Source organism: Euleptes europaea, chromosome 5, assembly GCF_029931775.1.
Source record: "Euleptes europaea isolate rEulEur1 chromosome 5, rEulEur1.hap1, whole genome shotgun sequence".
Taxonomy (NCBI): Eukaryota; Metazoa; Chordata; class Lepidosauria; order Squamata; family Sphaerodactylidae; genus Euleptes; species Euleptes europaea.
In genome coordinates, this window is record NC_079316.1 from 101,652,451 (window position 1) to 101,940,808 (window position 288,358).

Genomic DNA, 288,358 nt, shown 5'->3' on the forward strand with positions numbered 1-288,358 from the left:
CTCTTGAATTGATCTCTTCTTCACCTAACATAAATCCATTTTGTTGAAGAAGTCCAAGTTTTAGAGAGATATTTGCTCTGTGTTTACTTTTCTTCACAGAGCTCATGCCTCTATAAATGTATATCAAGACTCTTTTGGAAGCCATCAAGTCTGTAATATTGCAGTGGCATCTAAACAGTATGATGGCTTACTACTGGAGTTGCCAACTCCTGCTTTGGAAATTCCTGGAGATTTGAGGCCAGAACCTAGAGAGGGTGGAGTTTGGGGAGGAGAGGGAGCTCAGAGGGTATGTGATTCTATAGAATCTTGCCTCAAAAGCTGATATTTCCTCCAAGAGAACTGATCTCCATAGTTTGGAGATCGGTTGTAATTCCAGAACTCCAGGTCCCACCTGGAGGGTTGCAACCCTACTTACAGGGGGGTCCCCAACACTGTCGAGCCTCTGGAATGTTGAGGATGCTTCTGTAGTTCTTCTGAAACACTTCCTACTCCAGTGATCCCAGGTCAGGTTTCCTGCTTTGAGGTTGAGATTCTTGGTGAAGAAGCAAGTGAGCACCGAGAAACACATTGGTAGGTGTCATTGGTGCCCACAGACAAATGTCGGAGTACCTTTCAGAACCGGCAATGAATATTCAAATTTAATTTTCTTTCTTTCCTCAAAGGTGCTTATGGCCTTTTATGTAGGGTCGTTTCCCCGCCGACTGCTTCGGGTCTTCCTTTTGATTATGCATGCCTTTTCCACCCTTCAAAGGTTGCCTCGCTCTCCCCGCATATTTTGCCTGTGTTTTCCAGATGCTGTTTTAGCCAGAATCTGGAATATGCAGTCAAAACGCACGGGGAGAGTGAGGCGACCTCTGACAGGCAGAAAAGGCATGCATAGTCGAAAGAAAGCCCCAAAGCAGTGGGCGGGGGTGATCACGGGTAAACGACCCTGCATAAAAGGCCTACGTTGCCAATAGGGTTGCCAGCCTCCAGGTACTAGCTGGAGATCTGCTGCTATTACAACTGATCTCCAGCCAACAGAGATCAGTTCACCTGGAGAAAAGGGCCGCTTTGGCAACTGGACTCTATGGCATTGAAGTCCCTCCTCTTCCAAAACCCCGCCCTCCTCAGGCTCCGCCCCAAAAATCTCCAGGTATTTCCCAACCAGGAGCTGGCAACTTTCACACCATTAGTCCTTGTCTACATGGCATTCCTCTTCTGCTTCATCTGATTGCCATCGTATACAGTTATGTGTTCATTTTCTGAGCCTGCAAGAATACAAATGGGTGCGTCACCCACAAATTAGCTTCCCCGCTCGGTGCTTTAGTGGAAGTTTACTTTCTTTAAGCAAATAAGTCATGACCTCTAACCAGATAAGAGGCAGGAAACGAAAGAGGAGCGGGCAGGTTGCACTGATGGAGTGCCTGGAGATTCCATGCCGAGATCTACATCATTTTGAGCAATGACTTTGAGGAAGGGAGATAGATCTGCTGGTGGCTGATTTCGAAAATGGCAGACTGTTTATCTCAGGCAGGATTAGGGAAGAGAGAGACATTTAGCAGGCCCAATTTTTAAAAGACGAACTGCTTACGATTAAGAACTGGCAGAGTACCTTAAACCAAAGGTCCCCGTAGTCGCTCTGTTGTATTTTCCAAGCATTAAAAAATGAAAAAGCCCGCCACAAGAAAAACTGAATGGGACAACCTGTATGTGCTGTTCAAATAATTTTTCCCCTTCTGATTCTGACTCCCTCCATAATCTTTTTGGCTATTAGATTATAATTCATTTGTGGCACAGACTTTAGAAATAATACATATTCTTATTATTAATTAAACCCAATTGCATGTGTTTTCCCCTTTCTAAGTAATTTATTTTGCCTCTGCAGTTATTGGGAGGTGTTTGAAAACTGTTCCAAGATTAATGATGTGAAAGTCCAAGGGGGGTGGGGAGGGAGCCAGAAAACCAGTTGCGAAAGGTGGTTTTTTTTTCTTTTTTTGAAGGACATTAAAAAATGTGCACTCTCAGTACATTTCCCATGCTCTAAATGTACACAAGAGCATCATAATCCCATGCCTTGGGCCTTACCATCTGACCCATGGGTAGGGTTGCCAACCTCCAGGTACTAGCTGGAGATCTCCTGCTATTATAACTGATCGCCACCCAATAGAGATCAGTTCACCTGGAGAAAAGGGCCGCTTTGGCAATTGGACTCCATGGCACCTCCACTCCCCCAACCCCACCCTCCTCAGGCTCTGCCCCCTAAACCTCCCGCCATTGGAGAAGAGGGACCTGGAAGCCCTACCCATGGGTGTCTTGACTGGGGTGCATGTACTGTTGTGGACAGCTGATTGCCTGAGAGGGGAATGTTACTGGGTGTCAATTCAGTTAGCACATTATGTCATGCCAACACTCTGCAGTGGTGTGAAGGTTTTAACTGGTATAACTTTACGCCTGCATTGGGGGGAGAAGCGGAACTGGAGATGCCAACAAAGCCAAATAGAGCTTTCCTGCCTTTCCCATCCCAACGCAGTTGACTGATTTCCACAAAATGTCGCTCCGAGGGGATGAGGGACACTGCGTAGGTAACCCTACTCCTATGGCAACCATTTTGTAGTAGTGCCTACCACCCTGTGGCAGAATTTAGGGTTGCCAGCTCTGGATTGGAAAATACCTGGAGATTTTTTTTTGGGGGGGGGGGAGCCTGAGAAGGGTGGGGGTCGAGAGGGGAGGGTCCTCAGTGGGGTCTAATGCCATTGAGTCCACCTTCCAATGCAGCCATTTTCTCCAGGAGAACGGATCTCTTTCGCCGGGAGATCAGTTGTAATAGCAGGAGATCTCCAGCTGCTATCCTAGCAGAATTCCAAAGATTTCTACAGGCCCAAAAGTTGGGGAGTAGGGTTGCCAACTTCCAGGTGGTGGCTGGAGATTACAACTGACTATTACAACTGACCTCCAGGCAACAGAGAGCAGTTCACCCTAAGAAAATGTCAGCTTTAGAAGGTGGACTCTATGGCATTATGCCCCACTGAAGTCCTTCCCCTCTCCAAAACCTGCCCTCCTCAGGCTTCACCCCCAAAATCTCCAGGTATTTCCCAACCTGGAGCTGGAAACCCTATTGGGGAGTCCTGGTTTAACCCTTTCCTCCTGTGCTTTTTCCTCAGTGTAAACCCTTCTTGAACACAGAATTAGCTCCACGAAGGAAAAATGATCCATTGTATTTGTGTGTGTGTGTGTGAGAGAGAGAGAGAGAGAGAGAGGAGGCAAAACACCCTCTTACTCTGTGTCATGTTTCTGATCTTTGCAACAGCTTCATGGGGTTGCTAGTTAGTTTATTAGAAAGCCAGAAATCCTGATCATGGATCACCCATGTATTGTCTAGTTCCTTCCTCCGTTTGTGTATGTGTATGCACACAACTCTCTAAATTACAGCCTTTCAATGCATTCTGCTTGTCCTGAAATCCCTGCTTATTATGCAAGATGGTCATTAATATAATTTCTCCTTCTTTCTTCCTCTCAGCGAACAAATACATATTTGTAGCAGGCGTAGAACAGAATGCTTGTAGCTGTTTTGCAGTTGCATTTTTTTCATTTAGGAAGGCAAAAAAAATTGATTGGTTCAATTTCTGTTAGAATGGTGATTAGGAAGTTTTCCCCGTGCCTTGGGTGCCTGCTAAGAATTTCTCATAAAGACTCCAGATCTAACACCCACCCACCAGACGCCCCAAAGTCACCAGCCAGTCCTATGGTAAAAATGGACAGCCGAGAGGAAAAGGAAGGCTTTCCTCTATCTCAGACAGTGAATCTGTAAGGAAACACTTGTCTACATTAAACACAAAAGAAAGGTAGTTCTTCGTTCTGGCAGGTAGATCAGATTGGTATTCTATTGGGGGAAGGGGCTTGGAGATCATACATTTTGGAATTGGTGTGTGTGATGAATCACATTCATGCCCACTGTGTTGAACTTCCAGACGTTGTAGCAGGCTTCAATCAGAAAATAGAATATGGGACTAGAGAGTATTAACAGTATAAGAACTTTAAAAGCGTTTTCTACGTTTCTCAGAATTCTCCACATACTTTGCCTCGGTAATCTTTACAAAACCTTGCAAGATGAGCTAACATTATCTTCATATTGGGCGACTGAGAGATAGTAACTTGCATAGGACCACCTAAGGAGGTTATGGAAGAAACAAAATATGAGCTGGGTACCATGCAGATCACAGTTATCTGCTGACGTTTATGCTTCAGCTGGATCTGGCAAAGCCTTTCTGAAAATTAAACCCTGAAATGTTATTTATGTTGTCTTCTATAGTCACTGGGTGGCTCTACAAGTTCTTCTAGCATCTGCATGTAGGGTTGGCCAACCTCCAGGTGGTGGCTGGAGATCTCCCGCTATTACAAATCTCCAGGCTACAGAAATCAGTTCACCCAGAGAAAATGGCTGCTTTGTAAAGTGGACTCTGTGACATTATACCCTACTGAAGTCCCTCCCCTCCCCAAACCTTGCCCTCCTCAGGCTCTACCCCAAAAAGCTCTAGGTATTTCCCAACCCGGAGCTGGCAACCCTATCTGCACAAAATCATCATGTCTGGAGTACACATTATATCCTTCTGGAGACCTCACAGAGCTAGAGAACAATGGACTGTCTTCAGATTCACAGGTTTATATTACTAAAAGATAGGTTCAAGAGACCAAAAAAGAGGCTCCATGTGGAGGGGAGAGTCTCTGGCTCAGTGGGAGAACATCTGCATAGTATGCAGAAGATCCCAGGTTCAATCCCCGGCATCTTCACGGTAGGTGTTTTTCAGGACCTCTGCATGAGACCCTGGAGAGCCGCTGCTAGTCTGAGTAGACAGTACTGATACCGATGAGCCAATGGTCTGGTTCAGTGGAAGGCAGCTTCGTGTGCATGGTCAGAAATCTCTAGATGGTTGTAGAAAGATTTTGTTTCTGAGTCTTGATCCTCCCAGATTCCTACATGCCCTTTTCTTCTCACAACAGGGGTGCACAGGCAGATGCTGCTGGCTTTATCGGTGGGATCACCTTTGGGTGTGAAGAAGAAGGTTAGTTTTTATATGCCGACTTTCTCTACCACTTCAGGAAGAATCAAACTGGCTTACAATCACCTTCCCTTCCCATCCCTACAACAGACACCCTGTGAGGTAAGTGAGGCTGAGAGAGCTCTAAGAGAGCTGTGACTAGCCCAAGGTCACCCAGCTGGCTTCATGCGTAGGAGTGGGGAAACCAGCCCGGTTCTCCAGATGAAAGTACAATGCTCCAAACCACCACTCTTAATCACTATACCACGCTGGCCCAGCGGTATAGCCTCTTCTCCTCTCTGGGCTGCATGGTGGGTGAGGCCGGCCCAGGGAACCTCGAGGTCCACCCATCCCTTCCTCGTGTGCTCTGGGTCGGGGCTTTCCCTGGGGCTTGCCTTAGTATTGCTCTGGCCTACAGTGGGGCCTGCCCCACCCAACCAGGAGGCTCTACCTTTCCAGGTAAGTTCATGGGTGGGGCTCCCGCCCCTGGACACCATCTCATAGGTGCCCCAAAAAATACCAAGATGTGCAGCCCTCACCTGTTGGAAGACCCGAGTCTGTGCATGGAGGGTTTGCGCTGTCAAAGAGTGAAGCACACTGCATTTAGAAAGTGATTTGCTGGCAGATTTAGACAAATCGACAAACCCATCAAAGGAGGACGTTTTGTGGAAGCTCTCAACAGCTCGCTGCTTCGCTGTTAAGTACCACCAAATGTCATTCCTTGTACAGAAGCCAGAAGCTGTTCTGCCAGTTGTAGTCGGGGGCTCTCCCTCCATGCCGTTAAAGGCACATTAGTGTGGTATTTTCAACCCATCTTTAAGAGGAGCTCTAAAAACACAAAAATGCCATTATGTCCACTAAGCTGTTACGTTTTTAGGCTAATGTGCTTTTAGGAAAGGCTCCCGATCTCTGAATTCTTACAGCTTTCAGCTGTGACGCTTCTGACGCCGTCTATTTTCTATCCCCAGTTATCAATCCAGCAAAGCACACGGAGTTAAAAGAAACCAACCGGGAGTGTCCATTTGCATCGAATGTTTGTGCAAATCAACGACACGATATAAATATTTCAGTGGTGCTTCTATAAATTGTTTCTTGTGGTTCCCTCCTGATTTTCAGAACGGCCTACTGCTTTGCAGCATATTATATGTAAAGTCTGAAGGGGCAGGATGGGTGGGGAATATTGTATGTAAATGCTTGTCCTTAGATTCTGTCTGTGTCACATGTTAGCGTAACGAAGAAATAGTAGATAAGCTTCATGGCTCTCCACATGTTCTGTGGAGCGCAGTAAATGTGCTGCAGTTGATAAGATGGTTGGTGGAAACGTGCTTCCCCTATCCTATCTTTCACCCCGAAACTGGGCTTAATGTGGACAGGAGGCAAGTTTTTCCCCATAGCAACAGTGTCCTCAAACACCCTACTTTACCTTTTTTTCCTGGGAAACAGCTGCTATCTGTTCCTATGGGGAAATGCTCCTCTAATAGTAGGGTTGCCAGATCCAGGTTGGGAAATACCTGGAGATTGGAGGGTTGGGGGGAGACTGAGAAGGGTGGGGTTTGGGGAGGGTCTTCAATGGGGTATAATGCCATAGATTCCACCTTCCAAAGCAGCCATTTTCTCCAGGAGGACTGACCTCTGACCTATGTTGTAAGAGCGGGAGATCTCCAGCCACCACCTGGAGGTTGGCAACCCAAACTAATGGTGATACACATACTGTATATCAATAATAACATGGCTGTTATTGACCACAAGGATGCCCCATAAGAGAATCACCAGCTCCTGTTTCTCACTGGCCATGGCCTGCTAAAGACTAAGATCATTGATGCAGGGGAAGTTTGTGTTTGGTTTGCTGCACAGTTTTCTGTTCCGAATTCTCAAACATCATATGCATGAGGGCTCCCCACCCCGAAGAAATTCCAGGAGTACCTTGTGATTAATTATGCATCCCCAGTGAATCACGGAGCTTCTGAGTCCCTCCCCCCGAAAACGCAGCCTTATTGCAGTTTACTTGGAGGGGGCGGGTCACCTCTTAAAGGGACTACTCCCTGTCTGTGCGTGGGCTTTTGCAAAGCTGGGCATTCCTCCCCTCCTTTCTTCAACAGCTCCCTGCCAGAAGCTGCCTTCCATCCTCTCTTCGGTTGGTGTCTTCCTGCACATTTCATGAAGGTTTCACTCCCTCTTTTGTGCTCAGAATGGGTGTGGCGAGAGAAACCCGAAGTTAAGAGCTGTGCACGGAAATGTCAGGGATTTGCGTCACTCTTGTCTTGAAGCAGAATTTAAATTTGTTATAAAGCAGCATCCTAGAACTGCAGGGAAAGAAAGAGGCAGGAGTGAAGTCACTTCTGAAGGTCAGTAAAATCATGAATAATGCAAAGGAAGCCTCAAAGCAGTCCCTGAGCTAAATAGCCTTGCGTAAATGGCCTGAGAGTTCACTGAGAGTTCTACACAGATAACTACCCTGTTAGGAAGAAGAGTTCAGTTTTGCCTTCTCCTTGACATGTTAATTTTTCAGGGGGGGGGGTCTTTTCCACCACAGAGCCTTCAAATCACACACACTTGCACCTTGGAGTCCAGAAAAAGTTTTACAGCTTGATTTGGTGGATGGAGTCAACTGCCCCCCCCCCCCGGACCTGAATCAACTGCCCCCTTTGTGTTTCCCACTCTCCATTAATTGCCTTTCTGGAGCACCCAATTCCACATGTTTTAGAGCAAATAGTTAATCCCATAGAAGACCCCTGCAAGCCTTCCTTCTGGTGTGTTTTCTGCAGTACTAGATGGGCACGGAGGCAGGTATCTTCAGCCTGAACTCCAGAGGCACTGGTGAGCAAGTTTCTTATGAAATGTATGAAGACAATGCAGAACCAAGGGACATCAGAGTCACATCGAAACTAAAAAGTCACGATTCAGAGATTTTTGAAAAGGTGCCTCAATGTTGTCTTCTTATATTAGAAGGGTTTGCAACTCAGTGTTCCATCTAGGGTTACCAGGTCCCTCTTCGCTATCGGCGAGATATTTTGGGGGCGGAGCCTGAGGAGGGCGAGGTTTGGGGAGGGGAGGGACTTCAATGCCATAGAGTTCAATTGCCAAAGCGGCCATTTTTCTCCAGGTGATCTGATCTCTATTGGCTGGAGATCAGTTGAATTAGCAGGAGATCTCCTGTTACTACCTGGCAGTTGGCAACCCTAGTTCCATCTCTATATTTCTGTCCATCTTCTCTTCCCAAACTCCTTCACTAAACTGCACAGGGAAGTTACCATTGGGAAACTGGGATTTGAATAACTTGTGTTAGGTGTGCTGGTGACCTGTCAGTTTGTAAAAATCCACACACCCCTCCAAATGCTTTTTCTCTGTAGAAACTGTAGATAAGAAAATATCAGTAAAGGTATATACATGCTTGAATGCCTTTGTGGCATCATACCAATCCCCCCCTACCCATTGGCATGATTACAACTACCCCACTAATTGATGAGTAGCTGCTGTGCCTTTCATATCACTGTTTCAAAAAGTTGCCCAGCAGTCATGTTGACCTCACCTCACATGAAGCTGTTCATACACATGATGGCCTTGGGCCAGTTATGAAATATATAGGAGTTCAATGTCCTGTACCACTGATACTTGGGGGAGGGGGGATTAATCCAGAATCAAACAAATGTTTTAAGAGAAAGTCAGTTTGCTTAGAAAGTGTAAGGAGCTCCTTAGGCAAAGTATATATTTTTATTCGAATCATTTTTACCTTGCTTTTCACCTGCACTGTGAGACTCAAAGGGCTAGTTCTTCCTTTTAAAATCTTTAACAGCCGGGATACTTGAAGGACCCCCTTTTCTTATGCTGTCCATTCCTCCAGTTTCAGATCCTTTTCCTATGCCCTGTTCTCTGTGCCCCTACTTGCAGAGGGAAGCTGGTGGCAAACCAAGAGGCAGGGCTTTTTTGGTGGTGGCACCTTCTGTTAAGTCCGCGTGGGAAGGATTCACGAGTTCGGAGACGGAGTTCAACAACAACCGTGTTTATTGATTACAGGAACAGAACTGGTTAACACAATGAGCAACCCCTGTTTATATGCCCCCTTGGCCGCCTGCGGCCACTCCCCCCTTGATCCGTGATAGGGGGACATAACCTCCTGGTGACCAATGGTACATATTGGCTTAGAGCCAATGGGGTCCGTTTGCTTGACCAATAGGGTGAGCAGGGGTTAGGATCCTTCGTGTAGAACTCAAGCTCCTAAGTCTCCCTTGCTTACTCCCCAACTAACACCCCTCCCCTCTCCTAATACACAACACCCCTCCCCCCCTAAATCCGAGCGACCCTCACTGTGCACTGGGAGCACACAAAGTCCTGGAGGTAGCTCGGCCGCGATCGATTCCGCTGGGAACGGCGCAGCGCTGGGATGGGGATGTCGGGCAATCCATCGTTGCTGGATCAGTCTCACCCTCGGTGGCTGAGTTGTTGTCCGCCGGGCTGCTGGAGGAGTCCGGCGCTGGCAGCAGCAACGTTTGCTCCGGTCGCTCAGGTTGTTCCGGCTGCCTGGTGACAGGAATCGGCAGCGGTGCTGGCACCATGGCTGCTTCCGGCAAGTCGGCAGGGCAGCGGCGTAGCTGATTGATGTGGCGCCGCAGGACGTGCCCCTCCGGGGTGGTGACCCGATAGGATACCGGGCCGATGGCATCCTGGACTGTGGCTGGAATCCAGGCGGGGCCCGCTCCGTAGTTTCAGGTGAACACGGGGTCATCCTGCTCAATGACCCTTGGAGTGGCGGTCGAGTCCTTGCAGCCCGGGTACTCAGGCACCAGGTCGGGGTGCAGCCAGTCGAGCAGAGTTTTCGGCCGGTGACCCATGAGGAGTTCCGTGGGGCTCTTCCCGGTCACGGAGTTGGCCGTGGTGTGCTGTGCTAAGAGGAAATCCACCAGCCCCCTGTCCCAGTCACAACGGTCGATGCGCTGCAACGCATCCTTGGTAGTCCGGACCATCCATTCCGCCTGTCCGTTGGTGGCGGGGTGGAATGGAGCCGAGGTTGCGTGGCATATCAAGGAACTCCTTGAACTCGGAGGACGTAAATTGGGCCCCGTTGTCGGAGACCACAGTGTCCGGCAAGCCGTGCATTGCAAAAACCTTGCGCAGCTCTCGGATGACCATACGCGAGGTCATAGAACCGACATCGACCACCTCCAACTATTTAGAGTAGGAGTCCACGATAATCAGAAAAATCTTACCCTGGAAGGGTCCCGCAAAGTCTATGTGGATGCGGGACCAGGGTGTGTGTGTGGACTCCCAGTGCTGGGTCGGGGCGCACAACATCTCTGGGCGTGACTCCTGGCAAGATCGGCAATGGCTCACCCACTCCTCGACAGTAGCGTCGATGCCTGGCCACCACACGTAGCTCCTAGCCAGGGCCTTCATGCACACGATTCCTGGGTGGCAGACGTGTAGAGCCTCCAGGACCCTTGTGCGCAGCTTCGCCGGAATCACCACTCGGCTCCCCCGGAGCAGGCACCCCTTGTTGAGTGATAGCTCATGTTGGCACGTGGCGAACGGCTTGAATTCTCCGTCCGGCTTAGCAGCCTGCCACCTCTTCCCCACCCAGTTGAGAACCCGGGCGAGGGTGCGATCCTTAGCCGTGTGCACAGCGATGTCTGATGCATGGAGGGGAGCTTCCGGCAGCAACTCCAGACGGAAGGGTTGCGGGTCCGAGTCGCAGACTTCCAGCGGCAGGCGGCTGAGGGCGTCGGCGTTGCCGATGGACTTCCCGGGCCAATGGGCGAGCTGGAACTCGTAGGCATTCATAAAAATGGACCAGCGGAGCATCCAGGGTGACAGGATCTGCGGCATCTGGTGATCCGGAACGAACAACCCCAAGAGCGGCTTGTGGTCAGTCACGATCGTGAACTGGCGGCAGTAGACGAAGTCATGGAACTTCTTGACACCGGCCACGATGGCGAGGGCCTCCCGGTCGATCTGCGCATAGTTCCGTTCAGCCGGCGTGAGAGTCCTGGAGTAAAAAACGATTGGGGCTTCCCGACCATCAGGCAACCAGTGCTGCAGGACCGTGCCGACACCGTACGGGGAGGCGTCGCAGGTCAGCACCACCGGCAACTTCTCGTCGAAGTGGACGAGCAGGCTGGATGAGGAGAGGAGGTCCTTAGCGGCCTTGAAGGCTCGCTGCTGCGGCTTGCCCCACGACCACGGAACAGACTTGTCCAGGAGGCGGTGGAGGGGCTCGGCGACCGATGCCTTGTTGGGCAGGTAGGCGTGATAGAAATTTAAAAGTCCCAAGAACGCCTGGAGCTCCTGCTTGTACTTGGGCGGAGGGGCGCTGTGGATCGCCTTGACTTTCGATGGGGTCGTGTGGATCCCAGCAGCATCAATGAGGTAGCCCAGGAACTCCACCTGCGGAAGGCCCAGCTGCCACTTCTCGTGTTTGACGGTGAGGCCCGCGGTTCTGAAATGGCCGGGCACCTGGCGGACTCGGTCCAAAAGTTCCCCCTCGGAGGCAGCTGCAATCAGGACGTCATTGAAGTACGGGGCGATGCCAGGAGGCCCTTAAGGAGGTCCTCCATGATGTTCTGGAAGATCCCCGGGGCCGTGCTGACCCTGAACTGCAGACGGGTTACCCGGAACGCGCCCCGAGGAGTGACGATGGTCTGCTCCTCTGCCGAGGCCTCGTCCACCAGCAGCTGCTGATACGCCTGGGCCAGGTCTAGTTTGGCGAAGACCCGGCCCCCGGCGAGGGAGGCCAGAAGGTGGCTCATGACCGACACGGGGTAGGCGTGACTCTGCAGGGCCCGGTTCAGCGTGCACTTGTAATCCGCACAGATACGGATGTCCCCGTTCGGCTTCAGAAGCGTGATGATCGGCGTTTCCCACTTTGAGTTGGGTACCGGAACCAGGACGCCTTGGGCGATGAGGCAATCGAGCTCTGCGTCTATCTGGTCCTTGAGTGTGAAGGGGATGCAGCGGGGCTTCAGTCAGATGGGGGTGGCGGCAGGGTCGATGAGGAGGCGGACAGGTGGCCCCTTGTAACAGCCCAAGGGGCCACGCCAAACATCCTCGTACTCGGCCCAGATGGACTCAAGGGACGCTCTGTTGAGGTGGTGCAGGCCCGTGATTTGCAGTCCGAGGGCCTTGAACTACTCAAACCCCTCAACGACGACAAGGCGCAGGTGGCTCGTGCGGGACCCATAGCGATGTTCACGCGAGCGACACCCTCGGCCTGAATGCGGCGACTTTGGAAGTCCGTAATGATGAGGCTGGAGGGCTGCAGCTTGGGCATCGGGGCACGCTCGGCCAGGACCCAGAAGGTGTCTGCAGATATGATGGAGAGGGCGGACCCGGAATCCACTTCCATCTCGCAGGGCGTCCCCTCAATGAAAACGGTGGTTGAGAGCTTGTTGATGCAGTGGACCTTGTGCAGAGTGAGGGTCTGGATGCGGCGGCGGTCGCAGCAGTCATGGCACGGGGACTCGGAGTTGTCGCTGTCGGAGAGAGCGTGGACCGGTCAGGCGGCTCCATCTTTCTTCTCCGGGCGAGACGGTTTCCTCGATGAGCAGCAGACCTTGGCAATGTGACTGGAACGCACACACGCCCTGCACTGAGCATCGCGGAATCACCCTGTGTGGGGGTCATGGGGGTTGCCACAGCTGGCGCAGGCCCTTGAAGCCGGGCCCCGTGGCTTGGGCGCCCTGGCGGACATTTTGTGGGCCTTGTCGCTGGACGGGGGCAGTCTCTCTCGGACCCCTGGCAGATGAGACAGGCCTCCTCGACGGCCATTTCCAGTCTGTGGGCTATTGTTTTGTTTTTCATACCTGTTGGCATATTGTGCTATTAAAGAATCACAATGGCATCTGTTTATACAATGCCAAGATTTATGTGTGGTCTTCCCTCCCTTTTCTTTATAAACCTCTGTGGTTGCAGATGGCATTTCTATGGCAGAGGTGAATATCACAGGCTGCAGCTTCCTTTCTGTAGGGTGCAAATTTAGGCTGACATTTTTAGAGGCGGGCTGAACATGGAAAGAAATTCGATGGCACTAAATATTATGTTCTTCCTGCATAAGATGCCCAAATGTGGTAATAGCAGACGGCAATACTTCAAATATCCTGCACGTTCCTCCTGGGCTGAAATTTCCCACCCTACTGCAAAGGTTCATTCACTGTTTTATATTCCCCGTGGTTAAGAAAGCAAAGACATCCAAAAGAAACTGACCCTTCTTTACTGAGAGCCTGTCCTCCATTCATTAGCTGAGTATCTTCTTCCTGTCATGGTGTCTAAGTGTCTTGCATCACCTACTACAACTTGGCAGATTATCAGTTTTCATTCTGCATAGCTAGGATGGATAAGCCACTAATGGAAGGAAGGAAAGACCCCAGCAATCCGACGTCTTGCAGCCTCCGTCCCACTGTAAAAATAAAAACAAAAACAAAAAACAAATAGCAATTTATCTTGCTCACAGATCTCAGAAGCTAAGCAGGATTGGTCTTGGTTAGTATTTGTATGGGAGACCTCCAAGGAATTCCAGGCTCACTATGCAGAGGAAGGCAATGGCAAACCACCTCTGTTACAGCGCATTCCTGAGCCTCCAGGGCAAAAGCCCTTAGGAGGCCAGGAAGGCTCTGTGCCGGTGTTCAGGCCCCCTGCACTGGCGTCTGGGCTACTTACGCCGGCATTAGTGACCCGAACGCAGGCGTGAAGGCCCAGGATGCCCACGCCGAATCTCAGGAATGTGCCGTTAGTCTCTTGCCTTGAAAACCCTACTGGGTCATCAAAGGTCGGCTGCAACTTGATAGCACTTTATACCCCAACAGGCTCATTGCCAAAAGTCAGCATCCAGCCCGTGGTACACTGGTATGCCACCTTATGCCCTCTGAAACATTACTTGGGACTTATTTCCAAGTGTAGGATGGGCTGTAAAGTCATAGGCTGGGTTCCCCAGCTTTGTGGAGCCTGTGGGCACTTTTGGATTTTGAATACAGGTAATGGGTGCCAGTGTGGTATAGTGCTGTGGTTAAGAATTGTGGACTCTAATCTGGAGAACCAGGTTTGATTCCCCACTCCTCCACATGAGCAGTGGACTCTAATCTGGTGAACCGAGTTGGTTTCCCCCACTTATTCACATGAAGCCTGCTGGTAGACCTTGGGCTAGTCACAGTTCTCGCCGAACTCTCTCAGCCCCACCTAGAAGAAAAAGAGTTGGTTTTTATATGCCAACTTTCTCTACCACTTAAAGAAGTATCAAACCAGCTTACAATCACTTCCACTTCCCTCCCCACAACAGACACCCTGTGAGGTAGGTGGGGCTGAGAGAGCTCTAAGAGAGCTGTGACTAGCCCAAGATCACCCAGCTGGCTTCATGTGTAGGAGTGGGTAAACCAACCTGGTTCACCAGATTAGCATCCGTCATTCATATGGAGGAGTGGGGAATCAAACCTGGTTCTCCCGATTAGAGTCCACTGCTCCAAACCACTACTCTTAACCACGACACCACACTAGCTCCTACCTCACAAGGTATCTGTTGTGGGGAGAGGAAGGGAAGGTGATTGTAAGCAGGTTTGAGTTTCCTTAAAGGTAGAGAAAATAGGGGTATAAAAAAACAACGATTCTTCTTCTTCTAAGGTGGGGGCAGGATATGGCCAACCACTAAACAGCTGCTTCTGGGGTGGGGCCAGTCACAAAGTATTGAGAGGTTCAAGCTAAGTATCCTCCTATGATGGAGACAGCTGTTTTGGCATGCCTGCAGACACAAAGTCTTCTGGAATCTTCTTGTACCTACAGCTCTTATGAGGTACAGGAAAAACCATGGTTGGCTCTTAGCTTTGGGAAAGAAGGCAGTGGGTGCCAGGAAACAGTGGGAGGCATTATGGCAATGAGCACCATGTTGGGGATTACCGTTATGTGCACTGGACCGTAAGTTGGGAGTTCGTTCCAGGGACTTTAGTGGGGCTTGCTTCTGAGTAAACATACATAGCATTAAATTAGTGATTTAATTAACAAGAACCCTTCCTTATGCTCTCCTACATGGAAACCAAGTAACAGTGAATGAAAGGTTGAGGTTTAGATGAGAAGGACTGTGTGGCAAAGTAAGTGGAAAAGGTAAGGGTGAACGATCCCTTTTGGCCTGGCACGGAGCCCATCTCAGTTCAGAAATACGGCCTCCTTGAGTCGCCTGTATGCGTGTGCCTGTATGTTGGTACAAGCTCTTGCATTGACCCTGCAGTCAACCAATGTTTGTTTATTCCTGTCCTGCTGCTGTTTCAAGGCTACTGATGAGAAATGCAATTTTCAACGGTTTCTTCTTTTTCACCAGCCTTCACTTTCTTTCACATATACAAAAATATAACCAGGAACAACTGGGAAGGGGAAGGAAGCAGAGGGTGGAGATTTTTCAATACTTGGGTGGTTAATCCTTTTTCTTCCTTGGTCCACATTTTATTTCTTTATTTATTTGTTTAATTTATACCCTGTCTTTCTCCCCAGTGGGAACACAAAGTGGCCGACATCGTTCTCCTCTCCTCCATTTCACCCTCACAAGAGCCCTGTGAGGAAGGACCGGCTGAGAGAGTGTGACTGGCCCAAGGTCATCCAGCAGGCTTCCAGGGCAGAGTGGGGATTTGAACCTGGGTCTCCCAGATCCCAGTCCAACACTCAAACCACTATATGATGCTGTCTCCACAACACTCCTGCTAAAAAGCAAAGCATTTAAAACCAACAGAAGTACCAGATCATTTTATCTGAGACAGTGGCCTTTTATGCATTCTCAGATTCCTCACATCTAACTTCCTGTTTCTTTGTGTGTGTGTGGGGGGGGAGGTTTCCAGTTATGCACATGTCTTGTTCCCTTTGGTGGTCGATTTGACATCACACATACGGTTGCCAGCTCTGGGTTGGGAAATACCTGGAGATTTGGGGGATGGAGCCTGAGGATGGTGCTGTTTGGGGAGGGGAGAGACTTTGGTAGGGTATAATGCCTTAGAGACCATCTCCCAAAGTGGCCATTTTCTCCAGGTGAACTGGTCTCTGTCATCCGGAGATCAGTTGTAATAGCGGGAGATCTCCAGCCACCACCTGGAAGTTGGCAGCCCTAATGACACAGCTTTAAATGAAGCGTTTATCCCTGTAGTTTAAATCAGCAGCATTTTGTGCTTCATAAAAAACTGGTGTTATATCAAATTGACCACTAGAGGGAGCAAAACATACACATAACTGAAAAATACCCCCCCGCCCCCCCAAAGAAACGGGAAGCTAGGCACAAGGACACTGAGAATGCATAAAAGACCTGTTTGCCCATGACCCTTGTGTGGACAGGCTAGATCACAGGCTCCCACTCACCTTCCGTTGAAAATAACCATTTGGCAATCAGGTCCCTTGCAAGGTCCAGCCCTGCAGTTGGACAGCCTGCAGGATCATCCTAGAAGCTCAAACGAGTGGCTTCCTGCAGCAGTAAGGTGTCCATACTGATGGCTCAGCTACACATTAAATTTCCCCCCTCTTTTATTAAAAAAAACACGATTTTATAAATGCAGCCTCCAGGATTGCTTTGTAGAGGAGGAGAATACAGTGGGTGAAGAGGAAATCTTTAACTTTATTGTCTTGCAGAAAAAGTCACCCTTGAACTGCTTTGGTTGCCAGCTCCAGGTTAGAAAATACCTGGAGATTTTGGGGGCAGAGCCTGAGGAGGGGAGGGTTTGGGGAGGGGAGGGACTTCATTGCCATAGAGTCTAATTGCCAACGTGGCCATTTTCTCCAGGTGAACTGATCTCTATCATAATTGGCCTCTATGGCAATTAGACTCTATGGCATTGAAGTCTCTCCCCTCCCCAAACCCCACCCTCCTCAAGCTCCGCCCCAAAAACCTCATGCCAATGGCAAAGAGGGGCTTGGCAACCCTATTCTTAAGAGAGAGCAGACAGGGATTTAGCCTGCATGCCAATAGCCAACTCTAAATGTAATTCAACAACTCTAGTTGTAATTCCCAACAAGAGGAAGACCCAACAAGAGATGGATTGATTCAATAAAGGAAGCCACAGCCTTCAATTTGCAAGATCTGAGCAAGGACATTTTGGAGGACTTTCATTCATAGGGTCGCCATGAGTTGGAAGCGACTTGACAGCACTTAACACACACACACAAAGTTGTAATTCCAGGAAATTTCCAGCCCCCACCTAGAGGTTGGTAAATAAGACATATAACAAGTGCACTGTATATACAAACAACTTGCACTAAAAAGTAGTGGCAACAAAGTCCATACGCTTGTAACGCTCTGTTAATTCTCAGGTGTTGGAGCATAGAAATTGACAAGCAAATTCTTGGAAGTCTCGCTAACTTCTAGAGGTTGGCAGCCCTAGCTGCTGGGTTACCTTTGACTGAGATGTCCTGCCTCTCCTCCTGAACTTGCCAGAAAGAAGCAGCTGACCACAAAAGGTGGCACAGGTTTTACTGGCAATCGGAATTAATACATTGTCTTTGGGATCAGAATTAATAAATTGTCTTTGGGAACGAAACTTTCAATCAGAATGATTTCTGTGATTTTTTTTCATCATCTGTATTTTCTTTTTAAACAATATTACATTACGCAGAAAAAGCCACAAGTTGTGTAGCCGTTGGCTGTGTACTTGGTTTGTGAGATTATTGCTCACCATTATTACTTTGAAAGTGAAAGCAAGGTTATGAGGTCAAAGAGGAAAGAAGAAAATAAACAGTTCAGAAACCAAGATAGTTTGTTGGAAGCAAAATAAAAGATGAAAGAGATATATGGAGCTTCTTCCATCATCTGGTGGTGCAGGATATTGGCCTCAGAGAGAGATTATAATAGATATTAAAGTGATTAAAGGAAGATTTGGCTAGAACAGGCACAGAAAAGTATACAGCAACTCTATAATGATGTCATTTGACCCATCCAGGGTATCCCATCAAACTCAGAGATTTCAACTTCCCTCCCTTCTAAAAAAACAGCACTTTGGGTATCAATTTAGAAAATTACATAACAAAATCGAACGAAGAAAATGCTTGTGCAGCTTTTTGATCCCTCAGAAATTGAGAACTCCTAACAGCCAAATCTAGGATTGCCAGCTTTGGGATGGGAAATACCTGGAGATTTGGGGGTGGAGCCTGAAGAGAGCGGGGCTTTGGGAGGGGAGGGACTTCAGTGGGGTATAATGCCATAAAGTCAACCTTCCAAAGTGGCCATTTTCTCTAGGTGAACTGATCTCTGCCACCTGAAGCTCAGTTGTAATCCCAGGAGATCTTCACCTGGAGGTTGGCAACCCTAGCCAAATCCCAGCAATTATCAACGGATTTTGTTAAAACTGGAACCTTGTGTGTACTTGTTTATTTATTCTATGTATGTGTAAGCCATCTTGAGCTCCATAAGAAATAAAGGCAGCCTAATACATATTTTAAATAATAATAATAATACCTGGCTCTGAACTTAGGGTTTACTTTACAATAAATGTGTGTTGGGTTTGTCTCAACAGTTTTGTTCTCAGAGCAAAACATCAAGACATCAATCTAGGCAGGTAACAAAAGGGGCACTCCTAAACAGGCCTACTCAAATGCAAGTCTCAATTTATTCGGTGGAGCTGAAAGTGTTGGGTGAGTGACAACAGTCACCCACTGTACTAAGGGTTGCCAACTTTTGAGTTGGAAAATACCTGGAGATTTTGGGGGTGGAGCCTGAGTAGAGTGGGGTTTGGGGAGGAGAGGGACTTCAATGGGGTATAATGCCATAGAGTCCACCTTCCAAAGCAGTCAGTTTCTCCAGGTGAACTAATCTCTGTCACCTGGAGATCAGTTGTAATAGTGGGAGATTTCCAGCCACCACCTGGAGGTTGGCAACCGTAACTGTACTATAACTTTCATCCCAGAGCTCTTAGTACACTGTCATCTGTTGCTTATCCCACCTCATTGGCAATGACATAAATATGGGATAGTCTCCCAAGTTCTGGGCAGTATATCATTTTGGGGTGGCTCGAGGCTTATTCTGGGATGCAAAACCCTTACTCCTAAGTATATTGGCCACAGGGTATTACATGTTCAAGTGTGCTGTGAGAAGACAAAGTTTGGGACCAGGCAAAGAAGAGAATCTCCCAATCATAGGGCTGTACAAAATGGAAGTGTCCTTAAGTTTATTTGGTGTTTAAATTTCAGTACTGAAATTGTAACAGGAGATGAAGGGAGGGCAGAACTCCTCAATTCCTACTTTTCCTCAGTCTTTTCTCGTGAGGGAAGTGGTGCGCAATATGGCATAAACAGAACATGTCATGAGGAGAGGGATGTGCAGCCTAGAATTGGCATTGGGGTAGTGCACAAACACCTGGTTTCTTTAAATGAAACAAAATCCTCTGGGCCAGATGAATTGCACCCAAGGGTTCTCAAAGAACTTGCAGATGTAATTTCTGAACCTCTGTCCATTATTTTTGAAAAGTCTTGGCAAACAGGTGAGGTGCCAGAAGATTGGAGGCGGGCAAATGTTGTCCCCATCTTCAAGAAGGGGAAAAAGGAGGATCCGGGTAACTACTGACCCATCAGCTTGACTTCTATACCAGGAAAAGTGTTCGAACAAATAATCAGACAGTCAGTCCTTGAGCTTTTAGAAAGGATGGATCTGATCACTAAGAGCCAGAACGGGTTTCTCAAAAATAAGTCATGTCAGACTAATCTTATCTCCTTTTTTGAGAAAGTTACTACCTTGCTGGATCAAGGGAATGCTGTAGACATAGTTTATCTAGATTTCAGTAAGGCTTTTGATAAGGTTCCACATAGTATTCTAGTTGACAAATTGGGAAAATGTGGGTTAGATCCTATTATTGTTAGGTGGCTCTGCAACTGACAGATCGTACCCAAAGAGTGCTACTTAATGGTTCCTCATCCACTTGGAGAGAAGTGACTAGTGGAGTTCCTCAGGGATCTGTGCTGGGCCCTGTGTTGTTCAACATCTTTATAAATGATTTGGATGAAGGAATAGAGGGGATGCTTATTAAATTTGCAGATGATACTAAATTGGGAGGGGTAGCAAATATGGCAGAAGACAGAGCCAAGATACAGAATGATCTTGACAGGCTGGAGAAGTGGGCTAGAACTAATAAAATGCACTTCAACAAAGACAAATGTAAAGTTCTGCATTTAGGTAGGAAAAATCAAATGCATAATTATAGGATGGGGGAGACTTGTCTGAGCAGTAGTGTGTGTGAAAAGGATCTTGGGGTCTTAGTAGACCAAACACTGAACATGAGTCAGCAGTGTGATGCAGTAGCTAAAAAGGCAAATGCAGTCTTGGGCTGCATCAACAGAAGTATAGTGTCCAGATCACGAGAAGTGATGGTATCGCTTTACTCCGCTCTGGTTAGACCTCAACTGGAGTACTGTGTTCAGTTTTGGGCACCACAATTTAAAAAAGATGTAGACAAGCTGGAACATGTCCAGAGGAAGGCAACAAAGATGGTGAGGGGTCTGGAGACCAAGTCCTATGAGGAAAGGTTGAAGGAGCTGGGTATGTTTAGCCTGAAGAGGAGAAGACTGAGAGGGGATATGATAACCATGTTCAAGTACTTGAGGGGCTGTCATATTGAGGATGGTGCCGAGTTGTTTTCTTTTGCCCAAGAAGGTCGGACCAGAACCAATGGGTTGAAATTAAATCAAAAGAGTTTCCGTCTAGACATTAGGAAGAATTTTCTAACTGTTAGAGCAGTTCCTCAGTGGAACAGGCTTCCTCAGGAGGTGGTAAGCTTGCCTTCCCTGGAGGTTTTTAAGAAGAGGTTAGATGGCCATCTGTCAGCAATGCTGATTCTATGACCTTAGACAGATCTTGAGAGGGAGGGCATCTTGGCCATCTTCTGGTCACTAGGTGTGTAGTGGGGAGGTAGTTGTGAATTTCCTGCATTGTGCAGGGGGTTGGACTTGATGACCCTGGTGGTCCCTTCCAACTCTATGATTCTATGATTCTACTTTATCCAGGTTGTTCCTTAGCCTATGTGGACTAAAGAACTGGGAACCAGGAACCCACCTCAGGCTTGTCCATCAGCATCCTCCCTATATTGTACTTGTGGGAGGTCTCCGTGGACCTCCACATGTGGGAAGGACTGGATGGAACTCTAATATTGAAATCCTAAGCAGAGGTAACACCTTATAAGCCCATCGACTTAAACAGACTTAGAAGCATGTAGCTCTGCTTTTATTCATTATTGCATTTGCTGCCCGCCATTTGAATTACTCTGGAAAGGCACCTAACAAATCTTGTAAACTAGTGAGAAAACACGGTGAGCCCCAGTACCTGGGCAAACTGTGGGGTATGAAAGCTTATAGCAGTGGTTCCCAACCTTTTTTTGACCAGGGACCACTAGGACTTTTTTGTTCGGTGCAGGGACCCCAAGGTTCAAAATAAAAATTCCGGGAATTTCAAAATAAACTTTAATCATAACTGTTAGTAAAACATTAAACTTAGAATAATATTTGAATATATATTTTTATGATAGAGAACTTTTAATTGAAAATATTAATTTATTATGGGTTTATAACTTTGTTTCGTGGACCTTAATTTAGTTCTCGCGGACCCCTGGGGGTCCACGGACCCCCAGTTGGGAACCAGTGGCTTATAGGAACTACTTGTGGAATAACAAAGGCGAGGGTACCTATTTTCTGTATTGTTTGACCACAGAGGAAGGATTTCATTGCAGCTCGGGGTGCCCCACTAATTCCCTTCTCCTTGTCACAGCGTTTATTTCTATTGAACATTCTGTGGTGTATATAATACCCTTCACTAGGCTAGTACAATTTCACTTACAGTGGGTATTAAGGAAATAGTTCCCCGGCTAGTAATGCCTTCTGAAACTAGAGTGCAATGTTCAGCGTGTACCAGAGGAGATTCTGTCGCTATAAAAAGAACTACAGCTGTTAGGCTGTGTCTGCTTACCAGGGGATTGAAATGTGGGTATTAATTAGCAAATAATATGCTCCCAGAGCATTTCAAGCCCTGTGTAAACTAGCAGGTTGTCTGCTCCCCCCACCCCGAAGAGAGTGTGTTTTACAAATCCACACTCACTGATTCTGACTACAGTTCAGCGTAGTAAATGCCAGGGTCGTACACACAGAGGTTTACCACGGCACGGCCTCTTCGGATGTGACAACCATTCTTCAGCAAAAGACAATTTGACAATTGATTCAAATGGAGATTTCCGTTTCAGTCTGGATCAGTCGTGTAGCAGGTGTGCAACTACTCAATGGAAATACAAACACCACTTTATTTTCAGACTCCTACTGACAGTGACATGTGTTTCCATGCTTCTAGCCATCATCCAGAGTATATCGTAGGATACAACCGCACCTGCATCAGTCCTTTGGATAGGGGCAAACGCCTGAGGGATTAACATCAAGCATCCCTAAAACTACAATAAGCACCTGAAGAAGAGACAGATTGACATAGTTAAATTGTGGAACTCCCTGCCCCAGGATGTGGTGATGGCTGCCAACTTGGAAGGTTTTAAGCTGGGAGTGGACATGTTCATGGAGGAGAAGGCTATCCAGGGATACTAGTCATGATGCATACCTATTCTCTCAAGGATCATTGCTTCTCGGCCTTTTGGCTAAGATCAAGTGTAGTGTGTGTGTAGTATCAGAGGAGTGTGCCTATTAGGTGCCGTGGAACACAGCCAGGATAAATGCTGCTGCAGTCGTCTTGTTTGTGGGCTTCCCAGAGGCACCTGGTTGGCCACTGTGTGAACAGACTGCTGAACTTGATGGGCCTTGGTCTGATCCAGCAGGGCTTTTCTTATGCTCTTATGTTCTTACGACAAGTCTAGACAAATACCAAAAGTCACCTTCTTCAGGACAGGCCCAATGGGAAGAGAACACTACAGGCTGTTCCTTACAGCCCACAGATAAAACCTGTACAGGGTATCATTAGGGATGTTCAACCTCTTCTGGAAGATGGTCCTTCTTCCTCACAACCTCTGGAGTGTCCACTTGCTTACAGACAGCCCCCCTTCTAACCTAAAATAACTACATACTTGCAACAATAGAGCACCCAACAGGGATACGAAGCTAAGGACAAGTCCCTGCAAAAAAAAAAAAACACCCCAAAAAAGTATTTAATTTTTTTGTTATTCTTTTCAAAAGAATAAAGGAGTGAACATAAAAGAAAAGGGATAGGGGGAAATAAAAGATAAAGGTAAGCACCGGTTCATTACTGATCCATGGGGGGATGTCACATACCTACATTTACTAGGCAGATGATGTTTAAGGGATGGTTTGCCATTGCCTTCCCCAGTTGTCTACACTTTACCCCCAGCAAGCTTGGTACTCACTGTACTGACCTCGGAAGGATGGAAGGCTGAGTCAACCTTGAGCCGGCTACCTGAAACCTACTTCTGTCGGGATCAAACTCAGGTCGTGAGCAGAGCTTAAACTGCAGTACTGTAGCTTACCACACTGCGCCACGGGGTTTCTTAGGGGGGAAATAGGGCATTACAATAATGCATCAAAATATGACATCTACTGTTCAGTAATATAGAAGAAAAGGTATATACACTGGGTGAGAATATGTCGTTTATCCCAATTTAACCTCTAACATTCTAAAATGTGATAGATTCTCTATTTCTATATATTTGTTACAAAAATACCTTTAAAACACATTTTAATATTATCCATATTGAGCTCCTCATAACTTATGCTGTTTTCACATAAGCATAATAAAGCCCCTAATTTAGAAACCATTCTTCTCTAGGTCTTTCGTTTACTAAATTAGTTCCACCATGATAGCATATTCTGCCAATTTATTCTTCCATTCTTCTATGTTGAGACCTTCCTCTGATTTCCATTTCATGGCTAGTACCATTCTGGCAGCTGTGACCGCATATCTATACAATTCCTCGGATAGCTTTTTCAATGTTTCTGGTGTTATCCCAAGCAGCATGTACTTAGGATCCAAAGCAAAGTTAATTTTTAAAGTTGTTTGATTTCTCTATGAACTTAAATCCAGTATTTCTTCACAGTCTTACAAGACCACCAGATATGAAAGAAGGTTCCTTCAGCCTCTTTGCGATTCCAGAAATGTCCGCGGTTCTCCTTATTTATCTTTTGAATGTCTTTGGGTGTAATATACCAGCAGAAAACAAAACAAAAAAACTTGATGCCTCCATATCCACTCAAGTGACACTATCAAAGGTCCCAGCTTCATCATTCCTGCCATCAAGAGCTCATTCATTAGCACGTCCTTCAACACGACACTAGCTATCATGTGCCACCAATGCCTTTCTGCCATCTACGTTGGCCAGACTGGATTGTTTTTATGCAAGTGAATACACAGAAATAAACCAGACATTAGGAAAAATGTCCACCCTGGAAATTCCAAATTGCCTTAACAGTCAAAGGACTTCAGCAGAAGCGTTTAAAAAGAAAACTCCAGCAATGAGTTGCTGAGCTAGAACTGGGGATGGTCATTTCACTAGAAAGTGTAATTATTCCTCTTTACAAGTTTATACACGATTCCGATCCATCCTAATTCATAGGGTTGGAAGGTCCCCCTTCACCACTGGTGGGAGGTTTTTGGGGCGGAGTCTGGGGAGGGCGGGGTTTGGGGAAGGGAAGGACTTCAATGCCATAGAGTCCAATTGCCAAAGTAGCTATTTTCTCCAGGTGAACTGATCTCTATTGGCTGCAGATCAGTTGTAATAGCAGGAGATCTCCAGCTAGTACCTGGAGGTTGGCACCCCTACTTATTCACCAACAATTGTGAGTGGCTGCTGTAGCATAACACCACTAGCACCTCTATACCATTTGCTATAGTTAACTACTTTCTATAGTTTGGTGGAAGAGGTCCACCCCATTGATGACTCGGTACATTGATGACTGGGTGCCACGCTGGGGACCTCTGAATTAGGAGCTCTGAACATATAACTCCCAGGGCGCTTTTACACATGCTGAATAATGCACTTTCATTCCACTTTCAATGCACCTTCACGATTGTTTGCAAGTGGATTTTGCCGTTTCACACAGTAAAATCCAGCTGCAAAGCGGATTGAAAGTGCATTATTTGGCATATGTGAAAGTGCCTCCAGTGTCTTGACTAGTTTGAGCTTAAGTGATTCATGCGTGAAGCAGCCTTCATAGGCATCAGGGGTGGACTGAGAGAAAAACAGGGCCCTGGACAAGGGCTCTACCCCTGGCCCACCCAGGCTCCACACCCACAAAGGAGGAAGGGAAGGAAGGAGAGAGAAAGTTGGAGCCAGCCCCACACCTCGCACTGCTTGGCTGGATGCCTCTTGCAGTTCTTCCAGGACTGTGCACAGTTTCCCCTGGCTGTGTGTAGCTCACCTAGCCCAGAAACCACCTTTCCTGGGACTTATGCAGCTCACCCAGGCTGAGTGTAAGGTTGCCAACCTCCAGGTGGTGGCTGGAGATCGTCTGTATTACAACTGATCTCCAAGCAATGAAGATCCTTATGCTGTCCTGGCAGAACTGCAAGAGGCATCCAGCCAAGCAGTGCGAGGTGTGGGGCTGGCTCCATCTTTGCTGCTGTGAAAGCAACATTAAAATATATTTATAGCCAATCAGATTTGCAGTGGCTAATCAGAAGCTCTGCTGCGCAAAATTTCCACCTGGCCTTGCTAGGGTTGCCAACTTCCAGATGGTGGCTAGAGATCTCCCACCGTTACAACTGATCTCCAGGAAACAGAGATCAGTTCCCCTGGAGAAAATGTCCGCTTTGGCAATTGGACTCTATGGCATTGAAGTCCCTCCCCTCTTCAAACCCCGCCCTCCTCAGGCTCCACCCCCAAAATCTTCAGGTATTTCCCAACCCAGAGCTGGCAACCCTAGCAGAGTGCCATCTTCCACTGATTGTCTACAGCCCTTCTACCTTGGGCTGGAAATGGACAGTCCACCCCTGATTGGCAATCAGGGCAGAGAGACAATAGAGCTGAAAGCAGTATTAGAGGCATCAATATCCTTGGTTTACACACATGCATATTTTTCCCATTAGCCCTCTTTGTAAGTTACAGTGAATGTACATTCAATCTGTGTGTATAGTCAGGGCCGGATTTATGTTTGATGAGGCCCTAAGCTATTGAAGGTAAGGGGGCCCTTTATATGTCCAGCTGTCCTTTGTCAACAACAAATTGTCGCTGTTTTTTGTGTTGAATATATGCTATATGGTAATTTATGGACCTAATAGGTATCTAAAGTCATTTGCACATAACAAAATATGTATTTTATCAAAGTAATTGTTGAACTGAAATACAATTAAGAAGTATATTAATAGTGAAATAATTATTATTTCCTTTAAGTTTTGGGGGGTCCCCAAGAGAGTGGGGCCCTAAGCTATATCTTGTTTAGCTTATACGTAAATCCAGCACAGTATACAGTATAGTGCACCCTTTAGTTTTCTTTACATGTGCATTGAGTAATTCTGATGTTAAGTTCAGTGCATGGATTTAAACCTGTGATTTAAATCCATGCATCCATAATTGTGCGTGATCCATGATTTAAACGTGTGATTTAAACCTCACATTTAGAAGAAGAAGAGTTGGTTTTTATATGCCAATTTTCACTACCTTTTTAAAAGGAGAATCAGACCAGCCTACAATCTCCTTCCCTTCCTTTCCCCACAACAGGCACCTTGTGAAGTAGGTGGGGCTAAGAGAGTTCGGAGCGAACTGTGACTAGCCCAAGGTCACCCAGCTGCACTTCATGTGGAGGAGTGGGGAATCAAATCCTGTTCTCCAGATTAGAGTCCACCACTCTTAACCACGGCACCATGCTGGCTTTCCCACATACTGCTTCATAGTTTCATTTGTAAAGTGAACACGTATTGGCTTTTTCTTACAAATGCATGTACATTCAGGATATAACACAGGAACAGGACTGCTGTTGTCTGCAGCCAAGCAGACGATGCAGGTTCTGGAAATGATAAAAGCCACAAAATCTGTTTCCCAGAGACAAGATGGATATGCTGCGGGACAAGGACGCTCCTCTCGCATTCATTCGACCTTGAACGTTCTGAAAAAGGCTTCTGCCCCCCCTCCATCCCTAGTCATAAAGCATGCGACATGGTGTAAGAGGGGGCTGCTATTTAACTAAATTATGCTTTCATGCTACAAGAGAGAGTGACCCAAGATGCTTCACTTTGGCTTTTTGTGCTAGAACAGCAGCACTTGGATGTTATCTAGGAGAAAAACGATGGGTGGTGCTATGAATTAAGACGCCAGCTTTTCACCTTTGGAGACACTAAGTTCAAATTACAGCTTGGGTTGCTTGAGTGAAAATGTGTTTGATGGTCTTGTTTCTCCAAGTACAAGCAGTCTATTACAGTTCAGCATACTGGCAGGTGTTCCCATAGAGCAGGAGTGTCAAACATATGGCCCATGGCCTAGGACCGGCCTCTTATCCTGCCCGCGAGCCAGCCGAGGCAGCCACCTCCCCCCCCCACACACACACACTCTTGATCTGGACATTAAATTTTATGGTACACATAGCCCGGCCTGACCAAGTGACATTTATGCCATATCCAGCCCTCATAGCAAACGAGTTTGACACCCCAGCCATGGAGGGCTGGAATGGCAGGAAGTTGTTGTAGGTCAGGACTGAACCATGTATGTGTGTTGAATTGCAAAACTAGAAGCCTCAATATATTGCCAGTCCAAATGGAATTTTCTATAGCCAGAATATGGATTTTTCTCCCTCTCCCTTAATACTAGAATGCGGTGTCATCTGCTGAAGCTGGAGGGTGAGAGAGTCCAAACAGATAAAAGGAAGTATTTTTTCACACAACGCATAGTTAAATTGTGGAACTCCCTGCCCCAGGATGTGGTGATGGCTGCCAGCTTGGAGGGCTTTAAGAGGGGAGCGGACATGTTCATGGAGGAAAGGGGTATTCATGGCTACTAGTTAAAATGGATACTAGTCATGATACATCCCTATTCTCGCTCTAGGTAAGAAGGGCGTCTTCATTCTGGGTTATTTTCCTTTATTTGCTAGGGAAGGCAGGATTCAACAAAAATGTAGGCCTTCCGGTTCCCCGGGGGAAATGACCCCCTCCCATCGGAATGCCTCAGTTTTTGTTTCCTGCCTTTGTCAGGGAAGCAGGTTTGTGGCGGTGCTCCGCCATTTTTTCTTGAATCTTTTAAAATACAAAGTCTTTCCCCTTCGTGTTTCCCCCCCCTTCTTCTGTTCTTACCTTTGTGCATTCTGTCTTTGTCTGTTATCTGTCTCCTTGTTGCGTCTTGTGTGGGGCCCGGAGGGTTGGAGTCGTCCTTTCCCGCCAAAACAAAATGGCGGCTTCTAGCCAGGACGAATTTATTTCTCCCACTGACTTGGACCCGGGTCTCCTTGTCGCGGCAGCCTCGAGCTGCCGGGATTCCTCTAGTCCCCCTAAAGGGAAGAATCCCAAGCGAAAGGGGAAGACAGACCCAAAAGAGGAGACAAAGAAGAAGAAGAAGAGGGACTCGGGCGCGGCTGCTAGCCGGCCGCCTTCCGCTCCAGCCGCTATGTCCGTGGCGGAGCGCGTGAAGCTAGGCGCGGCTGCTAGCCGGACGCCAGGCGCGGCTGCTAGCCGGACGCCAATTACCTCGGAGGATGCCGTCCGCTCCGCGGACCCGTTGGAGCCGGCCGGGCCCTCCATGTCCGCCGCGGCTGCTAGCCAGGTCCTTTCCAGCGGCAGTGAGGCTTCCCATGGATCGATGGCTGCACAGCAGGGGGCTGCTTCTGGTAATGTACCAGCGTTCGCGGGGGCTTCCAGCGAAGGGGGGCTAGCTGCCTTAAGAGCGGAGCTCACGGAGCTCATTAGAAGTGTCTTTGTAGATGGGCTCCAGGCGGCTCAGGCTACCCCCACCCCCTCTGTTAGAGGTGCGGAGGACTACCAGGACCCTCTAGAGGGACCCAGTTCCCTTCACAGACATAAGGGGCATGGGAATGAGAAAGCTACTGCCCAAGCCTATGGCCAGACCAGAGGGAGGGTAGTCGTTCAGCCCCAGTCTCCCCCAGATTCCTCAGAGGAGGACAATGGGGAGGAGGAGGAGGAGGAGGATTCCTCCCCAGAGGGGGACCCTCCAAAACCAGAAGAAAAACAGCTGAGGCTCTTTCCTCAGGAGGATTTCCCCTCCCTATTGGTAAAAACTCTAGAAGCTTTGGACCTGTCTGAGACACAGGAACCCCAAGCCTCTGATTCACTGAAAGGATCAAAAGAATTCTTTCACAGACATAACAACCCTTCTCGTGTGATCCCGGTTCCAGACTACTTCACATCCCTAATCACTGCAGAATGGGAAAAACCATTAGCAAATAGACAGGCACCGGCTATAGCTAAGAAGTTCTATGATCTAGCACCCACCTCGGCTCAATTGCTTAAGCCCCCGGTGGTGGAAGCTCCTATCTGTGCCTTGCATTCCAATGACGTAGTGGCCAGGGATGGCATGGGCTCTATCAGAGATCCTCTTGATAGGAAGGCAGAGATCTCCCTCAAGAGGGCACACGAAGCCTCTGCCTTAGCCATCAGCGCCTCTATCACATCGGCCTTAGTATCCAGAGCAGCTATAGTCTGGACACGCAAACTACGTCAACTCATTCCAGAAAGGAATAAGAAAGCCCAGGAGGGAGTGTCCAGGATCCTACGGGCAGTCACCTTTCTGGCAGACTCTTCCCTAGATACCCTTTCCTTCTCAGCCAGAGCCATCGCTACTCAACTGGCTTCCAGGAGGGCCCTTTGGCTTAGGCCTTGGCAAGTGGACCATCATTCCAAATCCGATCTAATGGGCTTTCCTTACCAAGGTAAGAAGCTCTTTGGTGACCAGCTTGACCCTATCTTAGTCGAGACTAGGGATAAAAAGAAAGCTCTTCCTAAGAGCTATAGGAGAGATCAAAAATCCTACTCTCGTCCCTTTCGTTCCTCCCACACACTACAGAGATTTCGTGGTGAACAGCGGAGAGGTTCTTGGAACTCTTACAAGGGTTCCTTTCGTAGGGGAGGCCGTTATTCCAGATCCCCTCGTTCCGCCCAGCCCACTGACAGAGCTGGGTATGGAACTCAACAATCCAAGCAATGACGTCCCCATCGGTCCGGTGGGGGGCCGTCTCACCCGCTTTATGGCGGCCTGGCAGTCATCCCAGACGGATCACTGGGTATCCTCCATCATATCTCAGGGATACCTGATAGAGTTCCGCACGACCCCACCTCCAAGATTCATATCCAAGACAAAACCACTAGGCCAAGACAAACTTCTTCGAACACAAGAAGCTATTCGCCACCTCTTAGACATTCAGGCAATAGAGCCCGTCGAGTACTCACAGCGCTACTCGGGAGTGTATTCCGTGTTTTTCACGGTGCCAAAGAAAAACGGGGACTGGAGAGCCATCCTGAACCTGAAGTGGGTGAACAAGTTCGTCATCTACAAAAGGTTCAGGATGGAGACCCTAAAGTCCATCTCAGAGTCGCTGACTCCCCGAGCCTTCCTGACCTCGGTGGACCTCACCGAGGCATATCTCCATGTCCCCATTCACCGGGAACACAGGAAGTTTCTACGCTTCTCCTGCCAGGACGACCACTACCAGTTTCGGGCCCTACCATTCGGCTTAACATCTGCCCCGAGGGTGTTCACAAAGATCCTAGTGACCCTCATGGTGGAGGCCCGCAAACTGGGAGTCCAGGTACATCCGTATCTGGACGACATCCTCATCTGTTCTCCTACGCAGGAGCTGAGTCGGACTCACACCAACATCGTGATCAAGATTTTGCAGAAACACGGATTCCTGATCAATTGGAGCAAAAGTCAACTGATACCGTCACAGAGGCTGACTCATCTAGGTGTAGTCATCGACACCACGTCCAACTCCTTCATCCTCACTACAGAGAAGGTGGAATCCATCTCTTCACTGGCAAAACAAGCAAAATCTGCCCCAACATTTCGGCTTATGGCAATGGCCAAGCTTCAAGGGCACATGATCTCATGCATCCCTTCGGTACCATGGGCTCGATTTCGGGCGAGACCGTTACAATGGTTCCTCCGCCCTTTCCAGAAGGACATTGCCAGGAAAAGACACAAGCTCCTCAGCCTCTCGGACTCGGTCAGAGAGAGCCTGTCCTGGTGGAATGTTCCCGACAATCTATCTCGGGGACTGCAATACATTCACGAAGCTCCCGTCCAGCTGTTCACGGATGCCAGTCTGGCGGGATGGGGAGCGACTCTACACGGTCAGCCAGCTCAAGGTCTCTGGGAACCCAGTCATCTCAAGAAAAGCATCAACTTTCTAGAGATCACAGCAATTTGGAAAGCCATCTTACACTTTGGTCCTCAACTAGTGGGAACACACCTTCTCATCAGGACGGACAACATAGCCGCGAAGGCCCATATAAACAAGCAGGGGGGCTCCAAGTCATCATCCCTACACAAGCAGGCCTCCAAGATCTTAGAGTGGGCGGAGTCCCACTTGGCTTCGATATCTGCCGAGCACATACAGGGAGTCCAGAACGTTCAAGCCGACTGGCTCAGCAGGCAACACCTCGACGAGGCCGAATGGTCCCTGCACTCAGAAATCTTCCATCAGATCACCATCAGATTCGGGATCCCACAGGTGGATTTGTTTGCAACCCCAGCCAACTCCCAACTCAAGAGGTTTTACTCCAGGTATCACCAGGTCGGAGCGGAGAAAACAGATGCACTCCTGTCCCCGTGGCCGACAGGACTGCTGTATGCGTTTCCACCTCTGCCTCTCATTCCCAGGGTGATCAGACGCATTCGGACTCTTCAAGCCACGGTACTACTAGTAGTTCCGGACTGGCCAAGACGGCCTTGGTATCCGGCGTTACAACAGATGTCCGTCCAACCACCTTGGCGACTCCCATTCAGACAAGATCTCTTAACCCAAGGACCGATTTGCCACCCGGACCCCGGGTGGTATCGACTAACCGTATGGCACTTGAGAGGAGAGAACTTTTAGGTCAAGGCTACAATTCAGGCATTGTAGATACCATCTTGGCTTCTAGGAAACCAGCCACTCAACGAATATACGGGGCTACCTGGAAGGTTTTCGCTACGTGGTGCCACCGTAATACCAAAGATCCCCTGAAACCAAGGGCGGCAGACATTTTGGCTTTTCTTCAAGACGGAAGAAAGCTTGGCCTTAAAGTTTCCACCATGAGACGCCAGCTGGCCGCAATAGCCACCCTAGTCCCTCGAGTGGCCGGTTATCCTTTGTCAAAACACCCTCATATCTGTGCCTTTCTTAGAGGAGTTAAACTGTCTTCTCCGGCGGTGGTTCACAGGTTCCCCTCCTGGAGTTTGCGCACAGTATTACAAGCCCTGACTAAGTCACCTTTTGAGCCTCTCAGAGTTGTCGACCTCAAGTGGGTCCGCATGAAGACTCTTTTCCTTACCGCCGTCACATCGGCGAGAAGGGTATCAGAGCTCGGGGCTCTCTCTGTAAGGCCAGAGTTGTGTGTGTTCCATAAGAACAGGGTGGTTCTTCGGACAGATCCCTCCTTTATACCAAAGGTTCACACACGTTTTCATCTCGAGCAGGAGGTAGTTCTCCCCACCTTTTTCCCAAACCCTTCCAACCAAAGGGAAAAAGAGTGGCACTCTTTGGATGTTAAAAGAGCCTTACGTATCTACATAAGAAGAACTCAACAGATTAGAAAATCAGAGCGCCTCTTTATTTCCTTGACAGCGCCTAATAAAGGCGGGGCTATGTCCCGGGCAGCAATTAGCAGTACCATAAAGGCCTGCATTTTCCAAGCCTATAAAAACTCTGGCATGCTAACTCCATCCACCATTACGGCACACTCTGTGAGGAGTGCAGCCACCACCACGGCCTTTAGGCATAGGGTGTCGCTGGAACAAATATGCAATGCCGCTACTTGGTCTTCCTTGTCCACCTTTTCTAGACACTACAAGGTAGACACCTTCTCTAGAGATTCCTCCGCATTTGGCCTGGGAGTGCTTCAGGCAGTACAGGAGGTCTAACTTCCCACCCTAATTCTGTTACAGCTCTGGTAGGTCCCAGAATGAAGACGCCCTTCTTACCTAGAGCGAGAAAGAGCCTTGGTTCACTTACCGTGAAGGCTTCTTCTGCTCGTAGGTAAGAAGGGCGTCTTCCCCTCCCTAATTCCTGCCAGAAGCACATCAAAAAAAAAAAAAAAAAAAAAAGAGAGAAATTTTGGGAGGGTGTCTTGAGTGAAGTCGTTCATGTTAACCTTAAGGTGTTCTGTCGTCACCTATCGTTATCTCCCTTGTTACCTAATTTATCGATGGGGAAAAGACGTTTTTTCCACTATTGAATTGTACTAGTTTTTCCAATGTATAATGTTTAAGCTTTTCAACTACTGAGGCATTCCGATGGGAGGGGGTCATTTCCCCCGGGGAACCGGAAGGCCTACATTTTTGTTGAATCCTGCCTTCCCTAGCAAATAAAGGAAAATAACCCAGAATGAAGACGCCCTTCTTACCTACGAGCAGAAGAAGCCTTCACGGTAAGTGAACCAAGGCTCTTTCTCTCCAGGATCAGAGGAGCAGGCCTATTATCTTTGGTGCTATGGAACACAGGCAGGATAGTGCTGCTGTAGTCGTCTTGTTTGGGGGCTTCCTAGAGTCACTTGGTTGGCCACTGTGTGAACAGACTGCTGGACTTGATGGGCCTTGGTCTGATCCAGCAGGGCTTTTCTTATGTTCTTATGGATATCTTACGCCTTTAATTACCAAGCACCTTTCAGAAGAAGAAAAAATAGTAAGGCTGTCAATCAATAATTTTTTTGCCGTCAAGTCACAGCTGACTTATGGCGATTCCGTAGGGTTTTCAAGGCAAGAGATGTTTGGAGGTGGTTTGCCATTGCCTCCCTCCGTGTCACAACCCTGGTATTCCTTGGAGGTCTCCCTTCCAAATGCTTGCCAGGGTCGGGGCTGAGAACGTGTGACTGGCCCAAGGTCACCCAGCAAGCTTCCATGGCACACGTGGGGATTTGAACCTGGGCATCACAGGTCCTAGTCCAACACCTTAACCACTACACGATGCTGGCTCTCATGTCAATCAATTAATCATCTGAATTAATCATCTAAATGATTTAATAGCATAATTTTAATTGATCAGCATGAGCAAGGGAGGATTATTTCTTCCCTCTGTCTGTTTTCCTGATCAAGACGGGGGCCCTGGATTGCAATTTGCCCTAGCAGGGTGAATGGACAGACACTCTCTTTTCCTCTCTTCTGTCTAGGGTTTCCAACCTCCAAGAGGGGCCTGGAGATCTCCTGGAACTATAACTGATCTCCAGCCGACAGAGATCAGCTCCCCTGAAGAAAATGGCTGTTTTGGAAGGTGGACTTCATAGCATTATACCCCACTGAGATCACTCCCCTCCCCAATCCCCACTCTCTCAGGCTCCATCCTCAAATCTTCAGGTATTTCCAAACTTGGAGTTGGCCACCCTGGTGAGTTTGGTCAGGAAAACAAGGCAGGAAAGCCTCTCACCCAAGTGCCCATATCCCGGCGCAAACCGAGGGTCCCAAAGCACCTTTTTAGAGTAAAAAACAACAAAACCTTTGGGAGATCCCATAACCGATTGCCAACATAATAGATCCTCAGGTCTGCTATTTCCTCACTTGTATTTGATAATAAGGAGAGAAACATATGGATGGCATTGAACCCCATTCCACCAGAGTCCAGACAGCCTCGCTCAGCATTTCATGTTTGTGTTAAAAAGCATGGAAGGGAAAGCTAAACCCTATGAGCAGGGATGGCATAAGCATACCCTCAAAGGCAGGGGTCCCCAACATGGTGCCCGTGTACACTGTAACACCCACTGATCCGCCAAGAGTTTTTAAAAAGTGGGTGGGGCCAGGTTGGGCTTCTGCCCCACAAAGCTTCTGATGGGCCTTTGGAGATTTGATTGGCCATGCAGATTAAAAAAAACCAAAAACATGGCTTCGGCGGCAGCTGCCACACAACACAAATTTGGGGGTTTGAGTGAAAAAGCAGCCGTGGTGATGGAAGTAAAACCAGAAGTGCTGTCATCTCCGTGCATGTGCCGGCGCACGCATGCATCCCCGGCTCTGGAGCAGCTGGGTGGCTTGGCGGGCAATTGTGAATATCACCCACCTGGCAACCCTATCAGGAGCACAGGTAGAACTGGAAAGGCTCGTGAGCAAGTGAGGGGATGGACAAAGGGGGTGAGGAGGCAGTGGGACCCACCGGAAGCTGTGGGCCTGAGCAGCTGCCTCACCTTAGAGCAGGGATCCCCAACCTTTTTGAGCTCAGGCGCACCTTTGGAATTCCAGCACCCTGTGGTGGGCACAGCTGCAAAATGACTGCCAACAGATGGCCACAGTAATGCAGGAGGCAGAACCAGCCACAAAAGGGCTCACCTTCAGCCACACAGTGAAAATCCTTGTGTCGTGGTAGCATCTGCCGCCGAAGCAAAATTGGGGCATTTGTGTGTTAAATCGGCTGCAGTGATGTGGCACTTCCAAAAGTAAAACCGGAAGTGCCGTCATCATGTGTGTGGGCCTGCGTGCGCACACAGCCACCCCAGCCCAGCCCCCTAAAACCTTCTGCTGATTGTAGGGGGGGGGGGATCCCCAAGCATCTGTCCAGTGATGCTTATGGAAAGGCATAGGAGTGATCAGGTCACAGTAGCAACATTTGAAGAAGCTGCAGCAACAGTATTCTCAGCCACATATGCTGCCCAGTTAGGGTTGCCAACCTCCAGGTGGTGGCTGGAGATCTCTCGCGATTACAACTGATCTCCAGGCGACACAGATCAGTTCCCCTGGAGAAAATGGCCGCTTTGGCAATTGGACTCTACGGCATTGAAGTCCCTCCCCTCTCCAAACCCCGCCCTCCTCTGACCCCACCCCCAAAATCTCCAGGTATTTCCCAACCCAAACCTGGCAACCCTATGCCCAGTACTGCCAGGGGAGAGGAATGTGGGTGGCTGCATGGGACAGAAGGGGGGGCATGAATGAGCGGGCGAGGAGGGGAGCTCTGCCCGGCCCCCCTCCTGGCACCTGGATCTGGCCCTGCCTATCGTTTTTCACAGCAAGGAGAATAATCTCCCTGACTATGTTCTAGACTCTTCTCCCTATAAAGAAGTGAAGCTACCATAAAATTAGGGTTGCCAGCTCTGGGTTGGGAATTACCTGGAGATTTTGGGGGTGGAGCCTGAGGAGGGTGGGGTTGGGGAGGGGAGGGACTTCAATGGGGTATACATGCCATAGACTCTAGCTTCTAGATCTCTGTCTCCTGGAGATCAGTTGTAATAGCGGGAGATCTCCAGCCACCACCTGGAGGCTGGCAACCCTACACGAAATGGTGCTCCCCACCCCCTGCAACCTGGAAAAGAGGCTCAGAAGGATACTGTGGCTAAAAAGAAACTGTAGAAACTTAAGGATAAATTAACGATACAAATGAAAGGCAAATACAGAAAAAAGGTAGTGATAGCAGTGTCTACGACACTAAAGAAAGGGAACAGGTATGCAATTTAGAAATTGAATTGAATAAATGCTGGAAGGCGGGGAGTGGACAAGAACGGCGTGAAAGGGGTTTCACAGATTACCCCAAAGGAGAAAACATATAAAGCGAAGGGACTGAGAAAGGGAAAGAATGGTATTCCATTTAAATTCATTAACTAGGCACTGATAATAGTCCAATGAAGATCTGGGGGTGGGGGGAACTGTCCGTGTGTGGAGGGGGAATCCATATATACTAAAAAGCTATTTGAAAATATATTGTGAAATGACAGGGGGAGAATAACTAAATAGAACATTTGCACAGTGTAGGGAAAGGAGCAGAAGGAAGCATGGTGGAAATATACCATAAAAAAGAGGAGGGAGACATCTATAAGTGCTCTCACAAAGCATAAACAAAGTTGTTCTCATAACCAAAAAAGGCAGGAGCTAAATCCATGACTATTTTAACTAAGCGCCTGTCGTTGTTTTGCAGATCGTAGCCCAGGGGTTGTAATTAAAAAAGGCAGGCTTTCCCTCATGCTTTTTTCCCCCTACAAAAATTGCTATCCAAATACGGTTGCCAATTCCAGGTTGGGAAATTCCTGGAGATTTGGGGGTGGCTCCTAGGGAGGGGAGGGAGGACAACAGGTATGTGATGCCGAAGAGTCCCCCCTCCAAAGCAGCCCTGTTTCTCCAGGGGAACTGATCCCTGTAGTCTGGAGATCAGTTGTAATTCTGGGGAGATCGCCACACCTTGCCTGGAAGTTGGCAACCCTTTATCCTAGCTACTTTTAAACTCAAAGCTTACCTGTAGGTTTTCACCAAGTACAGTTTGAGGTGGGCAATTGGCAGGAGGAAGTGAGAAGGGGAAATAATTAAGTAAAGGGTTGGCCTAAGAGGCTCTAAACTACAAGTTGAAGAACCATTTCCCCCCAAAATGGTAATTTATACATTTTTTTTGTATTTTTTAGAGGCCCCTCATAATCTGAGGCCCTAAACTGTAGCTTACTTGTTTATAAATACATACAGCTTTGGTTATATATATCTCACTCCCATACATAGGTTTGCCAACCTCCAGGTATTAGCTGGAGATCTCCTGCTATTACAACTGATCTCCAGCCGATAGAGATCAGTTCCCTTGGAGAAAATGGCCACTTTGGCAATTGGACTGTATGGCATTGAAGTCCCTCCTCTCCCCAAAACCCACCCTCCTCAGGCTCCGCCCCAAAAACCTCCCACCGGTGGCAAAGAGGGACTTGGCAACCCTACCCGTACGCATACACCAGTAGTGATCTACTCCTGTAAACTGTAGCCCAGTGACATTAGTGTGTGTGGGGAGGACCTCAGGGGAAAAAAAGACCCCTAAGAATTGCACACAATGGGCAGTTCTCTCCACAGTGCAAAGGCAGTGCCAAGACAAAATAAAACCCTTCAAATTTATGTCAAGTACATATCAGCTATTTATAACAGTCCAAAGGAGAGTGACACAAAAGGGCAAAAGAACAAAAATTAAATTATGGGTGTATATGGAAAGGAACGTTTTGAAAACAGGCTGGATAAAAACTGAAACTGTTTGTTACACAGATAGCAAAGATATATAACTGAGGACAGCTGTGGGAGTCAAGTCAAGAGGGAGATACTTAATCATTCCCTGCCTGCTAATTCTTCCTTGCAACCTTCCCTTTGGGATCCTTCCCTCTGTGTTGGATTTATTTTGAGCCTCAAGAGCCTGGCTGGGAGAAAAAAGGTTGAGGTTGAGAAAAGAGTCTGTGGATGAAGGAAGAGTTAAACATCCCTTCCCACCTGCTGATTCTCCCTTGTGAATGCCATACGTTCCTACACTGGTATTGTGGAACAGGTTTGGGAATCCAATGTTTTCTCTCAAGGTACAGTTTTGCCGTCACTCCGACTTCTGAGGGCTCAGATCACAGGAAGATCATACCTCTTGTTCTGTCCATAATGCCAGATTCAGGCGTCCATCCCTAGCATCCCATAAACAGACACGCTCAGGCAGGTGATCCTAAGCAATGCTAATTTATTAGGAGCAAAAAGACAGATTAAAAGAAGCTGACTGCCTCTCGTGCAGGAGAGGCTGCTAATGGGGGCTATGCAGGTAGGTTACAGTATAAAAGCATTCTAGGCAAAAAAGTAAAACAAAGTGAAACCACAGTGCAGTAACTACGAGATAACGGTTCCCAGAGAAACGAAGACATAACACGGGCACATCTGTGATAAACAGGAGAATCGAAACAGTACACAGGATTTGCAGCATGAGAACAAAACCTTGACCAGCAGCCAGAACCTGGCCTTGACAGGAAGCCAGCCTCTGGCCTGCAATTGCCAAACCCCTACTCCAAAGGTAGCAAAGACCTGACACATAAAAAGCAGATTGCAGGCCTTAGCACCGTGCATGGAAGTTTTGCTATTTCAAACTTTGTAATGAGCATCTTAAAGTGAAAGTGATTAGCATTTCGAAAATGAAATATGCATGTATTTTCCCTTTAAAATGCTGATAACAAAGCAGGGACCCAAGTTTCAAATAGCAAAATTGAGTGGAGGTCGAAGGGTTAATACCTCTCTCCCTTTCCTGCACAACCTCAAGGCAAATCGAGGCTGACAGTTTGCATATTATGAATTGAAAGAGAGGCATGATTTTCATCTAGTCCGTTTGAAGCCGAGGATCACAGGTAAATTATATAATGAATACGAGAACAATATAGGAGTCATGCACAGTGTTGTGAAAAATCTGTGCAGAAATAGCTGTTGCTGTTGGCCTTTGTTCACATGACAGTACCCATGCCGTACTACATTGATCTTATCATTTCTGCACACATGTCATTCTCTAAAAGTACCTTCTCTTTTAGTTCGCAAGGCAGTTCTTTTTAACCAATGTTTCTGGATGGCCAGCAACTGCCTCAATCACCAAAGCATTGTCTACAAGGATCAGGTGCGATCTCACGCAAGGTATCAAATGCCAATGGCCATTCGTATGTATTTCAGTGACGGGCTGCATTAATCTCAACGCCAAATGCAAAAAATAGTTCAATGTAATCAGACTCCAAGTAACAAGAAACCACTGTTAAAAGTATTATGTAAAATAGATTTAAGAGAAATGGAAAGGAATATGCTCATTCTTTTCATTTCTTGAATGCTTAAGAAGCTTTTGCTTGTTGTGGCAGAGGGATTTCAACTCTCCTGACCCTTTGTTTTAGGATATGTGCTCAGATTTAAGGTAAAAAAGAATGAACCTGACACATTCCTGATGTAACCGCTACATCCTGGCATGTCCAGGTGTTGCTGTTATAGTACTCATTCCCAAAGTGTGCTTCAAGAGAAATACATCAGTTAACAAATACTTCTGTTAATCAAATAATTAAAAAATAATTAGATCAGGACCACAGCTCCCACCCTCTCTACCTAGTGGAGAAGACATGGGCTCTGGCTGATGTGACGCAGACTACCTTAAGTGAGGGAACAACCAGTAGGTGACAGTCTGAGGACCACAGTTGGTTTATGGGGATATATGGGAGGAGACAGTCTATGAGGTTCCTAGGTAGTGAAGGGCTTTGAGTATCCTTTTGAACTGGACTCATAAAAAAATTGGCAGCCAATGTAACAGTGTTAAAATGGGCGAGTCCTTGTGGCTGCCAGGAGGACACTGCTGCCGTTTTAAAGTCACGAGGCCTGATCCTGGATCAGGCCCACAGCACTGTGCTCTTGTCCTCCCCACCCTGTGCCACAAAAGCCATGGGGGTGCAACACAACCATTTCAACATTTGATAAGGCATGCGGGAGGGGACAAGAGCGCCTCAGCCTGCCACACTGTGGATCCGATCAGGATCAGACCCCTCAGGCTTTTAAAAATTACTTTAATCGGCAGTGGCATCTTTCTGGCAGCCATGGGGATGCCACCATCACACCTAGTTGGGTCCTAAGAAAGGAGAGAGTTGGCAAACAGGATGCAGCCAATGGAAGCTGCTCTTGGCCACTACTCCAACCCAAGGCTGTTGGACAGAGAATAATAATGGGGGAGAGAAGTGTATGATTTTTCCAGAGCTTGGGGTTCCAGGTGACCCAGTCCAGACTTCAAGTCCATTACAATTATATGATCTGCTTATATCATTTTAGGAATAAAATAGACCATTTTTTCCCTTTTGCTAACCATGGGAGACCCTTCATGTACATGGAAGGAGGCATGTTATACAAGTACAATCTGGGTCCAGAGAAATGGTGCTCAGGCCATCTGATGCTGGGAACAAAATCCTGACTAGTCAGTAGGGTTGCCAGGTCCCCCTTTGCCATCGACGGGAGGTTTTGGAGCAGAGCCTGGGGAGGGCGGGATTTGGGGAAGGGAGGGACTTCAATGCCATAGACTCCAATTGCTAAAGCGGCCATTTTCTCCAGGTGAACTGATCTGTATTGGCTGGAGATCAGTTGTAATAGCAGGGGATCTCCAGCTACTACTTGGAGGTTGGCAACCCTGCTAGTCAGTCAATTCTTGTGTTCTTAAATGGGTGATGCAGTGAGAAGGCTACTGATATTTGTTGAAGAAACACTGGAGAGTTTCCCCTTAACTTCACGCGCGGCCTTGCTTCATTCTGCTAGCTGCAGAAAAACACTGTGAAGTTCATAGTCCGAGGGCGATCTATCGGTTGCCTCATACACTTCTGTAATTGGTGTAGTTCGCATCTGAGTGCCAAGCCATTACTGCTTTCCTTCCTGTCTGGTGCCAACTGATCCTTTATTGCACATCTTTTTAGTTGGAAAAACTTAGTGCTTTAGGAGATTAATGCTAAACCAGGCATTAAAGCTGTCAAAATTTTGAGACTCAAATGCACTTGTGGCTACAGAAAATGGTAAGGAAGCTGGATTTGACCCAGTGCCAGTGCAAATTAAATAGGTTTACATTATTCTACCAATGTAAAGATTTCATTTTTTTACTTCCCATCCCATGAACACCAAATGCTTACCACTTAATACTGTTCCCTTGCTATCATTAGGTAGTATGGTACCCATTCATCTTGTAGTCCAATTCTCTGTCCCTAGACAAGGTTTCCTCCCTCTGAGCATCTTTAAGAGTTTCCTGTCCCACCCTGGATTAGACAAATTTATGGATGACATAGCTACAAATGGATATTTATGGAGATGGATTAACTCTCCTTAATACACTAGATATCCAGAAATATAATCTGGGAAGCTCCTGAAAGTATCAAGGCTTCACATAGGACAATTTTCCTTGCATGGGTTTACACTAGTCTTGTCATCCCCAGGGTGGGAAGTTCCTGGCGATTTGGGGGTAGAAATTGGGGAAGGACCTCAGCGGGGTATACTGCCATAGAGTTCACCCTCCAAAGCAGCCATTTCCTACAGGGGAATTGATTGGTGTCATCTGGAGATCCACTGTAATTCCAGAAAATCTCCAGGCCCCACATGGAGGCTGGCAATCATAGTTTGCAACATATGGGGAGAGTTCATCTGCATATGCTGCACATGTAGACTTTTCTAGCCATGTGGATAAGTTTGGTACTTCTGTGAGGAAGCCTTAAGAACGTACAAAGAGCCCTGCTGGATCAGACTGATGGTCTATCTAGTCTAGCATCCTGTCTCACGCAGTGGCCAACCAGTTCCTCTGGAGGTCCAACAACAAGGCATAGAGGCCGAGGCCTTCCTCCCCTGTCGCCTCCTAGCACTGGGATTCAGAGGTTTACTGCCTCTGAATGTGGACGTTCCCTTTAGTCATCATGGCTAGTAGTCACTGATAGACCTCTCCTCCATGAATCTGTTCTAATCCCCTTTTAAAGCCATCTAGGCTAGAGCTGAGCTCCCATAAACATCTCTGGCCACCCTTGCTTATATAAATAAATATCACTCCCTGCAAAGATTCTTAGCCCCTGGCATCAATGGCAGCATTTATCACCATAGTGCTGAGTCATTAAAAAAATTAAAAATCATCAGACCTAAATTTTAGGTTTACCAATGTGGATTTTTATATGTGTGTATTACCCAATGGCGATCTTCATGTGTTCAGACTTCTACCAGATACTGTGAAACTGCTTTTAATTCAGCTTTTAAGCTCCTTCGAGCTGAGACTTTGCTTATGTTACTCCATAAGGCATCATGCACAGCGTTGCCACTAATAATGCTGCTTAGTTTAGTGCCACAATGATGCCACTATTATGTGGTATCTGCTCTTCTATGAACCTTTCCATCAATTAAGTCACACGTACTGAATAATGTACTTTCAATCCACTTTCAATGCACTTTGCAGCTGGATTTTACTGTGTAAAATGGCAAAATCCACTTACAAACAATCATTAAAGTGGACTGAAAGTGCATTATTCAGTATGTGTGAAAGCACCCAATTTATCAGAGGCCCTCCTTCGGAAGGCAGGCAAGGAGCCACCGATGAGAAGGACTTCTCTGTGGTTGTGTGTGTGTTATGTGCCGTCAAGTGGCTTCCAACTCATGGCGACCCTATGAATTAATCTCCTCCAAAATGTCGTATCGTTAACAGCCTTGCTCAGGTCTTGCAAAATGAGGGCCGTGGCTTCCTTGATTGAGGCAATCCATCTCATGTCGGATCTTCCTCTTTTCCTGTCGCCTTCAACTTTTCCTAGCATGACTGTCTTCTCCAGTGACTCTTGTCTTCTCATAACGTGACCAAAGTACAACAGCCCCAATTTAGTCATTTTAGCTACTAGGGGGAGTGCAGGCTTGATTTGACCTAGAGGTAGGGTTGCCAGGTCCCTCTTTGCCACCCGGGGGAAGGTTTTGGGGGGCGGAGCCTGAAGAGGGCGGGGTTGGGGGAGGGGAGGGACTTCAATGCCATAGAGTCCAATTGCCAAAGAGGCAAGTGCAACAGGTGCACTTGTCCACTTTGAGACCTACATGAATTTCTTCTGGTCCTATGAGACTGTGTTTTTTCCTTGCACTTTATTGATACAGATAGCTGATGAAGCCATGAGCGAAACGTGATTTGGATCTAGACAACACGTCCGAACAGCTTCCCTCCGTGGCTCCTGCCTGGGACTCCGCTTTCCAGCAATTTACAACACCTAAAGAAGTCTATATTTGAGTATAAAAATTTTCTTACCTGTTACTCAGGACACTCAGGAATTGACATTGACTTACCTGACTCCCAGGATATTTATACATTGAACTTTTTTACTGCTGGACTGCTATTGATATCTATATGTGTATCTGGTTATTACCTTGTTGTATATATTGTTCACTTTTGCACCTTCCTTCACCTTTATAAATTAGTACTTTAATATATATTGTGTGAGTGCTGTCTGGATTCCTTCCATTATCCATACAGCACTGAGCCTTTCTTTCTCCAGGCCACCTGAAGGTTGGCAACCCTATCTAGAGGTTTGAATTAAAAAAAAAAAACCACATTATCTCAGCAAAGTTCACAAGAGTGGTTCCAATTGCCACAATTTATAGGAGCATCTTCTGCTCTGGGGCGGCTCTGTGCTGACTGGAGGGAAAAGCTCACCCAGGCGTGAAGTTTGGGAACAGTTCCCTTTCAGTCAACAAGGAAGCTCTTTGCTGACTCTTTCAATTCATCAATCCCCCACCCTCCCCATCTGGGTGGGAATGATTTAATTTTCAGCTTGCTTTGTATGCTGGCTCCTTTCCACAATATCGTCAAACTGTCGTTGTTTTTAATTTAAGTATCCACATCAACTTTGATTTTCCTGATAGTTCCTATTTCTATTTTTAGTGGCTTGGGAAGGAAATTGCTTCCTGCCCCTAGAAGAAGAAACTGGCAGATTTCAGTCTGAACAAGGTTTGCAAATAAATGGGCAGCTGCCTCTTTAAGAGATCCACCTTAAGGAAATCCACCCCCCCCATGCTGCCCTGAAAGGGCGACGTCACTGGGGGGGGGCATGGAGGCGATCAAATAAATGAGCAGCTGGAGCAGGCGGAGAAGCCACAAGAGCCCCAGAGTGGATCTGCAGAGCGGTTCCCAGGTAGAGGCGGCCGGCTGCTTTGCTTGTCATCACTCTCTAGCTGCACTAATCCTCTTTCTAGTCTCAAAAAAGGCTGTTGCTGTCTACTTTGCAATGTCTGCATGTGAACCGATGTTGCTGCCCTCTTTTCTTGTGTGTGTGCCCCCCCCCTTTTTTCCACTTTCCTCTCCGAATCAAGCACGCCGGTTTTATTTAGTGAGGTTGCTGTCATGTTTTTTTGGGTTTTTTTTAATTTTTATTTTATTTTTTTATTTTTTTGCATTTCATGCTTGTGCCTGCTGGGCTATTAATCCGACGGATGTACCAGTTGGGATTTATGGGCAGGCCGTTTGTTCACTAATCACACTCGGATCAGCTTCTTTGGGCGAAAACGCACGGTCGCTTGAGCCTCCTTTCTTCCCTGTTCCAGCCAGGATTCAGCCAGGATCGAACGCACGAATGTGCGTTCGATCCTGGCTGAATCCTGGCTGGAACAGGGAAGAAAGGAGGCTCAAGCGACCGTGCGTTTTCGCCCTTAATTTTCTCCCGTCTCTTACGCTTTCCCGAAACTCCGGGGTCGCCCAAGTATTCGACTGATGCTTTTAACATCCGACAGCGCACTGCTAACCTGTCTAAAATCTGCATAATATAATGATCATTTTCCCTTCTTTTATCTTTTCCTAACAAGCTGCTGACTAACAGACGTGCGTGCTGAGGACATGGAACGATTCTCTGGCACTTGCCGAAAGGATGTTTTATTTCCCTTAAAAGTCTTCCGCAGCTAAAAGCCCGGCTTCTCTTCCGATTCAAACATTAAAAAAAATATTCATTAGCCGAAGTGTCCAAGACTGACTGACTCAGCAGTGTCTTTGTGACTGGATAATTAGATAGGCTAGGGCTACATGTCGACTCATATGTGTTTACTCAGAAGAAAGGCCCATAGTTTTAATGGGCCCACTCCTAAGCAGGATTGCAGCCAATGCTTGAGCAATTTAAACAACTGGTGGTTTTATATAGATGAACCCCAAATAAATTGATATAAACATTATTTTTTAAATAACTGGAAATCACTGTTCATTTTTTGGCTTTTCTTTCTGCCATGAAAGAATGCTCTTTCACGCTACGTGTTTCAAAACTTGTGCGGTTCTTCTACTGAGACCCGACAGAACAAATTCACAGCCTAAGAATCAAGGTCCCGAATAGAATAATACTTGAGAATTACTTGTGATTCTTAAAGCAGGGGTTGCAATCTGCAGCCCCAGACCCCAAAATAATTCTCTCTGGCTCTGCCAACTTCTAGTCCATGCATGATTTAAAAAAAATTGTCCACCCTTCTACATGTGACAAAAAATGCAAAGTTTTAAAATTCAGATGAACTCTTAAGTTTTGTTCCACCTCTTTGGATGCGGTATGACTATAATGCCCTGTCTGAGCTCTATAAATGGGAAAGCTTTGTTGCTATTTACTATGTTTTCCTCACACCTTTCCTTCAGGAAGCTCCAGGTGGCATACATGAGTTCTCCCCCCCCCCCATAGTGTGGGGCCCATACTCTCCCAACAACTTTGGGAGGTAGGTTAAGCCTGTGGTCTTCAAACTTCCCACATTCGGGACCGACCATGAATTCCTGCTGACAAGTACGTGACGTCAGAATCATGGGATGCGAAGAGGCTGATGCAGATTTATGACCTCACCCATATAAAGGACATGTCCATGGGCTGTGGACCAAGAAAGCCAGGGATTAAGAAACATGCTGAGCGTCAGGATATGTACCATAGTGAAGGGTCATGGGTCAGAATCATGGAGGAATCCTTTTGGTATCACTGAGGGACCTCTCATCTTGCTGATCTTCTCAACATGCATTCAAAGTGGCAGGCGGCAGGATGCCCGTTCCTTTCCACACACGCATACCAGCTCCTTCCAAAAACCAGCAAAAAAAGAAAATGGTGACTCTGGGGTGTGGCCCAGCAGATGGAGCTCCATGACCCATTTGAGGGTCGTGACTAGGGTTCCCACCTCCAGGTGGTGGCTGGAGATCTCCCGCTATTACAAACGATCTTCAGCCGATAGAGATCAATTCACCTGGAGAAAATGGCTGCTTTGACAATTGGCCTCTATGGCATTGAAGTCCCTCCCCTCCCCAACCCGTTCTCCTCAGACTCCGCCCCCAAAATCTCCAGGTATTTCCCAACTCGGAGCTGGCAACCCTAGTCATGACTGATGGGTTAAAATACACTGGGTTAAGCTGACTGGTGGTAGCTAGTCCAAGGTCATTCCGTAAGTTTTCGACTGAACAGGAATTTCAGTCTGGGTCTCCCTGGTTCAAGCCTAACCCTTTACATTGTGCTTAGAGTTGCCAACTCCAGATTGGGACATTCCTGGAGATTTTAGGATGGAGCCTGGGAAAGGCAGGATTTGGGGAGGGGATGGACCTCAGCAGGGTATAATGCCATAGAGTCCAGGCATTTTCTCCAGGGGAACTGATCTCTAATCAGTTGAAAATTTGGGAGTTCTCCAGGCCCCAAGTTGGCAACCCTAACCATGCTACCAGCATTATTCCGAGCAATGGTTGTTTGTGAGAACCTCAGTTTCTGCATTAAACTACATTTCCATCTCCTGGACTACTGGGGCTCCCAATTTGGCGGTCCCTGCTTTTTTTTAAAGGCAAAATTATTAAAAAAAAAAAAAACTGATCCAACATCAGTGAACTCATACACTATTTTTATTTGGAAATACTTGTTCCAGATCTGAGGGATCCGGTCCAATGAGACCTTGTTTCTTTAATAGGTTAACTAAAGTTACATTCTGGCATCACGGAGATGTGCTTAACAGTATTGTAACACTAACGAGTCTCAATTTAGCAGTCTCAAACTGCTGACCCTTTAAGCAGCTGCTGCTGGATTTTATTCTAAGTAAAGCAATACAGATTGGAACTGAACAGCCTTCCTCTAGAACAGTGGTTCCCAACCTTTTTTTGACCAGGGACCACTAGGACTTTTTTGTTTGGTGCAGGGACCCCAAGGTTCAAAATAAAAATTCCGGGAATTTGAAAATAAACTTTAATCATAACTGTTAGTTAAACATTAAACTTAGAGTTATATTTGAATATATATATTTTATAATAGAGAACTTTTAATTGAAAATATTAATTTATTATGGGTTTATAACTTTGTTTCGCGGACCTTAATTTAGTTCTCGCGGACCCCTGGGGGTCCATGGACCCCTGGTTGGGAACCAGTGCTCTAGAATCTATAATTCAACAGAAAGGAGAGAGAGAAAACCTTCCAAGCAGTTATGTCTATATTACAGATCTAAACTGCTTCAGTAGTTACTCGTTTGTCCCGAAAGCCCTGAAAACTTGAGTCCAGTGGGGTAACCGGTCAGACAGAATTTTCAGTAACCTCTCTAAACTACATTTCCCAAGATTCCTTGGGAGGAAGTCATGATTACTAAACAGGTGTAAAAATATAGTGTATCAGCTCGGTTAAGACCTGTTAATGTGCAAGTGAAAAGGCAAGTATTGTTGTATGTATTTTAAGTTACGTAGCAATTTTCCATTAACAATAATCATGTCAGGTCATGGTTATTATCATTTTTCCAAGCGGGGAAAAGAAGCCAACAGCCTGATAATGATTTACCAAAGGTCACATTATAAGCCTATGTCTACTGGAGTGACGCCTGATCTCCAGAGGCCCAGATCATAATGGATCACACATAAGGTTGCCAACTCTGGGTTGGGAAATACCTGGAGATTTTTGGGGGCGGAGCCTGAGAAGGGTGGGGTTTGGAGAGGGGAGGGACTTCATTGACAGAGTCCAATTGCCAAAGTGGCCATTTTCTCCAGATGAACTGATCTCTGCTGGCTGGAGATCAACTGTAATAGTAGAAAATCTCCAGCTAGTTCCTGGAAGTTGGCAACCCTAATCACACACCATTTATAGTAACATTAGGTTCGATCCAACTGCCTTTTCCATGCAATCTCACCCAATTAACCTCTTTATTACAGTCCCACCAGAATCTTGGTTTAGTCCTTGCAGAGGCCATGATCTATTTATAGCCTTTTTTTTAGAGAGAGAGATTCATGGGCATCTCCTCCTCCCTTTTTCACAAACAGAAAAGCTGGTTCAATCCAACTCATTGATTTGAAAGATATTTGGAGTCTCTTCTCCCTCCCTCCACATACATTGGGAGTCAAAAAAATTTAAATTGCAGTTTTTAAAAAAATCCAAATGCACATCCTCGTAGCTGCATTACAAATATGGTGGAGAATTAATTCTTTTTTCCATTCACGAATGAAACTGCCAAAAACTGGTTAGGAGAAGGCTGTCCAAAGGCTTTCTGGACCACAAATGTTGGCCCTTTAAAATGCCTTGTAATGTTTTTAGAAAGAGGGTGGGGCTAGGTGGAGCTTTGGTCCAACAAGGTTTCTGGTTGACCATTGGAGATTTGATTGGCTGTGCAGGTTTTTTTTAAAAAAACTTTGCTTTGGCAGTAGCTGCCACCACAGCACAAGGGATCTTCACGGTGTGACTGAATGTAGCAGTCATTTTCTGGCTGCGCCCACCACACCGTGCCAGAAATCCAACGCTGCCCACAGGCTCAAAAAGTTGGGGTCCTGGGTTCTGAAGTATTCTAGCAGCGTTTCCAGCCATTTCCCCTGTCCAGATTTAGAGACTGGGATTTTCTTCTTCCTGGTAGAAGTGCTTTCTTTCTTCACATCCCAGCCCCTCTCAAATCATGGGACACATCGACACCTTGATGAATATTACCCTGTTGTTTCAATGCAGCAGTCATTCACTTCCTGGATTGTCTTGTCTGCACAGGAAAATACAGCAGGGCATCCTTCTGCTGCATCCATACATTGGCTATTCTTTTATTGTTACACTACAGAGCATTTGCAATGGGATTGGTGTGGTCATACAAGAAAATCCAGTGACAAACAATCACTGTAGTGCAATGATGCAATGATGCGTGGATGCATACTGTGTTAGAGATTGGTCTATCTAGTCTTCCTGCGCAGCACTTGAAGGGCCCCTCACAGGTAGGGTTGCCCATCTCCAGGTACTGGGCAGCACGTAGGCTCACAATATATTCCACAATATTAGTGTAGCAAAATTGTGTTTAATAGAAAGACATTAACCTCATGTCTGCATATTAGCTTACTAACAAAGTAAACTTACTAACACCCAATGAACCACAGCAGCATAATAGCTAACAAAGTAAACTTACTGACACCCAATAAGCCACAACACGTGAATACATATCAATACAGATACCAAAGTATAAAGAATTGCAATTCTGTAACGATGCAGCTACAGTCCATGGGCATAAGCCTCATTAAGAGTTGTGTTGTACAAAGAGATGATGCCATGAGATGATGCCAAAAATTGAAGAAGGGATACGGCCGTTTCGAATTCTTTGGCTTTACATTTCTTCATCAGTCCCTCCTTAGACATACAAAAACATAATATCTTCTCATATAATATCATCCCAATATGAGAAGATATTATGTTTTTGCATGTCTAAGGAGGGACTGATGAAGAAATGTAAAGCCAAAAAATTCGAAACGACTGTATCCCTTCTTCAGTTTTGGCATCATCTCATGGTAACGTTAGAAACATCATTAAAACATGAAGAGGAACACAGGACTTTCTTGTGAATATAACCTATACTTTGAATTTTCAAGTCTGTTTGTTTCTACTTGATTGTTGTAATATATATCGTACATAGTAGGATAATTATTTAGGTTGTTCTAAGTGTATAGTTGTGACTCTGTTATATGTTGTAGCAATATAAACATTTGCACTTTGTTATATCCATTAGCTCCTGTGCTAATTTCCAAACCTTTAGGTACACGCGCAGTGGTGCCTTTTTTCTTTCCAATCTCCAGGTAGTAGTAGGAGATCTCCTGCTATTACGACTGATCTCCAGCCGACAGAGATCACCTGGAGAAAATGGGCGCTTTGGCAGTTGGACTCTATGGCATTGAAGTCCCTCCCCTCCCCAACCCCACCCTCCTCAGGCTCCACCCCCAAATCTTCCCGCCAGTAGTGAAGAGGGACCTGGCAACCCTACCCCATCCCCCATTGGTGGCCAGGAGGGACATGGCAACCCTAAGGAGGGGTATGCATTTAAAAGATGTAATACAGAAGGGGGCTAATACATTTACAATTATTTAATTATATATAGGCAAATAAACTTTAACAACAGTTTTAAATTGCTGAATTTGTATCCACTGGTAGAAGCACTAAAAGATGCGATCAGGTTTCTTGCTGAACAATTGATTTGAATAACACACATTTTCCCTTATATTATTGCAAATAAAAAAGAGCTAGAGGAACAATACTTCTGTACAATGAGAGCTGAAAATTCAGAGAGGGATGCCGGAATTTTCCAGAGGGGACCACAGCTACACTCTAAACATCATCTAAAATTCCTGTGCAATTTGGTAATACCCCAATAGACCTATTTTACTTGATCTTGTCTCAAATTGGCCAATCCCTCTCTTTGAAAAAGATGCCAGATTTACATGAGCTTTCTTCACAGTAAAACAAAAGAGAGAGAAAAGTTCTACTTGCTGTCTATTTTATATATTTATCGTTCCTTATCCTTAAGAGATATTTTAAATGGGAACAAGTGTGTTATCCTGGGAGGTTTATTGCCCAGCTTTCCTCTGAAATCACACACTTTTATAGGGGGTAATAACACTTAAGTGCCCCCATTTTTGTGTGTGTCACAAATTTAAGCTATTTATTTCAACTGGAAAATAAGCAAAAGCAGCCGAGGCAATTGTAAGGGGAAAGATCTTCTCATCATTTCTGAGCGCCTGAATACAATTTGACAGATACAAAATAGAACACAGTTATCGAGCTGTCTCAAGGCGGAAAGGTTTGCCAGGTGTCTTATAGGTAGAGTGTTTTTAAAGCCAAGATCCAATCTGGAAAGATTTAACAAAACTTGACAACAGTGACAGTTATGGGTACTTAAATAATACTGACATTGTCCCATTAAATCACTGGCACAGATTCATATTAGAGCTTCGGTTTACATTTGGTTTCAAATGGGAGCAAGCAGCAAGTCACGAAATGACTCGGAACCAATCTCCTGCTTATTGAAAGGGGGCCGCTTCATGGTAGATGTAGTTTGATGCCATTGAACGGTAGACATGCCTAAATCCGAACAACTTGTCCTAACTTCTGTTCCCCTTGCTCTCTGACAGCACGTATACATGTTAGCGCTTATCCTGACACAAAGAAAAAGAAATGTGAGCTCCCAAATCCAGGCCGGTAGCCAGACAACTGGCGATGGTGTTGGAGGGAGCTAAAAGTATTTGGAAAATGCAAAGACCCAAATACTAGCAGTTAAATATTGTTCTTCATTTACATTTACTGAATAACTGTTAATAAAACAAACATGGAAAATACAAGCTAAGGGCTTTTTATTCCAGCGCTTTGCACTGACTGGGCAGAGGACCAGAAGGTGGGAGTAGGTTTATTTCTTGCTGTCAGATTCAGCAGCTACACAGCTGAGAATGGGCAAGCAAAAGGGAAGTAAAGATAGCCTATATACAAGAACCGATCCCGGCATCGCTCATATCAGCAATCCGTTCTGGCTTGGAACTCTTTATATAGGTCACAGGATATATCACCCTTTGGCCTGTTGGTGCTGTGGATAATTTTCTGCCATAAGTGACTGCAATTTCAGCAGTTCGCTTTAAACATTTTGCAACCCTGTTAAGTCAGCAGACACAGCCTGCTTTCAGTTTTAGCCAGATTTCTGCAGTCGTCTGAAAGCAGTGTTTCCCAACTTGTGGGTCGGGAACCAAAAGTGGACCAGGTGAGTGTCGCGAATAGTGACATGGATCAGCGGGCAATTGCCCGCCATTAGCAGGCAGCTGGGAACCCTAGTCACTAAGTTTGTCAGGTCCCTCTTCACCACCTGCAGGAGGTTTTTGGGGCTGAGCCTAAGGAGGGCAGGGTTTGGGGAGGGGAGTGACTTCAATGCCATAGAGTCCAATTGCCAAAGCTGCCATTTGCTCCAGGTGATCTGATCTCTATCGGCTGGAGATCAGTTGTAATAGCAGAAGATCGCCAGCTATTTCCTGGAGGCTGGCAACCCAACTAGTCACAGGGCAGCCCTTCCTAATGGCCACTCCTGCCCTTTGCATCTTTCTCTTTCTTTCCTCCTCGCCACTTAGGGTTGCCAGCCTCCAGGTGGTGGCGGCTGGAGATCTCCTGCTATTACAACTGATCTCCAGGCAACAGAGATCAGTCCTCCTTGAGAAAATTGCTGCATTGGAAGGTAGACTCTATGGCATTATACCCCATTGAAGTCTGCCCCCCTCCCCAAATCCCACCCTCCTCAGACTCCACCCCCAAAATCTCCAGGTATTTCCCAACCCAGAGCTGGCAACCCTATCGCCACTCCCTTTGTGACAACGAGGGGGGGGGAGCTGTCCAGCAACCAGTAACTTCATGGTAGCAGCTGAAAGAAGAGGGGGGAAGATTGGAGAGTAGATGGGGGCTGTTCAGAATAACATGGGAAAAATGGTTGTTCTAAGTGTATAGTTGTGACTCTATGTTATATGTTGTAGCAATATAAACATGTGCACTTTGTTATATCCATTCGCTCCTGTGCTAACTACCAGGAGGTTGGCAACCCTAGGGTGGGGGGGTAGGGAGGCCAGATTCAGGTTGGGAAACTCCTGGAGATTTGGCGAAAGAGCCTGGGGAGGACAAGGACTTCAGTGGGGTAGAGCCCCACAGAGACCACCCTCCAAAGCATCAATTTTCTCCAGGGGATCTGATCTCTGTAGTCTGGAGATGAGCTGTAATTCCAGGAGATCCCCAGGTCCCATCTGGAGGCTGGCATCCCTACTCCAGGTGGAGCGTGGAGATCTCCTGGAACTACAACTGATCTCCAGACTACAGAGATCAGATCCCCTGGAGAAAATGGCTGCTTTTGAGGGTGGACTCAATGCTATTATACTGTGCTGAAGTCCCTCCCTTTCCCAAACCTTTCCCCAGGTTCCACCTCCCAAACCTCCAGGAATTTCCCAACCCAGAGCTGGCAAAAAGGGACCTGGCAACTCTATTAAAGCCTCCAATCTAGAGTAATGTTCTATTGGACAAGAGGGGTACTGTAGGGTTGCCAGGTCCCTCTTCGCCATTGGTGGGAGGTTTTTGGGGCAGAGCCTGAGGAGGGCAGGGTTTGGGGAGGGGAGGACTTCAATGCCGTAGAGTCCAATTGCCAAAGCGGCCATTTTCTCCAGGGGAACTGATTTCTATCACCTGGAGATCAGCTGTAATAACAGAAGATCTCCAGCTGGTACCTGGAGGTTGACAACCCTAGGGTACTGAGGTAGAGTAATCACGGTAGGAAACTGGTGCCTCACACACACGCCAAGTGCTGTCTTGGAAGTGATTTCCCAAAATATATCATCCTCTGGATTCTGGTGACATAAATCTAGCAGCTAAGATCCTTAAATCCATATTTTACAAAAATGACTACCAGCTGGGTCAGTGGCAGAAGTACCTAAAGAAGGAGTCCATCCTACTACAACCTTGCTGTGCGACCAGGAGTTATGTAGGGTAATAAAGTTTGGCCATTGGAAATCATACTCAGCAACCTCTCTGTGCTTTGTATCCCTAGTTATTTACAAGCATGTCTTCTCTGCCTTAAGGGCTGAATCCTTAGATAGCTCAGTTTTGTTCTATGCTGCAGTCGTGTAGAAGTTTGGCACATATGTAATATGTGCTAATAATATATTCCTCCTATGCCTCAGTTCATTTTCAAAGTTCTTGAGGAAAGCCATGGCTAACATAACTTAGAGGTACAACAATAAATCAGTATCCGATCACATTTCCAGTTGTGCGACAGATCTGACATTAATTGTCAAAGCATGATGGTGCTGCTATTTTGAGCCTTGAGGTGATCATTCCTTCCCTCGCGTGCCAGATACAAAGTTGGTACAGTACTGCTGTTAACATTCCAGTGACACCTCCCTACTGTTTTTAGCAGTCACCTAAAGGGTAATATTCACTGGGGCTTTGTGAACTTTGGCCATTTTGATATCTGTCCCTCTCGTCCTGTTCCTCAAAATGATTTTGACCAAAACATCTTCCAAAGCTTTTGACCTTCTTTTTCTGGCTTGGTGTCGTTGCTATTTGGAAGGAAAAGACTTTTGTTTAAGGGAACATCTGACCCTTTCTCCGGATCATGGAAGAACTAGAACTCCACCTTGTGGGGCATTCCAGATATCTTCACACAGGATGTAATAGTTGTGATTTCAACTCAGTAGGTGCTCCAGGCAAATCACTTTCTCTCAACCTCTGCCACCCCTTCCCCTTAAATATCTATTTAACTTTACATCACTGGTACCTGCAGAAGTTTCATAAGCTTTCTGATTCCAGGGAAGCACCTAAGTAGACATCTGTCTGAGAACACAGGATGTAAGTATTTTAAATAAACAGTTAAATGCACAGAATGCTACTGATAGTGACCTATATTTAGGGTTGCCAACCTCCAAGTAGTTGGAGGTTGACTACAACCTCCAAGTAGTGGCTGGAGACCTCCTGCTATTACAACTGATCTCCAGCCAATAGAGATCAGATCCCCTGGAGAAAATGGCCGCTTTGGCAATTGGACTCTATGGCATTGAAGTCCCACCCATCCCCAAACCCCACCCTCCTCAGGCTCTGCCCCAAAAACCTCCCACTGGTTTCAAAGAGGGACCTGGCAACCCTACCTACATTATAAAGCTGATGCACGGATTACTGAAATAATGTTTGGGCGATGCTTTGCACTCTCAAAAGTGTTATATAAGGTATTGTTAAATTCGATGTACATAAGTGATGTCATATCCCAACTGCCCAGCAAGGGGCCGTCAAGTCAAGTGAGAAGCAGAGGTGGTTTGCCATTGCCTTCTTCTGCAGTCTTCCCTGGTGGTTCCCCATCCAAGTACTGACCCTTCTTAGCTGCTGAGATCTGATGAGATCAGGGTAATACCATGCCACCTTCCCTCCCTTATTGTTAAATCCTACACAGAAGCAAATCCTACATGTAGTTTGTCATCTGTGAAGATTTCACATATGTAGCTTGCAGTGTGTACACGTGGTGTGAGAGGCTGTGGTGGCCTGGGACGTGAATGAAGCATGTATGTCATGTTCATATGTTGTGAGCTGTGTGCAAGGTCATCCACACCTTGCAGAGGATTCAGAGCAAATCTTAAATGGAAATTATGTCTGTATTGCAAGTTCTACATGTATGAAGAGGCCCTAAGATGTAATTTAAAGAAACCCAACTGTTTAATTAAATAAAATAATCCAGGTGTTTATGAAACAAAGATCTCATGTGCAATTTTCCTTCCTGGAGTCATCTTAAAAAAACGCAAGAGACTCCTTTGCTTATACCCCATTCTTACTTTAGGAAGGGTTAAGTGGCTTATTGGATGCCCACTGCTCCAGTGATCAAGCACACACATCCTTAACTGTATTCATGCTGTAGACAACTCAGTGGGCCCAGTTCTACTAACTTTATATTCTCTTTATGTATCCCCACTCCTACACACGAAGCTGGCTGGGTCACCTTGAGCAAGTCACATTCTCTCAGCCTCACCTACCTCACAGGGTGTCTGTTGCGGGGAGGGGAAGGGAAGGTGACTGTAAGCTGGTTTGAATCTCCCTTAAGTGGTAGAGAAAGTCGGCACCTAAAAAGCAACTCTTCTTCTTCTTCTCTTCCCTGTCCAGAGAGAGTAACTGTGGCCGACAGATTTATAAAAACCACGTATTGAGAAAGCTATTTTAAGAAATGCTTTAAAAATGTATTAAATTTACAATTTGCTCTTAAAATTACTCTGGCTGTATGCCCAAGCAAAAAGACCTTAAATCCTCTCAGGCTAGGGTAGCCAACTCCAGCATGGGAAATTCCTGGAAATTTCAGAGTGGAGCCTGTGGAGGAGAAGGAGCTCAATGGGGACGTGACACCATAAAGTCTGCAGCTGCCATTTCCACCAGAGGAACTGATCTTTGGGGCCTGGAGATCAGTTCTTATTCCAGGAGAACTCCAGGCCCCACCTGGAGGTTGGCAACCCTTTCTCAGGCTTTTTTTTTTTTTACCAGAGTTATGTGTAATTTCTTTCTCAGTACTATTTCCTCTTTCACATGAACCATGATAGAAACATGTTGTTGTTTGGGCAAGTATTAGGGTTGCCAGTTCTGGGCTGGGAAATACCTGGAGATTTTGGGGGCGGAGCCTGAGGAGGGCAGGGTTTGGAAAGGGGAAAGACTTCAATGCCATAGAGTCCAATTGCCAACGCGGCCATTTTTTCCAGGGGAACTGATTGCTATCACCTGGAGATCAGTTGTAATAGCGGGAGATCTCCAGTCACCACCTGGAGATTGGCAACTCTAGCAAGTATACATAGCAGATAGAACCAGTTAACAACAGTTAAGTTGGCCTAACTGTAGTCATTTCATATGTAGATCCAGGAAGGTGGCTGACTGGATATGATTATATTTTTGTGTTCCTTATTTTACATTAGGATAATATTATTTATGCTGCTTTTGAGAGGAATGTATTAACTGCTATTTCTGTTGAAACTTTTATGCTTTATTAACATGCCTTTCATTGCTCAATTTATTGTAAGCCACTTCGAACACGATAGGCAGAGAAGCATCTCATACATATTTATTTCTTTAAATAATTTATATGTAATGCGACCCGGGGGGGGGGGGGGTTCTGATTGTCAGCCCTCTCTGAAAGGTGCCTTTGCTTTGAATGGCCTGAAAAGTAGCTCCTTTGGATGCTCTAAAGGCAAAACAGAATAAATTCCTGTCATGCTATTCAGTTTAGGCTTGGCCGATGCATTCAACTGAGGTAGATGAACCTTAGAATGGGCTAGTCAAAAAGTGCAAGAGTCCAGTAGCACCTTAAAGACTAACCAAAATATTTTCTGGTAGGGTATGAGCTTTCGTGAGCCACAGCTCACTTCTTCAGATACAGCTAGAATGTGAATCCATCGGTCTTTAAGTAGAGGAACAGTATGTAAATGTGAATAGCAGGCTTGATGGGATTAGGTGTGATATGCAGAAGAGTCTGTGATGTCCAGGGGAGAGATGGGTGTGGAGAAATCAGCATTGGTAATGGGCCATGAATGCAAGGTCTTTATTCAGCCCAGGTAAATGCATTGACTTTAGTTTGAATATCAACTGTAATTCAGCAGTTTCTCTTTCCAATCTCCCTTTAAAATTCCTTTGTAAGAGAACTGCTACTCTTAGAATGGGCTGTACAACTTCAGAACTGCTGGTGGAAAAACACATTTTCAGTGTTTCCCGAATTAAAAACACCCTCCAAATAAAAATGAGGACATCTAGGGGGGAAAGATTCTATTGTGATGCTAGTTTTCCATTGACAGAACATTATTAATCTAGAGGGGCTATAAAATGTCATCCCTCTGTTGCATTGTGAAGTGGCGCCGTTCATTCTAGCATCTCAGCACTCTGCTGCCTCATGACCGCCTCGTACGATGGCATATCCGGACCTGGCCTGAGTGACGATCTTGACCGAACGTGATGATACTGGTCTCCCTGATCATTTACAAGGAGTGTTAGCTCACCTAGGGCTGCCAACCTCCAGGTACTAGCAGATATCTCCCGCTATTACAACTGATCTCCAGCCGATAGAGATCAGTTCACCTGGAGAAAATGGGCGCTTTGGCAATTGGACTCTATGGCATTGAAGTCCTTCCCCTCCCCAAAACCCGCCCTCCTCAGGCTCCACCCTCAAAATCTCCAGGTATTTCCCAACCTGGAACTGGCAACCCTAAGCTCACCTGTATTAACAACTCAGGTATTTCCAACCTGAGACGGCTGGTCAGATATATTAGTATTGGTGCCAAAATAGGCTCTCGGCCTTGTGTGTGTATTGCTCCCAATTTACTCCACCAGTTGGACTCCAGAAATAGAGGGAAAAGGTTTAAAAATTGGTTTATTCTAACAAAGGGCAACTCAGGAGATTCTAACAGCAGAGGTCTGACGCGCAAACATTAGCTCTGCCCTTTTATACCATGTTCACAAAGAGGATCACAGGTTTTACCAAGTCCACCTTCTTTTAGCCTTATTTGGCTATGTTAATATAAGCACGCGCACACATATTCTTATGTCCATATTGGGGTGGTGATCACGCGTTGTCCGGATGATTTTGCTCTTAACAATAAGCAATTGTAAATTGTAGCATCTTCCATGTACTATGGAACCAACCTCCCCTCAGCCAACTAGTACACTGAGTATTTTTTCTCTAAGCTCGCTAATTTTTAGATAACCATGTCATCCGGCACATATTTTCCCTGCAAGCATGGAGCAAAGACTAGGTTGTGCCAATTTAACCTTCAACCCAAGATGGCTGTACTGTGGCCTCTTTACTACGGCATTATTTGTTTATGTTATTTATTTATTTATTTCAATTTATATACCGCCCTCCCACTGCAAAGCGGAGCTCAATTAATAAACAACTAATAAAATACCTTTCCATTTGCAATAAAAATACAACAAATGCAATAAGAACAATTTGAAGGCAATGTAAATAAATACAATAAAACCACAGTTTAAAACTGCTGACAGTGATGAGGCGAATGAGCTACACACAGCAAGGAATGCTGAGTCAGAAGAACAAGCAACAGCTGGTTCACCCGAGGCCTATTTAAGCAGGCACTTGCATCCAGGCCAGTATGGGAACAACCTGTTACTATCACCATGTGTCCTCTTTGGAGTCCGATATTGTCTGATCCTCTTGAGGCTTTGACCTTGGAACAGACTTTTGACTTGGCAGTTAGACTTCACTTCTGATTCTGACTTTAATCCCAGACTTTGAACCGCCCAGTATCGACCCTTGAACTGCCATTTGACTACGCTACCCGCCTCTGGTCCTCAGGTCTGCTGGCATTCAAGACAGCCCCTGACACTGCACGTAAAATTTCATGAGTGTTCCCCAAAACGTGGAAATTGTAAGGTTGCCATATTCACTTCTATGCCCGATGAGCAGTATAGATGTTAAAGGGCTTAACTAACTACACTAAATTTTCCCCAGAGATTTGCTGTGGTCAGCTCCAGAAATGTGTTCTGGGGTTTCATGTTTACCACTTCAGATCAGGACCCCAGCATGTGGGGAGAAGGAGGTTAGACCTTCCCGATGCACAATTTTTCCTGATCTGAAATGGCCCCAGGGAGCCACTATTGGTAGGCTTGCCAGGCCCCATAGCTCTACCGGTAGAAGCCTTGCGGGGCCAAGGTGCGCGATGCATGTGCACGCCTGTCACAGCACGCACACGCACCCGGACGCTCTAGTGATCTTGGCCAAAACTCTATGGTTTCCACAGAGTTTTAATCGAGGTTGCCAGAGCGTCCGCGTCACTTCTGGGTAAACCCAAAAGTGACACATGCGCTGCATGTGTGCGCGTGTGCATGCACTGCCCGCCGGCCCTCAGCTGGTCAGCAGGCACCCCGGTGGATCGGCGGGATTTTACCAGCCACCACTGGGCACTTGGCAACCCTAATTATTGGCCACGTTTCTCCCCCCCTTCAGTTTAGCATTGCCATAACAACCATTCATTCCACTGGGCATTACATGTGATCAATTTTGAAACGCAGCAGAATTCATATTCAGCATTGTTGCACCTGCCAGTCTGCAGAGGAGGATAACTAGGTGTTAGACTCAGGCGTCTGGCCCTAGCATCCCAATAAGCACACGCGCCCAGGCAGGTAATCCTAAGCAATGCTATTTTATTAGGAGCAAAAAGACAAGATTAAAAGAAGCTGACTGCTTTACACGCAGGGAAGGCTGCTAATGACTTTCGGTATGCGAGGTACAGGTTAAAAGCATTCTAGGCAGGGAAAGCATAACAGTGAAATTACTTCGAGATAGTGAATCCCAGGGAGAGAAGTCATAACATCATACATTTGAGATAATCTGAGGAACCGAAGCCAGCCCCAGGCCTGCACATGTCCTAAGCCTGTATTCCAGGAGGTAGCACGGACCCTAGGGCTAAAAGAACTGAATTGTAAGCGGGCATGGAAATGTCAGCTTGTAAAACATCGGTCTAGCTCACCATGGCACAGCATGTGTCAAATTTTAAGTATGTTAATTCTTATTGTGAGATGTAGAATGGTACGGTATAGTCAGACCTTATCAGATATTGGAAAATAAGTAGGGTCTATACTTGGATGAGGGACCACCGAGGAAGACTCTGCAGAGGAAGGCAATGGCATACCACGTCGGCTTCTCGCTTGCCTTGAAAGCCCCTTGCTGGGGTCACCATAAGTTGGCTGCAACTTGTTGGCACATACATACAATTCTTATTGTAAACTGAGTTTTGGAATTTCCTTGTTTGAGAAAGGAGAAGTTGCTTAGTTAGAGCCAGCGTGGTGTAGTGGTTAACAGCAGCAGTTTGAAGCGGTGGAGTCTGATCTGGAGAACCGGGTTTGATTCCCCACTCCTCCACGTGAGTGGCGGAGGCTAATCTGGTGAACTGGATTTGTTTCCCCAGTCCTACATGTGAAGCCAGCTGGGTGACCTTGGGCTAGTCACAGCTCTCTTAGAGCTCTGTCAGCCCCACCTACCTCACAGGGTGTCTGCTGTGGGGAGGGGAAGGAAAGGTGATTGTAAGCCGGTTTGATTCTTCCTTAAGTGGTAGAGAAAGTCGGCATTATAAAAACCAACTCTTCTTCTTCTTAGTTATCAGACCTTTGGCTTAGGTGGGGAGTGGCAAAATCTTATTTTTTCCTATCCCTTTTCATGGATGTCCATCAGGACTCCTGTGTGATAGCAAACATGGGGTTGAGGTCAGAAGTACACCTTGTAGGGTTGCCAACCTCCAGGTAGTAGCAGGTGATCTCCTGCTATTACAACTGAACTCCAGCCAATAGAGATCAGTTCGCCTGGAGAAAATGGCCACTTTGGCAATTGGACTCTATCGCATTAAAGTCCCTCCCCGTCCTGAACCCTGCCCTCCTCAGGCTCCACCCAAAAAACCTCCCGCCGGTGGCGAAGAGGGACCTGGCAACCCTAACACCTTGTGTGCTGAAAACCTTTCACTTATGGCATGGGGTGGATTAATATTTAATTAGTTTATTTTTATTTGCAATATTGCATTACTACAGTGTTACACCCATATGATGTTACGCATTTGCGTAACACCGCCCTTTTTTAAAAAAAACCTTATTCCACCCATCCTCACTCTCACGGTTCCCTTCCCCAGAGAATAGGTAATGCTACTCCGGCTCTCAGGCTGCATCCTCTGCCTTCGGGTGAGCCAACAGCTGCCTTTTTTATTTAGGGAAACGTTTCTCAGAGAAGGCTTCCTTTACCAAATGTGCATGTACTCATAACTTGCCCTTATCTCAGTTAATCATTTAAACAGGAATTTTGAATGCTCATAACTTGACGGACACAAGATATGTTTTCATCAAAACAGCAAGGGCAGGCATAGTTAGGCATGGTTCGCCTTAGCCCAATTTGTCAATTCAAGGCGGGGCGGGGGATAATCAAGCTGGTTAGTAGCTGGTTAGTAGCTCAGTTTAGTAGTCACTCTGCTAACTGTAATGGGTGAAGATGAATAAAATATTAAGCATATGCTTTTCTTGTAACCGTGGGCCCCGTTCTTAGCTACACTTTTCACTGTTATCAATAGGACGGGTATGATACCTGAAGCCTGGACAAATGCCATAGTGGTTCCCATATTTAAAAGGCTTTTCTTGTAACAATGAATCGTAGCTTTCCCTGATCAAAGGCACTTCCTCATCTCAGAAAGGCACCCTCTCTTGAGATTTGAATCATTATTATGTATTTAAATGTAACCAATTCATTGATTAGTGTGCACATTGATTAGTGTGCACATTGATTAGTGTGCACATTGATTAGTGTGCAGGTGACTAATCAGTTAGAATTGAACAGATTAGCTGCACAAAGAGTCATTGGTTCTTCACTAGATAAGGACACAATGGTTTTATGTATCATTTCATGTTGTAGGCAGCAATTGCGTGCAAATCCCACAAAGCACTAAAACTCTCTGGGTGACCTTGGTCTCCAAGTAGGGTAGCCAGCTCCGGGTTGAGAAATACCTGGAGATTTTGGGGGTGGAGCCCGAGGAGGGTGGGGTTTGGGGAGGGGAGGGACTTCAAGGCCATAGAGTCCAATTGCCAAAGCGGCCATTTTCTCCAGGGGAACTGATCTCTATCAGCGGGAGATCAGTGGTAATAGCGGGAGATCTCCAGCTAGTACCTGGAGGTTGGCAAGCACTATTTCTTAGCCTAATCCAGAGATTCCCAATGTGGTTCCAAGGGGACCGTGGAGCCCCCGGACACCTTTCCTGGTGTCTTCCAAGCGTTGCTAGAAAGCGGTTGGGGCCCTGTGGGGCTATTGCCCAGCAAGACTTTTGACTGGTCATTGGAGATTCGATTGGCGGTGCAGATTTAAAAAAACACATTGCTTTGGCAGCAGCTGCCACCACTACGCAAGGATCTTCACTCTGTGACTGAAGATAAGCTGTGGCAACCATTTTGTGGCTGGCCCCACCTCCTAAATCGGCCATTTTGTGGTTCTGCCCATTATGCTGTGTCAGAATTGCGGAGGTGCTCACAGACTTTAAAAGGTTGGGGACTGCTGGCCCCATGAGCCAGACTCATGGGATGACTGTGACAATAAGTGCGATAAGACTGGATAAAAAGCTTGATTGTGGAAAAGAAGCCCTGACCTGGATAGCCCCAGGCCAGCCTGATCTTGCCAGATCTCAGAAGCTAAGCAGGATCGGCCCTGGCAAGTATTTGGGTGGGAGACCTTCAAGGAATACCAGGGCGTGACGCGGAGGCAGGCAATGGCGAACCACCTCTGAACGTCTCCTGCCGTGAAAACCCCACCAGGGGTCACCATTAAGTCCGATGTGACTTGACGGCAACAACAACAAAAATGGAAAAGAGCAATAGATAATAGGATTATATGCAGCTTACAGACTGTTTGGTTGCTTGAAGAAATACCTGAAGATCAAACTTGTGCATATATATGCTGTCAAGTCACAGCAGACTTATGGTGACCCCGTAGGGTTTTCAAGGCAAGAGACGGTCAGAGATGGTTTGCCATTGCCTGCCTTTGCGTCACGACCCTGGTATTTCTTGGAGGTCTCCCATCCAAATTCTTGCCAAGGCCGACCCTGCTTAGCGTTTGAGATCTGACAACGTCAGGCTAGCCTGGGGCTATCCATGTCAGGCTCCTTGCTTGACAACCCTTCTGTTTTTGCAATTTCAGGCATGTAGTAAAATCAGAAACCTAGTGAGCTGCTGGTGGCTTGTTTTTGGCTTGGTGAATCACAAGTGGCCTCCGGTGTATGCACAGAGTGCGTCTTCATTCTCTTTGCTGTCAGAGAAATCCCTGTTAACTTTCCCTCTACGTGCATAACATCTTCAACAGAATAATGCCTCCCTGATTCGTATGGAGTTCTGGGCGTAAACCCAAGCCACTGCGAATACATTAGAGTTACTGCATTAGGATGCATTAAATTAGAAGGCACATTTCTGCAGTTAATATAGAAGGCATGTACAGTGCAATCCTGAACAGAGTTCGAAGCTTCTAAGCCCATTGACCTCAATGGATTTAGAAGGGTGTAACTCTGTTTAGGATTGGTAGACTATCAGTGCAGCCTGAAACATGGACAGATTTCTGCTCCTTCCCCTTTATCTGTTTCACTGTGCCCTTTGATCCACTCAAAAGGCTTGGACGTTAACACTAGAAAAAAATATGATGGTATTAATCAATATTGTATAATGCGTCCTGTATATTTGATACTCTCCTCTCTTACATACATCCAAATGTATTTGAAGCATGTTATAGCAGAGTTGCCCAGCGATGCAACTTCAGACACCCTGCTATTGACAAGAGAAGATATTAAAAATAAATGGGGATTGCCTTTTCAATTTTTTAAAAAGATTGGTTAGTGTATAAATCATCTATATTGTTTCAGAAAAGGAGCCCTGAGTCCGAACAGGGGACCTTCGGAGCCTAGAAAGGTCTGTTATCCTCCCAGGGGGCTATATTAGACCTCTGAGTCACGGAGGTTTTGCATAGCTGGTGTTTGGTTGCAAGCCTTTTATGGACTCTCTCATCAGGGATATCAGTATCTGCATTATAGCTCCTATCTATTCTTAGGTGGCACTCCAGCAGGACTGACCAGGCAAGAGACAACAAAGATCATTATTTTAATGCTTTACTTTGAAACAGAACAAAAAAGAATCTGCGTTTTTTAAAAACCAGAAATACCCACCTCTTTCCTCTCCCCCCCCCTCTGTTTCACAGAGCCTTTTTGGGGTTCCTGGCGTAAAAGAGATATAAAATGTCTTACAGCGTGACGCTCAACGGACCTGGGCCATGGGGGTTCCGGCTGCAAGGGGGGAAAGATTTCAACATGCCCCTGACCATCTCCAGGGTAAGTGACGGCAGATCAAAAACCTGCTTGAATTTTGCGGAGGTGGGAAAGCAGCAGCTAGCCTGGTGGACAGACCCGGGCCGGCAGAGAGATTTTATTTGTATTTTTAAAATTATGCTGGGAAGTGAAAGAGGGCTGTGGGGAGGTGTAGGCTGTCACGTAGCTGTGAGAAATGCGGATGGAAAAGTGTTGGTGACTCAATGAAAACCTGTGGAAAGGGTAGGGTATAAATCTTTTAAATCAGTGGAGAACGTGGAAATCTGGGTAAGGAAGTTAATACACGCTGAGGTTGTACTGTTTTAGCCGATCCGTCTCCTTGTCTCGCGTCAAAATTTCTCTGTCTACAAGTGAATGGGAAACCGTGATACTAGTGCTTGGTTTTGGATGACATCGCCCTCAGTCTGCAAAAGTCCACGATGCCACAGATTGAATTGGAATGGGGTGGGCGCTACAAACAGGATGACCGAAAAATACAATAGCACTGAGTTGCCCATCATTTCTGCTTCCTCACTCTTGACCAATAGTGTCAATGTTACAGCCTGATAAGCCTTTTCTCCTTCTTCTATGGGGGGAGCCTCCAGTTATCAGTGCCAAAGAGAATGAAACTGTTCCTTGCCTGTAGGAGCTAGCAATGTTGGCTTTCTTTTTCTTAGCAAAGACATTTTAAAAAATGAATTTTAGATTCATCTTTAATTCAATTAATCAAAGGCCTCTGCGGTGTGGGAAAGAATACATTGCATGACCCAGGAACTGAGTTTTCAGCTAAAGTAATGTATTGCTTAATAATTAATTAACCAGCGTAATTAGCATCGACCGCTCAGTCTCTGGCATCTCTGTCTTCCACTTCCCTGAAGAGTTGTTATAAGGCTAACCAGAAAACTGCTGTTCTTCTCATGCCATCTATTATAGAAACCTCCTGAAATGATTCAGGCATTGCAAAAATCTGTCAGTCCTACTTGTTCTTGTATTCAAAGATGTACCGGAAATTTTGCTTCTCATCTAGATGCTTGGGGGCAGGTGTGTTTTTGCACACTTCTTTTCTGAAGTTGACTGGTGAATGCTGCCTCAAATGTAGCTTCAAACGGATAAGAATCATGCTAGATGAAACATATATTTGCTGTGTGTGTTAAGGACTAAATAATCTGATTCTGTGATATCATAAATTCCAGATATTAGGGTTGCCAGATCATCTATCTTGTCGCTTTTGGAGCCCTGTGGCTAGGGAAGACATTTAAAATATTTATATACCACTTTTCTGATAGATTCAAAACAGATTACTACATTGTTCTCCACTCCTTCACTTTATCCTAACAACTATAGCCCTGTGACATAGGTGCAGCTAATCTCCAGGTGGTGGCTGGAGATCTCCTGGATTACTACTGATCTCCAGGTGACAGAGATCAGTTCACCTGAAGAAAATGGCCACTTTGGAATGTGGACTCTACGGCATTATGCCCTGCTGAGGTCCCTCCTCTCCCCAAACCCTGCTCTCCTCAAGCTTCACCCGCCCAAATCTCCAGGTATTTCCCAACCCAGAGCTGGCAACCCTGTCCAAGGTTCCCCAGTGAGCTTCCATGACAGAGTGGGGTTTTGAATATTTGTTTTCCCAATCCTAGTCTGATACTGGTTGTCCATGCTGTTTGTTCCAGCAGATTATAGTTGAATGTCAGGAAGTGGACCAATGGAGGAGGAGGCTAAGAGAGATCATAGATTATCCATACCTACAGGTCCGTTAAAGAGAGAGTCCAGTCTTCCATACTGAAAATCTTACAAGTCTGAAGTAGTCTTAACTCCAGAGCTCTTCGTTGTGTCTTTCCCTCCTATACATCCTCCTTCCCATCCCATTCTTCTGGTGTATTAATTCTGAATGATCAGATGTAGATGCTTATCGTATGTTTCAGCCACTTAAAACTTAAGGAGGAGTGTGCATGAAGAACTTCCTCTTGGCATTTAACAGTTAGGAAGATCTTGTAGGAAAAACCTGCAGGCAGGAGATTGGGTTCCTGATTGGTAGGATTGCCAGGTCCCTCTTCGCAACTGGCGGGAGATTTTGCAGGCGGAGCCTGAAGAGGGCGGGGTTTGGGGAGGGGAGGGACTTCAATGCCATAGAGTTCAATTGCCAAAGCGGCCACTTTTCTCCAGGTGATCTGATCTCTATCGGCTGGAGATCAGTTGAATTAGCAGGAGTTCTCCTGCTACTACCTGGCAGTTGGCAACCCTACTGACTGGGCCTGCTAGCAACTTTTTGGGGGTAGTATTTACAAGAATTTCACATTCCAAAGGAAGAATCTGCATGTATGGAACATCTTGTCCAGGCCAGATAGAAGCCCAAATGCTAGTTTAGAATATGGATTTTCCTCCTAGTTCCATGAGATCAGATGCTGCACTAGAACTGCAGCAAGCGGAAGGTATTGCTCAGTAGTGCTTGAGTACAATCTGGGGAGAGGCCGGTTCAAATCCCCACTCTGCCATGGAATCTTGTTGGGTGACCTTGAGCCAGTAACCTACCTCACAGGGTTCTATGTTAAAAAATCCATGTGGCTCTCCAAGTGCCTCTGAATTGAAGAATTTTGCAGTTACTGATAGGTCAGGGATCCAGTTTTGGTAATTTCTAACTAACATATGGTGTCAACACATGTATATAGACATAGGGACGACACAGGAGTCATCTAATGTTTGCAGGTAGTGGGCCTTCAAGATTAGTACATTAATAACTACAGTAATGAGCCCTTTCCATCCCCATTGATGGGTTCAGCATTTTGAAGATTAGTTCTGCAAATAAAGGCCCAGATGTTGAAGAAAGGGCAAGTTAATTTTGAGATACGTCTGAAATGTTCAAATGGGTGATAGACTGGCTTCCCATCAACAGAGCAAGAACTGCATTTATTCATGAGAGACGGCGAGTCCCTTATTCGTGATTGCAATCGGATGGGTTTCTGTCAACTCACTGAAAATACCTGGTTTTTGTAAACAGTTTTATAGGAACACTATGTATATATGACCTTTTCAATATGGTATCTGCTTTTTGATCTTTGCATACTTGTTTTCTGAGCTTTTCTGAGTTTCCTGTGTTCTTTTTTCTGTACGTGAAAATGTACTCTTTTCTTGGCAAAATTAAGCTACTGCTTTTGACTGTGCAGTAACCAATGGATTTGGGTGATATCAGAAAGCTATAACTTTTAATATCCCACTTTTATGTTATCCTCCCTATAAAAGGGTCATAAAAGGGACAAGGATACGTCCTTTCTTCAGGAGAGAGGTTTTGTGGGCTGTTTGTTATATAACCCTCTTATTGCAAATAAAGACACTGTGCCTTAAAAACACCTGCTACAATTAAAATGAAAAGAGACCTTCACAAACAGGCTCAAATTCATTAATTTCTGGCCATTGGAGGGATTTTTAAGTTTCTTTTTAAAATGTCTCCCATCGTAGTTGCCAGCCCAGAGTTGGGAAATACTTGGAGATATTGGGTGGTGGAGCCTGAGAAGGGCGGGATTTGGGGAGGGGAGAGGCTTCAATGGGGTACAATGCCATAGAGTGCACCTTCCAAAGTGGCCATTTTCTACAGGTGAACAGATCTCTTTCACCTGGAAATCAGTTGTAATCCCGTGAGATCTCCAGCCACTACCCGGAGGCTGGCAACCCTACTCCCAGGCAGTGTGAAGCAATGAACAGAGCATGTCATTTAGAGACATGAGGCCCAAGCGTTCAGAAGTGGAACCACTGGGTATCCCTTGGGAAGTTTTTCAACCTAATTTGCCACATAGGGAGTGTGTGAGAATGATACAAAAGGAACATGATAACCTACTTCAAGTTTTCAGGAAGAAAAAAAGATCTTTAAATATAATATTATCTTAACACAACGCATAGTTAAATTGTGGAACTCCCTGCCCCAGGGTGTGGTGATGGCTGCCAACTTGGAAGGCTTTAAGAGGGGACTGGACATGTTCATAGAGGAGAGGGCTATCCATGGCTACTAGTCAAAATGGATACCAGTCATGATGCATACCTATTCTCTCCAGGATCAGAGGAGAATGCCTATTATATTAGGTGCTTTGGAACACAGGCAGGATAATGCTGCTGCAGTTGTTTGTGGGCTTCCTAGAGGCACCTGGTTGGCCACTGTGTGAACAGACTGCTGGACTTGATGGACCTTGGTCTCTGTTGGCTGGAGATCAGTTGTAATAGCAGGAGATCCAGCATGGCCTTTATTATGTTCTTATAAGTAAGAAATCAGCAGGGATACCAGGGGCACAGAAGTAGGGTTGCCAGGTCCCTCTTCGCCACTGGCGGGAGATTTTGGGGGTGGACCCTAAGGAGGGCAGGGTGTGGGGAAGGGAGGGACTTCAATACCTTAGAGTCAAATTGCCAAAATGGCCATTTTCTCCAGGTGAACTGATCTCTATCGGCTGGAGATCAGTTCTAATGGCAGGAGATCGCCAGCTAGTACCTGGAGGTTGGCAACCCTACACAGAATGCCATGGGCCCTGGTAATCATGAGCACCCATGCAATTAGGAAAATTGTTCAATTATCAATCCTAAATGGTCACACACTTCTTCATCCATTTAAGTCAACGGGCTTAGAAGGGCGCAGCTCTTTAGGTCTGTACTGTGTAAGTATAATTTAGATATACAAGACTAACTAGAAAATAATAAAGTAGGCTTACATACGTTTCCATAATAAGATATCTATAAAATGTTAACATAAAATTTCAAACGCACAACATGTTAATGTAGAATTTCAAACACCCAGCAACTTCCTGTCTAACACAATTCTAATACTAAACCAGTTTTACTAATGCTAAACCAGGCAACCAGTTTTTTAAAATATTTGAGAATAATCTTCTGTTCCCCACATCAATTTATACATCGTAATCTAATCCATGAATGTGAAGAACCCACGCTTACACAACTTTGTTTTAGGTAAAATTGTTTCTTTCCCAAGAGTCTTGGAAATGTCATAAAATTTATCAAGGATTTATGTTCTTTTATCATGCTTATTTGGGCATATCCTGAAAGGACCAGCAGTCGACTGCGTGGAACTCCATAATTCAAAATATGATTTAGCACTTGTCTAGCTAGTATTCCTTCACCTCTCTAACACTTATCTGAAGTTTTCACTGCTATCTTACAAAATATCATTAGAGTAAGACTATCATCTGTCTACCAGTTTTTGAGGGTTTTCAATCAATTTTTTTTTCTGTGTATCTATTTAAGACATTTTCGCTTAGAGAAATACTGAGTGAAGATACAAGAATATCTGTATGGAATTTAGTAAACATCTCTGCTGAAATAGGGTGTTATGTTTGCAGTGGCAGTTTTAGTATTTCTGGGGACATAGGCAAAAGTCCAGGATGGGTAGGGTTGCTTGGCAACCCTGATGTGGACTGATCGAAGAACTTTCCTGATGTTGTAGAAAAGTGGAGTTGTTAGGTAAGTAGAGTTGCCAGGTCCCTCTTCACCACCGGTGGGAGGTTTTTGGGGTGGAGCCTGAGGAGGGTGTGGTTTGGGAAGGGAAGGGACTTCAATGCTATGGAGTCCAATTGCCAAAGCGGCCATTTTCTCCAGGTGAACTGATCTCTGTTGGCTGGAGATCAGTTGTAATAGCAGGAGATCTCCAGCTAGTTTTTGGAGGTTGGCAAGCCTGAGGATGGGGCACCCAGAAACACTGCCACCCCACTACTGACCTCTCCCACCAGGTCCAAGCAAGGGGTGACCCGCATCCCTTGTGAGGTGGGCAGGAGATGCCACTGCCAGCCTGTTGTCTGGCAGGGCAGCAAAAGATCATGTTCTTCTTCTTCATCTCCCCCCCCCCAGCCTTTGGGGGTGTGGAGCTGTGGGTGGTTGAGCCCCCTCACCGCATAGGGCTTGGGGCAGCTGCCCCTGTTGTCCATTGACTAAGACCGCCCTGGCTTTTAAGGTAGATCTTGGAGGGGTCTTTGCCCAGGGCTCCATGCTGACTGATAGCAACCCTAGAACTAAGTTTAGCTCCGTATGAGCTGGTTTGCGTACTCATTACTTGTTGACTGTAGCGTCATGAGCATGTTTTAATGGACCAACTAAAGTTGCCAACTTCCAGGTACTAGCTGGAGTTCTACTGGAGTTCTATCCAGCCGATAGAGATCAGTTTACCTGGAGAAAACCCCACCTTCCTCAGTCTGCACCCCAGAAACCTCCCACCGGTGGTGAAGAGGGACCTGGCAACCATAGGACCAACACGTGTCTAAGATAAAAGATGGCACTACCATCATCCACTGTCTAGGCTTTCCGTGGCGATGGTTCATATATTTGGCTAAATGCTATCAAGTGATGAGAAACCATCAAGTGGAGTTTCCTACGTGAATGTGTCTAGAAGATTGCCTATCACTGTCAAAATGTGACAACAGAAGATCTGGTTTCTGTTTTTCTTCCAAAGTCTATTCTGTGACGGTTCTTTGATATGTATGGGGCATCCCCAACAATTTCTTTAATTGTGACTCATTTTTTTAAAGATTAGAAAGATGTAAGAAGAAATGGTAGAGTTAGAGTGAACTGGCATTACATAAACTGAGAAATGACAATTATTTTAATGTGCTATATGAGCTTTCCCAGCTTTGCAGTTTCATGACAGATGTACATACCAGCAAATTAAATTCTGGTTCCACCTCCACCTCGAACGGCTTCCTTTTCATGCTTCAAATGGTTTACCTGCTTTTCTTTAACTTTTTAAAATGCCTCACATCTGTTTATTAATTTACACTGCCATCTTTTGCATTTTATTTTCAAAGCCAACTTTTCTCCAGAAAGTTACATAACCACTCTGGGGATCGGGAGGTGGGGTTGTGACATCACAGGCTCCACCCAGCAGGTGCTCTTCAGTGGTGGCTCTTCCATTCAAGCTTTACCATGTTGAAAGAAAGCTATACAACCAATGCCTGAGGACTGATATAAACAGTGGTGCCTTAAAGAACACCAACATTTTATTCCGGCATCAGCTTTTGTGGACTAGGTCTTATGCTGAAATAAAAGTTTATATATAGGAGAAAACATATGCTGGAATATGACTATGGGATTATCACCTTGGGATAGAAGTACATCTGTTTATAAAGCAGAAAAAGTGCTCATATTACTCTTGCAACCCTTACTTCTCGCACATACCCCTAACTCTGAAAAATATTAACTGATTATGCACACCCTCATGATTTATATAAAGCACAGTATACAGGTAGAAAAAGAAGAAGAGTTGGTTTTTATATGCTGACTTTCTCTACCACTTAAGGAAGAATCAGACTGGCTTGCAATCACCTTCCCCTTCCTTCCCCACAACAGACATCCTGTGAGGTAGGTGGGGCTGAGAGAGTGTGACTAGCCCAAGGTCACCCAGCTGGCTTCATGTGTAGGAGAGGGGAAATAAATCCAGTTCACCAGATGAGAGTCCGCCGCTCATGTGGAGGAGTGGGGAATCGAACCCGGTTCTCCAGATCAGAGTCCACCGCTCCAAACCACCATTCTTAACCACTACTCCACGCTGGCTCTCGTAGTTATCGTATTTGTTACATTATAATACAAACAATAACGTATATCATCGCTAAATACTTACCGACTTTTTTTTGCCATCAGATCACCGCTGTGTTATGGCGACCCTGTAGGGTTTTCAAGGCAAGGGGCAAACAATGGTGGTTTGCCATTGCCTGACTCTGGGTCACGACCCTGGTATTCCTTGGTGGTTTCCTATCCAAATTCTGGCCATGGCTGACCCCGCTTAGCTTCCGAGATTTGATGAGATTTGGCTAGCCTGGTCAGGCCACTTACCAGCTGCCTAACGTTAATTGAACATTTAAATAACAGATGTTTTTTAATTAGCGCAGTTGGACGTAACGTCAGTTATTCCCTTCTGGGAGGTCCAGGTGATCCGATTGCCGTTGAGTCTTTGCAAACATGCAGCGCAGGAGTCCCAGTCAATCAGAAGGGCGACAGGTGAAGGCACATCTTTGTGTTCCAATGAAATGGAGCATTGTGCTTAACGCCTTGTCCTTTATCTAAAAATAAGCGGGCCGAATGGCGGTGGCTCTCAGGCGCATAAGATTTTAAGGTCACCCTGCCGCTTCCTATGCCTGGAATTCTGGAACTGAATATTTTCTTCCAGCGAGCAGGTGGGAAAAAATATTTTTGCTGTCTTTAGCCCAGCGCTGTGGACACAAGCACGGTGACGACCCTTTTCTTTACAGCCCCTGTGGGCTCATCAAATCCGACCCATGCAGCATGCCTCCAAGCTCTTTCTTTCAAAACTGAAAGAAGCAAAAGTATTGATGGTATAGTCTTGTAACGTGCCCGAATGCTACTGTTCTCAGCACAAGAAGTTGCTTGTTCACAGAGCCCTGAGTTTCAGATCAATGTGGACTAGGGTCTCAATTGGGAAATTCCTATGTTTTGGGGGTGGAGCCCGAGGATGGTGCATTTTGGGGAGGGGAGGGACCTTTGCAGGGTATAATGCCGTAGAGTCCACTCTCTAAAGCAGCCATTTTTTCCAGGGATCTCTATTATTGAAGATCAGTTGTAATTCCAGGAAATTGCCAGCCCCCAGGTGGAGGCTGGCAGCTCTAGCTACAGCTCCGAAGAAGGATTGGGGCTATGCTATTTCTCCGAATGGAAATGTGCCCCCTTCTTGGTGATTTAAGCCCTGAGAGACAAAAACACAACCAGAATGATAACTAATCTCCAGAGATCTGTTCCCCTGGAAAAAAATGGCACCTTCAGAGGGTGGAGTCTATGTCATCGCATCCCTGCTGAGCTCCCTCCCCTACCCAAACTCTGCCTTCCTCAGACACCCCCCCCCCAAAATCTCCAGTAATTTCACAAGCTAGAGTTGGCAACTTTAGTTAAAATACATGTAACACTGGGATTCCCGTTATTGGAATTCTAGACGAGAGAGTCTTTTAGTACAAAAAAGAAGCAATGGTGGTGGGGGGGTAGGGTTGCCAACTGCCAGGTAGTAGCAGGCGATCTCCTGCTAATTCAACTGATCTCCAGCCGATAGAGATCAGATCACCTGGAAAAAAATGGCCGCTTTGGCAATTGAACTCTATGGCATTGAAGTCCCTCCCCTCCCCAAAGCCCACCCTCCTCAGGCTCCAAAAATCTCCCGCCAGTGGCAAAGAGGGACCTGGTAACCCTGGGGGTGGGGGATAGGGATCATGGCAGAAACCACACCATTTCCCCTCTTGGGAAAAGGGGAAGGGCCATAGCTCAGTGGTAGAGCATCTGCTTTGCATGCAGAAGGTCCCAGGTTCAATCCCCGGCATCTCCGGTTAAAGGGACTAGGCAAGTAGATGATGTGAAAGACCCCTGCCCGAGACCCTGGAGAGCCGCTGCCGGTCTGAGTAGACAATACTGACTTTGATCGATCAAGGGTCTGATTCTGTATAAAGCAGCTTCATGTGATTCAATCAGGGGTGGGGAACCTGTTTTCCGCCAAGGGCCATTTGGATATCGTTTGCGGGCCATACAAAATTATCAACTTAAAAATTAGCTGTCCAAGCCCCAAGCAGGCAGCTGCCCCAGATAACACCCCCCCCCGGCATGGGCAAGCAGGCAGGGTGGCGCATTCTGGCCCTGCCCCCTTTAACCCCTCCATTGTCGCCACTTCTGCCTCCAGCCCTCTTGTAGTACAGAGGGAATACGTTTCTCCATGGCCTGGGTGGGAAAGGGTTAACACAGTTTCTTGGGCGGTCCTAGCAGCTCCATAGCTAATGACTCTTCTGCAAGGGGGGGGGAGGTTGCTTTTCTCAGCAAAACAAACTCACATCTGCCTTGAGTAGAGGCTATTCCTGTCCATGGGAGGGGGCGGATCACCAGTCTTAGATCCTTCTGAGCTAAAGATCTGCCAGGTCCCACGAAGGGCCAGACCAAATGATTTCGCGGGCCTTAAACAGCCCCTGGGCCTGACGTTCCCCACCCCTGGTTTAAATGCTCTTCTCACCCAAGTTGCTTGAAGCCCCTGAAAGGAGAAAAGACAAGAACCCATATTCTGGGAGAATTCCAGGCCCCACCTTGAGATTGATAACCCTAAATTTTAGTGCTCCATTTCCAAAAAAACAAAGAGAAGAGTGTGGAGGGAATGGTGAGCTGTGACAACAGAACGGGTAGTCAGGCTGTTTTGGGAAGTAAGAGGTGGGGTATGGGCCCACCATCTTTCACAAGGTTTCTCAGAGTGGCTCCAGGAAAGCCAGTTGCTGGGAGTGGCTGTGGCTCAGTGGTAGAGCATCTGCTTGGCATGCAGAAGGTCACAGGTTCAACCTCTGGCATCTCCAGTTAAAGGGACTAGGCAAGTAGGGGTTGTGAAAGACCTGTCTCTGCCTGAGACCCTGGAGAGCCGCTGCCGGTCTGAGTAGGCAGTACTGACTTTGATGGACCAAGGGTCTGATTAAGGCAGCTTCATGTGTTCATCTGCTGCTTACGGTACCAAATCATCCCCCAATGCATGTCTGGTTCAGAGGTAGAGTGCCAATCCAGCCCCTAGGCTGCATTTCCTAATTCTTTCATTTGAGTGTCTGAGCTGGTTCTCAGTAGAGCAATACCATTATTTGGTTGTAGCTTTAAAAAAAAAAATTGCAGACTTCTGGCTTCCTCACCAGCGCTTCACGTGGGATTTTAAATCATCCACTTTTTAAAAGTGATTGTTCATTCCTTACGGTGAACAAGCACTTGCGAGCAAATTGGATGTCACAAAAAATTTTGTTTTGTTTTTCTGGAGAGATGCATCATGACACGTGTTTCAGATTTCTGGATAGGTACCTCATCAGCATCCAGAGGCTTAACATTTAATTGTTTTGTATGCATGTACCTTCTGTGGAAACTGGCCTGGGAGCCGCAAGGAGCTCCTCTGAAAATCGAGCCATGCACGATAGCTAAGGATGGAATGATGTAAGGCTGTCACTGAGAACGGTAGCCCCATGTCAAATTTTGTCCCTGCAAATATCTGGTTCAGTGTATCCCCTACCATGGGCACCATTACAACATACATTTCCCCACCCTCGTCGGCAGCAGCCAATGATGAAGGCAAGAAACCACCTTATACCGAGTCAGACCCTTGGTCTGTCAAGGTTAGTATGGTCTACTTTGACTGGCAGCAGTTCTTCAGAGTGAGGTGGAAGTCTTTCTCCTCTCCGACTACTTGATCTTTTTTAACTGGAAATGCCGGGGACCAAACCTGGGATTGTCTGCACACAAAGTGGATGCTCTACTACTGTGCTATGGCTCTGCCCTGATGTAGAAGAACCAAGAAATGGCAAGTTATAAGCCATTCATGCATGGGAGGTTTTGCTTTGGATTTGCCACTCTAGATGCACATTTTCCCCATCCTAATTCTCAAAACTCTGCATGGGGGCTTATTTTTTAGTTTTGAGAATTAGTGTCAGAACCCTGGGTAAATTGAACAAGGTGTTATGGAGGAAAGAACTTGTCATGGGGTTTCTAGTTTGGTTGGCACAGTTAGTTAATTTTAGACCCTGAACATAATGCCCCTTTCTTTCAGATGGTGTCTCCAGCCTGCTTTTGGGACCCCCTCTCTGTGTGGTGGGCCCCCTGATTTCTACCTCCAAAGTCTGGTCCTGACAATGCCATTGGTTTGGGTATCAGTCCCATGTTCTTCTGCCCTGATCCCGTCCATATTGCAAAAGCCAACAACGACTATAATGGGAAATGTTGGAAATGTGATAATACAGATGCAACATTTTATCATATGTGGTGAACATGCAAGAAAGCAAGGAAATATTGGATAATGATACATGAGAAAATGCAGACAGTTTTAAAAATTAAGTTTGTGATGTACTTGAAAAGTATGTTATTAAATATTGCACCAAGCAATATTTCACAAACGCATAATGAACTATTTAAATATATGGTGGCGGTGGCAAGAGTGCTTTATGCAGCAAAATGGAAAGCAGAGAAATGCCCAGATTTAGATGAATGGTTTAATAAATTAATAGAATACACAACTATGGCGAATCTGACATCTTTTATACATAATAGGCCTATCTCAGAATTTCGGGGAAAATTGAAAGTTTTTTTCAACTATATAGCCAGAAATTTGGAACAGAACTGAATCAAACTATGAGAGAGCTTTACTGCCCATTCTTGAGCTGCGTCGGCGGCCACATCAAAAGCCCTTAGGAGGCTGCTGAAGGCCTCTGCCGGCGCAGGGGCCTACATTGCTGCCACCCAGGCGCACGCCGGCGTGAGTGGCCCCAGCACTGGCGTGCAGGCCTGGACGCCGCCACAGCCTCCCGCCGGCCTTCAGCCACCGGCACAGGCTGCGGCGGCGAGCCAGGAGGCGTTCCGATGCCCTGGGAGGCGTTCCCAGGGCATAACGGCGCCCCGGGAAGCATTCCCAGGGCGTTCCAGCACCGGCCGGGGGGCGGAGCCGATGTTAGTTGGCCTCTTGAGCCGTTTCGGCTCAGGAATGCCCCCTTTTTTGGTTGTTGAGATACGCCAGCTTTTTGCTGGCGCATCTCCTGTGCAACCCTATGAGTTGTTTCCCGTGCAACCCTATGAGGGTTGCATGGTTTTTTTGCGCTGGGTAGTGCCGAAACCTCCTTAGGAGGCAACGCCGCTGGGTTGCCTCCTAAGCCCGGCACAGGCATTCCTCTTAGGAATGCTCTGTAAGGCAGTAAGTGAGTAATAAATGTGCTAACAGATATGGAAGAATATGTGATAAACAAAGAGCAATGTAATCCAATGAGGCTGACAACAGAATTGCAATTTTGAATGGCGAGGTTCATATATATTGTTATATTGAGTTTATGTTTAAATGTTTATACGCTTTTATGGTTGTTTGTGCTAGAAAAAAATCGTGTTTTTTAAAAAGAGAAATATTTAAATGAATGGAAAATGCATAGAAATAAATGGATGTTACCTCTCCATTAACAAACGGAAAGTTTCAAATTCTCAAAGCGGGAATTCTACTCAGTGATTTGCTCTCATGGAGGGAATTTAAAAAGCCAAGGATCCAGTTTAGATTTGGAAGTAATGCTTGACAAGCCTGCAATCTGATACATCAGCTGTTACATAATGTAAAGCAGAGGTTCTCCTACATTCTGAAGCAAGACTCGCTTCTCAGTTTTACTTTTGGAGCTCAGCTTGCAAGCAACTCCATGCTACATCTGTAAACTGAGAGCCAGCATGGTGTCGTGGTTAAGGGCAGTGGTTTGGAGTGGTGGACTCTAATCTGGAGAACCGGGTTTGATTCCCCACTCCTCCACATGAGCGGCGGACGCTAATTTGGTGAACCGGGTTGGTTTCCCCACTCCTACACATGAAGCAAGCTGGGTGACCTTGGGCTAGCCACACTCTCTCAGCCCCACCTACCTCACAGGATGTCTGTTGTGGGGAAGGAAGGGGAAGGTGATTGCAAGCCAGTCTGATTCTTCCTTAAGTGGTAGAGAAAGTCAGCATATAAAAACCAACTCTTCTTCTTTTTCTACCTGTATACTGTGCTTTATATAAATCATGAGGATGTGCATAATCAGTTAATATTTTTCAGAGTTAGGAGTATGTGCGAGAAGTAAGGGTTGCAAGAGTAATATGAGGACTTTTTCTGCTTTATAAACAGATGTACTTCTATCTCAAAGTGATAATCCCATAGTCATATTCCAGCATAAGTTTTCTCCTATATATAAACTTTTATTTCAGCATAAGAAGGTGATTGTAAGCCTGCTTGATTCTTCCTTAAGTGGTAGAGAAAGTCGGCATATAAAAACCAACTCGTCTTCTTCTACTACTACAACAACGACTACTGCTGCTGCTGCTACTACTACTACTCCAACCTTCCTCCCTCCCTAGCATAAAATGTAAGAATCTGACATCAGTTAACACTGGACAAGATTATATATTTTACTTTTCATGTTTAATGTTTATAAATGCGTAGCATTATAAGCTTATTGCATGGCCATGTCGCACATCATCTGCAGAGGCAATTCCAAATATTGCCATCGAACCCCCTGCTTCATGTCCTTCCTCCTGGCCTCGTGACCGTCTTGCGAAAAAGTTGCAACCCGCTTCTGGATCCCAGCTCATAATTTGTGAACCACAGCAGTGAGGGAGTAGTTTTTTTGCGCTTTTTTAAAAAAACCATTCCTCTAATATGGCAAAAAATGGCAGTCAGGGTCACTGCAGGAGGTGTTAGGAAGCTGCAAATATATCTCATTTGGAAAATCTGGTCCAGCATTAGAATTATAATGCAAGGGAGGAAAAGGAATTGCATTGGCCCGCAGAGACGCTTCTTTTCCCTCTCTGTACCCCAGTGATCGCCACTGGTGGTTCTGGCTGGCAGCTACACTGCAGATCCCAAAGGAGGAAACAGATATCCTGAATTCCCCAACATCTCATGCATCTGAAACAGGGAGAGACTGTAACAGTCAGGATTCTGCCCGTAACTTCAGAGAAATATGAACTGAAAATAACTCAAGGCTTTGCTCTTGGCTGCTATCCACAGTGCCACAATTCTCCCCGTTTTATCAAATTAGGAAAGGCTGTCACCTCTTCCAGTTCTTTTGATAATACAATATTATTTCTCAGACCGTAGGTCCTTTGTTTCTCTGTTCGGGTAACCAGCAAATGAATTGACACCTGTGTGAATCTTTCTAATTTTTATTGAAAAAGGGAAAGATTTGTTTTATTAAACAAGACAGTATAAAATAGAGAACTAAAATTATTGAGCTCACACAGAATGTAATTAAGCAGGCAAGTACAATCAATTCTCCTAACATTATTTTAATGCATACTAAAACTAGTTGTCCGTTAGAATAAATCAGAATTCAGTCTCTTATTCATTGCTCTTAAGGAATGTCAAATAAGCCAAAAAGATCCTAATACCTTACCAAGCAAGGGTCCTTCAATCTCTAACAGTTGAGCTTCAATCCAAGGAAATCTGATTTGGTCCTCAGACTCATGCATAGTTATAGAGAAAACTTTTCTATCTGATCAATCTCTTAAGTCACTTATCACAATCGTGAGGCTATTTCTAAGTACCTGGTTGGCTATTATAATAAGCAAATCAGCATAAACACATCTGTTCACTTTATCACATGATGAATACATTTCTGAAATAGCTAGATAGAAGACCATAAGCTATCTCATCAAAATAACCATTCAGAATTTTTCCCCAACTTTCCCAGATTACATCAGCTAAAAACTTTCCCAGGCCTAAAACTGCAAGCAAAGGATGACATAGCTACAGGTGTCTCTTCATACTGGGGATGAGATCATTGCTACTGTGACAAGACGATTGCTCAGCTAGGCATCATGCTTTGCCCACAGAAAGTCCTGGTCTGAACACTTTGCCACTCAGCTGCTTATCAGAGGGGACAGCGCTGGGCCATAAGAACATAAGAAAGGTCCTGCTGGATCAGACCCAGGCCCATCAAGTCCAGCAATCTGCTCACACAGTGGCCAACCAGGTGCCTCTAGGAAGCCACAAACAAGACAACTGCAGCAGCATTTATCCTACCCGTGTTCCACCGCACCCAAAATAATAGGCATGCTCCTCTGATACTAGAGAGAACAGATATGCCTCATCACTAGTATCAATTTTGACTGGTAGCCGTGGATAGCCCTCTCTTCCATGAACATGTCCACTCCCCTCTTAAAGCCCTCCAAGCTGGCAGCCATCACCACATCCTGGGGCAGGGAGTTCCACAATTTAACTACGCGTTGTGTGAAAAAATACTTCCTTTTATCTGTTTTGAATCTCTCACCCTCCAGCTTCAGCAGATGACCCCGTGTTCTAGTATTATGGCCACACTAACCGTTTTTTACCTGACCCAAAATAAGGCCTCTTCCACAAGAAGGATCAATTTCTTCCTCCAATTATGTATGGCTTGCATCACAGGGACCCAGTGGGTTTCGCTCAGGTTTCCTAATTCTTGCCATGGGGGGTGGGGTGGGGTGGTATCACAGGGAAAGGGGCCGAAGTGGAGCCCGGTGAGTCATCTGCTGCCTTTCTTGGAGTTTACTGCACTATCTCATGATTTGATAGGATCGTAAACTGCTGGAGTTGTTCTATTAAGGATGCTTTGGGTGGAGTAGATCCATTTGACATTTGTTTTGGCTGAAGGTAACAATTTGTTTTCTGAGGCTGATTTCCAGATGTGATTTTTAAAAATCATTGTATGTTAGGGTTGCCAGGTCCCTCTTCGCCACCAGCGGGAGGTTTGGCGGGCGGAGACTGAGGAGGGTGGGGTTTGGGGAGGGGAGGGAATTCAATGCCATAGAGTCCAATTGCCAAAGCGCCCATTTCCTCCAGGGAACTGATCTCTGTCGCTTGGAGATCAGTTGCAATAGCGGGAGATCTCCAGCTAGTACCTGGAGGTTGGCAACCCTACTGTATGTGTGCAGTTCTTGGAAGGTACTCGCTTTGTACTTCTAAAGGGCTCATGTTATGGGATAAAGATCTGGCATCGGCTTTGGTCCGTGGCTCAATGCCAGCTGGGGTCACTTGGCAAGGACTTCCCAGCTCACAGCCTCCTTCAATATACCACAGTAACTTCTTGGTATAAAAGAACCAGCTTGGTGCAGTGGTTAAGAGTGGCAGACTCTACTCTGGAGGACCACTCCTCCACATGAAGCCTGCAGGGTGACCTTGGGCCAGTCACAGTTCTCTCAGAACTCTCTCAGCCCACGTGGAGGCAGGGCAATGGCAAACCACCTCCCAAAGTCCCTACAGTGTTGCCATAAGTCAGGTTTGACTTGATGCCACACACACGCACACACTCACACACAATCCTTGGTATAAAGCTGTGTATAAACCACGTGAACCTTAGGATAGAGGCACGACCAGTCCAGGCAACGATTTACATGATTTCACGACTGTGGGACTTGTCCTAAAAGTATCCAAAAATCAAAATCCCCATCCTACCCCCTTTTTCTTTGCCCTTGCATCATTCCGTAAAGAATGCCCTCCTCCAAAGAGGGATCGCAACCATAACCTTTTTTGGTACCGACTCAGAGTATGTTACTCCTCTTCCAGAGATGCCTTTGCTGCTTCCAGGACATTAGATTAAATCAAATCTAGTTTTCCAGTGATCAAAATAAAGCAGTCGCGAATGACCTCTTTGGCGTCTCATAACTTCCATGCTCCATCGACAGCCAGAAACTTTCATTAAGTAATGTCACAATATTCTTGCAGATTGCAAGTATTGCTGATTGTATGTCAGACTCCTCCCCTTCCCCCCCTTTCAATCCCTGGCTCCTTTTATAACCACTGACGTTTCATTTTACTGTCATAAAAATCCGGTCCTAAATGCTAAGGGCAGCTGTATGAACTCGATATAGTTTATATGGCTGCCCCAGTGGGAAGACACAGCAGAGGTCTGGCGCTCCCAGCCCCATTCTCTGTGATCCTTTATGGCCCTGTCAGCACTGACAGAGAGACTGGCGCACTCCGGTGCCAGCCTCAGCTAACAACAGGGCCTAGGCGGAAGATCTGTCTGGCAAAGTCTGGTGGCTGTGAATCACTGCCAGTTATACGCCAGTATAGTGGCAGCAGTGATAGAATACATTCTTTGCATGCTAACATTCTTGGGCCCAATCCCTGGCATCTATCACTAAAAAAAAAGATCTCAAGTAATAAAGCTGGGAAAGACCTTGGAGAGGTTATTCAAAGTGGGCAATAACTGGACCAAATGGATGAATTGTTCTTGTCTCATACAAGGCAGCTTCGTATGTTTGAAGTAGGCAGTTGGGAAGTTCATTTGTAGAATTGTGATATATCCCCTCTTGCTCATAAGATACTACGTTGTCCTTATCCTAATGCTGGCTTGAGGCATGTATTGATTGCACGGATCCTTTATTGTGTTTGGATGTTTAGAATTTGCAGATTTTCAGAGAAATTAGTAGGTCCAGAATTGGCACGAATACTCAATAAACACAACTTCTGAAACCAAATATGCTACAGCAGGGGCGGGGAACCTTTTTCCCTCCAAGGGCCATTTGGATATTTATAACATCATTCACAGGCCATACAAAACTATCAACTTAAAAATTAGCCAACCAATACATTTCTCCATGGCCCGGGTGGGAAAGAGTTAACAGTTTCTTGGGCGGTCCTAGCAGCTCCATAGCTAATGACTCTTCTGCAAGGGGGGGGGGGAAGGTTGCTTTTCTCAGCAAAACAAACTGACATCTGCCTTGAATAGAGGCTATTCCTGTCCCCAGGAGGGTGGAGATCATCAGTCTTAGATCCTTCTGAGCTAGAGATCTGCCAGGACCCACGAAGGGCCAGACCAAATGATTTCGGGGGCCTTAAACAGCCCCCGGGCCTGACGTTCCCCACCCCTGTGCTACAGGATATGGAATCCATGGGTGCAACCAGAGGAAAGAATGTGGACTATGCATCATCTTAATTTTGGAGTATGGATTAATCAGGAATGCTCCATATGAAACCTTTGGTCCTACCCTCACCGCTGGGCTCCTAGCTGCAAGTCACCAGCCTTTAAAGCTCTTCCCAAGAGATCTCAAGATCTGAAGAGTTCCTTCTCACCCCCCACCTCCCCGGTTAGGCAGGATCAAATTAGAGATTCCTTCAACTCACTAGCCAATAAATTGGTTTCTTCCCATATAATTCAGCCAATATCTGCATCTAGCCTTGTGCTGCTTCTTATTATCTGCAACTCTCTGCTCATGAAGAGCTACCAAGCGTGAAAATAACTACCTGAATTGTTAAAAGAAAGCTTCCAAGTTAGTGAAAGGAGGCTGCTTAATGACTTTAAGAACCCACAATTAGAAGCTCAGCTGAGAAGTTAAAGCAAAGTTGTTTGGACTGCAGATGAGAAATTTTTTTTTCAGGTGAATTCATTTTTGGCTAGCACAAATTGGGCTGTAAGAAATGTCTTACAGCATTGCAGAGAAGATACATTAAAAAAAATAGCACACCTTCCTTTGGCACTGTGGAGCACATGAATGAGCTGAAGGCTAACCAGGAGGCAGGAATGGACCCTTGATATTTATACATTTTGATACTGATAACCCACTTTTCTCCCCAGTGGAGACCCAAAGTGACTTACAATGTCATCCTCCCCGCTCGTTTTTATCCTCACAACAACCCTGTGCAGTAAGTTAGTCTGAGAGAAGGTCACCCAGCAAGCTTCCATGGGAGGGTGGGAATTTGAACCCGGCTGTCCCAAATGCTAGTCAAACCATTAAACTACACTGGCTCTGCAGATGGTGTGCCGGAGCATTGCTGCCAGAATTTCCTATCTCTCCCTTCTCTGCGTCTCAAGTCTTACTGAATCACTAGTAGTCTACCCATCTAAAAGATAACAAGCAGGATATAAATACGACAACTGTATTCCATTGTCACATAAATTGCAGCTTGCGGGTATTCTGCCTCTGACCATGGAGGTCCTATTTAGAAGTCACTGCTAATTGCTGTTAATAGACCCTTCTCATGAATGTGTCTGGTTAACGTGTCCTACTGCTCTTAAGCATCCTCTTTTCCTAAAGTGTGTCAAACACTTTGGACAAACTTGGGCCATGTGAAAGTGCGCACTTTAACGTTACGGCTGTTTTATTTCACATTGCGCAGCAACAAACTAGGGTTTTTTTTTTCACTGAATGGACAATGATCTGTTTGTTCAATTTATATTTTACATTTCTAGAGGAACATGTCAAAAATCTTAAGGTATATGCTTAAGTCAAATATGTTGAGCTACGTACCTGACCTGGATAGCCTCAGGCTAGCCTGATCTCATCAGACCTCAGAAGCTAAGCAGGGTCGGCCCTGGTGAGTCTTTGGATGGGCAACGACCTCCAAATGTCTCTTGCATTGAAAACTCTACAGCAGGGGCGTCAAACTCAATTGTTATGAGGTCTAGATATGACATGTCACTTGGTCGGATAAGAGTTCTCAAGGGGCCAGGCCCAGCCCATGGGCCTTATATTTGACACCCCTGCCCTGTGGGGTCATCATAAGTCAGCTGTGACTTGACAGCACACCCAAAAAAGTACCCTAGTGGTCCCCAGTGTGGTACCATAGGTAGCACCTTCTTGCTTCTTCCCCAAAATTCAGAGCCTGTCCTAGTTTTCTTCAACCTTACCGGAGCATGATGTGCTTCACAAGGACCTAGGAAGCATCACCTTTGTGTCTGCAAGGAGCCCCCACATGGAAACTGCATAAGAGGATGCAATGTAACCTCCCAGCACTTTGTGACTGTTCTCATTCCTTATGGACAGTGCCAGATTTACCTATAGGCTTGGCAGGCTGAAGCCTACGGCCTCAAAATCTAGGGGGCCTCCAACCAAGGTGTATAATATTTTTGACACTCTCATAGGCCTTTCTTACACATGCTGTCATAACGCACTGTAGTCTCTAAAATTCAGAAAGGTGTTGAACTTTTGATGGAAGCATACCCAGAAGATGTTGACCTGAAACTTACTGATGAACTTGCGGCTATTTGATAGCTTAATGGTCACTAACTGCTCGGGAGAGAGGTCTTTTTCAAGCCTCAAAATGATTAAAAATGAATTAAGGGCCACAATGTCTCAAGAGAGGTTATCCGCACTAAGTGTTCTGTGCATTGCAAGCGACAAACTTAGACAAACAATTTTTGATGAACTTTTGAAAGATTTTGCTATGAGAAAGGCTAGAAAAAAACTTTTTTAGTCTTAGTGTATTTGATTATTGTAGTCTCTTTATTTCTTAATGTGCATTTTAAAAGAATATGTGTTTTTAAAAAATATAACAATTTTTAAATAAAGTAAAAAATTTAAATCAAGTAAAATTACAATTTAATTTTTCTAAAAATACCTGCTTATTCCACAAAATCTTTACAAAGTCCAGTTATTGCAAAAAAATTTCACAGTGTTAATTTTAACATTTATGCTTCCCCCCAATCACGGCGATATTTAACAATAACATCTTATGTCCTTTGGAGGAGGAATTGTGAATTGTGGAATTTTAAACACCCGCCATCATCCTCGGCTTCACCGAATTTTGTTTAAAACACTCTTCTTCCATCCTCCTCTAGCCATGAGGGTGGGGGATTGGGAGGGGCCTCACAAGTGGAATAGCCTAGGGCCTCGCTTCAGCTAAATCCAGCACTGCCTATGGAAGCCATTTTGTGATGGCACCCATGGCCCATTCTCCAAATTCCAATACTGCCTGCAGGCTCAACAAGACTGGAGTCTTTGCTCTATTCTATCCGTTAGAGTTTTTATCTCGACCTTCTTCCAAGGAGCTCAGGGGATTGTATGTGGTTTCCTACTCCTCCTTGTGTCCTAACAACCCTGTGAGATATCTCAAGTACAGGCTCCATTGAGGGAGGGTCATGTGGCCAAGATGGTTATGCAGGGATTTGGACCCCAGTCTCAAATCCTAGCCGGACATTCTCACTGGTTCACCCAGTCCTCAAAGAGGGCATTAAGAAGCATTTTTCTTTCTGAAATGGGAAATGAGACATTTCTAAAAACCACTGTACTAAATGTTATTAGCAGGCACTCTCCTCTTGCTTTGGGTGCCTCAGAATGGCTTGAATGAGTCTCCCAGGCAGTCTCCCATTGATCAGGCTGGGAGCATATTTTCTTCTGATTTGACCATGCCTATTATCATTGGCGGAAGGAAGGTGTAGCCCAATCTTGTCAGATCTTGGAAGCTAAGCAGAGACAGTATTTGGATAGGAGACCACCAAGGAATGCTCTGCAGAGGAAGGCAGCAGCAAACCACATCTGCTTCTCACTGGCCTTGAAAGCCCTTGCTGAGGTCACCATAAGTCAGTTGCAACGTGAGGGCACTTACGTACTTATTATCGCTGGTGTTAGCAATATCTTCATGGATGACTGGTGTTGTCCCAGTTCCGAGAACAAATACATCTTGTCTGATTCCTGTACCTCGTCCGGTGACATTCCACAAGCACTGATGTGTGGCCAGGGGTATCTGACAGATTTGAAAATAACTCTGCCTTTCATGGAGTGACGTCCTTCAAACATAAGAAGTGAGAGGACGAGTGCTGATTGTTGGGACTATTTTGGTTTCATGTCTTCATTGCAACTGGTTGGCCATCATTGCTGACCTAGAATCATAGAGTTGGAAGGGACCAGGAAATTCAAAAATACCTCCCCCACACACCCCCAGTGGCCCCTACTTCATGCCCAGAAGATGGGGGGGGGATAACTCTACAGGATCCCTGGCCAATCTGGCCTGGAGGAAAATTGCTTCCTGACCCCAGAGTGGTGACTGGCATTACCCTGGGCATATAAGAAAGGGCCATGAGAGCCAAACACTGATGCAACTCTTTCTGCTCACCCTCTCATGATCTGTCTAAGTTCACAGAATCAGCATTGTTGGCTGATGGCCATCTAGCCTCTGCTTAAAAACCTCCAAAGAAGGAGAACCCACCACCTCCTGAGAAAGCCTATATCACTGACCTAAGTACTGGCCAAAGCCCTTTTCTTTTTCAGAGCAGCTCAAGGCTTCTAATGCATTTTGAACAGCCTGTATAGCTCTTTGAAGGATAGACAGCAATTGCTCCGTGCCCGCATGCCGCTAAAAAAAGGACTGCCAGTTCCAGAGGGTTTTGTAAGAACAGTTTATGGCTGTGGTTTTAAAACTGTGTCCCAGGCTATCCTAGACCTCCTTGGGAGATAGCTAGGCATCCCTAAGTTAGAAAGATCAATAATGGGGGCGATTGATGATAAACATCAGTGAATACAGCTCCTGAGCCTTCTCCTGATTTCCTCCTGCTTTGCTTTGATTATTCTTGCATTTTCCAACCGTCAGAGGTCGCCTTGCTCTCCCCGTGCATTTCCAGATGTTTTCCCCACGTTTTCTGGATTTGTGTTCAGCCACCATCCAGAAAACGTGGGCAAAATGCGTGGAAACGCACGGGGAGAGCGAGGCGACCTCTGACAGTCAGAAAATGCAAGCATAATCCAAACAAAGCCCTGAAATAGTTGGTGGGGTGACCGCGAGGAGACAGCTATGCATAAATGGCCTGTGTGTTATATGGGGATGTCTCTAAATTATAAATTCCATCATCACTACACAGTGTGCTGGCATTTTGGGTTTCTGTGTCTTCATGCATGGATGCCAGAGTGGAGATGTATCCGCCTGTCCCTTTCCTTAGAGACCCTAGGAGAGGGCTGAAACAGTGAGCTCTAGCAACTTGTGCAGCATTTTAAAAAGGCATCAAAAATATCTCCAGAAGGCAAAATAGGAAAAACGATTTACCTGGAACAGGCACTAGTGACGAGGGACTGCCCTTTGTAAACTGGGACAGTTGGGGGGTACCTTGGCACTTACCTTCATCCTGGGAGAAACTGAATTTCTGTGTGTCAAGTTGTTGCCAAAGGCACAAGAGCAGGAAAAAAGGTGGCAACCCTAGCCGGGCAGCAACCTCAAAATGGCATTATCCACATCTGACAAAGCCCACCAACAGTGAAGAGTGTCACATTGTTGGAAGAGAACCGTGAATGAGCAATAGTGAATGAGCAATACCATGAATGAGCAATAGTGATTGTTGCTTCCTTAATAAACTGAGGCATGCCTCCGCTCTGACAGGCTGAGGAGATGTAATATCCATTCCCCTGCATCTCAAGGGGCTGACAGTGTATGAAACCAAAATGGGAAGAGGGCTGCTTTCTTTATCCCTTCAACAGGTGCAAATCAACCAGCAGTAATGTGAACGTTCCTCACCCACCATTCCTTTTGGACGTTGTGTCCGAACCTGAAGAAGGAGACAGGACACTCTTGTGCCAGATTTCATTTCACACCTGTACTCTGGGGGCAAAGTTGCTTGTCATAAAAAGATAGCTGCAATTATATTTAAAGTCCCCAGTTGATCCCACTGCTCAACCATTCTGATTTTTAATGAGAAATCCTATTGCTCTGCTCTGACCTGGATGGCCCAGGCTAGCCTGATCTCATCACATCTTGGCTGCTAAGCAGGGTTAGCCCTGGCTAGTACTTGTATGGGAGACCACCAAGGAAGTCCAGGGTTGCTACACAGAGGCAGGCGATGGCAAACCACCTCTGTTCGTCTCTTGCCTTAAAAACCCCATAAGGGGTCACCATAATCCGTCTGCAGTATTTTCCACCACCATCACCCTGGGGGCAGCGTTCCTTGTGATAAAAGGTAGTGTAGCGCCCTTTGGTGGGCAGGGGAACATCATACCTGGAGTCCATGAGGTCTTGAAATGGCTGTTTCCTTATGCAGGTCACTTTATTGCAATGCTGTAATAGCATCAGGGAGAACCAGGTTCAAATCTCCGTGTTACCAAGCCACCCACTGGCTGACGGCCTCTCTCTCTCTCTCTCTCTCTCTCTCTCTCTCTCTCTCTCTCTCGCTCTCTCTCGCTCTCTCTCTCTCTCTCTCGCTCTCTCTCAGCCTAACCTACCTGACAAAGTGGTTGTGAGGATTAAGAAAATCAAAGAAGGAAGGATCTTTGCTCTGAGCTCCTCAGAGGAAGGGTAGGATTAAAATGTACTAGTCAGATAGATCCGCCCCTGGGTAGATCAGAGCATCAATTCTTCCTTCCTTAATTTTCGGGTTGTGTTCTACAAGTTTAGAATCCACATAGACCCAATAACATAATTTTTCAGGGTAAGGATTATGAGTTGTCAGGCTTAAATTCTGGGGACTCCAAATGCATAAACATGCATGTGCATTACATTTAATGTGCACAGTGGAACAGGGACAAAGCAGGTAGGTATCATCTTGCTGCCTCATTCCATGTTCAGTATTCCTGTGTTATCCAATATGTTAAAAAAAAATGCAGACTGCTAATGTTAGAACTACTCTGCTTTTGAAACCTTTTTGACCGCCTTGCAGATTCTTTCCAACAGCTTAATCTAAAATGCTTCAGTGTGCTTATCATTTCATTTAATTTTCCAAAGCAAAAGTACTGGCAGAAGGGCCCCCTAAGTATAGCTCAAGAGCTCTCCTGTCAGTTAATTATGATAAATATAGCAAGGGACTGGACTCTTGAAAAATTAGGTCTGAATACTGAAGAAGAACAAAAACGGGACTTTGATCTAGTGTGCGCAGTTTTAAAATACGGCAATCAGAATGAAACCTGCATGAATCAAAACGTTACTTCTTGCACGGGTTGTTGGGCAGGAACTTTGGATCACGGTAAATGAGATAAGAGTACAGAACTTCTTGATACAGAACAGCCTAAATATACCTGGTGGGGGCTATCAAATCATGGCCGGTATGCCTTTGAGGGCATGCAAAGCACAGGTTTGGGGCTTCATGTTTAACTTAAAAATACCTCTTGTGTAGGGTTGCCAACCTCCAGGTAGTGGTAAGAAGAAGAAAAAACAGCACTGGAGCTCCAAGTGAAAAAAGTTCTTAAGAGTTTATACAAGTAAATATTTCTAAACACCTTATGCAAAATGTGAGGTCAAGGTCCTACACCAAACAATGTGAAATATTATTAACAGCCTAACTATCTAAATATACAAAATGACACAGATACAAACATGCTCACGCGCAACACTGACAAAACATAAGACAGGCAGCAGGAGAACTTATAGAACACTGCTATACAACTGCATTAATTCCATATCAAACAGGTAAATCCTTCCAGGTCAGTATCACTGTAGGTAAGTCCTCCTCTTGAAAATGAATAACCTGCTGCTTGAAGAAATATTCGTAGGCTAGCAAAAACCATGCAACGGTGGGCGAAGAACGGTGTCAGTCTGGAAAAGGAGATGCAAAGCGGGAAACGCTTCTTCCGGAATTAAATAGCGCTTTCACGAAGTCACGGCTTCTTCAGCCCTTGCATTTCGCCACTTGTATAACAAAATCAATTCAAGCCATTAAATAAATGTGAAGAGTTCCATTAGGTTCAAAGGTGCCCGCCGGCTGCAGATTAGTCTTAACTAAGTTGGTGAAAGCGCTATTTAATTCCGGAGGAAGCGTTGCCCGCTTTGCATCTGCTTTTCCAGACTGACACCGTTCTTCGCCCACCTTTGCATGGTTTTGCATGGTTTTGCTAGGTGCAACCACCAAGGAAAACGTGGACTAGGGGTCGCCAACTCTGGGTTGGGAAATTCCTGGATATTTAAGGATGGAGTCTGAGGAGGGCAGTAGTTAGGGAGGAGAGGGGCCTCAACAGGGTATAACCACATACAGGCCACCCTCCATAGCAGCCATTTTCTCCAGAGGAACTGATCTCTGTTGCCTGGAGATCAGTTGTAATTCCATAATAGGGCTGCCATTCCCTTGCAATCTGTCAAATTTTTATTTTTGACTGAGACCTACAAGGGGTAAAGTGATCCTCCCTGAAGATGAGAAGTCCAGGAAGCCTAAATATACTTTCTCATATTAATTGCAACAAAATACTTTCAGAAAACCCATTAATTTATTATTACAGTGGTGTAGGGAAGGAATTTGAGACAGAATAAAGACACTTCTGTTTAGAGAGACAACAGACCTTGCAAACATGTGCAGGGCACAACTAGTATGTGTTGACATTAAATGGACTGGGTATATTTTCAGTTGGAGATTTATTTCATGCTTTTGGTTGTTACCCAAGAAATACCCAACAGCGAGATTAAAATGTACCTTGTATGTTTATTTTGCGTCTTACGTGGCTTAGCGGAAAACACTCGACTTAATGTTATGTGATCTCAGGTATTTTTTTTTGTAGTGGGGTTGACCAGATACAAAGAAAGCACATAGATCTTTGCCTTCAATGGTTGTGTAGCAGAGGGGAGGGATTTACCTCTGCCAAAAATCACCTCTTCTACACAAATGTAAAAGGTACAAGACCCCTGTCCTTTGCATCTAGTTACCCTAAACATAGTTTAGCTTATTGTCTATCTTCATTCGTTTTTGTACAAAGGTCAGTTAGATTATCTAGCCTGGCCTAATAAAACAGATGATTTATCATGTAAGCCCGTTTGAGACGCCTTAAAGGTAGAAAAAATCAGGGTATAAAACCAACTCTTCTTCTTCTTCATTAAGTTAGTTATTTACTTCATCAATACTCTACCGATAATGAACCAAAGCAGCTCACATCATTCCACTCTCCTCCATTACAGCCTCACAACAACCCTGTGAGGTAGGCTAGGCTGAGAGTGTGTGACTGGCCCCATAGTCCCCCAGCAAGCTACCACGGCAAAGTGGGGATTCAGACCTGGGCCTCACAGATCCTAGTCTGATGCTCCAACCACTACACCACGCTGGCTCACGTATAGAAAGCCTGATGCTTTTTGCACACTAGCAACGCATAAAACCAGGTGCGAACCTTCACCCACACAAGGAGGTAAATTGTTCTCGTCCTGCAATGTTGGGAGTTGATCCTGTGCCTTGAGTGGAGGTAGCAGCAACCACTGGAGTTAGCATTGTGTAGGGGGGAGGGAATAAACATAGGAAGCACCATGCAGGGAGAGTTTGGGGAAGTACAGGCAAATGGGAAAGTAGCAGGGCCAAGCGTTCCAGGGCCTGGAACTGTATCTAAAGGGCTCTGAAGATCCAGTTTATATATACTGCAGAAGCAAAAGTGTGTTTTGTTTTTTTGGGTGGACTATACCAATGTCCGCCCTGACCTGGATGGCCCAGGCTAGCCTGATCTCGTCAGATCTCAGAAGCTAAGCAGGATCAGCCCTGGTTAGTATTTGGATGGGAGACCACCAAGGAAGACCCGGGTTGCTGTGCAGAGGAAGGCACTGGCAAAACCACTTCTGTGAGTCTCTTGCCACGAAAACCCCAAAAGGGGTTGCCATAAGTCGGCTGCGACTTGACGGCACTGTTAAGTCCGCGTGGGGGAGGACACACGAGGTCAGAGACGGAGGTCCAACAACACCAGCTTTATTGAGAATGAGAACAGAACTGGAACTACAGTGGGCAGACCCTGCTTATATGCCCCCCTGGCCGCCTGCGGCCACTCCTTCCCGGACCGTGATTGTGGGGGGACAACCCCCAGTAACCAATGGGTACACACAGGTTTAGGAGCCTTGGAGAATCCCAAGCTCAGCTGGGTTTCCCCTGCTTACCCACACTGATTCACATCCATACATCCATACATGCATAACAGGCACTTTACACACACACACACACACACCAATGTCCAGTTGCAGATCTCCAGGCCTCACCTAGAGGTTGGCAACCCTCCTTCCCACCCTGCATGGGTACCATGTTTTCTTGTGCCAGTTCGAAGTAAGGCAGGTTTTTAAGGACTTTTAGGAACCGCAAGAGGAAGATTTCGCCAGCTGTGCCCCGGCTGCCTTGTGCCGGATGTGACTTTGAAACTGCTACCCAGGCACGTCAAGTGAAAATGAGGATTTAGCTTTCCAGTCAGGGTTTTCCGCTTGCCTGCAGCCCACCTTCACAGCATCTGAACAACCTCCCCGTCCCCTTCTGCTTTGGTGAGAACGACAGATTGGAATCCGTCCCAATGAACCAGAGAAGATTGAGCTACTGATACTTCAGACGTTTCAGAGCTTGGTTCATGGTTGAAGTCAGCCAGAGTATACTGGGGTCATGCACAGCCAAGGACAGCTGTGAAGAGGTAGACAAGAAGAAGGATTTTTTTGTCATTGCTACCACCCTATCATATTGATAGGACATGGCCAATTAAAGTTGCATACATTTACATGAATTAACTAGTTCATTTCCCCCGTCTGTCTGGAAGACCTGTGTGCAATAAATAAATAAATAAATTCAGTATTTATTCCAATGCAAGGCAGTTCCCCGCCCACCCCCCCCCAGTATGCCATAAAAAAGAGGAGAGTCATCTTACATTTATATACAAATTACAGTCATGTCTAGAGGTTTTTTTTTTTTTTTTTTGATGTATCAACTTTTTTTGATGTATAACTTTTTTTGGGGAGGGGTCTGATGTTCTAGGTCATCTTCCTTCCCAGTACATATGATAAACGAAGGAGAAGAAACCAGCTGAAAAACACTGAGCAGGTAAAGGAAAAACTCCCTTAAAAATGCAAAGAAGGCAGAACAACATCCGAAACAAGGCTACATGGCATTTATGTCTTTTGTTTTTTCCACTGGATCTGTTTCCCCCAGTACTTTCTCACCTTAAACACTTGATTAACATTATTATAATTTATATTATAATATAAATTTGTGTTGTTTTTTTTTTTCGCTGGATCTTTCCCCCCAGTACTTTCTCACCTTAAACATATGACTAATATTATTACGATTCATATTATTATAAATGAAGAAAAAGAAGAAGAGTTGGTTTCTATATGCTGACTTTCTCTACCACTTAAGGAAGAATCAAACTGGCTTACAATCGCCTTCCCTCCCCAAAACAGATGCCCTGTGAGATAGGTGGGGCTGAGAGAGCTCTAAATGGCCATTAGTTTCCAGGATACCATGCAGCAGTGGTCTTCAATCCACAGGCTGAGGCCCTGGGGTGGGTCATGGATCCCCTCCTGCTGGGTCCTGAGCTCTTACAGAACTGCCAGTTATTTGCCTTCTTTTTGGAAGAATTTTGGTGTGCAGAGAAGCAAAGGGTGCTACAATCCATACTTGAAAAGAACAGCATGGCGGCAAGATGAGTTCCCATACTGATGGAGAGGATTCCTCCACTGCCATGATGCTTGGCTTGTTTCTTACTGGTGTCACCTGTCCCCAACTCTTTGGGTCCACTGCTCATAATCCTGGCTTTGACCCCAGTGATGTCATGGCTCCCTGCTGTGCCTGGAACATGATTGTGATGTCACACGATAGCCTGTCATGTGCTTGAAGCTCAACAGACCCCATGTTGAGTGTGTCCCAGGAATGGATAGACTGAAACAGAAGCCACCATGACTCCACCTCTGGCAAGTCGATCAGGTGGTCACGTACGACGGGTGGAGAGAGACAGCCCCAGGCACGGACCCCAGACCCCCCGCCCCATCTTGGCCTCCCTCAAGATGGACCCAGAAGTGAAGCTCAAGGTCGACTCTTTCAGAGACACGATCACAGGTGAAGCTGAGGATCTACTGGCAAATTTTTTCCCAAAGAAGCTTTTAGAACTCGATGCTTTCCTCAAGGATCCCATTCTGAACATTCACGATCTAACCCAAATCCACTCCGACATGAAAGTTCCCGTTCCTGATGCAATTCTGCTGACAGCCAACCGTGATGGGCCCAACATGAAGAAGAGAAAGCTGGAGGGTTGTGAAGTGACTTTCCAGGGTACCAGAGTCTTTGTCATGCCTAACGGGATGCTGAAGAGCAACCAGCGGCTTGTGGACATAATTGAGAAGGTGAAACCTGAGATCCGACTGTTGATTGAAAAGTGCAACACGGTCAAAATGTGGGTACAGCTGCAGATTCCCAAGATAGAGGATGGCAACAATTTTGGTGTTTCGATTCAGGAGGAGGCTGTGGCTGAACTCCACAGCGTGGCGAGTGAGGCAACCACATACCTGGACCAGATCTCTGCGTACTACGTTGCACGGGCGAAGCTGGTCTCCAAGGTTGCAAAATACCCGCACGTGGAAGATTATCGCCACACAGTGACTGAGATGGATGAAAGGGAATACACCTGCCTGAGGCTCATCATATCGGACCTGAGAAATCAGTATGCGACTGTGCATGACATGATCCTGAAGAACATTGAAAAGATCAAGCAGCCCCGAAGCAGCAATGCAGAAACGCTCTACTGAGCAGATCGAATGTACAAACTGTTCAGTGGGCTCAAGACGGCCTTGGCCTTGGTTTGTTATGTGACGGTTGAGATGGGGAAGCTGGCTAGATATAGTCCTTGACACACTTTTAATAAAGTCTAAAGAAGCTCTCTCCGGCAGGTTTTTGTTTTGGTCTTGGGTAGGGTTACCAAACTCCAGGTGGTGGCTGGAGATCAGTTTCCCTAGAGAAAATGGCCACTTTGGAAAATGGACTCTATGGCTTTGCACCCTATAGAAGACCCTCCCCCAAGCCTGCCCTCCCCAGGCTCCACCCCCAAACTCTCCAGGTATTTCCCAACCCAGAGCTGGCGACCCTGCTCTTGGGGTTTGCACCCATCTCTTGACATCCAGAAGGCCCAAGGCAAAGGCTTTCTCCTTGCTTGGGTTGGAAAGGGATGAGTGGGCAGCCTGTTCGGAGCAGTTCTTATCCTGATGCCAACAGCCGTGAGTGACCGTGCTTTGTGGGAGGCCATTAATGCATGGCTAGGGTGTCATTGGTTTGTCCCTCTCATGTCTCACACTTTTCTATCCCGAGATAAAAAAAATGAACGCATGAGAGGGGCAAACAAAAGAGTCAGGCAGCAGGGAGAAGAAGGCGCCGTCAACCCTGCGGCACGTGCACACACCCTGCACACCCCAACCCCGGCATGCAAGGGCTGGCTTACATCTTCCTCCTGGCACTCACTCCACCTCGCCCGGTACTGGAAGCAGTGACGGGAGGTGTCAAAGCCGTTGGCAGGGAGAAAAAGTCCCCAGTAGATGACTGGCTTTGGGGCGACGGGGAAAGATCGTGGAGGAGGAGGGAGAAGGATGGAGCCAGAGACACCATACTCGCTTGCGGCTCCCTCTCAGTGCAATTTCTGACCTTTGGTCCCCTGAGAGGGAAATAGGAGGAGTGGGAGAGGAAAGTGGAATGGGCCGGGAATGGGCCTCACACAGAACGCACCGGGAAGCAATCACAATTGCAATGTTGCTGTTGTTGTTTTTTAATTGAGACAACACAGGGATTGGAAAACCAAGGGAAGTATCGCGTCGGAAGAGTGTTGGTCCTGCAGATGGGAGACCACCATGCGTTCTCACAATGGAGATTCGCTACATTCACAGGAGAAACGCCAAACAAAACAGCCATGTGTTTTCGACCGAACACTCCCTCACAGGGGGTTGATCCCTTGATCCTACTCAAGAGCAGTGTTAAGTGCTACAACAAGCTGGTTTATGTGATCCTTTGCTCCAGCCATGGCACTCTTCCCTTGGGAAATGTAGTCTGGGGAGAGAAACAAAGAGCGCCCTTCTCATTTCACCTGGCTGTCTGCATCCTTCCTAGTGACCTGTCCAGTTGTGCAGATTCTAATACGGTTATCTCTCTTCCCTCCCCATCCTTCCCCACTCAATGTTTTGAGGCCATGTTAATCTTTTCCAGAGTTCTACACTTCAGTAATTTTCTTCTTGGCCGTGGCATTTGTCTGTCCCTAATGCTGTGGCCCGGCAGAATTTGGTCTGCAAATCCTGCAGTAGCATAGCTGATGAATGCACTGGCAATTCAGAGATTGCAGAGAGAGGACAGGGAAGGAAGAAGCACAGGTAACCAGGGACAAATGTAGGGCTGCCAGGTCAGGGCTGGGAAATTCCTGGAGATTGGGGGGGGGGGGTGATCGTGAGGGGGGGACAGTTTGAGGAGGGGAGGGACCTCAGTGGGGTATAAGACCATACAATCCACCCTTCAGAGCAGGGGAACTGTTCTCTTTTGTCTAGAGATCAGTTGTAATTCTGGGAGATCTCTAGGCCCCACCTGAAGGTTGGCAAATCTGGCAAGGTCTTTTGGTGTTTTTTCTGCTTTTGCTGTATCTTACCCAATATTTTCTTGGCATTGGCTGAATTGGCTCTTATTAGCCATGTGAATCCACCTCTAAATCTACAGCACTGAATTCTCTGCTGGTAGAATACTGCTATTAATGGAAAACCCTTATAATTTGATGCTTCTCTGCTAAAATATTGTGAAGAGTACGCAATGTATCCTAAGAGCACATACGGTATTCCCGACTGTCATAGCGTCATAGCAAATGTCTCTTTATTTAACAGCACACCAGCTTCATAGTACTGTCTGGAACATAAACTGTGCAGACTACACATTATTATAAGGCAGCAAAAATGAGAAAATGTTAACATCTCCCTGTGTTATTATTGCAGCAGATATTTTGCAATGGAAATTGGCTCCATAAGTTACGTGTGAAATTCAACTCAGTTTGGGGATAAACAGAGGTATAACTTGCTGCCTTTGCAAGTATGTGTTTTATGTAAAATAGCAATGTGATAACATAAAACAGAGGCTCTCTTAGCCATGAAATTAAATGTCTTCAGTTGCTCTGCTGGAGTTATGTTTTCAAACTACTACTTTCTCAACCTTGTGGAGAATGCTTGGGATCCTGTAAGGGAACATGTTGCCGTGAATCTGTCTGGTGGGAGAACTCAGAAGGATTCAAGGGGATTCACTCATGCATATACATAGTTGTGGAGGAGCAAGTGAACTATTCCTCCACCATATGCATATCATCATGTGTAATTCTGGATTGTCCATGAAAATGCCCAAAGTGCTCCTTTTTCAGGGGGAACAACTGGATAATGTCGGACAGTTTTAACCCTCTCTGTGGCCTGCAGAGAACCTCATTTGCATTTATTTATTTATTTATTTATTTATTTATTTATTTATTTATTTATTTGCACAATTTCTATTCTGCCCTCACAAAGGCCACCAAGGCAGCCAACAAATTAAAACATGCATAATAAAATAGCATTTGAAAACCATTGAAATCAACCACCCCCCAACACACACATCATTAAAACAATTAAAAGCAGAACTAAGAATACACAGAAAGACATTAAAAACAATTAAAACATCAGGCAGGAAAGAGAGATCACCGAGGGAATCCCAAATGAAACAAAGAAGTCTTCACTTGCTGGAAGAAGGTGGCAACAGAAGGGAAACAGGCGAACCTCCCTGGGGAGAGAGTTGCAGAGTTTGGGTGCCACAACTGAGAAGGCCCGATCTCAGAAGGCAGGGACACCCAAAGCAGGGCCTCCCAAGATGACCGTAGTGGTTGGGTGGGTTCATAAGGTAGTATCTCAACCAAAAGAGCCACGTCACTGTTGTATGTCCTGTGTGCCACTCAGCCAAATGCATACATACAACAATATAAGATATAACTGTTAAATAAATAATGGTGATCTTAGCTGTGTCCACATGTTTTTCCAGGCCTCTTTCTTCCTAGTATGGGAACTATAGCTCACTCATCCTCCAATCCCTCCAGCAGTTGCTGTCTTAAAGTGGGAATCTCCTGACAATGACAGTGGGCAACTATCTAGCCCATTTTCCTGGAGCATGGGGCGGATGCCACGTTGGGGAGTGATGCTCAGAAGAGCCACAGGTGTCATGTCAAAGAGCCATGTGTGGTTCTTGAGCCCCTGAGCATCACTGATTTAAGTCTGCATCTATACAGGCGCTTATGTGGAAGGCCCTGATTCACTTGTTAAATTATAATTTTGGTAGAAGACGCACACTTATGCTCTTCCACTATGGGAACAGGATCTTTGCCCAGGTAAGGCTGTGACTTCAATATTTCTGAGTCCTCAAGCAGACTAAGAAAATGAGGAATGTCTTAAAACAACTCTAATGTAAACAGCAATGGAGACATCTTACACAGTGCCCTCTAAGCCTTGTTCTAGAACTAACTAAGGAATTGTCATCTTAGGACAAGTCCACAAATTACCACTTCCTTAATATTGTGAAATGAGACAGATGGTCTCGAAATTGTAACATCTGTCACTACAGGCAGAAGGCTTATTTGGCTCACAGTTTGATATGTCAAAACATTGGGAAGGATTTTCATCAGTCCTGGCTCCTGCACTCCAAAACTGCAGTTTACCAGCAAATTGGACTGGCAGTTTGTGTCGATAAAGTTTGTGATGGGGGCAATGTCACACTGCTGACTCAGTAAAGGAAAGTTTTGCACCTTTTCTGACACTTCAAATCATTAATATCTCATCTGCATATAGGATCTGATGTACCCTCTTCTTTTTTCTTATCAAAAAACATGCCCTTGATCAACTTCTAGAATGCTGCTATTGTTGGCAACTCTTCCACGGAGTCTCCAGGAATTTCTTTGCAGGACCAACAACTTCTGCTGTATTTGAGATCTCGCTGGCTTGCGATGACAGGCGAGGTCTGTTTTTAGCAGTACAGCAAAGGTCAGGCCAACATTTTCCACACAGAGCAGGGTGTAAAATGGGGAGACCAGAATCATCCCTGGAATAGCCCTTTCTGACCCCTGGGATGTTAGGATGGAAATAAATTTAGCCTGTAAGAGCAGGGTAGCGAGTTTATCCTTTGTGGGGGTGCTATTTAGACATGGCAAGCTGCGGCATTGTCTCCCGTCCGTGTGATTTTTCAGATCACCTGGGTATTCTTCTGGAGTATCCATCTCTCTAGTTGTCGTTGAGTAGCCACAACAAGCATTAAAAGTAAACTTACCACTTTGGGAGTGGGGGTTACAGTTCGATCCTAACCAGAGTTACGCCCTTCTAAATTCACTGACATCTCCAGAAGGGTGTAACTTCCTTACTTGCTTTCCTACTCACTGGGATCTGTTTGTTCCCTACTCAAGCCTGTAGTGGCACCTTAGCTCTTTGGAATGTGTCAGGGAGACAAGCCAAGGAAACTGTGAGTTTATAACGATTAAAGAAATTCTGGAAGAAGTCTTTGGCTATGACTTGAATGAAGACCGAGGTTCTTTCTACCATAAGCAGTGCACAGAACACACAATTTTATAAACTTCACAGGGCAAAAACCTGGTCTCTTTTGCTTATGTTTCCCTCTGAAGCTCCATTGATGCGGACAGTACTAAAGAAGCACTTCGGTAACGATATTGCGCTGTTGGAAGGAAGTAGACCGAGACCCATGTGACGGCACGTTGATATTTAGTGTCAACATTGTGTGTGTGTTCTTTCAAGTCGCTTCTGAATGAATGAATGTCCTCCAGAATGTCCTGTCATTAACAGCCTTGCTCAAGTCTTGCAGACTGAGGGCTGTGGATTGCTTCGTAGAGTCAATCCATCTCATGTTGGGTCTTCCTCTTTTCCTGCTGCCTTCAACTTTTCCTAGCATTATTGTCTTTTCTAGTTACTCTTGTCTTCTCATAATGTGACCAAAGTTTGATAGTCTCAGTTTAGTCATGTTAGCTTCTAGGGAAAGTAACATTATTAGTATATTATTCCAATTTTTCTGTAATCCTTAGAAATTATCCTGAAGCCTACATCCTGGGCCCTGGTTTTGCTGAACAGGCTGATGGCCAAGTAGGACCAAGGGATATTCACCTTCACACACTTTTTGCAGTCTCTCTTTCTCCCACCCCCATACACATTGGCCTGTGCAGTCAGTCGCCTCAGAAGAACCTCATTTCCGGGATTCATGGATGATCCTAATGGTGATTTAGGGAATGATTTATTACTGGTACCCCTGCTCATTTCCCTGTGTCTCCTCCTACAAGCAAAATTGATAAATACATTCCTCTGTTTTATTTTCTCTGCTGGCAGCGTCTCAGATTATTTACTGAGGCAAATGCCCACAGCCACCGCTGCTAGATGTTGTACAGCAAAGATTGGGTTTCCTTTATAATTAACTCAGTTCGGTCTGGTGTTCTATCAATAGTTAAAGCCCCACCAGCACATTAATTTAGACATTGAGAGACTCTGGATTCTGTTCTTTATAATAGTAGTGGATGTGTGGTTTTAAAAGAGTTGCCACCGATCTCGGAAGCTAAGCAGGTTCAGCGCTGGCTAGTATTTGGATGGGAGACCCCCAAGGCATACTAGGGTCACGGTGTGGAGGCAGGCAATGGCAAACCATCTCTGAATCTCTCTTGCCTTGAAAACCCCACCAGGAGTTGCCATATATCAGCTGATGGCAAAAGAAAAAAAAAGGGAGGTCATGCCATTTTAACCTTATGATAAGGTCCTTGGTGACAGATGTGGTCTGGGAGTTCTGGTCTCAGAATGTAATTTCCAGGTGGGAAATGGATCAGGGCTATGATGCACAGAGAAAGGGAGCAGAAGACTTATCTTCCAGCTGGGAAATTGCTGGAGATGGGGTGGGGTGAAGTCTGGGGAGGGACCTCAGTGGGATCTAACACCATAGACTCCACCCTTCAAAGCAGCCTTTGAGGAACTGGTCTCTGTCATCTGGAGATCAATTATCATTCCAGAAGATCTCCAGTCCCCACCTGGAGATGGAGAACCTTAGCTGGGAATTACGTTCCATGCATGGAACTCCTGGTGCATGTCTGATCAATTTTGCATTAGAAATAGCACAAATGTTTTGCTCTTATAGCTAGAGATGGGGAGATACTTTTTTTCTAAGTCCCCAAGAAATGGAACAATAAACCAAAACATGCTATAAATGGCATTTGCAGCTAGAGATCATAGTACTGCTTATTTCTGAGATGACTCGTGTTTTTAAAAGTCAGTTGTTGCTGAGATGCAGAGCTGTTTCCTGTAGTCTCCATGTGGGCAGGGTGGTGGAATGTGCCATCACGTTGTGACTGATTTATGTTGCCCCTGTAGGATTTTCAAGGCAAGAGATATTCAGAGGTGGTTTGCCATTGCTTGCCTCTGCATAACAACCCTGGACATCCTTGGTGGTCTCCTATCCAAGCACTAACCAGGACCGATCCTGCTTGGCTTCCGAGATCTGATGAGACTGGGCTAGCCTTGGCCATCCAGGCCAGGACATGTAGGCAGGGTGCCAGGGTAATTCTTCTGGTCCAAGCACAAACTTATGCCATGCTTACTTCCAACACTCCCAAAAGAAATTATCCACATCATGGTAATGAAAGGGCCTTGGTCACCCAAGCGCTGGTACTCCTCTACCCCCACCTTGGATCCAGCACTTAGGGGGTGCCACGTTTCCCAGGACATTGTAGTTTGAGGAGGGGTGGGTGAGAATTTTCTATATCTAACCAACGACAAGCGACAGCTGTGTCAGTTTAAGCGATATGAAACCAGTACAAATTTGTAATGTGGACAGGGCATTCCTTTTTGACATTTAAACTTTCCTTTTCGGTCTTGTTTTGTGGGAGACTGTTGTGGAGCAGGTGGGAGTTGGATGGTTTTGCATATCTCCTTTCTGCATACACGTGTGCTCCTCACCGCCTGGAGCTTTGTTACAAGTAGCATACAACCTTTTTATCAGCTTTTACACAAGGCGAGCATGAGTCCCTATCATTTCTGAACGGCAGCCAAAAGAAACCCGGTCAATAGTAACCCATTGCTTTTTATTCCCCCACCCTCTCTTACCAGACTCTCATGTTTCAAATTCTTACAGGGTCACGCACGATGGAAAAAAGAAACCCAACAGGGAGAAGGGCCCTCTTAAGGCTGTTATCTTATTGTCTACAGGGCTTTTACTAGTAAACTTGTGCTGTTCTCTCACAGCAAATTAAGCTAAGCCCAAAAGCCTCCTGGCAAGTAACTGAATTGTCCTCGCTTTTATTTATTTTAGTTACTTATTTTTATCACTATGGTTTCCTGGGCTTCCTCTGTGGAGCTCTTGGTGTAGGGTTGCCAAGTCCCTCTTCGCCACTGGTGGGAGGTTTTTGGGGCGGAGCCTGAGGAGAGCAGGGTTTGGGGAGAGGAGGGGCTTTAATTCCATAGAGTCCAATTACTAAAGCAGCCATGTTCTCCAGGTGAACCCTATCATTGGGTGCCTCCACGTTCTGGAGGGAAGAGGCGAGGTAAAATGATATATAGTGGCTAGGTTGTACTCTGATTGCTCGATCGTATGCCAATAAAGGTATTGAAATGGAAAGTTCTGGGGGGGGGGAGTTCTGTCTATCCACCTTTTCCACCCTATGCATGATTTTATAAACCTCTATCATGTCCCCTGCCTTAGTTGTCTTTTTTCTAAACTGAAAAGCCCCAGACGCTTTAGCCCCGGTGTCCCCAACCTTTTTAGTTTGCGGGCGCCATTGGAATTTTGACACAGCAGGTGGGCAAGAGCTGTGGTGGCAGTTGCTGCCCAATAGTGTTTTTAAAACATCTGCAAAGCCAATCAGATCTTCAGTGGCCAATGAGAAGCCTTGCTGGGTAAAAGCCCATCCAATCCTGGCCGTTTTCTAAAAACACTTGATGGGCACCACTAAAGGTGATGGCGTGTGCCATTGTGCCCACGGGTACCCCATTGGGGACCCCTGCTTTAGCCTTTCCAAAGGTGTCCCAACCCCTTAATCGTCTCGCTTGCCTTCTTCTGCATGGTTTCCATCCTGAAGGCATGAGCAAACCTTGTCAATTCATTGTGAATAGGATCCAAAGAAAGAAAAATCCTGTGTTGTCCTTTGCAAATTTATTAACCAGCCCAAGCAAAACCCAGTCTGTACCCTGCTTCAACATGGAGGAGGGTGTCAGTTTACTGTCCTTTTGGGAGTCTGTAACTCTAGAAATCCATGTAACTGAGTCATCAAGAGGGTAGAAAGAAGTTATTAATACTTTCCCATGTGACCCCTGGGAGTCTCTTCTGCCACTCCCTTTTAAAGACGCCGCTCTAAATTCATATTGTTCATGAGTTCATTTTTGCTCTTGAGGAATGCTGAGCTTCAGCACAACATTCTTAGAGGGGTGTGGAAACAAGTGTTCAAAGGATCACAAATCGGGGTCTCATTACAAAGAAGGCATGGGACTTTTTCCTTGAACACTTGACCGATCAGAATCAGTTCCCTTCCTGTGTATGTGCAAAAAGAAAAAAAGAGCTGAAGGGGGAAAAAAGTGGATTTGAACCCTATTCTCCCCCTCACAGCTGGAAAGCCAACGGCTGCAGGTCATAGGGCCAGATGTGATATTTAAAGTTCCCGCATTCTTTCCTTGCGGTGTGAGTACCGCTTACTGGTTTTCCATTTTACAGGACAGACGTACTGTATGTTCTGTCAGATTTCACACTGCCGTCGTGTTAAGTTTTGCAACCAAATTTTGCTTGGAGTGGGTCCCCCACCATATTCTCTTTGTTGTATGTAGGGTCATCTGTTTACAAATGAATCCTTCATTTTTTGGTTAATTAAAGAAAAAGCAGCAAAATAGCTCCAGGGTTGGTTACAGCGGAAGATGCCTCATCGGCATCATGAATATGCCACCCCATGGCTGCTTTTGCTTTGAACTTGGATTCCCCCCCTCCTTCCCAGAGCTGGACATGAGAGAGGGGAAGCCACCTTTGTACTGAATGTGGTGAAGATGCTTCTGCGACAGCCATACTGGTCAATAAATTTAACACCTCTCTTCTCCAAAACTCAGCACACAGGCAGCTGTATTCCCTTGGAGGCAGAAGGAGCGGACAAGGGTGCATTTTCTCTTAACAAATTTTCCCTTAGTTGAGGTGTCTTGTGGCACCTGAAGGACAAGAGCATTTTGTCATGGGATGTTTTGATTTTCTGTACATTGGGGCTCCTTGAGCATTAAAGGGAGGTGGTGAATAAAGGGCTAATTATTATTGCCAGCATTTTTGGAGGCAGGTTTTCTCCTGTGCAGGCAGTCAGAAAATCAGCAGATGAAGGGTTTTCTCAGCCTGCAGATATATCAATGGGAAAAGGCTTCACTGGCTTAATTTTTCTTGTCATGTAGTGTTTAAACCCCAGGCCAGCCTGATCTTGTCAGATCTCAGAAGCCAAGCAGGGTCAGCCCTGGCTAGTATTTGGATGGGAGAACTCCAAGGAATACTAGGGTCACGATGCAGAGGCGGGCGATGATAAACCACCTCTGAATGTTTCTTGCCTTGAAAACCCTACAGGGTCCCTATAAATCAGCTGTGACTTGACGGCAAAACAAAAACATTTTTAAAGACACAAGTCCTGCCACAATGAAGGTCCCCAACCCTAACTACAGCCTGTCCCAGAATATTATCTCTGTCTGCTGGCTAGAGTTGCCAACTGGTTTTGAGAAAAATGTCCTGTCCTTTGATAGAGGCTCAGTGGCATATAGCATGCCGTATAAACCTTCAACGACCCATTTCCAAACATTGTGTGTGTGTGCTGTCAGGTCACAGCTGACTTATGGTGACCCCGTATGGTTTTCAAGGCAAGACAGTGTTTGCCATTGCCTGACTCTGCGTGGGCTGAAAGAGTTCAGAGAGAACTGTGACTGGCCCAAGGTCACCCATCAGGCTTCATGTAGAAGAGTGGGGGATTGAACCTGGTCCTTCAGATTAGAGTCCGCCACTTTTAACCTCTACACCACGCTGGCTCTCTTTCCAAACATTAGGCTCTATTAAAGAGACAGAATATTCTTCTCCAGGCTGTTGGCAATCCTGCTTATATTGTGCCCTGTGCCATTTCATATCTATGATCTGAAGGATATGGCAACTACTGGCAGTAGTAGCTTGGTGTTTGACTTTTCTTTTTCTCCCCGCCCCCCATTAGCTGGCTGCCTTACTCAGCCTCAATAACATTTATTTATTTAACTGTGCTTCCTTGCTTATAAATGTGCCCATACATCCTCCCTGTTACACTCAGATGAACAACAGTTTATAACTAGCACGCTCAAAAATAATTTTCCGTTTGTCTTTATGTATGTATGCATGCATTTATTTATTAGATTATGTACACCCTTTTTTCCTTCTCTGTGGGAACTCTCAGCAGCTTACCACCTCTTTCTCCCCTGCTTCATTTTATCCTCGCAACAACCCTGTGAGATAGGCCAGCCGCAGAGAGAATGACTGGTCTGCGCTCACTTAGCGAACTTCTGTGGCAGAGTGGGATTCGAACCTGGGCCTCCCACATCCTAGTCTAACCCTCTGACCGCCACACTCCACTAAGTAGGCCACAGGAGGGGATCACGAGATAAGAAGGGACTTAATAGGATTTGTGAGGCTCCTTTTGTTATCTGAGACTGATTCTGTTACAGCGTAAGTACTGCTTAGTCTGTGGGTTGTGATGTGAAGATGGGCTTCTTTAAAGGGATCTTGGGTCGGAGCCTCATCAAAAGAATTTGAAACCTACACAGCATTTATATGAAATCTATCCCCCTCCCTGTAATTATTATTGGAGACGGGCCAACTGTTAATGGGCAGCCCCATGAATTACAGTTGGGATAAAAATAGATTCTGACCATGCACAGAATGTGTTGTAACCCTCACATCACCGACACACTAAGGTTGCTTCCGGATGTCAGCTTTTCTAGGTGTTGTAACATTACGGCGGATGAGAGACATGCTGGTTCAGAACGCTGATCCCTCTGGTCAGGTAGAATCGCCGAGAGGCGATTGCCCCTTCTTAGCAACAGTTTTTCAAAACCTCACTAAGTTAAGACATCATAGTGTCTGCTTTGGATTGTGTTTATGCTACTGCCACTCCTAGCAAGGACATCCAGAAGTGCTCTTAACAACATGTAGCTTTCAGTCTATTGTGGAGGGCAGTGTTGGTGGCATGTTGACGCAGCAGAAAGGTGCCTGCAGATTCTGAAAGTACAGTGAAAACCATCGGTCATGTCTACCGCTAAGACGATGAAAAATGAGTGATGTTATGAAAAATTAGTGGCATCTCCAGTACAGGCTGAGTATCCCTTATCTGGACATCCGATATCTGGACTGAGCCGAAAATCAGACTTTTTGAGTTGGCATGCAGGCATTATTCACATATCTGAGCTGGCATGCAGGCATTATTTTGAGCTGGCATGCAGGCATTATTCCGAAATCAGACTTTTTGAGCTGGCATGCAGGCATTATTCACAGGCCCTCAGCAGCATGCTAGTTTGCTTTCTGGTGGTTCAGTGTATACAAAATTATTAAAAATATTGTTTAAAATTACATTCAGGCTATGTGTATAAAGTATATTTAAACATAAAATGAATTTCATGTTTAGACTTGGGTCCCATCCCCAAGATATCTCATTATATATATTCAAGTATTCCAAACTATGGAAAGATCCGAAATACAGACCACTTCTGGTCCCAAGCAGTCTGGATAAGGGATACTCAACTGGTGCAGGTGTTTGATGCTATATATTTCAAGACGGTTTGAGAGAAATAAAACTAAGGGTAGACAGCATCGCCTTGCAGTGGCAGGCAATGGCAAACCACCTCTGAAAGTCTCTTTGCCTTGAAAACCCCTTGGCGGGGCCGTCATAAGTCGGCTACGACTTGATGGCACTCCGCCACCAGAAAGTATCTCCGATAGTAAAGGCAAAATGGCATCTCATTTCCAGTCGAAAGATTGGGGGTAATTGCATTCAGCGGTGACCCTGACTTTAGCACCCTCACCCCTTGTGGCTGAGGACTTTGCAGTATGAGTCCTGTCCTTCATTTCATAGGGGCAAATATCCTAGTTCTTTCCATCTGCAAAAGGTCTGAGTATTTAATGACACCTTGGCGAGACCTTCTGGCGCTCTGCCTTTGACCCCTTCCGAACTTTTCCTTCATTAATTCATTCTCCCTGCAGAGTTTATTCTATAACGAGGTCTTTATTTTAAGACACTCAAAATGTTGCTTTAATTTAATTGACCCGTGTCTTCACTGCAGGAACAAATGTATGTGTCCGAAAGAAATTTTAATAAGAGTGCGTGGAAGGAGACAGAATCACATTTTAACTGGGTAAAATGTTCTGCCTATCAAGAGCATATATATATATATATATATATATATATATATATATATATATATATATATTTACAATTAGAGTATGCAATTTCCATTTTGCAGGCATGAGGGACCCCCAATTAACACAATTGTCCTGCACTCAGTCTTCTGATTGGTTTGCCATTCTTGAATTATTCATCTCACATCAGTGGATGAAAGAGAGGAAAAACATTCAGACAGTCCTTTTCTCTCCCTTTCAAAAAACGTTTTTGTCTGTCCAACAATGGCTTTCCTGCCGGCTGTTTTTGACTCGCAGTCTTGGGATGTTGCGGCAACAAGGGCGAATGTAGCCAGCCGTACATAAAAGAGGCTCGTGGTTCAAAAACCGGGACCAAATTCTGTCTCCAAAATGACTTAATTGGGTAAATGATGCCCTTCGAATTCTCCAGCTGTTCTCCAGGCTTGTTCTACCGTGTGATATAGAAGCGGGGCTATGCGGGATGTTGATGGCTTGAGAAACAGCATTTGTATACTTGTATTTTATCTTTATTTGTCTCAGTTGTATTCCGCCCAGCCTCCAAGGAGCTCAGGGCAGGAACGAAAAGGAGATAAGGAGGGACCGGGGTGGTACCCTGTACAGTCATGAAGCTCACTGGTTGTCCTGATGATGCTGGCTCACGAGCAGCTTAGAAGGTCAGCAGGGTGAAAAGCAGACAGCACAAGTCTCTGGGAAAGACCCTGAACAGAATCCAGCAGACAGGAGAGACTTTGTGGGAACTCCCAGCCATCATGCGCCAAGGCCTAATTCAGCTGACGGGCCTTCCCTTGGCCTCAGACAGAGAGGGGTGGGAGTTGGGTACCACCCTAATCCACCTCCTCTCCCCTAGCTCGACTCCCTTCTGAGCTGAGAGCCAGAGCTGGTCTGCCCTCCTTGTAGGGTTGCCAGCTCTGGGTTGGGGAATACCTGGAGATTTTTGGGGCAGAGCCTGAGGAGGGTGGGGAGATTTCAATGCCATAGAGTCCAATTGCCAAAGCGGCCATTTTCTCCAGGTGAACGGATCGCTATCGGCGGGAGATCAGTTGTAATAGCAGGAGATCTCCAGCTAGTACCTGGAGATTGGCAACCCTACCTCCTTGGCCTACTCCCTCAAGCCTTTTGAAGGCCCTAACCAGGGCTTGGGCATGCCCAATGGCCTCCTTCTACCCTGGAGCTTTATGGCGGTGTGGCCCAGCCTATGAGGGACCAATAGAGTCTCCTGAGCCATTTCTGCCTCCTTACTCCCCTTCCTAGGGTTGCCAACCTCCAGGTAGTGCTCCAAAAAAACAGTACGCGGCCAGCTACCAAAATACTATTTCATTAATTATAGCATAGAAGTTCAAAAGCACTGGTGATCTTTTGTACCAACCTCCAGGTGGCAGCTGGAGATCTCCCACTATTACAACTGATCTCCAGGCAACAGAGGTCAGTTCCCCTGGAGAAAATGGCCACTTTGGCAATTGGACTCTATGGCGTTGAAGTCCCTCCCCTCCCCAAACCCCACCCTCCTTAGGTTCCGCCAAGCTCTTTGGCTAAAGGTGGCCAAGTAAATGTTTCCCTAATAAAAAGGAAAGTCTTTTGACAGTTACAGCAGAAAACAATATAAGGGTTTAAACCTTTTCAGGGCCTCTTTCCACAAAATACTTTCTGAACAATCAATGCTCTTTTGCTGTGTATGAACATACAAAGCTATCTTTATATTGGGTCAGGCCATTGGTCTGTCAAGGTCAGTACTGTCTACTCTGCCTGGTAATGGCTCTCCAGGGTCTCAAATGGTGGTCTTTCCCATCTCTTTGTACCTGATCCTTTTAATTGGAGATGCCAGGGATTGAACCTGGCACCTTCTGCATTTAAAGCAGATGCTCTGCTACTGAGCTATGCCCCTTCCAACAATAATGTACTGCAAATTAAGCCACTTATACTAAGTCATTTGGTCTGTCAAGGGTTAGTACTGTCTACCCTTCCATCAGAAGATGTGCTCACTAGGACAGAGGAAATCCATAAATCTTGCTGAGCAGAATTGGTAGGATAGAAGGCGATATGAGGTCCATGGCCAGGGGTTTTGTGAGGGGAGATGGGTTTAGGAGGGGAAAACACTATGAATCAAGATGTGAAAAACAAAATACGAGTACTTTAATAAATGTCAAGTCATTGTATTTATACAAATAAAATTATAATAACACTTAAAAAGTGGGGTAATGTCACTTTTGGGGAAAACCTAAATGTGATGTGACATCTCTAGAAATTGCTGAAAACTCTATGATAAGACAATAAAGTTCTCAGTGATTCTTAGAGTGATATGATGTCATTTCCGGGTTTCCCCTGTAAGTGACATCATGCTGTCACACCAATGCTCATTTTTAATTAGTTTTTCTCCCACCAGCCGATGGAGCAGTGGGTTATCAGCAGGGGTTCTCCCACATAACACAAGACTGGCAGCCAAACATACCCAATGTTGCAGAGAAATAGGTTTCCGGCTAGGGTTGCCAACCTTCAGGTGGGGCCTGGAGTTGTCCCTGAATTAGCTGATCTCCAGATTAAAGAGATCAGTTCCCCTGGAGAAAATGGCTGCTTTGGAGGGTGGACTCTAAGTCAGTAGTTCCACAGATTTCCAAATTTCAAATAGTAAAATCCTACTGGAAAAGCAGATGTATAAGTTGAAAAGAATATTAATATTGGGAAGGAGATTGCCACAGTGATTACCAATGAAAACAACACCAAAAACAAACCAAAACCATGTAAGACAAATTGTTGCCTTTTATCACTTTTCGTGGTAATTGGACTTTCCTCTGTTAACTCAAATGTTCCAAATGTGTACAAAAGATACCTCAAAGTTGCAGCTTTCTTAGAATAACTGCCAATTAAACATTGCTCTGGCTGTAGTGTAAAGTTGGAGTTACATTTTATTTCCGACAGTTGCTACAAATATCAGCCACAGCTGTCTGGGAAGAGGAAATATTACGGTAAATTGTAGTTTCACAAATGTTTATACTTCCTATTATTCAGGACGGAGGACACAAATGAGGCAAGTAGCATTCTGGATGGTTGACTTCAGGTTGAAAGTCACTTGTATTTTATCTCCTTCGAAGGTGCAAAATAAAGACAAATGAACATAATTTTGGAGCCAGGCACCTTTTTCTCTTTCCGTTCCTCGTTTAGCGGGACATAAGCAGGATCCACTGAGATATTCTTCCATGTGAGCAGCATTGAAGCAAATCTAAGCTCCTGCACTCATAAACAGTTTCCCTTAATTTCCTGTGCAGGAGAACTTCCCAGTGGACTGTACCAAACAGTAACGCTCTTTGCTATATAAGACACAGACAGATTCTGGCACAGTTTGTGATCGGTAGGGTATCACTTCCAGCAAAATTGCCATTTTGACCATCTCCTCTCCCCATTATACTGCCTGCAGTCTGTTGCCAGGCTGCTAACTCCAAACATTCAGTACCAAACTAGAGTGTGCAGCTAATTTAATGAGGAAGCTGAGAAATGTCATGAGTTTTGTAAAGATATATTTGGAGTCTGTAAAATATCCTTTCCGGCTAAGGAGTCCCCTGAAATTAGAAAGGGTAGATTGACTCAATAAAGGAAGCCACAGCCTTCAATTTGCAAGATCTGAGCAAGGCTGTCAAAGATAGGACATTTTGGAGGACTTTCATTCATAGGGTCGCCATGAGTCGGAAGCGACTTGACGGCACTTAACACACACACACAGATGCATTTAGAATGACAGAGGAGGTTATCTCTGCTATTCCAAGAGTTTGTTACCCCCTCCCCCTTCTATCCATATACTAAGAAAAAATTGGTTGCAGGAAATCCTCCATCATCTCCTGAACCCCCAGTCCACGGCAGACCCATTGATTCTCCCTTTCTGGACTGATTCACATGTTGTAATGTTCTCACAGCTGCCACAAGGACTTTCTACCCCACAGGTTCTGGGAATTCCATTCTTGGGTGTGCATGGGGCCAATTCGGATTGGGACTGCAGTACACCGGGAGAAGAACCTTAAGCCTTCTTCTGGTTCCATTTTCCTGACCTGAAATAGACTTGGGAGCCCATTTTTGTCCCACTGGAGAAACTTACCGTAAAAGTTTTGAGCCTCATCTGTCAATTATATTTTTTGTGCTCCTTTTTCTGTCCACTGATCTCCAGGTGGGGCCTGGAGATCTCCTGGGATTACAACTGAGCTCCAGAAGACAGAGATCAGTTCCTCTGGAGAAAATGGCTGGTTTAGAGGGTAGCATTATGGTCCCTCCCCTTCCCAAACCCTCCCCTCCCCAGGCTCCACTACCAAATCTCCAGGAATTTCCAAGATAGGAGCTGGTACCCCATCCCTGCCACGTACTATTTCTCTGCCAATGCCAGTTAGGAGTTAGATGGATGCCACAGCAGAACTAGGAGGGTTGCCACCAAGAGGAGGCACCAAATTTGCCAGCATGGTGCCATAGCTTGAGCTATTGTAAATTATTGAACAACACAGTTGAAGGGGTCCACCTATAGCGCCCCCCCGCTGCCCCCTTGCCTCTTAGTGCCCCCCTAGGTAATCCCTCTGCCCCCCAGGGGGTGGTACTGCCCACTTTGGGAACCACTGAGTTACTGTTTATTTCTCCTTAAAAACTCTCTGGTAAGACCCAGGGTAAAACTTAGAACATACAAACAAAATATCAAAAAGCGTAACTTTTTCCAGAATGGTCTTGGGGCCTAGCTCACTCCTGAGTCCTTGAAATTAAAATGGCAACTGGCTGCTGACTGAAAAGCAGTGTGTATTTTGTGGAATCCCTGACCTGCAAAACTGCTGTAAAGCTACCATTAAGCAGACTGTTGGAAAACCTTTGGGAATGAAAAGTCCTGAGGTTTATGGTTGCCAGCTCCAGGTTAAGAAATTCCTGGAGATTTGGTAATGGAACCGGGGAGGGCAGGGTTTGGGGTGGAAAGGGACCTCAGTGGTGTATAGTGCCATAGAGTCCACCCTCCAAAGCAGCCATTTTCTCCTGGAGAACTGATCTCTGTGGTCTGGAGATAGTTGTGTCCTGGGAGATTTCCAGTCCTCCCTGGAGGCTGGCAACCCTAGGTTTTAATATGCCTGAAAGCTATGTCTTCTATCCTCATTGCAAAATGAATTCAGGTGGGTTGTGGTGGTTACCCAATACCCAATAAGAGTGGAAAAGCTTTTGCAATGTGTAGTACAGTCTTCTCTTGTCTTACTAGTAAAATGCCCATCATTGTGGAGAAAGGACCTGTACGTTGTGAGAACGTTTGTAGCGTAGAGTGTGTGTATGAAGCACACTGCAGGTCCTTTGTGAAGCTAAAAAGTGAATGAGACCCGTTGCACTTTCAAAGCTGGAGGGCTGTCCGTCCCCCTCCAGTATCCAGAAACCTAATGACTCAATTCAGACATAACACACAAGCATGGTTTAGCTCAACTAAGTTTGTTTGTGAAAGCAAGATTCAGTTCACAGATGATTACTCAAATCCTGCTTTGCCTTGGCAAATGCTAGTTTCATCACCTTCTTTCTGTAGGCTGGGAGAGCATGGCCAGGTAGGAAGTCAGCATTGAGCCAGGATGTTTCTGTTCATCCATTGTGCGAAACCACAGTTAAGACTAACGGTGGTTAATAAGCCATCTTCAGATCTTGGTTGGATGGACCCTACCTAATAATGGAGTGGCCTGTACTCATAGAATCACATTAACTATAGTGACCGTAATAAAACCATGGTGTCTGAACTGAACAATTGTTTCTTGTCCCCTAAAGTCAGCCCCGGAAGCATCTGAAACCCATCTCCTTATTTCTTAACCCTTTCCAAAGCTAAGCTCAGGTGTGTGTATATAGGGAAAGGGAAATAATGTGTCCTTCACTCATTGACTCTCCACTCCCCAAAACTGTTTATCTGCATGACTGCTTGGCAAAGTCACAGAATTCTGGAATGAGTTGCTAGGATTAGTGAAAGAGACAGATTCCTGTTCTGTTTGATTGTTTCCATTTGAACAACATCACACATTGCAAGTTTAGTTCTTTTGCATATGCCACATCTACTTGTAGTCTGCTACGCTGCATTGCAAAATTTGACAAGGGCAATACCTGGCGCGGGGTGGGGGACGGTATTATTTGCTGGATTAGAGTGACATCCAACATTTAACTGCTTGCAGAAGGAATTGCATTTTTGATATGTTATCATGCTTGTATTCACATCAAATGACAAAAAAAACCCTATGATGCTCAGTTTAAATTAGGATGTTTATTTCATATTCTACAGTCCATACAGGGCTGTGGGAGTTATATTTTAAACATTTTATAAAATTAAGTTAAATATACAAAGTTTAGCTCCCAGAGCATGTATGTATATGTAACGCAGAATACCAAGTAAACACTCTAATTGTCCGCATAACTAAGACAATCAGAGCAATCATAGAAGCATCATGTGCCAGGAATATAAGGTTATATTCAAAGTCAAAGTTATTTTAAGAAGCTGAATAAGAAAAGAAACTTCAGCTCAGTGGGTATCACATAAAAACCTTCCTATTGTCTTGAAAGCCCATACAGGATGCGACTTTATAGCTTGGTTATGCTGAATAAGTTGGAGGAGGGGGCGGAATCCTTGACTAGACAGAGCAGGCTAGGGAGAATTAAGGAATTATAATCATCCTATTATTATCTGATGTCACCCCATGGGTCAGGAATGACCCGGTGCTTGCACGGGGGACCTTTACCTTTATTACATCTGAGAGTGGGAAAAGACAAAAATCCCCAATTTAACCTACCAGTGTACCAATATTAATAGCCTGAGTAATTTCTTGCCAGGATTGATAGTTGAAGATGGAGCTGTAAAATAAATTCAAGAAACATGACAAATGTGCTGTAACACATGCAGTTTCAAAACCTACAACAAGGATTTAAGTGAAGCACAATGTTGACCCTTTAAAATGGAGAAGGTTTTAAAAGTGTTCCTAATGGAACTGGTTTAAAAAAAATGGAAGAAAACAGAAGTTGGAGAAGCGGGTGCAAAGCATGGATATGGAAGCCTGTTTTGCTGCGCATTCTACAACCCTGGTCTTGGTTGTGTGTGGGTCATGGGACCCTTCCCCCCTCCCACTTGGTCACAAGGCCTGATCAAGCCATCAGGGTTTTTCACTGCTTTTTGGAAGGACCTGCTGCTCGGGTGTTTGCCTAGAAAGAAATGCACCGCATCTCCTGCCTGTCTTTGCACTCACACTGAGTGAACCAGCAGGACAGTGAGGTGAAGTCACTCAGCAGTGGAAAGGATTCTTCCACGCCTTGTTTCTCACTGTGGTGCATCCCTTGGTGCTCAACTTGCGTTTCCTATCTCTGTCTCTCTTTGGCTGTTGTCCATGCTTGACACCAGTGAGGTCAACATATTGGCTCCTCCTCTTCTTGTCACATAATTCTGATGGCACTTGACCATGATGTCACATGACTTTCTGTCATGTGTATACTATGGCTCAGTGGATCCCATCTTATTTCCTGGGGGATTATGGGTGAGTCCCGGGTCCAGAAACATTGAAGATCAACTGTTCAACAACATATCATTGGTTTGTCTTCATTATGTGGCAAGATGACAAAGATGACCAAGCTTGGGAGATAACATGGTTGTCTGTAGGGCCTGTTTTATTGGAATTTTGGCACCCAAATTCTCTGCTGAATTTGATGTCTAGAATTCACAACATAGTCTCTTAATGGTCATTGCATGTTTGACCAATATTCTTCTTTATTTGAAATTCAGTGATATTTGGCTTCAATGTTTTATAGTTTATATTTGAAAGTTGATTTGCAGTGGTATTTAATGTTTGCTAGCAATAGCTTCACTTATAATATTTCATATTTGACATGTAGTAGAACTTAATGTTTAACAGTATGTTGCATGCAATGAAGAAGAAGAGCTGGTTTTTACATGCCGACTTTCTCTACCACTTAAGGGAGAATCAAACCGGCTTACGATCACCTTTCCTTCCCCTCCCCACAACAGACACCCTGTGAGGTAGGTGGGGCTGAGAGAACTGTGACTACCCAAGGTCACCCAGCTGGCTTCATGTGTAGGAGTGGGGAAACAATCCAGTTCACCAGATTAGCATCCGCTGCTCATTGGAGGAGTGGGGAATCGAACCCTGTTCTCCAGATTAGAGTCCACCGCTTCAAACCACCACTCTTAACCACTACACCACTCTGGCACTCCATACTAAATGGTATTTAGTATCTAAGAGATACTTTCGCCACAATAAAAACCCTTTAGTCTTTAACATGCCACAGGACTTTTTGCTTTTCAGCATATGAGAGAATATTTCAGTTAATAAGAATTCATATCTGAATGAATTTTTATTTGGAGGTATATGTTGTATTCTCCCATATATTTTATGTGGGGGAGCTGGAAAGCAGGTAGCAGTGGTTGCCAGAAACACGTTTCACCAGCTTTGACTGGTGAGCCAATGGATGTTTGGGGCCCTGCTTAGCAGCAGTTAACAGATCAGGCAGTTGGTTATAAAGTAGGTGGCAAGTCCAAAGAAGCAGCAGGGCGCATGTTTGACCTATGGTAAGCTGCAGTGCGGACAAGCTCACAGTGTTGGGAGAGACGGGCTCCTCACTCCGTTCCATTCTTCCAGATCAGAACAAGATAGTCCCTAATGTTCCCTAACACTTCAGAGTTGGCTTTACCTTATCTGTCACAGTGTCCTGGAACGTCTCTCAGTTTTGATTGCCGGGTGTTCCTGCATGGGTCCCAATTGCATGCCTTTGACTTTCTTGGAAGTCGATTGTGGAAGTAAATCAGCTTTTAATTATAGTAGCTGTTGAGATTGTGCAGTCTTTTGGGGAGATAAACCTTTAACATCTTTATATTGCCGAATCAGCCATGTTTGCTTTTCAGTCTAGTTGTATCTACTATAAATGTCAACTCAGTATCATTTATCTCCCTGGAGAGCCTCTGTGATATACTTAGAGAGTCAAACAGACTAGGACTGTGGGGATCCAGGGTGAAATCCCCACTCATCGATGGGGAGGGACTGTGGCTCAGTGGTAGAGTATCTGCTTGGCATGCAGAAGGTCCCAGGTTCAATCCCCGGCATCTCCAGTTAAAGGGACCATGAAGTAGGTGATGTGAAAGACCCCTGCCTGAGACCCTGGAGAGCTGCTGCCGGTCTGAGTAGACAATACTGACTTGGATGGACCAGGGGTCTGATTCAGTAGAAGGCAGTTCCATGTGTTCATGTTCAGTGGACAGCACTGGGCCAGTCGTTCGCTGTCAGCCGCACCTCCCTTGCAGAGTTGTTGTAAGGATGAAATGGAGTAGGAGAGAACCATGTGCAGCGTCCAGAGAAGAAGGGAAGGATGAATATGTGATAGACAATAGATCTGAATCCTGAAAATGCATCACAACTCTCCTGGCAACAAGCTTTAGTTTAAAGCACAGTTTGTTACCGAGCAGTTTTCACCAGTGATCACAGATATTGTTGTTGTGTTGCTGCTAAGTAAACACAATATTTTGACTCAGCCGTTTCAGAAGGAGGGTCAGAAATGGAAAGGAAGAAGGCCATCCTTGCACTATCCATGGAAAACTCTTGGTAATGTTCTCAACAAATAGTAGCTGTGTCCCAAGGAGCCCAGGGCAGCATAGAAGGCTGTCTCTTCCAATTTATTCTCACAGCAACCTTGTAAGGTATGTTGAGCTGAGGTGAAGTGACTGGCCCAAGGTCGCCCAGTTTGTTTTATGGGGATTTCAGTCTGGGTCTCCTACACTGGCTCTCTAGAACAGGGGTGTCAAACTCATTTGTTATGAGTTACATCATTTGGTTAGGCTGGGCCATGCCTCACCAGCCCAGATCGGGACTGGGGGGGTGTTGCGGGAGCTGGCAGATTGTGCCAATGCCCAGGAGTAACCACCAGTACCAGTAGAGCTTGTAGAAAATGCAGTTGTTTATTCACAGTGCTATACACACACTCTCTTCCACCACTATCTCCCGACATTAGACTCATGGAGTCAAATACTTATATACAGATGCCATCTCCAGGCAGCAATTAGTGTTACAGGCTGAGTCACCCTCCAGGTGCAATTCATTACCTTCAGGCTGAGTCACTCTACAGGTACAACTCATTAACTCAGTCTCAGGCCTTCTAGGGGCTTTCCAAGTTATTACATCAGCTTAGCTTGACACTTAGATCCCCTGAATCTAAATCCACCTGTCATAGCTAATATGAACAGACTTACATATTCTGTCAGGGGGTGCCTCAGCTGGCTTGCAGGCTGGATAAGACCTGTCAAGGGGCCGGATCCAGACCATGGGCCATATGTTTGACACCCCTGGTGAAATATCAAAAGGAAGTGTGTAATGGTTAGAAAAGGTTTATTCTACAGAAGAGGCTGACAAGAGACCATGCCTGAGATGAAGCATGTATCCTAGCAAACCTCCTGTTAAGCTAACTCTCCATATTTGTCATACAAACATAGGTCCTTGTGAGGAGGGGCTGTGGCTCAGTGGTAGAGCATCTGCTTGGCATGTAGAAGGTCCCAGGTTCAATCCCTGGCATCTCCAGTTAAAGGGACTAGGCAGGTAGGTGATGGGAAAGACCTCTGCCTGAGACCCTGGAGAGCCGCTGCCGGTCTGAGTAGACAATACTGACTTAGATGGACCAAGGGTCTGATTCAGTAGAAGGCAGCTCCATGTGTTCGTGTGTGAGTCCTGTGGCTGATCCATATGAGTGAGTTGGTACTCCCACAGGGATCAGACCACCTCAGCTTCGTATTGGAACGCTTTTGCCTGGAATCACCCCAGTGTAAGCATAACAGAAGTCAGGCTAGCATATAGCTTGCATTTCTGAGGAGTACATGTTCAGCTCTGAGTGTGTGAAGTACCAGCGAAGGCGGAGAGGCTGACGGGTTGGTCAGGAATTCCAAATTTAGGCTGCCTTTGGGGCTTTTTTCAGATAGAGAGTCAGTGCCCAGCAATGAGGCTTCGCTCTTGATAAGTACAAGCAGGTGTTGCCGCAGCAGGAGTCAGCTTTCCTGCGTTCAGATATGTCAGCAGCGTGGAATAGTTACCGTTTTTATGACAAGTGGGCATCTGTATTTCAAGATGGGGGAAATGTGGAGTCCTCTGGAGATGATTGCTGAAGACCTTTCTTTCTCTCTCTTGTAAAGATCCTGCATTACCCAAGCTTGTATCTTGCTCTCTGCTTGGCAGCCATTATTCTGCCCAGCGTTGCAGTTACCAAGCCAACGCAGCCTGTTATCTGGAAGGAGTCACGTTGGACAAATCCCAGTCTGGCCAAGGTCAAATATTTGGCCTTCCTGCCATTTCTGTTGCGGTTGCTTTGGTTGCGTGATCTACGGGCTGTCGGACAACAACTGGAATGTTGGTTCCAGCAAAACTGACGCAGGGCTGGACCTTGCCTTCATTGCTTCCAGCAAAACTGACCACACTGCTGGACCTTGCCTTTATTTGCATCGGCCAGCGATTGCATTGCACTGATATCTCTAGTCTTTAACAAGGGGCTGTACTTAAGCAAGGACGTCTGGGCTGGAGTGTGAATGTGTGTCTGTGTGTGTGCATATGAAGGAGGGAGGGAGGCTATTCCGGGGTCTGAATTTGTCCTCTGAGCCCCCAGTTGCTTGTCCCTACCTTATGTTCTTTGTTTAGTAGGAAACCACTAAAAAAAAGGGATACAATTGATTGAGGGTGCTTAAATAGACTAAACTGCTCTGAAATACATTATCAGACTGATAAGAGGTCTCATATCCTGCTCCTTTGTGTCTGAGGTATTCTCTGGGCGTTGGAAGCTGCTAGTATGTGATGGGGCTTAGATACTTCTTTAGTTGTCCCATTGTGGACATAATCTATTAGGAAGTTTTCTTATGCCGACTCCATTGAGATGAATAGGAGCTGCACAACCAGAACGTGCTAGAGTGCAAGTCTAAAATATACCTTGGGGGGGGGGGGGCTTGATTCAGATAGCTTTCCTCACTGCCTCCAGCCAGTGTGCTTTGGACTCTTGAAACAGGATGCCTGCCTATATAAGCAAGACCTTGTGAGGGTCTCTGTCTTTGTGTCTCTGCTTTCCATCACCTGCGGTGTTATCAGTGAACTCGTAAAAGCAGTTCACACCTTCTGGTCTCAGGCGCCAGGCCTGATGGCCCATGTATCTTCCCCCCCGCTGTTCTTCCTGCCAGTACTCCCTCAGGCCGGTACGGCCTTGGAAGTGTGATAGCCGCACCAGACTTCCTGGGATCCGTCTGATGTTTTGTATTATGCCAAGCTTGTAACTTCCCATAACAATAAGTGTGAACCCCAGTGCCCCAGTGCCCTGGAGTCAATATATTCTGTAAACCCGTATAGCCCCTCACTTGCAACTTTCTACCTGTGCCTGTCTCATCTCCTGAAGGCTTCAATAAATCTATTGTTTCTGTATCAACGTCTGAGCAACTGATTTGGAGAAGCAAACTCAGAGAGGGGGATCTCTCACATTAAGTTGCAAGTCTTTGCCTCTCGGACTGCAGCTGTACCGCTTTGGACAGAATGTCAGCCGACGAGGACACCACCCCTAACCCCGATGCCCCAAAGGAACCGGACGAGCCGGAGAAGCCGGACCCGAAGGAGGAGGGAGCCAAGCCAAAGAAACCGAAGGATCGCGCCCCCGACCAAGATCGGGACGGACGTCCCCGGGGGCTTACTTATTGGCTGGACTCTCCCAAGGGCTGGTCGCTCTCGCGGACTGCGGCGAAGGATCGCCGGTTGGCCTTCCCCAGCACGGGACTCGAAGGGGACCCGGCCCGCAAAGAGGCCCTCATGGAGGAAGAACGAAAGCAGTGGCAGGAAGACCGCCGGGCTATGCAGGAGCAGATGGAGATCATGCAACGCGTAATGGGTGAGATGGCCACGACCCTAGATGCGCTGAAGTTGCAACCTCCAGCCGGTGCTCCCCCAGACGGGGCGCCGGTAGTTCCGCCCGCAACCCCTGCCCCCCCGACCCGTCGGGACCTGAAAGTCACGTATGACGGGTCGGGAGACCAGTTGACCTTTTTTATGGTCCAAGTAGACATTTTTATGCGGGAACAAGGCCGAACCTTCGTTTCTGAGGAGTCCCGGGTGCAGTACGTGGCTTCCTTACTGCAAGGGGAGGCGGCTGCCTGGATGGTGTTGCAGTATGAACTCCGCTCGCCGGTGCTGCGAACCCTGGACGAGTTCATGGTAGCACTCCGAAACCGTTTTGAGGACCCGACTCTGGGTGAGCGGGCTAAAGCCTCCCTGATGCAACTGCGCCAAGGGACTAAGTCGGTGGCGCAGTATGCAAGTGAGTTCCAGTCACTGGCTAGCCGAATTCTGGACTGGAGTGAAGCTACCTTGGTACAATGTTTCAGGGAGGGTCTCAACCCAGACCTCCAACATTGGGCCTTCATGCAAGGGAACCCCCCGGATGTGGAAGGTTGGGTTCGCCATGCTGCTGACATCGAGAATCGCAAACAACTCCTGAACTTGTCCAAGCAACGGCTTGGGCGAGACCCCAGGCCCCGAGGTGACCGTGGCCGGGAACTCCGGCAAGGGGGTGGCGGGGGTCTCTCGGCCGCGGAACGCCGCAAGCGGTTCGAGGCCGGCGTCTGCCTGATCTGCGGGGGAAAGGGTCACTTTGCATCGCAATGCCCCTCTCGCTCAGGCCGTCCGACCCCCCCCCGCCAAACCCAGGCCGAGCCGACGAAACCGGCCGCCGACAGCCAGCCTCGCCGCAGAAGTGGACCACTGAGCCGGCGCTCCGGCGCACCCTCCGCTCTCCACGCGCGCCCCCAGGATGGGGCATCCGACTCTACGGTCCCATCGGGGTCCCGGATTACAAATACCGTCTTTGATTCGGACGGCTCCCCGGAAGCCACCACCCCGTCCCCCTCTTCCAGCGAGGAGGAAGAGTGGGAACAGCCGGCAAAAAACGCCGTCGGTCTGCTGTAGAGGGGGCTCCGCAGCAGACCGTCCCTATCGTTGTGCAAGGAGCTCCACCGATGGTAAGCGCCCAAGAGGACAATGTATTTGTGCGTGTTCATCTGTCCCTACCCAAAGGGGGTCCCCCGTTAGAGGTCCCCGCGTTGGTCGACTCGGGGTGTGCCCGCACCATGATAAATGAGGAAACTGCCAAGAAGTTGGGTGTCCGGCGCAAGCGGCTTCCGGGACCCCTCCGTTTTTCCCAAATGGACGGGAGTGACTTTAAACGGGGCCCTGTGACCCACAGAACTGCAGCCGTGATTATGTCCGTGGGGGAACATTGGGAACGGTTGTATTTCACCATCGCCCCTATTGTAACCCCTGTGGTGTTAGGGATGAACTGGTTAAGGGGACACAATCCCTCCATTGATTGGGTTAAACGGGTGCTTTCCTTCCCCGAAAACCCCTGTGGGTTGCATGACAAGGAACGGGTACTCAGAACTCCAGCCGCCGCACTGGTAGGGTCCCCCGCCCCAGTCTCTCCTCAATTACCCTCTGAGTACTCGCAGTTTACTGATGTTTTCGATGTTAGAGAGTGCGACGAACTGCCTCCCCACAGAGAAACGGACTGTGCCATCGAGATTGTAGGAGAAGGCAAACTGTCTAAGGGAAAGGTTTACCCCATGAGCCCTAGTGAAAAGACTGTATTGCGAGACTATCTGGATGTCAATCTGGCGAGAGGTTTCATACGCCCCTCCAAGGCTCCTTATTCAGCCCCAGCTTTCTTTGTAAAGAAAAAGACGGGAGATTTAAGACTGTGTATTGACTTTCGCAGACTGAACGCAGTCACCCAGTCTAATGCTTACCCCCTCCCTCTTATTCCTGACCTTCTAGCACAATTAAAGGAGGGCCGAATCTTCACCAAACTGGACTTGGTAGAAGCCTACCACCGCATTCGCATCAAAGAAGGAGACGAACCCAAAACGGCCTTTTCCAGTTGTTTTGGGATGTTTGAGTACTTGGTCATGCCGTTCGGACTTTCGGGGGCTCCGAGTGTCTTTATGCAATTAATTAATGAAGTTTTGCATGATTTACTGTTTCGGGGGGTGGTGGTATTTCTCGATGACATTCTTATTTACTCTGAAACCATGGAAGAACATGTGCGCCTAGTGCGAGAAGTGCTCCAGCGGCTGCGGGAGCACAAACTGTATGCTAAGGTGTCCAAGTGTGAATTCCACCAACCTTCTATTACATTTCTGGGGTATGTGATTTCCCACCAAGGGTTGGAAATGGACCCCGCCAAGGTCCAGGCGGTGCGGGACTGGGAAACCCCCACTACCCGCCGCCAACTTCAACAGTTTTTGGGGTTTGCCAACTTTTACCGGAATTTCATTCCCAACTTTGCCCAAGTTGCGCTTCCCCTCACTGCCCTGTTGCGTACCAAGGACAGGGGGGCTAGCGCCGCACTCCCCTCAGCCCGTCTGCAATGGTCTCCCCAGTGCCAGCAAGCTTTTGAACGTTTAAAGCTACTTTTTTCATCCGAACCCGTTTTGGCTCACCCGGATTGCACCAAGCCCTTCGTGGTGCAGGTGGATGCCTCGGATGTAGCCATGGGCGGGGCCCTATTGCAGAGGGATGAGGGGGGACGGTTGAGGCCATGCGCCTACTTCTCCAAGAAGTTTTCCCAGTCCGAAATCAACTGGGCCATTTGGGAGAAGGAGGCAGCAGCGGTCAAACATGCCCTTACCATATGGAGACACTTCTTGGAGGGGGCCGAGCTGCCGTTCGAAGTGTGCACAGATCACAAGAATCTTGAGGCTCTCAAGGGAGCTAGAAAACTCAATGCCAAACAAATTCGGTGGGCCCAATTTTTTGCAAAATTCCGGTTCACCCTCAAACATGTCCCTGGCAAAGAAAATGCCCTAGCTGATGCTTTGTCACGACTTCCCCAGTATCGCAACGATTTCGATCGCCCCGTCGACTCCCTGTTCACTCCCGAACAGCGAGGGGAAGTCCCTGGCTTGGCCGTCACCACCCGATCCCAAGCCCGCCAACCGGAGACCCCCCCTACGCTCAAAGGTATCCCGGAAGCATTCCAACAGCGACTCCGGGACGCCTCCTTACAGGAGGAGGAGCACCATCTCCTCCCCACTGGCTTGGAACGAACCAACACTTGGTGGGTGCAAGGGGGGAAACTATATGTCCCATCTTCCCTTCGCAAAGAAGTATTGGGACTTGTACATGGGGCCAGGCTAGCGGGTCATTTTGGTTTCATAAAAACGCTTCACCTGGTTCGAAGGCAATTCTGGTGGCCCGGTATGAGATCTGATGTAGAGTTGTATGTGCGCAGCTGCCCCACCTGCGCCACAGCCAAGAAACGGATGGGAAAACCCCCGGGGCTTCTCAAACCGCTTGAGAACCCCTCCCGTCCCTGGGAAGTCATCGCCATGGATTTTATCACCGACCTACCTCCAAGTCGGGGGAAAACGGTTCTCTGGGTTATCACAGACCTCTTTTCCAAACAGGTTCATTTCGTTCCATGTGCAGGTCTTCCTTCAGCCCAGGGCTTAGCTAAACTGTTCATCACGCACGTCCTCAGGCTACACTCGATCCCGAGGAAGGTCCTCTCCGACCGGGGGGTCCAGTTTGTTGCCAAATTCTGGCGGGCTTTCCTAAAGTTAATGGGAGTGGAGGAACAGGGCCTTTCTTCCGCCTATCACCCCCAAACGGATGGTCAAACGGAACGAGTAAATGCGGTAGTAGAATGTTATTTGCGTTGCTATGTAAATTTCCACCAGGACGACTGGGTCGACCTGCTGCCATTTGCCGAATATGCGTACAACAATGCGCCTCATTCCTCTACCGGCTTTAGTCCCTTCCAAGTTATATACGGGACGGATTTTGGCCCTTTCGGTTCTGCCCCCGTCTCGCCAGAGCTCCAGTCTACCCCTGATCTTCAGGAGTGGATTCAGGTGGTTAAATCCACCTGGCCATGGTTGCTCAAAAATCTGGAAAGGGCAAAAAGCAAGTACAAGGAACAAGCAGGCAAACACCGGTCTCCGGGGTGGGAACTCAAGGTGGGGGAGCAAGTCTATCTGTCCACCAAAAACCTCCGCTCTCTTCGCCCCTGCAAAAAACTGAGCGACCGTTATGTAGGACCTTTCCCCATTACCAGAGTAATCAACGAGGTTACCGTGGAACTGAGTCTCCCTAAGACTCTCAAGGGAGTTCATCCAGTCTTCCATATAAGCCTCCTCAAACCTTATGTAGCAGCTCCCCAGTTCCACCCCCCTCCCGCTCATGAGATTCCTACCGTAGTAGGAGGGGATACCCATTTGGAAATATCCAAGGTTTTAGATTCCAAATGGAAGAAAGGGAAACTGTTTTACTTTGTTCGCTGGAAAAACCTTGGCTCCGCTCATGACGAATGGGTCGCCGCACCCCACATGGCAGCTCCTCGCTTGGTCCGAGAATTCCACCTCGCTTATCCCGATAAGCCTCGTCCTCTCGGAGGGGGGCCTTAAGGGGGGCAGAATGTGAGGGTCTCTGTCTTTGTGTCTCTGCTTTCCATCACCTGCGGTGTTATCAGTGAACTCGTAAAAGCAGTTCACACCTTCTGGTCTCAGGCGCCAGGCCTGATGGCCCATGTATCTTCCCCCCCGCTGTTCTTCCTGCCAGTACTCCCTCAGGCCGGTACGGCCTTGGAAGTGTGATAGCCGCACCAGACTTCCTGGGATCCGTCTGATGTTTTGTATTATGCCAAGCTTGTAACTTCCCATAACAATAAGTGTGAACCCCAGTGCCCCAGTGCCCTGGAGTCAATATATTCTGTAAACCCGTATAGCCCCTCACTTGCAACTTTCTACCTGTGCCTGTCTCATCTCCTGAAGGCTTCAATAAATCTATTGTTTCTGTATCAACGTCTGAGCAACTGATTTGGAGAAGCAAACTCAGAGAGGGGGATCTCTCACAGACCTTTGGGACTGCACTCAATCCTTTTGCCAAGGATCTAGAACAAGATCGGTGGTGGAAGAATTTTTCCTGCGTTCACGTGGTGCAAAGCTCTTGTGCCGCTTCATGGCAGAAAGTAATCTCTAGGCATGTTTAGTTCTACACCGCTATCCCAGCTCTCCATTATTACCGGGAATGTAGGTGGGTGGTGACAGGAGACCGCAAAAGCCTATTTGTACCTGGAAGCATTAAAAAGAATTCAAACCACACTCTGAAGCCGTAACTAGCTTGTTTTTGTTTTTATACAACTCCTGCCTCAGGGATCTCTGTGTTCTTGCTCACCACAAAGCATACCTTACGGCAGCGAACCCAAAGCCTTTACACTTGCTTCCCTAAGAACATTTTGTAACTGAGCGGAAGGTTTAGAGGGCTGAACAAAACTGGTTCCTAGGGTTGCCAACCTCCAGGTGGTGTGGAAATCAAGAGAGTAGCACAAGACAATTCTTTCTATAATAAGAAGACCAAACTATAGCAATTAGTGCTATTAAGAATATGTATTGGAAACATACAAAGAACAAAATTCTGGAGCAAAAAAGTATCACATAGGTAATTAAGACCCCAACTTTCAATAAGGGCTTTACAATACAAATATGAGCCCAAATTCTCAATCCTTATTCAGTCTACATAAAGTGCATGAGTGAACCATGGGAACAATACTCAGTCCTTATAGAGTCCGCATGAATAATTTCATAAAGTGCATCAGTAGGTCGCAAAAGCAAGATGAAGGGCAATGGAAATCCGGTATAATTCCATTTTGTGCAGTCTTTTTCAAGCCTTCAATCTTTTTGTGCACTATTCAGTCAATGCACATAGGAGTGTACCCTTTCCTTGTATCTAGTTTGGTCTTCTTATTATAGAAAGAATTGTCTTGTGCTACTCTCTTGATTTCCACACTCCCTACTTAGCACTTGCAAGCTGTTTTTTGATTACTAACCTCCAGGTGGTGGCTGGAGATCTCCTGCTATTACAACTGATCTCCAGACTATAGAGATCAATTCTCCTGGGGAAAATAGCTGCTTTGGAGGGTGGAGTCTATGGCATTACATCTCATTGAGGTCTCTCCCCTCCCCAAACCCCACCCTCCTCAGTCTCCACCCCTCAAATCTCCAGGTATTTCCCGACCCGGAGCTGGCAACCCTATCAGTCCCTCAGAAGCATAAGAGGCTGTGTGGGTCCCCTCAGTGGAAAGAAAGGGCCTCTCGCAGTGGTCAAATAGGTTTTTCAATCTAGTATATACAATTTTTGTGAAATCCCATTGCACAGAGGATTGTACCACTTTGTACCACTTTGATGCCCATTTGCCTTGGACTTATTTTGTCAGCTCTAGAAGGATGTGGTTGTATAGGGATGTGTAAGTGTATCTATATTGTAGAAAAGGGTTGTAGCCTGTCTTGATAGACTTTCAGTCTTCCTTCCCTTTATTTTTCTTTCTTTTTGACTCTACAGATTACACCTGGCAGCAAAGCGGCTCAGTCCCAGATGAACCAGGGGGATATGGTGGTGGCCATTGATGGCAGCAGCACTGAAGGAATGACTCACCTAGAAGCCCAGAACAAGATCAAATCTGCAAGCTACAACCTGGCTCTTACTCTTCAAAAGTATGAGGAAACAAGTTACTATCTATGCAAGAATTTGATTTTTTTTTTTTAATAGGAAGAGGGCAGAAAGTAGGGTTTTCAGTTCCAGGTTGGGAAATATCTGGAGATTTTAGGGGTGGAGCCTGAGGAGGGTGGGGTTTGGGGAGGGAAGGACTTCAATGCCATAGAGTCCAATTGCCACAGCAGCCATTTTCTCCACGGGATCTGATCTCTGTTGCTTGGAGATCAGTTGTAATAGCAAGAGATCTTCAGCCACCACATGGAGTATGGCAATTCTAGCAGAAAGTCAGTACAGGTTGAGTACCCATTATCAGAATGCATGCATGTACATAATGGGATATCTTGGGGATGGGACCTAAGTCTAAACACGAAATTCATTTATGTATTATATATGATTTATATACACTTTATACACATAGCCTGAATGTATTTTTAAACAATATTTTAAATAACTTTGTGTAGTGGTGAAGAGCGGTGGTTTGGAGCAGTAGACTCTGATCTGGGTACCGGGTTTGATTCCACTCTTCCACATGAGCAGCAGAGGCTAATCTGGTGAACTGGGTTGGTTTCCCCACTCCTGTACATATAGCCAGCTGGGTGACCTTCGGCAAGTCACACCTCTCTTAGAGCTCTCAGCTCCACCCACCTCACAGGGTGTCTGTTGTGGGGAGGGGGAGGGAAAGCGATTGTAAGCCGATTTGAGACTCCCTTAAGTGGTAGAGAAAGTCGGCATATAAAAGCCAACTCTTCTTCTACATTGAACCATCCGAAAGCAAAGGTGGAACTATCTCACCAGAGAGAGAGAGAGGCTTGGTGCACTGTGAGGGTTGCCAGCTCTGGGTTGGGAAATACCTGGAGATTTTGGGGGTGGAGCCTGAGGAGGGCTGGGTTTGGGGAAGGACTTCAGTGGGTAATAGTCCCATGGACTATAGTCCCACGAGAGCCAGCGTGGTGTGGTGGTTAAGAGCGGTGGTTTGGAGCAGCAGATTCTAATCTGGAGAACCAGGTTTGATTCCCCACTCCTTCACATGAGCAGCGGAGGCTAATCTGGTGAACCAGGTTGGTTTCCCCACTCCTGCACATGAAGGCAGTTGGATGACCTTTGGCTAGTCACACTCTCTCAGCCACACTTACCTCACAGGGTGTCTGTTGTGGGAAGGGGAAGGGATGGTGATTGCAAGCCGGTTTGATTCTCCCTTAAGTCGGCATATAAAAACCAACTCTTCTTCTTCTTCTTCTCCTTCTCCTTCTCCTTCTCCTTCTCCTTCTCCTTCTCCTCCTCCTCCTCAATACAAAGTGGCAATTTTCTCCAGGGGAACTGATCCCTGTCACCTGGATAGGGTTGCCAGGTCCCTCTTCGCCACCAGCGAACCACAGAGTTTTTGGTAAATCCTAGAGTTTCATGTCAATGCAATGGTGTCACTTCTAGTTTCTCACTGGAGATGATTTGTGATGCCAACCCCCATTTCCCCACTCCCTTCTGAGAAGCGGCAGCAAGGAATGGGGGCCCAGAGAACTGTGCCTGGCCCAAGGTCACCCAGCAGGCTTCATGTGGAGGGGTGGGGAATCAAACCCGGTTCTCCAGAGTCCATAGCTCACGTGGCAGAGTGGGGAATCAAACCCAGTTCTCCAGATGAGGGTCCACTGCTCGTGTGGAGGAGTGAGGAATCAATATATTACTTTAGTGTATTGCTTCATATGGGAGGGAAGGTGGCATGGTATAGCCCAATCCCGTCAGATCTAGGAAGTTAAGCAGGGTCAGTACTTGGGAGGGAGGCCACCAAGGAAGACCCTGCAGAGGAAGGCAATGGCAAACTGCCTCTGCGCCTCACTTGCCTTGAAAGCCCCGTGCTGTGGTCACCATGATTCAGTGGTGACTTAATGGCACTTTACACTCTCTCGCTCTCCCTCTCTCTCTCTCTCTCTCACACACACACCTGCTGCTTCATGCTTCCCACTTCCCTGACAGTAGGAACGTTCAGTGGCAGCCTTTTAGGCTAGGTTCAGTTTCCTTATGAGAAGGATGCACTGGAGACTAAGGGCATCTTTGTAATATCTGTTTGGCTATAAAGGTATAGGTTGAAGATGGGGGAGCAGGCCAGAACCAAGTCAGGCGATGAGTAAAGTCGGATCCGTTCCCCACAAGCCAACAGCAGAATGTTGTACTCTATGGGGCCAATTGCAGCCCCTGTTTTTGCTCCAACTTGGTTTCTTAACTGTGTAGGTTTCCCTACTCCCTAACATACAGTATGGTTGCTCTCCAGGTTTTTCTTTAAGTTTTCCCCTTGTTGGTCTGAAAAAAAAATTGGGGAAAACACAGGAGAGCAACAACAGGCAAACGATACCGTGTGCAAGAGAAGGGGGGGAAACAGCGCAGTTAAGAAGCCAACGTGGAGCCAAAACTTGGTGTGGAAAAGCCCAGTTGTTGAATATTGCAGTATCATTGTGCTATAGCAACCATTTGCTGCTGGTTATTCCTGTGTAATTGTGAATAATTGTGGTAACTGTAATTGCTGTAGTGCACTGTGCAACCATGTGTAGATACAAGCACGGTGCAGTGAAAAAGTCCTGACCCCCACTTTCTGATCTGAATTCCTCCCCCTCCACATCACGTCTAGTTTGGTCCTTAGAAGGACACTGTTAATTATTGTGACGTGTGTCGGAGAGCCAGTGTGGTGTAATGGTTAAGGTGTCGGACTAGGATCCAGGAAACCCAGGTTTGAATCCCCACTCTGCCATGGAAGCTTGCTGGGTGACCTTGGGCCAGTCACACACACTCAGCCGTGACCCTGGCAAGTATTTGGATGGAAGACCCCCCCCCCAAGGAATACCAGGGTGTGATGAACAGGCAGGCAATGGCAATCCACCTCTGAACGTCTCTTGCCTTGAAAACCCCACCAGTCAAGCTGTAAGTCGGCTGTGACTTGACAGTAAAATAAAATGTAGGGCACCACACAGACTGCCTCCTTGCTTATTCCAGGAAAGAGCCGTGATGTTATTGATCAGTGACGTATCTTTAAAGGGCAATTGAGTATTTATTACACAGTGGAACTGGCTTGGGTATTAGAAACGTTTGCAGATGGTACATCACTCTCCCAATATCCCATTCTCAAAATACCAACCTTGAAGAAAATGCCAGTGCAGAACCATATTTGTCTGGGGTATATCTCCCTTGGGTGGGTAGCTGAAGATAATTTCCTTCTGCAACATTACTTGGCACTCGCTGTGGAAAGGTCATGGTAGGCATTACTGGGGACTTCTGTCCGAGTGGATGGCTTGACAGAGACTGAATTAAAATAACCGTTTTTCTCTTTCCAGAAAAAGGGCAATTAATATTGGTTGTGTCCGCCACAGGGAGCCCTTTTGCTCCTGATTAATGCCAACTAGCTTGGCACCAGGGGTGGGAATTGACAAAGTAAACAGCAAATTGTGCGTGTGTGGGGCTAAATATTGGAGATGGAAGGGCGGGGCCTTCAGTGATGAAGCCATAAAAGAGGTGGATTGCGAGCATCCTCTCTCTGTGCCTGCATGGTGTTCTCCGAGTAGGCTGCTTATTTATCTGATGATGCGGGCAACTGTTCTTCCCAAGATGCTGGATTGGTTGCCATGTCTTGAGATCGTTTTCTTAACACCTCTAGCCTGATGGTTCCCATCAGCTTTAGAAGAGAATTGCTCTCTTTGGTGGTTAATACATAAGTAAGTAAAGACAGGTGAGTATATTGGATCAGATCTCTCTTTTGTCCTCAGATGTGATTCTCTGGATAGTAGTTTCAGGTGGATAGCCAGGTTGGTCTGCAGTCAAAGAGCAAGATTGGGGTACAGCAGTACCTTGGAGACCAACAAGATTACTAGGGTATGGGTTGAGTATCCTTTATCCGGACTGGTTGGGGCCAGAAGTGGTCCGTATTTTAAATCTTTCCGTATATTGGAATATTTTGGAATTTTTGCATATACATAATGAGATAACTTGGGGATGGGACCCAAATTCCTTTATGTTTTCTATACACTTTATACACATAGCCTGAATGTAATTTTAAACAATATTTTAATAATTTTGTGTACATTGAACCATCAGAAAGCAAAGGTGTCACTATCTCACCAGAATACCTGTAAGGGTAAAGGTAGTCCCCTGTGCAAGCACAGGGTCATTCCTGACCCATGGGGTGACGTCACATCCCGACGTTGACTAGGCAGACTTTGTTTTACGGGGTGGGTTGCCAGTGCCTTCCCCGGTCATCTTCTCTTTACCCCCAGCAAGCTGGGTACTCATTTTACCGACCTCGGAAGGATGGAGGGCTGAGTCAACCTTGAGCCGGCTACCTGAAACCGACTTTCGTTGGGATCGAACTCAGGTTGTGAGCAGAGCTTGCACTGCAGCACTGCAGCTTACCACTCTGCGCCACGGGGCTCCTAGAATACCTGTATCAGCTGTTAAATAAGAGCAACAACAAACAAACAAAGAGCGGGAGGCTTTCAGTCTCCCCCTGCGATACAGTGTACACTGTATTTTATTTTTTTAGGTGAGAGCAGGCAGCACGTATCTGCCTGCATGCCGGCTCGAACAGTCCGGTTTTTGGATTAGTCTGGATATGGGATGTCTGGATACTCTACCTGTATAGGCTTTTGAGAGTCAATGATTCCTTCATCCCATATCTGATGAAGGGAGCTTTGACTCTTAAAAGCTTATACCCTGGAAATCATGTTGGCCCTTAAGGTGGTACTAGTCCTGGATAGTGGTTTGTTCCTTTGTTTTTCCAGAACTAAGGGATCAGGCAACCAGTTAGCATTACAGGCTCTTGTGTGGTTTTGGGTTAGCGCAATAGATTTGCTGTCAGCGGTATGGCAGAACCAATTGCAGGAGTGACTTGAGTTTCGCCCTAGTATTTTTGTTAAAGGTCAAAAATGTCTGCAGAACAGTTTCCATTCTGTTGAAAAAGGTCCCACCCAACCAGTGGAGAGGCATCCAAACTTTCCCCAACAGGTGTAGTGAAAATGAATGGGATCTGAGAATTTGTCCTTATTTCCAGGGAAGAGTGTTTCACTCTGAATTAAAATAACAAGAAACTGATTAAAAAGTATATAAAATCTCTGTTTTTAAAGTTTGAATAGAGGAGTTTCTAAGCTTACATTGCATGTGTTACTTAAAGGACCATCATTGCTAAAAGACCATCATTAATATTTTATTAACCAGCAAAGGAGCTAAACGTTTTGTGAGGAGCTCTGCTTTGATCTAGCAGTTCAGCTCTTGCAAAGTTGTCTTGCCTGCCCTGATTGCAGGGCAACAGCAGAAAAGGGCAAATCGATGCCCTTTTGGAGGAAAGGGCAAATCGATGCCCTTTTGGAGGAAACACAGCTGTGCAAAAGGAAACTGCCAGGTAGCAGACAAAGACTAAAAGTGATTTGGAAGTAGTTCAGTGCTTATTACAGTGGCCTTCTGCAAAGAGTAGCGGTTTCCAGATATCTATGAGGTCATCTTTTGATCTCAGCGGTGGCCAACATTTTTGACTAGTGCCGCGGACCAAATCTGTAGTATGGGGCAGTGCCACTCTCGGACTCACTGTAATACCTCCTTGGGTTCACAGGATGTTGCTGTAGTTGTGCCCACTGAACCTGGCAGAGAACAGCGCGTTCCAGGAGAGAGACAGGAATGCCAGTCAGATCCTGTTCCATAGCGACACACACAAACTTCCTACTCCTCCCCTGGAGTGGCAGAGTCTCCACCTGCTGATCCCACTTGCGGTTCTTGCTCAGTTGTTTTGCTTTCCCATGAACTTTGTCGATTTCAATGGACTTATACAAGCAGTTGGCTAGAAGCTGTGTGTGTGTGTGTGTGTAAAGGGCCGCCAAGTCACAGCTGATTTATGGCAACTCCGTAGGGTTTTCAGTGCAAGGGACGTTGGGAGGTGCTTTGCCATTGCCGGCCTCTGTGTGGGCTGAGAGAGTTCTGAGAGGACGATGACTGGCCCAAGGTCACCCAGCAGGCTTCATGTGGAGGAGTAGGGAATCGAATCCGGTTCTCCAGATTAGGGTCCGCCGCTCATGTGGAGGAGTGGGGAATCGAACCCTGTTAGATTAGATCCCACCGCTCTTAACCACTCTACCACTCAGGCTCTCTGGCTAGAAACTAAGGCAGGATTTATCATGAATCTTTCTAAAAACCAAGAAACTACGCACGGGGAATGGAGGAAGTCAAGGAGAACTTCAGAAGAAATTCCCATCAAGCTTGGCCGTTTCTGAACAGACTATGCGACCTGCCCAACCTAAGGATAATGTGGTGATTAGGAATGAAACACTGCATTGTTTAGATTAAAACGGTACTTTGTGCGCACATAGGGATGCAAAACTGTTTTAATGCTACTGGTTTTTGCTTTTAAAAGGGTAGCAGAGAATAATAATCCAGTCACAGGATGCGATTTTTCCCCCAAGGGTAAAAGCTTTGATGAGTCACCATTGCCGGGGCAAACAAGAATAAAAGCTGGTCAGATTTATTGGGAAAGCAATATCAGAGGCATGTCAGGATACAATAGCCCTCTTGTTTCCTGGTGATAAAAAGCGCTGTCAAGTCACGGACAACTTTTTTTTTTTTTGCCATCAAGTGAAAGCCAAACAATGGTGACCCCACAGGGTTTTCAAGGCAAGAGATGTTCAGAGGAGGTTTGCCATTGCTTTCCTCTGCACAGCGACCCTGGACTTCCTTGGTGGTCTCCCATCCGATTACTAACCATGGCCCACTTTGCTTAGCTTCTGAGATCTGATGAGATTGGGCTAGCCTGGGGCTATCCAGGTCAGAGCCTCTTGGGTGATATTATTAACCTGAAAGGACAGAATTCCTTTTTTAAAAAATTAACTTTCTACAAAAGTAACAGTGCCAACCTAAGCAGAGTTACACCCTCTGACGCCCATTGATTTATTTTTTTTGCTAATTGGTCTTTGTTTGGCATGACTCATATATAATGATCATCTGGAAACATGTATGTTTACTTTCCAGGGACATGTAATGTATATTTGTAAATCCTGTTGAAACACAAAAACATCCATACTAGTGCTAAAACAGCTAGCTAGGGGAAAGAGAGTAGCAGGGACTGATAGAAGCTCATGCCATTGCCTGCCTCCCAGTGGGCTGAGAGAGTCCTGAGAGGGCTGTGCCTGGCCCGAGGTCACCCAGCAGGCTTCATGTGGAGGAGTGGGGAATCGAATCCGGTTCCCCAGATTAGAGTCTGCCACTCTTAGCCACTACACCACACTGGCTGTCTTGATGTGTGGGCATAAAGGCTACTGAAAACCTTGAGGTTACATCTGTCTGCTGGTGTGTCTGAAAAGATTCACAGCCAGGACCAATAACCGTGCAGCTGGAGGTTTATTGTTATGTGCAGCGTCCCTGAAATCTAGAGAAAGTGTTTTATTTAATACTGGCAAAAGGCTTTTCATCATGACAAACGAGGTGGGTGCCAAAGCCCAACTTCTTGTTGCATCCTTCTATACATAGGTAGCCTCATAAGAACATAAGAAAGGCCCTGCTGGATCAGACCAAGGCCCATCATGTCCAGCAGTCTGTTCACATAGTGGCCAACCAGGTGCCTCTAGGAAGCCACTAACAAGACGAGTGCAGCAGCACCATCCTGCCTGTGTACCACCGCACCCAAAATAATAGGCATGCTCCTCTGATACTAGAGAGAATAGGTATGCAGCATGACTAGTATCCATTCTAACTAACAGCCATGAATACCCCTCTCCTCCATGAATATGTCCACTCCCCTCTTAAAGCCCTCCAAGCTGGCAGCCATCACCACATCCTGGGGCAGGGAGTTCCACAATTTAACTATGCGTTGTGTGAAAAAATACTTCCTTTTATCTGTTTTGAATCTCTCACCCTCCAGCTTTAGCAGATGACCCCGTGTTCTAGTATTACGGGAGATGGAGAAAAACTTCTCCCTGTCCACTCTCTCCAAACCAGGCATGATTTTATAGACCTCTATCATGTCTCCCCTCAGCCGCCTTCTTTCCAAGCTAAACAGCCCTAAGCGTCTTAACCGCTCCCCATAGGACAGCTGCTCTAGTCCCCCAATCATTTTGGTTGCTCTTTTCTGCACCTTCTCAAGCTCTGTAATAGCCTTTTTTAGGTGTGGTGACCAGAACTGTACACAGTACTCCAAGTGTGGTCTCACCATAGATTTGTACAAGGGCAGTATGATATCAGCAGTTTTATTCTCTATTCCTCGTCTAATTATGGCCATCATGGAATTTGCCTTTTTTTCACCAGCCGCACACTGGGTTGATATCTTTATCGAGCTATCCACTACCACCCCAAGATCCCTTTCTTGGTCTGTTGCTGCCAGCACAGATCCCATCAGTGTATATGTGAAGTTGGGATTTTTTGTCCCAATATGCATCACTTTACACTTACTCACATTGAATCTCATTTGCCATTTTAATGCCCATTCTTCCAGTATGCAGAGATCCTTCTGGAGCTCTTCACAGTCCGATTTTGTTTTAACCACCCTAAATAATTTGGTGTCATCTGCAAACTTGGCTACTTCACTGTTTAACCCCAACTCCAGATCACTGATGAACAGGTTGAAAAGCACCGGTCCCAACACAGATCCCTGAGGCACCCCACTGCTCACATCCTGCCATTGGGAGAACTGACCATTGATTCCTACTCTCTGCTTCCTATTTTTCAGCCAGCTCTCAATCCATAAGAGGACTTGTTCTCCTATCCTGTGACTATGAAGTTTGCTTTGCAGTCTTTGGTGGGGGACTTTGTCAAAAGCTTTTTGGAAATCCAAATACACAATATCCACAGGCTCATTCCTATCCACATGCTTATTGACGCTTTCAAAAAACTCTATTAGGTTAGTGAGACAGGACCTACCCTTACAGAAGCCATGTTGGGTTTTGCTCAGCAGACCTTGCCCTTCTATATGCTTGACAATTCTAGCTTTAATAATGCTTTCCACTAATTTACCCGGAACAGACGTTAAGCTAACTGGCCTGTAATTTCCTGGGTCCCCCCTGGAACCTTTTTTATAAATGGGTGTTACATTGGCCATTCTCCAGTCCTCTGGCACAGAGACTGATCGAAGGGACATATTACATATCTTTGTCAGAAGTTCAGCAATTTCCCATTTGAGTTCTTGAAGGACTCTAGGATGAATACCGTCTGGTCCCTGTGACTTGCCAGTTTGCAGTTTGTCTAGACGTTCTAGGACTTCCTGCCTTGTTACCACTATTTGCCTCAGTTCCTCATTTTCCCCTCTCCAAAATCTCTGTTCAGGAGAAGGAATCTGCCCTGTACTTCAACAGTGAAGACAGATGAGAAGAATTCATTTAGTTCCTTTACTCCCATTGTCATCCAATGGTCCAACCGCTTCCCTAGCTGGTTTCCTACTCCTAATATACTTAAAGAATTTCTTATTGTTTGTTTTGATGTGTTTAGAATATGCCCCTCAAAACCTTTTTTTGCAGCTCTAATTATCTGCTTGCATTTCCTTTGTTAACCATAGTGGTGACCTCTTGGACTTATTACTACCTTTCCTGACCTGCGGTGTACAAGCTAGCTGAGCCTCTAGTAATGTGGACTTGAGTAACCCCCAAGCCTTTTCAAGAGATTTGATCCTCCTAACTCTTCCTTTCAACTTCCTCTTTACCAGTTTTCTCATTTTAGAGAAGTTCCCTCTTTTAAAGTCAAAGGTAATTGTGTGAGATTTCCCAGTCACTTTTCCATTTGCATATTAATTAAATTTGATGCCATTGTGATCACTATTGCCAACTGGCTCAACTACATCCACATCCCGCACTAAATCACTGGTAGCACCACAGAGTATTAAATCCAGGATCGCCTCCCCTCTGGTTGGGTCTATCACCAACTGTTCGAGGGCACAGTCTTTTAGGATGTCTAAAAATTTTATCGCTTTGGCTTGACTGGAGCATACATTTATCCAATCAATATGAGGGAAGTTGAAGTCTCCCATTATTACTACTTCATTACCTTTACATGCTTCCCTAATTTCATTCTCCATCTCAAGATCACCCTGAGCCATTTGGTCAGGGGGCCGATAAAAGATCCCCAGTACTAAATCTCCTTTGGGGCCCGGAATCGTCACCCTTAAGGATTCTGTGGAGGAGTCTGCCCTTTTTATGATCTCTAGCTTATTAGACACTATGCCTTCCTTGATATACATAGCAACACCCCCTCCAATAGACCCTTCCCTGTCATTTCTATACAGTTTGTAACCAGGGATGACTGTATCCCACTGATTCTCTCCCCTCCACCAGGTTTCTGCAATGCTCACTATATCTATGTTTTCTCTTAAAACCATGCACTCTAATTCCCCCATTTTTGCTTGGAGGCTTCTAGCATTAGCATAGAAACACCTCCACACTGTTTCTCTCTTTCGACTTGCTGGCATGTGCCTTTGGGCATCTTTAAGTGGCTATCCATCTTTTTTTCCCCATTCCCTTTCATGTCTAAGTAATCCCTATGTGGGCAATCTGAAGCAATTTTCCCTTTGTCTGTATGCATTGAGTTTGCCCGAACTGGATGCTTCTCAGCTCCTGTCGGCTTTCCCCGCAGGTTCAGTTTAAATGCTGCTCTGCCACCTTTTTTATATTACGCGCCAGCAGTCTGGTTCCATCCTGGTTCAAGTGGAGCCCATCCTTTTTGTGTAGGCCCAGCTTGTCCCAAAATGTTGCCCAGTTCCTTACAAATCTAAAGCCCTCTTCCCTGCACCACCGTCTCATCCATGCATTGAGACTCACCAACTGTGCCTGCCTAGCTGGTCCTGCACGAGGAATAGGTAGCATTTCTGAGAAAGCTACCTTGGAGGTCCTGGCTTTTAGTCTCCTGCCTAGCAACCTAAATTTGGATTCCAAGACCTCCGGACTACATTTCCCCACGTCGTTGGTGCCAACATGCACCACAACCACTGGCTCCTCCCCAGCACTACCTACCAGACTACCTATATGACGGGTAATGTCCGCAACCTTCACACCAGGCAGGCAAGTCACCATGCGGTCCATGCACCCACCAGAAACCCAGCTATCTACATTCCTAAGGATTGAATCCCCCACTACAAGAAGCCCCCCTCCCCTCTGAGGCATATCCTCGCTACGAGACGATATCTGTTCATCCACCAAGGTAGAGGTCCCTTCTAAGGTACCACATCCCCCTACCTTAGTGAGATGGCCTCCTTCCCCAAGGGCTCCATCATCCGTGACTGGCAGGTTGCCGTCACCTTGGGACTGGGATGTGACTATTTCATCTCCGGAGTCCTTAGTCACCTTTCTCTCTGCCTGTCTCAGCTCCTCCAGTTGAGCTACCTTAGCCTCGAGGAAGTGAACTCGCTTCCTGAGAGCCAGGAGCTCTTCACCGAGCACACACCCACGACTTCTGTCCAGCAGGCAGATAATCATACATGTGACACTCCATGCAGAACACTGGATAGCCCCCCGACCCCTGCTGGCTTTCTACCTTCATAACTGTTATTTTATTAATTAATTAATTATTATATTATTCTTTGGTGTTGTAACCCTGCCCTTTACTCTCTTGCACTCTTCCTATACCAAATAACAACTGAGTGCCAAAGTTCCTGGCCCTGCAGCTATCTGCTGCTAATTCACATAGATATTCAAGCTGCTCGGTACTCCAACCGGATGGAGAGAGTTACTCTGCTAAGATAAAAAGATTTTATACTCACCTACAGATCCCCAGTCACGATCCCCAGGCTAAGAGCCTCAGGACAAGAGTCCTTGTGCTCTCGCCCTTCAGCTCACGCCTCTGGCGAGCAGGAGCCTTGAAATTTAAATGCACACAGCCCCCACCTCTCAGACACAAGCTCCAATCACAACAACCCCACTTAACAAGGGAACATTGGCACAACAATCACAACCCTCTCCCAGCAAACCTCAATTAAATCCTCAGTTTAGTTAGGCTTCCCAGCATTTTAAAAAAGGCAAACTTTAAACTCACCCCTGCCTGTAGTCCCCAGCTCGGCTCAGCTGAATCAAAATGCAGCCTGTCCTTCTGCAGAATCAGAAACATCCAGGATGCCCAGAGGGGAGGCAGGCCTGGCCTATCTGGCACATCCGTGTTCCCAAGGGCAGCGCTTTTCTTTTCCCTGTAGCAAAAGCCAGTGAAGTCATGAATTTAGGGCAGGTGGAAGGAGCTGTGTTAAGTGCCATCAAGTCTCTTCCGACTCATGGCAACCCTATAAATTAATGTCCTCCAAAACATCTTATCTTTAACAGCCTTGCTCAGATCTTGCAAATTGAGGGCCGTGGCTTCCTTTGTAGAGTCAATTCATCTATTGTTGGGTCTTCCTCTTTTCCTGCTGCCTTCACCTTTTCCTAGCATGATTGTCTTTTCCAGTGACTCTTGTCTTCTCATAATGTGACCAAAAGTACGATAGCCTCAGTTTAGTCATTTTAGCTTCTAGGGTCAGTTCAGGTTGATTTAATCTATGCCTCTACTGACTCCAGTTCCAGAGAAGAAAGTCTACTCCCATCTCTGGAGCCCCACTCTTTAACCACCCTAGCACTATATTGGGTCTGTTGGTCATGCTAGTGTGTAACAGAATATTGGTTTCTAGGTGTATAGATCCAAAGGGAAGACGGTGACAAAAACTGGAAAAGGGATTGGGGTAAGGGGTAAAGAGAATAGCGTTATGGTTCTCATCAGTCTTTTTGGGTGCATTTATAAAAGTCCAAAACTCACAGCAAATCAGTAACCATGTTTTCCCCCCTACACTTCCTGCTAGATCAAAGCGCCCGATTCCGATTCCAACCACCAGCCCAAGAATTGACTCTCCCATGCCTGTGATCCCTCATCAAAAGGTATGTATCACAGCTCCGGCTGCTGCTTGTCAGACTGTCAAGGCTTAGAATCATGGAATCATAGAGTTGGAAGGGACCACCAGGGTCATTTAGTCCAACTCCCTGCACAATGCAGGAAATTCACAACTACCTCCCTGACACCCCCGCCCCCGCAAAGTGACCCCTACTCCAAGCCCAGAAGATGCCCAAGATGCCCTCCCTCTCGTGATCTGCCTAAGGTGATAGAATCAGCCTTGCTGACAGATGGCCATCTAGCCTCTGCTTAAAAATCTCCAGGGAAGGAGCGCTTACCACCTCCCGAGGAAGCCTGTTCCACTGAGGAACAGCTCTAACTGTTAGGAAGTTATTCCTAATGTCTAGACGGAAACCCTTTGAGTTCTTTTAAACTCTTTTTTAAGGAGCTGTGGGAATAAAAGTGAAATGAGATGCACAGTCCTCTTATGGGCCCACATCAAGAGGTGCTCCAATGGAAAGAGAGCAATTGCCTCCCTCCTCCCTGATTTGTGTTTCTGACTCTTTGAAATCAGTCTTTGGGAGAATCCGTATTCACTCCGGTGGAGATTGCTTATAGCATTTGGGGATGTTGGGTGGGAAGAGCTAATTCACAAATAGGAATGAACTAAATAGAGGGGCTGTGTGTATGCCAACAGCTTTTTCCTAGTAGGTCTTCCGTACCTTTTTCAGCTGCATAACAGGCAGCGGTTCAAGCAGGTTTCCCCAGGAATTATACGCCTGATGGATTTCTGCCTGTTACGAGGCTGTTAAAAGGCACAATAGCTGTTCCTGCAAGAAAAAGTTAACAACTGTTATTGGTCTTGTCGAAGGCCCGGATAACCTACAGCCCGGATAACCTACAAGAACCAATGTTATTGGTCTTCTTTCCTGTTTTTGGTGTTGTGTGCTTATGTGTTTACATGTTTTGATTTGAATTATTTTGTATATTTTAAATGCTGTTCAAATGTTCTAATATTTTGCCGGTCGTCACCTTGGGGACCTTATTTGGGTGGAAAGGTGGCATAAAAATGTTTAAAATGAATAAATAAACCCTAATTGCTTCTCATTCCACGATGAAAGCACATCATCCTTGGGTGAAATTTGGTAGCCATGGTTCCATATGTAACTAAAAAGAAGGAAGAAAGGATATACTTATGAAAAAATGATTGTATTTATTGTAGTAAACAATTTTAATAGCAAATTAAAACAACGGGAACATTAAAAACACTGTGCTTTCAGGGTTGCATTCATCCTAAGTCATGCCTGATGCCCTGCGGAGGGTCCCTAGCCTTCCTCTAACATTTTAGGATTAGGGTTGGCAGCTCCAAGTTGGGAAATACCTGGAGATTTTGGGAGTGGAGCTTGGGGAGGGTGGGGTTTGGGGAGGGGAGGGACTTCAGTGGGGTATAAAGTCCTGGAGTCCACCTTCAAAAGTGGCCATTTTCTCCAGGGGAACTGATCTCTGTTGTCTGGAGATCAGTTGTAACAGCGGGAGATCTCCAGCAACCATCTGGAGGTAGGCAGCCCTACTTAGGATATCCCTAGCAGGATTCTTGTCGCTTTCATCACAGTGAATAGAATGACAGAAACAATCGTGCAGTGCATTTCAGTACATTTCAGTTGTGTTCAGTGGGCTATCATTTTGAATGAAACCATTGGGAAAGAGGAATGGTGTATGAATGGAGTGCTTTATGGTTTTAGAAGACACGTAGATGGATACTGAGGGGGCCTGAACAGCTACCGCACAGATATTCTAAGTGCAGAAGAGAAGTGAGAGGAGCCAAAGTTAGTTCAGTCCTGGGAGCCTCCTGACAATCTTCATTCTGCCATTTCTTCCTTGTCTAAAGAGAGGAGTTGCCTCATTGTGGTGTGAAAAATACTTGGGTATCGCCTGACACTTAGGGACAGACTAGACTTTATGGCAGCCATGAGTCTGACTGGGGGAGGGGTCTGTTCCAGCCCTTGAAAAGGCGTGCAGGAGCTAAAGTCTGCTTCCACTGCGCTGCAGGCCCGACCAGGATTGGGCCCTTGCGTGGGGTTGCCAGGTCCCTGTTTGCCACCAGTGGGAGGTTTTTGGGGCAGAGCCTGAGGAGAGTGGGGTTTGAGGAGAGGAGGGACTTCAATGCCATAGAGTCCAATTGCCAAAGTGGCCATTTTCTCCACGTGAACTGACCTCTATTGGCTGGAGATCAATTGTAATAGCATGAGATCTCCAGCTAGTACCTGGAGGTTGGCAACCCTACCCTTGCATAAGGTTGCCAGCTCTGGGTTGGGAAGTACCTGGAGATTTTGGGGGGTGGAGCCTGGGGAGGGTGGGGTTTGCAGAGGGGAGGGACCTCAGCAGGTACAACGCCATAGGGTTCACCCTCCAAATCAGCCATTTTCTCCAGGGGAAAGGATCACTGTTGCCTGGAGATCAACTGTAATACTGTGAGATCTCCAGGCTCCACCTGGAAGTTTGCAACCCACCCTTGCAGCATTTTCTTTAATGTCCACATTCTCCTTTAAAATGGCTTCAGCAGGCACAGGTCGGACCTGTGGCTACCATAAAGTCTAATTTGACTCTTAGGTCCAGCCTCTGCTCTCAGATCATATGCCAACGCTCATGGGAAGCAGCCTCAGACTAGTCTTTCAAGGTCAGTACTGTCTACAGCAGACTTCAGCTCTTTGGGGTCCCAGGTGAAGGCCTTTCACATCACTTCCTTTCTCATCCTTTTGTGACTGGAGATGGGATCGAATCTGGGACCTTCTGCATGGAAAGCCAGTGTGCTGCCTCTGGGCCACAGCCCCTCCCCAAGTGCTGGGAAAACCTTTGAACTGGTTTTATCCATCTACTGGGTGAACACTGCTGTGTACCCCCTCTCCCCCCACATATACATTTTGTGTCCAAAATGGCCTCCCTGTCTAAGCATAATGCTCAGTTGGGTACAGGCTTGTCCCTGTAGGAAGTCCAAGGTGGTTATTGCTATTCTGCAAAGGAAACCATCAGAGTATCTGTTAATCCCTAGCGATAATCTCTTTCCATGGATCAAAGAAGCCTTCGTGTGACCTGTTGTGTCTCACAGATTCCGGCAATGTTTGCATAGATGGCATAATTCCGAAGCAGAAGGAATGGTAATGCCCTTCTTACAGAACGTCTTAGTTCACTGAAAGTCCTTGTTAAAGCAAGCCAGTGCCTGAAGAAGGGAGCTTTGGCAGAATTGTCCTTAAAACAGAAAAAAGTATTTTGGAAGGAGCTACCCGTTCAAAATGAAGGGACGGGCAATCCAAAAACCACATATTTCTAAGGGCTGCTTCACACATCGAGTGGCTGCAAACACACATTTTCTACCCATGGTGCCCATGGAAGAAGGTCACAGCCTCTGGCATGAATATTATACATGCATTGTTAAATATATTTCTTGTTTCAAGCGAAGTTTTACACATGCATGTTTAGATGTCCAGTGTCCTTAATGTATTTCATGGGTAATTTAGGTGCTAGGTTGTATGTGAAGTTCACTTCAGTTGGGGAATAAGTCCTGTCATATTGCCAAGTATTCTTAGACCTAGTTAATGGGAAGGGCTATTGCTCAGGGGTAGCGTGGTGTAGTGGTTAAGAGCGGTGGTTTGGAGCAGTGGAGTCTGATCAGTAGTCTGATCAGATTCCCCACTCCTCCACATGAGCAGCAGAGGCTAGTCTGGTGAACTGGATTTGTTTCCCAACTCCTACACACATGAAGCCAGCTGGGTGACCTTGGGCTAGTGATACACTCTCAGCCTCACCTACCTCACTGGGTGTATTTGTGGGGAGGGGAAGGGAAGGTGATTGTAAGCTGGTTTGATTCTTCCTTAAATGGTAGAGAAAGTTGGCAACAACTCTTCTTCTTCTTCTTCTTCATTGCTTGTGGGAGGTCCTAGGTTCAGTCCCTGGAATCTCTAGTTTTAAAACAGGTCAAAAGGACGGTGATGTGAAAGACCTCTATCTGAGACCCTGGAGAGCCGCTGCCAGTCAGAATAAACGCAAACAGCAAATGAGTAAAATAGTTTCTAGACTCTTTGTAGCAAGTGGATGCATAAATACCCAAACATTCTTCTACATGAAATAACAAATAAATGGAAAATTAGATGTTAGGGAGACAGTGATGGAGCTAGACAGAAAAACTGACACCAGCACAGAGATCCATTGATACAGGCACCATTTTGAAACGCTAAAACATAGCTTTTAATGGAGGTAAAAGGAAACGTTTACACACTTCAGAAATGAGTACTGGTAGTAAAAAAAGGTAAAGGTTCCCTGTGCAAGCACCGGGTCATTCCTGACCCATGAGGTGACGTCACATCCCGACGTTTACTAGGCAGACTTTGTTTTGCGGGGTGGTTTGCCAGTGCCTTCCCCAGTCATCTTCCCTTTATCCCCAGCAAGCTGGGTACTCATTTTACCGACCTCGGAAGGATGGAGGGCTGAGTCAACCTTGAGCCAGCAACCTGAAACTGGCTTCCGTCAGGATCGAACTCAGATCGTGAGCACAGCTTGGACTGCAGTACTGCAGCTTACCACTCTGCGCTACGGGGCTCCTAATACTGGTATTAGTTCCACATTAACATAGATTAGGTTGGCCAACCTCCAGGTGCTGGCTGAAGGTCTCCTGGGATTACAACTGATCTCCAGGCGACAGAGATCAGTTCATCTGGAGAAAATGGCAGCTTTGGAAGGTGGACTCCATGGCATTATACCCCATTGAAGTCCCTCCCCTCCCCAAACCCCATCCTCCTCAGGCTCCACCCTCAAAATCTCCAGGTATTTCCCAACCTGGAACTGGCAAGCCTAACATAGCTACATCGGTATGGAACCAAAGGGGGGAAATGCTATTTTCCAGGGCGATGAGCAGGATGAGTTTGAAGCTTATGAAGTTCAGGTCCTGAGGGTGGGGGTGACAGGCCCATAGAGGCAGGTAAGTTGTAGTGGTTTGATTCTGCAAAATGGAATTAGGCAGTGTAATTAAAAGCATGCAAAGGGGAAGATTGTTATGCGTAAAACACAGAGGTCAGTGGATGTGAAAGCTAAGGTGTACATCATAACCTTAACTCGGCCACCTGTGTGCCTAGTTATATGATACACTTGTAATCCCATCCCACGCTATTTATAAATAATGACCATTAACTTTGTGCACAGAGACCGCGCTCAGGATCAGGAATCCGGATTCCTGTCAAGTAAACGATGTTCAGCATTCCGGCACCTTAGAGATTTGTGTATCTTGAATCTCTCACCTAAATCATATAGCTAGAGGGAGGGAGGTCTTCATACCATGAAAACCACGGAGGCAGTCACCCAATCAAAGTAAGATCTTTAAACACAGAAATTAGGAGCAGAGCTATGAAATAATTAAAGATTATTTTACTTGGGGAATAAGATGTCTTTGAACTGATGACTTGACTGAATTTAAATGAATGTGTATATCACCAAAAACGTTTCTGAAGTACTTCTAAGAGAAGGAAGTCAAAGATAACGTGCAGTTTGATGAGAAGAAGAAAAACCTACTACATTGTTAGCAAGAAAGGCCGTCTTTCATATTTTCTTTTTCATTCCTGTTCTACAGTAATAATTTAGAACCAATTTAGTCTTCTGATTGTAGCAGTTTCTAGGACATTCAAGTTATCTAGCGATAAGAGTCTTTTCATTCGGTACAGTTTGAGCTCACTATAACCCCTTATAACAGAATGTAGTATGGCTGTCTTTTCATTTGTAAAAGGTTTTCAAATCCTTGCTCTAGAAATAGCTGTTATTTCTCTTATTCAAGATGCCACCCTGAGTTCTGGTAAGGTCAATAGTTTGTGTTAGGTCTTAATGTTCGTGTTGTTTTGTGGACACCATTTTGGAATGCCGAATTATCGTTTTGAAGAAAGTTTAAAAGGTTTTATGCATGTCAAAAAGGAATAACAGGAGTTGTTCCATATGAAAAGTCGTCTAGCAAAAATGTAATCCATATCAGTACCTGAAGACACTTCGTTGGGGTACCAACATGAATGAGGCTTGGTCTGCACATTCATTGAGCCCTGAGATAGTAGAATGAGCTGTACCAATTCAGGCTGCGAGTGGTAGCCGTTGAATGTTGCCCCACATGAAAAACTCCTACAGATAAAGAAGTGAGGGATCGGGTGTGACTCCACCAAGTGCACCACCCAACCATCTTCTGGAGCTTCATAAGCAGTTGCTATCAGCTCTACATCCCCATGAGGGATCAAGTCATGCGGTAACAGCAGGTGTGCCATGGATGTAACATAAATCAGTTCAGAATTAAGCGCGAGCGATCTCGGAAGAGCGCCATGCCTTCTTAGTGTTAGAGTGCATGCTCTGTGTATACATTAGACCTCCTTAGACTCCCTACAGGAAGGGACCTTGGGGAACAGTGCGGGGAAGAGCCTTGCTTACGTGAGACTTTCACGAGCTGCGGTCAAGGGGCGCTGCACGTTAGGGTTGATGTTACTGGAGTAAAGTAGACCATTGGATAGGATTTCCAGGTACCTCTTCGCCACCGGCGGGAGGTTTTTGGGGAGGAGCCTGAGGAGGGCAGGCTTTGGGGAGGGGCGGGACTTCAATGCCATAGATCCCAACTACCAAAGTGGCCATTTTCTCCAGGTGATCTCCAGCTAATACCTGGAGGCTGGCAACCCTACCATTGGGCTACTACCAATTTTCAAAAGAAGAAGCACGAGTGACTTCTGTTTTCTTTCTCCAGTTTTCCAAATCTTGTCCAAGGTGGGGAGAGAAGCCTTCCTGTTGCAGGGAGGGAGTTAATTTGATGAACATTTAAATAAAGCACACTGAAATGCTGCTAGGCTGGATCCACATGGCGACAATTCCCTTTTGTGCCTCTATGAATGCCAGAACCATGTGAAGTGGCAACAAAACATCCGCACAGGGGCAAGTCATGAACACATGGAGCTGCCTTCTACTGAATCAGACCCTTGGTCCATCAAAGTCAGGATTGTCTACTCAGACCGGCAGTGGCTCTCGAGGGTCTCAGGAAGAGGTCTTTCACATCACCTACTTGCCTACTCCCTTTAAGTGGAGATGCCAGGGATTGAACCTGGGACCTTCTGCATGCCAAGCAGATGCTCTGCCACTGAGCCACAGCCACCATTTCCCCCTCCCACCATAAGGCTTTTTGTTGGCTTTTTAAAAATCAGTAGTTTCTATGTCAAGTTTCTATGTCAATGGCAAGAAATCCTCTGTGGGGTGGGGGACGGCAGGCACAAGGGGTGATGTTTGTAAAATGGTGTTGATGTGCCTGGAAGTTTAAAAATGTACAGACTGAGATCTTTCAAGAAAGATCATAGCAAAGCAGGTTTGCAAAAGAATGCAATGAAGCAGGGAAAAGCCCAGAAAGTGAGCAATTGGATGGAGGAGGATGTTGTTTGGATCCTCCGAAAAAAACATCACTCCCCGTTTGGAAGTCAGATAGAAAAATACCAATGGGGGTGTCTGCCCATGTAAGAAAGGTAACTTGTGAGAAGAGACTTCACAAAACAAATTGCTGATCGGCTTCCATGTGTGGGAATTTCCAGTTGCAGAGTACTTAGGGTTGCCAACCTCCAGGTACTAGCTGGAGATCTCCTGCTATTACAACTGATCTCCAGCCGACAGAGAGCCGTTTCCCTGGAGAAAATAGCCACTTTGGCAATTGGACTCTATGGCACTGAAGTCCCAAAAACCTCCCACCGGTGGCAAAGAGGGACCTGGCAACCCTAAGAGTACCCCACAGCTCAAGAAAACTGATTTGCAAACTTTTGTGGTTCACCTCTTCCAGCATGAAGTTGCTCGTGTGAATAGACCATTTGATAGGGTTGCCAGGTCCCCCTCTCCTCCGGCAGGAGGCTTTTGGGGTAGAGCAGAGGGGATCGCGTGCACGGCCATGCTGACACATGTACGTCACTTCCAGTTTGAGTGGTAAATTCCCAGTCTGAGTGGTAAAAGGCCCCTCGCAATGCTGCGCTTCCAGGTGTAAACCGGAAGTGACGTGCTGCTGTGTGCAGGTGCACGTGCACGTTTGCCCGCTGACCCTCAGCTGATCGGTGGGCAGCGGTGGTTTGCCCCCCACCACCGGGCACTTGGCAACCCTCCCATTTGAGTTAAATGTAGTGTCAGCTAGCTCAATAATGTGAGAAACAGGAAGTTCCTCCATACAGGTCTCCTTCCTGTGCCTGCCTAAGGTGATCTGTTTCCCCCCTTTTATTCAAGGGAGATAACATTTGCAGTATAAAAAGAATATAAGTCTTTCTGCAGAAAGTATACAGAAGTCAGGAGTATAGTATGGGCTGAAGGAATATTTCCTGCGTGCTCCGGGTTTTTGTCCTACATGGCATCAGAGGCAGAGATTAAATCCCAGCTTTCTGAATTCTCTGTGCATCAAAACGTTAGAATCCCAGAATGAAACAACACATTGATCTTTCCCATGAAATAAGTAAAGGACGGTAATGTGTCTCCAGGGATGGAGCTGAATGCTCGGGACAACAGCCTCCTCGTCTGGCCAGCTGAAAACTTACACTGGGTTTACTATGAAAATATATAGGCATGTTTGCAATCCCCATGGGACAAAAAGAGAAGGCAAATGCAGTCTATTTCATCTGATTTGTATGAACTGAAATGCAATCCCCCCTCCTCCGGTAAAGAATTAGGGCCAGTGCCTAGAAGATTGGTCTTATTATTCCACAAACGCCAAGAAATATTTCCGTATCACCTGCTGCTCTTGCAGCTCATGTGACGCAAATTAAATGACCAATTTTTTTGCTCAGGGGTCCTCTGAATTCTGTAATCAACATACGTAGGCTGTGAAATCCCTTCTCCTTTCCATCTGGGAATGAAGACTTACAAGTGCAGGAGCTCTGCACTGAGCCCCATTTTAGCCAAGAAAACTTTCCGCTTCCCCTGAAAAGGCCCATCACCACACTCTAGGGTTGCCAGGTCTCTCTGTGCCACCGGCAAGAGGTTTTGGGGTGGAGCCTGAGGAGGGCAGGGTTTGGGGAGGGGAGAGGCTCCAATGCCATAGAGTCCAATTGGCAAAGCAGCTATTTTCTCCAGGTGAACTGATCTCTATCAACTGGAGATCAGTTGTAATAGCAGGAGATCTCCAGCTAGTACCTGGAGGTTGGCAGCCCTACCACACTCTCAGTCCTTAATCCACCTTCCTAAGTGCCAAAAGAGAAGTGCAGAGGACAGATCAGGGCTGCAAAGCCCCCCGGAGCTGGGCAGGCTGCCTGAACCGGTTGGGTGTTGGTTGTGAATTTTTGGAAGGTGTCATGAGAGCTAGTATTGCCAGCCAGCTAATATGTTAATGATCTGACCAGGAATGCTGTGTTAATGATTCAGATGTCTAGTACTGGAGTCTGAGGAGGCAGTATATCCATGATTCGGCTGAGCTTTACCCATAAATCTCCAGTTTCCCCTTTGCTTTGCAATTGATCTCATAGATTTGATCATGGATCATGGATTTTGGCCTACGGGGTTCCTCAAACAGATATTTTTTTCTGTCTCAGAGTTGTCACATTTATTTAGTTGCATCTTTTTGAGGAGCTGGATTTCTGTTCCTAAATCTTTTCCTCATCACATGCAAGTCAGCTGAGAGAGAAAAGATTTGCTGTAGGCTTTAGGTCCATGAATACCTGTTTATGGTATCCGCCAGCCCTTCCACATCTCCACCTCCTACAAATAGTCTTCTATTCCAGTCTTCTTTTGATAGATAGCTCAGTTTGTGGAGATGCCAATCCCTACGCGCTCCATGTTTAAGCTTCATCACTGCAGGATGTGAGAATTCCTACCGAGAACTTTTGGCTTCTCTTGAAATTACTTAAAAGTTTCTCCAACATTCAAATTCACTTTGTATTTAGCTTTGGGCCAAATTTGTGTGGTAACTTCATGGCTCAATTCAGATGTTACAAAGAATTTGGGAGTTTGCTCAAGAGATGCTCAAAAAATCCCCTCTGTTTATTGAGAAGCTCACATTCAGACGTTGTGGAAATTAGTGTTAATTGAAGACTTCCATCTTCATGCTTGGTATACTATGTGAAGGGAGGAGAGAGAACCAGGGAGGGGAGGGGTCATGGGAGCTCATCAGTAAACTGTCATGAACAAATTCTGGTTTCTAAGTAACGTCTGAATTGTGCCACAGTGTCTCCAAAAGGAGACTTTGGTGGAAGCTGTATCCAGAACATAGCTTATATATAATACAGAAAAGAATAGACTGTGTTGTACTGTTGAGAAAGTCCTTGAGTTGCTGTGTGCTGCCATTAAGAGTTTTCAGATCACTGATAATGAATGGACCACTGTAGTGGGTACAGATTTTCGGAGCTGCCGGCTCAACCATCAATACACTTCCTACTTCCAGTTTAAATTTCAGTCTAAATCCGGTTTTGAGCTGGCCCTGCCAGGCATTCCAGTCTTTCCTTTTTATTCTGCCTTTTGACCAAATTAGCAGGAAATTGGCAACAGAAAGGACATCTGAGAGCAGCCCAATTTCCTGCTATTTGACAAGGGAAAAAAAGTTAGCGTGACAAGCATAGAATTACTAACATGGAGTTGATATCCCTGTGCTGTGCAATGGTCTAGTAGCGCTTGTTCAAATGCATTCTGTGAATATGTACAAAAAAAGAGTCTATTAATAGAATCCTCTTTGCATCCTCTTTTGCTAACTGCGCTGCACCAGTAGCATGAATTTCAACCTCTGCTGATAGCAGTCCTTAATTTTAAGACTAAGCATATGGAAGGAAATGGCGCGTGCTTGCAGAAAATGTTAGCCTTTGCATATTCAATAGCTGTACCGTGGCTATTGGATAGATACAAGCATCGTACATGTGTTACAGTGAAGGCTCGCACAGTGGGTGTACGCATGCAGCAGTACGCACACTGAAATCAACTTGTGAAGAGGGTGAGCGGGTGTCAGCATGCTTCTCCCCCCCCCCCCCCCGCAAGATCACCAACTTGTGGGCATAGATTCTGTGCACAGAGGCTCCTCCCTGTGATTGAGAACATTTGAAAAAGCTGTGTCTCCAATCATGGGGAAAGAGCCAGTGCATGCATACTTCCGATGCGCATAGACCCATGCTCACAAGCAGGGCATTTCACATAGCTGTGGGTGGGGCCAGCATTCTTGTGTGTATGATTGTTCTTTGTACATGCATTGTCTAATTCTTACATTACATCCAACGCTTGTACTGTTGAATACACTGTTGAAATCGCATGTTTACGCAGGTCCCTTCTTTTATTATTTTTTAAGCGAACAATTGTTTACAAACGGATGATGCACACCCATGCAGGCTGTACGTGTATTCACTGTAACATCTAACAGGGATACAGTTGACTGCCATTTCTTTAAGAACTCGTACATGAGAATGAATGAGCAACTGTCTGACCATCAAAACATTTATAGAGCAACTAATACCAGCTTCTGTTTGGATAAGAAGATTTCTTGATATGCATCTAGCAGAACGTGCTGATTTGCAAAGAGACGAAGTTGATATTTTTGCTTGACTAATGCAAGGCTTTAGAAGTACTTACCTGTTTTGTTGCAAATGTTGGATGTGTAGGGTTGCCAACCAGTCAGAATTTAACTGGTTCAACCAGTAAATGATGTTCCGTCAGATAACACATGAACACACACACATGAACACATGGAACTGCCTTATACTGAAGCAGATCCTTGTTCCATCAAAGTCAGTATTGTCTACTCTGACTGGCAGCAGCTCTCCAGGGTCTCAGGCAGGGGTCTTTCACATCACCTACTGCCTGGTCCTTTCAACTGGAGATGTTGGGGATTGAACCTGGGACCTTCTGCATGCCAGCCTTTGAGCCACGGCCCCTGCCAGATCCTAGCATAACTTGCTATTGCTGTCTGAAAAGCCAGCACATTCCAAACTTTGTTCCTAACCAGCCGGATTCTGCTCTAGCTTCACATATCCTGGCTGCACCCAGGGGAACAGGGTTTGGTTGTTGTTGTTTAAATTAAAGGTTGGCAACTTTACTGATATGCAGAGTGCCAGAGCTGGAGATCTTTTCTTTTTGCATGTGTTCTGTGATTGTTCTTTCTTTCTTTTTTCCCCCTTTCTTTCTCTGGCCTGCATGTTTGCTTCTACAGGATTCTGTTCTGGAAGTCAATGGCAACCGAACAAGCTTCAACCCTCTCAGCAGCACGTCGGCTGGGTCCGTGACTAGCATTTTAGCCAGCAACGGAGCATTCTCAGGCTACCGCGGCAAACCAGAGGCCAGCCTATCACATGGTTCTTCCTTACTAAAGACCACTACTGTTAGATCTTCCAGGTCCTCACAGTCTGTGACTTCTGACCTCTCGCCAGCCAAAAGTGACCTAGGCTCAAAAACAAGCTCGGTGGTTTCAGATGGCAGTAGCCCTAAACACCAACTGAGGCAATATAACAACCCCATTGGCCTATACTCAGCAGACACTTTAAGGGAAATGGCTGAGATGCATAGATTAAGTCTCGGGAGAAGGGCTTCGGAAGGTGGACTTCCTAGAGGGTATGTAAATGTACTATACCTATTTTATAACAATGCATTCTGGGTAATTCACTTAAATGATTTTTTCAAGCCCATGGAAGACTTCAGAGAAGTGAATGTACATTTTCTTTGAGTTCCTCATTCTTAAAAAATAACAACTTGCCTTGCTGGATCAGACAAGCGGTCCATCTAGATCAACAGTGGCTAGAGAGATGCCATGGAGAAACATACATGCTTGGCATAATGATTATAGCTGTTCTGTTTTGTTTGTCTCAGACATCTGGTAAAGAGAGATAATGTTTCTGAAGGCTGGCCACCATGATTCAATAATTTCCTGCCAAACAGACTGTAGAAGCCACTTCTCCCTGAAGTAACTATCTTTTTAATTATAACACTGCTTGGCTATTTACAGACATTGGTTGATGTGCCCTTGGCAGTTCATAATAAATAACATAAAATAATTAGATATTTTATAGGAGATGCACAATCATTGTGGTTATTTCCGGTGTAGAGATGTTAAACGCATGTGCCTTATTGGCCACGATGGACTTCCGTTACAGGGAGCTTCTAACAACTTTAAATGGAGATCTAGGTGGAATTCTCTGATTGATGTCATCTGTTCTCGGACTGTTTTGAGTGGATTGACTTTGTTCATGCTCAGGGACAGATGCTTCTGGGGCTAGATCTTCCAGATGTGTGTTTGGCTGTCCTTCACTAGCATCCCTTTGTGAGGCTCTTGGACCCTTCCGTGTCTCATACTATTATCTGATGTTCCCAGGTATATAGAATGATTTAGATCTGATTCATTGAGGGTTTGTACATAAAAGGTTATATATTTCGCAGAGAAAATTAGGCTCTATCCCGTTAATAACTCCCCAGCAGACATCAAACTTCAACCACTTTCTCTGACAGAGAAGAGCTAGTGAAATCCCATATAACCAGATGATTTGAGACCTTACAGAATCCTAATCCCGATCTCGTTTGGGATATCCTCTTTTGGAATCCTGAACAGGGCTACCTAGGTCCCACGATTACTATCCGATTACTGCTTACCCTAAAAGATTCCTTTAGTTTGCCCATAGCATAAGTAGAGAGAAGCAACTTCTAGGCCTCTTCCTACCACCCCCTTTCATTTGGACATTTGAATTCCTACATTGATAATGCCAATTCTGAATGTTCAGTTCCAAACTTGAAATGTGACATTTTGAATTATGTTTTCTTTTTACTCCAAATTGCTGATGAGACAACTAACAGTCTGTAGAATTTAAACATGTGTCACTACCAAACACAGAAGCAGATTTCTCAAAGGTTCAAAAGTATGTCTTAGGACCATATGTTGGGAATCTGTGATTGAAACCCCCCACACACATGCAATTTATCATGAAAAAGCTGCTGCACAGCTCCTCGCTACGGACTGAGATAATTTTTTTAAACCCTTCCCCAGCACCGACTCCTCAATCCCCATACCAGCTTTTCCAGGATAAATCACGCTTCCATTCAGGGGTACTGTTCACAAATCCTCAGCATTGCGTGTCGTTCAACCCTTTGAGCAAGCACAAAGCAGATGAGGAGTTTGGAAGCAAACCCTGCAGAAATTATTTAAGAAGCACCTGCTGGCCATTTTAGAAGGAGAAAAAACGAAGAGCAATTGACTGTTTCCACCTGGAGAGAGCATTGGTTAGGCTAGTACTTAAATCGCTATAAATAGCTAAAACAATCCTCTCTATATCTGAATTTCCAGCTAATCGTGCTCTTCATACTTAGATGATAATTAGTCATAGAATTGTAGTGACCTCTGCAGAACTGCACGGTTGAAACTGATGTTACGTCAGAATCTGCTTTCTTTTCGGACTCTTTATTTAAGCAAAAAAGAAAAACTTTACTGTAAACGGATGATGCTTTCTAAGTGTGAAGAATCTGACATCATCCATGCATTTGCTATCACTTCTCGGCCTTTTGGCTAAGATCAAGTGTGTGTGTGTATTTGCTATCTCTTGCAATTTCCCCCCCCCACGTTTTAACACTCTCTTGCTACAGATATAGGTAGATGAATGGCTTTTAGCCTAATAAAAGCCAGCGTGGTGTAGTGGTTAAGAGCGGCAGACTAATCCAGAGAACCGGGTTTAATTCCCCACTCCTCCATATGAGTGGCGGACTTTGATCTGGTGAACCGGGTTGGTTTCCCCACTCCTCAACATGAAGCCAGAGCTCTTTCAATTAGCAGCGTGTTCCAGGCTGAATTGCCCCACAGCTTTTTTTTCGTTTTGCACGCTGAACCGTCTTTCAGGAAGTGACTTCGAAGCCAGCACATACCTACTTAGCATTTCTTAAGAGCGCATTAACGTGACCTTTTGTGTTTGCTCCCCTCGCAGTGAAGAATCCCCTCAAAGTAGCTTGCAAAATTCACAGCTGCAGTTAACTATGCAAACGGAGGTTGCTAATGGAAGGAACAAAGGAGCAGGCGAGTGGGGTGGGGGTGAGATTTCTCCTTTTGCATCAGGACAGTGAATAAGCATTTTAAAGATCACGTTTAAAAAAACAGGTTTGAGCGAGCATCAAAATTGACCCTGCATAAATGGCCAAGGTGTCTGTTGTGGGGAGAGGAAGGGAAGGAGATTGTAACACAGTTTGATTCTCCTTAAAAGGTGGAGAAAGTTGACATATAAAAACCAACTCTTCTTCTAATATAAAGCAAGCAAAGAAATAGGTTGGGAGCTGGAGCTATCTTGTGCTACAGACTGTAAGGGAAAGGTCTCCTGTGCAAGCACCGGGTCATTCCTGACCCATGGGGTGACGTCACAGCCTGACGTTTACTAGGCAGACTTTGTTTTGCGGGGTGGTTTGCCAGTGCCTTCCCCAGTTTTCTACACTTTACCCCCAGCAAGCTGGGTACTCATTTCACTTACCTCGGAAGAATGGAAGGTTGAGTCAACCCTGAGCCGGCTACCTGAAATCGACTTCCGTCGGGATCGAACGCAGGTCGTGAGCAGAGCTTGGACTGCAGTACAGCAGCTTACCACTCTGCGCCACGGGGCTACCACAATCCCATTGACTTCTGTGAAAGTTGTGTTTATACATACAAATTGCTAAACTTACAGTGTTATCCTAAGCACAGTTACGCCCTTCTAAGTCCATGAAGTTAGTGGGCTCAGAAGGGCATGGCTCTGTTTAAGATGGCACTACTATAGAGGAAAAAGAAGAGTAGTGTGAAACCATACATCGTTCGTACGTGATGACTCTTGAATGGTGTTCATTTATTTGGACATGAAGGACAGCTCTTCAGAGTGGACACCCTTGATGCTTGTTGGCAAAGAACCCAAATCTAGTGGAAATTTTCTCTCTGCATGTTGTCAAATTGCAGACATTGTTGGTATTCAGTGGCTAACGGAGCCTTATTTTTTGAAGGGGGGGGGGGCTGTTTGCATAGTTGTTCTGCTCAATTTCCAGATAGATCAAGGCATTTGGAGTATTTTGGAAGCAAATGAAAATGTAGTATACCATAGTCATTTCCGTGTGTAAATTGCTCCAGTTAGATGAATGAATGGGATGTGGTAATTTAAATCCTGTTGGGCTTCGAGCTCTTGTCCTGTTTTGGAGTATCAAGTACTTACATCTTGCAGAACTGACTTGTGTTATGTTGTCAGTATTTGAAGCTACAGTGAATTAATCCATAGGCACTCTTAAACCATGTGATGGACACATAACAGGGATCCCCCTCTTCCACCAAGTGGAGCACTTGTGGATCCTATAACAGGGCATGCAGGGAGTTTCCTGGATACACTTCACTTGGAAAGCCAACACAGCAGTGGGGTAACCATGGGATAGTTGCAGGACTTCTGTGCACTTGGAGAAGCAAAAACTGGGAGCTCCCACACACACACACACACACCAGCACTGTTTCTGCATGGTAAAATGGCTTGGGGAGAGGGGGGAGCTCTTCTTCCCCCTGTGGTAGCATTCTGAACCCATAAAGAAACATTCCCTGCTACTGCTGCTGTGTGGTTGTGGGGAATCCGAGGAAATCCAGGGAACCTGGATCCAGCTCTAAAAACCCGAACGTTTCCTTTGGGCCTCATAAGTTGGACTAGGTAAAATAAAAGGAGGCAGGGAGGCTGATAATAGAGGGTGCTTTCACACATGCTGAATAATGCACTTTCAATCCACTTTCAGTGCACTTTAGTGATAGTATGCAAGTGGATTTTGCCATTTCATACCGTAAAATCCAGCTGCAAAGTGCATTGAAAGTGGATTGAAAGTACATTATTCAGCATGTCTGCAAGAGCAGAGTCTCAGGTTATAGTACCTTTAAGATGTGGTTGCTTCTTCTCTCACTGATGCTTAAGGGGGACTTGTCCCATCAAGGCAGCAGTACAAAGGTACAGCATCTTTCTCAGGATCCAGACACATCCTGCCTGGTTCACATAATTATGGAAGAAGAAGCCAGGACATGATTTAAACTGGATATTGTAAAGGCCATGCTAGACGTGATCCACGAACAAATCTCTGGCATTTTTTTCTCCAAACTGTAAATAGCAATTGTTAGGTGCTTAATTTGAATTGGACTGTGGTGTGAGGAGGAGACATTCAGAAACAGAATGTGGACTCTTCATATACCAGTGACCTTGAATGTGGCCATGTGGTCAAAACACTGAGAATTAAGAAAACAGCAGCAATTGCAGTGTGTGTGTGTGTGTGTGTGTGTTGGAATGGGTGGTGGTACAAGAGAGAGGGAAGGGGGTTTCTCCTAATTTTCCTAACTCCAGTCACCCGTTCTATACCATAGTTGCAGTTTCCCCAGTGAAGGCACACATAGCTGTATGAGACCGGTATGTTTTCCTCGTAGGGCAAACTGCAGGACTGGAAGGCCAATTAAGATTGGGATGATTCCAATTAAGATTGGGATCTTCCCTGTAGCTGCTAATTACCATCTTAAAAAAAAACACGGAGATCCGTTCATGGATCCCCTGATGCCCTGTCTAGTTTTGTCTGTAGACATGACGTTGTAGCTGCCTACTTCCAAGACCACTGGCATGTGAAGAGTTTATGTTCCATCTTTGATATCTTTTTGGAAGCCCAATCGGATACCGTGGAAGTCGTGGTTCCCCCTCTTGTTCAAGGGGCATATATTTCTAAAGGCTTATGCTGTACTTTAAAATGTTGTTTTACGTGCACGGGCATAGTTTAGAGGATTAGAACAGCCAACAGCATCCACTTCAGAAAATGATACTATTACACTACGTTTCTCTGTAAGCACATGCCCAGCTGCCTTGCACATACCTAAAATGGATATAGAACCACTGATCTGCTTACGGGTTACAGCTTGTTCCCAATATATCTCTGTGCGTTTCTGTATCAGGAAGATATATTTGGATTAACGGAGGGTTTACAAAGCTGGTGAGAGAATATTCTGGGCAAGAGAAACGGGGGGAGGGGTGGCATGAAACTGGGCAGAGTGGAAGCGTTTGATGTTATTTTCTCCTATAAACATGCCATTATAAGAAAACCTGTCTTAATACATTAGGGTTTTGTTTCTCCCTCCTCCCAACAGATATTGGGGGAACCAGCTGAAAACAATTTCACTTGTTAGGGCTACTTTCCGCATTACATAAACCCCATGGAATCAGCTTATATTTCCAATTGTGTATCACACCGGTGGTTTTATCAAGGTGCTTGGTGGGCTACTATTCCCTAGTGAGTGGAATGTCACATTTGCTACCCCCATAATGTGTGGAATGGTCCTAGCCTGCAATTGAAGTCCATAATAGCTTGCATTCGTTCCTGAAGCATAGGCTCCATACCCCTACTTTGGTTAGCCACAACTGTAGAAACCAAGGATTAACTTACAAGTGGAATTTGAGAGGCTCTGATCTTCAAGCAGCGTAGAATTAAACCTTGCAGGATTAGTGCAACAAATTGTTTCCAACCGTGGCCAGCCAGATTCCTCCATGAAGTCCAAAAGCAGGACATTACCAGCATTCCCTGCCCCCAGCACCTGTGTGCTGCCTCTGAACATGGAGGTTCTGTTTAGATATCATGGCAAATACTCATTGGTGGAACCATCCTCTGTAAATTTGCATAATCTCCTTTTGATATCCCCCAATCCAGTGGTTCTCACCACATCCTGAAGGTGCTACAAGTCTCTTTTTTTGTTTCATATTCAGAGGAGACCAATTTGCAGTGAAGAAGTAGCACCGGACTATAACCCTTCCCTTATTTACTGCTTTTCCATTGCAGCTCCTTTTACCTGCTTCTTTATTCCAAACATGGTTCCAGAAACCTATGCTTCATACCCTTTGTTTTTCTCCCTTTCAGTTATGTACCAGATCGATACCCATTTACTTTAAACCATAGAATCCAGTGGAGAATCTCTGAGAACGGAGATGCTTTCCTACATAGCCTTTTTCTGGCTTCTGCTGCGTAGTATGATACTAGTGTAACAGAACCCTGCAAGCTAGGTTATAGATGTATAGATCTAACTTGTCAATATTTGCCCATTTTTGCTGTGGGTTTTCTTGAGCATACAAGATGCCATGTCATTTGGCTCCAGCCACTAGCTGTAGGAAAAGGCAGGAGGGAGGAAAGGGCTTTGGAGAAAGAATTAAAGTTGCCAACCCCAGTTTGGGAATTTCCTGGAGATTTGGGAGCAGTGCCTGGGAGGGGGGGAGTTTGGGGAGGGAGCTCAGTGGGGGTACCAGGACATAGGCTCATTCCTCCGAAGCTGACATTACCTCCAGGGGGAAACTAATCTCTGTAGTCTGGAGATCCGTTGTAATTTTGGGAGAACTCCAGGTTCCACCTGAAGGTTGGTAACCCTAGAAAGAATGGGTCTCGCCTCTGAAGAGAAGGGTGCAGTCTCCATTTTCAGACGAGTGTGCGGTGTGTATCTAGCTTCCTTGCTCTCAGATCACTCAGAACAAGATGTCGAGGAATGTGCAGTACTGTCCAAGTTCAGGGAAAATGTCACAGTGCCTCCATAAATCCCAGTGGATAAACCATAATCCCTCATTTTTTTTCTCCTCTGTTAATTACATGTAGGTGGGTGACCGGGCATAAGGGATGCCTACTATTCCTGTTTGAAAAAAAGAGTTTGCAGACGACTTGGTTAATACTTGCTAGCCTCGTGCTTCTCAAAACTCATCAAATCTATGGTTCTAATATATATTTTTTTGTCTCTTTCTTCTCCCCCCTAGGTCATAGCCAACACTGTTGCCAAGTTAGTATTAAACAGTGTGTTAAACGCTCGGCCAGATTTTCCCCTCTTGGGGGGTTGCATGTGCCCGTTCGTTGCTACGATTTGTGCTTGTGAGTGGTATGCATTTTGAAAGAGCTGATTGATACGGCAGGCATGAAATGCCATGTCTGTACCTTACCCATCGTTCTAAGAATATCCTTAAACTTTTCATTTCTTCCAGGCATTTTATTTTGATATCCTTGCAAATGTTGTTTTTTTAAAAAAAAAAAAATCTGGAAAGGTCCTTTTGTGCCTGCGCAAAACAAGGCCTCCGGGGCACCGATGGTGGTGGCAGTTTCCTCACAATATTGTAGGTGACTGTCAGTGCCACCCCGTGCACCCTTCGAACAGTTCAATCCTGAGCCTGGCTTCGGCCGGGTTATAAATTCAAAAAAATAAAAAATAAAAAGAGAAGTACTCCAGTCTAACCTCACTCGTTCCAATGGGCTTAAACTGGAATAACTCGACATGGGATTGCACTGCAAGTCTATTAGAAGGAGGGTGTAACTCTTCTTGAGATGGCACTTCTAGACTGGAATTTCTCCTTCTAGTATCTTTTTCCTTGCTAAGAGAACAACCTTGTAACATTGCGAGTCACGGGCACCTGCAGTGGCTGTTTGAATGGCCACTACAAGTGAATTGAGGCTTGCATAACGGGGTACCTTGTTAAGAGGCTAATATGTGAACCGCCTTAAAGTGTTGCTTCCGATGGTCTTTTTTGACGTTGTGGTGCATGTTGCTTATATCATTGTAGGTTTCTGTTCTTTCACAGTATATCTGAATGCACTGCATTGTTTGAACCGTACCATGTACCTTTTAAAATGGAACCTTTCTGCATAAACCTGTATTCCCCAGAGGATAAAGTCTCCTGTCCTTTCCACAATTCTGAGGAAGCCAAAAGTTGCACAGGGTGCTGATTCTTCTGTCTCATAGTTGCAGTGACATGAAAAAGTACACCTGTTGGATGTTTCCCCAGTCCAGAACTCTTCAGAGTCCATATGGCCCCATCCCTGTGGAAACCCACTTACCCCTTTTCCGATACTGCTGCTGTTATTATATTTCTGCATAACAGATTTTCCGCCTGCGATACGTAATGCCATTTAAATCAAAATGGTTGTCACTGAGACCAGACAAGCTAAGATCAGAATCGTTTGCGTGTTTACTTGGGGAGTGCGCACCGCTAAACGTTCCTCAAAGTAAACGCGCAAAGGTTCGGGACAGAAAGCTGTAACAGCTTATAAGAGTAGGGCTCCTTTCCCGTGCTCCCTGTTTCCACATTGGATAGAGGAGAGTCTTTTAGAGCAGGGGTCCCCAACCTTTTCAAGCCTCCAGGCACCTTTGGGATTCTGACGCGGGCTGGTGGGCGGAACCACAAAATGGCTGCCTCAGGAGGCGGAGCCAACCACAACATGTCAGGGAATGTGTTTATGCATAGCTCGAATAGTAACTCTTCACCATTTCAGGCAGAAGCTCTGTTTAAATCAGTGGTTCCCAACCTTTTTTTGACCAGGGACCACTAGGACTTTTTTGTTCGGTGCAGGGACCCCAAGGTTCAAAATAAAAATTCTGAGAATTTGAAAATATACTTTAATCATAACTGTTAGTTAAACATTAAACTTAGAATAATATTTGAATATATATTTTTATAATAGACAACTTTTAATTGAAAATATTAATTTATTATGGGTTTATACCTTTGTTTCGTGGACCTTAATTTAGTTCTCGCGGACCCCTGGGGGTCCATGGACCCCTGGTTGGGAACCAGTGGTTTAAATGGATGCCTTTTAAAATGAACATGTTGTTTGAAAATATTTTCTTGCACACGGCAGTGCAGCGAAGATCGTGCTTGTGGTGGCACTGTTGCTGAAGTAACTTTAAAAAAATCTGCACAGTCAATCAGACCTCCAGTGGGCAATCAGAAGTCCTGCTGGGCAAAAAACCCACCTGGTCCTACTCACTGTCTAAGAACACTTGGTGGGCACCCGGAAAAGTGTCGACAGACACCATGGGCACCACATTGGGGACCCCTGTTTTAGAGATTCATACATCTTTAGGGCCGCTCACTGCACCACCATTGTGTATTCTACAACTGCTAAAAGTGCTTTTAATCATATTGCTTGTAAGAGGAGTTTTTGTCGGTGAGCATGAATTGGTCAGTGTTCTCTTTAATAAACAGCATCCCACTAATTTTCGGTTTCAGTTGGGCTAGTGCTAGAGACGTGAGCAAAATGCTAACTCCTCATTTGTGTCTCCTGTACAAATAGTACTGAAGGTTAGTTTAAAAGGACCGAAAGGGTTTGTTCACAGAACATTAACTCAAAGAATTTCATCTTGGCTTTAAGGTTCAGTAAAACTTGCTCCTCATTACGCTAATGTAGCATGTGAGAGTTTAACCAACAAAATTCTTAATTGGTAGTTGCTTTTCATCTGGCTTTTCTACCCAGCCATGCAAACCACCTCTGATTCTTTGTGTGCTGTCTTCCTCAGCCCCACATCCGGCACCATTAATGGGAGACCCTCCCAAATTTCTTGGCTGGGGAGATATTTTTGCTGCAGGGGCGTAGCTGTTCTGCTGTTTGCCCTGTTTGTTAACTATAAATCTTGTCTCTTCGTGCAGAAGAGGGAGAGTATACAATCCCATAAAAAAAATGAACACCCGGGACAGTGAAGAGTTTCTTTGACACTTAAATAATGGTGTCAGTTGGACATTCCTTCACTCAGGCTGTGCAGAGAGGGGAAGAAGACACAACCACCGAAGATCCCCCCCCCAACTTTTTTCATTGGCAGTCGTCTGATCAAAAGCTGTGCCTGTGTGCGCGCGCGCATTTGTGCATGCGTGTGGCATGTGGCGTCTTTGGATGCTTCCTCCTTCCTCCTGCTCGCCCTTCTCCCTCCCGTTGAACTATCACCTTTTCTCCTTTCTTCCCTCCACTCCCTGAAACTCTACGACCCTAGCACGGAGTACGTGGAGCGTTTCAATCCCAACGTCCTGAAGGATTCTGCTCTGTCTACGCACAAACCCATTGAGGTGAAAGGGCCGGGGGGCAAGGCCACCATCATTCACGCCCAGTATAACACCCCAATCAGCATGTATTCTCAAGATGCTATCATGGATGCCATTGCGGGCCAGGCCCAGGCCCAGGGCGGTGAACTTGCTGGGTAAGGTGGTTTCCTTTGTGTGCCTCAGTTTCTCCCTGCATGCTACACATTCCCCTCCTCCATCCCTTAACGTCGCGTGTTCCAGCGGGTACCACAGTACGGAATAAGTTGATGGGGTTAACGCGTCTTGAACGCTTGGGAAAAGGCATGATTTGAAATGAAAAATCTAGTCCAACCCCCTGCACAATGTAGGAAATTCACAACTATCTCCACCCACACCCCCAATGACCCCTACTCCATGCCCAGAAGATGGCCAAGGTGCCCTCCCTCCCTTGATCTGCCTAAGGTTATAGAATCAGCATTGCTGACAGTTGGCCATCTAGCCTCTGCTTAAAAACCTCCAGGGAAGGAGAGCTCACCACCTCCCCGAGGTTGTTATTACCGTATGAACCTGCAATTTGTATATGAACTGAAGGATCTGACTACACGAGGCGTGTGTTGCGTGTCAGCTCAGGGGGGCCCCAACCCGACTTGCAGTCTCTTAGGGCTGCTAAGCCCCTTTCCTGCCCCTCACTCCCATTTCTAAACAAATTGCCATCAGCAACGGCATCACATCACTTTAAGGGAAAACCCAGAAGTGGTGTCGATCTTTAGGAATTGCCAGATAGGCTATGGTTTTGCCATAGAATTTCTAGTGATTCCTAGAGACGCATGATGCTTGACAACCCTAAGTCACATGTATGATTGGGAGACTTGCCTTCCATTGCTTGCTGCTGCTCAGGAGAACCGTGCAAGGAGAGAAAGGGCTGAAGCCTGCCCTCCGCCATTTGCCCGAGTGGAAATGGCTATCGGGGGCACTTGTTTGCTATGCTGTTGGGCTCCACAGGTCTTAAATCAAGTGAATCCAGGCCCTAAGACAAAACACTATTTTTTAAAACCATTCCTGGGGGAAAGCAGTCTTCCTTTCAGGTAAATAGGGTTTTGGCCATATGCATACCCTCAAAGGAACTCGGGGCCACATATTTTTTAAGACAGAAAGAAACTCTACAGCATTCACAGATGTTCAAAGGGTCAAATTAGATATGATGGCAGCAGAATTAGTTTTGCTGCTAAATCCCCCTGGGGCAAGGCTCTGGGATCGGAAGCAACCCTTACCAGGGGGGGAAACAAGTTTTGAAAGTGGTTTCTGGAGGAAAAGTCCCCTATTTCCACCAGTCTATAGTTTAATCCCCCCTCCCTCATCTTTACAGGAGACTGGCAAGATCAGGGTTTGGTCCTTCTACAGCGCCTCTGTTTGCACCCCTAAGGCTTTGACTGTAGAACCAGATAGTAAAGAAGTTCAGTAGAATTCAGCCACAGCTAAATATCGTCGTAACCAATGAAATGGGGCAAAGTCGTGACTCACTGAAGTCCTGCTGATTCCCATGGCAATTGGCCACTGTTCACTATTTCTGCCCATTAATGGTCCTTGCGGTAACCTAATCAAAACACCGTTCTTGCGTGACTCCAATGCATCTCAGGGAGTTTCACACAGCAAACATTCTCCCATGTGGTCCGCTCCATGTAAGGAAAAGGACAAGTCATTAACAGGAGTCTGCCAGTTTACACCAGTGTGGAGAAGTGGTTAGAGTGTTGGGCTAGGACCTGTGAGTCCCAGGTTCGAATCCCAGCTCTGCCATGGAAGCTAACTGGGTAACTTTGGGCCAGTCACACACATTCAGCCCAACCTACCCCAGTGGCTTGTTCCAGGGAGGATAAAATGGAGGAGGGCTGAACAAAGTTGTCAAGAAGAAGGGTTGGTTTTTATATGCCGACTTTCTCTACCACTTAAGGAAGAATCAAACCAGCTTACAATCACCTTCCCTCCCCCTCCCCCACAATAGATACCCTGTGAGGTAGGTGGGGCTGAGAGAGTGTGACTAGCCCAAGGTCACCCAGCTGGCTTCATGTGTGGGAACGGGGAAACAAATCCAGTTCACCAGATTAGCCTCCGCCACTCATGTGGAGGAGTGGGGAATTCAACGCGGTTCTCCAGATCAGAGTCCACCGCTCCAAACCACCGCTCTTAACCACTACACCACACTGGATCTCAACTGCTTTGGGTCCCTATTGGGGAGAATAGTGGAGTTCAAATATTTATATAAATATATGTACATTAATATTTCCAACAGTAATTTGTTTGGGAGGGGTGTGTCTTTGTTTAGGGCCAGACTGTCTGAACAATGGAGATGCCTGTTGAACATTCATCATTTAACACGTTCATCATATTAAAATTAAAAAGCATATCTTTATTCAAGACTTAAACTACTTATGATCTCTCCCTGTCAAAACATGGGAACTGTAGTTTATAAGACCTCTAACAGAGAATTAATTCTCAGCCGTTCTACCAAATTAAGGTTCACAGGAGATACTGTAACTGATAAAAACTCTTAAAGGTCTGTGGTAATAATTCCTAATATATGGCCCTCGGTCAATATTAGCAACATAATCTGGGCTTCTTGCGAGATCATCTTATTTACTTATGTATTTGCTTCAAATGTTTGTATCCAAGCAGTAAAATACCATCAGTAAAAGCTGCAATCATCAGCAGCACAAAAAGTATAAAGCTGCCTGCAGTTCGGGGCCTCCAGTGATGCTTCTCTTCCTTTACCTGACCTTTGTTCGATCTGCCATCACATACCCGCTTTCTACGATATTCAGAATTCTTTAGGAAAATATTCAGAATAAAACATGCCAATCATGGAAGCTTAACAAAAAATAATTTGTATAAGACAGGTTTGTGAGTCCTGTATGGTTAGTGTATGAAGCTGAATGGAGATTTTGGGATCTTCTAACGAGCAGTCCTAAAAGCCCAGCCTAGCCTGATCTCGGCAGAGCTCAAAAGCTAAGCAGGGTCAGCCATGGTTAGTACTTGGGCGGGAGACCACCAGAGAAGGCCAAAGATGCTATGCAGAGGAAGGCAGTGCCAAACCACCTTTGCTCATCACTTGTCTTGAAAACCCCATGAGGTGGAACTCCTTGGGGTTACCAGGAGTCCGTTGCGACCCAGTGGCACACTTTGCCTTTACGGGTCTTAGCTAGACAAGGTGACAGGTCTTCTCAGTGGTTTTTAAAGGCAAATAGCAGCTTTGTGGGTCTGGAATCGTAGCACAGGGAGAGAACAGACTTAATCAATCCACTTCTGCCTGGTTTCACAGTAGAAATGTCCCCTCCTCCTGGGTTAGCAATTGCTCTAGAGAAGAAAAAACACAATTTTTCCTTGGCTGGTCTTTCTGTGGCTAACAACAGCATGGGGGGGGTTGTTTTTAATTGACCAAACCACCTGGGGATGGAAGCTAAGCCACATCTTTACCCTTGTCTCAGCCTGATCCAAATTAAGACACTGCAGATGCTATTTACCGTACCTTAAAAAAAATATGAAGGAAAGATCTTGTCATCGATCTGCTGGCTTCTCATCTAAGCCCTTTTTCAGTTTTTACAGTGTTAATGCTCCAACCTCATCTAACGGGACAATGCACTACCCATAATGTTCAGTCGCCATTTTTATGTGAATAGGGTAACATGCTCATTTTCCTGTTTCGGTATGTGCAAATATGCACCATCAAAAATCTGGGTTTCTGGTCGCGTGTACCAAAGTTGGAAAATACGTGGTTTGCCCTATTCACGATAAAATGGCAATGGCTCATATTAAGAGGATTCCAAAAACCATGATATCACCTTGCGCACAGTTGGACTGCCAAAACCATTACAATTGAAAGGGTTCTGGTAAGATCCTGAGATGGCGCCACATAAAAAGGGTAAATACATAAAACTGGGAACAAGGCTTTTCAGGTCTCTTATCAAGAAGATTCAAGTCAAGATTCCAATAAGTTAAATTCATGTCACCGACTTTGGATTAATTCTGGTCATCACCGAGCTCACAGAAAACAGTGGCTTTTCTTTCACACTTCCTGTGGAGGGGGATGTTCATGTAATTATATGTCTTTCTGCTTTTTTGTGTACCATAACAGATGTGGGAGCGGAAGCAGCTTTCTCACTGGTTTCTAAAGAGGATGGAGAATGTTAATACTAGTAAAAATTGCTGTTGTTCCATTTCCCCCCCCCCAGCACAGACATTGTTACGTGTCCCTTGAATCATGATTTTTAATGCTAATTGTTGTTTTTTGAAGCATTTTAATTATGGATAATCAAAATATTAGATATTTCTTGTGGGTGGGGGGGAAGATACTTAATTTATTTACTGACAGGGAATTAGCTCTCTGTACCTGAAATTGTATGCTGCTGCTTATATAGATGCAGAATGACAGGGGCAAGATGCACATGTTCCTACAGATTCTCACTTGGATGCACATGGGTCAGGGCCTTCCCTGTTGTTCTCAGATGAAGGTGCAGATTCCCATCTGTTTGTTGATGTGTATTAGAATGGGATCATTGTTACTGTTAACATAGCACCAACTGCACATGATTTAGGGTTGCCAAGTGCCAGGTGGTGGTGGGGAAACCCCTGCCAATCCATGTGGCCGCCTGCCAACCAGCTGAGGGTCGGTGGGCAATGCGTGTACGCACGCCTGCCTGCCGTGCCACGTCACTTCCGGTTTACACCCGGAAGCGCCGCATCGCATCGCGATGCAGCGCTTCCGGGTGTAAACCGGAAGTGACGTGGCACGGCAGGCAGGCGTGCGTACACGCATCGCCCACCGACCCTCAGCTGGAAAACGTCCCTTGCGATGCGGTACTTCCGGGTGAATCGCAGCTGTACGCACGATCTTTGCCTCACCTCTGCCCCAAAAACCTCGTGCCGAAGGAGAGGGGGGACCTGGCAACTTTGACGCGATTGTCTCTAGATCAGGATCAGTACATTTAAAATAGTGAATGTGGTGCTAGACAAGGCGTCCCCAACATTTTTGAGCCTGTGGACATCTTTGGAATTCTGACACAGCGTGGTGGGAGAAGCCACAAAATGGCTGCTGCAGCTTCCCTTCAATGAAACAGGGAAGACCCTTGAGCTGTGGTGACGGCTACTGCCAAAGCAATAGCTTTAAAAATCTTTATAGGCAATCAGATCTCTAAAGGCCAGTCAGAAGCCTTTCTGGGCAAAAGGTTCACCTGTCCATGGCCAGTTTCTAAAGGCACTGGCAGGTGCCATGGCTCCCACGGGCACTGTGTTGGGGACCCCTGTTCTAGACAGTAAAACAATGCTGATCATCAGTTAGTTTTGAATAATTTTGACCATGTGATCTGGCCTCAAATAATAAGAGTCAGATTAGAGACTGATTTAATTTCCCCCATATGTTTGGCGACTAGGGTTGCCAGGTGCCTCCTCGCCACCAGCAGGAGCTTTGTTGTGGTGTGGGGGTGATGTGCATGCATGCTACGTATGTGCCGCAATAACGTCACTTCCAGGGTAAACCCAGAAGTGATGGTGACACTCTAGCACACGCCTCCAAAACTCTATGGTTTCCATAGAGGGTTTTTTAAAGAATCATGCTAGAGCATCCCCGTCGCTTCCAGGGTAAACCTGGAAGCAACATTATCGCGGCGCGCACCCCCCTCGAGCAAGCAGATCGCCCCCTTCAGCTGGGCTGCTTCTGCCTGCCGGACAGCTGAGGGGCGGCGGGCAGGCCTGTTAATTGGCAGGCAATTGCCCACCATTACTGGGCATCTGGGAACCCTATTGGTGACTGTTCCTGATGGGAAAAAGTAACCAGGTCTGAAGAGTGGTGGAGGTCACACACTCTTTCACACAATAAATGCTCATTCCTTACCATTATGTGAAGTCAATAGCACTTTTAGAAGGATGCTGATAGCTGTGTTGATTGGTTGTAAAACTCTGGTAACTTCTCTGAAATTGTACTTGGTATGTACATTGCCCTTGATCTCTCTTACTGTGTAGCTTTGTGTGAGAATTAGAAACCTTCATCCTCAAGGTTGCAGAATAGCAGCCGTGCTTCTATATCTTTAACATAGCCTGCCAAGAGCTGATAACCAGCAAGCTTATTCAGACTGCTAATGTGTTGATGTGTTCCTTTGTGCTCCCTATTATTGATACTGGTTTCTTCTCTTTTTTTCCTCCCTTTATATAATCCTTTTGCATTAATTTCTCATACTAATGTTGCTCTGTTGTGCACATCCCAACTCTCCATAATGATGGATCCTAAACACTCAATGCTCTTTGTTGGGTTTTGAACCTATGACTCACAGTGAATCTCCATTGGCGTAAGTAGACTTATATTTCCAACTCCATAGAATGAAAGAAGTGCATAGCATAAACGTATCTTTCTATACATATCTATATAAGGTTCACTTCTTTCAGATTTTAGAGGCATTTTAGCTTGTAACAGCATTGCGCTAACAGGGCGATCCTAAGCAATTACACCCTTCAGTGGACTTAGGAGGGTGTAACTGCTTAGGGTTGCAGTATAAATGACACAAAGCAAACTCATAACTTCAAAAGAAATTAACTGCTGATTATGTAGAATTTTAATCACCCAGTAGACATTTACTATGTCAACCTGAGTCTTTGGATGGTAGAGGAGTTGTCATGGTCTCCTTCCCCTCCGTCATGTAGATAATGTCACATATGATGAGAGTGGTCCCCATTAGGATTGCCAGCTCCGGATTGCAAAATACCTGGAGAATTTGGGGGGGGGTGGAGCCTGAGGAGGGCAGGGTTTGGGGAGGGGAGGGACTTTAGCGCCATAGGGTCCACCTTCCAAAGCAGCTATTTTCTCCAGCTGTACTGATCTCTATCTCCTATAGATCAGTTGTAATAGCAGATCTCCAGCCACCACCTGGAGGTTGGCAATCCTAGTCCCCACGGATGCTCAGTTATGCAGATACAACCTCACTCCTTTTTATGGGGTGAGGATTGAATTGGGTATGCATAATATTGGGTGTCCGTGTGGGACTCCTACATCATACAAAACATTATCTGGGCGATGGAAAGAGGAAAGAGCCCCCACTTTCCCACCAGTATCTTGCTAGCCCAGTAGAGACTATTTTGTTGATGTCACTCAGTGGCTTTGCCAAAGACTTTATCACATTTATTCAAATGGTCGGTTTAGCAACTCTTTTCCCATGACAGAATGACGTAAAGAAAGAAGTCTTCATTTGCTCCAGAAAAGTCTATCTGCAGTTCAGGTGATATTTTGCCACTTTGAAAGGCATTGGAAAAGTGGATAATCATTAGAAAATAATCATTGGATTATTTTGTTTTTGCATGGAGCAATCGGAGTTCACTGTCTCTTCTTAAAGCATGCCCGTGAAAATGTCCCAAAGAAACACATGCCTTGCGCACACATTCAGACAATTCCTACATTTTTAGCATGTGACTTTTAGCTAGGAGCGCTGAGCTGTGTACTGTGAAGAGCTCTCTGAAATGTGCTCTGTTTAAAGCTGCCGTCTCTCTGCACAGTTTTTTCCCCATTTGTCGAGCTTCCTAATTTCTTACTTTTCTGAATAGTCGTTTTGCACAATAGATTTTATTCTCTGCGTTATATGTAACGTATTTCAGCTAGATCCCTGTAAGCTCACTGATAAGATTATACCAGTTTGCTTGGGCAAAGAGGTCTGAATTTCACATATTACTTGCAGGTGTTAACTTTCATGGATTAGTTCTCAGCACAGGAATTCACTCTATGTTTTTGAAATTTTTTGGTTCTGCTTTGTATTAGTTGATGAGGACTTTGAATCAAAGAAGTGATGAGGTATTCCAATAAGAGAGGCCTGGGTATTGATTGAGGTGATGAAGATACATAAATATTTCTTCTGCTGGAAAGTTCTGGTATTATAGTTTTCATCCTGGCATTTAAGGACATAGGGCTGAAATCCTTTAAAAAACTTTCCTGGGAGTAAGCCTCATTAAATAAAAGTGTACTTATTGATGAGTAGATCTGTTTAGGTTACTGGGTAATCCAGGAAATTGCTCACCAGTTTAAGTGGGGAAGAGATAGTTGTATAACTATAGTTCATGTTGTTTCTTATTTTCTTATTTAGTTACTTATTTACTTCATTTATAGTTTGCCTTTTTCACCAAGGCACTAGGTGAATTACACAATTAGCAAACAGTTAATTTAAAACAGTGTAATACATAACAAATGATGCAATAAAATTGGATTACAGAATTAGAAAACAATGCAATTAAAAACAGTGTAATACATCAGAAAAAAGCAATTAAAATGTCTTTGGAAAGTCATAATAAAAAAACTACAGCAACGGCAATAAGATATCAAAATCAAGTTAGCGAGAATAAAGCATTCTTTTTGAGTACCTGCTGTGAATAGGGTAGCCAACCTTCAGGTGAGGCCTAGAGATCTCCTGGAATTACAACCGATCTCCAGGCGACAGAGATTACTTCCCCCTGGAGAAAATGTCCAGTTTGAAGGGTGGACTCAATGGCATGACGGTGCCTCCAAACCCCTGCCTTCTCCAGGCTCCACTTCCAAATCTCCAGGATTTTTTAAGACAGGAGCAGGCCACCCTAGCTATGAACATTTCATTTCAATCAAATCAGAGTTTTTATCACTTCTGTTGAATTTCTGCCCCAATCTAATGTAGGACTATACCTAGGGTCGCCAGCTCTGGGTTGAGAAATACCTGGTGATTTTGGGGGTGGAGCCTGAGGAGGGTAGGGTTTGGAAAGGGGAGGGACTTCAATGCCATAGAGTCCAATTTCCAATGCAGCCATTTTCTCCAGGCGAACTGATCTCTGTCACCTGGAGATTAGTTATAATAGCGGGAGATCCCCAGCCACCACCTGGAGGTTAGCAACTTTAAGTACCTCACAAATGCACATGACAGTTTTGAATTTTTGAACAAGTAATATGAATTCACTAGAAAGGCCAAGAAGGGCTATACAAACTTTTAATGTCTTTAGTAGTAAGAGCCTGGTGTAAGGAAAATAATAGCGTTTAAGTCATCAACATTTGCTGAAATGCTTACTTGAAGGACCAAATTCTGAATACCTTACTTAGATGTAATTCTGCCTTTGGGTAGAGAGTTCGGGAAAGAAAAAAAAAGTTTTTCTTCATGCAGTATGATCATTTTGAAGTTTGTTAGTGTAAGGTAATAGCCAAATGGACCCTGGTCTGATCCAGCAAAGCTAGTGAGCGTTCCATAGGTGGTAATCTGGAAGGTTGGACTAAATGGATTCTTCTTCCAACAAGTTTGAGAGATGACCATTATTTTTTTTTTACTGTGAAACCTGTTTCTTTATATGTGTGTTGGATTTTTTTCGAAATTATGCCGATTGTAGAGTTCCTGTGCATGTTAAATCAATCTACCTACCTCACACCAGAATATTCCCAACCAAATTTCTGGGGTGTGTGCACACACTTCAAGAGAAGTTAGTCAGGGGCAGAATAAGAAGTCAGAGGCAGCCAATTTATTGCCTGTGGTTTGTATAGATGCTACACTGGCAAGGAAATTTCCTGGGAATGGGACCCACCGATAGCTGCATCTGAACACTACCGAAAACATGACACAGCGCTGCCATTACAGGCAAATATAGCAGCCCCAGAAATGGACTTTTTTATTAAGTCATGCCAAAAAATTTTTTAAAAAAACTTGATACAGTGGAAGAATGAAAGCCGATTGATGTGTGATTTCAAAATTCCAACATATAATCCAAATATACTGATAGATCAACAGCAAAATGAGAGTGGAAAATGCCTGTAATATGTTGGCATTTTGAAGTCTTTGTCTAGCCAAATCTGTACAAGCTATTCAACTTCTTCTGTTTCAACAGCTACATCTGAGTCCAGACCTTAGAGACCGACAAGGTGTTCAGGGTATGAGCTTTCGAGAGCCAACGCTCCCTTTGTCAGATGCCAATTTTGTTGGCCTCTAAGGTGCTACTAAAATCGGGCTGTTCTACTGCAGACCAATACAGCTACCCTCTGAAACGCTGTTTTAATAGTCTCTTTTATGTTTATCATTTTAATCTGGAAGCCCATCAGGAAAGCCATTCGAGTCAGAAGATCTAACAGCATTTACTAGCAGTCTATATGTGACCTTCATGTTATTACTGTTGGGTTTATTGTTCCATTACCATCATTTTGCAGCTGTGATTCTTACTGTTAACCACAACAGCGTGTATAGCTTGTGGCAGTTAAAGAAACTTTATTGTTTAAAGGGGAAAAGAGTTTCTCAGTCTTTGGGAAGTGCAGCCTGTATAAGTATAGTCAGAACTGTGAAAATATGTCCTGGGGTCTGAAAGTGCCGGGGCCAATCTACACATACTGAAAAATTACGTTATGGAGTTCCTGAGGCTACCTCATTGTGATGGCAGCATACACGTGCCCTGTGTTCGTACCCTGATGGGTCACAGGCTGGCCAAGCGACCTCTCAGATGTTGGGACCATGAGTGATCCCATGCAGTTCTCATTATTCTTTATAAAATGGTTTGCAGATGTCTTGCCCTGATATTTTGGACCTCTGCCAGCCAAGGCAATCACTCTGAATCGGTACATTTTCAGCCTATCCTGCGGATAGACTGACCCGATGATATAACACAGAGCATCCCATGTAGGTCATCCCTATTTAGAATATGGAAATGGAAGCAATTTAAAATTGTTTCTGGCCTTTTATGCAGGGACATTTCCCCACGGCCTCCCCCACTGACTGCTTTGAGGCTCCCTTTTGATTACTCATGCTTTTTCTACCCATTAGAGATCGCCTCGCTCTCCCCGCACGTTTTGCCCACGTTTTCCAGATTCTGGCTAAAACAGCATCTGGAAAACACAGGCAAAATGCACAGGGATAGCGAGGCGACCTCTGATGGGCAGAAAAAGCATGAGTAATCAAAAGGGAGCCTCAAAGCAGTCGGCGGGGATGACAGCTGGGAGACGACCCTGCACAAAAGGCCTTTCAGTTGACTAGTTCTTCTGTTAAACCAGAAGAACATTATATCATCAGACTGATGGGAGAGAAATGGGGAGGGGGGGGGAATCCACATACAAATGGCAGGAAGGTGCTGGGGGAAGGAGGGTAAAATCCACATGAGCGGTTTTACAGTGCGCCTCTTTCTGCATTGCAGTAGCCTCCCAGTTAAAGATCCTCATGTAGACAGTGCCTCTCCAGTATATCAGGCTGTACTTAAAACTCAGCACAAATCTGAAGATGAGCTTGATGATTGGAGTCGCCGTTCTTCTAACCTCCAGTCCAGGTCCTTCCGCATCCTGGCTCAGATGACAGGAACGGAGTACAGTAAGTCAGGCTGGGAAGCCCCCAGTTCACACGTCTTTCACACTCTTTCCTTCCCACACCTTTGCACAGCTGATGTTTGCAGATTGCTTCTCCATTGTAGGCTGATCTCTAGGTAAAGGTAAAGGTAGTCCCCTATGCAAGCACTGGGTCATTACTGACCCATGGGGTGATGTCACATCCCGACGTTTACTAGGCAGACTTTGTTTGCAGGGTGCTTTGCCATTGCCTTCCCCAGTTTTCTACACTTTACCCCCAGCAAGCTGGGTACTCATTTTACCGACCTTGAAAGGATGGAAGGCTGAGTCAACCTTGAGCCGGCTGCCTGAAACCGACTTCCGTCGGGATCGAACTCAGGTCGTGAGCAGAGCTCTGGACTGCAGTACGGCAGCTTACCACTCTGCGCCACGGGGCTCTTTAGGCTGATCTCTAGGGAGCTTTAAAAAAAAGTCAAAAGTTGGCTTGTTTCACAAGATAAATCCTTTAACTGGATCTGTGGATTGGATCTTTAATTGGATCTGTGGAACTGGTGGCAAACTGTAATAATTAAATACAGTCCTGAAGCAGCTTCTGTTTTTGCAGTTTGTCACACAAACAAGAGAACTGGTATAACGTCCAAAGAGGCCAAACAATGACGTTTCAGACAACAAAGTGCATTCCGATATAACAACACCATTCTGTAAGATCCTCTCATGCCACCCATAATTCCATTTTTTTAGAGATATGGACAATTAGATTACTGATAGTGCAATCCTATACAGACTCAGTGGGTGTACAGGGGCGGCTCCCTGTTTAGGATTGGACTGTAACTAACCTAATTGCAACAGCCAGAATTGAGAAGTGGAATGCAAATGGAAAAACTCAAATGGCCCTCCAGTTGACAAGTGGGTTAAAAGAATTTGGAATGCTCCAGATATGTTAAAATTAATTTGAAGGGATTTCAGAAAGGAAGAGATAATAAAAAGGTTTTCTGTATTTTAATTCTTTATTTTAATTCAGTGTCATTCAGACATCGAGCTATTAATCACGTGAGCAGGTTAGGATTCCTCAGGCAGCAAATTCTTTGTGAAGAGGCCTGCTGCAAAACTTAAATATAAAACCACAAAATTATATTTCTGCTCCTTTTGCATTTCACATGCAGTTTATTGCAGCAGTTCCCAAACTTTTTGAGTCATGGAGCACTTTTCAGAAGAGAAATTTGTCACGGATTTGTCACTAATTTTCACCTAGCACCTATATACTAAACCGAATGACAGTAGTATTTTTCTTTCCAGTCTCTTCACGGAGCACTAGGAGGTGTTTCACGGAGCACCAAGTGCTCCGTGGAGCACAGTTTGGGAACCGCTGGTTTATTGAATCATTTGCTGATGATTAAATATACGCCCGTCCCATGATCTGTGAGACTTAAGAGATATCAACCCGCCTTCTTCCCCCAGTGTGGTTAGATTGTGAACTCCATCCAGTCTTTTTGTATTTTCTTCTCTCTCTAATGGAGTCAATTTCTCACCTGCAGTGCAAGATCCAGACGAAGACGCCCTGAGGAGATCAAGGTAGGCACCTAGCAGCAAGCACTACGGCCTTCTCTTTACCGATAACCAATACTTAGTGCTCTAAAACTGGCGTTAATTTGAACAGTACAAAATAAATTAGATTTTTGTTCTAATATGTTTAATCAAATCACTAAATAGAGAGCACGGTTGGCTTAACAACTGGCAAGAAGCGCTAGGCTGAGGCACTGACAGGGCAGCATCATTCCTAATGAGCGTATGCTGTCCTGTGCAGTCTTTGCACAATGATTTCCCCACTTGTTTCCGGTGGGACGGCTATGTGTGACAGACTTGTGGGACCAGCGTGCATGCGGTTGGCCCTACATTTTATAACTAGACGGAAATGCAAGATGGCGTGATTTAGTGTTGAAATTTTAATGAGCAATTTATTTGGATGTTCCTGCGATTGACATTTGTTTCAATGGAGATGCACAGATGATAACGGTAAAGGAGTTGTTCCCAATGATATGAATTAAAAACACCTCACTTCATTTTGCTGATAACTACGTTGGGCCAAAAAAAAAAAAACCCAACAACAACCCAACCAAAGTTTTATTTGGATGTCTTTCTTCTTATAACAATGCAGTATGAGCACACAGGACTGCTTTTGCTACTAGAGTAAAGTGTTTGTCCGCGTTTGATATTCAGGACCTCAGATATTCTTCTTTTTTAAGGCTATCATGGATGGTTAATTTGAGTGGGCTACTGGCTTTATGTTGTTATTTCATTCATTTTAATACTGACTAGAGAAACCTGGAGCTTAATCTGCTGTCTCATTTACATATCTCGACCTCCCTGAGTGTATTCTTCTGAGCAAGGCCTTGGGTTTGTGATCCGTCCGATACTTCTGTCTTGCCAACGTTCCAGCTGTGCTGCTGCAGACTGGCTTTTATTGATATTTCATTCCTGTGACTCTTCTATGTATATTCCTATTTCTCAGCCCCTCCCCAACTCATAACAGCCTTTTTAAAAAAAGGATACTTGCAGGTAAATATGGCTGCCATCCACCTTCCATTGCAAGTGACAGGTGTTTATGTAACTGAGTATCTGATTATCTAGTTTCTAGCTTAAACTGTTTCTGCACCAAATTATTCCCTTGTTACAGCAGAACACTTAAGAAATTGAAGATTGACAAGGAGTTTTAATTTAGGAATTTATGTTCAGCCTACATACACATTGTCACATATGACAGTCACACATAAAGAGGGCGTATATACACACCTTGGAGCTGTAGATTATGCACATCTCTTAGAAGTTTTTGCTGAATTGTATTTTTATTGTATTTTGCTATATCTAGCCCAGATCTGAGAGCCGGTTCACACAGGAGGGGACAAGTGTAAACTAGGCGGCATCACATTCAGCCTGTACTATCTTAGGCATTCAGGCTACTGTTGTGTTTTTTTTTAATGGAGAACCCAATGATCATAGCACTTCAGTTATTTTTACATACAGTGCGTTGGATCCCATCTGAATTCCATGCATGGAAGTTCAACTTCCCTCCCTCCTTCCTCCCCCCCTACAGACCAGAATGCCTTCCCAAATGCCACTCCTGGGAAAAGCCAAGAGAACTCCCAGGAGCGGTATAAGAGGGGGGTTGGAAGGCTGCCTTGGCAGGGGTGTATCGGCAAAAATCACCCCTTGTGCCTGGAGTGTCTTTTCTCCCAGTATCCAGCCCTAAATGATGGGCTTCTGTAACTGGTCGCTGAGCCCTGCTGTTTTTCAGCTTTCCACGCCCAAGTCTGCAAACATATTCATTCTTAATTCCAAAATGTTGGAGGGAAAAGGTAGAATGTTGAGTCAGACACTTCTAAACTGCACTGTCAAGTATATGGATTCTTTAAATCATATATGGCCTCCTCAACCAGTGGTAAAGGAAGCGGTGGTTCCTCCCATTTTCACTATAGTTTCAGACCGAGGAACTGTCCAAATGACCATTTCTGAGGACAGTCTCCAAAAGATTTCCCTCCTTTATATTTATGTAGCAGAATGGTCTTGGAAAAACCACTCACTCATATAGTACTGCTCGTTACTATGTCATGAAAATGTATTGTTTCCTGGTGTGGTAATTTGCAGTAGACCTATTTTTTCATGAAACACTGCAAGGTCAATATCTCCTTAAAGACGATCTTCCAAATTGGCCTTTGGTATAAGCTAAAACTAGTCCAACGTTTAACATACAAATGATCAGTATTGCTTGCACGTGCAATACTGTTTTTTGGTGTTATGTCTCCTCTGTGTTTAAACTTTGTGCAGTGTGGAAAACCATAATGGCTGGAAAAGGCAGTACTCAGCTCCCTATTTCCTTGTAGTCTTTTATTTTTCCGTGTCTCTGGAATTTTAAAATCCCCCTCACACATACACATACAATACACTTTATTTCCCATCATTCTCCACAATTGATCACAACTGAGGATGCCATTTTCCCACTGGGGGCAGTGGATGCCCAACACACACACTCCCCCCCCCCCACACACACAGTTTCTGTTTCCCACCACCAATCCTGTGACTGGTGGGAGAAGAATAACGTTTAAAAAACGCAGTCAATATTAGCGTGACATCACTTCCTGGGGGAAACCAGAAGTGGTGTCCATCTGCACTAGTAATCTCTGGAAAATCTGTGAATTTACCATTGAGGTTACAGCATTTCCTAGAGGCATGATGTCACTTCCTGGTTTTCCCCAGAAGTGATGTCACACCATTACTGCTGGCACCCTCCATGTCCCTGCCCTCTCATCAGTTGCTATGCCATGCCTGGCAACTGTAATCACAACTGATCTATTAGATAACAGACTATATGGGGGCTTATGTTGTGTGTTTCCTTGCCTCTGTTCTATGTCACTGCCTGCCACCAGTGACATGCTCAGCATGTCAGGACATGGCAAAAGTTGTGCTACGCTTATGGTGGTAAAAAAAGGGAACTTGATACAGTCTTCTATGCTTCTTATAATGTGTAGTTGTTGTTATGTGTGGTCTATCCAGGTTACTGCCACCACCTTTTCCTTTTGCCCAAGCTTACCCTGACCAGGAAATATTAATATAGTGGGGGAGTTACCAAATTTGCAGCATGGCTGCAAGGGACTCTCCTTAGATAGTCACTGAAGTTTGGTGTACTTTGGGTCAGGGTGTTCAATTTTATGGGCCAGCAAAGGGGTCATCCCCATCCTCCAGGCATTTACAAACCGAGCTGTCCCATCGGTTTTCAGGTTCAGAAGTTCAGCGTTGCTGAGGACTGGCAGAAAGAGCTGATTGGCAGGCTGGTGCCTCAAAGTCTGGGGGCTCCCTTCATATTTCGGGTGCATAGCATTATGTCCATGCAAATTAGCTTACAAACTGATGAAAAAGGCTTAAATGCAAGAGAAATAAGGCACAGAAAACATTTCTTTTGGTGGCAAATGACATCCTGTGAACAGTCCTTTATTATAGTAATCAAAAATCTGATTTCAAGAGATGGTCACGGTGCAGGGAAACGAAGCCACTACTTGGGGCGACCTTCTTTTTGAAAACAGGTTTTCATGGGGAGGCGTGTTTATGATATTAGAGCCAGCCAGAGTCTCAACCACGGCGGCTGTTCTGAAGGAGACTGCTCATCCGTGCATGTGAGGAAGTCTCCTTTGGGAGCCTGGTGGGGTGAGCAGCTGTTGAAGCCAGTTCTTTTTAGTCGTAGGGTATATCCCTCTGGACAGGACTGGGTGAGCCCCATCTTTTAAATAACCCTTATGTTTGATCCAGATTAACCCACTGAATGGTGATGGTTGGCTCTGATTAGACGACCCCTACCTCAAAAGGGCCCCAACTATGGGACCCTAGCAAAACCAGTCAAAGATTTTAAAAAATGGGAGAAAGCACAGAGCCATGCATCTGAGCAAAGGCAAATATTGAACCCCAAAAAGCCGAATAATTATTTGGCTTTTTGAGGAATCGCCTATTCGGCTTTGGGCAGATTCCCAGGTTTGGGTATTTGGTCTACCCAAAACCCAAATATTGCCGAAACAGCTAATTTCGGGTTTATTTTCAGTTTGAGTATATCGATATGCACAACCCTAACTTTAACTGATCCTCACAGTCTCTTAGAAGTGTCAAACTTCTACCAGCAAGGCCTGTCATGGGCAACACAAGCAATAACCAATCCTTTTTCAGTACCAACCTCCTTCTTCTAAACTCAAGTGATCCCCCCCCCAATTCCTTTTAAACTCTGTGTTTAAACTAAACTTCTCATTCTGTCATACTTCTGCCTAGGAAGCTATAAACTAAGAGGGACACCCTTCCCAAATAACCATGTGTTTTTTTATATTCACTAGCAAATATTCTTTAAAAAGCTGATTTCTACTGTTCATGCTATTTGTTGTTTGTGCTTCCTTTGGCTGGGACAGAAACCAAGGCCCTGTTCATGCATTACTTTGAAACTGGGTTCTTTTTGATCCTGGTATTGTTTTTCTAACTCAGGAGCTATAATTCACAACCTGCTTTCTGGTTACTGAAAGTTAACTCTGCAACTGTCTGTCAGGGTTGGACTTTGTAGTTGACGTCTGCAGGTTAACATAGTGAGACTTGCTTCAGAGTATGCATAGAATCAGGTTGCGCTGTGTGTGTTTATCTTTAGGAATGGTGGGTTGGAATGAGACAAGCTTGCTGAATGTTCATTCTATGCTTTGCATCTGAGGTGTTCATTTAAAGACCTCCATAAGACCATTAAGCAGAGAGCCTTAAATGACACCAGTATACCACTAACTCCTTTTAAAGGAGTTCACAGATAGTTTTCTATATAGCTGGGGTATCAAACATATGGCCCCCAAGCAGTACCTGGCCCCTTGAGAATTCTTATCCGGCCTGTGAGCCAGCTGAGGCAGCCACCCCACCACTCTTGATCTGGGCTGGCAAGGCATGGCCCGACCAAGTGGCATTTATGTCATATCCAACCCTCATAAAATTGGGTTTGACAGTCCTGCTATGAAGCTTTTCCTTGGCCAACTAAGGGCAAGGCGACATCATGTGTTACAGCACCGTTCTGTTGGTCACCTGCATGCAAGGGGAGCATTAGCTGGAAGAGATGCAGGCAGGCCACCAGCAAGACTTGATTGCTACCTGCCGCTAGCATCTGACCAGAACAAGGACCCAGGAGAAAGTCGATGGAAACTGTTGGGATGGTAACCAGGGGAAATGATGGCAGCAAAACTGGACTAAAAGGAAAGGAAGTAGCAGACAGACAAGCAACAGGTCTAGGATAATCTGAGCCTTTTGTTAGCTTTGGCTGAGATGTCAGGTAATGAGTTGGATCCAACAATCTACGAGGGCAGAATCAGGAGTGTTTCCCACACTCCACCCCCCAACAGTCCTTCCCAGCCCCAGAGAAGTTGATCCCCAGAATTGTGGACTAGTAGTCAGGATGGAGAAGGGATAGGATTGCTGACCCTTGACTGCAAACCCCAGGAGACTAGGGGGAGTGGAGACTCACTGGAACAGTGTCCTGTCACTTCATGACATTACCATAGAGCTTTGAGTGAATCCTAGAATGTCCCGTATGACAGTGATGCCATCTCCAGTTACATGGACGGAAATGACATCATGACATCATGGGATACTGTTCCGATCCCCTCGTTTTCTCCTCCCCCTCCATGGCTCACCAGAGCAAGGACAGGCAATGGAGGAGGGAGCTCATATGGCAACCCTAGGAAGGAGTGGAATTGTCCTCTCCTCCATCTTTCATCAGCCCAGCCCTGCTGATGGAAAAGGCAGGAAGGGCAATTTTGCCTGCATTCCCCACCCCGCTGTAGCCCTTGTGACCTGCATGGCTATCAGTACATATGAATCCCATGACCCCAGGAATCAATCTTCCTTTGTTTGGAAATGATTGCTGGGATGACGAGAGCACAGGAAAGATCTGTGACCAGCAGCACTTTCTGTTTACTGATCACTAGATCCAACTCAATGGGTGTTGTAGACCCACTCCATTTCTCCATAGTTCCTGTCGAGCCTTCTTGTTGAACCTCCTCCCTGCCTTCTCTTATCTGGGCGTCATGGAGACATCGTAATGATTCTGGGCAATTATGTCCAGGGATCTCTCCCTCCCCTTCTATGACAGAAGCCATTTTTCCCATGGAGTTTTTGCCCAAATACCAGTGTCACCACTGTAGGCTGGTGATGTGGTGACATCACTTTTGGTGCATGCCGAAAGCAACGCCACTGGGTCGCCAGTGATGAGGCAACACTCCTGGTGAGCCCCTCCCACCAGTTGACAGATCCCCCTTGGCCACCGGTGGGGGCTAGGGTTGCCACATCCAGGTTGGGAAATTCCTGGAGATTTGGGGGTGGAGCCTGGGAAGGACAGGGACCTCAGTGGGGTAAAATGCCACAAAGTCCACCCTCCGCGTCCATTTTCTCCAGGCAAACTGATCTGTGTAGTCTGGAGATGAGCTGTAATTCCAGGGGATCCCCAGGTCTCACCTGGAGGCTGGCATCCCTACTGGCAACTCTACTTCAGTCCAGTATTTTTCATATAATATCAAACATCTAGGGTTGGCTGTATTTGGGATAGACATTTCTGGGGGCAGAGAACCTTCCTTCAGACTTTATTTCCCAACTCTTATTTCTTTTTAATGGTAAAAATTATGGCAAGTCCATTAATTTAAGAAGCATTATGCTCTACCCTGACAGAACCCTGCCTGAGGAAAGCAGAACTTATGAACAGGGTCTCTCGTTTGTTTATTTTGTTGCCCTATCTAATGCTGCATTAACACAAGAATATATTGGGGCTTACATTTTGACCTCCAGGGATGCATGCCTAGAAAAAAGAGCTTGCTAATCAGTGAGAGAAAAACCCAAAATGAAAGATCACAAGATGCATTTGTTTCATATAATCCTTTCTCTCCTTCTTTCTCATTCACTCATCCCCTTTCACTTTTTGAACTCCATATCAGGGTCCCCGTCCATTTTGGGCCTGCGGGTGCAGTTGGAATTTTGAAAGGGGGTGGTAAGTGCCATCCCAAAATGGCTGCCACAGGAAGTGGAACCAAACCCAAAATGGCTTCCTTACACTTCCTGGGATGATGCAAACCACACACTAAAGTGCGTACCAGTCCTCTTGGTCTTCCAGTGGAAAACCCTTTCATTTGAATGAAGGCAGTCAATAACAACAATGGCCCACCCACTTTCTGAAAAACTTGGCAAGTACTAAGGGATGTGCTGGCGGGTGCCATGGCGCCCATGGGCAGCACGTTGGGGAACCCTGCTCTATGCTGTGTCAACAGACATCGTCCAGAAAAGAGCAACCCACAGAACTATAAGCAGATTCTGAATATCCATCAACTGTGTGGAAAAGAGAACTAAGAATCCAATAAAAGGAAAGAATCATCATCTGGCAAAATTATGCCTCTGGAGGGACGGCCTGCTATAAAGAATGAAGCAGCCTTCCAAAAGTGGCAGATTTGCTGTGCGATCCTAAACAGAGATACGCCCTTTTAAACCCATTGACTTCAGTGGATTTAGAAGAATGCAACTCTTCTTAGGACTGCACTGTTGGGGTATCATTCAAGGTAAAGGTAGTCCCCGGTGCAAGCACTGGATCATTCCTGACCCATGGGGTGATGTCACATCCCGACGTTTACTAGGCAGACTATGTTTACAGGGTGGTTTGCCAGTGCCTTCCCCAGCCACCTAGACTTTACCCCCAGCAAGCTGGGTATTCATTTTACCGACCTCGGAAGGATGGAAGGCTGAGTCAACCTTGAGCCGGCTACCTGAACCCGACTTCTGTCAGGATCAAACTCAGGTCATGAGCAGAGCTTGGACTGCAGCACTTCAGCTTACCACTCTGCGCCACGGGGCTCTTGGGGTATCATTAAAGGTAATGGTAGTACCCTGTGCAAGCACCGGGTCATTCCTGACCCATGGGGTGATGTCACATCCCGACATTTTCTAGGCATACTTTGTTTACGGGGTGGTTTGCCATTGCCTTCCCCAGACATCTTCCCTTTACCCCCAGCAAGCTGGGTACTCATTTTATCAACCTCGGAAGGATGGAAGGCTGAGTCAACCTTGAGCCGGCTACCTGAAACTGACTTCCGTCGGGATCGAACTCAGGTTGTGAGCAGAGCTTGGACTGCAGTACTGCAGCTTACCACTCTGCACCACCGGGCTCCTGGGGTATCATTAGAGAGTGGTAAATTATAATACATTGATAATGCAATCCTATGCAGATTTGCTCCAGTCTGTCCTTGGAATCACGGTGTTTAAACTGGAGTCAATCTGTGTAGCGTTGGATGGATCGTCAGTGAATTTGCGCTTTCAATGCAGGAGGGGTGCTGTTTGCGTTTTCTGTCTCAGGCACCAAACATCTTGGGCCAAACTTGTGCCTGTAAGATTAACAAGAAGTCATACTAGTTCTAGCCGCTATAATTTGTTCACTGCCTTCTGATTAACAGCTGAAGAAAATCTACATTTAACAGTTAGTCAAACGTGTGTTTGATGTAACTACAGACAAATATAAGCTGACTTAGATGCTGGAATGCTGAAAAGATTTGCTTTCGTTCTTGCAGCGCGATAACACATTTGCTGGGAGTTTGCTGGCAGGAAAATGGCGAGGCAATACTAAGGGTTCCTAGCAAAAGCAGCCCTGTCAACAACAATCAAACCGAGACCAAAGGACAGACATTTGGGTTACATAAAACCAAACGTTTGAAAATGAGAAATGATCTTGATTTTTTTTCCTCCAAAATGCTAATTTTGTCCCTACCCCACTTTTTTTGGGGGTATCAATTTTTGAGGCAACTTCAATCCAAATAAATTGCCATTGCCCTGCTTGAGAGACCAGGGAGTAGTGGCCACGATCCCTAACCCCTCTCTTTCTTCCTCCTTTTCTCTCTCTCTTTCTTTCTCCCCCCCCTCCTCTGTCTCTTTCTCCATGCCACAGGGAAAGGTTTGAAACGGAACGTAACAGCCCACGTTTCGCCAAATTGCGCAACTGGCACCACGGCCTCTCGGCGCAAATCCTTAATGTCACAAGTTAAAAGTCCTGTGCGCAGTAAACAAAGGGGCAAGACACACGTACTCTGAAGGATAAGCTGTTGTCCTGAGTTAGCACCTAGGAGCATCCCATATTTTGAAATGCTGAAGGAGTAACACTGGTTTTCTCCCCCTTCCCACAAGTGCTTGTCTTTTTTTCCTGTTACTAGCCGGGTTTCCCTCCCTGTTCTGTAAGGGCACTTTCACACATCTTGAATAATGCACTTTCAAGTCACTTTCAACGCACTTTGCAGCTGGATTTTACTGTGTGAAACGGCAAAATCCACTTGCACATTATCATTAAAATCCATTGAAAGTGGATTGAAAGTGGATTTTCAGGATGCGTGAAAGTACTCTTCTTCATTGTAAAATGGATATGGTTTGGTTGGCCTTAGACATATCACCAGTAGCTTTAAAATACTGACTTGGCTTAGTAATTGTAATTTCTTTCATTTATCTAGTAAGGCTATAAAATGGAGAGACTGGTAGGATTCTCTGGGCAGCATATAGATAGATATATTTATATAAATTTCTGCAGGCTGTTGTTACAGATTAAATACTGTTGGAAGTTAGAAAGGAAAATGTTTTGTGCCCTAGGGCTTGGGTTTGCCAAATAAGCAGACTTCTTTGTTGGCATAGTTCAATGATGTCATTTTAGAGAAGGCATTTTGGTGTCCTGGGTCTATTTATTTATTTTTCTGGTACGTGGTCTGTATTTTAAGAGTAACGGCTAAATTTTTTGCCTTTGAAGCCTGACTCTTGCTATGAACATATAAGTGTGGGTGGTGGTAGCTCAGGAACTCGAGAAGCAAAAGGCACAGGATGGTATCTTGTAAAGTTGATCTAGAAGAAATGAGAATATATGAGCATTTGTGTGCTGCATATTTAAAAGCATGGCATAATTTTAGACAAAGCTTTGCCTCTCCTGTATTGCTGTTGCTGTAAAACCCACTTTTCTCTGTATATAGCAGTGTGGTTTACTTGAAATAAAGATTCTGAAAACAGATGTACTTACGTGCCTTTTTACCTTAAGTATTTTTGCTTCATAAAATCAAAATGATCTTTTTCTAGAAATGGAGGTCCTGCCTTCTTTCTACCTATTCATAATTGCAAAAGTCCTGATGTATCTTCAGAACATTAAAAAATAGAGCCCAACAAATAATAATAGTAATATTGTGGATGGGGAGAAAGTGTTATAATTGGTTGTATGAAAGTTTTCTGAAGGTGCATCTAGATTTTGGCTCGTAATCCACACAGAGTTATACATACTAAAGCCTGTTCACTCCAATCCAGTATTGGTGCTACATGTGTGCAGAACAAGGATTTTGCATGCTTAACCCCTATTGGAAGAAGAAACGTCACACAAATAGATGCTGCACATGTGTAGCTCCAATAAGAAAATCAGCAACTGGTCCAAACAGCTGTCAGGGAAAGGAGTGTAGGCTTAGATTAGCGGTACCATCCTATCCAGAGTTACTCCAGTCTAAGCCATTCAGTGGGTGTCCTCTGGAGAAAATGGCAGCTTCAAGGGGCAGGCTCTGTGGTATACCATAGAGTCTGGGGAAGCCCTTCCTCAGGTACTGCCCCCAAATCTCTAGGAATTTCTCAAGCCAGAGTTACAACCCTACCCCACTCAAGAAGTGGTACAGTACATTCCACTGTTTCATTCATATTTAATTCTGTTTCCTGTGTGGGCCAGACCTTCATATCAGGGTGGGTAAGGGCAGGGAGGAAATTATGATTAGGGTTCCAACCTCCAGGTACGAGCTGGAGATCTCCAGCCGATAGAGATCAGTTCACCTGGAGAAAATGGCCACTTTGGCAATTGGACTCTATGGCATGGAAGTCCCTCCCCTCCCTAAACCCCGCCCACCTCAGGCTTCCCCCGAAAAATCTCCAGGTATTTCCCAACCCAGAGCTGGCAACCCTAATTATGATGTCAATCTAATATATCCTAACACTGAATCAAACTAAGATCCCTAACGCTGAATCAAGCAAGGGGATGCAGATGCTATTTGCATGGGCACCGGCATTTATAAATTTCTGGGCATATGTAAACCACTGACTTAAACAGGATTAATAGTTATTCCCCCTCCCTAGGAAACAACAGCTCTGTGCTGAGGGGAAGGAGTCTGACAGAGACTTCTCAGCACCCTCTCCCAAGCACAGATTCAGTTCCAAGCATTTTTTGAGGGAACCCATCATAGTTACACTGGTATCCACTATCAAGTCACAGTAGTGTCGAATAGGAGTAGATCATTCGTTTACCATGATGACGGTCGAGTAAAAGTGTTAACGGACTCCATTGTAAAGCATTGTGTTTAAAGTGAGATGAGGTGACAATCTGTGGGAACTGGTCTGTAATGGCTCCTTCACACAAGCAAGTCATTCCCTTGAAGTTCTGCCCATCATGGGACAACTATGCTTCTGGCCCTAGGTGTCTAACATTTCTGGTTCAAGAGTCAGGTTCAGTCAGTAAAGAAGTGAGCTGTGGCTCACGAAAGCTCATTCCCTGCCAGAAAATATTTTGGTTAGTCTTTAAGGTGCTACTGGACTCTTGCTCTTTTCTACTAGGTTCAGTCAGTAAATAGTTTTCGTTCCATCAGATTAGGTGTTCAGACTTGGCCATCTAACATATGACATTCTGTCAGAAAAACAGTTTAGAATGGAGAATTGCTTGTTGACCTCCGCACTTGCTCACTTCTTTTCTCACAACTCTGAATCGCTTCCTTTTTTCTTCTCCTGTGATGTGAGGAACTGCATTTGTTTTCATTATTTCATATCATTCTTTCTCTTTTTGACTTTTACAACTCCCCTGCCGTCATCATTTGGTCGCTCCCTTGAAACTTAGAGGTCACCTTGAGGATTTCTACAGGATTTTCACATTTGCTTCTCCCCACTGGGAATTTACAAAGTGGTAACTTCACACAGCCTGCACAAAACCACTCCATGAATGTGGTCACCTGTACCACCCTGCCAAGTGGTGAGGAGATTCAGACCATCCATCTCCTTCCCTGAGGTTCTGCTTAAGAGCCGAAGGGTAGTAAAATTCTCTTTGTCTCATGGCAGGATGATGCAAGTACCAGCATCTACAGTTGTTACATACATACTGTGTAAATGACCACTTGATAAATGGTAATCAGCATTATAAGCACATAAGACCCATCATCTTGGGGAAACTATGTGAATACAAGATCACATAGTTTACCAAGTGGTCGCATGCACGCTGTGGTAAGTTACAGAATGAGTTCCTGAGTTCACCCAGGGTTACGGACCAATGAGGGGCCCATGGAATTGGATAGAGCAACATACATTTGTCATTCCAACTAACATAAGGTCAGCAAAGCTCAAAATCAGCTGGCAAGTCTGTTGTCAGCTGGCGAGGCAGTTTAAACACATAATAATAGCTATGTGGGAACTTATCACCATTCGGCTTAGTTCCAAGTGGACCTTGCCACGTGGTGATGCCAAAAGTTAGTTTGGAATAGGAGAAACCAGGTGTCTGAATCAAATCCATCCTTAGTTACCATAACTATCAGGGTTGGGGTCCCCCCCCAATAACTGTAGAGGCCTAATGCTGCTAGAAGCCTAATCTTTGGTCTTGTCTTTGGTCTGGATCATTTTGCTTTATCCTGCTGTAAATTTGGCTACTTTGGAAATAAACCACGCTTCTGATTTTTCAAGCTGAATGGGTGTGATAGTTTATTCCAGTGGTCTTGCATGCCCTTCGGTTCTCACAATGTCATCTTTAACACTTCTTTTTATTCACAGACTGCTCCTTCAGCATGCACGCACACACACAATTCCCCCCCAGCACGACTGCAGTCTTCGACTGCTCTGCATATGACTTGGAAGTGGGTTGGTAATTCAGTTTATTGTAGCTGTTCTACAGGGGATGGAAATCATTGGTCAGGATTGCCCCTTCCAGATCGCAAGTCTCAGGCATAGCTGAGATGGGTGCTCTGACCCTTAGGTGGACGATTGCCCGTTTCAGCGGCAGTTTTAAGAAAGGGATTCGTGTGGCCACACAAAGTGATGGAGTTTTGATGCTTGTGATTCTGCAGACTATGTGGAATTGGTTTTTGAACTCTTGTCACAAGGTTCAGAATGAAGACTGGAGCAGTGCACCTAGCCCATGCATAGCAGTGGGGCTTTGGGAAAGACAAAAAAATCCACAGGTGCGCTTTCTTGCATCCCACAGTTGTCATGATGGGAGAAACTCGTGCCCTGGTGACTTTTGACTGGATCATACTCTAAGTTGAAAATCCTTTAAAGCAAGAGGGGGATTAAATTAAGTTGGCCTCTGTGGTATTTCATCAAATTGCTTATATTTAATTTGTGTACCAGAACTCCCTAAGGGAAGTTCTATTCCTTATGTGCCCATTTTGCCAAGCAAAGAGCCACTCCAGCCACAGGGAGCCCACGAATGTAAATTGCTACACACATGTTCAATGTACTAGAGACTATGAGTTAGAAATTATTCACGGGTGGGCTTTTAGGTTAAGAGACGCAGCTCTCCGTAGCCCTGGCTACTGTGTACCACTTAAACAATTGTTTCCAGTCAGTGTGTTGGAAGTGCTTGGTGTTTGCAAAAGTATATTGTCTACCTTATCAACCTTATCTACCTTACCTTTACTGAACCTGAAACTACCCGCTGCTTTAAGCCCTGACAGAGGGGGGGGGGAACCCCACAGGGTACCTAGGGTTGCTAGCCTCTGGGTGGTTGTCTCGTCCAGCGCCTGGAGCTCGGCCCCCAGGCCCCTTTTGAGTAGTGACAACAGAACTCTTAATGTCCAAAATATTACATCTTTATTATTTCTTCACATAAATGCATAAGGATTAATCTCTCAACTCACACATCGCTGAACAAGAAGTAGATGCAGAACATATCTAGAGTCTGTGAAAAAACAGATGAATTGGGAGCCTCCTTCCTCTTCTGACTCAGTCTTGGTAGAACAAAGGATTTCAATTTACCCGGGCCAGAAGGAATTGTGGGAAGAAGAAGCTCTGATAGCCAATTAGCGTGCAGTTCAGACACATCTGACCTAGTGTTGGTCTGGACTACATTTCCCATGATTCTAAGTCTTAAAGGGCTAACTACTACAAACATTTTCTATGTAACGTTTCGCGTTCTGCTGGGGCAGCACACTCCCCGCCTGGAATTCTTATGAATTCCACTAACTGCATGCATACTATGGTTAATATAACAAGTCTAACTGGGATTATACAATACTACACACAACTAGGTTCCATATCCAAATAACATGCACACGGTCTAACAGGATTCACCGGAATTATTCTTTGGCGCACAAAAGCACCACTTCAGTGACTGGTCTGGGAAGAGTCTTGGCGCCATCTGGCTTGATGACGCGTACTTCGACCTTGCGAACTCGCCCATCTGCGCTTGGTATGGCCTTCTCTACAAGTCCCATAGGCCATGCATTCCGAGGAGCTTCCTTGTCTTTCAACAGGACCACATCTCCCTCGTGTAGATCAGGTGTAGAGGTTTTCCACTTGTGGCGGCCTTGCAGAAGTGGGAGGTATTCTTGTCGCCATCGCTTCCAGAAGGTGTCAGCTAGCACCTGAACCTGTCGCCATTGCTGCTTGTGCAAGTCTTTAGCGACAAAGTCCCCTGGGGGTGCTGGCCAGTCTCCAGTCTTCTGCGTCAGCAAGGTGGCTGGTGTCAGTACCGTTGGGTGGTCAGGATCTGAGGAAACCGGAACCAAGGGTCTGGCGTTGATGATGGCAGCAACCTCTGCCAGAAGAGTAGTTAGGACTTCGTGGGAGAGTGACTGAGTTCCCATCAGCATGGAATCTAGGATGCGACGTGCTACTCCTATCATGCGTTCCCATACACCTCCCATGTGGGATGCATGGGGTGGGTTGAATGTCCATGTACAGTCCTGGGAGATCAAGTAGGAGCTGAGGGCTGGATCAAAGTCTGCAGTCCCTCGTATCCCCAGCTCTCTGCAGGCTCCCACGAAGTTTGTGCCACGGTCGGAACGGAGCATCTTGATAGGTCCGCGCACAGCGAAGAATTGTCTGAGGGCATTAATGAAGCTGGAACCATCCAAGGACTCGACCACTTCAATATGGACAGCTCGTATGCTCAGGCACGTGAAAAGCACTGCCCATCGCTTGTTACAAGCTTGTCCTCCTCTCGTCCTGTGTGCAACTATGTTCCAGGGTCCGAAGATGTCAAGCCCTACGTTGGTGAAGGGAGGGTCCATGCTGAGTCGATCCGCTGGCAAGTCTGCCATCAGCTGGTGCTGATGCTTCCCTCTGAGTTTGCGACACTTTACGCACTGGCTAATGATGGCTGCTATGCATCGTTTCGCGCCCACAATCCATAGTCCAGCCGCTCTGACGGCGCCTTCTGTGAAATGCCGTCCCTGGTGGTGGACTGATTCATGATAATACTTCACCAAAAGGATGGTGATATGCTGCCGTGCTGGAAGGACGATGGGGTTCTTTACTGTTGAAGCTAGGTCCGCTCTGTTCAAACGCCCACCCACTTTCAACAGCTCGTCGTCGAGGTAAACATTTAACTTAACGAGGGTGCTGGTCTTCGGGATTGCTCTCCTGCTCTCAAGGCACCTGATTTCCTCTGAGTAGGCCTGATGCTGTATGCTTGACAGAATCAGCCATTCTGCGTGGTGTCGTTCGTCTGGTGACACTGTCTCAGAGTTTCTGTGGCAGACAAAGTGGATCAGGCGGGCTACTCCCCGAACGAGCGCTGCCCAGGTGGAGTAGCGGTGGAAACGTTGTGTCCCTAACTGGAGTCCTGTCCTCGCTTCAGTCCGCATGCAGGAAACTTCGGGCCTCACGTCAGTATCCTGATCTGGGGCTAAGAGGTCATACCTCGTCTCGGGCCGGTCGGGCTGCCTGGGTGTTCGAAAGGGGAGTGGTGCGACCCAACTTCCTTCCTTATTCTTTTCGAGGTCTGACTCCATCAGCTTCAGGAACTGTTTGTCTTCAATGGGCAAGGCTGGCTCATTGTCGCCCTTGGTCACCTGGAATACTGTGGAGCCTAAGGTATAGAGACTTTTCTCAGTGATTGTGAAATGATCCGGGCATGGCTTCCCATGAGGAGCACGGCCATTGTCCAGGATGTTCGTGGCAAAGATGCTGACGGTGGCTGGGGTTTGGAGGCGGTCCACACACACGTTCCCCATGATAACCCATCCCAGTTCCAACTTCTGAGCATGCGGAGAGCCGGGAGGACCTCTGACTTGTTCGTGGCATAAGAACATGTCAGAACAATCCATTCCCAGCAACAGCAGGATTTGCGCTTCGGGGTCCAGGTCAGGTATGTGGTCAGCAATAGGCCGCAGATGAGGGTGGCAGAGTGCGACATCTGGTGTGGGAATCTGTCCGCGGTCATTTGGTAGCGCATCACATTCTAATAGCGTTGGGAGATGGAACTGAGCACCACTTTCCAGTGCTTCAATCTGGAATCCACTGGCTGTCCTCCCCGCCGTGAGCTGGACACCAGCACACGTTTTGAGGGTGTACTGTATCTCGTCACCATCCAGGTGGAAGAGCTGGAAGAATGCAGGACTGGCTAGCGAATGATTACTTTGCCCATCGAGCACCACATACATCTTCACAGCCTCGTCAGGGCGTTCCGTGGGGAAAACTCTAGCAAGGCACACTTGATGACAGGTTCTCTGCTTCGTTGGAGCACCACAGATACGAGTACACTGGGTGCTAACAGCATTGTCCTGAGTAGGGGCAGTAGTCACTGGCGTCGCCATTGCAGGGAGACCCGTTGCAGGCTCCAGTGATGCCTGTGTGGTGGTGCTCATCATAGGGTGTTGTGACAAGATGAGGTCAGCATGAAGAGCTGTGGGATGCTTGTTGCTGCCACAGGCCGAACACAGAATGCTGATTGGACAGTCCCTAGCCAAGTGGTCCTTAGACTCGCAGCACTTGTAACACAATCTGTATTCCTTCACCAGAGCCTTCCGCTCGTCCAGCCCTTTCTGCCCGAACTCTCTGCACTTATTGAGCGAATGTGGCTTCTTGTGCAGTGGGCAGAAAGCTCCCACAGGCCTCTCCGTCTTAGGTCGCAGCGTGGCAGCTGAGACTTCCGTCTTCTGCACAGAGATAGTGGCCTTGACTTTCGTGTCTCTGGACGCCAACTTCTCTTCATGAGCTTCGCCGTAGAGTTTATCCAAACCAGTGTGAGGGTCAGTCCTGTCTCTCGCTGTCCTCCTAATGAAGTCAACGAGAAATGAAAAGGGGGGGTAGGTATTATTGTTGTTCACCTTGAAGGTAGCCACTTCTGTGCCCCACTTCTCTCGCAGCAAGAGAGGCAGCTTGTCAATAATCCTGTCCTGTCCGCTGAATTGATCCAAACACACGAGACCGGACAGCTGTGGATTCTTCTTGGCCGCCTCCACCTCCAGCAGGACATCCAGTAGGTCCCATAGTTTGGGAGTGTCTTTCAAAGTCAGTTTAGGGAAGTCCTTCAGTTTCCGCATGAAAACGTTTTCGATGTCTGTAGGTCTGCCATAGCGTTCGTCAAGCCTTTGCCACACTGTCCTGAGTGCCATTTCAGGGTTCTCGACGTGCGCTGCATAGAGTCGCTTGGCTGCATCCGAAGAAGCTGGCCCCAGCCATGCGATCAAGAGCGTTAACTCCTCATCTGCTCGCAATCCCATCTCCCCTGTGACCCTCTGGTAGATGACCTTCCACAAGAAGTAGTCCTCCACGCGATCTGTGAACTTCTGCACACCCTGCTCGGACAAATTCTTCCTGAGATTGCGTGATCCCAGGTAGCTGCCACTGTACTGGGCGAGGCGGGTAGGGTCTGGGAGTGGAACGGCATGAATGAGCTGTGTGGGATACTGAGCAGTGAGCCAAGTCGCAGGAAAGGCAGGTGACTGGAGTGGCTGAGCTGCGGGCCCAGCAGATGGTTGGGGTGCAGGAACAGTGGGAGCAAACATTGCAGTATTTGGATTCAAAGCCCATTGGCTGATATCTGCCTTGCGTTCGGACCCACCTGGTACGCCGATGAGAGCTTTCTGTTCTGCAGGTGACTGGAGCGGCTGAGCTGCAGGAACGACAGGTGACTTGAGTGGCTGAGCTGCAGGAGCAGCGGATGACTGGGGTGCGGGAGCGGTGAGTTGGCTGATGTCCACTGGTACGCTGATGAGAGCATTCTGTTCCTGTACGAAGGACAGCACGCGGTGCTGTGTATCCTCTTCTTCTAGCTCCTCAGGCCGGAAACCCAGATCCAGCCGCGCTGCCAAATCGAAGGTCCGAGCCCGGGCCTCCAATTCTGCGGCCTCACCTTCCCGAGCTAACGTCCGTAGTCTCGCTTCTCGTTCCTCTTGTACCGCTCGTTGTCTGGCTTCGCAAGCTTCTTGCTCCTCACGGAGTTGGGTCTGCCGAACCTCTTGCTCTGCTCGTTGTTTGGCTTGCTGAACCTCATACTCCGCTTGTTGCAATGCCGCTTCCCTTCTCACGCCTTCTTCCTTCCTGGCAAACTCTGCTCGTTTGGCGGCTGCTGCCGCGTCAGCTTTGGCTTCCAGCGCTATGCATGCCAGGCTAGCGTCTGATCCTGACCTATAGGAGCTCCCAGAAACGTGAGAACGGGCCTTACAGGTGGCAGGTCTTGACCTGTGGGAGCCCTTAGCAGCATGGGAAGAAACCTTCGAGGCGACAGAGGCCCCGGACTTGCGGGTACCTCCAGAAACGTGGGAGAGGGCCTTGGAAGACTGCCGTTTTGAAGAAACAAGGGAGTGGGCTGTCGAAGGCATGTCTTTCACTGATGCCAGGTGTGATGGTGGAGAGGAGAGCTGTGTGGTCGAGTTCCCCTTTTCTGCTGCCTTAATGTGGACGTCTAGGTCTTGTGCAGCGCCTTCGAGGAATCTCTCTCGGGTCTCCCGTTGATCCTTGAACTGTGGTGCCTCCTCTGAGCCCAGTTGGGCCAGGATTATCAAAATTCGATCCTCGTTCCCCCACCACTGTGAGTACAGCTGTACACGACGGGCCTGAAGGCCGCGCAGTTCCTCTACGCTGCAGCTAGTAGTGTCTTTCTGTAGTTCTCGTTGCGCCTTCTGCCATGCGCGTTCCGCCTTATCGCGAAGCTCATCCTTTTGGCTCAACAGATAGTCTCTCATCTTGGCTGAGAGCATTGGCATCCGATGCACTGAGGTCGTTCCGTGCATTTGATTTGTTGCTGCTGCAGAGGTGGACTGGTTGCTGTCTGCTCCATCTGGACCCACGATCAGGCTTTCGTCTCCTGGTTGGAGGTTGTCAGCTCCCACGGCTGCAACGTTGGTGGACATCCTGTCCTCCAGGTGGTGCTGTCCTCTCTGGGGGCGCAGTACCGTTGCCGTCCACCAGGTGGCGCTGTTCTGGTCTGCTTGGGTGAGTCGGTTGCCGGGCCTCAGTTGTTCTGGGCTGGCACTAGGTGGTGATGATCCTAAACTTTCCTTCTATGCTGATGTTGGGATCCTGATTCCCCACTCCCTGGTTGTCTTTTGGCCTCTTATACTCCAACTTACAACAGGGAGCTTTTCCTGATTTGCAAAGGGTTAGCCGTCTGGTGCTTGGACCTCGTTAGCTGTCTGAGCTGTATGGGGCTCCAGTGACCGTGGCGTGCTTTGCTTTCAGGGAACCAGAGACTTCCTGCCTTAATGTCCTTGTGGGCTAGGTTAAAGGCCAGGAGTTACTTAGAGGAGAAGTGAGCTGAATGCTGTAGACATTGCAAAACAGGAGCATGCAGACTAAAACCTTTTAAACTGTTCAAACTGCAGGGAGATCTGTGTTTCCCACCCTTTCTTCAGCTAGTTGGAGAGGGTAAGCTGGAGACATATACAAATGCAAATAGGCAATCTCCTTGCAATTCACATGCAGACTAGACCAGCTTCAAGCACAGGAAAAATGTCCTTTTAAAATCCAAGCCGTTTGCATGGGCTGAAACAGTTTGCAGAGCAGGCATGCAAGTTTATAAAGTTTGTTGATACAGTCTGTCTGTATAAATCCAAAATATCCATAGGCTCTTAATAGTCACTGTTTTTTCACTGTCTCGTCCAGCGCCTGGAGCTCGGCCCCCAGGCCCCTTTTGAGTAGTGACAACAGAACTCTTAATGTCCAAAATATTACATCTTTATTATTTCTTCACATAAATGCATAAGGATTAATCTCTCAACTCACACATCGCTGAACAAGAAGTAGATGCAGAACATATCTAGAGTCTGTGAAAAAACAGATGAATTGGGAGCCTCCTTCCTCTTCTGACTCAGTCTTGGTAGAACAAAGGATTTCAATTTACCCGGGCCAGAAGGAATTGTGGGAAGAAGAAGCTCTGATAGCCAATTAGCGTGCAGTTCAGACACATCTGACCTAGTGTTGGTCTGGACTACATTTCCCATGATTCTAAGTCTTAAAGGGCTAACTACTACAAACATTTTCTATGTAACATTTCGCGTTCTGCTGGGGCAGCACAGTGGTGGCTGGAGATCTCCCGCTATTACAACTGAGCTCCAGGAGACATAGATCAGTTTACCTGGAGGAAATGGAAGGTGGACTCTATAGCATTATACCCCACTGAAGTTCCTACCCTCCCCTCCCCAAACACTGCCCTCCTCAGGCTCCACCCCCAAAATCTCCAGGCAGTTCTCAACCCAGAGCTGGCAACCCTACAAGTACCCAACTTTCCAGTCTTAAAGAAATCTGGAGGGGGCTGTTTTTCCATGAGAGAAATGGTGCGAGGGGAATGCCCCCTTCCCCAGAGTTGTGTCCCTCTCTCCAGTCTCTATTCCCTTCTCCCACATGACTGATCTTTGGGGTCAAAGAACACGTGTGGGCTTCCAGTGACATTGGGGTTCCCAGCATTGTTTCTCAGCGAGAATTTAGGCCTACGTTTCTGCCTGAACACGCTCCAAAACGATGTTGTGACTGGTTGCCTCTGACCATGCGGGTGAGCCCCTGTATCTATATCTTGACCACAGCAAGTTCGTCGCCTTGTTACTGGTGGCACCAGCAGTTTCCTCACCGTGGGGGGAAAAACACACCTTTTATTCACACTGTATTCCCCTCCTTTCGCAGTGGCAAGACAAATGTTGCTGAAACATCTGAAAACAGGTAATGTGTTGTTTCTTTGGCTTCCTCGTTGTCAAAGACTCTTCCTTCAGACATTTTCCAGCCTCGCACAGCATCGCCCCCCCCCCAGTAAACAGCTGGGTGCATGGAATGCCTACCAGACAGTGGGATTTAAACTGGTAATGCCTCCATATGCAGAGGCAGTAAACCGCTCAAAGGCCAGTGCTAGGGATAAGGTTGCCAACCTCCAGGTGGTGGCTGGGGATCTCCCGCTATTACAACTGATCTCCAGCTGATAGAGATCAGTTCATCTGGAGAAAATGACCGCTTTGGCCACTGGCCTCTATGGCATTGAAGCCCCTCCCCTCGCCAAACCCTGCCCTCCTCAGGCTCCGTCCCCAAAATCTCCAGGTATTTCCCAACCCGGAGCTGGCAACCCTACCCCACACCCCTGCTTGGTGTTTTGGAAACGACATTTCCCAGGTTCCTGGGATGTAGCTGTAATCGCCTTCCAGTCACCAAGGAGGCCTCTGGAGAAATCTCCTCACCACCACTGCATTCAGCACTACAGCTAGATATGTGGGTAGGGTTGCCAGGTCCCTCTTTGCCACCAGCAGGAGGTTTTTGGGGCGGAGCCTGAGGAGGGCGGAGTTTGGGGAGGGGAGGGACTTCAAGGCCATAGAGACTAATGCCAAAGCAGCCATTTTCTCCTGGTGAACTGAACTCTATCGGCTGGAGATCAGTTGTAATAGCAGGAGATCTCCAGCTAATACCTGGAGGTTGACAACCCTATATGTGGGAAGGGAATGGGGGAATGGGGGCTAAGACAGGGCTCTGGGACTCATTGGGGGGAGTTATTATTGGGGGCTGAGGTGTGGGTTTCTGAGTGGCCTGAATTTCAGAACTGGACATTGGAATCAGAAAGAGATTAGGTTTTTTTTTAAGTATTAGACAAATTGCTCAGTTTGCCAAATCCATTTCTCAAACAAGGTTGGGGGGATGTTTGCTCTCACTCATTGAAATGCTCCTAATTGTGTCTTGAATTTGTAGCAATTTAGTTTATGAACTGTTGAACAGATTAAAAACATACTTAAGATTGATGTTAATTTTACTCAGATTTTGGCTAGTACCATGTGTAAGAAGTGTCTACACATCTTCAGAAACGTTCCTCGAGAAAGAAATTAATCATTTTAACACGAGATGGGTGTGAAATTCAGCATTCTAATCCCTGTTTTAAAATTTCACAGCCGAAAGGAGAAAGAGTATTAGGATGTTTGCAAAATACACCCATTTCCTTGCTTAAACATTAGCTACAAACCACTTGTCTCTGCTGAAGTATGGGTTGTTTTGTTCAGTATGCACCTTTCCCTCCATTCGTATCTCATGGATTTGTAATCTTTGCTATCTTAGTATTTGGGCCCCCTGTTTCAGCTGGAGAACTAAAGTGGGGGGAGCTATAGCAGGTGTTTAGGTCTCAGTTTCTCAAACCATTGCTAGATATACTTTTTATGTGTCATTGAAAGATGATGTGCTCTTATGTTCAATGGCACGCGAATCCACAAAGATAGCAAATTCTGTCATAGGTTTACAGAAACATAATGTTGGGAATTTTTGAATGCATGTTTCTTCTCTGACAATATACGTCAAAAAGAGAAACAAAACAAAACATGAAAAACCAGATCTCCACTTGGATGTCGAATATTGTGTCTTGGGATTTTTGGTTTTCTCTTGTGAAGGGCAGCCCACTGAGCTCTGCTTGATCACAGGACCTTAATTTGCATTTTGATGGAGCTTAGTGGATTGCATCCTTGAACACCATTCTTAACCCATGAAAAAGAACGGCCGAATCCAGCTCAGTTTGCACACGACTAGCTGTGCCCCAAAATTAGTGACTCTGGGTGGAGATATGCGTCCCCATCCACACTGACAGATGCATCCAGATGAGCATTACGATCTCAGTGTGCACCCATGTGCAGGTATCATCGGCATGGGCTGTGTGTGCCGAAGCCTGCTTCTTGTGTTTAAATCTCCCTAGCTGGAAAAGGGCAAAAAGAAAGAATCAAATGCAAAGGCCAAAAAAACCTTACAATACTTTGTGTCATATACAGGTAGAGTATCCCTTATCCGGACATTCCATATCCGGCTGATCTGAAAACCAGACCCTTCGAGCTGGCGTGCGGGCAGATCCGTGCTGCCTGCTTTCAATGTTTCCTCTCACCTAAAAAAATAAAATACAGAGTACCCTGCATCGTAGGTGGAGACAGACAGCCTTCCGTTAAGTTAGTTAGTTTGTTGTTTGTTGTTGCTCTTGTTTAACAACTGATACAGATATTCTGGTGAGATAGTGACACCTTTGCTTTCTGATCATTCAAGGTACACATTCTTAAAAAATATTGTTTAAAATTACATTCAGGCTACGTGTAAATAAAATATAAATGAATTTGGTCCCATCCCCAAGATAACGTATTTTGTATATGCAAAAATTCCAAAATATTCCAATATGCGAAAAGATCCGAAATACAGACCACTTCTGGTCCCAAGCAGTCTGGATAAGGGATACTCAGCCTATACTAGATTTACACTATGAACATGTAGATCTTGGGAAATGCACCTCCGTCTTTAAATTCCCTTGCCTGGATTTCAACACCTACCCACTCACCCCAGGGCCATGATTCTGCTTTAAGTCATGTGGTCAATAATCTGTCTCCCAACCGCACAACCTTGTAATCTCTGTTACCCAGTGCTGCAGATGTTGCTCGTGATGCTCAGTATGCGACGTCAGGTGTTTGGCATCACCCGCAGTCCTGCAACACAGATGCCAACACTTACAAAGCTAAAGCAATTGCCTCCAAGGGTTCTGTGAGATTTGGAACCGGTGCAAGTCAGAGGGAAGCCAGCTACGTCAGTACTGGCCAGAACGTCCCTCTCGCTTCATCCAGTAACCAAAGGTACACTGCACTGTGTAATTCCCGTGACTGACTTCGTTTGGACCATTGGTGTGGGTTTGTGATAACATCTTCTAACTTCTAATGGAACAGCCCAAAGTTTAAAGACGAGGCAGTGTCTACAGTATACACACAAACATAGTTTTTATTTAATTAAAAAGGATTTTCCCATTTCAGAGAGAGTTTGCACAGTAAGCGAGATAGCCACAAAGCGACAGGTGGAAAGCAATGTTGATATTACGTTTGCAATGTGTTTATTGCACCTCCTTGAATTGTTAGGTAATCACACGACATGACTGACTATATCTAGTTCATGCCTTCAGACAAATGAATTATAACTGTGGTCATCATATAGGTTGTGAATTCGTGCTAAGCAATTCTGCTAAAAGCTTTCTTTAGCTACAGGTGATAGCCAAGGATACACACGAAATGGGGAGCTCCATGTATGCTCTGATGCATACACGGAGTTCCTGTGTGAGGGACCACATTCACAGCAGTGGAACACATAGCTCCATGTGGGCAGACAGATGCATGAGCTAATCTTTTCCCTCCATTGATGTGAATGGGGATGCCATTGCAGTCCATCGTGGCTTCCAACCCTACAAAAACACACAGACAAAAATCGCTGGATTGGAATGACAGTCCGTAGAGAAACAACAATTACTTGATTGCACATCTAATGTGTAATCAAGTGACAGATTTGTGCTGGTTCAGGCACTGCTAAAAGCTTCAGTCTTATACAGTTACTTTGGAGTAAATTTCACTGAAATAATGTATAGAGTCAATTTTTTAAATCCTTGCTCAGAGCAGAACCTGGGATTCACCCACACATCTTTAGATATTGCTTGTTCATTGCGTTATAGAAATCACTTGAAACTGTCGCAGACAAGCCAGTGTAGGTGCAAATGATTGCTATAATGATAGTAGCATACCCAATGATGTGTGGTGTGTGCAACCCTTGCAATTATTGTGAGCCACCCCTTATTCTGTTTGAGATTTTGGAAATGGAACATGGTGCATTTCCTAAAGGAGAATAATCACATCTCTCACAAAGTCTTCTTTTGCAAAGAACCCGATTCTCATCACTCATTTATGTCCATGAAAGCAGTGTGTTCACTACTTAATTGTTTAAAAGCTTGAGTGAGCTTGTGTGCGTTAATAGAGTTTTTGAATCCTCATCACTGTGTTAACATCTGCTGGCCTATGTAACATCTGGTGAGAAAGTATCAGAGTTGCCAACCAACTGTGTCTGTGTGCATTTCGTCTGCATACTGTAACCATGTTGAATGTTTAAAAACTTCGATTTCCTCCTAATATCCCCTTACAAATACGATATTCAGTAAAAGGTGATGGAATTGGAAGGATGGTCAAGTGATTTTTCTTCATCGCATGGCTCAATGGTTGCTGTTGAACATATGACCTGACTCCGAAAAGTATTGTGTTGAGGGAATATTTGGCAATTTGAAAATTCAGAATTTGGTGTTAGGTCTCTGATGGATAATTCACACATGCACAACACTGGTTGATGTTGCAGGCCTCAGACAATGGATGTATCTGTGTGAACCAGATTATGCGCAAAAGCAAAAAGGGAAATAAATGTCCAATGGCCTGATCCTAATGCTTATATAAGTGATGTATTATATAAGATAAAGTTGCTCTTTAAGGCCAGCACAAAGTTCTAGATTTGGTATATAAGATATTATGTGTTGTGTACAGTATGTGATGCCCCATTGGAATTATGGCTTTGATATTATGACATGAAGAGGAGCTTCATACTGGTTATATGGTTGTATAATGGAAACCTTAGAAGAACCTAATACTGACGGTCTCGGACTCTGTTTTGTGACATTCAGCTAGTTAATTGTAAGTGTACTAGTGTCTGAATTCTGTTTTTGGTTCCATCCATGCAGTGGGCTGTGTGTACATTTCCTTGAGAGTAGAATTCAGATCTCCACAGAAGATCCAGACTATATATCTCTAAACCGCAGAAGTTTGTGAACAACACCATGGTACATTTAGCAGAAAGACATAGGGAGGATTGCCCTGTATGTGAAACTCAGAAAAGAGAGTTGGTAAATCAAGGATTTGATTCTGTAGCCTTTTCCAAATACTTTTTATGGACCACACCTCTCCAGATCATTCAGTTCTCCTGCACAGATCATTTCACAAAGAAACAAAATGGGTAGGCTGAGTTGTAGTGTACATTATATCTATTCCGACAGTATTGTAATCTCTTGGCAGGCTATTGGTACACCTTTAAGAAATCCTGGGATGGCTGCAACCATCCTCTAAGTAGCCTTCCTCCAACTTAAGTGGCTGCTCCTCCAGTGAGAGATTCACTTAAGTTGGAAGAGGGGCATCATAGACTGTAGGAGGATTTCAAACTTCAGCCAAAAGGAAGGGTAGGGTATTAATATGTTAATAAATAAAGGAACAAACTTTGCTCAGTGGAGTGGTGACATAGGGGTAGGATCTGCCCTGATGGGGAAAGGATGGGTCAAAGGCAGATCCCAGGTCTGGAAGGTCATTGTGCTGGAGTATAAGAAGTCATCTGAGACAAACAACAGAGTCATATGCTGCTCTTGCCAGGACACAGCCCAAATTTCGGGCTCTAATGTGATGCACTAGATCAGGGGTGTCAAACTCATTTGTTAACGAGGGCCGGATATGACATAAATGTCACTTGGTCAGGCCGGGCCATGCCTCTCCAGCCCAGATCAGGACTGAGGGTATGTGGCTGCCTCGGTGGGCTTGCGGGCTGGATAAGAGGCTCTCAAGGGGCCGAATCCAGCCTGCAGGTCGTATGTTCGACTCCCCTGCACTAGACAGTTATATGACTGGATGGTAAGAGATGAAATATGGAATCAGGAAAATCATGTAGTATGACTCTTGCCAGATTGATCCATTCATATTGCATTTTTGGGGGGGAAATTAAAACGTCCTGCGAATAGAAATTGAATGTATCTGGAAAACGCCTAGAACCCTTCTCACTATATAACAGTTATCATGTAATTGGTATAGTTATCATGGAAACAGCACTGTGCATGAGCCTGGGATATCTGAGGAACTGGTAAAGGTTGCAAATTTTTGTGAGAGATGAGCAGGGCTATCAGTTTTACCCAATGGTGGGCTGGTTCACAGGAATGCAATATCCCATGACGCAGTTATCAAACAGGGTTGCCTGGCGTCCCGCTATAGCAGGAGACCTCCTGCAAGCAACCCACTCTTCCCTTTGGGTAGTAGGAGGAAATGTTTTTTTTAAACTGCTATCATCAAACTTGATGTGACGTCAACTGGAAGTGATATCACATCACTCTAGGACACTCGTCAGAAACTCTATGGGAAAACCTTCCCTCCCATGTCCTTACCTTTTCTTCATGTTTGTTGCCTCTCTTTTCTTCATGTTAGTTGATGTTATACACATCCTGAAATGCTGGACACCATATACAAGGTGCGAGCTGTGAGCCATGTCTTAAGACACATGGGTGAACTATTTTAACATAAAGCCACACAGAATAAAAGGTTTTTTTTTAACCTTGTATAATGTATATGTCAGGATGTGTATTGTAAAATTGTGTATGTATGACCACTGAGGAAGGCATGTAAAAGGCCGAAAGGTGTCTGGTCAGATTTTGGTCATTTTATGTACTTACATCAACTGTTATGTGGTGGTAATATTTATAACTTGGTTTGTGCTTTTTAGGAAGCCTGTATATTAGGCCCTGTGTTTTTAAATACAATTGTGCACAATATATAATAAAAATTGGTTGCTATATTAGTGTTTAGCTCAACCCCTTTGGTTTCCCCTACCTCTCGTCTCCCATTGGCAACCCGATAGTCATGTAATGACCACTTTATGTGAACAGAATGGTAGCTGAATTGAGTTTGCAGTCATCTCTAAACAGACCCAAGGAGGGGGTGTACCTAGGGGGATCATTGGGGGAACACAGCTTGTGAGGGGCAAGCTCCTCTTGGCAGCCTGTGTGTGTTTTAAATGTTGTGAGAACACTGGTGTGGCCTGGTAGCAGAAGAGACAGATGTATCGAGGAGAGCTTCCAACTCATCTCTTGGCGCAAATTTGCTGGACTCAGAAGATCCTGTTGCCAGAACTGGTGTCTGTGATCGTTGCAGCCCTTTTCCCCTCTAGCCACTGTGAACCCAGAGATGACCACAGCCCTGTCCTGCGCACCACCCAGTTCACAAAAACCTTTTGTCATAGAGTCGTTTCTTGCATACGCAGTCATGTGGAGATATCTGGCTACAGGTCCCAGCGCTTAGAACGCTGAATCATTTAATCTTACCTCTAACTGCAGCCAGAGTTTAATATCATTGTGCTTTAATGCTGGATAACTTTGTGCTTTAAATGGGTGCTTCAAGTGCTAAAGTAATTTTGTTCGCCTCCCTTGTTTTTTGTCTGTAACACAGTCGTTTTGACCTGGTGATAATGCACAGCTTTTAAAGATGCCCCTTGTTTTATTAACTTTGATCAGTACCCCTGTTGAGCATGCGCCCGTGGCTACCAGCTGCACCCCTCCTGCTCTGCCGCCTGCTTCAGCCAGTCAGGCCGTTGCTGCCGCTCACAGCGCCGCCCTTCTGACAAACCTGCCTGTGGTGGATCCCGTCTCCTCCTCTTGCCAAAGGTAATACTTTGTGCTTCTGTGCTTCCTCTGTTTGCTTTGATGTGCCTAACTGGATCAGAAAGACAATCGAGAGCGGGCAAAAGATGACGGCCAATGAAACACGTCTCGGAGGACATTGGGAAAAGAGGTCTGTTCTCGGTCCTGGATTTCACACAAACAAAGAGAATCAGGTTACTTTAAAAAGAAAAATCTCTGACCCTGAGCTCAGCAAACAATCTGGGGTTCCTGATACTGCCGATTTCCTTAAATTAAATGGGCGCAGTTCTGATCGGTAATTTGGATGGAGAACCCGTGTAAGAGGGTTCATTTGGGTAATAAATATCTCTGCCACTGAAGTGCTTTCCTCTGGAGGCACCGTACCTGAAATAATTACTACTGGTGCGGTCCTAAGCAGAGTTGCACTCTTCTAAGCCCATGGACTAGAAGAGTATAAGTCTATTTAGGATTGCCCTGTTGGTAGTATAATGGCTAGAGTGTCAGGGTAGGATCTGAGAGACCTGAGTTTGAATGCTCACACTCTCAGGAATGCACTGGGTGGCCTTAGTCAGTGCGTGTGCGCGTGCACACGCACACTTTTTGCAAAACCTACCTCACAGGGTTGCTGTAAAGATGCAACCAGAAAGGAAGAACCATCTGTGCTGTGCTGAGCGCCTTAGAGAAAGGGTGGTATGCAAATGTACTGGCTTGACAGATGCCTGGCAATAGTTCCAGCAGTTAATTCAGGAGCACTCAGTGGGCACGCAAGGACTGTGAGCACATGGATGTCCCAGGGCCTTGCAAAATATCTGTGCTCAAGTGAACAGACTGGTGCTTCTTACGCTTTTGCCATAAGGGACATTGTTTCTTTCTGGATTAAAACTGGAGGGATATATCAGGTATTATTGTCAGATTATGTACTAGAGTAAATTGTTGGATGATATGCATGCATCTTCCTTACAATTGTAGGAGAGCCTGGATGTAGTCAATCCTCGCAGCCTCATCTGATGAGATGAAAGGCCCCTGTATTGGGTGGAATCTCTGACCACGAAGCACAGTGACCACATCCTCTCTGCAGGCCTTTTAAAGAGGCAGGCATCATTTCCAAATTTCACAGGGGCTCAATAACAGCACAATGTCAGGGAATTCACCCCAGAGCAAATACTAGCTGAGCCTCGCTATGTGTTTCTTCATGCAGACATGAGTCCAAAGCAGCGTTTCTTCTGATAATATTGGGTGCTAATAATAAAAGTCCTGAAACTGGGGATTTACTAGTCGTATATGCTAATAACCATCTTCTCAGGCTTTCTTGGATCCCCCGCCTTGAGTGCAGTTGGTAAGTAGTAACATTAATTAAATGTACACCTCTGGAAAGTGAACCTCATATACTTCAATCAGTCTCATTGCGTAGGCGTACTTAACAAACGTTGTATATACTTTGATTTGGAGGCTGTGTATGATTAACTTGCCAATTCTCCCATTGCAGACTAGCCCAGATTTCTAACGTATTTTCTTTTGTAGTAAAAACCACAACACCAACTTTTGTCTTTTTTAGCGTCAGCCGGAACCCTTCCACTTCCATCACCTACCAGTCCAAAAAGAGGTATAAAATGCTGCTTCATGTACACGCTAACAGTGAGCAAGCTGCTTTCCATTTGCTAGCTGATGATTAGTGAAGCATTAATCTACATAACTGTCTTATTGCCACTGGTTTTTCTCTCCCCCCCCCCCCACAACTAATAGTTTTCAAACTTGTTTGTTGTTTGGACTAGCTGTTCCCTTGTACAAATGTAACCGTGGTTCTTTTCAATGCTTTTGAACGGTTCTTTGAAACTGTCATCAATTCCCAAGCTCTTTTCTTCCCAACCCTGTTTTTTTTACAGAAACAAACAAACAAAAATGCCAACTGATCCCTTTCCACAGCTGACCAAGCTTTGCTAAAATCTTCATTTACAAAAGTGCTTTTTTCTTTCTTTCAGGAACCTCTTCTTCATCTTTGCCGATTCTAATCTGCATTCTTCCTTTAAGCTGCCTTACTGGATGTTATCATTTTGTTATCTGAACTGTGACATTGGAGGGTTTTGTTTCCATGCAGTATAAGCTTTCCCCCTCCCTTTTGGCCTTCGCTTAACTAAATTTTAATTTCCTAGAAGTATACTATTTTAAGGGGAAAAACCCATGGTAGCCAACTGATATTTATTATTTGCTTATTGAAGTATTTATAGCTCACCTTTCCCTCCCAAAAGGGGCCAAAGTCATCTCACAGTGCCAACAAAACCTACGATGCTACATCAAAAGAGCAAAGTCAAGTTAAAAAATACACACATAAAAAACTGAATTAACAGTAACCAATCGAGACAAATGAGGCAGTAAATGAGTGCGCCCAACAGAGCAATCCTGTGATCACGTAAAAACATGGGGCTGTATCCTTTCACCCATGTGCAGGAGCCCTATGGAGTTTCCCCACAGAATCATAGATTCAGAGAGGGAAGGGACTACCAGGGTCACCTAGTCCCACCCCCTGCACAATGCAGGGAATTCACAACTACCTCCCACACACACACACCCAGTGACCCCGACTCCATGCCCAGAAGATGGCCAAGATACCCTCCCTCTCATGATCTGCCTAAGGTCATAGAATCAGCATTGCTGACAGATGGCCATTTGTGTGTGTGTAAAGTGCCGTAAAGTCGCAGCCAACTTATGGCGACCCCTTTTGGGGTTTTCATGGCAGGAGACTAACAGAGGTGGTTTGCCAGTGCCTTCCTCTGCACAGCAACCCTGGTATTTCTTGGTGGTCTCCCATCCAAATACTAACCAGGGCTGACCCTGCTTAGCTTCTGAGATCTGACGAGATCAGGCTAGCCTGGGCCATCCAGGTCAGGGCTGATGGCCATTCAGCCTCTGCTTAAAAACCTCCAGGGAAGAAGAGCTCACCACCTCCTGAGGAAGCCTGTTCCACTGAGGAACAGCTCTAACTGTTAGAAAATTCTTCCTAATGTCTAGACGGAAACTCTTTTGATTTAATTTCAACCCGTTGGTTCTGGTCCGACCTTCTGGGGCAACAGAAAACAACTCGGCACCCTCCTCTATATGACAGCCCTTCAAGTACTTGAAGTTGGTTATCATATCCCCTCTCGGTCTTCTCCTCTTCAGACTAAACATACCCAGCTCCTTCAACCTTTCCTCATAGAACTTGGTCTCCAGACCCCTCACCATCTTTGTTGCCCTCCTCTGGACACGTTCCAGTTTGTCTACATCTTTCTTAAATTGGACATCTCCCTGTCTACTCTCTCCATACCACGCATAATTTTATAGACCTCTATCATGTCTCCCCTTAACCGCCTTCTTTCCAAGCTAAACAGCCCTAAGTGTTTTAACTGCTCCTCATAGGGCCGTTGCTCTGCCCCCCCTGATCATTTTGGTTGCTCTTTTCTGCACCTTCTCAAGCTTTGCAATATCCTTTTTTAGTTACACCCTTTAAGCCCATTTACTTGAATAGGCGGGTTAGAAGGGTATAATTCTACTTAGTGCTGTAAGAATGCTGGAAATGCGACTGGATCTTCTGCACCAGTGATGGCCAACCGTAGCTGTCAGGTCTAATGTGAGCCACATGGTACTTTATCTCTCCTCTAGTAGCACTACCAAATTTGGATTAGGGTGTGGTTTTAAAATGCTCATCGTTTTCCTTGTAGGAAAAGGAAATTATTTTCAGACATTGTAAAAGACAGAGCTAGTCCACATACAATGTTACATCTCTCTTGAGGGTTGTATGTTCCTCCCCAATCTTGTGCAATCGAATACATGTGCTCCGTAACGGGGATGCCTTTAGTGGTAGATGGTCCTAATCTTACTATGTGCCTAATCACCTCTGAGGGGGTTAGGTCCGTGTTGGCTAACCCATGGCACGCATGCCACTTCCGGCACGCCGAGCCCTCTCTGCCGGCACACGCGGGTAAGTTGAGCAGCTGGGCGGCAGGGGCTTTGAACCGCTCCACCCCTTCCCTGAACCGCTCGGTTCAAAGCCCCCCCCCCCCACCGTCCTGCTGTGGGAGGCCAGGTCATTGGAGCTGGTAGACCTGGCCCCTGGGAAAAGCTATCCGCTGGAGGCCAGGTCATCCGAGCTGGTAGACCTGGCCCCTGGGAAAAGCCATCCACTGGAGGGCAGGTCATCCGGGCTGATAGACCTGGCCCCCAGAGGAGGGAGAGAGGGAGGGGGGAGAGAGAGAGAAGCAAGTGATCCCTGCTCCAGGAGACCAGGTGTTATGAGTTGTTTTTTCTAAACTAAAACCTCAGTATTCAGGTTAAATTGCCGTGTTGGCACTTGGCGATAAATAAGTAGGTTTTGGGTTGCAGTTTGGGCACTTGGAGTCGGTCTCTAAAAGGTTCGCCATCACTGGGTTAGGTTATGTGGCAAACTATTCTTTTGGTTCCTGGCTTATTGTCTGGAGTATAGAGAGGTCTTGGCAGATACAGAAGTTGGTCATCCCTGGTTTATAGTCTGTGAAATAATCAGGTCACTCATTATTGATCCGAAGTTTTTTAAATTGTGGATTTTTACAGAATGGACTTACTGTCATGATCCTTTCTAAGTGTAGTTTTGTGTCAATCTGGGAGGATTTGCACCTGCAAGCACCAAATGTTGAGTAGGCTGCGGCATGAAGAAGCCATGCGCAAACTCAGAACAGATCATCTATTTCACAGGACTGTTCTACATTTGGTGTCAGTATCGTTTATCTAAGATTATTTATTTAGAAAGTAATTATTAACGCTCTTCAGAGTCCGGCTTCAGGCAGCTTGCAAAAATTAAAAAAACAACAATAAAATCATAAAAATTACAAACCCTTAAAAACTCAGCCAATAAAAATCAGGGGGAGGGGGATTTTCGCTGACCTCCTCCTTCTCATTGCACCCTCCTCACTCTGACCCCATGATTTCCTGGGGGTCCACTGACCAGCAGGGCACAATTTTGGGGGGACTAGATGACAATACTCTGCTTGTGCTGCATAGGATCTAAGCCTGTGTTCCTAAAATAATGTTTAAAAATGCCAGCCCATCATTTTGAAATTGTGTGCTGAGCTCATACACATTTCTATAGATTTCCTATCTGCACCGTTACCAGTTACTGGTGTTCTAAGGTGCTCTGGGAATGCTTTATAGATTTTTAAGTGCCAAACCTCATTGGCTGCTTTTTTGGGTCGTCTGTCTCTGTAAACCAGGAATTGCCCGTATTGAACAAGCTTTGAATGCATTTACTCAGCTGTAAAGTAACACTCTAAAAAGCATGGGATACTTGACTAGCCACTGGTTAGTTTTGGTTTCCCTTTGACCTTGATTGTTCTAAACTTAATATCTTTGACCTCAATCAGGGATGATTAAATGGAAACTGCTGCATTGAATCCACCCACATATTGGTTCCTTCCACCCTCCAGATCCTCCTCTCTTCCAACAGAGAACATAGGCAGGAAGGAGCGATTGCTGGGTCAGAACTCATGCCTGGTGTGGTTCTTACCCAGCCCAGCACATAAGACACCCCTTCTGACCTGCAAGGAGTCCCTCCCAGAGCAAAAGTAAAGGATTCTTCATGGGGAACATCCTTTCTTTTATCTCCGGAGGGAAGGCTGCCAAATTCTGGAGCGGGGGAAGAGTTGGAGGCCCTAGTTGTTGGAGGTGGGTGCGCGTTCACACTGCCTCCAGGAAAGCCACTGCTATTCTAGATCTTTTTCCTTGCTTAATGGATTCTTCTGCTCCCACTGACAACACTTCGGCTGAAATTAGTTTTCATAAACCCTTCTGTAACTTCTGTAAGTCGCTACCTTCCCTGTAAGCCAAATGTGATTTTACTTCCATTGTCAAATGGTTGACCAAGTGAGAATGGTCACCAGGCAAATGAAACCTTTTTCATGTGTCTAAGGAATCTTCCAATGGGGTCTCACTTTCTGCCTGGGAAACTTTGTGGGGGGGGGGGTTGGCTTTCCAGTGCCAAAGGATACTCTGATGTTTGGTAATTGGTGCTTTACAGATTTCTGAACCTCAACCATAACGGTCCTCTTTCTATTTTATTAAACTTTTGGTTTGTAAGCCAGCCTTTAAAACGTAAGTACCTGGAAGCACCTGCCTCCGGGTGGGCTGAGAGAAGTCAGCTGTGACTTGATGGCACATCACCACCTAGAAACACACACGGTCTGTCACTTTGTTCTTTCCTGTGGAGCTTTGGGATAATATCCCATCATGTTCTGTAGAATTCCAACCCGTTCTTCTGCAGTTGTATTCATCTAGTGGTGTGATGTCTGATTTGCTCACAGCTCTGCTTTGGTTTTAGAGGCCCAAGCCAACCTTACGCATCGGCGCCTGCCACCCACGGCCCAGTGCCCTACTCCGGCTACAGTGAAGCCCCAGCTCCTGCTTCGAAACCCAGAGTGGTCACCACTGCCAGCATAAGGCCCTCTGTCTATCAGCCAGGTAAGAGGACTTCGGACTCCCGAAAAGAGACTGCTCTTGACTACACTAGGGAGTAAAGGAAAAAACCCTCAAAATGGAGTAAAAATGCTGAACCCACATGTCGTTGGATATGACGTTATTGTCATCGTTTCACTTCCTGTCCATGCAGGAAACTCCAACAGGTGAATGATTACCATAGTGTAGCATCCAATGGCCACAGCTAGCCTGATCTCATCAGATCTTGGAAGCCAATGTAGGGTCAGCCCTGGTTAGTACCTGGATGGGAGACCACCAGGGTAGTCCAGGGTCACTACACAGAAGCAAGCAGTGGCAAACCACCTCTGTTTGTCTCTTGCCTTGGAAACCCTACAGGGTCACCATGAGGCAGCTGCGATTTGACAGCACTTTCTATCACCAATATCCAATGACATGAATCTTGCTTTAGATTGTTGTTTGGCTGCAGTCTAGAAGTTGCCTGCTTTACCTAACCTAAGGGACAAAATGAGTAAAATGTATTACAGCTGCTGTCCGGTGAAGCTTTTCAGAGTTCTTCGCCCCAGAAGCAGAATATGTGAATGTGGACTTTTTTACATTCTTATTTTCCTCACTTGTAAGTTCTTGTTTCTTCAGTGTGTGTGTGTGTGTTCTGTGACACACATGTTTTGCTCCCTCTAGTGGTCCATTTGATACTACCCCAGTTTATGTCCAGCATAAAAACCTGCAGTTTAATTCTGCAAGGAGACATGCTGGACATAAACTGGTGTAATATTGAATCAACCACTAGAGGGAGCAAAACATATGTGGAACGGAAAAAAACCCTGAAGCAACAGGACACACAAGCAAACAAAATGAGAATGTGGAAAAGCCTTGTGTCAAAGGGATGTTTGAAAATACAGGTCTTCGGCATACATCACAAGATCAGACACATCTCCCTAAACACAAAACTGCTATGGTCAAATGAAATCATGCCAAGATGTGTAAATAGCATTCTCAAGGTAAACGGGATGTGCCACTTAAATTGCAACTTTTTATTTTTACCAGTCAGAAGGCTGGGATTGACTGCAGCTTCCTCCATTTATTTTTTTGCTTTGCATTTCTCTCCTGTGTTTCTAGGGGTTGTTTCCGGGGAGGGGGGTATCCATGTTGGTCTGCAGCAGAAGAGCTAGATTCAAATCCAGTAGCACCTTCAACAATATTTCCAGGGTAGAAGCTTTCAAGAGTCAAAGCTCTGACAAAGTATCTGACAAAGGGAGCTTTGACTCTCCAAAGCTGTTCTTTGCTGCCGGTAAAGGGCAAAACTGGGTGCCCCTTCCATGGGGCTCTTTCCCTCTGACGGTTTAAAGCATTGTTTGGGGGAGGAGAAGGTGGTCAGGTCGCAGTGGAGACACACCACCCCCTTGCAAGGTCGGTTGCCCTGCTGTGATCTTCTTAACAGTAAACAGACAGTAAACAGGCAGTTACTAGGGGAGGGGCTGTGGCTCAGTGGTAGAGCCTCTGCTTGGCATGCAAAAGGTCCCAGGTTCAATCCCCGGCATCTCCAGTTAAAGGGACTAGGCAAGTAGGAGATGTGAAAGACCTCTGACTGAGACCCTGGAGAGCTACTGTGGGTCTGAGTTGACAATACTGTCTTTGATGGACCAAGGGTCTGATTCAGCATAAGGCAACGCCATGTGTTTGTGTGTTCAGTCCCATTGCATTTTCAAGAGTGCTTTGTGGGGTTAAACGGTGCTTCAAGAGGGTATGCCCAAGGGAGCTTCTGGCTTCCCTTCTGCCTGATTCTTGAAATCTAGCAAGCAAGCACTTAAAACTGTGCATTATTCTCTGCTGCCAATATTTGCAAGCAGCATGTGAGGGCATGCATGTGAGACCCTTCAGTGCCCGCTGACTTGGGCATAGCAGGCATGGATTTTAAAGGCAAGATTTCTCTCATGAACCTTTCCCATTTGCAAGACCCTGCAGCCTTTCCTTAACTGTATCCCCACCTAATAGCTGACAGGGGAAGGGATAGCTCTGTCAGCAACAGCTACAGATCTGCCTTGAAAAGCAACTACTGTTACTAAGACATTTTGGATCATTGTAATGGCTGTACCAAATGTCAGTGAGAACATTTGCACTGTTCATAGAAGAAGAAGAGTTGGTTTTTATATGCCGACTGTCTCTATCACTTAAGGAAGAATCAAACCAGCTTATAATCACCTTCCCTTTCCCTCCCCACAACAGACACCCTGTGAAGTAGGTGAGGCCGAGAGAGCAGTGACTGGCCCAAGGTTACCCAGCTGGCTTCATGTGTAGGAGTGGGGAAACGAATCCAGTTCACCAGATTAGCGTCCGCTGCTCATGTGGAGGAGTGAGGAATTAAACCCGGTTCTCCAGATCAGAGTCCACCGCTCCAAACCACCACTGCTCTTAACCACTACACCACTCTGGCTCGTTCTCTCTCATACTCACTTTATAATCCTTTTGGTCAAAGGGGGAGGGAACTTTGCTTTCTTGTGATTTTTGGAACAAAATCCTGTTCTTCCCCTCCAGAAATTAATACGCCATGTAGAACTTGGAGATTCCCATTCAAGTCGCTAGGTGGCAGGAATGTACTTAAGTCTTTCTTGCAGGTTCTCAGAGCCTGGGAAACAAATCTCTTGGATAGGAAGCACACAGGCAGTTCCTAAGGCACAGTCCTGTGAAGGGACTGTACCACTTTCCAAGTAGAGATGGGTTCTTAGCCAAGTTGTGTAACGCCTGGTTCACACATGCAGCAGAACAAGGTGGGAGAATCTTGAGAGAGTAGAATGGACTGTACCAATTCAGACTGAAAGTGGTGGGGCAATATTTCTAAAGCTTCCAGCAATCTTTAAAAAAAACCTTCCTAAAAACTAACACAGCTGGGCATGAGCAGGAATAGAACTCTTCTCACCTATGTACTAAGTTGTTGGATTTTATTTTTACTCACAGGAACTCTTTAAAAAGAATTTAGAGAATGTTATAAAAGGGTATCCCCCAGCTGTAGCCTGAAGAGGTACCATGCACTCTAACATTTTATTCCATGGCATATGTAGGGTTTTATTATACCCCACCCCTCCCCTGGGTCACAGGGCTCGAGGCGGCTCGCAACATTCAATAAAACAATGTATAAATAGAGATAAAACATACTTACAAAACATTAAATTACAATCCGTAAAATAGCATCCTAGCTCAGGCACCAGAATAAAGCTCAGTCATTTGGCACCAGACAACAAACATCCCTGACTGTGGTCAAAAACAGACAGCGCTGCTAATAGGTGATAGAAAATTGGCCTCGACTGTCCTCAACGGAACGCCTGGCAGAACAACTCTGTTTTACAAGCCCTACAGAATCTAGAAAGACCTCACAGGGTTGCCATAAGTTGGAAGAACTCTTTTGTCATTCCCATCCTGTCTCCTTCCTGCCAGTAAAACCTGCAGTAGTGTCCCTATCCAGTAAGACAATGTGGCAAAGCAGCGTGGTGTAGTGGTTAGAGAATCAGACTAGTGTCTGGGAGACGCAGGTTCGAATCCCTGCTCTGCCATGGAAGCTTGATGGGTAACCTCAGGCCAGTCCCACACTCTCAGCCTAACTGTGAGGATAAAATAGAGAAAAGGAGAACAACGTCCGATGCTTTGAGTCCCTGTTGGAGAGAAAGGCCAGGTACAAATGAAATGAATTAATCAAATAAATAAATGTGGGTGACTTATTTAGGGCTTTTGCTCCAGCATAGATGCTGTGGGGAAGCAGGTCCCCCCCCCCCTGCTTCCCCACAGCAATGTGGCACTCCCATGCGCATCCTGGGTATTCCATACCTTTTCTTCCCTCTTTCCCAAATCTGTTTTGTAATTGTGTTTTGGGAAAGATCTCAGCAGGATGGTTGCCGGGTGGGTGGGCAAGTCCAGATGTTCCTGGTCCCACCCACCTCTGTGCCATATTCGCTGCCCCAGTCCCAGTGGTGGCAATTCTCCCCACCCCATGCTACTGGAGGGAGGGAATGCAGCATGGTATAGCCCGATCTTGTCGCATCTCGGAAGCTAAGCAGGGTCAGGACTTGGGAGGAGACCGCCAAGGAAGACTCTGCAGAGGAAGGCAATGGCAATCCACCTCTGCTTCTCCTTTGCCTTGAAAGCTCCTTGCTGGGGTTTCCATAAGTCAGTTGAGACTCGACCGCACTTACACACACGAGCCCTACTGAGGGCTCTGTTTTTAGGCTTTCTTTTTTTCAGTTAGTAATTGGCATATTGGTTAGTAATTGGCATATTAAAGCCCGATGGTGCAGAGTGGTAAACTGCAATGCTGTGTCATGAGTCAGCCTGCAGAGACCTCCTCTGACGAAGGGGAATTAGAAGCCAGAACAGAGGGACATCCTCAGGCAGAAGTCCCACAGGAACAACCACAGGGCCTACAGCCTGCCAGAATAGAGGATCAGCCAAAGTCAGGAGATGACTCGCCATGCCTGCAGCCTGCCAGCTCAAGGGCTCCAGTTGGACCTGACCCCTTGCAACATGCACTGTCTCCAGAGACCTCGCCAAGGCCACTGGAGCAGAGAAGAAAACCGGTCCATCTGGCAATGCAGCAGAGACGGCAGAGTGCTAGACTGAAGGCTTTACAGAGGAACCTCCTCAGTAGCAGTGATGAGGAAGAGCAGGGCTGAAGCACCACCTGTGAACTCAGCCTCATCAGCATCAGCTGGCTCTGCTACAGCAGCAGGAGAAGGGATTTAGCCATCAGTTAGGCTTGGCTGTTGTGCAAGCAACTTGTCACCAACCTCCTTGTGTACCGGCCTCGTTTCCCTGCTATTCTTTGGATTCCTGGTATCCTGACTTCTTGGACTGACTTTGACTAACGCCTCGGACTTCCCTTGCCTGTACTGATATCTTGGACTCTGCCTGAACTGTGAATGACCTTGGACTGTTCCCCAGACTACGCTTCCAGCTCTCACTCCTTGCCTTCACCACAACATACTGCAGTCAAAAGCTCTGCTCACGACCTGACTTCGATCTTGACGGAAGTTGGTCTCAGATAGCCGGCTCAAGGTTGACTCAGGTGTCCATCCTTCCGAGGTCGGTAAAATGAGTACCCAGCTTGTTGGGGGTAAAGTGTAGATGACTGGGGAAGGCAATGGCAAAAAAACCCCACCACCACATTCCAGTCCCCTTTGGTTGGCCCCTCAATTCTCTCTACTGGGCATTCTGCTTATTCTAATAACTTTTTGCAAACAAAATATTAAAAACAGCTAGTGACAATAAGCAGTCTACAACAACACTAGAGGAACAGAAAAGAAGAAATATGGGAGGAACTTAAGAGGAGCAGCAAAATTGGTCTTCAGTAGCTAGCACCCGCCATCCCATTCCTGTTTTATGTTTATGCACTGACACTCGACGTCTACACAAGAACCACCCTCTTCCCTTCTCTGGTTTCTGGATTGGAGGGATAGGGCCGTAAGCTCAATGGTGGAGCCTCTGCTTTGCATGCAGAAGGTCCCTGGTTCATTCGACAGCAGCACCAACTGAAAGATCTCTGGTATCAGGTGTTGGGAAAAGATCTCTCTTCCCCCCCCCCCCCGCCTAGGCTTGCCCCTGCTGGAGGTGTGGTATTCCCTGCCCCCAGTGGATGCTTCCCACGCCTCACTGCCGATCAGCTTGTTAGCAGGGGGTGGGTGGGTGAATGGTGCCAAAATGAAGGGGGCTGTCTTCAGTGGAAGTGACATCAACACATTTCTGGGGGATGCTGGGAACATTCGGGCATTTGCCCAAATGCCATAGCATTGGTGGCGACACACTGATGTCACTTCTGGCATGCACAGGAAGTGATGTCAGTGCCTCACTGGCAAGGGCCCACCACCACCCGGTAAGTCCCTCCCACCTGTTGCCGGGGGGGGGCAGGACCATGCAACCATATCACCACCAGTCGGACTAGAAGACCAATGGTCCTTCTCAATATAAGGCAGCCTTACAGTCTGAGTCACCAAGAACCGATCCAGTAATTTTTAAATAACCCCTGGTTCTTGAAAAGGAAAAAGAATCCCAACACCTCAAGAAATCACCTTACCTAATTACAGCGCATCTGAAGCAGGAGGCTTTTGAACTTGACAATTAGAGATAAAATATGGCCCTCTCGTCTTGACTTAATAAATACCATAAGACAGAAATAGCAGCACCCTGGATTTTAAGGTGGTGGGCTCTCCTTCCCTGGAGGTTTTTAAGCAGAGGCTAGATAGTTATCTGACAGCAATGCTTCCTCAAAGTACAGAGACGAGTACAAGGAATCTCCAGGGTTAGGGAATCTCCAAGGTGTTCATGAAGTATTCTGAAGAAGGCACAACTCCGAGGGCTTTAAATGGCCCGTTTTGGAAGGGCAGGATGGCAGCAGCTGTCAGCCATGTTGCCTAAGTAGAACTTCCATAATTGCCAGTTTCCACCTTCAGGCTCCTTTCCACCAGATTGGCCAGTGCATGGAGCAAGGGTCACTGGGGGTAGTTGTGAATTCCCTGCATTGTGCAGGGGGTTGGACTAGATGACTCTGGAGGACCTTTCCAACTCTATGATTGTATGATTCTATAAGTCCAGCTGCTATTTCCTCCAGGGGAACTGATCACTGGAGGAAATAGCAGCTGGACTTATAGCAGCTGGTGATCACTCATAATTTGGGGGAATTGCTGGCCCCATCTGGAGGTTGGCAACCCTATCCACTGCCCATCTTCAAGCCTTTCAAATGATACTCATGTGACGTGCCACCCTAAGTGCCACCATGGGCTTACAAGGATGTAACTCGGCTTAGGAGGGCATGATTAGGGGCAAAATGACTTGAAGAAAACTTGGTTTTTATACCCCGGTTTTTCTCTGCCTTTAAGGAGTCTCAAAGTGGCTTACAATGACCTTGCCTTCAACTCCTCACAACCGACACCTTGTGAGGTAGGTGGAGCTGAGAGAGTTCTGAGAGAACTGTGCGTGGCCCAGGGTCACCCAGCATTGTTCATGTGGACTAGTGGAGAAACCAACCTGGTTCTGCAGATTAGAGTCCACCACTCCTAACCACTATACCATGCTGCCTCAATGAGAGATGTGGTGAGGAAGATCAGCAATGTCTGAGAAATGGAGTATGTGGGACATGGGCCACATTGAGCAGAGAAGCGCCATTGGGTGGATCTCTTCCTTTGAACGTAGATCTCCTTGTGAGGGAGGTCAGAATGTTCATCGCCTTTTAGACAGGGGATGGAGCCTGGGATGGAGTTCATGGCAGAGCTTCAGACTTTTGATTCAGACTTTTGGCTAGCACATTACACCAGTGCTTTGTCAATGAGGGCCTTTTAGAGCTTCTCTCCCACTTGCATGACAAAGCCTCCCTTGCCAAAAAAATCCCCTTTTCTACATAGCTGCCCAAGGACAGGATCCCTGACCTCCTTTGCATCGGATCACCCAACTCACAATCGCTGACTGATGTCTGAAGCAGTCAAAGCAACAGCAGGGCAATGATTTGAATGGCCTGACTCTGCGTGTAGGATCTTGGCACTAGATGATTTCTCAGGGGATTGTTCCATTGACGAAGCACACCTGGCACCTGCAATCCCCTGGCTAATCCCTGTGCCAGTCGACTGAAGGAACCAGGCCTGGCACAATCCTAACAAGGGCGTCAGGATTGTTGCCAATTCCTAAACTTTCTCGGCCCTGTTTCCCCTATTTTCGGTACAGCACTAAGAGCCATGCAAGATCAGCGGTTTGGTGTGAGAGGTTTCTTTCTGCTGGACCACACCACTTCCAGCGTGGAAATCTTGCATTCGAATGCTTCTCCATAAAAATAATTCCTTGCAAGTAAAATGAGAGAGAGAGAGAGAGAGAGAGAGAGAGAGAGAGAGAGAGAGAGAGAGAGAGAGAGAGAGAGAGAGAGAGATTGATTGATTCTCAGCTGCCTGCTGACTCACTAGCTTTGCCTGAAGCAAACAATCTTTTCACAGGCAAATCTTCAAGGGTGAGATTCCTCCCTATCTCTAGCCTGAAGTGCTACAGGTTGAGTTCTGCCTTGTCAAACATATACCATGGGCTGTTTAGCTTGGAAAGAAGGTGGTTAAGGGAAGACATGATAGAGGTCTATAAAATTATGCATGGTATGGAGAGAGTCGACAGGGAGAAGTTTTTCTCCCTCTCTCATAATATTAGAACACGGGGTCAACTGCTGAAGCTGGAGGGCAAGAGATTCAAAACAGAGAAAATGAAGTATTTCTTCACACAATGCATAGTTAAACTGTGGACCTCCCAGCCCCAGGATGTGGTGATGGCTGCCAACTTGGAAGGCTTGAAGAGGGGAGTGGACATGTTCATGGAGGAGAGGGGTATTCATGGTTATTAGTTAGAACGGATACTAGTCATGATGCATACCTATTCTCTCCAGGATCAGAGGAGCATGCCTATTATATTAGGTGCTGTGGAACACAGGCAGGATGGTGCTGCTGCAGTCTTCTTGTTTGTGGGCTTCCTAGAGGCCCCTGGTTGCCCACTGTGTAAACAGATTACTGTACTTGATGGGCCTGGGTCTGATCCAGCAGGGCCTTTCTTATGTTCTTATGTTATGTTCATGACAAGTGTACCCACAATAGGGTTGCCAGGTCCCCCCTGGCCACTAGCAGGGGGTGGAGGGGGTAGGGTTGCCAGCTCCAGGTTGGGAAACTACTGTAGATTTGGGGATGGAGCCTGGGGAGGCTCAGTGTGATACAATGCCATAGGCCATTTATGCTTGGCTATTAACCACTGGTTACTGGAGCATACGAGAGAATTTCAGAAGAAAATCAGCTTGTGTTTCATAGATTACAGCTAAGCTTTTGACTGTGTGGATCATGAAAAGCTATGGCTGGTTTTAAAGGAAATGGGGGTGCCACTACATCTGATCGTTTTAATGTGCAACCTGAACTCTGGACAAGAGGCCACAGTTAGAACAGAATATGGAGAAACGGAATGGTTTCCAGTTGGCAAAGGTGTCAGACAAGGATGTATTTTATCTCTCTATCTCTTCAATCTATATGCAGAACATATAATTAGGAAAGATGGGTTAGATTAAGATGAAGGTGGAGTGAAAATTGGAGGGAGGAACATTAATAATTTGAGATATGCCGATGACACTACATTATTGGCAGAAAATAGTGAAGATTTGAAACTACTGCCGAAAGTTAAAAGAGAAATTGCCAAAGCAGGACTACAGCTGAACATCAAGAAAACAAAAGTAATGACTACAGGAGAATTACACAACTTTAAAGATGACAATGAGGAAATGGAAATTGTTCAAGACTTTCTATTCCTTGGCTCCACCATCAACCAAAAGGGAGACTACAGCCAAGAAATCAGAAGGAGATTCAGACTAGGAAGGGCAGCCATGAAGGACCTAGAAAAGATTTTGAAGTGTAAGGATGTGTCACTGGCCACCAAGACTAGATTAATTCATGCCATCGTATTCCCTATTACTATGTATGGGTATGAAAGCTGGACAGTGAAGAAAGCTGATAGGAAGAAAATAGATTCCTTTGAAATGTGGTGCTGGAGGAGAGTGTTACAGATACCGTGGACTGCCAAAAAAACAAATCAATGGGTTATAGATCAAATCAAGCCTGAACTGACCCTAGAAGCTGAAATAACTAAACTGAGGCTATCGTATTTTGGTCACATCATGAGACGACAAGAGTCACTGGAAAAGACAGTCATGCTAGGAAACATTGAGGGCAGCAGGAAAAGAGGAAGACCCAACAAGAGATGGACTGACTCAATAAAGGAAGCCACAGCCCTCAATTTGCAAGATCTGAGCAAGGCTGTCAAAGATAGGACATTTTGGAGGACTTTCATTCATAGGGTTGCCATGAGTCGGAAGCGACTTGATGGCACTTAACACACACACACACATTAACCGCATGATCCCAGCGGAACTGCCCGTCTTTTTTTTTTAGTTATTCGTGAATTTTGCCTCCTTCAGGGGGTCACTCCGCAGCCGCCTCACACTTGCCCCTGCAGTATCAGAAACCGGTTTTATTATGGATTTAAATCTTGCCTCATTCCCAAAGCGAAGCTACTCAAGACGATTTGTGTGAATAGTCTCAACTTTGGGTTTTCTCTTCCCCTGCCCATTGTCGCTTGTCCTGCCCTCACATGAGCCATCCCAGAAAAGCTCAAATATTACTAAATTACTTTTGCTGGCTTTCTTCATTGATTTAGCTATTCCTGGGATTTCTGTAGGGCAGTGAGCCCCCATGCATAGGGCTTTTAAGATTCAGATTGAAAAACCAATCATCTGCAAAACGGCAAATCCTTCAAAGCATAAATGGTCATAGAATACCACCCCCCAAAGCGTCCATTTTCTTCAGGGGAACTGATCTCCATAGTGTGGTTAGGGCTGGCATCCCTAACCCATAATGGGCACATGCCTATATGAGAATATGAGAAGGAAAAGTACTTGCTGCTAAGGAAAGAGAAGAATGGAGCAAAAGGGAAAGATTCTCGATTTACTTGGGTGTCTGCGAAGGGTTAATGGCTGGTGGCTATATTATCCGGGACGTAACAGCTGTTTGTGAATGGAAGCATTATAAGGGTGGTGGGGCATCGTATTAGAGGGCGGCACAATGGTGACATTCTCAAAAAGGCAGCTGAATTTCAGGAGGGTCCATATAGCTTACCCTATGGATCAGGGAGAGCCAGAAGGAGAGGTCAGCAAGTCACCCAACAATACCACAGCTGTTCTGCCAAGAAGGGCCAGGGGCTTGAATTATTGCCAGCAGATCAGATCAAACTAATTTTCTTTAGGGAATTAAGCCTTCTTGGGGGAAGGGAACCAGGAACGAGTTGGGGGAGATGGGGAAGCAGGGTGGAGGCAGTGGTGTTTTAGGGAGAAAGGGCAGGCCCCACAGCTTTTAATAAAAGGAAAGGGATGTTATGGGGGAGTTGGGAAGCAGCGTTAACAACAGAGATGAACAGCCCAATCCTGAAAGGGGGGGCAGATCCGCAGCGACCGAGGCCTCCTCCTCCTTGGCTTCCTGGCCGCTGCAGAGGGGAAAAGAGCAATAATAATTATTTTTTTAAAGGGGGAAGAGTCCAGTAGCACCTTAAAGACTAACAACATTTCTGGCAGAGTATGAGCTTTCATGAGCCACAGCTCAGTTCTTCAGATACGAAAGCTCATACCCTGCCAGGAATTTTGTTAGTCTTTAAGGCACTGCTGGACTCCTGCTCTTTTCCACTGCTATTGACAGACTAACACAGCTACCCATCATGAAAATAAGGGGGGGAAACGTCCCATTGAACAAAGCGAGGTAGTGCCACCAAAAAAGGGGGCGCAGCCACCGCTCAAAGGGCGTTCCCAGGGTGAAAGGGCTCTGCAAGCTGCCTAAAGGCAGCTCCATCCCCGGGAATGCCCCCCTTGCCGGTGCAGGCTTTCCCTTTTGGGAAAGCCCTGCCAGCCTGGCTGTGCTGGCAGCAGGGGCTGGCAGCTCCTGGACACTGGCGTGATTGCCTCCGTGCTGGCAAAGGTGCCTCCTTATTCTGTGATAAGGTGGCACCTACACTGGTGTGGGGTCACACTGGCTTCAAAGGAGTTTTGCCCCCCCCCACCTTCAGGAATGGGCTTGAAATATTTTCTGTTCCAAAAAGGAGTCCCTGCAGCTGTCCTGCTATCAGAGGAACTATGAAGTGCTCTGCGTGTGAGCTGCAAACCTGGCTGGCTGGGGAATTTGTCCTGATAGGTTTCCTTGTGGAAAAAATTATGGTATTATTGCAGCAGAGTGAAAACTGGATCTCCAGTTATTTATGTGTTTATTTATTTGCTTCATTTATACCCTGCCTTTTTCCCCCCAATGGGGATCCAAAGCAGCCTACATAGTTCTCCTCTCCTCCATTTTATCCTCACACAACCCTGTGAGGTAGGTTAGGCTGAGAGTGTGCAACTGGCCCGAGGTCACCCAGCAAACGTCCACAACAGAATAAGGATTCAAACGTGGGTCTTCCAGATTCTAGTTCAACCACTACGTCACACTGGAAAGAGGAAAGGGGTATCAAACTCAAATGTAAGCCATTTGCAGCCTTTAAAATAGCGGATCACTTTACTTAATACCTGTACCCCTGTATATGTAATAACAGTTTAGGCCACTGCGCTCCACAATCCAGCAATAATTTGCTGCTGTGTCCTGAACACTGCGAGACGAAGGAAATGCTTTACATGACTCTCAGATACCTATTCTTTCCAGTGTTAGGGGAGCATGCCTATTCTGTTAGGTGCTGTGGAACACAGGCAGGATAATGCTGCTGCAGTCGCCTTGTTTGTGGGCTTCCTAGAGGCGCATGGCCCGTGAACGCACCAGCAACTTTCCTCGCTATTTACACGCGTCCAGTACGAAAGCATCCAAAACGAGTTTAAATTTCTGTTCCCACCGCGCCGCCTTTGTCTGCTGCTTTTGATAAGCCCAGACCGGCACACTCCCACGCATGCCCAGTCGGCTTCTCCAAGCAAGGACGGCAATTGGGAGGCGGGGGGAGTGCGGGGGTTGGCAGCAGGAAACGGATCGAACACAGTTTGCATGTTCCCACTGTAAGGCACCGGGTGTGGAGGACGTTTTATTTTTTTTTAATTCGCCGTATAAGCGGATGCACTTAACGCGGCGAAACTGCGCTCTGAAGACGTCCTCGGGATCCTTCGGGTGAGTTGCAGTGGGAACATGCAAGGAAAGCCCGCGAAAGCTGGCGTCGCAAATGGTAAGTGCGGACATGGCCCTGGTTGGCCACTGTGTGAACAGACTGCTGGACTTGATGGGCCTTGGTCTGATCCAGCAGGGCCTTTCTTATGTCCTTATGTTTTTATATGCATTCCCAAACAAAAGCCGTCACAGCATTCTGCATGGCTACGGATGCATTTGTTTTTCTTGAACGAAACTTACTTACAGTGGTGTTACATGATTGTTGGTGACCACGAGAAAACCAGACCATTCCTTTTGTAGTTTATTTGGCTCCAAAGACCGGGGGCGGGATTATCTGATCTCCTGGAATCTCTTGCAGCACTTGTTTTGTGGGAATGGGCTGAGGTACACACATGAACACACACGAAGCAGCCTTATACTGAATCAGACCCTTGGTCCACCAAAGTCAGTATTTTCTACTCAGACCGGCAGTGGCTCTCCAGGGTCTCAGGCAGGGGTCTTTCACATCACCTACTTGCCTGGTCCCTTTAACTGGAGGTTCCAGAGATTGAACCTGGGACCTTCTGCTTGCCAAGCAGATGCTCTACCACTGAGCCACAGCCCCTCCCCAAAGATAGTAATAAGGGTCATCTGAGGCAGGAGGCTTTGGTAAATGCTTCCATATAGCAAAAAAACATTTTCAAAAGACAAATCAGTTTGGGTTTCTTTGCTTTAAACAGCTCCCGCTCCAGCTCCTGCACCAGCGCCGGCCCCGATTCATTCGTATACTCCGATCGACACTGAGCCTTCCAGCCGTCCTCCCTGGGTAACGGATGACTCGTTCTCCCATAAGTTTGCTCCTGGGAAATCTACAACCACGGTCACGAAGCATATCCTGCCCCGGGGTGCTCCGGTGCCACCGCCGCCTGCCTCTGCTCCGTCTTACCAGCCTCCTTCGATTACGGCCTCCTCCCAGGCTCCTGCCATCGCCCGGGGAACGATCCAAAGGGCCGAACGCTTCCCAGCCAGCAGCCGAACTCCACTCTGCGGACACTGTAACAGCGTGATTAGGTATGGCTGTGGGGCTTTTCTGAGGAGAGGATTAGAACTGGAGAGCTTCATGTAGGGGGGTGGTTCTGGTTTGTGGGCACACGAATACGAACGCATGCAACTGCCTTCCATTCCAGAGAGTAGCTGTATTGGTCTGCTGTGGTAGAACATCCAGATTCCAGTCCGCCGGCACTTTGGAGACCAACAAAATGTTCAGGGTATGAGCTTTTGAGAATCAGATCTCCCTTCGTCAGATGCGTATCAGACAAAATACAAAGCAAGAGCTTGTAGACAAGTTGCTAGCAGATGTTGATCCAAATGTGTCCTTGGCGCTTGCAAAATTCTTGTCTATGGCATTAGACGGTATTACTTTTTAAATTCTGACTTTTATTCTCATATAGTTAAAATAAGAAATCTGAAATGAAATGTTACATATGATTTTAGTTATTTAGTTGTCAATTTTGTATACTATTATTCTTTTTTGCTTCTGATCTGTTGGGCTTTGAGCAGTAAATAAAATGGAAGTGGCATCTGACAAAGGGAGCATTGACTCTCAAAAGCTTCTACCCTGAAAATCTTCCTGGTCTCTTACTGGACTCGAATCTAGATGAAACTGCCTTATACTCAAGTCAGACCATTGGTCGATCGAGATCAGTATTTTCTACTCTGAGTGGATCCCCAGGGTGTCAAGTAAAGGTTTTCCACATCATCTGCACCCGGATCCTTCTAACAGGATCTGCCGGGTAAGGGAGCTTCTACATGCAATGCAGACACTCCACCATTGAGCCATAACCCCCGGGGTTGTCCAGCATTGTTTTGGGAAGCTCTGGGGTTTTCAGAGGGTTTTCCGTGAGAACATCAGTATCAGTGCAGAAATTTCCCCCCAGGACAGTGTGTTCTGCATGAACAGTCTCTCCCGGAGCCCTAAGGGCAGCATTTTGTTCGTGTACAGCCGCAGAGAAGCCCTGTGTCAGGATGCGCCTACAAACAACATGCGTGGCGCAAAATGTGCCCCAGGATATTCTGCAAAGTGCTGATGTTTTGTGGCAGACTCACGGTGTCAATTTAGAACGGATTCCCATATGGTTTCAAACAAAAAACTGAAATACTTCGGATTAGACTGATTTGAGCTCTGGAAGTGTACAATAAATACTTCTTGAAGAAATATTTCATTTGTCCTGATAAATGTAGTATTTCTTCTTCTTTTTTTAATCACCAAATACTTTCTTATTTTTTTAATCAAAAGTTTATTGTTTGCCTTTAGGGATTCTGTGACCTATTTTTCTGTTGCATTTTCTGTCTCTTTGTCACAAGCTATTTCAGGAAATAGCATTAGAAGGATACTCTCAGTGTAAAACTGTTATTAGGTCAGGAGGAGGAAATGAGAAATCCTCGCTTGAAAACTGCTTCAGGAACTGGGGAGTGAGTGCAGATGTGGCCCCATCCACTCAGTAACGATACATCTCTCCTCTGTTTTGTCCCCATTTCTATGTACTCTTTTGGCTTGGTATATATTCTTAGCCTCATGGGCGCTGTTCCATTTCAAAACAGTGAATAAGAACCTTATTGTGATGTTGACTAGCTCAAAGATGAGGATCAACTGATTGTTAGTACTCTCATTTTTTTTTTTTTTTTTTTTTTTTTTACCGTCAAGTCACATTTGACTTATGGTGACCCTAGTGAGGTTTTCAAGGCAAGAGACGTTCAGAGGTGGTTTGCCATTGCCTGCCTCCGCATCACGCCCTGGTATTCCTTGGAGGTCTCCCATCCAAATACTTGCCAGGGTCGACTCTGCTTAGCTTCTGAGGTCTGATGAGATCAGGCTAGCCTGGGGCTATCCAGGTCAGGGCCTCATATCTTTTAATATAGAAAAAAGCGTCCTATCTCAATTAATGCATTGAAGGAGCTCTCGGATTAAAAATATATTTAATGTTTATAATGTTAAGAGCCAGTGTGGTGTAGTGGTTAAGAGTGGCGGACTGTAATCTGGAGAACCAGGTTGGTTTCCCCGCTCCTCCACATGAGCGGTGAACTCTAATCTGATGAACTGGGTTGGATTCCCCACTCCTCCACATCAAGCCTGCTGGGTGACCTTGGGCTAGTCACAGTTCTCTTCGAGTTCTCTCAGCCTCACCTACTGTATTTTTCGCTCTATAACACGCACCTGTCCATAAGTTTTTAGAGGAGGAAAAAGAAGAAAAAATATATTTCTCTTCTTTTTCCTCCTCTTTCCCCACCGCCCCCCTTCCCGGGACTCCCGGGAAGGGGGGCGGTGGTGGTTTAAACTGCTCTGCTCTGCCTGGGCAGGCAGCGCAGAGCAAATTAAAGACCCACCGCCCCTTTTCCCGGGAGTCCCGGGAAGAGGGGCGGTGGGTGTTTAAACTCCTCTGCGCTGCCTGGGCAGGCAGAGCAGAGCAGTTTCAATGGATGGTCTCCTGACGCCTGACAGTTGTGACGGCGAGTGCCAAACTGACACTGTTTTGAACCTACATTCAAACAGCAAACAGTCCTCCGAACCAGTGGGTCATGCACAGATTCCAGCATCTTGAATTAACCAGTGGCCATCAGATGAGGATCCCTATCACCCTTCATCAAGTGCCAAGATATAGAATTTGACATATTAGCTACATGATGCTGGAAAGTGTCATCAAGTCACAGCTTGATGCCAGAAGGGTTTTCAAGGCAAGAGATGAACAGAGGTGGTTTGCCTTTGCCTGCCTCAGAGATCCAGCATGGTGTAGTGGTTAAGAGCTGTGGTTTGGAGCAGTGGACACTGATTTGGAGAACCGAGTTTGATTCCCCACTCCTCCACATGAGCGGTGGAGGCTAATCTGGTGAACCGGGTTGGTTTCCCCACTCTTGCACATGAAGCCAGCTGGGTGACCTTGGGCTAGTCACCGCTCTCTCAGCCCCGCCTACCTCACTGGGTGTCGGTTGTGGGGAGGGGAAGAGAAGGTGATGGTAAGCCAGTTTGATTCTTGCTTAAGTGGTAGAGAAAGTCGGCATATAAGAACCAATTCTTATTCTTCTTCTTCTTTGTAGTTACCTTGCACGTCCTAGGTGGTCTCCCATCCAAGTACTAGCCAGGGCCGACCCATCTTAGCTTCTGAGATCAGAGGTCGGGCTAGCCTGGGCCATCCTGGTCAGGGCATTAGCTACATACTGCAACTAATGATAAGTGAAGACAGATGAAGAAAACGATATTGGGTTTGTGGGGGGGCATGGGTGGAATTTGAGAAATTGCCATCCTTCTGGTCTCCAATTCTCATTTGTTTTTCCCTTTGTCTGGTTTCTTTAGAGCTTTAAAAAAAGTCAGGGGAAATGGTCACAAACTGTTCGTATAGCACACCTTTCAATGATTTTGAAGTCATCCAGAAACTCACATTTGTAGTAGATCTGTCACATTTCATTGCAACTGCAGGCGCTAAGAAATAATCCCGTCTCGAGTTAAGTGTGCAGATGTCCCACTGAGATCTGTGGAACTTGGATGCTTGGATTTTATCCCAAGATGTCATCTCTGCTTCTGTTTTGTACTTCAGACTTAGCTTTCTAGACTGCTCTAATCCAAAGGCTGCAGCCTGCATATATACCTCAGATCTTTCCAAATTAGCACCACTAGAGAATGGATTTCACAGTTGTTCCAACTTTGCAGAAAACTCTAGGAGTTGTAGTTCGTCTGGAGGGTTGGGATCTCCCTTAGAACCCTTGGCAAACTACACTTCTCAGGATTCATTGAGGAAAGCCATGAAAGGCCATTTATGCATGGGAGGTTTTGCTTTGGATTTGCTGCTCTCTAGTTGCACATTTTCCTCATTCAAATTCTCAAAACTTTGCATGGGGGCTTATTTTGGAGTTTTGAGAATTCGGATGGGGCAAATGTGCATCTAGAGAGAAGCAAATCCAAGGCGAAACCTCCCATGCATAAATGGCCAAAGTTAAAATGTTAAAAACCAATGGGGGTTTATACAATAGGTATGCCATTTTAGGTTTACACCCTTCAGGAGCCTTTGCCACGCAGTTATATGCTGTTCCTCTTTCACAGGGGTCCTTTCCTGGTAGCCATGGGGCGTTCTTGGCATCCAGAGGAGTTCAACTGTGCCTACTGCAAGGCATCCTTGGCTGATGTCAGTTTTGTTGAGGAGCAAAACAGCGTGTACTGTGAGCGTTGCTACGAGCAGTTCTTCGCCCCGACCTGTGCCAGATGCCATACAAAGATCATGGGAGTAAGTCCAAAATCAAGGACAGCAGCATGCCAGAAATTTACTGCTAGTCAAGTTTCACAGGGTCACTCTGGTCTTTTATGCATGGGCTGGATCTCCCTGCTTGGACCTGGGTTCATCGCACATTAAACTAACCTGGGTTGGGGGAAAGTATGCATTGGCTTGAATGATCAGGGACGAAACTGTGTGCTAATCAAACCTTAAAATGCAGAAAAACAGTCTCTCAAGCTCAAATCAAGTCCCACCCCTTTAAATGCTGCTCTGTAATTGGCTTACTTTGCAGTGCTCCCCGTGAGAGATTTTCTTCCCCCCATAAAAAAGCAGTTTAAGAACAAAAAAACCCAGAGCAATCTGAAAGAAGGGGGGAGAAATCCAAGCCTCGTTTTTAAAAAGCCTTTCTTTTGCTCAGAAAGAGCTCCGAGGTAGCAGGAAGCACTTGAATCCCCGCCTCTTTATACACTCCTTTGTGATTGGCTTTGAGAGAAGCCAATCTTCTGTTTTCCCCTGTTTAACCATCGGCATGCTGCTTTGAGGAAGAGGTTGGAAAAGGGTGGGGCGTGATGGCGCGGGGAAGCTCAACTCGAGAACGGAGAATGCACGCTGTGTGACTCCGGAATGAGCCAGGATGAACGGTTTAATTCGGGCCAGAAGAGGAATGGGAAAAGCCGGGTTCGTTTTGCGTCGAAACAGCGTTGAGCTTCCAAGGAATGAGATATCGTGCATACTGAAAAATTTGATCCTGGCTGAAACGGGGAATAAAGGAGGTTAAAGCAACTGTGCATAAAACACCTGTGAGTCCTAGTACATTATGGGAGAGGGAGAAAAGTTTCCTTCTATCCACTTGCTCTACACCACACACCATTCTGTAGGCCTCTATCATGTTACCCCCTCAGTCATCTTTCTTCTAAACTGAAAAGATCACAGAGGGAGGACCTCCTGACTAGAGTTGCCAGGTCCCTCTTCGCCACGGGCAGGAGGTTTTTGGGGCAGAGCCTGAGGAGGGCGGGGTTTGGGGAGAGGATGCACTTCAATCTCATAGAGTCCAATCGCCAAAGCAGCCATGTTCTCCAGGTGAACTGATCTCTGTTGCCTGGAGATCAGTTGTAACAGCGGGAGATCTCCAACCGCCAACTGGAGGCTGGCAACCCCAGTTTGGGGACAGTCAGCCCCGAGGTGGAAAAGGAAGGGTAAGGGAGGTAGCCGTGTTCGTAGATGACATCAAATTGTTTGGAATAATGGAAACTCAAGAGGATTGTGAGGGGCCCCAAAAGACCTCCCCCAATTGGACGAGTGGGCAATAACACGGCAGGTGAAATTCAGTGTAAATTAAGTGCAAAGTTATATGTGTCGGGGCGAAAAACCAAAACCGTCATTCCACAATATGCCGATGGGGTCTGAGCTGGTGATGATCAGCCAAGAAAAAGATGTGTGGGGTGGTATCTTGCTGGAATGGTCGACTCGGTGTGCAGGGACCATTTTGAAAAGGACCGTTCCATGCTAGGGATGATCAGGAAAGGGGTTGGGAATAAAACTGCCAATATATCCATGCCCTTACGCAAGGCCCTGGCATGGCCTTGTTTGTAATACTGTGTACAGTTCTTGTCGCCCCATCTCAAAAGAGATATTGAAAAACTTGGAAGAGTTCAGAAAACGGCAGCTAAAATGATCACAGCGTTGGAGCCCCCAGCCCTGTAAGGCAAAGCTTAAGTGCCTTGTGGAACACAAGGCAGCTTACAATGTAAATAAAACAATTGTAAAAAGCACGTAAAAGGCCACAGTTTAAAATCTCAGTTAGGACTACCAATAAATAAAAAAATGAATTAGTCAAATGCAGTCCTAAATAAAACTGTCTTCCCCTGCCTCCTGAAGATTGAAAGGAGGGGGCCCGGCGCACCTCCCTGGGGAGGCTGTTCCATAATTATGGGGCTGCCACTGAAAAGGCCCTCTCTTGTGTGTCAACCAGCCAAACTTCTTTGATAGGTGGGAAAGTCAGGAGGGCCTCTCTGTGTGATCTCTTCAGATTGGAAAAAAATATGACTGAGGGGTAACATGATAGAGGCCTACAGAGTGGTGTAGAGCAAGTGGATAGAAGGAAACTTTTCTCCCTCTCCTGCAATACTAGGACTCAGGGTGACCCTATGAAACTGACCGGCAGTAAGTTCAAGACAGACCTAATGTTTTGAGGCCCTTCCCCCTAGCGCCATTCATAGGGTTCCCAGGTCCCTCTTCTCCATCGGTGGGAGGTTTTTGGGGCAGAGCCTGAGGAGGGGGTGTGTGGGGAGGGGAGGGTCTTCAATGCCATAAATCCAATTGCCAAAGCGGCCACTTTCTCCAGGTGAACTGATCTCTATTGGCTGGAGATCAGTTGTAATAGGAGAGGGTTGGAGGTCACTGGGGATGTGTGGGGGAGGTAGTTGTTAATTTCCTGCATTGTGCAGGGGGTTGGACTAGATGACCCTGGTGGTCCCTTCCAACTCTATGATTCTATGATCTCCAGCTAGTACCTGAAGGTTAGCAACTCTAAGTGTCTAGGGCCTGTTGTGATGGGGACACATCATGCCCTCAGTCTGAAAATTGGTGTTGCCATCTGGCTTGCATACAGGATTGCCGGCTCTGGGTTGGGAAATACCTGGAGATTTTGGGGGCGGGGCCTGAGGAGGGCGGGGTTTGGAGAGGGGAGGATCTTCAACGCCATAGAGTCCAATCGCCAAAGCAGCCATTTTCTCCAGGGGATCGGATCTCTTTTGCCTGGAGATCGGTTGTAATAGTGGGAGATCTCCAGCCACCACCTGGAGGTTGGTAACAAAAATTCACCAGTACTGTATTGTCAAAAAGGAATTGTCAAAAAGGAATTGTCAAAAAGGAATCAGTACCATGCTCTACTACAATTATTTATCACAAAAACTTATAACCATACACCTAAAAAACAACAATGTGGAACCTGGAGGTTGGCGGCCCTAGTCGGCAACCTGCCTTTTCCTTCTCGGTGAGCTTCGTAACTGAATCCAGGTTCACTTACCTGGCCTGGTTATTTTGCAAACGTCAATTTAATTTAATGAAACTTGCTGCTGATGAGTCACTAACGAGACGTGCAACTCATGTAAATGATGCCAGGCCTGTTGGCTGTAAGAAAGGGCCGAGCATCAGATTAAATTGCACAACGTCTGCGTAAGGAGGAATTAAAAGTTTGGAAAGGGGGGAGGCGCCCGAGCATTTCAAGAGCTGCCTGAGTTGTAATTAGTGGCGGCCAGCCCTCCTCCCACTACTATATAAATGACTCCATTGATCGTTCTCCCTGATTATTTGAGGCTGAATTTTCATAGCTGTACCACAGTCCAGCCCATACTTGATGTATCGATAACATTGTCATCATTATGAGGTGGAATTGTCTGAAAAATACACCTTTTTTTTGCACATTAACCTTGAATATATGCAAAATTTGCCTTTAACCCTTTCTGAGAATCTTGCCGCTGTTTGTGAAAGAGTTTTGCCCCTTACTGAAATGGCACCCCGGTAGGAAGGGCCCGTGTCTCGCATTTGCCCTGGGGGCCCATAAATGCTCTTTTTTAATTTATTTAAATTTTTATTTTCAGTTTCATATAGGACACACAAAAACAAAAATTATAAAATAATACACATTCGTTTTTTTAAAAAGAATTTAACAAACAGTCAAAAACAGATATATCACACAGACATAACACCAAAACAAGTCTAACATCACGGCATACCAAAATCCACTTTACTAATAGAAACATATATTTTCTTAATTATTCTATATATAAAATTATTATATATAGGGGGCTACATTCAGTCTGAATTTTTACGGTCAGGAGACTTGGGGTTTTCTCATTAAAAAAAAATCAGTTGAGCTGTGGTTGACACCTGGGGTCGTGGTAGGAGAGTCAGTTTGGTGATTTTGAAAGCAACTCATTTGATATCCCGTCAGCCCTACATTGATCCAGTGTGTGCACAATACGTGTGCACACGTGCACTTAGCTCCTCCCCCCACATGCAGAGAATCCCGGCTAGGATGCGCTCCGGATACCCATGTGTCAGAGGCTGGAGCTGTGGGGTCAGACATGTAAACATGCCCGCCTTCCAGGCTCCTTTGTATAGGGTTACTGATGGGAGGGTTGTGAGAGGCAGAGACCCAGGAGAAAAATTTAAAAAGAAGTTAGGTCTCAGCTGCCGACCAGATGTTCTGACCATAGAGTTTCTGGCAATTCCTAGAGCTACGCAGAAGTGATGGGGTAGCTCTAGCAATTGCCAGAAACTCTATGGTAAGATTACCATGCCTTTCCCTAGCCTCGCAGAAAGAACATGGGCACATCCTCCTTAGCCTTCTTTTAAAGAGGTCACTGAAGCCCCCCACCCATTCATGAAGGCCCAAGGAAACCTCGCAAGGATGCTTATTCCCATGAGATTTCAGATGGGGGTGTGGCTTTATCTCCTGGCAATATTTTGGGCCTACCGGCTGGCTGGAGCAAAGCCCAGCTTTTAGGTAGGGCTTAAGTGCTAAGGTTGCCAACCTCCAGGTGGTTGAGGAAACAATAGTACAAGGCTCAAACAATCAATTTGCAAAAACATATATTGGACAATTACAACAGTGAAAGTGCAGAAAGTTGATAGGTTCAAGTCAATAAATATGTTCAAGTCAATAGATATTTATTGACTTGAACCTATCAACTTTTAAGATTATTGTTGTTAGTTTATTTGATAAGTTTCCGTTTCAACACTTTCTGCACTTTCACTGTTGTAATTGTCCAATATATGTTTTTGCAAATTGATTGTTCGAGCCTTGTACTATTGTTTCCTCAGCCAGACTTTGTTAGTACTAGTGCATATTTCTCTCAACCTCCAGGTGGTGGCTGGAGCTCTCTTGCTATTAGAACTGACCTCCAGCCGATAGAGATCAGTTCCCCTGGAGAAAATGGCCGCTTTGGCAATTGGACTCTATGGTATTAAAGTCCCTCCCCAAACCACACCCTCCTTAGGCTCCGCCCCAATACCACCCGCCAGTTACGAAGAGGGACCTGGCAACCCCATCGCTATTAGAACTGACCTCCAGCCGATAGAGATCAGTTCCCCTGGAGAAAATGGCTGCTTTGGCAATTGGACTCTATGGCACTGAAGTCCTTCCCTTCCCCAAACCCCGCCCTCCTCAGGCTGCACTCCCAAAATCTCCAGGTATTTCCCAACCCAGAGCTGGCAACCCTATTAAGTGCTCTCCTCTTCCCTCCAAGTTTCTTCCCATCCTGTTTCCATAGGAGAAGCAGCAACCAGCAGATTGAGGCAAAATTCGTGGCTCCTTTCTTCTGCTTGGCCTCATGTTTGTTTCTGAAGCAAATGTGTCCCGCTGGCCACGCACCCCATCCATCTGCTCTCGTTTGCCTTTCAGGAAGTGATGCATGCCCTTAGGCAGACCTGGCACACAACTTGCTTTGTCTGTGCTGCCTGCAGGAAGCCGTTTGGGAATAGCCTCTTCCACATGGAGGACGGAGAGCCCTACTGTGAGAAAGGTATCGCGCAGCTACACAGCTAAAATATTGGGAGTCAAATGCAACTTGGTACAAAAATCTGTGGCTCTATTATTCTCTCTAAAGCCTCCACTCTCTTCGCTTTAGTGTTCACACTTAGGTGATGGGTTGGTTAGACGCCTCATTGGTTCTCCATTGCCTAAAGCAGGGGAGGGGAACCTTTTTTCCGCCAAGGGCCATTTGGATATTTATAACATCATTCGCGGGTCATACAAAATTATCAACTTAAAAATTAGCCGACCAAGCCCCAAGCAGGCAGCTGCCTCAGATGACCCCCCAGGCGCGGGCAAGCAGGCAGGCATCCAAGCGGTGGTGCACTTGCCCACCTAGTGGCACAGGATGGTCTGCTGCACCAGCTGGGCGTAGCTGTCCAGCTGCATGCTGGAGTTGCTCCTGCTCTGCTTGGTTGGGGCTGGATTCTACAGCTGGCTCCTGCTACCTCTGCCTGCAGGGATGAAGTGAGGACACACTGGCTAAGAACTCCACCCCGCCCCCCGCACGCATTCTGGCCCTGCCTCCTTTAACCCCTCCATTGTCGCCACTTCCGCCCCCAGCCCTCTTGTAGTACAGAGGGAATACATTTCTCCACAGGCCAGGTAGGAAAGGATTAACACAGTGTCTTGGGCAGTCCTGGCAGCTCCATAGCTAATGACTCTTCTGCAAAGGGGAAAAAAAGGTTCCTTTTCTCAGCAAAACAAACTCACATCTGCCTTGAATAGAGGCTATTCCTGTCTGTGGGAGCGGGCGGATCGCCAGTCTTAGATCCTTCTGAGCTAGAGATCAGCCAGTACCCACGAAGGGCCAGACCAAATTATTTCGCGGGCCTAAAACACACACACACACACCGGGCCTGACGTTCCCCACCCCTGGCCTAAAGAACGGACTCCTCTACATTTTGTTCTTTGATTATTCTGCATCTCCGCTCCCCGCAAACACTCCTCAACTGCAGAGTCCCTGAATCAGCATACCAAGCAGTTATGTCCACTGATAGCATGTTCAGGAGCATCTGCCCTTCTCTTCAGGATCGGCCAAGGCAACTAAGGAGGAAGATTTGTTAGGGCGCAGGCAGAAGGAGGGCAATAATGAGCTCATCTGGAAGCTGAAATGACCCACGAGGGCAGCTAATCATATTTTTCATATCCCTTCTTTAGCGTTGGGCTTCTGCTGCCACGGCTTTGCAGCATTTCAGCAGATGGCTCGAGCTCCCCTTTTGCTCTTGGCAGAAACAGACTTCCCAGATGCTCCGTGCGTTGTTTCTTTTAAACCCCAATAATATTGGGGTGGTGTTTCTTTTAAATCCCAATAATATTGGGGTGGTGTTTCTTCCATCTATTCCCATAGATGCCAATACCCAAATTACCATAATTCTCTGAAAACACTGCTCATCTACAGTGAGTCGAGGACCCAGAGGAAGACCACACCAGCTGAGAGCCAGCATAGTGTAGTGGTTAGGAGCAGTGGACTCAAATCTGGTGAACTGAGTTTGATTCCCCACTCCTCCACATGAACGGCGGACTCTAATCTGGTGAACCAGGTTGGTTTCCCCACTCCTACACATGAAGCCTGCTGGGTGACCTCGGGCTAGTCACAGCTCTCTTAGAGCTCTCTCAGCCTCACCTACTTCACAGGGTGTCTGCTGCTGGGAGGGGAAGGGAAGGAGATTGTAAGCCGGTTTGATTCTCCTTAAAAGGTAGAGAAAATCAGTATATAAAAACCAACCTTTCTTCTTCAGCTGATGTCACCACGAAAGACCGATTCAAGTCCTTGTGTCCTCCGCTTGGCCGCTGTGCATCAGGTCAACAGACGTGGTCCAGACTGGGATTGTGGCACGTGGGGAGAGAGGGGGCTGCAGACTTTGCTCCGGTGACATTTTACCAAGCTGCCCCCAGGGAGCCGCTCTTTGCCCCCCTGGGGAAACTGAACATGCAACAACGGCTACGCACAATTTCTCTAATGGGGAACAGCAGCTCCTTGAGGCCCTTGGGGAAATGGCTCAGGGTAGGAGAGTTAAGCCTCCTGTCTCTACACACCACAGTCCTGATCCAAACTGGGCCCGTGCAGACCTGACAATCAAGTTCCAAACACAGAACTCCCAGACCATGTTTGCCAACCCAAAATGTGGAGGACGCAAGGTCTTTTTAACATGTGAATCAGTCCTAATTCTTTAAAGGCTTTTTTTTTTTTTTTTTTTAAAAGAGGAGACAGAGAAAGAAGTCACAACAATTAAAAAATTTAGAAGAAGAGGAGGAGGAGGAGTTGGTTTTTATATGCCAACTTTCTCTACCATTTAAGGAAGAATCAAACCGGCTTACAATCACCTTCCCTCCCCACAACAGACACCCTGTGAGGTAGGAGAGGCTGAGAGAGTGTGACTAGTCCAAGGTCACCCAGCTGGCTTCATGTGTAGGGGTGGGGAAACAAATCCAGTTTACCAGATTAGCCTCCGCCGCTCATGTGGAGGAGTGGGGAATCAAACGTGGTTCTCCAGATCAGAGTCCACCACTCCAAATCACCACTCTTAACCACTACACCACGCTGCACTCCCTACTAGGTCTTCTATTAGAAGGTGGAGGTTCCTAGATATGAAAAAGTTCACAGTTATTTATTGCATTTCTATGCCACTTTTCTTCCATAACGCAGCTCAAGGTGGCTTGGATGGGATTCCCAGGTCTCCAATGTAGGCTCTGGCCAGACACAGCCCTGCATAGCTTCAGTGAGGGGCTGTGTCATTCCAAAACGGATCGTGTGTTATACATACATATTTAGCTGCTTTATACCTTGGTCCATCAAAGTCAGTGCTGTCTACTCAGTCTGGCAGTGGCTCTCCAGGGTCTCAGGCAGAGGTCTTTCACATCTCCTACTGCCTCGTCCTTTTCACTGGAGATGCGAGGGATTGAACCCATGATCTTCTGTATACAAAGCAGATGTTCTATCACTGAGCCACAGCCCCTCCCCTATGCCCCGCAGACACACTCCCCATATGTCCCTCCCCATATGTCCCACACTCTGGGATGTAGGATTAAGGGTACTACTCTGAAGGCCAGTCAGGTCAGTTGGGAGGAAGTGGGTGGGTATGGCAGATGTATTTGGGGAGGATCTTTAAAACATAGCTTTCAGGTTTCTGAGTTGTTGTTTGCACTTCTAGCCTAAATGTGTTTAATGGAGCTGAGGAACACCAAGCAAAAATAAACCTCGAGTTTCTTATCCAGCAGATGGATGTTTGAAGGAAAGTTAACCCTGTTGAAGTTCCAACATTCGTTTCTGTTTGTTTTTTCTGCTTCTAGACTATGTTGCCTTGTTCAGCACCAAATGTCATGGATGTGACTTCCCTGTTGAAGCAGGAGATAAGTTCATCGAAGCCCTTGGACACACCTGGCATGACACCTGCTTCATTTGCGCTGTAAGTTTCATCATCAAAAACATTTCAGGATTTCATAATCTTACATGGACTGGTGTCATTGTTCCAGAATGGGGCCATTCAGACTGCAGCTGGAGAATTCGCGTTGCTGAATATTTCTGTACAGAAAGAAAATCCCTACATTCAGAAAACTATCATTTCAAGTGGCATAGAGAGGAGCCCCGTGGTGCAGAGTGGTAAGCTGCAGTACTGCAGTCAAAAGCTCTGTTCACGACTTGAGTTCGATCCCAACAGAAGTTGGTTTCAGGTAGCCGGCTCAAGGTTGACTCAGCCTTCCATGCTTCCGAGGTCGGTCAAATGAGTACCCAGCTTGCTGGGGGTAAAGGGAAGATGACTGGGGAAGGCACTGGCAAACCACCCCATAAGCAAAGTCTGCCTAGGAAACATCAAGATGTGACGGCACCCCATGGGTCAGGAATGACCCGGTGCTTGCACAGGGAACCTTTACCTTTAGTTCTAGGGTAGTATTTCCCCTGACATGCTATTTTTCTGTTAGCTAGGTTTTAATTATTTGGGGCAATAAATATTCAGCCATTTGCTTTCCCCGATACACCTACAGCCTGAATGGTTCAATCCAAAAAACAGCTTTGTCATATGATTCAGCTTTATAGGGAGCAATCCTAAGCAGGTCTACTCAAAAGTAAAACCCATTTTATTCAATGGGTCTTACTTCCAGGAAAGTGTCAATAGAATGGCAGCCATATATAGATTAGTTTTTAAGAATTTCTAAAGTCTGCATGGAGCTGCCTTATGCTGAATCAGACCCTTGGTCCATCAAGGTCAGTATTGTCTACTCAGAGTGGCATCGGCTCTCCAGAGTCTCAGGCAGAGGTCTTTCACATCTCCTGTGACCTGATCCCTTTAACCAGAGATGCCGGGGATTGAACCTGGGGCCTTCTACATGCCCAAGCAGATGCTCTATCACTGAGCCACAGACCCTCCCCCAAATGGAGAACAGAGGATTAAAATGTACATGCTGACCTCACAGTACTGGATGTTTTACTTCTGGGAATCAGTGTAACTTTTTTTACTATGTTGCCAAATAGGGGGAAAAATGTTTTTCATTATGAGTGGCAGAAACCTGAAGGACGCCCGCAGACCCGGTCTTTCTCAACAGGAAGCTAACGGTGACAGTCACCGCATAGCAAATGTAACGTCTGCAGAATCCTTGATAACCTGAAGTCTGCTTTGGGGGGATGCAGGCAGCCCCCCACTCCCCCCACATCCAGTCAGGAGGAAGGGAGGAACAAAGAGGCATGAACAGGGGCAGGCTGGGAGGGGAAAAGACGGCCCTGGACAAATAAAGGATGGAAGGAAGGAGAGAGAGAGGACACACAGAGAGAAAGAGCCAGCCCCACTTTGCTCATACATGCACCACAATAAAATAACATATAAAACAGCAAAGGGGAAATTAATAACCCCTCTGTTGTCTCCGAGGGAAAATCTTGCACTCAAGAATGTTGATGTCTTCAGCTCATAATAATAAGTGTGTGTGTGTAAAGTGCCATCAAGTCACACCTGACTTATGGCAATCCCATAGGGTTTTGAAGGCAAGAGATGTTTGGAGGTGGTTTGCCATTGCCTGCCTCCGCGTGGGTTGAGAGAGTCCTGAGAGGGCTGTGAACGGCCCAAGGTCACCCAGCAGGCTTCATGTGGAGGAGTGGGGAATCGAACCCTGTTTAGCATCCACCATTCTTAACCACTACACCACACTGGCTCTTCGCACTGGCTTTTGAGTACCTGTAAGTTTCCCGGGATTGGTAGCTCCCATCCTTTTAAAGGAGGTCCACTCTAACGGTGACACTGAGCCAATGAACCAGACGTTTTTTCTCCCTTTGGCCCTATTCAGATTACCATTCTAAGCCGGATGTCATCCGTTGTTGGCCCATTTTGGAATAAAGCGATACAAAGATGGGTGTTCATACAGCTCATTTCAGTCCATCTATGAGCCATCTCTAAAGCGCTCTGGCTAGTTCAAACAGCCCTGCGAATGTTTTCCCACCTTTTTTGCCAATGTGTTTTTTTCCGGCTTTTTTTTTAACATTTTTTTTTAAAGTTTTTTTTTTTAAAAAGCCAGAAAAGAACGCACTGGCAAAAAAGGCGGGAAAACAATCACGGTCCTTCCCAAAGTGCTCCAGGCAGTTCAAACAGCACAGTGGAGCGATTCAGAGGTGCAAGGGAGAACCGAAAACGGTTGAAAGCAATTTTAATAAAAAACGGCTCAGCCTCGTTTTGCGAATGGGACACAAGCGGCTTTGTCTGAACAGGTTTAAAAAATCTGTGAGCAGCCAGGAGCCAAACCGGTTGTGTCTGAACTAACACAAAAAATCCATTAGCAACCAGCTCCTCAAACAGATTATAAAGGCGGTTTGAATAGGCCCTTTGATTACCTTGAATCTTGTTTTCATTTTCAGGTGTGCCACGTGAATTTGGAAGGCCAGCCATTTTATTCGAAGAAGGATAAGCCACTGTGCAAGAAGCATGCGCACGCCATCAATGTCTAAAGGAAGAGCTGGAGCCTAGAGCAAAAGCGAAGAGATTAGGAGTGGATGAAATAAAGATAATTATGGATTTCTCATTGTGGGGAAGAGGGCAGGGAGACAGCTCTGAAGCTGAATCCAGTTGCTTTTATATTTGCAGTTCTTGTTCTTGCATAGTTCATACAAAAACAAATGCGAATGAAGGTTCAAAACTTGACAGAGAAATGCTGCTGCAAACATTTGAGCAAAATGAACAACAAGAATAACATTGTTTTAAAAGCTGTTAAATGCAATTAAAAATACTCAATATCTTCTAGCATATCCACCAGGGCAGACTTAAGGCTCATATGATGCACTAGTGCTTTAAAAAATACAAATCAACCTTAGTATTACCACATATTACAAAGTGCCAAAACAGATGGAGTTGGATGACTTGTACCATAGTAGCCAATAGCTATAGGTAGGTTAAGTATTTATCACAAAAGAAATCATTCTCCACTGGCTTTTCTGACCATCACATTTTATAGACCTTAGAATAACTTGTATAGATCTCACAGAATGAAGTAAAAAGAACCTACTCCATTTTTCTCAAGCCCTGTTCACAAGTTGCAAGGAATGCAGGTACAATCTGTGTAACGTGTACACTTGGGTTTTTTTTTTTTTAATTCACATGCGTTAAGTAATTCTCATGTTACATTCAGTGCATGTACAACTGAATGTGTAATACAAGCCATTCATTTATCCAGGTACTGGTCTCCGGTTTCAGTTGCAACGTGAACATGCATCGACTCTCTTACCCACAGATGTACATACATACATGCAGGATGTACATGTGTACGCTGTAATGTGTGAATAGGGCTTGAGTAAAGGCTTGAATTGAAATGCAATTAAAAGTGAATCCCCACTTCCCTACAGCACTGTGGAACGCGCTTCCCTAAGGGGTGGTCCCATGTCACCTTGGTAAAGTGTATGTAGCCTGGGTGCCGATACGGATTTGATCCTAGATAGAAGTTGCACTCGCTCCTGACTGGTCATCATCATTTGCGTGAGAATTGGTCCCACACATGGCTGCTCAGGATTCTCACAGTGCAGTCCTAAACAAAGTCACATCCCGACTTTTACTATGCAGACGATGTTTACGGGGGGGGGGGGGGTTGCCATTGCATTCCCCAGTCGTCTACACTAAACCCCCAGTGAGCTGGGTCTCATTTCACCGACCTCGGAAGGCTGGAAGGCTGAGTTAACCTTGAGCCGGCTACCTGAAACCGACTTCCATCGGAATTGAACTCAGGTTGTGAGCGCAGCTTTTGACTGCAGTGCTGAAGCTTACCCCTCTGCGCCAAGGGGCTCTGTACAATGAACTTAGAAGGCTGTAACTCTGTTTAGGATTACACTGTCATTGGAGCAACACGAGACTACCCTTTGCGCAAGTATCTCCTAGGCTGCTGTGGAGATGACTCGGTCCTAATGTTAATGGGACAGAATGAGGGGTACGTGTGGCACTGTTTGCACACACCTGAGTGGAAGCTATTTCTGAGGGTACTGTTCCCCCCAGGGCTGTTATGTATGTGAATACTGCAGTAGCATGGGAGGGGAGAATTGCCTGTCACAACAGATTATGGAACAACCTTCCCAGGGAAGTGTGCCTGGCCCCTTTCCGATCTCCAGGAGGCAGTTGGAGACAGTTTTATTTAAGACTGCCTTTGACTAATGTAGTTTTTATTTATTGGCAGTCTGAACTGGAGATTTTAAATTGTGGTCTTTTATTTGTTTTTTTTTAATCATCATATTGTAAGCCGCCTTGAGTTCCGCAAGGAAGAAAGGCAGCTAATAAATGTTTAAACAAATAGAGTGTAGAGCATGTGAGAAATACCCAGGTGCTTGAGCACTACCCATGACATTGCAACGTTCACATCCATACTGCAACTCCCTGGGGTAGAATGATGGGAAAGTTATGGGGAGGGACCTGTTTTCGTTGGAGTGGTTGGTTGAAAGGATAAGAGAAAAACCAAAATTGGGTGACATTAATTCCTGTTGAGTATACAAATAGGAGAAAGTGAATAGCATCTGAGGCTTGTAGGGAATTGGCTTATTCAGAGCACAGCAAGGGAATTGCTATTTCCCAGTTTGTAGTTATGTAACAGAAGAGGAGGGGATGGAAACAGTGCCTATTATTTCTATATGAAGTTGCTTTACTGGTATATGTTTTTCATCACATGGGTAGGGGAAATATCTCATAGAATAATAGTCTAAAACAGAGATGGCAAAGAAGAGAGAGGCAGGGTTCTACTGTTCTTTCCACACCTTTGAGAATGAGGCACCATTTTCCTACTATAATTGATACCATTCACAGGACAGCTTTGTGGGAATGCCCAGTTCTAATTGTGATTACATTGTTTAAACATGACATCTCTGGAGTGATTGCATATGCTGCTATGAGGGAATAAAGCCTTTGGAACTTAGAGTAGCATTCGTATAACAGCTTTTTCAAGTTTTCAGCAAATCTTACTCAGTGTCTGAAGAATTACTTATTGATGCTTTTGTATTGTTGTACACGGCGACAAGTATTTATAGTGACCACAGCTTTGGATATTTAAGTTTTTACATTTTAGTATCTGGTAAACAGATAGTGGTTCCTGTCCACTCAGAATCCTAAAATATGCTTTAAGCATTGGCGGATCTACCATGTATAGTGGCTCATTTGAGTTAACGAAATGGTCATAGTCTTGGATTCCACAGTAAACCTGCAGTAAAAGAAGACATTTCCGTCAGCGGAATGGGACCTTCCTCCCTTCCTGTCTCCTATGGCTGCCAGAAATGCTCCTAAAAATGCTGCTGGGGGGCGGGGGAGATGACTGTAGCAGGAGGGGGAAATTGGCATAAATTTCCCCCCTTTCTATTAATGGAAATTTACCATGGGATCCAAACTAGCATTTTGAAGCAGTTTACACTTGAGTAGTCCCAGTATTATACTTTGCAATAAGTAGCTTCGGCATCGATGCCTCTAATTTCTTATTTATAGCAACATATCATATTTATCATTCATTAAAACATTTCATAATCTGATTTTAGGAATGTTTACTTGATGAGTTTAATTTTTAACAATGCAGTAGCAAAATAGACTTAATAGTGACTATCTTCTCCTTCTCAAAACACTATGCCTTATTTTACAAAATGGGCTGGGGTCTAAATCCAGCTAAAATTAAAGTTTAAATGCCCATTATGATTTATGGGAGTGAACTCAATGCTTTGCTACCTGGCTGAATTTATTGGATTTAAAAGTCTTTAACTTGGGGGGCAAAGAGGGCAAGATCCAAGCAGAGATTGGAGAACATGCCACAGTATTAATGTTTTTAATATCTAACACTTTTTGCTCATTTTACTCAAACTCTATTTTATATATTTTGAGTGTGTCTGACCTCCAGTATATATGCAAGTACGCGGCACTTTAATTCTTACCATCATGGCAGTTTTAACAAGGACTGCAGAACCATGTGATTAATTGTTCTTAAAAAGGACCTCTAGTATTTTAGTCACACTTTTTATTTATCTGCAACATGCTGGCCTCCTCTTTTACATCCTTTCAGCTGGCCCCCTTAGCTGGTAAAAATTAGAATAGCTGGTCGCAGTGGAGCCTCCTGCAATCTGAAAAGTCAAAAAACGCACAAAGGAGAGCTGATTATCACACTGCTATTTTCCATTTTAAGATTTTCTCTGACTGACACTTTTTCTGTACGCAACACTAATAAAAGGACAGTGACCTCCCTTTATTGCTTCCTAACACAATAGCAATCAAACTTTATAGTAGATCATGGAGTGACTGCCCTGTGGGGGCTCCGTCATTACTCATTGGGTTACGGGAGTGGCATTGTTGCCAGGGGCCTGTGACTGGATGCCCTACAGTTCCAGTAATGCTTGGATGACTGAAATAATGGGATGGGGCAAAGGGAATCACATGTAACTTTCCCTCCCCAGCTCCACCAGCCCCCAGTCTCTAACTGGCACATGCACCAAAATCTGTTCACCCTACTCCGACGGCTTCCTAGTACAGTTCTAAAGAATGTAATCCATTATCTATATATGCATCTTTTACCAGAAGCTTTTTTACCTGGTAGTTTTAGAGTGTGATCCTAAGAACGTTAACTTGGGGAAGGATTCCATTGATGTCAATGGCAATTCAAAGTTAGGGCAGGTACTTCTGAAGCCAGCTTACCTAAAGAAATAACTGTTCCATGGATTGAATTCATAGGGTTGCCAGGTTCCTCTTTGCCACCGGTGGGAGGTTTCTGGGGCGGAGCCTGAGGAGGGCAGGGTTTGGGTAGGAGAGGGACTTCAATGCCATAGAGTCCAATGGCCAAAGTGGACATTTTCTCCAGGTGAGCTGATCTCTTATCAGCTAGAGATCAGTTGTAATAGCAGAAGATCTCCAGCTAGTACCTAGAGGATGCAATACAATAACACTCAGACTGGCACAATGCAGCAGATGAAATAAATATAATAAACACAAATTCAAGTTAACAACCACTGGTCTGAGTGTGCAAAAATAAAGATGCAGTACATTCAATACCACATCCAAGAGTCCATATATGTACTCAGTATAAATGAAGTTTCTTTCTTCCTTATAGATGATGTTCCTTTCTTCCTGACAGGAGAGTATGCCAGTCACCAAAGAAGATGATGCCTTTTCTCGAGAAATCCTTGTTTCGAATATTCAGTATTCTTCCTCAGTTCCTCATTACGCTGGAGAGTTTCCTTATGAGGAACTGAGGAAGAATATTGAATATTTGAAACAAGGATTTCTCGAGAAAAGGCATCGTCTGCTGCATTGTGCCAGTCTGAGTGTTATTGTATTGCATTATCTATTGTGTACACAGAGGTGTCAATTTTCATTACAATACCTGGAGGATGGCAACCCTACCTTATAGCTAAGTAAATGTATTCTAGGATCGAGGTGTTAATCGTGTTTGAGTAGACTCTCACACATCTATCCTGCTAAGACCACTTTTCTAAGAAAAGCAATTATATGTGTGCAGAATACAGAGTAGGGCACCCAATCAACTAATAAAACTACTACTGTAGGGAAGAAATATTTGGCAGGTTCCATTGTGTGCTGTCTTTGTGACTTGTAACTATTTACCTGATTACTGTTAATGTTAAAGTAATCTTGTTACTGTTTTATTTCATCCGAAGAAAGGTGGTGATCGATGCCTTTTTTCTCTTTCTGTAAGTCAAAATACTGCACCTGTGAATGACCAACACAAATTAAAAAGTTAAAAATGTTTCAAAGGATTTGATAAAAGCATCTGCCATATGAAATGATGCATCATTAAAAACTAGCATTTCATTTCTCTAAAGATGGAACTAGTCTGTTTAAAAAGTTTCTGGGTGCAATCCACATCTGATCAAACTATGTTAAACCTCCCATTTATTTATTTATTTATTTATTTGTCTCTAGATTGTATCCTCTTTGTGGTTGGCTTTTAATCTTCCTGTTTGCCTAAAGGACAGCAAAGCTCATATAATTCATAATTCAGAGACACCACCAAAATTAATTTACCATTAGTATCTAAACATGATCCAGTTCATGACAAATATAATATGAACAAAGTTTATCCCTTTTGGTCCTTCACTGGTCAGTAAGTTGAATGAAATATTTTATTCATAGCTCTCTGTATTCAATAATGTGAATGCTGTAGCACTAAATATATATTAGCACCTGCTGTTAGGCCAGGCAACATTAGTTAAGAAGACCTGGTAGTAGATGCGATATTTTTAAATGCATATTATTAACATTTGCAACTGAGTTATTTGTTCCTGCAGCAATCATGCTAGGCCTTTTTGCTTTTTTTTTAATGTTTGGAAATATTGACCTGACACCACAAGTGGCCTTGCTTTTTTCATATGGGTTTGATTACCTACTTTATTTTTTTTTCTTTCAAGTGCTCAGTTATAATGTGTGATTCAGGAGGTGTGAGTGATTATTCCTTGCATGGATTATCTGTGCCAACACAAATAAAATATTCTGCAAAAAAGGGCAAAATTCTTTCTGAACTTCACAAGGAGGGAAAGAAGAGGTACTTTGGCAGTCAAGAATTTGTATCTTATAGAATCAGAATCACTGAGAGTAAAAGCACGATTTACTCTCTTTGTGTGTCAGTCTGCTGTCAGGTTTGCCCATATGATTAGGGTTGCCAGCTCTGGATTGGAAAATACCTGGAGGTTTTTGGGGTGGAGCCTGAGGTGGGCGGGGATTGGGGAGGGGAGGGGCTCCAATGCCATAGAGTCCAATGGCCAAAGTGGCCATTTTCTCCAGGTGAACTGATCTCTGTTGGCTGGAGATCAGTTGTAATAGCAGCAGATCTCCAGCTAGTACCTGGAGGTTGGCAACCCTCCATGGGATGGCTCTTAAACCAGGAGGTTGCCAATTCTGGGTTGGGGAATTAGTGGAGATTTGGGGGCAGTAACTGGGCAGGGTGGAGTTTGGAGAGGGGAGGGAGCTCAACAGAGATGTAATGCCATACAGTCTAGCCTCCTAAGCAGCCATTTTCTCCAGGGAAACTGATTTCTGTCATCTGGAGAGCAGTAGTAATTCCAGGAGATCTCCAGGCCCCACCTGGAGGTTGGCAGCCCTGGAGCAAGGCTAAAGAAGACATGACCAGTCAGTCCTGCAAGATGCCTTTAGGCAATCCTGAGGACGGGATGGTGAGGAAATATCTAAACCCAATCAGGTTCTCAACTAACAAATTAATGGAAGATAGATCTCTTGCTATTAGCGATGATATCTAAACAGAACCTCCAGTTTCAGAAGCAGTATGAATACCATTTGCCTCAGGCAAACAGTGACTCTGCTCGTGAGTTTTCAGAGGCTGGCTGCTATTGGATAGAGAATTCTGGACTGGGTGGACCTCTGTCTGATCCAACAAAAGACAGTTCACGTGTTTTGATCTGCCTGATTGTAAGCATTTTTACACCTGAAACTTTAAATATCTGTTAGCTTTCACTTCAGGTGGCTTTGAAACCCAAATATATAATTGACATTGGCCAAGATTCTAATTACAGTTCCAAAGCTCTCTTATACATGAACAGTGATCATATTTTGATACAAAAATTACATGAGAGAGATTTAAAGATTATATAGGTCTAGTGTGAAAATTCAGGATTTGGTTTCCACATGTGCATGTGACAAGGGGGTGTACCAACTCCTATGGTACAGTAAAAGAATGACCGTGCTAAGCATTTAGGATCAAAAGTATGCTTCACTGAGCCAGTCAAATCCACAAAAGGCCAGTGCAGATCTATCTTTAACTCCCTGTTGACCACAGTGAATGTTATTAGTTATTAATTAACTTCATTCATCGCTTGCCTTTCCCTCTGAGACTCAAGACAAATTACAGAGTATTTAAAAAAACTGATCAGATTGCATAAGATATCCAATGAACAATACAGTAGTTCGTTACGAGATTCTGTGTAGAAACTACAATAAAATAAGACATGAGCAACCATTTCAATTCAGTTGTTGCCACAAGGGCAAAGCCTGTCAGACAGAGGGGTTTTCCGAAATCTGCCTTCCAGTAGCACAGATGGCAAAACATTAAATCTTGCCGGAGAAATGGCTCTACGTTGAGAAGGATCACACAGGTGAGATAAGTATAGGGAGGGCTAATAAAAGTTAAAAGATACCCCTAAATTTGATGGGGAGCATGTTTTATTAGCAGCGCTATTTAAGTCTTGACGTCAACAATACAGTAGGACTACCGTCAGGTTTATGCATGTGATGTATAAAAGCCATGCCATAATGCAGGAAATGGGTTCCAAAGTAGAGGACAATGCAGTAAAAGCAAGGCGATTCCTACAATTCACATTGCAACGGAACCACCATTCTATTCCCTTATAAAAGCCACCTGCTAGGGTTGCCAACTCCGGGTTCGGAAATATCTGGAGATTTGAGGTTGGAGCCTGGGGAAGTTGAGTTTAGGGAGGGGAGGGACCTTGGTAGGGTATAATGCCATGCAGTCTACCTTCCGAAGCAGCCATTTTCTCCAGAAGTGGAATAAATATTTTAAATAAATAAGGGATTTATGTAGTCTCGGATTGTAATTCCAGGAGATCTGCACTTGGAGGTTGGCAACCCTACATTTCCTGCACTGTTGCGTTGGGAGCCAGCCTCTGAAACACGCACACTTGCTCCCTGAAATGCCTGTCCCACTCCTACCTTGACTATGGCCAAGTGTTATGTTTGCATTGATGCTGAACACAGTTCAGGCTAACCAGCCAGGCATAGCTCTTCTACCCTGGCCTGGCCTACTCTTAGTGGTTAAAACCATGGGTTCACCCCTGCCCTTTTAGCACCTGATTTTCTGTGAGCTCCACAGCCCCCTTTCCACAATGGGTATGACTTTTCTCTCTACTCCTACTGTCCACCAATATGCACAGGGTTGCCAGCTCCGGGTTGGGAAATATATTAATATTTTGGGGGCAGAGCCTGAGGAGGGCGGGGTTTGGGGAGGGAGGGACTTCAATGCCATAGAGTCCAATTTCCAAAGTGACCATTTTCTCTAGGTGATCTGATCTCTGTCGGCTGGAGGTCAGTTGTAATAGCAGGAGATCTCCAGCCACCCCCTGGAGGTTGGCAACCCTAGATATGCAAGTTCTACATACTTCTTTCACTCGTATTCGGTTTTGTGCTTTCACTCAATCTTTGCAAAATTGTTTATGTCCCATCTTCCTTTCATCAGAGGACTCGAGGCAGCAGTGTATCAAGGGTTTTCAGGAGGTCTCCCTGCCAGGCCTGCTTAAGGTTTCCCTATTATGCAGTCTTCCTTCCCTGAGAGCATGGAATATTTTCTATGCATGCTCATAAATGTAATTCCTAAAAATGAATAGGATATAATATAAATAAAGCCTTATTCTGTTCAAAGTGCTGAGATCCCTGAATTAAATGCTGCCTAGAAGATTGGAATTTTTAAACATATTCAAACCGTAGAAGAATTAAAAAGCAAACCTTTTTAATAATAGTTGACCTTCTGTTCTAGCCCGTCCTTTGTCATCACAGGATAATTTATTGTAAATGAATTAATGCTGAAAGGCTTGGTAATAGCCTTTGGTAAGGAAATAGGAGCAGTGTATGAGGATATCCTTTTTCCGCACTAAAGTAGCCAATACCTTCAATTTTATATACAGCGGAAGCAATTAATTGTAAGAGAAACACAGCTGAGTTTCCTGTGGCTGCACGTGCGACAGCAACTATTGTTCAAGGCTTTAAATCGTGTGTTTAAAAATTATTTAATTGCTCGGCAGTGATTTTTAATGTTGAATATTTAATTTGCATTGCTTTACCATCATTATTTCTTTGTTTGGTGTTTAAGAGACAAAAGGTGAGCTTGCACTGAAGTTCAATAATAATGTATTCATTCTTTGCTTTAGGCTATAGACTTTGCAATGGGATTTAGTTTTTTTAAAAAATATTTCAAACAGTACAACGTCCTGTCATTAAAACTTAATAGTATGGGAATGCAAAGTTACTTTTGTGCAATATTTTGTTTCTGCTATTTTAAACAATTCCTCAGATGTGCAAGTTGTCTATGCACAACTAACACACTTTTAAAAAATCACAGTGTTAAAGATGCAATATATGAAAAATCAGAACCAGATTTATGCATGTCACAGAAGTGTATATGTAACACCTGAATTATGGAACCATGAGGTACAGAGCTCAAAAATTGTTGGATCAAGATGGTTATTCTGTACCTGCAGTAAAACTATGTAAGTGTTCAAAAGATCTCTAATAGGTCCCCCCACCAAATAACAGAGGCTCCCAATAACAGAGGGATTTCCCTGGGTGGTCAGTAGTGAATGGGCCTATCCTATGGTTGCCAACCTCCAGGTGGTAGCTGGAGATCTCCTGCTATTACAACCCATTTCCAGACAATAGAGATCAGTTCATCTGGAGAAAAATGGCCAGTTTGGCAATTGGTCCCTATGGCATTGAAGTCCCTCCCCTCCCCAAACCCCGCCCTCTTCAGGCTCCGCCCAAAAAACCTCCCACCGGTGGCAAAGAGAGACCTGGCATCCCTAGCCTATCCACATGATGTCATGCCCAATCTGGGCATGACTTGTTCAGCTTCCATTTTTCCCCATTTGAGCCAGAAGAAATGACAACTGAATTTTCTCCATCTCAATGGAAAAAATGTGAGCTACAAGACTTAAGCTGTATTTCAAAATGGCATGGGGCAGCTTGCTAATGTGCCTCATCTAGGGTTGCCCACCTCCAGGTGGGGCCTGGAGATCTCCTGGAATTATAACTGATCTCCAGATAGGGTTGCCAGGTCCCTCTTCTCAACCGGTGGGAGATTTTGGGGGCGGAGCCTGAAGAGGGCAGGGTTTGGGGAGGGAGGGACTTCAATGCCATAGAGTTCAATTGCCAAAGCGGCCATTTTTCTCCAGGTGATCTGATCTCTTACCGGCTGGAGATCAGTTGAATTAGCAGATCTCCTGCTGCTACCTGGCAGTTATCTCCAGATGACAGAGATCAGTTTCCCTGGAGAAAATGGCTGTTTAGGAGAGTGGACTCTATGGAATTATACTCTGCTGAGGTCCCTCCCCTCCCCAAGCCCCGCCTTTCCCAGGCTCCACCCCCAAAATCTCCAGGTATTTTCTAACCCAGAGCTGGCAACCCTAGCCTTACCCCCCTCCCTTTAGCCCTCTAAAGGGCTTTCCCCCCTTTTTTTGCTGAGCCATGGTGTAGCCGAACACTATTATATCTGTGCTTTTGGGCAGGTGTGACAGAGGAGTAATGGGGGGTGACAGCAGGATGGGAAGGACGAACAGGGTGTGTGGATACCGTTTCTGCCCCACATATTGCTGTTGTCAGCATTGCAGGGACGTTTTTAGGGTTGCCAGGTCCCTCTTTGCCACCGGCAGGAGGTTTTGGGGGTGGAGCCTGAGGAGGGCGGGGCTTGGGGAGGGGAGGGACTTCAATGCCATAGAGTCCAATTGCCAAAGTGACCATTTTCTCCAGGGGAACTGATCTCTATCGGCTGGAGATCAGTTGTAATAGCAGGAGATTTTCAGCTACTACCTGGAGGTTGCCAACCCTACATATTTTCATGCCACCACACGGATGTAGCCAGTTATTTCAGTGGGACATGACTAGTGTAAGGCATCAGTGGAGCAGAGAAGACTGGGTTTTTTTCTTTCTGAAAATGGTAGCTTAGCCTTTGTTTTCAAGTGATACACTGGGATCCAAAGAACTTCAGGATTATTTCTGTGCTCCCAATGGGGCTTTGGGCAATTGTTTCTTGAACACACCACCCTTCCATGTGCCAAAGAACTTTGGAAACCGAGAGAACTTTCATGAACAGTTTGTGATACAGCACGGGAGTCTGCTGTTCAAAAAGAAAAAGTAAAAATCTCACCAGGCCCAAATCCTTGGGTGTGTGCTAGGAAGGTTTTTAGATCCCAGATCATACATCTGATTTCTAACAGGTGAAGCAGCTAAACTGCACATACATGTAATATAAATTTCAAAGTACGCTGTGATAAATACCAATTAACAAAAGTAAGCATGCAGCAATTTTCACAACTGTCATATGAAGAACATCCCTATAAAACAAAAATACCCAGGCCTGAATTCCTTACCTAAATTCTGTTTTTAAAAATATATAATTTTCAGAAACAAGCTCAATGTTTGGTAAGCGGAACTGTATTTCATTGATAAAATCAGCATATTTCACAGTACATAAATTATTTCTTTATTAAATAAACACATCAATGCAGAAACAGGGGCAAAGTTATGCATCTCTGGCAATCATTGGTAAAAGGAACATTGCAACTTTTATAAATTATGAAATGCTTCATGTTATTATTACTACTATCAAAGTTTCAGCTGTGATGTTGCATTCCAAACTAGCTCTAAACTGAAGTGTGAACTCTTTCTAGATGTGAATTAAAATGTTTGCTGCTGGAATGTGGTAAACGGGACTGTTCTCAATGGCCGCCTGTGTTCCTGCAGAATTCTAGGCGGCCAGCTGCCAATAAGTGTCTTCTACAGGATTCCGTCTGTGGCCCTTCAGAAACCACTTGACTACGAAGGCACTCTGCCATCGGAAACTGCTACTATATCCTGAACAATGGTCTCTGTGTGCATGTAAAGTACCGTCAAGTCACAGCCGACTCAAGATGACCCCATAGGGTTTTCAAGGCACAAGATGAGCAGAGGTGGTTTGCCACTGCCTGCCTGCCTGTGAGTAGAGACCTGGGACTTCCCTGGTGGTCTGCAATCCAAATACTATCCCGGGCTGACCCTGCTTAGCTTCCGAGATCGGGACAGCTGTGGGTTGCCAACCTCCAGGTACTAGCTGGAGATCTCCTGCTATTACAACTGATATCCAGCCGCTAGAGATCAGTTCACCTGGAGAAAATGGCTGCTTTGGCAATGGAACTCCATAACGGAGTCCCTCCCCTTCCCAAACCCCGTCCTCCTCAGGCTCCACCCCCAAAACCTCCCGCCGGTGGCAAAGAGGGACCTGGCAACCCTAGCCATACAGGTCAGGGCTGAACAACGGTCTAGCCAGTTGCAAAGGAAAAGAGAAAGTATATTAGAGCAATAAGAAATTCCCTTTACAGTAGATTTAATGTTTTAAAACTATAGGTACAAAGAAAAACTGATCATTCCTTAGTTTTATTGGTAATTAACAGCGTTACAGATTTTCACATTTTTTAACAGGGTTTTTTCTCCTTTCCTAATAATGAGCACACTAGGAATGCAGGGCCATGGCAATGGATGTTACCGCACTAGGTATTCCCGCGATGTATCAAGAGTTTGAAAATGTTATAAAAAACATCGCTTTAAAAGGGTTTTTGGATGCCACGGCTAAAAAATGGTTGGAAGACGTCTTCACAGCTAAAGGGGCCAAACAAAGTGCGAACAGTATTTTTTATAACAGTTTCAAACTCTTAATACATTGGTGGGAATACATTGAAAGTGCGACCAGAATTTTTTATAACATTTCCAAACTCTTGATACATCGCTGGGAATACCTAGTGCGGTAACAGCCAATGACTACATGGCAATAGCAATACGTATCATTTGAATAGCATATTAGAAGACTGCCAATGTTTTTTAAAAATGTTATCTTTTCTAACATTTATATTATATAAAACTGTCACTTTCTAGAACAACATTATGTTAAAATTTAAATGAAAGAGGATTCCATGTTGCAAGCTGTATAAAAAAAATCTTGATCTAAGAAGGTTGGTTAACAAGACACACGGGCTTCAGTTAATGAGAACTGTTCATCCTACAGAAACTCATCAAGTAAGAAAGGAATTCTCAGATTTCATTGTGGCTTCCCCAGAATCAGATTAACGTTGTTTGCACCTCCATTAGTGTCACAAAAAAACAGGCAGCACATTCCTGAAAGGGGGGGGGTGTAGATCTGTGGTGGCCAGAAGCGGTGCTTCTACTCTGCCTTCACAGAGGCTTCCCAGCTGCTGAAAAGAAATTTAACTTATGTAAAAATTAAAAATTAGGAAAATGCCCCCATAGGGTGTCATAGCTATGCTGCTGCAGGAAGGGGCGTTCCCGGGGCCAAAGGGGTTAGCTGTGGCCGGCATCTTCAGAGGAGTAACACTGAAGGACAGTGTCTCTCAGTGTCAAGTGTGTAGGAAGAGTAATATATAGTCAGAAAGGGGTTGGGTTTGAGCTGAATCATTGTCCTGCAAAAAGTATCAAACGTAATGTGCTAACCATTGTCCTGTAAGTATCAAGATAATGTGCTAATGAGGGTGTGGTATGTTAATATGGAACTATTGTATCCTGAAATGACCTGTTAATGTGTGAAATCCAAAGCTAACCCGCAGTCCACAAAGCTAATCCGCAGTCCACAATAGCCATGCGGATTAGTTTTGGATTTCACACATTAACAGATCATTAACAGAAGAGAGTTTAAGAATGAATAAGGCTTGGCTTCCTGTCCTGAAAACCGCCAGACTAACAAAGACTACAGACCACAATAGTCATGCAGATCAGCCTTGGATTCCACATGTTAACAGATCACTTCAGGATACAATGGTTCCACATTAACATACCACACCCTCATTAGCACATTATCTCAATTCTTACAGGACAATGATTTGCACATTACCTTTAATACTTTACAGGACAATGACTCAGCTCAAACCCAACCCCCTTCTGAGTATATATTACTCTTTCTACACCCTTGACACTGAGAGACCCTGTCCTTCAGTGTTACTCCTCTGAAGATACCGGCCACAGCTGCGGCCGAAACGTCAGGAAAGAAAATACCAAGACCACGGTCACACAGCCCGGATAACCCACAAGAACCAAAATATAAGGGTCAGCATCTAGCACAATGCCATGTGAGAGCACATGTATGTAATTGACATGCAGCCCCAGGTATAAGGGGTAAAGTATTGATCCTTGAAACAGGTGCCCTAATGTGTAATCATTTAAGTTAGCATAAGTCTGGCAAACGCCATTGCTTGCCTGGTATGGCCGTTCACCAGCACGTGTGAAAGTGCCTCCGCCATCACTTTCCTTAAAAACCAGAGTGAGGGGTGAGCCTTCCACAATACTTATCTCTTGGGCTTAGCAGCTTTATAAGGGCGAGTATGCGGACCGAGCACGGAAGCATACATTCCCAATACATTTCCCATAGCCTATAATGATTTCAGGCATTACACTTAGGCGTTATAATGGATCGTATCCCATAGCACTGTTGTGGTACTTAAAAAATAAAGAATATAAACGGTCAGGTGCGTTTTTCCCAAGAGACCGGGGCCCCTCAGGCCAGTCCCGCGCCCCTCTGAGGCGCCGCCCCGCCTCAACGGCCCTGACGAAAAACCGCCCGCTGACGTCGCCCCCTCACAGAAAGCAGGAACCCAAGGAACGGGGGGTGGGGAGACATATAAAACCAAAACCGAACCTTTTCCGGCATTTTCCGCCGTCGTGAGAGGGCCCCGACGCCTCCCTGGCGGCGCGGCAGGAGGGCCCCAAAGAAAAGACAGGCCCGGGCCCCATTTTGCGCGCCATCCGCGGAGCGGGTGTGGGCGGCGGCCTCCCATTGGCCAGTCACGGGGGGGGGGAGACCCCTAGCCCCGCCCTCCGCGCGCTTCCCCTCCCTCGCGCCGTGATTGGGGCCAACCGTCACGCTCGCGCCCGCCGCGCTCCTCGTCTGCCTGTCCCCCCCCCCGCCCGCTCGCGCGCGGTCGGTCGGGCGGTTGGCGGCGCGCGCATGCGCACGCGGCAGGCCTCCTGAGGGGAAGCAGCGAGCGGCCTCGACGAGGCGGCACCAGGAGCCCCGAGTCGCCGCCGCCGCCCCGGAGAAAGGCCCGACGCGCCTCCTCCTCCTGCGGCCCCGGCCTTTCCTCGCCCTCGGCCCGCCGAGGAGGATGTCGAGCCCCCGACACGGGTGAGTCGCGCTGCAGCCAGGCCCGGGAGGGAGGGGGGAGGGGGAGGGGGAGAGTCAATGGCGGCAGGGGAGGGAAAGGACTCTTCCCCCTCTCGATAATGGGTGGCCGTGTTAGTCTGTCTGCAGTAGTCGAAAAGGGCCAGAGTCCAGGAGCGCCTTAAAGACTCACAAAGATATTTTCTGGCAGGGTAGGAGCTTCGCTCCTACCCTGCCAGAAAATATCTTTGTGAGTCTTTAAGGCGCCCCTGGACTCTGGCCCTTTCCCACTCTTTCCCCTCCCCTTGGCGGCCTCCTTTTTTAAGGCCTTGTTTTCTTGGCCTTGATTTTGCCCTCCTCTAAACGTACCAAAATCCGAATTCTCAAAACTCTGCATTGGGACGACTTGTTTTTGAATTTTGAGGATTTGGATTTGTGGGGGGGGGGGGAGGGGAGAGGGAGAAGCGATGGCCGTTGATGCCTTGGGATGCTGGTTCGTTTTGGCCTTCGATCCCCCGCTGTCTAGATGCGACCCCCCCCCCCAACCGCATTATCGAAACTCTGCATGGGGAGGGGGGGCTTGTTTTTGAGTTTTGAGCATTTGGATTGGGGCGGGGGGGGGAGAGAGAGAAATGCGCGCTAGAGAGGAGTAAATCCAAGGCCGAAAATTTCCTAATGGCGTTACTACTACAGGAAAAGCAATCCCGGATTTCATTTCCCTGGTCTAAAGAAGGGAAGACCAAAAAAAAAACCCCTCCTTTTAAATGAAGCGGATCGATATGCCGATTAAATGCAGCCCCCCCCTCCCCTTTAAAGGTGGGAGTGAGATCCTGAGATTTGGAAATAAGCTTGGTTCGACGACCGAGGGAATCGCTTCCGAGTAAACGTGCCTATTTTCCCAGGTGGAGGTGAGAGAAAAGTGGGGGCTTTACTGAAACTCTTCCCCCAGAAGGGGATTGCCCTTCTTCCCTGCCTCCCCTCCACCTTGAACATCCTCTTTTCCTGTCTCAGATTTAAATAATAATTAAATATCTCTGCCAGGAATGTTTTCTTGGCAGCTGGTGGTGGCCAGCTAACAAGACACAGCTTCATTTCCTTTATTACCCCTAATGCCTTTATCCCCCCTAATATATGCACGGACTTCTTGACAACAAAAAAAAAAGATCTGTGCTTGGGTCCTCTCAGAATCACTGGGAGGGACCTCGGTCACGAGAAGCTGCCCTCTCTTGCCCCTCCCTCTTAAATCTGGTGTTGGTTTTGTGCTTGCATGCCTTCCTGGAATCGAGTGGTGCCTGTTCAAGCAGGGGAGGAGCCTCCTTCATTTGTAGCGTAACTTTTTAATTACAAAAACTATGTCACATCCTTTTTACTACACCCATCAAAGTAAACAGTAAATATTGAAGGAGCTGATTGCTGTCAGAATTAAAAACATTTGTGGAGTTTCAATTGTTGGATGCTGAGAGGGTGCTAATTTCCGACATTATGATGCAAGAAAGGGTTAGGAAGTCCAGTAACAATTATGGTTGATGCTAAGCATGTTTGAAAAATTAGATCAGAAGGGGTAGGGTGTTAAGACTTTTTAGAAGTGTTAAAATGAGACCAAATGGCCCTGGAAACATCATGTTCTGTTTTTTGAATGTAGTGGTTGAATTTGCTTGTTGTCTTCTGTCATAGTCATGGTTAAATAGCTTTAATGATGTGAAATTAATTTTGGTTGTTTATGTGTTGCCTAATGAAAGCTCAGGTCTGGCTTGCTCTTTGTGCTTGCCAATTGTGTGTGTTTGTAAGAAATTGTGTGGCAGCATCTCCATAAAAGGAAAGTTGGCTAGTGCAAGAAAGACAGTAGGTGATGGAGGTTGTTGTTGTGAACCATATTGTATGGCAGTACTGTGTGTTCTGGGCACTTGGCCAAGCATGTGGCACTACTACGAGTGGCCAACCCACAGCATAGGTGCAAAAAGTGACTCTAGCAGTGGAAGGGTGTGTTATACCTGGGCAGGAGGATCTTTGGCGTGGAGTCACCTCTGTGTGCAGTGCTATGCTTTTGTCTCCTTCCTAGCTCAGTGAAATCGAGAAGAAAGCCCAAGGAGTTGCATGCTGTGTTTATGCATCCCGTAGCGGCACCTCTTCATTCTTGGGGCTTGTTTGTGTGACTTACTTGCGCAGATGGCTTGGCTATCGTTATTTTACATTGTTAACCTTTGTCCTGTTTTTGGCAGTGCAGTCCTATGCAGTTACTGCCCATTTATTTCGCCAGAGTAGCTCTGCACTGTTAAGTGTAGTGATAACTTCACAAGAACACTTTCCAGTTTGTTAGTAGCATTTACGAGAAGTTTAACCGATACAATTTGTATTCTGAATACATGACTTGACTTGCAGATACTAACATTCTCCTCTAGAAGACAGGAATTGGCAAAGCCCCAAACATCCTGATCATGCACTCCTTTTATGTAGGTTTTGGAATCCATTTAAAGTTAACAGAAAAGAGATACACATTGGTTTAAAACTTGGTTGCTGCTCTTCTCGAAACAGAACATTTAAAACCCAAAACAGATCAAATACCCCATCCCAAATCCACTAAATTGCATTTTATGAGGTAGCATGTTTGTGTGGTGAATTCACATTTAGACAGTCAAGGTATAAATTTCTTAGAATATTCATATGTACCCCAGTCCTTGACATTTGTCTTTAAGTCCAGTTGATCAAATGAAGTTTACTGCCAGGTAAGTAGCTTAATATCCCCGTTGTGAGGATACCCTAGAAGAGCAGTTCCCAAACTGCTCTAAGGAGCTCTTGGTGCTCTGCAAAACATCTCCTAGTGCTCCATGAAGAGATTGGAAAGAAAAATACTACTGTCATTCGGTTTAGTATATAGGTGCTAGGTGAAAATTAGTGCTCCATGACGAATTTCTCTCCTGAAAAGTGCTCCATGACTCAAAGTTTGGGAACTGCTGCCCTAGAACAAGCTATTCAGCCTGACTCCTTGAAATGAAAGAACTTGTTGAATTATTTTGCTGGGAGAATACTGAAACACCCTAGTATATCTTCTTCTTTGTTCTGAATCAGAGTTGTGAGAGCCCCTGAATGAATTTGAGAGGTAAAAATCTGCACCCAGTTGCCTTTGCCTAGGGTTTAATTTCCAGATGTGGCGTGCCCAAACATGATTCCTGAATATATGTGAAAATGTTGCGTGTATACCTGATAGTATGATTATGTTCCTCGATCTGATGGACAGCAGTTACCTTCCTCCTATGTATGAATTTGCCTGAATTGTTAGGGAGCAGAATCCATGATTTCCACATTCCTAGGATGAAGATTTTCTTTTTAAAAAATATTGTTATTGAGAGATTTGAAGAATCAACACGCTGAAAGAGACCTTAAAGGTAAAACTTTCTGAAGGACTTTTTGTGTTGGACTAAAGTTGTAGCACTGATAAGGTTGCTTTTAAGGTGCGATAAAAGTTGGACTAAGATACGATTAGCCCCCACAAATGGTTAGATTACTTTTGTTTTTGTTATGCTAACGACAATGGGACAGGGTTTTGAAGGTTATCAACAAGACTACATAGATTGCAGGAGGGCGTGCATTCAGGAGCAAGAAGATAGGCTTCAGTCAATCCATAGGGTTAGAATAACTAGAACAACTTGCCAACTGAGGTTATGGAATTTCCTTCACAAAAATGGTAAGGCAGAAAATGAACCATATCTGTGCATATGCTTGATCTGGTGTTGGACATTCCAGCGTTAGAGTTTAATTAAAAGTATTTCAGAATATTATCTTGATTATTCTGCCTATGACATTGTTGAGATTAATCAGAGTACTGTAGTACTTGAGTAGAAACACCTGGTCCTTCTTTTTTTAAATTAGTCAGAAATAAGGTAGGGCAACCCTCCCTCCCCACGTCTGTGGAAAAAGCCTTAATTTCACGATGCGGGAAACATGAAATCAGGCTCTTCTGCATTAAAAAAGCTTTCAGGCAGCCACATGGGATTACTGATTTGATTGGGTGAAGTGAATATTTAATCCTTTCATTCCATGCCTCTCTCTCCCCCCCCCCCCCCGGTATAAATTTCCTTTCTTAGTTTCAGGAAAAGACAGATAACAGGAATTTAAATCAGGGATAAGGCATTGGAGGAAAGGGCCAAATATTTCTTCCCCTGAGAAATGGAGATCATGCCTAGTTTGGTCCATAGCCAAATTGTATGCAGTTTTTTTTTTTCATAATGGTATCTTTCTTCAAACAGTATTGAGCAAGCTGCCCTTGGGGATTATGTGCTAGTCCTAGCTGCTTGAAGTTAGGAGAGATGTCATAGGTAACATCCCCCTCCCCTGCCCCAAATAATTGACAATCCTGGTATGTTACCTTAACTGGTAATGCCTTTTATTTGGTGCTACAAAAACAGTTAGTAGAAGAGGAGTTGGTTTTTATACGCTGACTTTCTCTACCTTTTAAGGAAAATCAAAATGGCTTACAATCACCTTCTGTTCCCCTCCCTACAACAGATACTTTGTGAGGAAGGGAAGGCTGAGAGAGCTGTAAGAACTGTGGCTAGCCCAAGGTCACCCAGGTGGCTTTATGTGTAGGAGTGGGGAAACTAACCTAGGTCACCAGATTAGAGCCCGCCGTTCTTAACCACTGCACCATGTTGGTTTTCTAAAAATTACACTTTGTCTAAACATTAGACTTAAAGGCACTTTAGTGAATTACTGACAAAACAGAGATAAGAATTGTGTGCTGCAGATGAACATTGTGGCACCTCACTTGAATATTCTAGCTTCTGTGGATGTATCCAGATGCTCTGTTTAAACCTTAGCAATATCACATTTCATAATTTGCAGAATAATCCTACAGATCTCTGTTCTAGTCAGTGCAGTATCTAGTCCATTGCATGTAGTGAAAGGGAGTGCGATAATAATGTTTGCACAGGCGGGATGGCCATGCTGCTGCCACTGGGTACCCGAGGTTGGGTAAAAGGAGGAAATATATATATATATATATATATATATATATATATATATATATATATATATATATATATATATATATATATATATATATATATATATATATATATATATATATATATATTTGTATATAAATACTGTAAATATAATTTATTGGAAGCGCTATGTAAAGGTTAAAATATTTTTAAAACATTAAAATAGCACAATGGCATTTCTTAAGATTGACATCTGTAACTTCAACAGTGTTCTTTTCACTGTGGCACTTCAGCAGTTGAGGTTCAGTTAAAGCAGGCCTGCCCAACTTAAGACCCGTGGTCTGATTGTGTCCTCTGATCTGTCTCTTTGCAGCATCTTGAGTAGACCACATATCCATGATTTGCTGCCTGCTCCCACATCTGTCCAGGGCCAATCAAAAGTTGCAGTGGATTTGGGAGATTGCCTGCATCTACGTTACTTCTCTCCCTAAAATTTGGGGGCATATAGTAGAGTTGACTCTGATTTTTTTTCCAGCCTGTGGCTACCAGCCAGTTGTATTACTTGGGTTAATAGCATAAAAGACTCCTTCACTGGTGTGAATAACTGGGAGAGTGAAAGCCTAGCATACTGTTGGTGAATTAGTGAAGAGGAGGGTAAGCAGAAACAAAGAAAAATAGAAGTTGACAGAAGAAAAAGTGGAGAACAGAAAGGTAGCACTGCAAAGAAACCTGTGAGGTGGTCAGAGATTAGAAGCGGGGGATGAATGAATGGGAGTGCTGAGAGAGGATAGGGTATGAGCAAGCATAGAGACTGGGCTGAGGACAGAGGAGGTTGCTTGAATGTAGAGGTACAGCAGGACCTGTAGGCTGGGGAAAGGAGGAGATAACTGAGAAATGCAGGTGTAGAGATGTGTAGGCTGGGGAAAGAGGTCATATTGTGGAGAAGAAAACAGAAGCTGAGGAATGGAGTTTCAGAGAGGTCTATGGTAGTGCGAGGAGAGTGCTGTGTGTGGGGGCATAGAGGGAAAGGAGATAGTTGAGAAATGGATCTGCAGACATACTTGTGACTAGAGGATGCAGATGAAGGTGCAGAGAAAGAAGGCTGTGTAGTGCCGAGAGAGGAGAGTGTGTGCTATGGAGTGGAAAGAAAATGAGAAGGGCTCAGAGAGACCTGGAGTAGTGCAGAGACATGGTGGATCTGTTTAACGAAATGGGAGTTGAGTTAGAGAGGCAGCGTGGTGTAGTGGTTAGGAGCAGTAGACTAATCTGGTGAACCGGGTCGGTTTCCCCACTCTTCCACATGAAGCCAGCTGGGTGACCTTGGGCTCGTCGCAGTTCTCTTGAAGCTCTCTCTCAGCCCCACCTACCTCACAGGGTGTTGTGGGGAGGGGAAGAGACGGTGATTGTAAGCTGGTTTGATTCTTCCTTAAGTGGTAGAGAAAGTCGGCATGTAAAAACCAGAATTGTAGCACGGCGTAGCACGGCAATGCTCTTCAGCAGTTAACACTGTGGTATGGCTCTTTTAAGTTGGGGAATACAAAAATTCTTGGAACACTTTGAGTTGTGCACCACTGAATTAATCTCACATATTCTTCTGTTTGGGAGTTGGGGTAGTGAAAACTGGCACAGCACATTTCTATGGTTTGCTTTGAGATGCCTCCTAATCAGCTGACTTGAACATCTTCTTTGCAGATTGAGTGCTGGAGCTTGGGTAGCAACATCATGTAGCCATGGGGGAGGGGGGTTGCCACTTGCCTTTGGTAGAATCATGGGTACTTTTCCATAGATGCTTTGACATGTAGTTTCCACATTGGAGTAGCTCAGGTAGGTGAATAAAGAATCACGTTTTACCAACTACAGTATATTACTGCTTGAATCCTGGAAAAATCCAGTATACCTGAAACAAAAGCATTTTCTTGAGGGCATATGTCTGGATTCCTCACAAGAAATAAGAAACAACTGCGCAGTTCCTATGTTGTAAACTGATGGGGGGATGCCTAATATATGTCTGTGGTATGCACTGGGAATTGAAGTCTATGGGTATGGAAATGCACATTTATTGGTATGTCATGTTTCCTGTGGTTTGTGGCAATGCACTGGATACTGCCAGCTTTTCTGCTGGTGCAGGATGGAGGAGGGATGAGCTTATCTGATCCTCCTTCTCATTCCTTTCTCATCCTATGTGGGTACTATGATTCCTGGCATGGTCTTTTCAGGGATCAGAAGGGGCTCTGCTCTCCTGCTCCAGTTGAAAAGTTGGTAAAATCTAACCCACTGACATTAGATGATTCACAGACTGTGAAGCCAGGGTGGGTACTCATTAGTTTGCTGTTCTTTTTAGTTTGAATGTAAGTGTTATTAATGAATGTCAGGTAAGTCAGCATCAAGTTTGAATTCTTGAAAAAAAAATAGATAGGGCTTTTATCTTGGAGATTCTCCAATTACAAAATTTGGTGGTTTGGTTGTAGAACGTGAATTGATAATTGCACTCCTCTTTGTCATTTTAGTTATAATTCAGTGGTGGAAATCAGTGAACAAACATAGGCTGTTACCGCACTAGATATTCCCAGCGATGTATTAAGAGTTTGAAAATGTTATTAAAAACATCGCTTTAAAAGGGTTTTTGGATGCCACGACTAAAAAATGGTTGGAAGACGTCTTCACAGCTAAAGGGGCCAAACAAAGTGCGAACAATATTTTTTATAACATTTTCAAACTCTTAATACATCGCTGGGAATACCTAGTGCGTTAAAAGCCATAGTTTCTGAAAAAAACTGCTTCTAGTGTTAACTAGATGGTTGTGACATGCAAGAAGAAAAAACTAACTTGTTGCCTGAAAAAAATTCTTTCTAGCCAAAAGTAGCCAGGAAAATGCCTTAATAGTTTGTTGCTGTTTCTCCCACTTGTCTAGAGTTACAATGTTAGATTGTTTATGCATGGCCACTCAGAGTATATACTGCGATGTTCTAGGATTTGATTTGTGTTTTGGAAGTAGGAAAGGATGTATTCAATAGTGATGTGTCAAGTGGTTCTTTGGTCCAAAAACTGAAAGGGTCTTTACCATCAAAACATTTGAACAATTCAATATAATGAGGATCATGTATTGGAAGGCAACTTTAAGATCTGTTGGGAAATGTGTTGGGTGAATAAGCCCTAATCTACTGCTAAATCATCTAACTAGTATACAACCACTGCTTTCATAATTAGAGTTTTGCCAAGAAGGATATATAAAACAAGAAAACTTTTGTTTCCTTAGTTGCTTCTAGTTGTATACCCACAAACGTTTGCTCATAGGTCCGTTAGTAAATGCCTGTATTAATTGTAACAATGTAGTAAGCGTTGAGAAGAAATTCAAGAATTCCCAGAAGTGTTGCAGTATTGCATAACGTATAGCAATAAGCATGTGATCATTAATGTGGTGTATAATAAAAGCAGCAGTATGACTCCTCTGGAGTCTAGACTGTGATCTGTAATCTCTCACAACGTGCCAACTGAATCTTTCAGCCAAGCTATAATTGACTGAATAGAACTAGGGAATACTTTCTTTAAAAAAAACAACACACAAGTTTTTGAGTGCATTTCAGTCTGGGTTGATTAACTTAAATCAGTGCAATTTAAATAATTGATTTAAATGACCAATAAAGACTTGTTTTAAATCATTTAATTCCCCCCCCCCATTCATATATTTTATATATTAGGCATACTGAACAAGCGTGCATATTCATTGGTGGTTATAGATTTCCAGCTAAGTAAAACCATTTAGACTACCTAAAACAGAGGGCCAGCAATCATCTACCAATGGTGGGTCACTTCGTGTACAGTCATACTAGGCTAGATCCAGATTTTTTTTAAGTGGAAGGGGCCGTGGCTCAGTGGGTAGAGCATCTGCTTGGCATGCAGAAGGTCCCAGGTTCAATCCTCAGCATCTCCAGACTCCAGTTAAAGGGACTAGGCAAGTATCACTGATACTGATTTTACTCCATAGTAACCCATGCTTTGAAAGAGCTCTCGCCTTTCTCGCTCAGAGGGAGAAGGGCATCTTCATTATGGGTGTTTCCTTTTCCTCTTATCTCGGGAGGCAGGAACCAAATATTTAAATTTTTCTGACCTCTGAGGGTAAACGCCCCCTTGTGATCAGTTCTATTTCCTGCCTTGAACGGGAGAGCAGCCTTCTAGCAGCTCTCTGCTACAGAAATAATAGAGAAACCTTAACCTTACTTATTAGACCTAAAAATATTCTTATTTTAACAAACCTAAACTTAACCTAACTAATCTACTACTCAATTCTATTTACTGTCTTAATTTTCTGCCTATTCTCCTCAGAAGGGTCTTTTCCCGCCAAAAAATAAAAATAAAAAATGGCGGATCGGCATCAGGACAGCTATATAGCGCCTGCCAATTTAGACCCTAGCCTGCTAGTGGCCTTACCACTACAATTAGATGAACCCTTGGACAGTCACTCTGGTGACCTGAGGACCAAAACTCAAAAGGGAAAGGCAAAAGCGGCAAGAACGGCGCAGGCAAGTACAAACGGCTTGGCTCGACCGCTAACAAGCGCGCCAAATGCCTGCTGCAAAACGCACGCTGCTCTGCCGCGCCTGAAAGACGCGACTGCCAGATCGCAACAGAAAGCGGCCGGGAGAAAACAGCGGCGGTAGCCGCTCCTCCCACACAGCATGAACGGGGGAAATGAAGGAGGCTGGCGGCTCGCCTTTTTGCCTCGCCCGCCGTGCTCCGTCCTTAGGCGGCTCGCCTATTGTTATTCAAGGACGGGAAGCAGCGGGAAGCAGCCAGGAGAACACAGCGGCTATAGCCACTTCTCCCACACTGCACAAACGGGGAAAATGAAGGAGGCTGGCGGCTCGCCTTTTTGCCTCGCAATGCTCCGTCCTCAGGCGGCTCGCCTATTATTATTCAAGGACGGGAAGCATCAACGGAGACATCGACTGCCGGTAAGGTGACTTCGCCCCCCCCCCTCATAGATGCAGCCTGTTTTACTCCTGTAAGAGCAGAGCTCTCCGCCCTGATTAAAAACGCCTTCTCAGATGGCTTAAGGGCAGTACAACCTCCTTATCCTGCCCCATCCATACAGGGATCGTAGGGATCACACCCTCCAGCACCACAAACAGTAATCTGATTGCTAAAAGGGCAGAATATCAGCCAAAGCAGGGGAACGACTGTGGCTCAGTGGCAGAGCGTCGGATTGGCATGCAGAGGGCCAATTCTGGTAGTAGGTGATGTGGAAGACCTCTGCCTGAGATCCTGGTGAGCCAATCACCAGTCCAAGTAGTACCAAGAGAGTACGTGCTGGCCAGCCTAAGCAGCGCTGAAAGCTAATTCACGGTTACAAAATTGCCAATTGGTACCCAGACTGTCTATAGTATTTAACGCAGAAGATTTCCTTCTGCATTGGCATAAAAACCTAGCTACTCTTGATCTCTCAGAGGACTCAGAGTGGGAGAAAAGACTCCAGATAGGTTTGTGCCAGCGCTTGATTATTTCTAACTCTGTTGAAAGCAGAGCGGGAGAAACCAATGGCACCCATACAATGCTCCACAGCCTCTAGGAAGCCTTTATAGTTGGTTTATCGGTGCTTCTAAAATTCTAAAAGTGCCTTCAGTAGAATCACCTGTCACTGCCTTCACTCCTTCAACCTTGTTACATGGCCTTGCCATGATTAGGGACCCTACAGATAGGAAGGCAGAGTTAGCAGGCATAAATGCTCAGAGGCCTTGGCACTCACTATCAAGCGCTTCTATCACATCTGCCCTAGTATACAGAGCGGCAATAATTTGGACTAGGAAGTTATATCAACTTTTTCCACAGGAAGAAAGAAACGCCTTTACAGGAGTACCCATGTTTTTTGAGAGTGGTATTCTTTCTAACTGATTCGAACTTCGATACCATGCCATATGCAGCTAGGACACTAGCCGCAGCATCAGATGCCAGAAGGGCATCCATGTTTTTTTTTGAGAGTGGTATCCTTCCAGCTGATTCTACCTTAGATACCATGTCATCCATGTTTTCGAGAGTGGTATTCTTTCTAGCTGATTCCTCCTTAGATAACATGTCATATGCAGCTAGAACACTAGCCACAGCCTCAGCTGCCAGAAAGGCTCTCTGGGTACGCCCCTGGCAAGCGGAGTATATAGATCAAAATTGGTTATTATGGGCTTCCTGTATCAGGGAAAGACCTTGCTTGGAGACAATTTGGTCCCCATATCAGTGGAGACCAAAGACAAGTTTCTACGCAAGGAATCCAAGGGATCACTCCCTCTATGTCCTTTCGTGCATACCACATATTTCAAAGATACAGACCTGATCAACCTAGAAACCACCGGAACCAGAATCGCAGCTCCTTTAGTAAAGGAGGACGATTCAATAAATCTCCAAAATCCTCCACCTTCCAGGGCAATAAAGGGGATAAACCCGACCGCCCAACCAAACAGTGACGCCAGCCACCAGTCAGTGGAAGGCAGGCTCAGCCTATTACACCGTCAGTGGTCACCTCCCAACCAGGCCTCTGGGTCACAAACATTATCTCACAAGGCTATCAGATAGAGTTTTTCTTACACTCCTTCACATCGACTAGTAATATCTCCAACATTCCCCCCCCCCAAAAAAAAAAAAAAAAATCCATAGAACTTCAGAGGCCTCTTGGACATCAAGGCGATGGAGCCAGTCTCACCATTAGAGCATACATTGGGAGTCTATTCAGTATTCTTTACTGTTCCCAACAAAGGCGGCGGATGGAAAGCCATCCTAGACCTCAAGTTTCTGAACAGATTATCCCATTAAAGCGCTTCAGGATGGAGACACTAAAGTCAGTCACACAGGTCCTCAGGGAAAAGCATTTTCTTACATTCTAATACACCCGGCACATTGTTGTTTCCTTCGGTTCCCATACAAGGGACACCTCTTCCAATTCAGGGCCTTACGATTCGGGTTATCATCGCCCCTCCTCGAGTATTCACCAAAGTTCTGGACACACCAGTCACATCTCTGCGCGAGGAGGGCGTGAGAATGCACCCTTCTCAGACGACATTCTGATTTGCGCAAGCTCAAACTAGCAGAGCATAGATCATTCAGAGAGAGTTCTAAAGAGGTTAACAGAACACTGGTCATAATCAACTTCAGAAAGACCCACTTAGTTCCATCCCAACGATTGAGAGAGATGGGGGATGGACATAGACACACTGACAAACTCCTTATACCTTCCAGTGGACAAAAATCCACAACATTTCATCTCTAGCAAAGAAAGCGATTAATTCCCGGTCGCCTTCTCTAATGTCCCTGACCAAACTGAAGGGTCACATGTCTGCATGCATTCCCGCAGTTCAAGGGGCACGCTTACGAGCAAGACCTCTTCAATGGTTCTTAAGGCCGTACCAAAGAGACATACCAAGGAAGAAGTGACAGAAATCTCATCCTGACCGATGAAGTCAGATCAAGACTAGTATGATGGTTTCAGTCTCAGAATTTGACGAAAGGAAGTTGGTATCTCCGTCCAACACCAATTCAAATCTTCACGGACGCGTGTCTATCAGGTTGGGAAGCCACACTCAAGGGACAATGGCTCAAGCAACATGGACTATCAAGAACAGAATCTTCACATCAGTGCCCTAGAAATCAGGACGATCCTCAGAAGCGACTACATTTTTCCTTGGGCCGAGTCCAACCTCTCATCAAAATCAGCAGAACATATTCAGGGCACAGTCAACATACAAGCAGACTGGCTCAGCAGACAGGACATCAGCGAGGCAGAATGGTCTCTACATCCAGAGGTCTTTCAACTTATTACTCAGAGATTCGGCACGCCACAGATTCATCTGTTTGCATCCAGCATCATCCACCAGCTGCCAAGGTACTATTCCATGTACCGTCAACAGGGGGCGGAACAAATGGACCTCTTAATGTCACCAGGGCCACACGACCTACTGTACGGGTCCCCCCCTCCCTCCAAGGGTATTGAGAAAGGTACGACTTCAAAAAGCATCAGTCAGATTCATAGCTCCATATTGGCTGCGATGACCGTGGTTCCCATCTATAATTCAGATGTCCATACAGAACCATTGGAGACTTCCAGACAGACAAGATCTCCCTCTACAAGACCCAATATGCCATCCCAATCCAGGGTGGTACAAACTGACCGCACGGGCACTGAAAGGAGATGACTTATAGCCCTAGGTTATAGCCCGGTGGCCGTCACTACCATATTGACAACAAGGAAGCCATCAGGAGGGACAGAGCTTAGGGCTAGCTACCTGCACTCTACAAAGGCAACTGGCATCTATAGCTACCATAGTACCCAAGGTATCTGGATACCGCTTAACCAAACACCATCACATAAAAGCCTTTTTAAGGGGCGTCAGTTATTTAGCTCCTCCTGTTAGACACAGGTTCACAACTAGAGCCTGCACACAGCTTTGACAGCACTCACACAACTACCATTCGAACCAATCACTGAGATAGGACAAAATGTAGCTGCAAGTTTCACAGGGAGCAGGACATAGTGCTTACATCTTCTGCACTAACCCCAAGAATCCTAAGGAGAAGGCCTGGCACTAGCTAGACCTAAGAAGGGCACTACCTGTTTACATTTATCTTACTAAAATTATTAGGAACTCTGACTCCTTATTAGTTCATATCTCACCACCTGACAAGGGCAAGCATATGTCCAAGGCATCCATTAGTAGGACCATCACCTTATACATAACACAGGCTTATAGAATAAGTAACCTACCTGCTCCTGCGGGCGTTACTGCCCACTTGGGAAGAAGTGCGGCTACTTCAGCAGCCTTCGACTGCCGTGCTTTATGGAAGAGATATGTAAGGCTGCAACTTGGTCCTCGGTGTCCACATTTGTGAGACACTACAAATTAGATCTATACTTGTCAGCAGATGCCGCCTTAGGCAGACGCGTACTGCAAAGTATACTTCAGGACGTCTAACCCTCCCAAGGGCGGGGGACAGCTCTTGTATGTCCCATAATGAAGATGCCCTTCTCCCTCTGAGCGAGAAAGAGCCTTGGCTACTTACCGTGAAGGCTTCTTCTGCTCAGAGGGACGAAGGGCATCTTGCCCGCCCAGACGTCAGTAAAATATAAATAAAACAAATAAAATAAAATTACAGGTAATCATGGTTACATCTAACTTCCAGTTGACATTCAATTCAAGTTAAACGCTGTTTGTTGGTTCATGACTTATAGTTATCCTAAAGGTTCATCGTTAATGTTTATTAGGAACTTATTTCTTGTATAGAATTATAACTAACATGTTTCTTCAGTCTATCTTAAATATATAAGGCTCGGAAAGTCTTTAACTGATCACAAGGGGGCGTTTACCCTCAGAGGTCAGAAAAATTTAAATATTTGGTTCCTGCCTCCCGAGATAAGAGGAAAAGGAAACACCCATAATGAAGATGCCCTTCGTCCCTCTGAGCAGAAGAAGCCTTCACGGTAAGTAGCCAAGGCTCTATCCCTTGCTCTCTGCCTGCAACCTTGTCATGGGAGGAATGATGAAGTTGCAGGGGAAGTAATTTAATTTTACAGTTCGTGTGGACCAGATATGCATTAAGTCAGCGAAGCTTATAAGCCTCAACTTCATGTTCTCTCAGCCATTTTAGGCCATTTCTGAAATCATGTCAGTCAGTATTTATATATTTATTTCATTTATAGTTTTTTTTTTCCTGCCAGAGAGACTGGTTGTGCCAATTCTTAGGATAAGTGTGTAACTATTTAGGATTCCACTGTTAATCTGCAGTGGATTTATTAAAAGTCAATCAAAGATTTTTTAAAAATAGTCCAACAGCCCATTCCCGGGAAGAGGGGTGTATTTCAGTGGTGGCTGGGAGTAGCACACCCACACCACCTCCTCAGAGGCTTCCTGGATGCCACAGAGGTAAAAAGGTATTTTTTAAAAATTGAAAAAGAAAAGATGCTCCATTGAGAACAGCGAGGCTATGATACCAAAAAAGGTGTCATAGCAACTCTGTTGTGCAAGGGGGGGTTCCCTGGGTGAGAGGGGTTAGGAGGCTGACTAGAGTCAACTCCGCCCCTGGGAACTCTTCCTCCACGTCGGCCCAGGTGTTCTCTTCCAGGGTTTAGTTCCTGAAGTGGCTCACTAGTGGCGGGGGCCCCCCTCTTCAGGAATGGGCTCAAAATAAAACAAAATAGCTTCAAGAAATAGAAGAAATTCTATTACTACATAGCTTCCTTTTTTTGTTTTAACATTAGCATCTTAAAAATAGTTCCCCTCTTTTTATCAAATGCAGATTATTCAGTAAAATAAGGGAACCATTATTTCAAATAATCCTTTAAATGTTTTGAGAAGTAAGTTCAAAGGTTAGGTAGGATGTTCAAGCTTTAGAGTTGCCTTCTCCAAAGATTCTTCGTTGTGTAGGTTGTTTTTTTATGCATGTATAGTTTGTTAATGTAGGCTAAATCAGACATCAGTTTACTCCTTGCCTTCTTAGAGTCCAGGCTGCAATACTTCTTTTCCAGTTCACACCTTTTTAATGCAAAAAGACTGCTTGTGTGGAAAACTCTTCTAGCGTAACAAGCAAGAAGAGAAAGGGTAAACTCAACTCAGGAAGGTCAAACTACAGATGGCAACTTTAAAGTGAGTATGTCCAATAAGGAGAGACAAGAAGAAACAATTTTAATGCCAAATTAAGCATCTGCTTAGCAGCTGTGGAATCTTTATTAATTAAGCAAGTTAAGATGTGGCACTCTTGGCTTTCTGTGTGTAGATTTATTTCCCACCCTATTTCAAAAGCTGAGGGTGAGTTGGTTTATACAAATTGGAAGTATATTCCCATTGATCACAGTCTAAACTAATTTATTTAATTAATTTTTTTCATTCATTTATACCCCGGCTTTCTCTTTAATGGGGATCCAAAGCAGATTGCAGCATTCTGCTCTCCTTTATTTTATCCTTGCAACAACCCTGTGGCGTAAGTTAGGCTGAGAGAGTGTGACTGGCCCAAGGTCACCCAGCGAGCTTCCGTGGCATGAGTGAGGATTTGAACCTGGGTCTTCCAGATACTAGTCTGACACTCTTAACCACTACACCACACTAACCACACCTATCCTTTTTTCAGGTTCTCTTCCTTCCGCTTTCATTTTGTAGCCATCTCGAACCACAACGATATTCAAGCATTTAAAGAAGTCTTCCAGAGAGCCTGTGTCTTCCAGAGAGCCTGAGCTCCTCTCTTGGACTCATATTTAATTCATATATATATTCCTCTTCCCAACAATCAAAATTCCGAATCAGGCAGTCCTTGCTTTCCCTAACTCACACGGAGGGCCACCTGAGGGTGTAGGAATATCAAATGTCCGTGGGCAGGTAGCTCGAAGAGTTGAATGGGAAAAGTTGGAAAATCTGACACTTTTCCGCAATAATTACGAAACTGTCTGGAAAAAAATAAGATATGGAAAAATTTGAACTTACCATTACTAGGCAGAATATCAGTCATCAGTCAAGATGAATATATTGCCAAGAATGCTATTTCTTTTTCAAAATATACCCATCATAAACTCAGACAACCCTTTAAATATTTGGCAGAGAGAACTTGCTAATTTTATTTGGCAAGGGCGGAAAGCAAGAATAAAGATGAAAACCCTTTGTGACAGTAAGGAAAGAGGACGGTTGAAAGTACCCAATTTAAAACTGTATTTTGAGTCAGTGGTATTAACTTGGTTTAAAGAATGGATTACATTAAGAAATTTAAACATCTTGGCATTAGAAGGGGAGGGAATAACATTTGGTTGGCATGCTTATATATGGTATGGAAAAGAAAAAATAAATAAAATATTTGGTCATCATATACTGAGATTTGCAATAAGTAAGGTGTGGAATAGATACAGAAAGAAATTAATGGATAAGATCCCCTTATGGCTTTCACCACATGAGGCTCTATTTAAGAGTAGGACAGGTATGGAAAAACACTGGCTTACATATAAGGACTTATTATTAGAAACCATTGAAAAAACAGAGTAGTACATAAACTAAAAACCTTGGACATGTTGGGAAAAGAGGATAAAATAAGCGAATAGTGGTTTTTTGCCCAATTAAGACAGATATATCAAAGATAAAAAAGAATACGGATTTGAATTAAAATCAACCACATTAATGGATCAACTGTTAAAAGATTATGACCATTTAATCAGAAAAATGTATGAAGAAAGTTTGAAATTAGATACAGAAATGAGATTGTCAAAGAATTTATGATGTCATGGGCAAGAAATTTGGGACGTAACATTCAGTTTGATTGGCAATATACATGGGGAAAGGGCCTCAAATTTCCATCTAGCTATTATAGAAAAGAAAATTACTAAAGGATGCATTATAGATGGTACCTTACGCCTTTTAAAATATCAAAGATGAAGAAGAATGAAAGAGGAATAGAAAAATGTTGGAAATGTCACAGTGAGGTGAGAACGTAGTAAAGCGGAAAAAATTTGGAAAGATATTCACGAGGAAATTTCTAAAGTTATGGGAGTAAAAATTGCGCTCTAACCAGAAATATATTTACTGGGTATCTTAGATAGGCCATTAGAAAAACAGTTGGGAGATATACTTAGATGTTTGTCAACAATATAAATCAATACTTTAGGGACAAAAAAATGACCTTACGTTTTAGAATATAAATTTATTGAATGGTAGACTAAGATGAAAATAGTTAAATAATAATTAAAGTAAAAATAGATTAAATCAAAATTATTCGCAAGAGAAATAAGGTATATGGTGGTCTGTTCTGTGTGAGGAGGGTTGGAGGTAGGTTTTTGTAATGTTTTGTGTCTTTTACTTTTTATTTCTTTCACTTTTTTCTTTTTCTATATTGTTTTAGTATGTTCTATGTACTTTGACCCCCCTTCTGGATGTACACCCCTTCTGGTGAGGGGGTTTGTGTGTCTCAGGGAAGCTGAGAGCAATATCGTACGGGGTCTAGACTCTATCAAGAGACTAAACTAGCAGAGTCACTCAAGATGGAATGGTCACAGCTGAGACACCAGACGAAGATGCATCCACCCCCTTAAGGGATCAATGGCCACATCCTCAGAAGAGAACAGGCAGTTCAAATGGGAAATTTAAAGCACGGTTAGGCATGCTGAAAGATCAGCATGGAAATACATTAACTGAACAGGACAAAATAAAGAAAAGGTGGGAACAATACACTGAAAAACTATACAGAAGAGATGAAAGGATAAAAGAATCTTTCCAAGAATAATCTTTTGAAAAAGAACCTATAGTTTTAGAAAGTGAAGTGAAAGCTGCATTGAGAGCAATCGGGAGAAACAAATCACCAGGAGCAGATGGGTTATCAATAGAGCTATTCCAGTCTGTGGGCCATTGTTATGTTTTCCATATCTGGATGTATTTTATCTCCCTGTCTCTTCAATCTATATGCAGAACATATAATTAGGAAAGCTGGATTCGATTTAGATGAAGGTGGAGTGAAAATTGGAGGGAGGAACATTAATAATTTGAGATATGCTGATGACACTACATTGGCAGAAAATAGTGAAGATTTGAAACGACTACTGCTGAAAGTTAAAAGAGAAAGTGCCAAAGCAGGACTACAGCTGAACATCAAGAAAACAAAAGTAATGACTACAGGAGAATTACACAACTTTAAGGTTGACAATGAGGAAATTGAAATTGTTGAAGACTTTCTATTCCTTGGCTCCACCATCAACCAAAAGGGAGACTGCAGCCAAGAAATCAGAAGGAGATTGAGACTGGGAAGGGCAGCCATGAAGGAGCTAGAAAAGATTTTGAAGTGTAAGGATGTGTCACTGGCCACCAAGACTAGATTAATTCATGCCATCGTATTCCCTATTACTATGTATGGGTGTGAAAGCTGGACAGGGAAGAAAGCTGATAGGAAGAAAATAGATTCCTTTGAAATGTGGTGTTGGAGGAGAGTGTTACGGATTCCGTGGACTGCCAAAAAAACAAATCAATGGGTTATAGATCAAATCAAGCCTGAACTGACCCTAGAAGCTAAAATGACTAAACTGAGGCTGTCGTATTTTGGTCACGTCATGAGACGACAAGAGTCACTGGAAAAGACAGTCATGCTAGGAAAAGTTGAGGGCAGCAGGAAAAGAGGAAGACCCAACAAGAGATGGATTGACTCGATAAAGGAAGCCACAGCCTTCAATTTGCAAGATCTGAGCAAGGCTGTCAAAGTTAGGACATTTTGGAGGACTTTCATTCATAGGGTCGCCATGAGTCGGAAGCGACTTGACGGCACTTAATACACACACATGTACTTTGACATGTTCTGTAGAGTTCTGCATATCCCAATAAAACTTTATTTAAAAAAAAAGAGTTGGATGGGGTTAAGTACTGAATTAATATTAACTTTTGTTAAATTCACATACGAAATATCTGTAGCAATGTTGGTATGAAATTTGTTGTAGTTAAAGTCAGGAGAGCAAACTCCCTTCCTCTGTCCACTAACTCTCAAAATGTTTGTTATGGGCTACTTTCCCCATAGTCTCTCAAAGGTGAAGCTTGGAAACTTAGAGACACAATCCTTTTGCAGGGCTGTGGGGGCAGTAGCCCTATAACGCTGTTTTGGGAATGTGGAAGGCAGGAGATAAGGTTTGTTCCTCTCTTGTGCTCGGCCAGCAACTGCTGGAGTTGGTGACTGCTCCAGTACTGTAATCCAGACCTTTATATGTAGCCCCATGGTATGCATTGGAAAGATGTGGGAGGAGGTAGGGAGCTTGCTCACCTCCCCTTCCACATGCCCTCTTCTTCCCTCCCTATTACCTTGTAGGCTGAATGGAAGCAAGCCCTTTGGCTTGTGCTCTGTGTATCTGCCAAGAGGGCTCGGGGACTACTTAAAACACTGTTCTCAATCTACTTGGGGGATTTTCCTTCCCCTTTGAAGGAAGTATTGGGAAATTCACATTTTCCTTTATGTCTGTTGCCCAGTATGGCTTCTGACTGGCCATGCAGTTTTGCTAAAAGTTGATTCAACCACCACCACCACAGCCAATGTGGTATAGTGGTTAAGAGTGGTGGTTTGGAGCGGTGGACTTTAATCTGGAGAACCGGGGGTTTTTTTAATAAAGTTTTTATTGTTTTCTCATTTTATACATCATAAATCATTTTCCATGAATACTTAACAATATAAAGTTGAATCTATAAAAATTTCTAATCTAAGAAATAATAAAACATAATTGACTTCCCCTTCACTCTCTTCTGTCCATAATTAAATTGTATATACTTTTGCTAACAGTATAACCCCCCTGCTCAGTTACTTTATCTTACTTAATCTAATTAATATACCTGTAATCATCCTAAGACTTTACTATATGAATCCAATATCTCTTTCAACTTTATTGCCGATTGGTCGGGCTGCAGAGGAATTCCTGCATCCCATCGCACTGTTTAGGGCCGGGTTGGTATGCTATTTGCACTCCAATTTAAAGCGTATCTTGGATTCTCCTGGGAACTCTCCCTGGAGTCTGTTGCCGGGACCAGCTCCGGAAGTCAATCTGGAGAACCGGGTTTGACTCCCCACTCCTCCACATGAGCAGCGGACGCTAATCTGATGAACTGGATTTGCTTCCTCATTCCTACACATGAGGCCAACTGGGTGACCTTGGGCTAGTCACACTCTCTCAGCCCCACCTACCTCACAGGGTGTCTGTTGTGGAGAGGGGAAGGGAAGGTGATTGTAAGCTGGTTTGATTCTCCCTTAAGTGGTAGAGAAAGTCGGCATATAAAAACCAAATCTTCTTCTTCTTGGTATGCAGAAACCACTCTGCATGGTGGCTGAGCGCGTTGTTATTAGGGTGCCTACAAACTGGGTTCTGCAAGTAATTGCTTGAAAGAGAAATGATTTGAAAATCCCACCCCTCAAAATCTCTCCCTCTTGGATTCTCTAATGCAGGGGACTTCACTATTAAATGTAGTGACAGCCAGACATCCTATGGGGAATTTTGGGAGGGGAGACCAATTTGGAATTACCACCCCGTCCCCCAAATCTCTTTCTCCAGAATTCTGTAAACTGTTGGGGGCGGTGCTTGAGCAAGCTAATTTCTTCTTTTCCCCTGCAAATGATGCACATTTGCTCTGAACATTCCATCCCTTCCGGGGCATTTTCAGTCTTCTGGTAATTTCTTTGACTTTTTTTTCTTAGTTTGAGAAAGTATCTTTCTTGAATACTTTGGAAGTCCCCTGGAGTAGGTAGAGACCTCCTACGTTGTCTGTAGGTGGCCTGGTTTTGCTGCTTTCGTCAACTGCCTGGGTCACCTAGTTTACTATTTGAGGCAGTGATATAGCCCCCTTCATCCTGTGAGCTTCAGAGTTTTATAGCAGCTTCATCAATGTCATCTATATTGCGCTCACCAAAGGGCTCTAAATAGTGAGTACTGAAGGCATAAGAGAAATGTGGATGAAACCAAGCATATGATGTTTGTTACTTGTCCCAACATACAGCACTCTTAAAATGAACGTTGCATTCATGCTGAGGTAACCTCTTGCAGTCCCTATTTGCATCACAAACAAAACATGGTCGGTCTCTCAGATTAATATCACCATGAGATATCAATCTAATAGTGAAATCAATGGATTTTAAAGGCGCAATTTCAGCATAACTGTGCCCTCTTTTTCAGGAGCTACGCTGGAGAGGCATGCTGCCTGTTGAATACTTTAGATTATGCTCAGGAACCATTTCTTGTGCTGCTGCTCTGTATAGCAATGATGGCTCCTAATAATTATTTAATCTATATTTGCTTACATCAACTATGGAAAAAGAAAGTGTATCAGGAAAGAAGCCTCCATAAGTTGTGTCTTGTTTTATTTATAGCACAATAGATCCCTGACATGGTTGAAATTTCCGGGTGCTTTCCATGCATCTCTGCCAATGCATCTGTTTTCTTTTAATTTATTTGCAAAGATGCCAGAATGAATGCTTAGAGAGTATTCTGCCTAATATAGAGGAGACATTCGAAAAGTGTAGAAAGTATGCTGCACTGTTGCTTAATGTTAAAGTAATATGAGAGGGAATTTGTTTTGCTTTATGCTTAAAATCTAGATTGGCTAGAATGGCAGATAATTCTGAAATTAGAGGTAGTCATCCTTCTGAGGTTGACTTCTCTAAATTGCATCCAGTACTTCAGCTACCATCTTGTTTCATACATTGAACACATCTTGGTTATTTTTATTTATATGTTTTATTCTAGTTCATTTATACCTCACCTTTCTCTTCAGTGTCTTATAACATTGTGCTTTCCTCCATTTTATCCTCACAACAACCCAGCGAGGTAAGTTAGGCTGAGCATGTCTGACTGGCTCAAGGTCATCCAGCAAGCTTTCATGACAAGAGTGGGGATTTGAACCTGGGTCTCCTAGATTCTAGTCCAGTGATGGCGAACCTTTTAGAGACTGAGTGGCCAAACTGCAACCCAAAACCCATTTATTTATCGCAAAGTGCCAACACGGCAATTTAACCTGAATACTGAGGTTTTAGTTTAGAAAAAACAACTCGTGCTCACTGCACCACCAGGCACTAAACGCCGGGGGTGATGGAGAACCCGGCTCAGCTGGAAAGCAGAGGGAAGTTTGCCAGTTTTCATCCCTCCCCCCCCCCAAGTCTCCTCAGAAGAGACGAACAAAATCGGGGGGGGGGAAGGATAGGGAAGCCAGGGGGGTTCAGCCCCCCCCCAATTAACAAGGGGCTTTCCCAAGCCCTCGGCTGGAAACCGCAAAGTTTGGAGGAAAGTTTCCCCGGCTCTCGGTGGCCGCATCGGGAGTGAGCAGCACACACGACGAGCAGAAAAGAAGGAGGCAAACTTACCACGCCGGCTCAGCCCGCTCCTGGAGAAGGAACCGGACAGGGGGGGGATCGCCCCCCTACTCTGCCCACAACAGGAGCTGCAACAACAGGTCCCGCTGGATGCGCCCAGATCGGCTTCCCCCCAAAAACGCCCCAAACCCCGCAGCTGGTGCCAGGAGGAACAATAGGCGCACCGTCCTCCTCCGCTCACAGTACCGGCTTTGTCGGCCCCCAGGAGCCGCTGATGGGGAGAATGAGAAGCCGCTCTTCCAACTCTGGGAAGGAGAAGGCGCTGCGTCCAGCCTGGAGACAGCCGTGCTGCGCTCCTCTGCCGGCTTCTCCGCCTCGTGCCTTCGGAGCGCAGCAGCACCCTTCCTTCCCTCGCTCCAGCAGCCAGTGCCCGAGGCGAGCCATCCCCTCCGCGCACCGCCAAACTCAGGTGAACTCTGTGCTAGGCGACAGCGCACGTGCCCACAGAGGGGCTCTGAGTGCCCCCTCTGGCAGGTTCGCCACCACTGTTCTAGTCCGACGTTCAAACCACTGCACCACACTGGCTTTCTTAACAAAAGATTTTTAAAATTGTAGATTGGAATAAAAGTGTTGCATATTAACTGTTCTAACCAATAATGTAACTATAACTTGAAGTTCCCAGTAGCCTTGGACTGTTATCTTCCTCAGCTCCTGTGTCTTACTACCCCTATCTTAAACAATGTTTCCGCGTCAGCACATTATCAAAGCATGCCCATGCCCTATCAGTTTGAATTCAGTCCTCCAGGCTGAAGATTTCTTTGGCTCTCCCCTCATTGTTGGAGCTGTAAATATGTCGGATGACCTTATGCAACATTGACAGGACGTTGGGTACCATTGTGGAGGAAGACATATGCGTGAAACCGCCGCGTTTACCTTTGAGACTTTCTGTGTGGGACTGAACGTTGGGAGTTTGCTGCGCCCCTGCTGAGTAACAAGCTGATGAATCAGGAAGTAGGATGGAAATCGTTATTTATGAAGTAGGGTGGAAATCGTTATTTAATTGCATCATTTGCGCAGTTTGCTTCTTTGCATCGACTGGATATAATATTTTCAAGCATAATAAATATCCATTCCCCCCTTTCCCCAGCTCTGTTTTTTGTTACTTTGGGGCAGTAGCTGTTTACCTTATGTCTTCTACCAAAGCTTTTTCTTTTAGAAGCATATCGGAGCAAAAATTCTGGGATCTTTCTGCTTAATTTCACTGGCAATAGTTTGTGCTACTACTCTGAGAGATTAGTGGAGATCATTTAGCAGATCATAATGAAAGTATACCCCCCAAATATGTCAGATATTGTCAAAGTCTCTTAAATGGGTTCTGACTACAGGCAGGCATTAATACGATTAATTGAAGTTTTTTGGTTTGTAATCGATTAGAGGTTTCAGTCCTAAACATACTTACTGGGAAGCAAGCTCCATTGAACTCCGTAGCACTCCCCAAAAACATATTTAGTGTTGTGCTGTAAGTTTATTGTGTTCTTAGGCCTGCATGTGCACAAAGACCAACAACAGGTATGTATCTATAAATATTTTTCTCGCAGTCAATCTCTGTGATTTTTTTTTGTACTTAAAAATCATTATTTCCTGCTTTCAGCAGAACGGCTCTACTAACCAGTGCTGAGATGCCATTTTAAGAAGTTAAATTACTTTCTAAATGTTGCTGGGAAGGGAAAAGATCAAGTTACTCGTTCTGCATTCCAGAGCCTACCACTGCACTTGAAGGCTGGAGACGGGCTGGCTAGAATACGCAGTTGCCAGTCGTCTTTAGCCCTGCCCCCACTCAGGGGAGAGCCCAAAAGATACTTTTTTTTAAAGGGGCCCTGGAAAAGGGAAAGCAGTTTTCTTCTCTCCAGGAATTTCTAAGTGCAGTTACTTCTGTGTTGATCATATAATAGCGGTTGTGACTGCTGGTGTTGTTTGCTCCTGAAGTCGTTTTGATTCCTTTATATTCTAAGCAACCAAGCCCATAAGGAAGTTTGAGGAAACAATACTAAGGGATTGCAATTGGACTCTGTGAGATCAAGTGTTGAGGTACATTTTAATGCCAAAAATTATACCTATTTATTGAAAATTCCTTCTCATTTTGGGGGAGGGAGGGACATAGGTACAGTTTTTCTGTTATTAAAACAGCCTGTTCTAGTCTTCTCTCTCCTGCCCATTCATCCTAATTAAACTGCTGTCCAGGTCATGTTTCATAAAACCCTCAGAATAAAAGAGATGAGGCTGGACTGATAAGTTACATGTAGAAGCTCCTAATTTGTTCTTCATGTTAACCTCAAACAGTTACTTAATTAAACTTTTTTCCCTTGGATTTGTGTGTGTCAATCAGGGAGCCCAATGGAGAAAGTGTGTGAGTGTGTGTGTGTGTGTGTGTGTGGGAACCTTTCTTAGTGCTCCATTACCAGTGCAAGTCAGGGAGACCTTACACTTAACATTTAAAGGAGGGGGTCCCCATTATGGTGCCCATCATGGTACCCTCTGACACTTTTCCTGGTACCTGCCAAGTGTTTTGAGGAAGTGGGCAAGGCCAGATAGGGCTTTTCCCCAGTAAGGCTTCCAGTTGGTCATAGGAGATCTGATGGGCTGGATGTGTGCTTTTGGCGGCAGCTGCCATCACAGCATTAGCATCTGTGTGACTGAAGGTATGAGGTGGGTATGCAAGAAAATATTTTAAAACAATGTGTTCATTTTAAAGGGCACCCTGTTAAATAGAACTTCTATCTGAAAAGGTGAAGTGTGACTTTTTGAGTTGTCGTCACTTCTGGCATTTTGCGATTACACCCACCACCCAGTGGCAGCATTCCAGTAAGGCCCACAGGCTCTATTTGGGACATTTGATTTAAAGAAATTTAACAAGATTGGAGACCCAATCACAGATTCCCAACTTCTTCTCCTATCTGACCCTCAGTTGTCTTTAATGTGATATTCATTGTCATGTCTTCAGGTCAGTCCCGCATGGGAACTGCACAGGTGCAGGCCAGCCGTGGAAAGACTTCTAGAAGCTTTTTGCTTCTGAGGAGCGCTCCCCCCACCCTACATCTTAAACCGAGGCTTTCCCACCCAAATGGTCATGTGACAGAGGCGGGGAGCGGTCCTTGCCCTCAGATCTCACTTTGCAGCAGTGGAGTGAGGGCATCTTTTATGAGCTTCTATTTTCAGTTGCTTTGAGAGGGTTTTTGTAGGGATGGCTCTCTTCAAAAAATAACTAAAGAAAAAGGGGAGGAAAGAAACTCAACCTAAAAGGGAGGGGAAAGGAGTTGAGCTAAACACAGAATGACGAACATGGTGAGTTTCTCTTCTGCTTGGTGAAGGCCACATTGTGGAGACCTGTCAGGCTTGTTGCCTTCTAACTCCCAATGCCCGGCAAGAAAGGGCTGTGCACTTTAAGGCTTCTCTGTGGGGAAATTTCTTCAAAGCCATTGATCCACTGACAGAAAAAGCCCTGAAGCGCCCCGCACACGCCTTTTGTAGCTTCCGGGTCCTCTAATCGTCCCCAGCCTACTTTGGTGAAGGGGGCAACTTGCCACAAAAAAAGGTTTGCAAAAAGTCTTAAGACCCTGGGGACGCAGTCGACCAGGACACCGAAGTCTCCTCCGCGTTGAGAACGGACTGTGGCTATTTCAGCATCCCCTCAACACCAAACGCTCTCTCCATCAAGCCCTCCCATTTCCTCTCTTTGATGCCGTTCCTCACTGTGCACTCAACGCTGAGATACATCTTGGCGGTGGTTTGCATTGTCTTGACGCTGAGAGGCAACATCTCGGCACCGGGGATGCTCTCCTTGGCGGAGAGCATCTAAGTCACCCTGTAGTTGATATCCGATGCCAGAACGACACATTCTTACTGGGGCTAGCCAGACTTCAGTATCATCATCTGTCAGGAACCCACTGGTGCTTTGCTCAAGCCCACATCATTTCAGTCACCCTAAGGTTCCTTTACCGTTGGGGAGGAGATTTTTTTCACCTCATTCCTCTGATGAGGATGTCTTTGAGGTGCCCTTGCACACTGAAAGATCATGTGCAGCTTCCTCAGTACACCAAGAGTTCATGCAAGGTGCATCATGACAACCTCCTTGTGGCTTTTGTTCTGGAATGTATATGTCCCACTGTGATCAATGGGATATGCCCCCCACCCCCATTATCATCTTTCATAATTCAGGCACAAATCTGCTAGGAGGCAGGCTTTGCCTACTACAGACAAGCCACCATCTCATCTTTCACTTGAACATGAGGATGTATCTGATATTGAATCTGACAGAGAATCAGACGGTACATCTCAGCCCTCCCCTGAGGACACTGTAGGGGGATCCCCTGCCTGTTTCGCCTATTAAGGATTTTTAAAAACTTAACTCAAAACAGTTGATGTGTATGGCGAAGGCCTTGGGAGTGGCTTACAATCAGACCGACCCTCGGTCAGCCAACCCTATTATGGACTTCTGTATGATCTAGATACAGGCCCTGTTGCCTTGCCTTTCATTAAAAGGTATCAGAGTATCACTGAGAACATGTGGGCTAGGCCATCCTCCAGTCAAGCCTCAACCAAAAAGATAGAGAACCTCTGTAGAATTAAAGAACAAGGTTCTGAATTTCTCTTTCCCCATCCCATCACCAATTCCATTGTGGCAGAGGTGCTCCCTTCGAGATACTAAGGAGATGCTCACTCTGCACCAGACAAGTAAGGGAGAAAGTGTGATGGCCTGAGACACTTGATGAACAACAGTTCCGGGTATGTACAACACTGTTTTCTAACAGTCCTTCTATCACTTGATGTGACAGCCCTAGTTGGACTCTTGAGCGTATGAGGATTAAAGGCAATGAAGTGGCTTAATCATGCTGTCAGAATGGCAACCCAGCCTGAAATTCAACATACAAAGGCCCCAGCCTAGTTATTTTATTCCTGTCCTCAAGTCCAAACTGCCTCGCCACCAGCATTTGAATTGGATGGCTTTCTTTCGGGGTGTGTGTGTGTGTGGGGGGGAGAATGCTGGTCAATTTCAGGAGGTCTAGAACTAGGGAAGCCTGGAAGGGCCCGGTGGATCTCAGAAACCTTGGCCCTATTTTGGTATGCTAATGAAGGGAAAGTGCGAGAAAAAGCTGCATAGTTTGAGCTTTGTAGTGGGTGTTTTCAAAAAGGATTAGTGCTGTGGCTGTTGTGCATGTCAGACTTCTGGCTGGCCGCTTTGAGGGAAATGACAACTATAACAATATTGAAATGGATGGTATACCAGGTTCCAGGAGGCACCTGTTTACTGGGCACCCAGTGCCATCAGAGCTAGGAGCACCCACCCTTTGTGAGGTGGGTGCCTGGGATTGCCTCCTGGAGGCACCAGCTATCTGTACGAAGGTGCAGTTCCTTCCACAGCCTGATTCCTTAGCCAGGCTGGCTGACTGCTTAAAAAAAAAACTACTTCTATATCTGTTGCCAGATGCCCATGTTGTGGAGCATAGAACAGATGGCAAAGAGCTTGGTGACTGCCGGGGGTGCATTGCCCAGCGCTCTTCCATATGGTGGAGGCCACGGAACCGCATCTTCAGCTGGCCAAAATGCCCGCTCAATGACCATGTGTGTTTTTGTGCTGCTGCTCAGAAATCAAGGTCAAGCATTGTAGTAACCTTGAGTGTAAATTGTGTAATCAGGAACTGTAGCTGACTTCCCCTTTAAAGTGCAATTCTATGCACAGTTCTTCCAATCGAAACCCGTTTGTGATAGATTTTAGGAAGCATTTTTCTAGAAAGGTTTGCCAGCTATTTTGAGGTTAGAATGAAGTTTGTTAGTAGCTTATATTTTGTGCATCCTTGTCTTTTGCATTTTAAAATGGGTATGCATTCTGGTTTAACTTGATCTTTCTATGAATGAATAATTTGTAAACAGCATGGATTTTGCTGTTTGGGCCAGTTCTGTGGCTGTATTTCAACTGTTTGATTGTGTTTAGGTTTATGTTTGCAGATTGCCCTTGAAGGAGGTTTATTGCTGGAAAGTGTTAGGCTCGAGTGGAATGTGGCATTTTTTGAGAAGTTGGTTTCTCTTCTGATTTTGTCTTCATATTTGCCCCCACTTGGAAGTTTGTGGATAATTGTGTCCAGATCTTGCTGCTTAAGAATAGAAAGAACTTTCATCTGTAGGCAACCTTTAGGGGTAGTGCCAGCTAGAGATGTGAAGACACAGGAACAATTGGGGAAGGGGAGGGTTTTCCCGCTCTGAAGGAAGGGCATCTTGAATCTTGGATGTTTCTCACTCCATTGCTAGGGGGAGGCAGGACTAACTAAACAACTTCCTGTCTCCTGGGCGAGGAACGCCTTCACTTCAGTTCTTCTCCTGCCTTCGCTGGGGGAGCACGTCCAGCCATAGCTGGAACTAGGACAGAAAGTGAAAGTAGTCTAAGGATTTGTTTTTCCCCTTCTCTTCATTCTGAAATAGTTTTCCCTTCCTCCCCCCCTCCTGTTTGTGTGAGTGAGTGTGGAGTGAAAGCGCCTGGGTTCCTTCCCGCCTAACAGCTGAGCCGCGGGAAGATTAGAGGAGCCACGGGAATAACCGCGAGACACAAAATGGCTGCCGCAAAGATTGCATCGGAGGAGATCGAGCTCCTTTCCGATGCAGACCAGGATTTGGCACTAAAATCGGCCTCTGCCGCTAGCCGCTCTGGCGGGCTATCGGAAAGGGAGCCCGGCAAGCCTTCTCTGCCTTCTGAGCCGAATGGAAAAGCCACCAAAAAGATGAAGACAAATGGTGGGGGGAAAGCAGGCAGTAACAAACGCCATCTTATCCAGAGTTCCGCTTCGACCTACACGGTCTCCGCCGGATATTCTGTCGCGCCAACGGATTTGGTTGCACAGAAGACAACGGAGGGTAATGTACCACCCCCTTCGGATGAAGGGTGCCCCCCCAAACACCCTACCTTTGAGCAAGTGCATTCAATGATAGATGGTTCCTTAAAGAAGCACTTTCAGAGGCTTCAGGCTTTCATTCTCCCTTTTCAACAGGCTTATCCAACACAAGGATTTTACCATCCTAATATACAGGGGTATCTGGCAGCTTCCCCAGTTTATTCAGCTATATCAGACCCTCTCCGGGAGGAACCTGAAGGTAATATGGCAGGCACCTCCAGACAATGGCCAACTAAAGTGGCTATGAAATCTGTGCAAAACTTCCAAGAGCAGCCCAATAGGGATGACTGCTCTTCTGTAGACATGGCCTCAGGAGCTGATAAGGAGGAGGGAGAGTTCGTATCTGATGAAGAGCTCCCAGTTATGCAGGAACAGCAGCCCCGGCTGTTCTGTCCTGATGATTTTCAAGCCCTTTTGGCCAAGGCCTTATTTGCCTTAGATTTATCAGAGGAGGCTGAGGTCTCTGAGGAGTCCAAACCCAAATCCAGGCGTAAGGGCTCTAAGGAATATTTTCCACTATGTGATGCCCAGTCAGTTAAGGTTCCACTGCCAGAATAATTTGAGAAAGTCATTAGGTCAGAACGGGACAAGCCTCTACATAACAGTTTTCTGGCAGCGCCAAAAAGCTATATGAAATGGCTCCTTACGCTATGGAGATGCTGGAGCTGCCTGTTGTGGATGCTCCAGTTACTGCACTTCAGTCCTCCGACTTTTTTGCAGAAGACGGAGTAGGATTTGTTAAGGACCAACTGGATAGGAAGATGGAGTTCCTTTCCAGAAAAATCCATGAGGCGGCTGCTCTATCTATTCAAGCTAATACTTCGATAGCCCTTATGGCTAGAGCATCTAATGCTTGGGTTAAGAAACTCACACAGCTTCTACCCACAGCAGATAAAAAGTAGCTGAGGGCCTGCCCCGAGTGTTAAAGTCTTCCTCCTTTATGGCAGACGCATCCTTGGATGCTGTGATTTTTGCATCCAGGGCAGTAGCTTCTAATACGGCTGTCTGCAGGGCTCTTTGGATCAGGCCATGGTCAACTAACTACAGAGCCAAGGCCACACTTATGGCACACCCTTACAAGGGGGGGGGGAATTATTTGGAGGGTGTTTGGACAAGATGCTCTCCGAAATTAAGGACAAGAATCAAACCTTCCTTGAGTCTCAAAGAAAGGATTCTCATTATGGCCAACATTCTCAGTCCTTTCGATCCTACCATACCTTATCGAGATTCAGACAGGATCAGAGACATCCTCAGTGGTCCTCAAAGTGTGTGAGCTCCAGGCCTGGGAGTGCAGCTGGCCTCCAAGGTTGTGTAACTCAGAAGGTTGTTATGTCTGCTCGCTCTCTGTTTGCGTGATAACTGTAATCTACCATGAGAACCAGGCTTGGCCTGGGATCCAGCTGTGCCTTTGGTTTTCTGTATATGTTCCAACCTGCTCTTTCCCCCCCATTAGAGTCCTCATACCTTTCCCTGTGACTTTCTGCTACTCACCTCCTGCTTCCTGAATAAACCAGCTTATTAGACTACTCTGTCTGGACGTTTGGTGATTGGGATCTGACAGGTGAACTCGGACCTTACAAAGAGGTTCCTTCCGACACTTCGATAGATTCAGTCGACTCTTTCAGTCACAGTCCTTCAGGGGGGGGCAAGCATGACAAGTTCCCCAAAGGAAATAAGCAGTGACGCCAGGACGGCTGTAGTGGGGGGAAGGTTACAGCTTTTCCTTCCGCAGTGGCGCCAGTCCCAGGCGGATGCCTGGGTACTGCAACTGATTCAACAAGGTTACCTAATAGAATTTCAGCGCAAACCTCCAGATCGCTGATCCTGTCACCACGCTACCGCAGTGCGGTAAAGCATCAAAGATCTATGAAGGCCATCATCTGCTCCAAATAGGAGCAATAGAGAAAGTGCCCACTCTGGAACGCCTCCAAGGAATTTATTCCATGTTCTTCACGGTCCCAAAAAAGAACGGGGACTGGGGAGCAATTCTAGATCTAAAGTTCCTGAATCGTTCCATACAAACCAAACACTTCCGTATGGAGACCCTCAGAACCATCGTGGAAGCACTGCGACCAGCCACTTTCGTGAATAGAAGGGCGCTGCTTTACCAAGGTGAGCCAAAGTTTCCAGGGCTCTGGAAGCCATCTTGGTGACCTGTGTAAAGCTTTGGACGCTGTAAGACAGAGATGGGTTGGTTTGCATACCTCTGACCTCGAGGTGGGAAAGCTGGAACAATAGGGAGTAAACGAGCCTCCCTCACATCCTTAATGAAGCACTCCAAGCAGACATCTGGGACTGATAGCACAACACCATAATCTCATCAGCAATCAGAGTCCATATAGAACTCTGACCAGTCTTGTGGCATATCTAGATTCATCCTCCAGCTCCATCTAACTTGCTGAGTAGATTAAACCAAGACATCTCCTGTCTACTCCTCCCTTCCTGGGAAAATCTCCCAAACATCTTCACATATCTAAAACTTTATACTACAGCCACTGCAGGTATTTAATCAGTCAAACTAAGGTATTCTTCTCTGTTGCCAGTACCTCATGTTCTTCCATACTTTAATATGTCGACTACTCAAGGAGTAATTAAACGTTTTCCCCCTGGCAAAACCCATTGTGTTGCTAGGTAGTATACTGCCCCAGGACTCATTTTGGGGTATAAGTAGTGGCCTTTTTTGCCATTCATGTGTGTGTATGTTTTACTTGATCTGAGACACCCACCCCTTACATCCATAAGGCTTTTTCCTTCTGAGAGATGCTGGTCATTTATCTGCTGCTCAGCGTTGCTATCATTTAGACGTTGCATTCTTCTGACTGGTAAATATCACCTGCAATGCCCTCATATCATTGTGTCCTCCCCTCTTCTCTTTTATTTCTTAGACTCTGAGTGTATCGG

The 288,358-nt window shown here is 45.6% G+C and overlaps 3 protein-coding genes across 3 annotated transcripts in view; all 3 read left to right on the top strand.

Annotated features, from left to right (window-relative positions):
• OPN4 (opsin 4) overlaps nucleotides 1-8,377 on the top strand; it is a 13,985-nt gene extending 5,608 nt beyond the window's left edge. The window contains 4 exon segments of the mRNA XM_056850524.1: nucleotides 3,613-3,680; nucleotides 3,683-3,786; nucleotides 7,784-7,936; nucleotides 8,369-8,377. Coding sequence (XP_056706502.1) covers nucleotides 3,613-3,680; nucleotides 3,683-3,786; nucleotides 7,784-7,936; nucleotides 8,369-8,377 — 334 coding nt within the window.
• A 35,997-nt stretch (nucleotides 8,378-44,374) lies between these two features.
• LDB3 (LIM domain binding 3) lies at nucleotides 44,375-185,154 on the top strand. The gene is made up of 10 exons (XM_056850284.1): nucleotides 44,375-44,397; nucleotides 64,712-64,841; nucleotides 127,459-127,610; nucleotides 140,366-140,441; nucleotides 160,110-160,132; nucleotides 163,106-163,309; nucleotides 169,451-169,465; nucleotides 174,285-174,454; nucleotides 175,965-176,001; nucleotides 184,904-185,154. Exons 2-10 carry the CDS (start codon nucleotides 64,749-64,751, stop codon nucleotides 184,998-185,000), a joined length of 867 nt encoding a protein of 288 aa, XP_056706262.1. The 5' UTR covers nucleotides 44,375-44,397; nucleotides 64,712-64,748; the 3' UTR covers nucleotides 185,001-185,154.
• On the top strand, nucleotides 94,585-95,430 carry LOC130477774 (proteasome activator complex subunit 3-like). The gene has a single exon (XM_056849834.1). It carries the CDS (start codon nucleotides 94,585-94,587, stop codon nucleotides 95,428-95,430), a length of 846 nt encoding a protein of 281 aa, XP_056705812.1.
• Nucleotides 185,155-288,358: the final 103,204 nt, after the last annotated feature.

Bases quoted from the DNA above. Each gene is read 5' to 3' on its own strand.
- LDB3 (XM_056850284.1), top strand. From the start codon at position 64,749: ATGTCTTACAGCGTGACGCTCAACGGACCTGGGCCATGGGGGTTCCGG. The intron at 127,611-140,365 runs GTATGAGGAAAC...ACTTCCTGCTAG, and splicing joins CTGGCTCTTACTCTTCAAAA to ATCAAAGCGCCCGATTCCGA. The intron at 174,455-175,964 runs GTAAGTCAGGCT...TCTCACCTGCAG, and splicing joins GATGACAGGAACGGAGTACA to TGCAAGATCCAGACGAAGAC.
- LOC130477774 (XM_056849834.1), top strand. From the start codon at position 94,585: ATGACTCCACCTCTGGCAAGTCGATCAGGTGGTCACGTACGACGGGTG.